Below are 249,455 nucleotides of genomic sequence, written 5' to 3'. Positions count from 1 at the left end.
TTTGGGAGGCCTAGGCGGGCGAATTACCTGAGGTCAGGAGTTCAAGACCAGCCTGGCCAACACAGTGAAATCCCGTCTCTACTAAAAATACAAAAATTAGTCGGGCGTGGTAGCAGGTGCCTGTAATCCCAGCTACTTGGGAGGCTGAGGCAGGAGAATCGCTTGAACCCGGGAGGCGGAGGTTGTAGTGAGCTGAGATTATGCCATGGCACTCCAGCCTGGGTGACAAGCAAAACTACCTCTCAAAAAAAAAAAAAAAAAAAAAAGAAAAGGAAAGAAAGACTGTCAAGAGGCATTTGAACCAGAGCAACTCCATCTTGAATAGGGGCTGGGTAAAATAAGGCTGAGATTTACTAGGCTGCATTCCCGAGGGTCAGGCCGTCGAAATCACAGGATGAGGTCAGCACAAAATACAGGTCATAAGGATGTTACTGATAAAACAGGTTGCAGTAAAGAAGCCGGTCAAGACCCACCAAAACCAAGATGGCAACGAGTTTGACCTCTGGTCGTCCTCACTGCTACACTCCCAGCGGCGCCAGAAATGCCATGGTAACATCAGGAAATTACTCCATATGGTCTAAAAAGGGGAGGCATAAGTAATCCACTCCATGTTTAGCATATAATCAATAAACAGGCTGGGCTTGGTGGCTCACGCCTGTAATCAGCATTTTGGGAGGCTGAGGCAGGTGGATCACCCGAGGTCAGAAGTTCAAGACCAGACTGGCCAACATGGTGAAACCCCATCTCTACTAAAAATACAAAAATTAATGAGGCATAGTGGTGGGCACCTGTAGTCCCCGCTACTTGGGAGGCTGAGGCAGGAGAATCACTTGAACCCTAGAGGCAGAGATTGCGGTAAGCTGAGATCAAGCCGCTGCACTTCAGCCTGGGCAACAGAGCAAGAATCAGTCTCAAAAAATACATGAACAAATAACGATAAAAATGGGCAACCAGCAGCCCTCGGTGCTGCTCTGCCTGTGGAGTAGCCATTCTTTCATTCCTTTACTTTCTTAAAAAACTTGCTTTCACTTTATGAAACTTACGGACTCACCTCAAATTCTTTCTTGCTTAAGATCCAAGAACCCTCTCTTGGGTCTGATTGGGGACCCCTTTCCAGTAACAAGACCATTTTAATAACAAAAGTGTAAGAAGGACAGTCTCAGTAAGGATGGTGTGTGTCCGGGAGGCCACCCACAGGTCCTAGAGGCTGCCTGTGGCTTCTTGCCACATGGGATTTCTCAAGGTAGCTCCTTACTTCGTCAAGCCAGCAACGAGTTACATTCCAGTCTGCTAAAACAGAATCTTAAATAATGTAATTATGGCAGTGACTTTCCATAGACTTTACCTTATGCTATCGGTTAGATCAAGTCACAGGTGCAACCCTCACTGGAGGGTGACATGAACACCAGGGAGTGGGACTCACTGGGGACACCCTAGGGATACCCTGGATTTGACTGCAACTGAAACACATGAGAAATTTGATATAAAGTTTAAAAGCATTTATCATGATATTATGTAGTATTTAACGAGGCACAGCTTGCAGTGAGCCGAGATCCCGCCACTGCACTCCAGCCCGGGTGACAGAGCGAGACTCTGTCTCATTTAAAAAAAAAAAAACAAAAAAAAACAATCTCCAGTTCAAAAGAAGACTGAAAGAAAATTTAGCCAGGTGCGGTGGCTCATGCCTGTGATCCCAGCACTTTGGGAGGCCAAGGCAGATGGATCACCAGGTCAGCAGATCAAAACCACCCTGGCCAAGATGGTGAACCCTGTCTCTACTAAAAATAAAAAAATTAGCCCGGCGTGGTGGTGGGTGCCTGTTATCCCAACTTTTCGGGAGGCTGAGGCAGAGAATTACCTGAACCCAGGAGGCAGAGGTTGCAGTGACCCGAGATAGCACCACTGCACTCCAGCCTGGGCGACAGAGCGAGACTCAGTCTCAAAAGAAAAGAAAAGAAAATTTAATGCTATTTCAACATTGTCTATACATACCCGTATTCTCCTCTGTTACCATAGTGCACTGTGTATTCCTCACTAGTGTTGTATTGTTGTTACTGCTTTGTTATCTCTTAGGCCTTGAGCTTTTCTGGTTTGTTTTTGTTTGTTTTTGTTTTTGTTTTTTTTGAGACAGAATCTCACTCTGTTGCCCAGGCTGGAGTGTAGTGGTGCAATCTCAGCTCGTTGCAATCTCCACCTGCTGGGTTCAAGCAATTCTCTTGCCTCAGCTTCCCAAGCAGCTGGGACTACAGGTGTGTTCCACTATGCCCAGCTAATATTTGCATTTTTAGTAGAGACGGGGTTTCACCATGTTGGCCAGGCTGGTCTCGAACTCTTGACCTCAGGTGATCCGCCCGCCTTGGCCTTCCAAAGTGCTGGGATTACAGGTGTGAGCGCCCGAGCCGGGTCAACCTTGAGCTTTTCAAGATTAAGGATGATGTCTTTTCATTTCTTTATCCACAATCTCCTGTACAGTTCCTGGTACATAGTAAATTCATGATAAATTAGTTGTTAGGTCTCTCTCTATTTATTTATTTAGAGACAGGGTGTCCATTGTCTTACCTTCCAGACTTCTGCTACCTTCAGCCACTCCCACAAGCAACTTTTCCCAGAGCTAACCCTGGGCAGAGTCAGATTTTCTATGAAGTGTACACACACACAGACACGAAACCCTGAAGTGTGGAAGGCAGCTTGTTGGAGGATTAAACCTAATGAAGTTGCTCATCTGTAAAGCATGTGTGTTTGCTTGTATACAAGTTTTGTATTCAAACCATTTAAGGAGAAGAAAAATACATAGTTTTTTGTCGTTGTTTTAGTAGAACCACAGAGCTCCCCAAGAGGAAGAGATGTGGGTCTAATGAATTTAGACTCTCTCTATATAAATCTTGTCAGGCACTGTGGCTCACGCCTGTAATCCCAGCAGTTTGGGAGGCTGAGGCAGGTGGACCACCTGAGGTCAGGAGTTTGAGACCAGCCTGGCCAACATGGGGAAACCCCGTCTCTAGTAAAAGTATGAAAAAAAATAGCTGGGCATGGTGCCGGGTGCCTGTAATCCCAGCTACTTGGGAGGCTGAGGCAGGAGAATTGCCTGAACCAAGGAGGCAGAGATTGCTCCACTGCACTCCAGCCTGGGCAACAGAGACTCCATCTCATTAAAAAAAAAAAACAAAAGAACCTCTCTCTGTAAATGTAATGACTAGCTGGAAGAAATGGGAGTCATTATCAGAGGTCTAGCATCTCTTTATTTTGTTTTTTCTTTCTTTTTTTCTTTATTAACTTTCAGGGTTCTTTTGCTCTAGCATCTCTTTATTAATGTGCTTTTTAGGATGCCAAAATAATAATTGAGCAGCTAGAACTGCAAAGGAGGAAAGGAAAGAAAATTGTTGGAGCTGGATGATCTTGAGTTCAACCCAATGATCATAAGTCCTATGTAGAGGAGGAGGAAGAAGAGAAGTTGGTTAATGAGTACAAAAAAACACTTAGATAGAAGGATAAAGTCTGGTATTCGATAACACAGTAGGGAAATTATAGTTAACAATAATTTATTGCATATTTCAAAATAGCTAGAAGAGAAGAATTAGAATGTTTTCAACACAAAGAAAAGATAAATGTTTGAAGTGATGGATACTTCTATCACCCTAATTTCATCATTACACATTGTATACATGTATCACACGTACTCCCAAAATATATGTAACTATGTTATATCAATTTAAAAAAATAAATAAAATGTAAATAATAAATTTTTTTTTAGAAGTCCTATGGGGAGGGTCATTTCTGCAGCCTCCTCTCCTGCCAATGAGCTCGATCATTCAGAGTTTTGCACCTGTGGATGAAACACGTTTTAACTGCCTGTCCATGAAAATTCCTTAAACGATTCAATATTTGCTTTAGCTCATAAAAAAGGTGCAATGGGGAATATCTGCTTCTATTTGTTCTACATTTGCTTCACATCTTGTTCACAGACGAAGAAATATTGAGATGGAAGGGGATGGAAGATGAGGACTCTCAGATCCTGGGGTAGAGCATATTTGTGAATCTTTGTTCATTAGATGACTGTATATTTATCACAGAACATAGACCAGGATGTGGAAAAAAGTAAACTAGCATTTTACATACCACATCTTCCCTCCTTTATCTACTTCATGTATCTTTTTATTCCATGTTAGAAGGGAAATATTTGGCCAGGCACGGTGGCTCATGCCTGTAATCCCAGCATTTTGGGAGGCCAAGGCGGGCAGATCACTTGAGGTCAGGAGTTTGAGGCCATCCTGGCCAACATGGTGAAACCCCGTCTCTACTAAAAATACAAAAATTGGTCGGGCGTGGTGGGGGGCACCCGTAATCCCAGCTACTTGGGAGGCTGAGACAGGAGAATTGCTTGAACCCGGGAGGCGGAGGTTGCTGTGAGCCGAGATGGCGCCACTGCACTCCAGCCTGGGTGACACAGCAAGACTCCCATCTTTAAAAAAAAAAAAAAAAAAAAAAGGGAATAGGAGAGAGGTGATGAGGAAACAATCTAGAGGAATGACTTTCAAGCTTGGTTATGTTCAAACATCAGAAGCAAATTGTGAACTGATTAATAATACAGATTTCATTGATAACATCAGAGCTGCTGCGTCAGAAACTCCAGGAGTAGAGCTCCCAGATGATTCACATATTAGATAGTGCCAGACACATTAGCAGTGCAGAACTTGTTCTGAAACAGTTTGTACCCTCTTAGAAACGGGGAATGCAAGAACTGAAGCTGCCTATAGAAGGTCACCAGGCTCCCTCTTTACTTGTTTCTTTTCTTTTTCTTTTTTCTTTCTTTTGAGACAGAGTCTTACTCTGTCACCCAGGTTGGAGTGCAGTGGCGCTATCTCAGCTCACTGCAACCTCCACCTCCCTCCTGGTTCAAGTGATTCTCCTGCCTCAGCCTCCCAAGTAGCTGGGACTACAGGCGTGCACCACTACACCTGGCTAATTTTTAAATTTTTTAGTAGAGGTGGGTTTTTGCCATGTTGGCCAGGCTGGTCTCGAACTCCTGACCTCAAGTCATCCGCCCTCCTTGGCCTCCCAGAGTGCTGGGTTTATAGGCGTGAGCCACCGTGCCCAACTGGAGGAGCAGATTTTACAGGTGGTGAGAGTTGAATTTTGGACATGTTACTTTATTTTATTTTTTATTTTTTTCTTGAGAGGGAGTCTCGCTCTGTTACCCAGGCTGGAGTGCCGTGGCGTGATCTCGGCTCACTGTAAACTCCGCCTCCCAGGTTCACGCCATTCTCCTGCCTCAGCCTCCCGAGTAGCTGAGACTACACGTGCCCGCCACCGCGCCTGGCTAATTTTTTTTTTGTATTTTTAGTAGAGACGGGGTTTCACTGTATTAGCCAGGATGGTCTCGATCTCCTGACCTCGTGATCCACCCACTTCGGCCTCTTGAAGTGCTGGGATTACAGGCGTGAGCCACTGCGCCTGGCCACTATTTTTTTAAAGACAGGATCTTGTTCTGTTTCCCAGGCTGGAGGATACAATCATAACTCACTGCAGCCTCAAACTCCTGGGCTCAAGTGATCCTCCTGCCTCAGCCTTCTGAGTAGCTGGGACTACAGGTGGGTAGCACGATGCCCAGTTAATTTTTAAAATTTTCTGTAGTGACAGGGTCTTGCCACGTGGCCCAGGCTGGTCTCAAACTCCTGGGCTCAAACAGTCCTCTGGCTTCAACCTCTGAAAGTGCTAGGATTATAGGCGTGAGCCACCATGCCCAGCCTGAACGCATTGATTTTCATTTGCTCACTAGACATTCAATTAGAGTTGTTAGTACCCAGCGGTAAGCACACAGCAGTCACTGCTCCATGCAATACTGAAATTCCACCCAGCAAATGTTGTCAGGTCCCTCTCCTCCAGGGGCAGGGAACATTCTATGATTAGGGCCCAGTTTTGCTTTCTAGGAATGGCTCTCTGACACCTTGTTCACCAAAGCTTTTGGATTGATTCTCTGAAGCACCTTTCTTTTCCATTATGCTTTGTGGATTCTTAGGAAGAAATGACTCCTGTTGGCAGCTGAGTGCCCTTCTAAGTCTGTATCTGGCCCACAGAAACTTGGGGCCTCAGAAACTTTTTTTTTTTTTTTTTTTTGAGACAGGGTCTCACTCCGTCACCCAGGCTGGACTGCAGTGGTGCAATCTTGGCTCACTGCAACCTCCGCCTCCTGGGTTCAAGCAATCCTCATGCCTCAGCCTCCCAAGTAGCTGGGATTACGAGTGTGTGCTACCACACCTGGCTAATTTTTGTAATTTTGGTAGAGACAGGGTTTCACCATATTGGCCAGGCTGGTCTCAAACTCCTGACCTCAAGCAACCCGCCCATTTTGGCCTCCTAAAGTGCTGGGATTACAGGCGTGAGCCACTGTGCCTGGTCAAAACATGTTTGCTATGTAAAACTTTTGAAACTTTGTGAACTTTCTATGTTGAGTCTGATTTCAGTCTACTCCGCTGGTCAAAAGCTATATACATCATTTTTTTTTTTTTTCAAACTTCTTTCCAGACTTGAGATTACTTTGACTGTAACCAGCAGCTAAGAGAAGACATTTTTATGATTCTTACTGGCTCTTTTGTTTAACTGAAAAGATCCATTAGTACCAACTTAACTCTTTTAAAGGTCTTAACAAAAGATCTTCCAGCCTCATCTTGAGGATCTTTTACTGGCTGAGGAGGCTGGAGATAAGAACAGGATTTATTTTCCAATCTGCTCAATTTTAATCTCTTGATAGTTCCTCTAAATTCTGTACAGAAGCCCTTTTCCCTTATTTCTCTTATTTCTTTCTGGCAGTCCTTACAATATGCAGCTAAAAGACACCAACTAACACATTTAGCATTCTGCCTGGAAATCATTTTATCAAGGCATACAAATTAAGTATGTTTTATATCTTGTGAGCTGTTACAGGTAATAGTTTTACCAAGTATTTTGCTGCTACCTAACATGTCATCATTTTTCCAGTTTGCTATAGCAGTTTTCTTAGCACCTTAAGAAAAGCCTCAAATTTTAAGTTCATTTTGGAGTAAAACAGGCTGTTTACTATTTACAAGATTATTTCTGAGTTGCAAAAATTATCTGTGTATGTTTTTCCCTTTATTACCATGTTTTTTCTCCTGTATTTCCCCCACTCAATCTTGGCTGCCACAATCCAACAGAGAGCATGGCACTTCTTTTTTTCTTTTTGCATCTGTAGTGGAAACCTTGGCAGCAGACAGTAAGTGCATCAGGTCTGTCAAACACAAGCATGCTTCTTGCTTTTTCAGTGTTGCCCAGCACTTGGTCCCTAAACCAATGGCACATATTTTAGGCTTTTGTTAAACAGCATCCCATTTCTAGATGGCAATTTCTTTTTTTGTTTGTTTTTTATTTGAGATGGAGTCTTGCTCTGTAGCCAGGCTGGAGTGCAGTGGCGTGATCTTGGCTCATTGCAATCTCTACCTCCTGGGTTCAAGTGATTCTCTTGCCTCAGTCTCCCGAGTAGCTGGGATTACAGGCGCGCGCCACCACACCCAGCTAATTTTTGTATTTTTAGTAGAGATGGGGTTTCACCATGTTGGCCAGGATGGTCTCCATCTCCTTAACTCGTGATCCGCTCACCTCAGCCTCCCAAAGTGCTGGGATTACAGGCATGAGCCACTGCATCCGGTCATAGATGCCAATTTCTGTATCAGTTAGCTACTGCTGTATAACACACGCCTCTGAAACTCAGTGGCTTAAACAGTAAGCATTTATTCATGTTTGTGTTTCTATGAGTCAGGTGGGTAGTCTGCTGACCTGGGCTTGCTCACGTATCTGCAGTCATCTGGTGGACTGGCTCGAGGCTGATTAGTCTAGGATGGCCTCACTCACATATCTTAGAGTTGGGTAGCAATTGACTGGGCAACAGGGGTGACTGAGCCATTATCCCTCATGGTCCAGAAGGCTATTCTGCAGTTGGTTTCATGGCAGTTGCACAGAGTGGCAAGAAAATAAATGGAAGTATGCAAGGCCACTTAAGGCCTGGACCCAGAAATGGCATCCCGTCACTTCTGCTACATTCTGTGGCCAACACAAGTTACAGAGCCAACCTTGAATTTGAATTTTCTTTCTGTCTTTTTTTTTTTTTTTTTTGAGATGGAGTCTCACTCTGTCACCCTGACTGGAGTGCAGCGGCAGTGATCTCTGCTCACTGCAGCCTCCGCATCCCGGGATCAAGTGATTCTCTTGCCTCAGCCTCCTGAGTAGCTGGGATTGGGGGAGCCTGCATCACGCCTGGCTAATTTTTGTATTTTTAGTAGAGTCAGGGTTTCATCATGTTGACCAGGCTGGTCTCACCTCCTGACCTCAGGTGATCCACCCACATTGGCCTCTCAAAGTGCTGGAATTACAGGCGTGAGCCACCACACCCGCCCGTTTTCTTCTTTGATCTATATGCTATATAGAAGTGTGTTGTTTTTGTCTCCATGTATCTGGAGATTTTCTAATTATCATTCAGTTACTGGTTTCTGGTTTAATTCCTTTGTGTTCTGATAGCATGCTTTGTATGATGTCCATTCTTTGAAATTTGTTGAGGTGTGTGTGTGGTTTTTTTTTTTTTTTTAAATCGAGTTTCGCTCTTGTTGCCCAGGCTGAGTGCAATGGCGCTAACTTGGCTCACTGCAACCTCCGCCTCCCGGGTTCAAGCGATTCTCCTGCCTCAGCCTCCTGAGTAGCTGGGATTATAGGCGCCTGACAGGACGCCTGGCTAACTTTTTTGTATTTTTAGTAGAGACGGGGTTTCTCCATGTTGGTCAGGCTGGTCTCGCACTCCCAACCTCAGGTGATCCACCCTCCTTGGCCTCCCAAAGTGCTGAGATTACAGGTGTAAGCGATTGTGCCCTGCTGCGGTGTGTTTTATGGCCCAGTATACATGCCTTTTGATGTTTATATGTAGGTATGTGTATTAGGCCTGTACCTAGGAATTTCTGGGTCACAATATGTATATTCAGCCCTAGTAAATATGAACAGATGATTTTCCAAAGTGGCTGTCACAACTGCACCCCCAACAATAGTGCATAATAGTTCTGTGTGCTTCACAGCTTTGTCCTTGTGTTGTCTTGTCAGTTTTAAAACCTGTAGCCATTTTAGTGGATGTGTAGTATATATCATCATCGTGTTCATTTGCATTTCTTTAATGACTAAAAACATTAAGCATCTTTTTCACATACTGCCTGGCTATTTGGATTCCTCTTCGGTGAAGTGCTGTACTTATTGCTTTTCTTTCTTGTTGCTTTTAGGAGTTCTTGTTATATTCTAAATTCATTGTTAGATAAAATATATCAAAAATACCTTCTCTCATTTTGTAGATCATTTTTCATTCTTTTTCTTTCTTGAGACAGGATCTAACCCTGTCGCCCAGGCTGGAGTGCAGTGACACAATCTTTACTCACTGCAGCCTTGACCTCCCAGGCTCAAGCAATCCTCCCACCTCAGCCTCCCGAGTAGCGGAAACCACAGGTGTGCACCACCACACCTGGCTAATTTTTAAAAATTTTTCGTAGAGACAGGGTCTCCCTATGTTGTCCAGGCTGGTCTCCAACTCCTGGGCTCAGGTGATCCTCCCACCTCAGCCTACCAAAGTGCTGAGATTACAGATGTGAGCCACTGCACCCATTTCTTACTTTCTTAATGGTGTCTTTTGATGAATAGAGCTTCTTACTTTTAATCATATCTAATTTGTCAATCTTTTCTGTGTGTTTGATGTTTTTTAGATGTGGACACCATTATTATCACATTTTTATAGAAAAGTTGAGTTGCTTGGCACTGGAGCTCCACAGGGTCGGGACCAGGGGGAGGCAGGCCTGAAACAGCAAATCACTCTCAGGCTTCTGCAGTGCACCCAGCACTGAAGGACACCCAGAGTCAGCGCCTTCCCAGATTTTGAGCCCTAAGTGCCTCATTTGCCTTGCCCTAGACCCAGCCCTCCCAAAGTGCTGAATTACTTCCTTAGGTTTATTACCTCCTAGACTAGGGCACAATAATTTAATCTGAGTTTTTGGATTTGGAACTCAGTAGCTTGAAGTCAATTAGCTTTCCTTTACCAGTGTCTAGTCCGTTTGGGCTACTATCACAATACACCTTAGTTCGGGTAATGCATAAACAACAGAACTCCACTGCTCCCAGTCTGGATGCTGGGAAGTCCAAGATCAATACACTGGCAGATTCCTCATCTGTTAGGATCTGTGCCTCATACAAGGGACCCTCTATGTGTCCTCACATGGCAGAAGCTCTCTCTGGTCTCTTTCATAAAGACACAGTACATTTGTTAATTTATAAAGACTATAATGGCATGAAATTCACATATGAGGCCCGGCGCGGTGGCTCACGCTTGTAATCCCAGCACTTTGGGAGGCCGAGGTGGGCGGATCACGAGGTCAGGAGATCGAGACCACGGTGAAATCCCGTCTCTACTAAAAATACAAAAAAATTAGCCGGGCGTAGTGGCAGGCGCCTGTAGTCCCAGCTACTCGGAGAGGCTGAGGCAGGAGAATGGCGTGAACCCGGGAGGCGGAGCTTGCAGGGAGGCGGAGCTTGCAGTGAGCCGAGATTGCGCCACTGCACTCCAGCCTGGGTGACAGAGCCAGACTCCGTCTCAAAAAAAAAAAAAAAAGAGAAAGAAATTCACATATGAATTTGGGGCAGAGTACAAACATTCACACCATAGCAACCAGTACAATCTTTTCTTGAATAAATGACTTTGACCTTTTTTAATTTATTTATTTTATTTATTTTTGTAGACAGTCTTGCTCTGTTGCCCAGGCTGGAGTGCAGTGGCTTGATCTCGGTTAACTGCAGCCTTTACCTCCTGCACTCAAGAGATCCTCCCACCTCAGCCTCCCAGTAGGTGGGACTACAGGCACGGGCCACCACACTCGGCTAATTTTTGTATTTTTTGTAGAGACAGGGTCCCGCTATGTTGCTCAGGCTGGTATCCAACTCCTGGGCTCAAGCGATCCGCCCGCCTCGGCCTCCCAAAGTGCTGGGATTACAGGTGTGAGCCGCTGCCACGCCTGGCCTGAATAGGTGACTTTGAATGCGCTCCAGTCCTAGTCCAGTTGGAGAAGCGGAAAGTTTCCCGTGTCTTGAAGAAGAGGGCCCCCGCAGCCTTCCCGAGAACTTTCCATAGGGCCGTGGCCTCAGGCGGACTGCGAACTAGGATCATCAGCAGGGGGCGGCCCAGTGTTCTTAGAACCCGGGTCCCACGAGCTTGTGAACAGGGCACGAGTGAAAACCCGGATCCAGGCTGGCTCCGCCGGAACGCGCCCCGAGCTCGCCCGCGCGGCCGCCTCCGCCGCTCCTGATCGGCTGTCCGGGTCTTCCCAGCGCCCAGGCTGGGGCTCTAAGGGAGAAAGGAAGCGGCGCTGCGGTCCGCGGGGAGAACCCTTCTCCGCACGAGGTGAGTGCGAGCGGCGCATCTCATCTGGCCTCTGCGGTCGCTTGGTGGGGGTAAGGGCTTGATGCTGAGACACGGAAAGACGCTTTTCTGGTCCCACAGAAGCTGGGGCACTACCTCCGGGAGTCACAGCCTAAGGAAACTCCCTCTCTGTGCCGAGCAGGGGGTGCGTGTAAGAGACGGAATGGTGTGTGCAAAATAATCCAAGTCTGTTTTGGAGACTTAGTGGCGCATAGGCAGAGCCACTGCCTGAGATTGAAGCCCGATCCACTAGGCGGGAGGCGGGTGCCGGGCTGGAGCCTCCGCTGGAGCCCGCAGGAGGAGCGCGGGGTCCCGGCGCCTCCCCGCCTGCCCGGATCGGCCTCCTCCCCAGGCCCGCGGCCGTCCATTCCGGAACCTAATCTGCCTTTGCGGGGCGCGAATTGCCTTGTTCTCCCCCAGGTCTTCCCAGATAATCACTTGTTGCAGGAATGTTGTGTTGAAGTCGTAGCAGCTGTGACTTTCTAGTTGCAGAGAATACGGTGTATTTAATGGAGAAAATGCCCCAGGAAAGCACCGGCAACCGCAGGCCTGGGTTATCCCATTTGCAAGCCCTGTGTTAGGTATATTGGATCCGATTAGTACCCTCAGAACAGAGCTCGTTTTTTGTAAACTATAGAAATAATCTTGCTGTGATTTTATGACATTTTCTGGGGATCTTTTAATGATTCTTTAAAATAAAGCAAATGTCACACAAAATGACTTTTTCTAACACCACGGCCCCAACAGCCTGCCCCCTGCTCCCGCTGCAGCTCCCTGCAATAATAGTTGGTTAGAGTGTTTTATGCATGAAATGACTTGGATTGTTAATTTAGTTTGTGGAATGCATCCAGCTCTGGCTGGCCACAGTTTTGAGTAAGGCAAGTTGGCTTTCAGGACTTTATTCCCTTCGTACATCCTTCTTTCCAATGAGACACCCAGGAAACTCATGATCAATCTTGGGCTTGTTAGTAAGGTCACACTACAACTAGGGCAGGGTTTCTCCCTGGTCTACCGTAGTCTCAAATGGAGGCCTTTCTCGCATTGAATAAGCAGTTCAGCTCTTTGAACGCTGAAGTTTCACTGCCTCCAATCTAGCAGCACCGTAGTCTCCGTTTTAAAACTTTGTTCTGAGTAAGGAGAAGCCAGAGGCGATTGGGTAGCCTCAGGTGATCATTCAGGTCTGTTCCAATTTTGCAATTGCTGTGATAACTCTTGCTCGCTTCCTGCTAGATGGCAGTGTGTAACAGTGAATTAAAAACACGATCTCAACTCTTACTGTGTTGTTATTGCTTGTCTTCTACAATAAGAAAACAAGTTTTCAAGTTTTATCTTACAAACAATATTTTTGAAAAATTCCAAACTATGGTTAAATTCGGGAAGTAAAAAAATATAGTTTGGAAAAACAATATTATTTATATATGTACAAATGTTGTTCAGTAGGCAGACATTTCCAACCCATATTTAAATGCTTTAAACTTTGGAATGTAGGCCAGCCGGGCGTGGTGGCTCATGCCTGTAATCCCAGAACTTTGAGAGACCGAGGCGGGCGGATCACGAGGTTAGGAGTTCGAGACCAGCCTGGCCAATATGGTGAAACCCCGTCTCTACTAAAAATACAAAAATTAGCTGGGCGCATGTGGTGGCGTGTGCGTGTAGTTTCAGCTACTCGGGAGGGTGAGACAGAAGAATCACTTGAACCTGGAAGGAGAAAGTTGCAGTGAGCCAAGATCGCACCACTGCACTCCAGCCTGGGCAACAGAGCGAGACTCCGTCTCAAAACAGAACAACAACAACAACAAAACAAAAACAAAAAAACCAACTTCGGAATGTAAAGAGTTGATTTCAGGTAGATATTCAATATCTATTTCAATTACCAGCATTCTACAATGAACATTTGTTACAGTGTTTCTGAACATGGGTTTTTGAAAATTTTTTAAAAGTTAAGTTTATCTTAAAATGTCTTTCAGATTTTTTTCTTTGATAATGAAATTGGAGTTTTCAAAAGATTATACAGAATTACCAACAAGGAAAATGAAGATAAAGTAATCCTAAACCTGTTATATACAATTAAAAAGGCCGGGCGCGGTGGCTCACCCCGTCTCTACTAAAAAAAAAAAATACAAAAAATTAGCCGGGCGAGGTGGCGGGCGCCTGTGGTCCCAGCTACTCGGGAGGCTGAGGGAGGAGAATGGCGTGAACCCGGGAGGCGGAGCTTGCAGTGAGCCGAGATCGCGCCACTGCACTCCAGCCTGGGCGACAGAGCGAGACTCCATCTCAAAAAAAAAAAAAAAATTTCCAGAAATCTTACTTTGTGATGACTCAAGTTGTCTGGATTACTGTCTCTTGATTAATCTTTTATGGAGAGTTTTTACTCCTGGATATAATTTATGGGATAAGAGAGCTTAGTTTTGGGATGGAACCTCAGAAGATCCTCAGGGATTTGTCTTTAGTCATGTGAAATATTAGCTACATTTTGTCAGTGTTACTGAACCAGCTCCTCATTCATGATTATATAAATGATAAAAGCAGATCAGGGATTTTATTTGTTTCTTCTAGTCTGCAGTTATTCAATATTTATTAATTTATATTTTTTTCTAGAGATGAGGGATTTTAATTCGGGTATCCTGTAGGGTGGGAAGTTGTTACAAAGTAACCTATAAGCCCTACTTGGAGGAAGAATAGTTACTAATAGTTACTAATAAGACCTCATAGGAAAAACAAAGATGAAAAAGAATCCCTGCTCTTGAAGAATTACCTTAGTTCTTACTGTGACACATAAACTTCATAATCTTGTGCTGCCACCCCACTTTTAATTTTTATTTATTTTTGAGACGGGGTCTAGCTCTGCCACCCAGGCTGGAGTGCAGTGGCACGATCACAGCTCACTGCAGCCTTGACCTCCAGGGCTCAAGGGATCCTCCTGCTCAGCCTCCTGGTAGCTGGGACTGCAACTACAGATGCACACCAGCATGCCCAGCTAACTTTTTTTTTTTTTTTTTTTGTAGAGATGGGTTCTTGCTGTGTTGCCTAGGCTGGTCTTGAACTCCTGGGCTCAAGTGATCCACCCACCTCGGCATCTCAAAGTGCTGAGATTACAGGCATGAGCCACGACACCAAGCTTTCCATTTTAAAAATCTGTGCTTCTTGCCGGGCGCCATGGCTCACACCTGTAATCCTAGCACTTTAGGAGGCTGAGGCAGGTGGATCACGAGGTCAGGAGGTCGAGACGTGAAACCCTGTCTTTACTAAAAATACAAAATTAGCTGGCACACACCTGTAATCTCAGCTACTTGGGAGGCCGAGGCAGGAGAATCGCCTGAACCCGGGAGGTGGAGATTGTGGTGAGCGCCACTATACTCCAGCCTGGAGACAGAGTGAGACTCCATCTCAAAAAAAAAAAAAAAAAAGTAAAAAATCTGTGTTTCTAATTGAGGCATTGTGTCACTCTCTCTATCTGGCTCTCTGTCTTTCGGATTTGTTTTTAGTTTCTACATCAAATAGATCCACTGAATACTCATTCTTGTGAGGTTGTATTATTAACACTGCATAATTTAAGCATTTTAGTATATGTCGGGAATTTAAGGATGAGGAATGACATTGCCTTCATTTCTGCAATAGAAGTGCAGAGGTGTTCTGGCTACACCTCTTTCCCCATTAATCACCAGTCTTGATTCACATGACTGCCAGTGTGCCTTTTTCCCTTACTGTTCTCTACTGGTGTCTCCTGAAATTTGTGCTAGTATGAAGAGGATGACTTTCCCACATAGAAATCTACAATCCAAAGCATGCTTTACATAAAAATACATGCTCAGCAAAACATGAAGTTCACTGAAAATGAGCGAGGAACACATTAACACAAATTTTTGTTTTTGTTTTTGTTTTTGTTTGAGACAGAGTCTTGCTCTGTAGCCCAGGCTGGAGTGCAGTGGCGCGATCTTGGCTCATTGCAAACTCCGCCTCCCGGGTTCATGCCTTTCTCCTGCCTCAGCCTCCCCAGTAGCTGGGACTATAGGCACGCACTACCACACCTAGCTAATTTTTGTATTTTTAGTAGAGACGGCGTTTTGCCATCTTGGTCAGGCTTGTCTCCAAGTCCTGGCCTCAGGAAATCCACCCTCCTTGGCCTCCCAAAGTGCTGGGATTACAGGCATGCGCCACTGCATCCGGCCTCATATTGATAAATGGCACTTTACTGTGAATACTTTAAATTTGATAGGTAGATACATTTCTTCTAAAAACTTCCCGTGGTATTACCTCTAGCTTATTAACCCAGTTGACTCCCAATTACCAGAACAGAAATGGGCAAAGGAGTCTTCCCAGAGCTCCCTGTTTTCTAAGCTAACAGTTTTATTTTTATCTTGAGGTCTTTGGGCAGCCATTTGAAGGATTTTAATCAGAAGAGATATCCAATCAGCACTCTAGGGACATCTCTTTATGGCTGCATGAAGAATGCAAAAGGGTCACCACTGGGAAGAACACCAGTTGTTGGGCCATTTGGAGTAGTCAGGCAGAAATGAATGAGGAGTGTTGAGGTGTAGTTGAAAGGAGGTACTTAAAAGTGCCTGAAGAGCTGTCCAAAGGCTTTTAGGCATCTCCTCAGCCTATCGCATCCCTTTCCCAGGACAGTCACCATTTAAGGGGCGTTAGGAGATTTATATGTTATCAAGTGAAAACACCTTGGGAGAGTCAAACCTATTTGATACATTGCACTTTAGTGTGAATAGTTTAAATTTGATAATTAGATACATTTCTTCTAAAAACTCTCCGTGGTATTACCTCTAGCTTATTAACCCAGTTGACTCCCCGATTAGCAGAAATGGGCAAAGCAGTCTTCCCAGAGCTCCCTGCCTTCTGCTTTGCCTCTCCTGCAAGTAGGGAGAGGTAGGAGGAGGAGGGGCACACAAACTACCAGGTTCTTCTTCTTCTTCTTTTTTTTTTTTTTTTTTTTTTGAGACACAGTCTCATTCTGTCATCCAGGCTGGAGTAAAGTGGTGCAATCTCAGCTCACTGCATGCTCTGCCTCCCAGGTTCAAGGGATTCTCCTGCCTCAGTCTCCCCAGTAGCTGGGATTACAGGCGCCTGGCACCACACCTGGCTGATTTTTGTATTTTTAGTAGAGATGAGGTTTCACTGTGTTGTCCAGGCTGGTCTCAAACTCCTGACCTTAGGTGATCCACCCGCCCTGGCCTCCCACAGTGTTGGGATTACAGGCATAAGCCACCGCACCCAGCCTCGTAAACTACCAGGTTCGGAAAGCTCAGAGTGTCACCTAAGGTTGGTTTCTCATTTTATAGTCAGACGTGCAGGAAAGAAATCATCCATTGGTTCCATTTCTGAGACTGTTATACCTTTGACTGGCCCTAAATGGCCAAAATTTGAAGCTGGCACCCTCAAGCTGCTAATTACCTGTAAGATACTCAGTCTCTCTTCTGTCCATCTTAATTCAAAATACAGTTGAAAATTTGGAATTATTTTAGGATGAAAGTGTTGCTGGTTTTGATGGCGTAGCATGTGCAAGAGTATGAGGTAGTCATACTCAGCTCCAAACCCCACTCTGTGCAGCAGATGGCTAACCCTGGTGGTGCACGCCAGCTGTGCAGTGCACTTTAGAAGCTCAGCTCCTAGGGGTAAGAGGATTGGTGAGTGAGAGTTCATTTCAGATGGTACCTGCCATGGTTGTCTGAATATACATATTGTTCTGTCCCAGGAAGGAGTATTCTAGGGCACCCTCTTGCAGGACTCTGAGATTCATCCTGTAGGCAATGATGGAATGAGAGCTTTTGTCTTGGAGTCTCATAATTTAAGTGCTTCAGTATGTGTCTGGAATTTAAGAATGGCATTGCCTTCAGTTCTGTAATAGAAATGTGCTCTGGCCACACCTTGATTAATCGCTAGTCTTTTTTTTTTTTTTTTTTTTTTTTTGAGACGGAGTCTTGCTCTGTTGCCCAGGCTGGAGTGCAGTGGCGTGATCTTGGCTCACTACAACCTCCACCTCCCAGGTTCAAGTAATTCTCCTGCCTCAGCCTCCCGAGTAGCTGGGACTACAGGTGCATGCCACCATGCCTGGCTAATTTTTGTGTGTTTTTTTTGAGAGTCTCACTCTGTAGCCCGGGCTGGAGTGCAGTGGTGTGATCTCAGCTCACTGCAACCTCCACGTCCTGGGTTCAAGCAATCCTTCCTGCCTCAGCCTCCTGAGTAGCTGGGATTACAGGAGCCTGCCACCACACCCGGCTAATTTTTGTATTTTTAGTAGAGACAGGGTTTCACCATATTGGTCGGGCTGGTCTAGAACTCCTGACCTCAGGTGACCCACCTGCCTTGGCCTCCCAAAGTGCTGGGATTACAGGTGTGAGCCACTATGCCCAGCCTAATCACCAGTCTTGATTGACATGGCTGCCAGTGTCCCTTTCTCCCTTACTGTTCTCTTTTGGTCTATTCTATTGAATTGGAGCCTGCTGTCCTTCATAGTGCTCTCTGCAAGTCTGTCTGTCCCACCAGTTGGAGGACCGCTGACTTGATGTCAGGCTCCTGGGTAACTAATACCATATACAGTATTAGTTTGACTATTATTGTTATAAATGTACCCTGAGGCCTGGATAATGGTTGCATGCTCTAAGTCAAAATACTACTATCTACCTTGGCTGGGCCCTGCCCTGCCCTGCCCTGCCCTTCTTTTCCCTTTCCTGCCCTGTCCTTCTTTTCTCTCCCCTTCCATTTTCCCTTCCCTTCCCCTTTCCTTTCGTTCTTTTGTTTTCTTTTTTGAGACAGTGTCTCACTCTGCTACCCAGGCTGGAGTACAGTGGCATAATCATGGCTCAGTGCAGCCTTGAACTCCTGGGCTCAAGTGATTCTCCTGCTTTAGCCTCCCAGGTAGCTGGGACCACAGACATGCACCACCATGCCCAGCTGATTTTTAAATTTAAAAAAATTTTTTTTGTACAGACGGAGTCTTGCTTTGTTGCCCAGGTTTGTCTTGAACCCCTGGGCTCAAGGGATCTTCCTGCCTCAGCCTCCCAGAACCACTGCACCTGGCTGGCTCTGTTCTTTAGTGGTAGTTATTTAACCATACGTTGGCCCCTGAGACCTATTACACTTCTGGCTTTGGGAAGATAGCCTAGGTTGAGATTCTTTAAATATAAGGGAATTCATAATCTTAAATTCTTCTGTCATAGTTCATAAAGCTATGCGAAGTTCCCAAAAAGGTCCTGTGATAGACCTGAGCTATGCAGTGGCTGTAAAAATATCCCAAACTCTGTCCTTATATTGTATCTTTTGTTTTCCTTTATTCCTGATTCTTTTTGTACTTTTCACAAGCTGTCACTATGTTCCTTCATTTGTTTGATTTCCACACATCTTTGAGTCGAGTGAGCTGATATCTAGACTCACTTCTGTCTTTAAAAAATATGATCTTGTAACCATTAAAATCCTACAAGAAAACCTAGGCAATACCATTCAGGACATAGGCGTGGGCAAGGACTTCATGTCTAAAACACCAAAAGCAATGGCAACAAAAGCCAAAATTGACAAATGGGATCTAATTAAACTAAAGAGCTTCTGCACAGCAAAAGAAACTACCATCAGAGTGAACAGGCAACCTACAGAATGGGAGAAAATTTTTGCAACCTACTCATCTGACAAAGGGCTAATATCCAGAATCTGCAATGAACTCAAACAAATTTACAAGAAAAAAACAAACAACCCCATCAAAAAGTGGGCAAAGGACATGAACAGACACTTCTCACAAGAAGACATTTGTGCAGCCAAAAAACACATGAAAAAATGCTCATCATCACTGGCCATCAGAGAAATGCAAATCAAAACCACAGTGAGATACCATCTCACACCAGTTAGAATGGCCATCATTAAAAAGTCAGGAAACAACAGGTGCTGGAGAGGATGTGGAGAAATAGGAACACTTTTACACTGTTGGTGGGACTGTAAACTAGTTCAACCATTGTGGAAGTCAGTGTGGCGATTCCTCAGGGATCTAGAACTAGAAATACCATTTGACCCAGCCATCCCATTACTGGGTATATACCCAAAGGACTATAAATCATGCTGCAATAAAGACACATGCACACGTATGTTTATTGCGGCACTATTCACAATAGCAAAGGCTTGGAACCAACCCAAATGTCCAACAATGATAGACTGGATTAAGAAAATGTGGCACATACACACCATGGAATACTATGCAGCCATAAAAAATGATGAGTTCATGTCCTTTGTAGGGACATGGATGAAACTGGAAACCATCATTCTCAGTAAACTATCACAAGGACAAAAAACCAAACACCGCATGTTCTCACTCATCGGTGGGAATTGAACAATGAGAACACATGGACACAGGAAGGGGAACATCACACTCCGGGGACTGTTGTGGGGTGGGGGGAGGGGGGACAGCATTAGGAGATAGACCTAATGCTAAATGACGAGTTAATGGGTGCAGCAAAACAACATGGCACATGGATACATATGTAACAAACCTGCACATTGTGCACATGTACCCTAAAACCTAAAGTATAATAATAAAAAAAATATATGATCTTGTGGCTGGGTGTGGTGGCTCACACCTGTAATCCTAGCACTTTGGGAGGCCGAGGCAGGTGGATCATTTGAGTTGTTCAAGATAATTCAGGAGTTCAAGACCAGCCTGGCCAACATGGTGAAACCCTGTCTCTACTACAAATGGAAAAATTAGCTGGGTGTGGTGGCACGTGCTTGTGGTCCCAGCTACTCGGGAGGATGAGGCAGGAGGATCACTTGAACCCGGGAGGCGGAGGTTGCAGTGAGCCGAGATGGCGCCACTGCACTCCAGCCTGGGCAACAGAGCGAGACCCTGTCTCAACAACAAAAGCAACAACAACAACAACAACAACTCTCTCTCTATATATATATGTGTGTGTGTGTATGTATATGTGTGTGTGTGTGTGTGTGTATATATGTATATGATCTTGGGCAAATCTCTTAAACTTGAGGAGGCTCAGCTTCCTTGGAAACTGGGAATAATAACACCTACCTCGCCTATTTTTCAAAGTGGTTATAAATAAGATTGAGTAGAGTGATATATCTAAACATTTTTTTGAAAGCAATATAGTTTTATTCCCATTTAAGTAGGTGATATTATTTTACTACTGTAAATGTAATCTGGGTTACATTAATGATAACTGTAATAAATTGTTTCTGCACGTTAAATAAAAATTTGGTAATCTTTCTGTTATGCAAGGGAAAGAAATAGTGATAGTTAACATTTATTATTTACTATGAAGAAGCTGAGGCTTAGAAAGATTCAGTAACTTGTCTAAATTTATATTAAGTAATAGAACCAGGATTGGGACTCAAAGTGCTAGCTCCATATTGTATGTAGTTAATAGCTACAAGCATCTACTAAGTAGGAGCAAAGGTGCTTTACAGGTTCTTATAGATTTTTATTCCTTTTTTCTCTGATATACCAGATGACAACTGTACTACATATGTTTTCTGTGGTTTAGGCAGGTAACCTGTGAGTGTTGGTATTGTCTGGTGGTAATTTTACAGTATTTCTTTTTTTAAAATTATTTTTTATTTTTTGAGACCAGGCCTGGCTCTGTCACCCAAGCTAAGTGCAGTGGCACAATCACTGCTCACTGCAGCCTCAATCTCCTGGGCTGAAGCAATCCTCCTGCCTCAGCCTCCCAAGTAGCTAGGGCTACAGACACTCACCACCATGCCTGGCTAATTTATTTTTTGTAGAGATGGGGTCTTACTGTGTTGCCTAGGCTGGTCCTCCCACCATGGCCTCCCAAGCTGTTGGGATTACCTGCATGAGCCACTGTGTGCAGCCAAGGAATTTTATAGTATTAATGCTAAAAAATATAAAGGAATGTGTGCACTTCAGATCGTAATACTTGTCAAAGTTAGAGTATTGGGCAGGTTACTTTACTTCATTCAGATTTAGTTTTCTTATATTTGAAAATGAGAATGGAGTTGTTGGGAGGATTGAATGAGTGCCTGCCTGTGTGCTAAGTACTTAGGAAAGGCCTTGCCCATGATAGGTTACTCCACAAATATTAGCAATCTCCTTTTCTCTGGCAAAGTGAGCATTTTTCCTTTTAACGTTCCAGTTGATGGGGTAGCAATCTATTTTATATGCTTCATTTTCCACCTAAAGGGATAATAAATTAGAATAATATTTAAATATAAGGATAACAAACATTTATTGGGTATTTATTATGTGTCAGGGTCTGAAATAAGTGTTTTACCCACCATAGCTCATAAAATTCTCACAACTCCAATTAGGCCTCATGAGGATCTACTTTTGGAAAGTGAGTTAATGAGAGGTGAGGTTAAGCCAGCTGGGAAATTGGGATTTGAATCCTGGCAGGCTGACTTGAGACCTTCTCTTAGTTACTGGGTTTTGGGAATTTCATGGATGAAAGAAGAAAAATGCACTTTTGGTGATTTCTGAGTCCAAGTGTTATTTTGTGGTTGAAGGAAAAAAAAATCATGGATTTAAAAGTAAGGCCAGGCATGGTGGCTCACACCTGTAATCCCAGCACTTTGGGAGGCCGAGGCAGGAGGATCACTTGAGCCCAGGAGTCCAAGACCAGCCTGGGCAACATGGTGAGACCTCGTCTCTACAAACAAACAAACAAAAATTAGCTGGATGTGGTGGCACACGCCATTAGTCCCAGCTACTCAGGAGGCTGAGGTGGGAGGATTGCTTGAGCCTGGGAGTTGGAGGCTACAGTGAGCCATGATCACACTACTGCACTTCAGCCTGGGTGACAGAAAGAGACCCTGTCTCAAAACAAAAGTAAATCAAGGTAGACTCATGAGAGGGGAGCCCACCTTTTTTTTTTTTTTTTTTTTTGAGATGGAGTCTGACTCTGTCACCCAGGCTGGAGTGCAGTGGCACGACCTTGGCTCACTGCAACCTCCGCCTCCCAGGTTCAAGTGATTCTCTGGCCTCAGCCTCCCGAGTAGCTGGGATTACAGGTGCCTGCCACCGTGCCCAGCTAATTTTTGTATTTTTAGTAGAGATGGGCTTTCACCATCTTGGCTAGGCTGGTCTTGAATTCCTCACCTTAAGTGATCCACCCACTTTGGCCTTCCAAAGTGCTGGGATTACAGGTGTGAGCCACTGTGCACACCTGGGAGCACACCTTTAAGACTGAAGTTTTTAACCAGGATTCTATATTATTTTTATAGGTCTAATGATATCTAATTATATCTTTAACTCTGTATGCCGGGGCATGATGTAGGTCTGACTTAGACTCAGATCTGTGAAGTACTGTACAGCAGCACTGCCCTTCCTCTGGAAAGCTGACCCTTCCTCCACTCTGAGCTCCACAGTGCCATTTGCCCAGGACATTGAAGTTCATAGAATATCATAGGGATAAATGGCATTCTATGGGGGCATTTTTTTTAACCTTTTTTTTTTTTTTTTTTTTTTGAGATAGGGTCTTGCTCTCTTGCCTACGCTAGAGTGCAGTGGTGCAATCATGGCTTACTGCAGCCTTGACCTCTTGGGCTCAAGCAATCCTCCTGCTTCAGCCTCCTTAGTAGCTGGGACTATAGGTGCACACCCCCATGCCCAGCTAATTTGTAATATTTTCTATGCAGACAGGGTTTCACTATGTTGCCCAGGCTGGTGTCAAACTCCTGGGCACAAGCCATCCTCCTACCTTGGCCTCTCAAAGTGCTGTGATTAAAGGTATGAGCCACTGTACCTGGCCCTCATTTAGTTCATTTTTACAACTTTTTTGAAAAGATCATTCATTTCAGATAGATGAAAATTTTATTTGGAAACTTCCAAAGAATAATATTGCTCCAACAGCCCACTGCTTTATTCACTTGCTGTAAAAGACAAATAAATCATATTCAGAATTCCTTATGCTGTGGCAAAAGTTGGTTTCCTTAGTGGGCATTGGGGGCCACATGATCATTATCCATTTTTGATTAAAGCCTGAATCTTTTATTTTCTTCCTAAATTTTATGGGAGTGGGTAGATAGTCCTGGTGATTTTTATTCCATTTCTAAACTCCTTTGAAACTTAGATGGAAGGGAATGACGTCATATAAAAGTCTTGGAATTCAGTCTTCTGATGGCAGAGAGCATTAAGTGGAAACAGAATTTTAGATTTGGGATCTGGTTGTAGATTTGTCACTCTCCTCTGATGGGCTGTGTGGCCATGAGTAAGTCAATTCACCACTCTGGTTCCCTTCCCCTCCCCTCTCCTCCTCTCTCCCCCTCCCCTGCCCTCCACTCCCTCCCCTCCTCTCTCCCCTTTCCCTGCCCTCCACTCCCTCCCCTCCTCTCTCCCCCACCCCTCCCCCCTCCGCTTCCCTCCCTTCCCCCCTCCCCTCCACTCCCCTCCCCTCCCCTTCCTTTCCTTTCTCTGTTACCCAGGCTACTCACTGCAACCTCCGCCTCCCAGGTTCAAGTGATTCTCCTGCTGCAGCCTCCTGAATAGCTGTGACTACAGGTGTGTGCCACCACGCCCGACTAATTTTGGTATTTTTAGTAGAGACAGGGTTTTGCCATGTTGGCCAGACTGGTCTCAAACTCCTGACCTCAAATGATCCACCCGCCTTGGCCTCCCAAAGTGCTGGAATTACAGGAGTGAGCCATCACACCCAGCCTTGATTTCCTTACTTATGAGTGAGGTACTAGGACTACATGATCTCAATGCTTCCTTTTAGTTTAAAATGTCTGCGTTTTTTCATGATCACCCTCCTGCAAGACTACATTTATTAAATCTGCGCTATGGCTAAAAGATGATTTTTTGTTGCAGAATTTTTTTGATGCCTTCTTATTTGGAGAAATCTCCAGCTGCTCTGATGATAGCCTAAGAAGACGGCATGTTGCTTCCTCTCGATGCCAAGCCAGGTCCTCTCACAACCTCGGATCTCAGTCCTTCATGGAGACCTGGTCCCAGCAGGAATGGCAGTGCAGGAAATTGGCGCCCAGATGGTTCTTCCATGTGAAGTTGTCTCGGGCTCTGGGCTGACGAGAGAACACCTGGTAACCAGGTTAGCCCTCTGTCAGTCACCCAGGGCAGGGCAGCATGGTACGGATTCAGAGGAGGAAGCTTTTGGCATCTTGCCTGTGTGTCACAGCCACCGTCTTTCTGCTTGTCACACTCCAGGTACCAAGAATGTGGGTTGTGTAGTGTTGATAGCTGGGCCTTTGCCATGTCCCCCCACCCCTTATTTTCTCAAAACTCCAATTATTTCACTTTTTGCTGAATCAGGGGTGTTCAGGATCAGGGTTTTTTTTTTCTTTCTTTTTTTCTTTTCTAAGACACAGTACCACTCTGTTGCCCAAGCTGGAGTGCAGTGGCGTGATCTCTGCTCACTGCAACCTCTGCCTCCCGGGTTCAAGCAATTCTCATGCCTCAACCTCCCGAGTAGTTGGGATTACAGGCACCCGCTACCACGCCCAGCTAAATTTTTTGTATTATTAATAGAGATGTGGTTTCACCATGTTGGCTGTGCTGGTCTCGAACTCCAGATCTCAAGAGATCTGCCTGCCTTGGCCTTCCAAAGTGCTAGTATTACAGGCGTGAGCCACTGTGCCTGGCCAGGATCAGAGGTTTTCTACTGGGAGGAAAATACCTCCCAGTATTCCTCCCAGTAAAAAACCTCTGGCAGGGAGACCCTTCCAATTCACCCCCTGCCCCCCCTTTTTTAAACAGGTGAAACTGAGGTTTAGTGAATGGACGTGTCAGGCAGAAACAAAGTCATTGAGATAGAAGGTGAGTTTGAGATTCTCGTAGGCTCCTGGTTGTAGAGAAACAGAAAGTGAAGCTCAGTCTGTCTTCCTGGGTTAAAATTGGATGGCTTCCTCAGAATCCCCTATTGTTATCACCTTTGAAAGACTGCGTTCTTGGAGAAGCAAGGACTATTCTGAGAACAAGATAGTCTGTATCCTGTAGTAAGTGTAGAACACAGACGTCTATATTATAAATAAATCTTGACATGTGCTTCTAGACCAAGGACTGTGTATGGATGAATGAACTGAAAGGTGTGCTTAGTTCTCCTACCTGTAATCCCTTAGTCAGTTATTCTGAACTTCATTCACGGATTTCTATTTAGTTATTTATTATTTTTTGAGACAGGATCTCATTTTGTTGCCCAGGCTGTAGAGCAGTGGCACAGTCTCAGCTCACTGCAGCCTCCACCTCCCTGGGCTCAGGCAATCCTCCCACCTCAGCATTTCCAGTAGCTGGGACCACAGGCATGTGCCATGGTGCCTGGCTAATTTTTTTTTTTTTTTTTTTTTTTTTTGAGGTGGAGTCACCTAGGCTGGAGTGCAGTGGTGCGATCTTGGCTCACTACTACCTCTGACTCCCAGGTTCAAGCGATTTCCTGTCTCAGCCTCCCAAGTAGCTGGGATTACAGGCTTCTGCCACCTAGCTAATTTTGCATTTTTAGTAGAAATGAGGTTTCACCATGTTGGCCAGGCTGGTCTTGAACTCCTGACCTCAAGTGATCTGCCTGCCTCGGCCTCCCAAAGTGCTGGGATTATAGGCATGAGCCACCACACCTGGCCTAATTTTGGTATTTTTTTTGTAGAGACGGGGTTTCACCACATTGATCAGGCTGGTCTTGAACTCCTGGGCTCCAGCAGTCTGCACACCTTGGCCTCACAAAATGCAGGGATTACAGGTGTGAGCCACCATTCCCAGCCCCTTCACTGATTTCAAATTGAAATAAAAATTGGACAATGATAGTAAAAGTATAGATATCAGCTCAGATAGAATTTGCATGCATTCAGGTACCAGCCATCCATTTCAAAATCCACAAAACTTTTTTTTTTTTTTTTGAGACAGTTTCACTCTTGTCACCCAGGCTGGAGTGCAGTGGCATGATCTTGGCTCACTGCAACCTCTACCTCCCAGGCTCAAGAAATCCTCCCAACGCAGCCTCCTGAGTAGCTGAGACTATAGGTGTGTACTACCACACGTGGCTAAGTTTTCTATTTTTTTGTAGAGATGGGGTTTCACCATGTTGCTCAGGCTGGTTTTGAACTCCTGAGCTCAAGCGATCTGCCTACCTGGCTTCTCAAAGCACTGAGATTGCAGGTGTGAGCCACTGCGCCTGGCTTCCACAGGACTTTTTTTTTTAAATGGAGTTTTGCTTTTGTTGCCCATGCTGGAGTGCAATGGCGTGATCTCCGCTCACGGAAACTTCCACCTCCTGGGTTCAAGCAATTCTCCTGCCTCAGCCTCCTGAGTAGCTGGGATTACAGGTGCCCGCCACCATGCCCAGCTAATTTATATATTTTTAGTAGAGACGGGGTTTTGCCATGTTGGCCAGGCTGGTCTCGAACTCCTGACCTCAGGTGATCCACCTGCCTTGTCCTCCCAAAGTGCTGGGATTACAGGCATGAGCCACCACGCCCAGTTCTCCACACAACCTTTAAAGGTTATTTGTGGATGTGAGTAGTTACAGTTGTGGGACTGGTAGAAGCTAAGGTATTCCTGGGCTTTTTCACTCTGCAGGATCTCCCTTCTGCGTAGGATTGAATGAGAAAATGCTTATAAAAGCACTTTGGCAGACAATATGGTACTGTATTTCTACTGCTGCCTTCTGCCAGATTGGTATTCTGGTGAGAGGCAACATGTGCCTCTTTCCTTGTTTGTGCTGGAGTTGCTGCACAGAAGGCCTGACATTTTCAGCTTTCTGCTGCTTTCTGTGGGAATTTTTTGTTTGTTTGTTTTTTGAGACGGAGTCTTGCTCTGTTGCCAGGCTGGAGTGCAGTGGTGCGATCTGGGCTCACTGCAACCTCCGCCTCCTGGGTTCAAGCAATTCTCCTGCCTCAGCCTCCTGAGTAGCTGGGATTACAGGTGCCTGCCACCACGCCTGGCTAATTTTTTCTATTTTTAGTAGAGATAGGGTTTCACCGTGTTGGCCAGGGTGGTCTCGAACTCCTGACCTCAAGTGATTCACCCGCCTTGGCCTCCCAAACTGTTGGGATTACAGGCGTGAGCCACCGTGCCTAGCCTCCATTCCTGTTTTTAGGCAAATGAAATACTTTGCCATATGAGTAGGGTAAATAGAAAAAAATCATGTCATGGATCCTTTGTTAGTTTGCTAGCACTGCTGTAACAAAATACTGCAGATGAAGTTGCTTGCTTCCACAACCAAAATTAATTTTTTTTTTACAGTTCCGGAGACTGGGAAGTCCAAGATCAAGGTGTCAGCAGGGTTCTTTCTTCTGTGGCCTCTCTCCTTGGCTTATAGATGGCTGTTTTCTCCCTGTGTCTTTACACTGCCTTCTCTCTGTAATTGTGTGTGTCAAAATTTCCCCTTTTTATAAGGACACCAGTACTACTGGATTAGGGCCCACCCATTGTAACTCAGTTACCTCTTTGAAGACCCTGTCTCCAAATATAGTCATGTTATAAGGTACTGGGAGTAAGGACTTCAACATATGAATTTTTTTGGGGTATACAATTTAGCCCATAGCAGATTCTATAACATAAATTATTTAATTAATATTAATCTAAACATGAAAATATTATAGTTACCTACACTTAAGCTAAAATATAGTTCTCTGGAGGAAAACTTAGACATTGTTTTCCATTCACATTTAACTATATTTTGTATAAACTGTCTGTAAATTCTTTGGGTGTATATGTATATTTATTTTTTAATTTTACTTTTTAGTTGCATAAATAGGAACATATTTTGGAGTATTTTAAAGCAAATCTAGGACATAATGGCATTTCACGTGGATATATGTTAATATGATTCTCTCACTTTGGAGCTAGGAACTTTGAAAAATATAATGTAACCATATTGCTACTATCACACCCAATAAAATTAATAATTACTGAATATTCTCTGTATGATAGGCCATGTTAAATTTTTCCCAGTTGTCTCAAAAAAAAAAAAGAATTTTCATAATGAGTTGGGGTTTTTTTGAGACGGAGTCTTTCTCTGTTGCCCAGGCTGGTGTGCAGTGGCATGTTCTTGGCTCACTGCAACCTCCACCTCCTGGGTTCAAGTGATCCTCCTGCCTCATCCTCCCAAGTAGCTGAGATTACAGGTGTATGCCACCACGCCCAGCTAATTTTTGTATTTTTAGGAGAGACGGGGCATGCCACCATGCCCAGCTAATTTTTTGTATTTTTAGAAGAGATGAGGTTTCACTATATTGGCCAGGCTGGTCTTGAACTCCTGACCTCAGGTGATCCACCCACCTGGGCTTCCCAAAATGCTGGGAGTACAGGTGTGAGCCACCATGTCTGGCCCGAGTTGGTTTGAATTTGGGATAAACAAACCTATACATTGCATTTGGTTGGTGAGTCTCAAGTTCTGTGTTTTTGTTTTTTTCACTCTTAAAAGGTTTGGCTGGGCACGGTGGCTCAGGCCTGTAATCCCAGCACTTTAGGAGGCCGAGGTTGGTGGATCACGAGGTCACAAGATCGAGACCATCCTGGCCAACATGGTGAAACCCTGTCTCTACTAAAAATACAAAAAAACTATCTGGGCGTGGTGGTGCATGCCTGTAGTCCCAGCTACTTGGGAGGCTGAGGCAGGAGAATCACTTGAACCTGGGAGGTGGAGGTTGCAGTGAACCGAGATTGTACCACTGCACTCCAGCCTGGTGACAGAGCGAGACTGTCTCAAAAAAAAAAAAAAAAGAAAAAAAAAAAAGGCTTTTCTGCCCCACCTTTTATTCCATGTCATGGACTTGTTAAAACTGGGTCATTTATCATTTTAACTTTTCTAGAGTGTGGGATTGGCTGCTTATGGTTTTATTTAATGCATTCCTTTATTCTGCCATATTTCCTACAATCTGGTAGTGACATCCAAAGGTAATGTCTTTTAAAAAGCTGTTTGGGTCAACATGATGAAACCCTGTCTGTACTAAAAACACAAAAAAATTAGCGGGGCGTGGTGGCCCGCATTTGTAATCCCAGCTACTCGGGAGGCTGAGGCAGGAGAATCACTTGAACCCGGGAAGAGGAGGCTGCAGTAGGCTGAGATCGCGCCATTGCACTCTAGCCTGGGCGACGGAGAGAGACTTTGTCTCAAAAAAAATAAAAAATAAAAAAAATAAAAAAAATAAGTTGTTTGGCAGAAGAAGAATCTCTCCTTAAAAGCATCCCTATTATTTGGAAATGAACTTATAACTCACATAGTAGATATTGATCTGAAATGTGGAATAAATTTTACCTTTGGAGTTGTATCCTATGGCTTTCTAAAAGCCTTTCTTTTAAGTGACTGGTTGTACATTTGCAGGGGAAGAAAGTCAGATGAAAAGATAGTTTGTGGCTACAAGTCATCTCCCGTGGATCAAACTACTGGGGAGAGCCACATTGTTCCATCATAAACATGCTGAGAGAGCTATTGGCAACAGGCAGACTTTAGTTTTCAGTGATGGCTCTGCTGCTCTAGTGTTGACTTTGGCGTCTCAGGTGATCCATGACTTTTTAAAGCCAATATAATTTCTTACTCCTTCTGGAGTGCTACTTGGCTTTCACTCAGTGGTTTTTTTTTTTTTTTTTTTTTGGCCTTGGATACATTTGAGAATCTAATGAAAGTCACGGGCCCTCCCCAGGGAGTTACAGACTCCATGCAATGCATCAATGATCAGTGGCCTTCATCTAACACCAGGAGCAGCTAGCACATAAAAGAGGTAACACTGTTGGCTGCTAAAAGCAGGACTGGAGGGCTGCACAGGGAGTGGCCTCCATGGCTGACTGGTGGAGCAGTTAACACATAGAAATGTAAATGTGCCTTACTTTAACTGCTTTAATGCTTTATTTGTTTCATAGTCTGACTACTAAACTTTCAGTTACATATGGAGCAGATCAACACTTTCTCCAGCATATTTCTATAATTAGTGCCATATCAATTACATTGGTATCAAATCTTGTTTTTTTCTGTCGAGATGGAGTCTCCCTTTTCTGCTCAGGCTGCAGTACAGTGGTGCAGTCATACCGCACTGCAGCCTTGAACTTCTGGACTCAAGTGATCCTCTGGTCTCAGCCTCCTGAGTAGCTGGGACTGTAGGTGTATGCCGCTGTGCTCAGCACAATACTAAATCTTAAAATTTGATGAAAAGGCAGCACTTCTGGAGTTTCTGCTACACTCACCCTGCCCTCCAGATGATTGTTACTGATGTCCAAGCTGACCAGTGACCCAGACTTAGACTATCCTGGAATAAATTTAAAAACGTGGTTGTAAGTGGGAGTGAGCGGAAGCCGAGTACTCATGGTCTACTATGTTGGTAATGTAGACTCTAAGGAATTTTGACATTAGGTATTATTTCACCATCTCAATGCTATAGTGAGTGTTACTAGAAACATAAAACTCATGTTATGACTACTTTAATTGTAATAAAAAAGAAACCAGTTGGTAATTTATAATTTATTTTCCCTAGAGTGCATTCTCTAGTAGTAGTCAGGTAATTTTCCTGTCATAGGTTTCATTAAGTGGCAAAACTGGCCAGGCGCGGTGGCTCACGCCTGTAATCCTAGCACTTTGGGAGGCTGAGGCAGGCAGATCACGAGGTCAGGAGTTTGAGACCAGCCTAGTCAACATAGTGAAACCCCGTCTCTACTAAAAATACAAAAAATTACCTGGGTATGGTGGCTGGTGCCTGTAATCCCAGCTACTTGGGAGGCTGAGGCAGGAGAATCGCTTGAACCTGGGAGGCGGAGGTTGCAGTGAGCCGAGATCGCACCACTGCACTCCAGCTCAGGTGACAGTGCGAGACTCCGTCTCAAAAAAAAAAAAAAAAGAGGCAAAACTATTTCTGGATATCCTATAAACTTATAAAATGGAGAGGAAATGTATTTGTTCTAAGTGTTTAGTAGAATCGTTGGCCATTCTTGTTGGTTGATATTTGGAGGCTGTGTCCACTCCCTGATCCCTGAAACCTGTGAATATGTTACTTTAGGTGGCAAAAGGGACTTTGCAGATGGGATCAATGTGACCCACTTTGAGATGGGGGGATTATCCCAAATTATTCATGTGGGCCCCATGTAATCACATGAGTTCTTAAAGATGGAGAGCCTTTCCTGACATGGTCAGAGAGAAGAGATGACATCAGAAGAGTCAGAGAGAGGCCGTATTGCTGGCTTTGAAGAGGAGGAAGGAGGCCATGAGTCAAGAATGGTGGTGGCTCTAAAAGAGAAGCAAGAAAGAGGCTTCTGTCCTAGAGTCTTCAGGGAGGAATGCAGCCCTGCTGACCCCTGGGTCTTAGCCCAGTGGGACCCATTGCAGACTTCTGACTTCAGAACTGTGCAATAACAAATTTGTGATTGATTGATTGATTGATTGGTTTTTGAGACAAGGTCTTGCTCTGTTGCCCAGGCTGGAGTCCATTGGTGCAATCATAGTTCACTACAACCTCTAACTACTGGGCTCAAGCAATCCTTCTGCCTCAGCCTCCTGAGTATCTGGGATTACAGGCATGCATCACCATGCCTGGCCAATTTTTTTTTCTTTTCTTTTTTTTGACATGGAGCTTTGCTCTGTTGCCGAGGCTCAAGTGCAGTGGTGCAATCTTGGCTCACTGCAACCTCTGCCTCCCGAGTTCAAGTGATTCAATTCTCCTGACTCAGCCTCCCAGGTAGCTGGATTGCAGGCATGTGCTGCCACCATGCCTGACTAATTTTTGTATTTTTTAGTAGAGTCGGGGTTTCACCATGTTGGCCAGGCTGGTCTCAATCTCCTGGCCTCAAGCGATCCTCCCACCTTGGCCCCCCACCGATGTGCTGATATTACAAGTGTAAGCCAGTGCACCTAGCTTAAATTTGTGTTATTTTAAATTATTGTTTGTGGTAATTTGTTACAGCAGCAATTGAAAATGAGTCGGGGGCTAAATCATCAAGATGAATGAGAGATGTGCAAAAGGAAATCAAACAGTTTGACTCTGGTAATAATTGTCTTCTCTTTTAGGTCATGGTTGAGCTGGGGAAGTTTGAAAGGAAGGAGTTTAAAAGTTCTAGTTTGCAAGATGGACATACAAAAATGGAGGAAGCACCTACGCATCTTAATTCGTTTCTTAAGAAAGAAGGATTGACCTTCAACAGGAAAAGTAAATGGGAATTGGACAGCTACCCCATTATGCTCTGGTGGTCCCCACTGACGGGGGAGACTGGGAGGTTAGGCCAATGTGGAGCAGACGCTTGTTTCTTCACCATCAACCGGACCTACCTGCATCATCCCATGACCAAAGCATTCCTCTTCTATGGTAAGCAGGGCTTTCGCCTTTCTCCCTTTGTTTGCTGTGGTCTTACTCCAAAGCTGAGTTACATTTTGCCACTGAAAAGTGATGGTGGAGCTCCCCTTGAAAACACTTTGACACCCCTGATTTCCTTTGCATTTGCTCCGTGGAAGGCCTGAGCATTTAGCAGATACAAAAAAGAAACAAGCCTGGTTGGGCGTGGTGGCTTCTGAATTCTCTAACACGTATATCTCTGAAGGGTTGGATAAGGGATTATGATCTTTTAGTTGTGCTTTGAGATGAAGCAAAGTTAAATGTTGAGTTTAATTTCCCAAATTTTAACAGAAGCTTCTAGAAAGATTTCCGTTACATACACAAAAAATATAGATAATATAATGGGCATTTATGTATCTATCACATAGCTTAAGGCATAAAATATTACATGTATAATTGAAAATCTGTATGAGCCCCTCCCTCATACAGCCCCTCCCTGACTGATCCCATTTCCCTCCCTGATACTCGAGGGAATCATGACGTGTGTGTGTGTGTGTGTGTGTGTGTGTGTGTTTGTGTAACAATGTTATTTAGACATATATATACATTTGTGTTAAAGTTTTTTAAAATATTTAAAACTTTTAAAAAAGTATTTTAAATGTTGAAGTGTTTTAAATGTTGACCGTGGTACAACCACTTTAGATATTGGTTTGGCAATGTCTAGTAAATGTGAATTCATACTTAATAATTCCACTACTAAATTTATAACTGCATGAAATCTCACATATATACGTGGATTGTTCATTATAGCATTGTTCCTCATAAGTAAAGCTTTTAAAGTAACCTAAATTCCAGTAACAGAAAAATGATTAAATGAAGTATAATATATAAATTCAGCGGAATACTATGCAATGATGAAAATGAACTAGAGCTGTGAGCATGTAAATTTGATAAACCTCAAAACTAAGTTACAGATAGAACGTTACATATAACACTACTCTACATTGTTTATGTTATTGTTAGAAATCTGTAGTGGAAATTATTATTATTATTATTATTATTATTATTGAGACGGAGTCTCACTCTGTCACCCAGGCTGGAGTGCAGTGGTGCAGTCTCGGCTCACTGCAACCTCCGCCTCCCGGGTTCAAGCGATTCTCCTGTCTCAGCCTCCCGAGTAGCTGGGACTACAGGTGCCCGCCACCACACCTGGCTAATTTCAATGTTTTTAGTAGAGACAGAGTTTCACCATGTTGGCTAGGCTGGTCTCAAACTGCTGACCTTGTGATCTGCCTGCCTTGGCCTCCCAAAGTGCTGGGATTACAGGTGTGAGCCATCGCACCTGGCCATCTGTAGTAGAAATTTATTTAAGAATATGTGATGCTACTCCAGGGAAACAACAAGTTGTACACACATACACATACATAAACACATGCATACACATATACATATATATACATATACACACACACATATACATACACATTTATGCATACATACGCATATGCATATACGTATGTACCCACATATACATACATCTACATACATGCATATATGCATATACACACATATATACATACACATATACACACATACACATGCACATATATACACATATATACACACATATATACATGTACACATGTATATACATACATACACACATACACATACTGTAATTTATATATACATATACAGATTGAGCATCCTAAATCTGAAAAATTTGAAATCTGAAATGCCCCCAAATCCAAAACTTTTTGAGCACCAACATGATGTTCAAAGGAAGTGCTTATTGGAACATTTCGGATTTCAGAATTTCATATTTGGGATTCTCAATGGTATCATTCAGGTGTTCCAAATTAAAAAAAAATCCAAAATCGGAAAAACTCCTGGTCCCAAGCATTTCTGTTAAGGGATACTCAATCTGTATGTATGTACATGTATGTGTACACACACACACACACATACACATCGTTTGTGTGTAGTGTACTTTTTTGCTCCTCTCTCCCTTTTCTGGAAGCATATAGAATCTTCTTTTTTTCACCAGTTTGGAAATTTAGTAATAACTGCTTTGGTGTGGGTCTGTCTCCTTTTACTGAAGTGGGAACATAAATGTCTGGTTGCCAGGAAGCCTACAAAACAGTCTTTAACTTGGTGACTGTTTTGGGACTCACAGATCTGCAGAGTCCATGCACTTAATTTTGTCAGCACACTTAAGAGTTGGTTTTTCTGTCTGGGATGGACTTATCTCCAACCAAATTCCAAGGAGACTTCTGGTTTGACCTTCCATACCTCAGATCCTGTTACTCTCCAGTGCCCAAAACTATCAGTGACTCTCATGGAGAACTGAATCTCTGCTGTTTATTACCTGGGCATTCAAGGCTCTGTGTAATCTGACTCCAATCTACCTTCCAAGCTTAACCCCTCTGATTCTAGCAACTAAACCTTATGTTCAAAAGTCAAACTGGAATAGTCCCCATTTGAGGCATAAGTCACAAATACTCCTAACTTAGCACCATTGTTTGTATAGTTCTATGTCCTACATTGTCCTTTTCGTATTTGTCTTGTCAGAATAATCTACTGAATACCTTCCATTTATTTGGCAATATAGATGAATAATATAGTTTCTGATGTCAAAGATTATTATCTTGAGAAAAAGGTATGACCCAACTGTAACGCAGGGGTAAATGGTATGTGTACCACGAGAGAAAAACCAACAAGTCTCTGTGGGATTTCTAAGACAGGAGAGAGTACTTACTATTGGAGGGATCAAGAAAGGCTTCATAGGCCGGGCACAGTGGCTCATGCCTGTAATCCCAGCACTTTGGGAGGCCCAGGCGAGCGGATCACCTGAGGTCAGGAGTTCAAGACCAGCCTGGCCAACATGGTGAAACCCCGTCTGTACTAAAAATACTAAAAATAGCTGGGCGTGGTCGTGCATCATGCCTATAATCCCAGCTACTCGGGAGGCTGAGGCAAGAGAATCACTTGAACTTGGGAGGTGGAGGTTGCAGTGAGCTGAGATTGCACCACTGCACTCCAGCCTGGGAGGCAGAGTGAGACCCTGTCTCAAAAAAAAAAAAAAAAAAAAAAAAGAAAGGCTTCATAACCCGTCCTTTAAAAAGTAAGAAATTTGAATTTGAAGTGGGCCTTGAAGGATATTGGGATTGGATAACGTTGAGATTGGAGGATATTTCAGTATGAAGAACAGCATGAATGGAAGCATGGAGGAAAACAATTACAAGTAATATCTGAGGTACAGCAAGCAGAGTGGATGGCTATAGCTTAGTTCTGGGTAAGGGAAAGATAAAGATTGAAGGACATATTGGGACTAGAGCTTGGAGAACCTTCAATGTTGGCTTAAGATTTTTCCATCACATCATAGGATGGTGTTGAGGAGTCAGTCCCTAGAGTTAAAGCCACCTTTTAAAAGTCAACTCAGGCCAGACGTGGTGGCTCATGCCTGTAATCCCAGCACTTTGCGAGGCTGGGGTGGGTGGATCACCTGAGGTCAGGAGTTTGAGACCAGCCTGGTTAACACGGTGAAACCCCGCTTCTACTAAAAATACAAAAATTTGCCAGGTGTGGTGGTGGGTGCCTGTAATCCCAGCTACTCGGTAGGCTGAGGCACAAGAATTGCTTAATTAAACCTGGGAGGAGAAAGTTGCAGTGAGCCGAGATTGTGTCACTGCACTCCAGCCTGGGTGACAGAGTGAGACTCTGTCTCAAAAAAAAAAAAAAAATAAACTCAGATATAACACCTAGAAACCATTCCTGATTCCTCTCCATCAGATGAAGCCCTCTTCTCTCAATGCCCACAGAGGATTTTATATCTCCTTTATGTCATTTAATTATCTACTATATATCAGGCACAGTGCCAATCATGAGGAATACAGGAGATAAATAAGGTAGCTATGGCATTTGGTCTTGTACTGTATGACCTTCTCTTCCCTAGTGCAGTGTAGAGTTCATGATAGAGCAACATCAATTCATCTTTGTTCCTCCTCCCACCCACTGTATATAGCACACTGCTTTGTACATGGTAGGTGCTCAGAAAATATTCTTAGAGACTTAGAGTCTTTTTTTTAAGATGGAGTCTTTGTCACCCAGGCTGGAGTACAGTGGCGTGATCTCAGCTCACTGAAACCTCCGCCTCCCAGATTCAGGCGATTCTCCTGCCTCAGCCTCCTGAGTAGCTGGGATTATAGGAGTGTGCCACCATGCCTGGCTAATTTTTGTGTTTTTAGAAGAGACAGGGTTTCACCATGTTGGCCAGGCTGGTCTTGAACTCCTGACCTCAAGTGATCCACCTGCCTTGGCCTCCCAAAGTGCTGGGATTACATGTGTGAGCCACCATGCCCTGCCGAGACTTAGAGTCTTTATGAATAGAGAGACCCATTCTAAACCCGAGAGTCTACCTTCTTTTTTGTAAAGGTGAGAGACTGAGGCTCAGGAGTGTTAGGGATGTGCCAAAATTGCAGTGGTTAGTACCATTGCAGTACACCAGTGGAGAACCAAGGTGTACTGACTCCTGACTGTGTGCTCCTTCACCTAGACCATATTTGTTTTTTGTTTGTTTTGGAGACAGGATCTCACTCTGTCGCCCAGGCTGGAGTGCAGTGGCATGATCATAGCTCACTCCATCCTCCAACTCCTGGGCTCAAATGTTGGTTTAAGACTTTCCATCACATCATAGGATGGTGTTGAGGAGTCACTGAAGTTAGAATAGCCTTTTGTCCTGCCTCAGCTTCCTGAGTAGCTGGGACTACAGGTGCTTGCTGCCATACCTGGCTAATTAAAAAAAAATTTTTTTTGTAGAGATGGGGGTCTTATAATGTTGTCCAGGCTGGTCCTGACCTCCTGGGCTCAAGCAGTCTCTCTGCCTCACCTTCCCAAAGTATTGGGATTACAGGTGTGAGCCACTGTGCCTGGCCTAGACCATATTTGAATGGACACTCATGACCATAATTAAACCTGAATATTTGGGTCTTGGAATTGCCTAAGGTGCCTGGTTTTTAACAAACAGAATTAGAAATTCAATTTATTTATAAAGTCTATTGAGCAAAACAGAATGAAGAAAACACAGTCTTCTGTCTGAGTGTTCCAAATCCCAATTAAGTAGGTCAATTAAAACTGCAAATGGGATTCTGGGGCAGCAGGATTGAAAAAGAAAATGCTGAAAAAATGATGGAAGTATCAAAAGCTGACCTAATTAAGGATAAAGGAAACTCACAGGATTATGTGGCCTGGAAGCTTTTGCAAACATTTTACATTTTAAATTTTGTTTGTTACCTTTGTAACCTCCTTGTTTTTCCTTCTTCCTAGAGATGAATCATTTTCTGAATATAAACACATTTCTGGAGGTACTAGTTAAAGACTTTAAGCAATGAAATATGCGAATACTGTGTCTGGTTTGAGTCTTTGAGAAATGCAAGGATTTAGCTACATTAACAATTCTCTAGCCACCACTGAAGGAGTTTTTTTTTTTAGACTAGTTTATTGAAGTGAGGAGGAAAAGAATAAAGTTTTTTTTTTTTCCTTTGAGTTGGAGTCTCGCTCTGTCGCCCAGGCTGGAGTGCAGTGGCGCCATCTCGGCTCACTGCAAGCTCCGCCTCCTGGGTTCACACCATTCTCCTGTCTCAGTCTCCCGAGTAGCTGGGACTACAGGTACCCCCCTACCATGCCTGGCTAATTTTTTGTATTTTTAGTAGAGACAGGGTTTTACCGTGTTAACCACGATGGTCTTGATCTCCTGACCTCGTGATCCACCCAGCTCGGCCTCCCAAAGTGCTGGGATTACCGGCTTGAGCCACCACGCCTGGCCTAGAATCACCATTGTAGTCCTCCACGACCCAATGTGGTAGAGAGCAGGTGTTCTGGTTGAAAAGGTCACCCGAGTGATGAAGTGTCTCTACGTACACCATCTATGGATGACGAATTCCCAGAGACTTGTAATGAAATACATTTAGAACAACTGACAGCAGACCTAGTTGATGCTTCCTTTGTTTCAGAGCACCCTTCAGGATTTCTCAGTGCCTTCATGTGATCACGTATAATTAAAAAGAGAGGCACACCCAGGAGGGAGCCTGACTGTTCAGACAGAGCCTCTCAAGAGTCAGACCTCTGCTGCAGTCCTCATTCTTCAATGTCTAGTCAGTTTTTTCAGTTCACCAAGAATCAGTAAAACTTTAATGAACTGAATGGCATTGACCTACATAGGAGATTCGTGCTTATAACAAAAAAAAATTTGTTGGTGTCTTTTCATGGAAACAGGAGTACTGATGTTTATTGTTCAGGGCACCTAGTCCTGATGATCAGGTTAGACAGAAAATGGCATTAGAATCATGAGGTTGCTTAGTGAGCTTAGAATTATAGTAAACACTTGAGCAATGGACCATCCAAGAAATGAGAAAGCCTCATTAGCTTCCTTTGTCTCTAACAAAGGAGCAGTAATAATGATCACTGTCATTAATTGATAGCTACTGGGTGCCAGGCACCAAAGGGACACTAAGTATTCTTTTTTTTTTTTTTTTTTTTTTTTTTAGATAGGATCATGCCTTGTCACCCAGGCTGGAGTGCAGTGGTGTGATATTGGCTCATTGCAACTGCTGCCTCCTGTGTTAGAGCAATTCTCATGCCTCAGCCTCCCAAGTAGCTGGGACTACAGGCGTGTGTCACCACACCTGGCCAATTTTTGTATTTTTAGTAGAGACGGGGTTTCACCATGCTGGCCAGGCTGGTTTTGAATTCCTGACCTCAAGTCATCCACCCACTTCGGCCTCCCAAAGTGCTGGGATTACAGGCATGAGCTACTGCACCTGGCCACCAGTTGTATCTTTTTGCATTTCCCAGCTCAGACCCCTTCCCCGCTGGAAGGCTGCCATGGTCTTTCTGCTCTATACCCTTTCCTGGTTCCTCTTCTCCTTCCCTGTCCAGCTGCTTTCTGGAGCCTGTCAGAGTTGCAGTGAGGACAGGGAGGAGAATGAAGGAGACAGGACATTTCTTAATTGGCTGGGTGGCTTTATGTCCTCTGAACCTGGCAGGTGGTTGGAGCTGGTGTCTTTGGGTGGGTCTGGCAGGTGATGCAAGTGAACTTTTTTTATTCTGGGGTGGTTTCCTGGCATTTGATATTTCCTTGCTGGACTTGTTGCTTTTATAGTTTCTTTTCCTAGGAAGCTGCATCTCTGCTCTGGGTAGTCATATGGGACAGCTTCCCAGCACCTGGCATTTTGCAGACCACAGCCAGCTTCTTTCTGCAGAGGTCTCTGGTCTCTATGTCCTCATGGTTACTTTGGAATCTTGATATCTGTTCTTTTAGTTGCATCTCAACAGTCAGTTCTAGAATGTCTCTTTGGAAGGTCACCATTTGCCAGGTCCCTTCTGTGTTGGAGAAGCACAGAAACAGAACAAGTACAGTCCAAGATGATTATGTCACCATTGATGGGACAGCAACCTTGATTGATTTCCTTATACTGCCACCCCTGGTCATCTTGTACTGGGTATCTCCTAAGGCTTCGTGAGTGATATATCTATGACCCATTCTCATGGGTGGAGATTTCTGCTGATCTCATCCATTTCATATTGATTCTTACTAGTTTTTTTCTCCAGAGATTAGCTTAATTTTGGAAACTGTGCATTGAATGCAGATAGTAGGTAATTGTCATTTATAGTGTGCCAGATTTAAGACTTTTTGGGAAGTAGCAAAGAAATGGGCTTAATTAGAGTGTTTGGCAGTAACAAAGTTGGACACAAAAATGAAGGTCATGGCTAGGCGCAATGGCTCACACCTGTAGTCCCAGCACTTTGGGAGGTCAAGGCAGGCAGATTGCTTGAGCTCAGGAGTTTGAGACCAGCCTGGACAATATGGCAAAACCTGGGCTATACAGAAAATACAAAAATTAGCCAGGCATGGTGGCACTTGCCTGTAGTCCCAGCTACTCTGGAGGCTGCGGTGGGAGGATTGCTTAAGCCTGGTAGGTGGAGGTTGCAGTGAGTCGAGATTGCGCTACTGCACCCTAGCCTGGGCAACAGAGTGAGAACCTGTCTCAAAAAAAAAAAAAAGAAGATGAAGGTCATAACTGAACAATAGATTTTATATATATCTGCTCCAATCAGATACTTTGTTTAAAATAGACACCCCATTTTTATTTAAATAAATAATAATTATTATTTTTGGGGGGATGGAGTCTCACTCTGTCATCCAGGCTGGAGTGCAGTGGCGTTATCTCAGCTCACTACAACTTCTGCCTCCTGGGTTCAAGCGATTCTCCTGCCTCAACCTCCTGAGTAGTTGGGATTACAGGCACACGCCACCATGCCCATCTAATTTTTGTATTTTTAGAAGAGACAGGGTTTCCCCATGTTGGCCAGGCTGGTCTCAAACTCCTGACCTCAGGTGATCCACCTGCCTTGGCCTCCCAAAGGGCTGGGATTACAGGTGTGAGCCACTGCACCTGGCCCAAATAATAATAATAATAATAATTTTTTTTTGAGATGGAGTCTTGCTCTGTTGCCCAGGCTGGAGTGCAGTGGTGTGATCTCAGCTCACTGCAAGCTCCGCCTCCCAGGTTCACGCCATTCTCTTGCCTCAGCCTCCCGAGTAGCTGGGACTACAGGCGCCCACCACCATGCCGGGCTAATTTTTCTGTATTTTTAGTAGAGACGGGGTTTCACTGTGTTAGCCAGGCTGGTCTTGAACTCCTGACCTCAGGTGAGCCACCCACCTCGGCCTCCCAAAGTGTTGGGATTACAGGCGTGAGCCACTGTGCCTGGCCAGAACCATTTATTTATTTATATTTTATTTTACATATTTTACAGTCGTAGTTTGATCTACCTTATCTGGATTGTTATAGGGCACAGATTCGAGTCCCCTGGCCTTTGAGAAATGTGAGTGCCAGAGAGTCACTTGCCCACTGTTGAGAACCAGTGTCTGTTTCTCAACCAGCTTTGTGTTATATACTTTTTGCATATGCTGGAACTCCCTTGAAATATTAAAAATTTTGCTTACTAGTGAAAAAAATGACCCCTCAGAAGGAAGTCAACTACATGTACTGATAATGGAAATGAAGATAAAAGTCAAGTGTTTTAAAACAGCAGTTTATTAGGCAGCAGATAGTAATTTAAATAGATTAAACTGTAGAACATTGGACTAACTTGATGGTTTGCATCTGTGTGAAATGGTTCACGTGACTCCATTTTTTTTGAAGAAATCATGTGCTATAATGGTTGTGATATGGGATAATTTGAGGGTGTCTCAGGATGTATCCCTTGCTACTGTCTGAGTCTCTTCTTTATTCATTTATACAACTGGCATCTAGAAACCTATAATGGATTAGGTGTGGGGGGTTATAGTGGCAAACAAAACAGGCTCTGCCCTCATGGAGCTTATGAGATATGTATACAGCATGCCACCAGATAGGGATGAGCATTTTGACTTTAATTAATTAATTAATGAATTAGTTTTTGGAGAGAGGGTCTTGCTCAGTTGCCCAGACTGGAGTGCTGTGGCATGATCATAGCTCACTGCAGCCTGGACCTCCCAGGCTGTAGCAGTCCTCCTGCCTCAGCCTCCTGATTAGCTAGGACTACAGGCGCATGCCACCATGCCTGGCTAATTTTTAATTTTTCACAGAGACATGGTCTCAGTATGTTACCCAGGCTGGTTTTGAACTCCTGAGCTCAAGTGATCCTCCTGCCTCAGCCTCCCAAAGTGCTGGGATTACAGGTATTAGCCATCAGGTTCTGTCACATTTTGACTTTAGACAGAGTGATCAGGGAGGTCTCTCTGAGGACCTAACATTTGAGGCAGAGACTTGAAGAGGAAGCAGTTTGAAGGTGGAAGGAAGAGAAAGAAGGCAGCATGAGATGAGATTTGAATGGGAGTCAGGAGCCAGGCCATCAGGGTTTCATCAGAGTGGGAAGTTTGGATATATTCTTTTTTTTTTTTTGAGACAGAGTCTCACTCTGTCGCCCAGGCTGGAATGCAGTGGCACCATCTTGGCTCACTGCAACCTCCGCCCTCCAAGTTCAAGCAGTTCTCCTGCCTCAGCCTCACAAGTAGCTGGGATTACAGGTGCCTGCCACTGCACCTGGCTAATTTTTTGTATTTTTAGTAGAGATGGGGTTTCACCATCTTGGCCAGGCTGGTCTTGAATTCCTGACTTTGTGATCCACCCACCTCGGCCTCCCAAAGTGCTGGGATTACAGGCATAAGCCACTGCACCTGGCTGAAGTTTGGATATATTCTAAGTGCCTTGGGAAAATATCAGGAGGTTTAAAGCAGGGGTGATATGATCTGATTTTTATTTTGTTTGATTCTGATTTACGATTTAAAAAGATCCCTCTGACTTCTCCACGGAGAACCGATTAGAATAGGAACAAGGAAACAACACACAGTTTCTTTCTTTTGTTTTTTTTTTTTTTTTTTTTGAGACTAAGTCTCACTCCATTGTTCAGGCTGGAGTGCAGTGGCGTGATCTCGGCTCATTGCAACCTCCGCCTCCCGGGCTCAAATGATTCTCCTGCCTCAGCCTCTCGAGTAGCCGGGATTACAGGCACGCACCACCATGCCTGGCTAATTTTTTGTATTTTTGTAGAGATGGTGCTTCACCATGTTGGCCAGGCTGGTCTCGAACTCCTGACCTGAAGTGATCCACCCGCCTTGGCCTCCCAAAGTGCTGGGATTACAGGCATGAACCACCACTCCCAGCTGCAAAACACAGTTTCTATTCAATAAGTGGAAATGATGGTGTCCTGGATTAGGGTGAGATGCAGAGGAGAAGGAAGTGGTAGCTTTGAGATGTGATCTGAAGACAGATACTATGTCTTTTTGGTGGGTGATATGGTTTGGCTGTGTCTCCACCCAAATCTCATCTTGGATTGTAGCTCCCATAATTCCCATGTGTTGTGGAAAGACCCAGTGGGAGATAACTGAGTCATGGGAGCGGTTTCCCCCGGACTGTTCTCATGGTAGTGAATAAATCTCACGAGATCTGATGATTTTATAAGGGCTCTCATTCTGTCTTGTCTGCTTCCCCTTTCTCTCGGCTGTCATTCACCCCTTTCACTTGGCTCTCATTCTCTTGCCTGCCACCATATAAGACATGCCTTTCGCCTTCCACCATGATTGTGAGGCCTCCCCAGCCATGTGGAACTGTGAGTCTATTAAACCTCTTTTTCTTTATAAATTACCCAGTCTCGAGTTTGTCTTTATCAGCAGTGTGAAAACGGACTAGTACAGTGTGGGAGAGGAACAGGATCTTGCTCTGTTGTCCAGTTTGGAGTGCAATGGTGCAAACAATGCTCACTGCAGTTTCAACCTTCTGTGCTCAAGCAATCCTCCTGCCTCAGCCTCCTGGGTGGTGGTACCTGGGACTACAGGCATGCGCCACCACACCTGGCTCATTTTTAAATTTTTTTGTAGAGACAGGGTCTCCCTATGTTGCCTAGGTTGGTCTTGAACTCCTGGGCTCAAATGATTCCTCCTACCTTGGCCTCCCACAGTACTGGGATTACAGGCATGAGCCACTGCATCTAGCCAGAATCTATGTCTTGCTTAATGGTATCTGTTTTCATATATACAGGTGTGTATATATATATATATATATATATATATATATATATAAAAGAAGAATTAACTGTGCTTATTTATTTAACCTCTTGACTTTTCAGACGCTTTGTTCAACCTCATGTTATCAATTTAACACAACTGTGATGCATAAAAAACCTAAATGCAGTTATTCATTTCCTTCCTGATGGGCATAAAAACGTCAGTAAATTATTGATCACAAAATATTTTGCTTCCATAAGCATATAAATATTTAATCCTTAAGGTAATTTACCTTATTTTACCTTCCTGAGTACAGGTGTCTAAATTTGACATCAAATTATTGATAACTATATATTTTGGTTGCATGTGAGGACCCGTGAAAAAATTTAAGTGTGCAACTGGTAGGCAGTCATATAATTCACAGCCCAGAACTTTATATCGAAAAATGTAAATACAAATTCCTTAGACTCCTTTATTTTTATTATTTTTTATTTTTTTGAGATGGAGTCTCGCTCTGTCGCCCAGGCTGGAGTGCAGTGGATGATCTTGGCTTACTGCAACCTCTGCCTCCCCGGTTCAAGCGATTCTCCTGCCTCAGCCTCCCAAGTAGCTGGGACTACAGGCATGTGCCACAATGCCCAGCTAATTTTTGTGTTTTTAATAGAGATGGGGTTTCACACTGTTGGCCAGGCTGGTCTTGAACTCCTGACCTCAAGTGATCTGCCTGCCTCAGCCTCCCACAGTGCTGGGATTACAGGTGTGAGCCACCATGCCCTGCCTTCAGACTCCTTTTTTAACTGATGAAGCCCTTTAATCAGTAAATCTAGAAGAAAAACATCCAGAGGCATTTATATGTTTGTTTGTTTTTTTTTTCCCTCCAGTAAAAGTGTCTTGAAAGCTGGCAGTCTGATTTTTCTTTTTTTTTTTAATTTGTTATTTTAACTGAGCCTCTGCTCTGTGACTGATGCTTCAGTTTTCTCTGTTTTAGCCAGGGGAGTTCGAGCTCCATTATGGGTACAGTGCTAGGGAAGCAAGAGTGAGGGGAAAGGGAAATGATGCTGGAAAGGAAGAAAAAGGATGTAATGCATTCACATGTTCATCATAGCACTGTTCATAAGAGCAAAGACATGGAATCAATCCAGGTGCCCATCAATGGCAGATTGGATAAAGAAAATCTTCATATACACCATGGAATACTACACAGCCATAAAAAATAACAAAATCTTGTCCTCTGCAGCAACATGATTGCAGCTGCAGCTGGAGGCCATTATCCTAAGCAAATTAGAATTAATGCAGGAGCAGATACCGCATGTTCTCTCTTATAAGTGGTAACTCAACATAGGGTACCCAGGGACATAAAGATGGCAACATTAGACACTGGACTACTAGAGGGGAGAAGGAGGGAGGGGGGCAAAGGTTGAAAAGCTGTTGGGTACTACTCTCAGTACCTGGGTAATGAGATCATTCATACCCTAAACTTCAGCATCATGCACATGGACATCCTGATTCTAAAATAAAAGTTGAAAAAAATTGGCCGCTATTTTAGCATTTTGTCAGAAGTGTCCGCGCCGCGAGGAGACCCTGCTGATTTCTGTGCTGGCTCTGGTCAGGATGGTGAAGCTGTTCATTGGAAACCTGCCCTGGGAGGCTACAGGGCGGGAGATTTGCTTACTCTTCTAGCAGTATGGGAAGGTGTTGGAATGTGGCATCATTAAGAATTATGGCTTTGTGCACATAGAAGACAGAACGGCAGAGGAAGATGCCATATGCAACCTGCACCATCACAAGCTTTATGGGGTAAACATCAGTGTGGAAGCCAGCACGAATAAGAGCAAAACCTCAACCAAGTTGCATGTGGGCAACATCAGTCCCACCTGTACCAATAAGGAGCTTCCAGCCAAGTTTGAGGAGTATGGTCCGGACGGTCGTTGAATGTGACATCGTGAAAGATGATGCCTTCTTACACATGGAACGGGCAGAGGATGCAGTGGAGGCCATCAGGGGCCTTGATAGCACAGTTTCACCGTGGGATGTGTGTGGGCTGAAATTCCGAGCTGCAGTTGTGCATGAGAATACACCCTTTGTGGTACCCAGTCTCCGGGACGTTCTCGGCTCGGTGCGTTCAGTCCCTCAGGAACCGTGGACCTTAATTTACCTTGCTAAATTGAGACCTTCTCTTCCTTTCCATTCCTCTCCTGCCCATTTTCCTGTTCTTCTGTCCTTCAGTACTTCTGTAGCTTCCCATTCATGTTCTGTTCTCCCAGCAGGCCTCATTGTGTGCAGAAACTGTGGTGGGGGGCTGTGCTGTCTCCTACCTTCCTCCGGCGGCTGTTGGATTTGGGAATGGCCGTGGTGAGAGTCTCACTGCCCCTGGGTCTTTTTTTGGTCCAAAGGCTAGACCTATAGAGTTCGATCACTTTTTTTCTCTCCAGTGAAATAAATGGTTTTTCAACTTAAAAAAAAAAAAGTTGAAAAAAATTATATAAAAACAAAATTAGGCCGGGTATGGTGGCTCAGGTCTGTAATTCCAGCACTTTGGGAGGCTGGGGTGGGTAGATCACCCGAGGTCAGGAGTATGAGACCAGCCTGGCCAACATGGTGAAACCCCATCTCTACTAAAAATACAATAATTGTCCGGGAGTGTTGGTGCACACCTGTAATCCCATCTACTCAGGCGGCTGAGGCAGGAGAATTGCATGAACCAGGAGGCAGAGGTTGCAGTGAGCCAAGATCATGACACTGCCCTCTAGCCTGGGTGACAGAGTAAGACTCTGTCTCAGAAAAAGAAAAAAAAATTGGCTGGGCGTGGTGGCTCACACCTGTAATCTCAGCCCTTTGGGATGCCGAGGTGGGCAGATCATGAAGTCAGGAGTTCGAGACCAGCCTGGCCAATACAGTGAAACCCCGTCTCTACTAAAAATACAAAAATTAGCCAGGTGTAGTGGTGCGTGCCTGTAGTCCCAGCTCCTCGGGAGGCTGAGGCAGAAGAGTCACCTGAACCCGGGAGGTGGAGGTTGCAGTGAGCTGAGATCACGCCACTGCCCTCCAGCCTGGGTGACAGAGCAAGACTCCATCTCAAAAAAAAAAAAAATTAAATTAAAAACTAAATAAAATTAAGCAAGATATGAATAAATTATGAGTAAAATATTAAAAGAAAAGAGCATGTAGATGGCAGTTTCACCAGGAAGCATAGTCATCAGAAGTCTCTGGAAAGGAAACATGTCTCGGATGGGGAGGAATGAATAAGAAAATATTTTTCAGTTACTCCCTGTCTCCTTCCTGTCTTTGATTGATCAAAGTTTGCCCCAGCACTCTGGGTCATGTTATTTTGTTCCTTGGACAGCCACTGGGAAAACTAGAGCCAGTGACAGCATCCGCACCACTAGCCAGTGAGCCAGTGCACCTGCATCTGTGCCCAGCCTCTCGTTATCTGGTGGCAGTGGCAGGGAAGACCCCAGGAGGCAACAAGGCCCTGTCAGGTGATGTGGAAGTCCTTGGGGGGCAAGGAGCTGCCCTGCAGTGGCTTTAGCAGGGGTGGAGGTGCACATCAGTGAGCCTCGCTCCGAGGAGGGTTGGAAACTCCTCTCTGGGGCTGTAGCTGATTCCAGGTGGTCCTCCTGGAGTCATCAGCAGCACTGAACCAAAAGCCGAGGTCAGGCGCCCTGCTAAGGGGCTCTCTTCAGTTCTACAGTGGGGCATGAGTGATCATGGGAAGGGGAAAAAAGGTAATAAAATAGCTTTTATGCTTATTTGGTTTGTTTTTAAAGAACCCACGGAGCTGCATTAAACACTAGGTCCTAAGTAGCAGGGTCATGAAAGAGGAATCAGTAGCGGCCTTCCCATTAGCTGGCCTTTCCATCATGCTCTCTGGGACTTCCTTTCTCCTCAACACTTTGGGAATATGGGAGTGGGAGGGATGCCTTGGTGGGGGATGGAAAGAAAAAGCTAGGAAGAGCAAAGACAAGAAGATGAATAAGAGAATCAGATTCAAGAGGGTCCTGTAAGTAAAATGCTTAATGTGGACCTCCTGCAGGGCAACTTTTGTTTTTTTGTTTTTGAGATGGAGTGTTGCTCTGTTGCCCAGGCTGGAGTGCAGTGGTGTGATCTTGGCTCACTGCAACCTCTGCCTCCTGGGTTCAAGTGATTCTCTTGCCTCAGCCTCCCGAGTAGCTGGGATTATAGGCATGTGCCACCACACTCAGATAATTTTTGTATTTTTAGTAGAGACAGGTTTCACCATGTTGGCCAGGCTGGTATCAATCTTCTGACCTCATGATCTGCCTGCCTTGGCCTCCCAAAGTGCTGGGATTACAGGCATGAGCCGCTGCGCCTGGCTTTTTTTTTTTTTTTTTTTTTTTTAAGAGAGTGTCTTGCTCTGTTGCCCAGGCTAGAGTACAGTGACACGATCTCAGCTCACTGCAGCCTACACCTCCTAGGCCCAAGTGATCCTCCCACTTCAGCCTCCCGAGTACCTGGGACTACAGGTACGTACCACGATGCCTAGTTAATTTTTCAAATTTAGTTTTTTTTTTTTTTTTTTTTTCCCGAGACTGAATCTTACTCTGTCACCTAGGCTGGAGTGCAGTGGTGCTATCTTGGCTCACTGCAATCTTTGCCTCCTGGGTTCAAGTGATTCTCCTGCCTCAGCCTCCCGAGTAGCTGGGATTACAGGTACCTGCTACCACGCCCGGCTAGTTTTTCAATTTTTTTTTTTTTTTGAGACGAAGTCTCACTCTATCACCCGGTGCAGTGGCACAATCTCCACTCACTGCAAACTCTTCGGTTCACGCCATTCTCCTGCCTCAGCCTCCTGAGTAGCTGGAACTACAGGCACCTGCCACTGCGCCCGGCTAATTTTTTGTATTTTTAGTAGAGACGGGATTTCACCATGTTAGCCAGGATGATCTTGAACTCCTGACCACAGGTGATCCACCTGCTTCATCCTGCCAAAGTGCTGGGATTACAGGCGTGAGCCACTGTGCCCAGCCTCACATTTAGTTTTTGTAGAGATAAGTCTTCCTATGTTGCCCAGACTCTGGAGGGCTATTTTTGAAAAGAATGATTAATGAATAATTTTTTTTTCTTTTGAGACTGAATCTCACTCCGTTGCCCAAGGTGAGGTGCAGTGTTGTGATCTCGGCTCACTGCAACCTCTGCCTCCTGGGTTCAAGTGGTTCTCCTGCCTCAGCCTCCAGAGTAGCTGGGATTACAGATGTGTGTCACTGTGCCTGGTTAATTTTTGTATTTTTGGTAGAGATGGAGTTTTGCCATGTTGGTCAGGCTGGTCTTGAACTCCTGACCTCAGGTATTCTACTCGCCTCGGCCTCCCAAAGTGCTGGTATTACAGGTGTGAGTCACTGTGTCTGGCCTTAATGAATGATTTTAAGTACTTCTATATGCTACAAGGAAGTTTATCAAAATTTAAAGGAGCAGTGCAACTTTCCTTTGAAGAGCTTGCTTAGACCTTGGTTATCTTGTTTATCATCCTGAAAATTCTTTTATAATAAAAAATGCATGTGGAATTAGTTAAAATATTTTAATATATCTTTTTGATAGCTAAATATTTCTATTTGGTTGCACATTTTAATGAATTCTAGGACTATAATGTTTAGGATATTCAGACCTTTATATAAGCAGCATATTTGGGATTTCTGTATAGCAGGCACTCTGATGTGGAAAGAGCATTGATTTGGAAGTCAGAATATCTGGGTTTGAGATCCAGCTCTAATACTAGTCATGTAACTGTGAACAATTCACATAACCAATCTAGCATTCCCAAATCTAAATGTACATGTGAATCACCTGGAAAAATTAAAAGAGACAGCATTTTGTTTCCTACCCATACCAATAGGAATGAGGCCTGGGAACTTGTGTTGTTTTTTATTTTTAATTTTTATTTTACTTTTTTTTTTTTTTTTTTTTTGAGACAGAGTCTTGCTCTTGTTGCCCAGGTTGGAGTGCAGTGGTGCGATCTTGGCTCACTGGAACCTCCACCTCCCAGGTTCAAGCAGTTCTTCTGCCTCAGCCTCCCGAGTAGCTGGGATTACAGGTGCCCACCACACCTGGCTAATTTTTGTGTCTTTAGTAGAGACAGGGTTTCACCATGTTGACCAGGCTGGTCTCGAACTCCAGACCTCATGTGAACCGCCCACCTCGGCGGTTCTAGAAACCTAGATATTCTGTAATCCCAAGGTGCTGGGATTACAGGCGTGAGCTACCGAGCCTGGCTGTATTTTACTTTTTAAATAGAGACAGGGTCTCACTATGTTGCCCAGGCTGGTCTCAAACTCCTGGGCTCAGGAAATCTGCCCACTGCAGCTTCCAAAGTGCTAGGATTATAGGCGTGAGTCACTGTGCCAGGTCCCAAAATCTGTGCTCTTTTTGACGCTTCCCAGGAGATAATGGTGTGGTCCCTTGGAGGGAATGTGTTGGGGACAGCTCCTAGAAGATCTCTTATGTGGTTTCCAATGCTAATATTTATGACTAAATATAAAATCTCTAAGCTTCATCATGGGAATTTGTAGATGTATCTTTGGTTTTATCTCTTGTTATTGCTCATATATGCCTGTTATTTATTTGGTGTTAGCCTTGATTCGTAAAAAAAATATCCAATTACAGCATTATGCCTTTGGGAATATATAATCCTCTTTAATACATCAGCCCTGTAACAAAGTTTCCAAGAATGTTTTGTGTTGAAATTGGAAAACTGTTTGTAATCAAGAATGTGAATTTTGATGATTCCTTCAAAGGAATTATGCAATTAGGGTATTCCTTTTTTTTTTTTTTTTTTTTTTTTTGAGACAGGGTCTTGCTCTGTTGCCCAGGCTGGAGTGCAGAGTCTCAGTCTCAGCTCACTGCAACCTCCGCCTCCCAGGTTCAAGCGATTCTTGTGCCTCAGCCTCCCAAGTAGCTGGGACTACAGGCACGTGCCACTGTGCCTGGCTAATTTTTGTATTTTTTGGTAGATACTGGGTCTCACCATATTGGCCAGGCTGCTCTTGAACTCCTGGCTTCAAGTGATTCACCTGCCTTGGCTCCCCAAAGTGCTGGGATTACAGGTGTGAGCCACTGTGCCTGGCCAACTAGGGTATACTTTTAGCCACATGGGCATGATTAGTCTTTGAGGAGCACTTAATTATTGGACTAATATGGCATCTGGTGATATCTGAAAGTGTCAAAACGAGTGATCTCTGCTTAGAATAAGATACTTAGCTGATGCTGAGCAAAAGCATGGATGCAGGAGGGATGACTTTGAAATCCTTCTCTACTATCTCTACCCAGGCCCACACAGACCCACAATGCACACTTTCCAAGGGTAAGTGTGCATGTTGCCATAAAACCGTAAAACTCTTGAGGCTGAGGGGGCTCTGGGGTCATCTGAGTTAGTGTCTGCCACAGTATACAGGTGTTCCTAGTTTTCTTTAAAATGATGTCTTTGGCCAGGTGCGGTGGCTCACACCTGTAATCCCAACACTTTGGGAGGCCGAGGCAGGCAGATCACTTGAGGTTGGGAGTTCGAGACCAGCCTGACCAACATGGAGAAACTCCATCTCTGCTAAAAATACAAAATTAGCTGAGCATGGTGGCGCATGCTTGTAATCCCAGCTACTCAGGAGGCTAAGGCAGGCTAAAGCAGGAGAATTGCTTGAACCCAGGAGGTGGAGGTTGCGGTGAGCCGAGATCCCACCATTGCACTCCAGTCTGGGCAATAAGAACACAACTCTGTCTCAAAATACAAAAATAAATAAATAAAACGATGTCTTTAAATTTCCTCTGTGAGCAATAACTGTAAAACTCCTGGTTTTTCTCAAGTCTTTGACACATGATTGGCTTGGGTGGTCCATATTCCTTTTTTCTCAAGGTAACTAAACACTAGTTTTTATTTTCATACATGATGTTCAGCAGTTTGCAATCTTCCTAGTCAAATTGTCCCATAGTTTGAAGCAAAGGCAAACGATCACACTGTACATTCCCAGGTTTCCTACTTTCAGCCTCTAAATTTGGTTTTCCTAGCACTGCCTGGTTAAGTCACCAAAAGATTGAGAGGAGTTGAAGGTATAAAGATGAAAGGACCATTTTTGATTTTCGGGGCAACCAAGTTACTTTGGCTTTTGCTCATCCTGTGACGTTGATCTCCCTGGCCAGTGCTCTGTCTTTCAAGGGTAATAATGACATTTGGCACCAGGACATCATAATGCTTCATACAAGTCGGAGATTTTCTCAGTCACCGCCTGGGTGTGAAATGGGGGTTGGTGATGACGTTGGTGGAGTAGAGGGTGGTGAGTTTTGGCACATGGGAAAGTTTGCTAGGCTTACATATAAACTGGAGTCTTTCTTTTCTTTTTTTATTTTGACATGGAGTCTGACTCTGTCATTCAGGCTAGGGATGACATTCACCATGTTGGCCAGGCTGGCCTCAAATTCCTGTCCTTAAGTGATCCACCCATCTCGGCTTCCCAAAGTGCTGGGATTACAGGTGTGAGTCACCATGCCCAGCCCATTTTTTTTTCATTTTAGTTAAGGTCAAGTGTTTCTCCTCATTGTTGGTTGCATGCACTCGTACCTCCTGTACCTTTTCTTGCTCAGCTTTTTGTCACTGTCTCTTCCTCCCCTTCCTCCATCTGCCCTCCCCCTCAATTGCTTCATGCATTTCTGCCATGAATTATAGAAAGTACATATCTTCTTTGTAATACCCCACATGCTCTATTTTATACTGTATTATTCCTTGGAAGAAAGAAGCCAAAATTGATTTACATTAGTCAAACAATGATTACATACTCAGTTTGACAGAAACAACTTCTGTCTTTATGCACAACGGCACATCTAATTTTATACATTTCTATACTTTGCAGAGATAATAGCGACTTTTTTGGCCGGGAGAGGGGTGATGTGAGGCACGTCATAACTAAACTCTCTACCCTGGATTGCTTGAGAAACTGGAGTAATGGAAAGAGCTTGGGTCCGAGAGTACGGCAGTAAATATTGGGCCAAATTCATCTCCACCACATGTTAGATCTCTGACGTTGGCATCATTACTTAATATCTTTAAGCTTCTTTTCTTATTTGTAAAATGAAAACAGAAAACCATTTTCTTTAGGGTTTTTGTAAGGTTTTAGTATAATTCATGTAAAGTACACAACATATTGCCTGGGGGAGGGTGGATGCCCAGTAAGTTGTATCCTGTGACTTAGCATCATGCATTTGTTCAGATGAGCTGCTGTACAAAGTTAAAGAGCAGTGGCAATAGGATTATAATATTGTCTTAGCCTATTTTGTGCTACTGCAACAGAATACTGGAGACTGAGTAATTAATATGCAACAGAAATTTATTGGCTCATGGTTCTGGGGGCTGGGAAGTCTAAGATGGAGGGGTCATCACTTGGTGAGGTCCTTCTTGCTATGTCATCCCATGGTGGAAGAGCCAAAAAGAGTGAGAGAGCAAGAGGCTGGACTCATAGCCTCAAACCCTTTTATCATCGGCATTAATCCATTCAGAGGGTGGAGCCCTCATGATCTAACCACCTCCCATTAGGCCACACCCCCCAACCCTGTTGTGTTGGGGATTAAGTTTCCAACACATGCTTTTTGGGAGACACATTCAAACCATAGCAAATGTATTTAAAAGCTGTACTAATCAAGATGGTTTTTTTTGGGAAAGTTCTTCTTTTGAATAGGTTACCATCTCTCTTGTTAGTCTAAAGCATCCATCTGTTTTGGGCAGAATAGGACTATTGCAGGAGAAAAGTTTGACCTTCATACTCAATTTTGACATTGACAATAGGGTCTTTCCTATAAAATAATAAGAGCCTTCTAAAGTCAGACATTCCCTTGAAGGGATTTAAAAAATGTCTTTAGCTCCTCCTTTAACACAATAAGAATGAAGATTAGAATACTCAGTGCTTAGATTTCTCCTGTTGAGAACATGCTGCTTCCAGTGGTGACAGCTTGGTCAGGAGCCTTGACACTCCATGGTTGAAGGAAGGGGAGACAGCCTTATGTCTTTTAGTCTTAGGTGTTGGGAAAAGAACCAGGAGAGGAAAGGAGATGAGGAAGTTAGAGGTCATTTTTTTTTTTTTTTTTCTTTTTGAGACTGAGTCTCGCTCTGTCACCAGGCTGGAGTGCAGTGGTATGATCTTGGCTCACTGCAACCTCCGCCTCCCGGGTTCAAGCGATTCTTCTGCCTCAGCCTCCCAAGTAGCAGGATTACAGGCATGCGCCACCACGCCTGGCTAATTTTTGTATTTTTCGTAGAGATGGGGTTTCACCATGTTGGCCAGGATGGTCTTGATCTCCTGACCTTGTGATCTGCCCGCCTTGGCCTCCCAAAGTGCTGGGATTACAGGCGTGAGCCACAGCGCCAGGCTGAGGTCAGTTTTTATATTCGCTCTTGCCAACCCCAAATCTTGCTTCGTGGATAGCTTTTGAAGACGGGACTTTAGAAATATCATGATAAGTTGAGGAAACCACAAAGACAACAGGTTTTGAGATAAATTAGTAATTTGGGTAGATTGGCTGGCCAGGCAGCGGGCTTGTGGTCTGCTTTCCAAGCTTTTGGTGTTTTAAAATTTTTTTCTTTGTAATTACTGGTTATAGCAAGATAATTTTTTTTTGTTTTTTGTTTTTTTTTGAGATGGAGTTTTGCTCTTGTTGCCCAGGCTGGAGTGCAATGGCGTGATCTTGGCTCACCGCAACCTCTGCCTCCTGGGTTCAAGTGATTCTCCTGCCTCAGCCTCCTGAGTAGCTGGGATTACAGGCATGTACCACTATGCCCAGCTAATTTTTTGTATTTTTAGTAGAGACAGGGGCTTCTCCATGTTGGCCAGGCTGGTCTCGAACTTCCGACCTCAGGTGATCCACCCGCCTCAGCCTCCCAAAATGCTGGGATTACAGGTGTGAGCCACTGTGCCTGGCCCTTTTTTGTTTTTGTTTTTGTTTTTAAGAGACAAGTTCTCCTATGTTGTCCAGGCTGTTGTTGATCCTCCTATCTCTGCCTTTCAAGTAGCTGGGATGGTAGATGCATGCCACCATGCCTGGCTGCTCACCAAGCCCCTTTGTTTCCATATTAGATGTTCTGCTTAAAGTGAAGTTGTAAAGTGAGCACCTGGGCCAAAGCCTGGGCAGAGTGTGTGGCAGCGATTCCTCTGCAGGGGGCTGCACGCTGGTTTGCCTAGGGCAGCCCGGCTTTCACCTGCTGTCCTAGGCTTCTCTGCAGTTGGTACCCTCTGTCACTGGTACTCTCTGAAATAACCATATAATATATGGTACAACTGGCACACATAAATTATGTGGTTATTCCAGAGAGGGTACCCTTGTGAGCCCTGAGTGGGGCTGAGTCCTCAGTGAAACATTCCCCAGGCCCTGGGAGGGTCCCTCGGGGCCAGATCACAAGGACGCCAGGTGCCAACTTCAGCATTCTGAGGTCAGAGAAATCAGAGGACAGAAATTACATGGCTTCCAGGCCCTCCTTTCCCCTGGCAAATGTAGTCATAGAGGAGAGCTGGGGAGGGAGGTAGGACCTGGGAAATCTGAAAGGCAGCCATTTTTACTTAGAGTGAATGTTACCTGAGAACACAGTTTTAAGGTTTTGCCTCAGATCGGATTGAATCTGTTGTTTTATCTTTGTATGCCCAGTGGATGGGGACTCATGAGAAAAACTGGATTAGTTACAGAGAAGATATACTTCACTTCCTCTGCAACACTGAGCGCTAGGTGAGCAAATTTTGTAGGCTTGTCAATTAACAATTACTTTTTCCTATAGCTTCTTTGTGTCTTCACTGTGCTTTCATTCCTAAAGTCTCTCCAGCTATTTAGACAAGATCACTGTGAGCCTCATAGCTTATGGTCAACACTTTTCTAAAAATATTTAGCACCAAAATGAAGCTGAGACAGTCCTCATTTTTCACTACTTCACATTTTCCTACTCATTCAATACTGACCACAGAGATAGGTAATACTTCATATATGGGCAGAGTCCACTTTATATCTATAATCCCTTTAAGAAGTGATTTTCAGGCCGGGCATGGTGGCTCACACCTGTAATCCCAGTACTTTGGGAGGCTGGAGGCAGGTGGATCACATGAGGCCAGGAGTTCAAAACAAGCCTGGCCAACATGGCAAAACCCCATCTCTACTGAAAATACAAAAAATTAGCTGGGCATGGTGGCAGGCGCCTATAATCCCAGTTACTCAGGAGGCTGAGGCAGGAGAATTGCTTGAACCCGGGAGGCGGTGGCTGCAGTGAGCCAAGATCGTGTCACTGCACTCCAGCCTGGGCAACAAGAGTGAATTCACTAATCTTTTTTTTTTTTTTTTTTTTTGAGATGGAGTTTTGCTCTTGTTTCGGCTCCCTGCAACCTTTGCCTCCTGTGTTCAGGTGATTCTCGTGCCTCAGCCTCCTGAGTAGCTGAGACCACAGGCATGCACCACCAGGCCTGGCTAATTTTTGTATTTTTTTGGTAGAGATAGGGGTTTCACCATGTTGGCCAGGCTGGTGTTGAACTCCTGACCTCAAGTGATCTGCCTGCCTCAGCCTCCGAAAGTGCAGGATTACAGGTGTGAGGCACCATGCCTGGCCCATTGAGCCCCTTTTGCGGCTCCTTCCTCCACCCTCCCCCTTCCTCTGGCTACAGCAATTTTCTTCAGGTCCCTTCTAACATCCCAACATGCTCCTCCTAACCTAGACCCTAGACCTTATACTGCAAACTGTTTCCCCCTCTGGGCTTTTTCCTTCTCCCCCTTTTTTCTGTTTATTCCACTCATCCTTCAATTTCAGCCTTAACTACCACCTCCAAGAAGACTTCTTTGACCTGACAAGGTCAGATTCTGTATTATAGGCTCTCATAGCATTTATTTTAAAAATTTTTAAATTTTTTTTTTTAAGAGAAAGGATTTTGTTCTGTTGCCCAGGCTGGAGTGCAGTGGTGTGATTGTAGCTCACTGCAGTCTCGAACTCCTGGGCTCAGGCAATCCTCCTGCCTCAGCTTCCCAATTAGCTAGGACTAGAGGCGTGTACCACCATGCCCTAATTAAAAAATTTTTTTTGTAGTCATTGTGTCTCACTATGTTGCCCAGGCTGGTCTTGAACTTTTGACCTCCAACCATCCTTCCTTCTGGGCCTCTCAAAGTGCTGGGATTACAGGCGTGAGCCAGCACCTGGCCTCTCAGCATTTCATCACACTTTTGAGTTCTGGTATTATACTTTCTAATATGATTATTTAATGCCTGCCTTTTTCATTGTACTGTTAAGTTCCATGAGAACAAGGCATTTTCTCCCTTTGCTCACTGTTGAATCTCTAATACCTAGCACAGTGCCTGGCCCTGAGCTCAGTAAGTGCTGTGCGTTCCTGAAACCTGAAATGAGATTTTTGTGGCAAGAGCAGTGGCCTGTTCCATTTGGCGACAAGAGGGGGCAGCAGAGAGCTACCAGAGTAGAGGCCTCTAGTTTATCTTTCAGGTTAGCAAATCCAGTTTGTCAAGCTGTTTAATCAGGAGTGGAGAAGAGGGTGGAATGTCGAAGGGGGATCCAAGAAGCAAAAGAACAGGGATTATCCAGAAGAAAAATTGAGTGTAAGGGAGGAACTCTGAGCTGGAGTTAGCTGGAAAGGGATCTCAGCTGTGAGTGGTACACAGTCTGTGGCCGGGCATCCTGCTTCTCTCTAGGCCTTTCGAAGGTTGGAAAGCATCCTGCCCCAGTATACCTGAAAGCCCTAATGATGGGCTTTCAGACAGACGTGGTACAGGAAGAGGAGAGAACAATTACTTCTTGCTGATAGCAGCTTCATTTTGGAAGCTTCTGCATGGCAGGTGGGTAGTGCTCGTATCCATTGCACAGGACATAGGACCATGAGATTGGGCTGCAGGACACAGGGAAGAAGTAGGGAGGGATGGAAACTAACATTTCCTAAGTAGCTTCTGTGTTACAGGCACAAAGGAGTCCAATATGGCTAGTATTTTCCTTATTTGAAAGATGAGGGTCATGGGTCAGGGAGTTACAGTAATTCGCCCAAATCATATTGTGGCTAAACTCAGTTTTTATCCCTAATTCCCATGGCTTAAAAACCCATGTTCTTTCTCATATACTCTGGTGACTTATTAAAGATTTTAGTAATGGCTTTTTTTTTTTTGAAATGGAGTCTTTGTTGCCCAGGCTGGAGTGCAGTGGTGCGATCTTGGCTCACTGCAACCTCCACCTCCTGGGTTCAAGCAAGTCTCCTGCCTCAGTCTCCTGAGTAGCTGGGATTACAGGCATGTACCACCATGCCCAGCTAATTTTTGTATTTTTAGTAGAGATAGGGTTTCACCATGTTGGCCAGGCTGGTCTCGAACTCCTAACCTCAAATGACTCACCTGCTTCGGCTTCCAGTAGTGCTAGGATTACAGGCATGAGCCACCGCCCCTGGCCAGTAATGGCTCTTTTTTTTTTTTTTTTACTTGGTGTGCCTAAAGAGAAATAGACCCTTCTCAGTTATGTGCCATATTGGTAGATTCAAAATCTATACTAGAAACTGTTATCCCTATTTTTAGATTTGTTGGCTTGTGAGAAATGTATTAACATAAATATAAAATGCTGCATTTTAGGCTAACAGCATATAATCTCTGATTGTCAACAATGACTCAGAATTTGAAATGTCCAAGTTCTATATGGCATGCCTGTGAGGGTCAAAAACTGCAAGAATTGGACCAGGGATGGTGGCTCACACCTGTAATCCCAGCACTTTGGGAGATGGAGGCAGGAGGGTCACTTAAGCCCAGGAGTTCAAGACTAGCCTGGGCAACATAGTGAGACCCTATTTCTGCAACAAATTTGAAATATTAGCTGGGCATAGTGGCACGAACCTGTAGTCCTATCTACTCAGGAGGCTGAGGAAGGGGGATCACTTGAGCCCAGGAGGTCAAGGCTGCAGTGAGCTATGACTGTGCCACTGTACCATGGCCTGGGTGACAGAGTGAGACCCTTTATCAAAAAAAAAAAAATTGCAAGAACTGTCATCTTGATTTTATATCAAAGGATACAAACTTATGGGGAGCATTTTTGGTCAAAGTGTTAATCAAGTGAATACCAGTGTTGTAGGGAATAGGATCTCTGCTCCTGGATCATAAGCCAAAATTAGAAGTACCATAAAGCGAGTTAAAGAATTTCTGAATCGTGGGTCACACTTGTAATCCCGGCACTTTGGGAGGCCAAGGTAGGTGGACTACTTGAGTCCTGGAGTTCAAGACCAGCCTGGGCAACATGGCAAGACCCCGTCTTTACAAAAAATACAAAGAATTATCCAGGCATGGTGATGCATGCCTGTAGTTCCAGCTACTCGGGGGGCTGAGGTGGGAGCATTGCTTGAGGCTGCCTAGGAGGCGGAGGTTGAAGTGAGGCGAGATTGTGCCACTCCAGCTTGGGCAACAGAGCAAGACCTTGTCTAAAAAAAATGGATTTCTGACTCGGAATATAACTATCAGAGAAGAAACATTCTTGTGAAATCCTCTAAGAGAGGATTTCTCAATAGAAAACAAATCCACCCTATTGTAGGTATTGACTGTAGCATGACTTGAACACTCTAGTCCAAGCCAGTCTTTAGCAAAAGTTAATCTTCCTGATTAGCAAATTGAGTATAAGATCGAGGTCTCAGAGCCTGGGGCTTTGGGGTGGAGGGGCAACAACTTTGTGGAAACTAAAAACTGTGGTTGTTTTTTTTTTTGAGACAGAGTTTCGCTCTTGTTGCCCAGGCTGGAGTGCAATGGCACGATCTCAGCTCACTGCAACCTCTGCCTCCTGGGTTCAAGCGATTCTCTTGCCTCAGCCTCCCAAGTAACTGGGATTACAGGCACCCCCCACCACCACACCCAGCTAATTTTGTATTTTTAGTAGAGACGGAGTTTTACCATGTTGGCCAGGCTGGTCTTGAACTCCTGATCTCAGGTGATCCACCCGCCTCAGCCTCCCAAAGCGCTGGGATTACAGGCGTGAGCCACCGCGCCAGGCCTGGAAACCGAAAACTGTTGAAGTCAAGGGGAAACAAGGCGCACTTCCTCTGTTATCTAGTAGCAAAGGAAGAACATCTTGGAACTAAACATGTGTCAGAATTTTGGCAGGGAGAAATATGTGATTTTATCAAAAAGTAAATAATGCTGAGGAAGAAAATACATTCTTCTCATTGCAAAGAAAAGACTGTGAGGGAAAAGCAGGTTTTTTTTTTTTTTTTTTTTTTTTTTCTGTATGGTTGTTTTTCCTTAGACCAAAACCATTTGATCTAGGGAAGTTGGCCTAAAAAGTTTGTTCTTTTTTTCCTTTTAGGAGGTGATGGAAGGCATCAAGGTGGGCCTTTCACCAATTAATCTCTCCATTTTCCCCTCCAGAAGTGATTTAGATTCTATCATCAGTGTTGACTTGTCCATATTCATTAGAGATTTGGCTTGGGCAGTTATTAATGATGACAATGATCACTCTCCTTTATGGCATTTCATGCTTAAAAGAATACTTCAGACTGCCTTCAAATAATGAAATGAGTTCTGAACAGTCATTGCCAGACTCACTTAATGTTCCTTTGAGCATCCACCGCATATCAGACTTCTGTCCAGCACTGCATTTGATTCGAGGCATGTACAGTACTCTCAAGGAGTCGAAGACAAACAAATGGGTTCTTTCCCTCAAGTGAATAAACATTTGTTTAGAACTCAGACACATTTCCCCATTAATCAAGACCAGGTTCCAAGGCCCTCCCATTAAAACCTTTTGAATCCATAATGAACACCTATAAAACTAGTAGCCTTGCCCTGAATTCTGGGTCCTAGAATTCTGGGTCTCTGTCTCAAAAAAAAAAAAAAAAAAAAAAAAGAGTTCCCTTTTTCCCCACATCATCACCGGCATCTGTTAATAGGATATGACCACATGGAGGAGATGGAAGATCCAAGAAGAAGAGAGAATATGGCATTTGAAGATTTAGTTAAATTTCTAGTTTATGAAATTCAAGATGCTTGTCCCACAAAGTGACACTAGAGGGCAGTGCGTACAGCAAAACCTTGCAATGGAACAAGACTAAATTCCCATTTCCAATTAATGCTTTTTAAAATTCAACTGTCAGCTCTGAAGTCTTTTCATTTCATTCCATAGATAAAGGGAAAATATATTCAAATTATATATCATCATAAAAAATATCTTGAGGATGAAGAATTTTGTTGCTATTTATCAAAGTAATAATTTGATAATAATTTTAAAAATTAAATAGTATTAACATTTCTTTCATAAAAAGGAAGTTCTTGTCCCTTCTTCTTCCCACCTGTCTTTCCTATAGTTTCTTCTGAATTTACATTTGTATTTCTGTTTAATATGAACATATATATATTTTTTCTTTTTTTAAATTTAATTTTCTCTTTTTTTAAATCAACAAATAATTGTACATATTCATGGGATTCGTAGTGATGTTTTGATACATATAATGTGATCAGATCAGGGTAATTAGCAAATCTATCATTTCAAACATGTATCTTTTTTTGTGTTGGGAACGTTCAATATCCTTCCGGCTATTCGAAACTGTATAATATATTATTGTTAACTATAGTCATCTTAGAGTGGTTTAGAACACGAGAACTTATTCCTTCTATCTAGCTGTAATTGTCATACTTATATTTCTTGAGGCAAGTGATTATTTGGTTTGTTTTTAATGAATTTCCTCAGATACATTTTTCTGCTCCCCCCAAATCTATCTAATGTAGTCCAATTTTATTACATCAGAAATCATTATTTACAATGAGATGTTATAACTGCAACTTTTCATTTTGGTAATTTTCTTATGCGAACAAAACAGACGGAATGATATAAAGAATGCCCATTTGCTCTTCATCTAGCCTCAACAACCATCAGTTTTCTCATCTGTGTTCCTACATTATCTCTTCCTCCTCTCAATTATTTTAAACAAATTTTAAACCTTGTCGTTTCACCAGCATTGTTCATATTACTATGACTTTGAAAATATTGCTCAACATAGAACCAGCAATTACATTTTTTTGCATTTTATTTGTCTAAAGCTAATAATTCTCTCTTAAATTTTTGTTAGTTTTTATTAATTACTTATCATTAATTTTATTTTAACAGTGTTCCATTAGATATATGAAACACACACATATATGTAATAAATAAGTACATACATTTTATTTATTTATTTTTTGAGACAGGGTCTCAGTTTGTTGCCCAGGCTAGAGTACAGTGGCGTGATCATGGCTCACTGCAGCCTTGACCTCCCTGGGTTCAGGTGATCCTCCCACCTCAGCCTCGAGAGAGGCTGGGATTGCAGCAGTGTGCCACCACACCTGGCTAATTTTTGTGTCTTTTGTAGAGACAGGGTTTCATCATGTTGCCCAGGCTGGCTTTGAACTCCTAGCCTCAAGGGATCTGTCTGCCTTGGCCTCCCAAAGTGCTGGGATTACAAGCTGATCCACCATGCCTGGCCATAAACTTTAAATAAATAAATGAAGTTTAAATAAATAAATGAACTTTAAATAAATGACCTAACATATTACATAACGTATCAACTTTATTTTTCCCCCAGAAAACATTATTCTGCAGTCCCCATCCTCCTTCTTTTCTTTTTATTGATACATAATATTTGTACCCATTTATGAGGAACATGTAATATTTTGTTAATATGCGTAGAATGTATAATCATCAAGTCAGGGAGTCATGGCATTTAAGGGAGGGGTCCCTAATGTCAGGGCCTGTCCATGGCCTGTTAGGAACCAGGCTGCATAGCAGGAGGCGAGTGGCGGGTGAGCCAGCATTACCACCTGAGCTCTGCCTCCAGTCAGCTCAGCAGCAGCATTAGATTCCCATAGGAACATAAACCCTATTGTCAACTGCACATGCAAAGGATCTAGATTACTTGCTCATTGTGAGTATCTATCTAATGCCTGATGATCTAAGGTGGGACAGTTTTATCTTAAAACCAATCCCCCACCACCCCAGTCTGTGGAAAAATTGTCTTCCATGAAACCAGTCCCTGGTGCCAAAAAGGTTGGAGACTACTGATTTAACGTATCTATCACCTCTACTATTCTATGTGTTAGGTACATTTCAAGTCTTCTAGTCTAGCTATTTCAAAATATACAATAATTTGTTGCTAACTGTAGTCACCCTACTCTGCTATCACACACTAGAATTTATTCTTTCTACCTCACCGTGTGTTTGTACCCATTAAACAGCCTCTCTTTATCCACCCCACCCCAACATTCCCAGCCTCTGGTAGCTACCATTCTACTCTCTACCTCCATGAGATCAACTTTTTCCATTCCCACATATAAGTGAGAACGTGTAATATTTGTCTTTCTGTGCCTGGCTTATTTCACTTAACCTAGTAACCTCCAGTTCCATCCATGTTGCTGCAAATGACAGGATTTCATCCTTTTTAATGGCTGAATAGTATTATATTGTGTATATGTACCATATTTGCGTTATCTGGTCATCCATTGGACACTTAGATTGATTCCATACCTTGGCTATTATGAATAGTGCTGCAGTAAAGATGGGGGTGCAGGTGTTGCTTTGACATTCTGAGTCCCCTTCTTCTGGAAAGATACTCAGCAGTGGGATTGCTGGATCATATAGTAGCTCTGTTTTTAGTTTTTGAAGAAATCTCCATACTGTTTTTGATAGTGGCTGTACTCACATTTCCACCAACAGTGTGTAAGAGTTCCCTTTTCAGCTGGGCTTGGTGACTCACGCCTGTAATCCCTGCACTTTGAGAGGCCGAGGTGGGCAGATCACTTGAGGCCAGGAGTTTGAGACCAGCCCGGCCAACATGGTGAAACCCTGTCTCTACTAAAAATACAAAAATTAGCTGGGTGCGGTGGTGCGTGCCTGTAATCCCAGCTACTTGGGAGGCTGAGGCAGGAGAATCACTTGAACCCAGGAGGTAGAGGTTGCAGTGAGCTGAGATCACGCCACTGCACTCCAGCATGGGCAACAAGAGCAAAACTCTGTCTCGAAAAAAAAAAAAAAACGAGTTCCCTTTTTTCCCACATCATCACCAGCATCTGTTATTTTTTGTCTCTTTAATCTTAGCTGTTGTAACCGGCATAAGATGATGCACATTGTGGTTTTGATTTGCATTTTGTCCTCCAGTTGGGTGAAAGTGCATGGAGGCTCTGCTGTGGTTCAGCAGTGGCGGTGGTGGGGCCAGTGGGATCGTTGTCTGTGGCTCACGCTTTGGCCCCAGAGCAGCAGCCAGCAAGGGGGATATCACTGGGGTGCCACAAATATGGAACTGCAGGGGCTGTTGGGTTCCAGTGTAGGATGCAGTCTGCTGGGGGCTGAGGGGCTCAAAATGGTGCATTGCTGTAGCCACTTAGGTTTGGGCATGCGTTAGATCCCGGTATGAGTTCCCTCTCTGAGACAGTGTGGGCGTACAGTCTCCAGGCAGCTCCCAGTGTTAGTATCAGGGCACTGAGGGTGAGGTGCTGTCCCGTGGTTAGGATTGCGGGAGTTCAGAGTGGGAATGTGGACCCCTGGGGGTCTCTTTGCAACTCTTTCCTTGCACTGGGGAGCCTCTCTGGGCTTCCAGCTGATCCTGGCTGAGCAGGCTGCCTGCCTTCCTTCTCCTTCCTTGCCTTAGACGTTTCCTGTCACTTCTCTGTTCTCTCCTAGATGATCTATTCGAAGTGTGATTATCTACTTGCTATTTTGGTTCTTGGTGGAGGAGGCGAGTACCAGATGCTTCTTATTCAGCCTTCTTGAAGCCCCCACCCCCCCTCCTTCTTTAAACTGGACTTGTTGTTCCCTAACCCTGCCGAATATTCTCATCGTGGAGCTTCAGATATCCTAAGGATTTATTTTATTTTACTTTTTGCTGCTTTACAATGGAGTCCCTGTTTCCCAGTTCCCACATTTTCCTCTCTCTTGATTTGCTCCACTGAGTGGCTGTAGCTTATCTTCTAATTCAGCATTCCCCAACCTTTTTGGCACTAGGGACTAGTTTCACTAACAACAATTTTTCCACAGACTGTGGGGCGGGGAGGGGAAGATGGTTTCGGGATGATTCAAGGGCATTACATGTATTGTGCACTTTATATCTGCTATTATTACATTGTAATATATAGTGAAATAATGATACAACTCACCATAATGTAGAATCAGTGGAACCCTGAGTTTGTTTTCCTGCAACTAGACGGTCCCATCTGGGGGTGATGGGAGACAGTGACAGTTCATCAGGCATCAGGTTGTAATAAGGAGTGTGCAACCTGGATCCCTCGCATGCGCAGTTCACAGTAGGGTGCATGGTCCTGTGAGAATCTAATGCTGCTGCTGATCTGACAGGAGGCAGAGCTCAGACGGTAATGCCAGTGCTGGGGAGTGGCTGTAAATACAGATGAAGTTTCTCTCACTCCCACCACTCACCTCCTACTGTCTGGCTGGGTTCCTAACAGGCTACGGATGGATACCGGCCTATGGCCTTGGGGTTGGGGACCCCTGTTCTAACTATTTCCCAAGTAGAGTAATAAAGGAAGATTGGAATTTGAGGCCAAACATCCTCTTCTCTCAGAACTATTTTTTCTTTTCTTTTTTTTTTTTTTTTTTTTGTTGTCGCCCAGGCTGGAGTGCAGTGGTGTGATCTCAGCTCACTGCAACCTCTGCCTCCTGGGTTCAAGTGATTCTCCTGCCTCAGCCTCCAGAGTAGCTGAGATTACAGGCATGCACTACCACACCCAGCTAATTTTTGTATTTTTAGTAGAGACTGGGTTTCACCATGTTGGCCAGGTTGGTCTTGAACTCCTGACCTCAAGTGATCCTCCTGCCTTGGCCTCTCAAAGTGCTGGGATCACAATCGTGCATCCCCCACACCTGTCTAATTTTTGTATTTTTAGTAGAGATGGGGTTTATCCATGTTGGCCAGGCTGGTCTTGAACTCCTGGCCTCAAGTGATTCTCCCACCTTGGCCTCCCAAAGCGCTGGGATTACAGGCGTGTGCCACCATATCTGGCTAATTTTTGTATTTTGGCCAGGCTGGTCTCAAACTCCTGGCCTCAAGTGATCTGCCTGCCTCCACCTCCCAAAGTGCTGGGATTACAGGTGTGAGCCACTGCGCCTGGCCCATACTATTTTCTGAATCACGTCCACCTGTGTGATTTTATTCTTAAAATGACTACTACGTGGATATCCACTTTCTTGGATTAATTCTCTGCATTAATTATTACAAATATTTTCCATACTTTGCCATTTTATTCTGCTTTCCAGGTTTCCATTTTATTTTCTGTTTCCTCTGTTACACTTAAACATTTTGTTATATTGCTCTTAATTTTGTTTCTTTGATTGTTTTTGTTTTGTGGATGCAATAATGCAACATTTCTTTGATTAAATAAATTTTAATACTTAAATCCTGCTTTTTAATAGTTCTACTTTTGTTTATTCTTTGTAATTTGTGTTGGAGGTTTACCTTACATTGACTAATGATTTTTGATTGTTTTTATTTTAGAGTAAGGCACTAAAAAAGCTGTTTGGGAGTTCTGAGGGAGAGAAGCTTATAGACATGTGGCTTCTAGGGGGAGGCTGATTAAACTCGCTTTTCCCTTGGGGGACCATTAAATATTAGTACAGTTAATGCGGGTCATTTCTGTGGGCTGCTCAGTTTCTGAAGGGAAGCGCTTGAGTAACATAAGCCTGGCTGTTAATACTCTGGGAGCTGATGGGGATAGGTCCTGGGGCTTTAATCCTATTTTCCCTCTATCCTCCTATTTATAGTTCAGGATCTCTCTCTATCCTTTATTATGCTGGATGAAACCAAGTCTGAAGATTTTTATCTCAAAACTATAGGGAGAATAAATCTGCCACCTGGCTGGGAGTGTATTGATCACAGGCTACATGTATGAGGGTGGGGACCTGGTACTTGACTGCTCTGTAATTAGATTTTCCATTAAATCCCGATATTTTCGCCTCTACCCCTCCTTCATAATCCCTGTCAGTGTCTGGTCCTGTACTTTTCAAGTGTCCCCTGGGTTCTCTTGGATCCCTTCTCCTCCAAAGCAGCTCCTCCACTGGATCCACCAGCTCCACATCTTTCAAAAAGGAATTTAAGTCCCTCATCTGATTCAGACTTTTCTCTAATTATTTGTCTTGTAGGTTTATTCGTTCATTTATTTATTTTTTTGAGGCTGAGTCTCACTGTGTTGCCCAGGCTGGAGTGCAGTGACGTGATCTTGGCTTACTGCAAGCTCCGCCTCCTGGGTTCAAGTGATTCTTCTGCCTCAGCCTCCTAAGTAACTGGGCCTACAGGCACATGCCACCACACCTGGCTAATTTTTGTATTTTTTGTAGAGATGGGGTTTCACCATGTTGGCCAGGCTGGTCTTGAACTCCTGGACTCAGGTGATCTGCTCACCTCGGCCTCCCAAAGTGCTAGGATTACAGATGCGAGCACCTGGTCTTTTTTTTTTTTTTCTTTATGGTTCATTTAGTGGGGTTTGGTGATGGGGGAAGAGATGAACTAGCATTTAGCTCGGATATTGAAGAATGATTAACATAAAGAGCCAGGCACTGAGCTCAGTGCTCTCCTTACCCTGCCTGTGAGTTTAGGTGTCCAAATCATCTCTTGGGAGTTTTTCAATAAACAGAGAAGGAAATAAGGCAGTGTGTTGTTTGGAAATAAAAGAAGGAAGATTATCACAAAATTAAGGGAGATTAGATTGTTAAATTTCAGCTAATAACCACAGAACTTTATGCTATTTGAAGGTGTAGGGGAGACGGAAAAGCATTCTCTCTGCTCACAGAGGGTTTGTTGAATGATAGACAACAGACAGATTAATAGGGGGAACAAAGCCATGGAAAATTTATTAACATGTATATAGACAAGGGAATCCCATAGATATGAGACTCAAAGAAAGGCCAGATGTTTGAAGCTTAAATACTCTCTTCATAGGGCAGAGAGGGGTGAGGGGCTGTAGGTAAGTTTTTAGAGGGGTAGTAAATGATATTTAGGAGGAATGAATGAGCTGAAAGAACAATGGCCTGGGACAGAGTTCCTCTGAGCTCTGGGGGAGGTGGTGGAAAAGTGAGGGACAGAAGTTCACTGTGAACAAAGTTTGTTTTATTATGCAGATAAAGTCTCCCAGGCAATCTCTTGGAGTTGCCCTCAGAAAAATAGATTACAAAACCTATCTGGGCTTGGTAATGGCCTTTTAATCTCTTCTTTGTGGTTAATCTTTCCTGGTTATTCAAGGAGATTCCTACGGAGGGGAATCTTAAGACAATTGTATTTCTTTTGGAAATAAGTTTCCTTAGTCAGATAAGAAGCCCCTCCCTGCACTAGGGGTGGAGGTGAAGGGGGGACAGAGAATATTAGAGTCTTTGGTTCTGAGGTAGCTTCTAAGGCCTTCCTATTTTAGTTTGAAGTGTTCAGCATACCAGAGTGCCAAACCTTTGGGTATCATTTTCTGAGCCCCAGCAAAGGAGAGATACTTACAGATAATAAGTCAAAATTGGGTTCATCTTTATATCCAATTATTCTAATTAGCTCATTTTGGAGGGTGAAATGCACTTATGGTATATGTATCTTTATTATATTTGTTGCAGTTATTCATTATATATATTATTTTGATGCGCTGTTATGGCAGAAAGCACTGTGATAGCTTCATCCAGCATCCTTGGCACACTGCTCACTTAAATTCCCACTTAGTTGGTGCAGTAAGAACATTTGCTAGAGTGACTAGAGAAGGACAGAGATGGCAGAGGAGGAGAAGAGAGTTGTTGAATAATGTTTCCAAGATATGAGTGTGTCTTCATCAGTTTGGGCCGCTATAACAAGTTACTCCAGATGAGTGGCTTAAAGACACACTTATTTCTCAGTTTTGGAGGTAGGGATAGTCCAATCAAGGTGTCTGCAAATCTGATGTCTGGTAGAGCTGGCTTCTTGGTTTGCAGACAGCCACCTTCTTGCTGTGTCCTTACATGGCAGAGTGAGCAAGAGAGAGGGAGAGTTAGAGAGAGGGAGAAAGAGAGTGAGTGAGCAAGCGAGCGCCCGCGAGAGCTCTAGTCTCTTCCCCTTGTTAGAAGAGCACTAATCCTATCATAAGGGCTCCAGTGTCATGACCTCATTGAAACCTAATTACCTCCCAAAGACTCTCCCTCTCAGTACAAAGACATTAGGGCTACAGCTTGTGAATTTTCAGGGGACACAAACATTTAGTCTTTAACAAAGTGCTAGCACTTGTTTTTGTTTTTGAAAATAAATATATGTGAAAGGAACAGGTAGGAAGAAAAAGAACTGAATAAATAAAAAAATGAAATGAACACAACTATCATGGTCTTGTATACCTAGAAAGTGAAATTTTGTGTGTTTGCGTGTGTGTGCTTTTTCATTTTCTTATGCATGGACCCATTACTGCAATGCCTTGGTGCCCAGGGTCTCTTAAGATGGCAAAGCAATCCAGGTGCAGTGGCTCATGCCTGTAATCCCAGCACTTTGGGAGGCCAAGGTGGGCAGATCACTTGAGGCCAGGAGTTCGAGACCAGCCTGGCCAAAATGGCAAAACTCCGTTTCGACTAAAAATACAAAAATTAGCCAGGTATGGCTGTGCACACCTGTAATCCCAGCTGTTCAGGAGGGTGAAGCAGGAGAATCATTTGAACCCAGGAGGCAGAGGTTGCAGTAAGCCAAGATTGTGCCACTGCAGTCCAGCCTGGGCAACAGAGTGAGACTCCGTCTCAAACAAAAATAACGACAACAACGAAAGATGGCAAAGCAGAGATGCAATGACTGATATGAGAGCTTTTCGCTTGAATAAAGAGTACTTCCTAGTAATTAGCTGGACAGGCTTCATACCAGTGGATCTAGTCAGACACAGGGCAAAAATCACAGCCCAGGCCTAAGCATTTCCCTGTGCTGTACCTGCAGCTAGGCTGATGACTGGTGAAGGAGCCCAGTCATTTTAGATCTTGCCTCCTTGGTGGCTCAGTAGTTGAAGAATGAATTGAATGGATCAAATTCCAATTCTAGCTGTAATGTCATTGCTGAGTCTTGTCTTGGAGGCCTTTTTCTGCTTTTGCTTTGACTTACTATTAATTCCCAATGCTTCACTTTTGGTTTCCTTCACCCTGTATTTAATGTCTTTGAAGATATGTGAGGCCTTATTAAAACAACTAACTTGATCATGTTGATTTCAAAGCCCGTGAGTTTTACTTACATTGAGGATTTTCCGTCCCAGTTCTTTAGACTAAAGAAGATGAAAATGTGTGTTCGGTAAATACAAAGCCTTGTTATTTAATCAGTGTTCATATGTTAACTCTGTCAAGTGGTTTGCATTGCTTGTGTGATGTGCATGAGGAAACGTGACTCTCAATGTGCAACCTGTGAATGAAAACTCAGGAACTGTCAAATGCCTGTTCTGAGCTGTGAATGGTGAACCCCTGGGCAAGTACAGTGAAGAGACTTTGAGTGTCAGAGTTTTCTGGTGCTGCCCAGTGAAATTCCCAGGTACTTGATTTGGAGCTGCTCCTAAGACCGTGTTGTAGATGAATCCCTCCAGGTTTGGCAGATAATCATTATTATTATTATTATTTTTTTTTTATTCTTTTTGCCCAGGCCGGGGTGCAATGGCACCATCTCGGCTCACTGCAACCTCCACCTCCCGGGTTCAAGTGATTCTCGTGTCTCAGCCTCCGAGTAGCTGGGATTACAGGCATGTGTCACCCACACCTGGCTAAATTTTGTATTTTTAGTAGACGTGGGGTTTCACCACGTCGGCCAGGCTGGTCTTGAGGTCCTGACCTCAGGCGATCGCCCACCTTGGCCTCCCAAAGTGCTGGGATTACAGGCATGAGCCACGGCGCCTGGCCCATATTGTCATTTTAAATCCAAATGAAGATTTTTAAAAAAATTCAGAATCTATTTTCTTAGGAACTGATGGTGCCATGTATTTTTCCTTTTGAGATAGAGGCATTCAATAAAGTTGAAACCAGCACATCCTTTTCGGCAGGTCTGCTAGGGAGCAGATTAATGGAAAATAAAACTAAGACTCCCTGGTTCATTTTGGGCTCGTTCCAGCTGTGCTGTGGATTAAAACGACTTCAGCATTGCCCTGTCTCACCCCTCCATCCTGATTTTGTGTTATTCGATCTTAATTTTTGTATGTACCTTGGATCAGTGAATTTGCTATTTTTCTCATAACGTCATTCACCAATTCTAATCCTCTAATTCCTTTCATGCAAGCTCAACAATATCTCTGTGGTGCCATTATTTTTCTTGAGCACTAGCTCCAAGTTACTGGGGGAGGATTTATTTTCAAGGTTTGGCATCTGAATGGCCCAGACCATAACACCCAGTGGCTTTCTCCAGCTCATTATTAGACAGAGGAGACTTGATGGTATGGTAGGAAACCCGAGTGAGTGGCTGTTAGGGGTGGTGATCAGGAACAGGCAGCCTGCCTGGAGGGTCTGGCCTGGGCAGACGGCACTGTGTCGGGGCCCCCGCGTACCAGCTCTGCTTTCAGGTTGCAGAGGAGAGAACTGGCTCTGCTGTTTTACTGGGCCAGGAACTCAGCTCTGCACTTGACTTCATTACATACCATCAGATGGAAGAGTCAACCCAATAACTTTCCATTTCCCAACCGGGAAATAATTCTGGGAAGATGTTTGGCTCTATCGGTGCAATGCAAAGGGCTGTGTTACTGGCTAATAGGAACCAGCAGACATTTGGCACGTGGTGACATACACACACGCACACACCCAAAGGCCCATGAGTCTCATCCCTTGCCAAATGTGTATTGAGTGGGAGACTTCTGGCTTTTCATTTGAGAAATGTTCAGTGCAAACATCTCTATGGACTGTTTAAGGGTTGAGCTGCTTTCCTGTCTCACAATCATCACCAGTAGGCAGCTGCTCCTCCCCCGCGGGTGCTACACTCGTATCTCGGGGCTGCCTGGCAACACTGGCCCGGATGCCAGCTATTTGCAGTGCATACCAATCCGCTGGGCAGCATTAGAATCACAGAAGATGTGAGGAACTGAAAAGTGATCATTTCCTTGGATCAGGGCAAACTAACACTCTAACAATCAAAGATGCAAGGACTGCATCCCTTGGAAGGGTCACTGGATACATCAAAGGACATCTCTTTGGGTCCTCTGGTCCCCTCCCTGGTACTTGCACCTTTCCATCCTGGAAGCCTATTCCCTAGGATCTAGTCAACTCTCGGACACTTCCTGGAAATAAGTAAATAAGGCCTCCAGATCAGAATGGAGTCCACCTCCTGACCCAAAGCCACTTCACACGTCTTTATTAGATTAAGTTCCCACAGCTTGGATTATCTCTGTGCTAGAAGCTATTGATGTTGGGCTGCTCTATTGCATTATTCAAAGGCACTGACATCTGTGCCACCTCCTTTTCTACTGTGTGTCTTGTCTTCTAGCATTTGATTAGTTCATAGTTTTTTTTTGAGATAGAGTCTTGCTTTGTCACCCAGGTTGCAGTGCAGTGGTGCAATCTCCGCTCACTGCAAGCTCTGCCTCATGGGTTCACACCATTCTCCTGCCTCAGCCTCCTGAGTAGCTGGGATTACAGGCGCCCACCCCCACGCCTGGCTAATTTTTTGTATTTTTAGTACAGACAGGGTTTCACTGTGTTAGCCAGGATGGTCTCAATCTCTTGACCTCGTGATCTACCCGCCTTGGCCTCCCAAAGTGCTGGGATTACAGGCATGAGCCACTGCGCCTGGCCAGATGAGTTCATAGTTAAAACAGCAACAAAACAACATGACATGGAGGAACATTAGCTGTACTTTTCTGTAGATATTTCCAGAGAAGGACTCTGTACATTTTCCAGTGATGGAGGACTGCGCAAATTCCGATGAATTTTAAATTTATTTTAGATAAGGGAGTGGAGTAATGTGGTACCCTTTTAGAATCCTATAAATGAGAGTTGAAAATGACCACAGATCAGGCCGGGTGCAGTGGCTCATGCCTGTAATCCTAGCACTTTGGGAGGCCAAGGTGGGTGGATCACCTGAGGTCAGGGGTTCGAGACCAGCCTGGCCGACATGGCGAAACCCCATCTCTACTAAAAATACAAAAACTAGATGGGCATGGTGGTGAGCGCCTGTAATCCCAGTTAGTTGGGAGGCTGAGGCAGGAGAACTGCTTGAACCCGGGAGTCGGAGGTTGCAGTGAGCCGAGATTGTGACACTACATACCAGCCTGGGCAATAAAAGCAAAACTCTGTCTCAAAAACAAAATAAAATAAATAAAAATAAAGAAAATGACCATAGATCTTTGATATGCCTCCAGCCTATATCTAACTCAGAAATCCCACCAACAACATCCCTAAAAGATATTGCTTAATCTGTCCTGAATCTTTTTTTGTGATGGAGGATCTCACATCTCTTTTTAAAACCAACACTTTAAAGGTTAAGTTTACTTAAAATGCACACATTTTAAGTGTGCAGTTGGTGAGTTCTGACAAGTGTATCATGTAATCACCATCCCAATTAAGATATAGAACATTTCCCTTACTCCAGAAAGTTCCCTGGTTCCCCTCTGTAAGTTTACCCCCAACTCTCCACCCCCAAAAAACACTGACCTGATTTCTATCACTGCAGGTTAGTTTTTCCAGTTTAGAGATGTCATATAAATTGAATTGCACACTATGTTCTCTTTTTTTGTCTAGCATCTTTTGCATAGCATGTTTCTGAGGTTCCTCTATTTTCCAATCAGGAGACTAAAATCAAGAGATTTCCAGCCTTCGTTGTACACTTATATGACATGGACTAAGACCAGGCTGAGCATCATTGCATGCTTCTTGTGCCCATGCTGAGGCGATTGAAGGTCCTGAACATTTTTCTTCTTTGATAGGAGTGTGTCCAGGAAGTGACTAACTGTCCTGAGTTGCCTAGGATTGAGGGAGTTTCCTTGATATGAGATTTTTCAGTGGTAAACTGGACAGGTCCCAGGCAAATCGAGACAGATTGGTTACCTGTCCTCCTCTAGGAAGTACCATAAAGAATATTAGACACCAGGGTAGAAACTTTTTTTTTTTCTTGAGACAGAGTCTCGCTGGAGTGCAGTGGTGTGATCATAGCTCACTGCAACCTTGAATTCCTGTGCTCAAGTGATCCCCCTGCTTCAGCCTCCAAGTAGCTGGGACTACTGGCATGCACCACCACCCCCAAATAATTTTTACATTTTTTTTGGTAGAGATAGAGTCTTGCTATATTGCCCAGGGTGGTCTCAAACTCCTGACCTCAAGTGATCCTCCCACCTCAGCCTCCCAAAGTACTGGGATTAGAGGTGTGAGCCATTGTTCCCTGCCAGATTTTGTTTTTTTCTTTCTTTTCTTTTCTTTTTTTTTTTGAGACAGAGTCTTGCTGTGTTGCCCAGGAGGGAGTGCAGTGGTGCCATCTCGGTTCCCTGCAACCTCCATCTCCTAGGTTCAGGCCGATCCCGAGTAGCTGTGACTACAGGTGTGTGCCACCATGCCTGGCTAATTTTTGTATTTTTAGTAGAGACAGGGTTTCACCATGTTGCCCACGCTGGTCTCAAACTCCTGACCTTAGCCTGCCTCGGCCTCCCAAAGTGCTGGGATTACAGGCGTGAGCCACTGCACCTGCCTTATGTTTCTTTGGGAGAGTCCCTGTGGAAACTAAATCCAGCTGGCGGGTTTGCTGAGGGCTTGCATTACTTACCTGATTTCAACTGAGATAATTTTTTTTTAACATTCTTTATAATTTGGTTTTCTATTTTATTAAGGACATATTATGTTTTATTACTTTTCTACCTTCCAAAAATACTATTTTAAGAGCTTTAACATCGCCAGCATTTAATGCTCTTAAATGTAATGAAGATTGTGATGTATTTGAAAGCACTAAGATTAACAAATTAATAATTATTATGATTTCGAGCTGCTTGATTTGATGGACTCCAGCTTGATTACTTTGAAGTCAGTTTAATTTTTCAAATCCAGCCAGTTTTTCAGCTGAATTAGAAGGCGTTATTCTATCAGGGCCTCTCAGACGATGTGTCCTAATCTCCCATTTATAACTGAAATAATTCATTAGCTGGATGTTAGCAGAACACGTTCTCCTGTTGATGTTCAAATAAAATATAATCTGCCAGCTTTCCTTTTGGGGTAGATGAAATCTCTGGCATTTTACTGTGCCACATAATTTTCCATATAAATTTTGAAATATCATCCTCTTATAAGCAGGTAGGATTCCAAGGGCAGTATTTCCTAAGTATCATGGGGAATGATGTGATGGTTTTGAAGTTTATCTGTGAATTTTTACATATTATACAAGGTTTGTGAGGCCTTTTTATGCTTGACTTCAAAGAAATGCCTTTGTTCTTCTTGTTAATTCTTTGATTTTTAAAAATTACACAAAGAATGAATGAATGTATCACTATGTCAAAATTTAAACAATAAAGAAGTCTACTAGGGGCCAGGGACAGTGGCTCATGCCTGTAATCACTTTGGCGAGCTGAGGTGGGAGGATTGCTGGAACCCAGGAGTTTGCCCTCAGCCTGGGTAACATGGCAAGACCTCCGTCTCTACAAAAAAATAAAAATCAGCTGGATGTAGTGGTGCATACCTGCAGTTCCAGGTACTTGGGAGGCTGAGACAGGAGGATTGTTTGAGTGCAGGAGTTCAAAACCAGTCTGGGCAACATGGTGACACACCCTTCTCTAAAAAAAAAAAAATTAAAAATTAGCCAGGCGTGACAGTACACCTGTCATCCCAACTCTGGAGGCTGAGGCAGGAGAATTGCTTGACCCCAGGAGGTCAAGGCTGCAGTGAGCCGTGATCTTGACACTGCACTCCAGCCTGGGCTGGAGTGAGACCCTGTCTCAAAAAATAAAAAAGAAGTATACCAGTAAATGGTGTACTTCATGGTAAATGAAAATCAGTCTTTACCATGTCAAGCCCTATCCCAGTCAGATTAAGGGCTATCCTTCCAGAATTTTTATGTACAATTGAATTCAGCCTGTAATTTTATGTATTTTTTAACTGAATCATACCACAGATACATATTGGTTTTTACATTTAAGTGGATTTTAAAGACTTTTTTTTCATGTTAGAATATATCCGTTGACTTCATTATTTTTAAAGCTATGTTGATTCTATAGTATGGCTATAACTGAAATTATTTAACCATTCCCCTGTCAGTGGTTTTTAAGGCTACTTCTGTTTTTTGTTGTGTTACTATGAATATATTTATCTGTCTCTCCTCATATGTGCGATTATTTCTCTAATATCTAGAAATTTGAGTTGCTATGTAAATGGATGAATTAAATTAAAAATTTGGTACATACTACTAAATTGGTCTCTGAAAAAGCTATACCAGTTTTCCCTCCAAGTTTGAACTTTTTTAATGGGAAAAATTGGAAACAAAGTAAACATGGTTAATTAAATTTTGTAAGCTCAAACCACAAACTGGGAATTTGCTCTGCTTTTAACAAAATTTTATTTATTATTTACTTATACATTTGATTGGTATAAAACTTCTCAGAAAAGCTTAGGACATTTGGCTTGTTGATTTATTTGGCAGTTATAATTTCATAGACTTCACACGAGCTCTGAGTTAGAATGAATCGAGTGTTTCCCCATGACTGACCCATAAGATGTTTCTGTATAATAAACACTAATGAAAATGTGATCAGCTTGGAATAATCAAGAAATTACCTCCAACTAAAAGATCTCTTTCATACCAAAGGTCAGGTTAAAAGTTGAGTTCTTTAGTACTTCCTTAATATTTCATTCCCATTCTTACAACTCACTAATTTCTCAAATCATCGACTATTTTTTTTTGTAAAGAATAACTGAATGCCAAAGTGTTGCTAAGACTTCATCATTTTTTAATGAGGTGGTAGTGCCACTTACTAGTCTACCATCGTAAGTAATTAAAACTGCCACACTTGTCTGAGTAAATGAGGCAGGAGAAAGTCCGTAAGATGATGTAGTGGTTTTGTGATCAATTTGCTTCACCTATTTCTCCTTTTTTTTTTTGAGATGGAGTCTTGCTCTGTTGTCCAGGCTGGAGTGCAGTGGCACAATCTCGGCTCACTGCAACCTCTGCCTCCTGGGTTCAAGTGATTCTCCTGCCTCAGCCTCCTGAGTAGTTGGGATTATAAGCGTGTGCCACCACACTTTGCTGATTTTTGTATTTTTAGTAGAGATGGGGTTTTGCCATGTTTGGCCAGGCTGGTCTTGAACTCCTGACCTCAGGTGATCCACCCGCCTTGGCCTCCTAAAGTGCTGGGATTACAGGCGTGAGCCACTGCGACCGGCCTCATCTATTTCTCCTTTATATATCCTTTTATATTCCTAGAAACCTGTTGTCCTCATTAGGTGGAGATGCAAGTCATAAAATCTAACAGCTAGTAATGTGAACTGAAATTCCTATTTGCTTGTGATGGGATCAATACAACTTTCAGATGGCATTTGTATGGAGGGCTGTCCCATATTTCAATGCTTTGACTTAATTTTAAGATTAAAAAAAATTCCTCATGGTTCCACATTTGCGCTTTATCCTCCTGACCAGTACTTGCTGTCAGCATAGAATTTCTACTTTTACTTCTGATTTATTTTTTTATTTATTTTTTATTTTATTATCATTATACTTTAGTTTTAGGGCACATGTGCACAACGTGCAGGTTTGTTACATATGTATACATGTGCCATGTTGGTGTGCTGCACCCATTAACTCGTCATTTAGCATTAGGTATATCTCCTAATGCTATCCCTCCCCCCTCCCCCCACCCCACAACAGGCCTTGGTGTGTGATGTTCCCCTTCCTGTGTCCATGTGTTCTCATTGTTCAATTCCCACCTATGAGTGAGAACATGCGGTGTTTGGTTTTTTGTCCTTGCGATAGTTTGCTGAGAATGATGGTTTCCAGCTTTATCCGTGTCCCTACAAAGGACATGAACTCATCCTTTTTTATGGCTGCATAGTATTCCATGGTGTATATGTGCCACATTTTCTTAATCCATTCTATCATTGTTGGACATTTGGGTTGGTTCCAAGCCTTTGCTATTGTGAATAGTGCCACAATAAACATACGTGTGCATGTGTCTTTATAGCAGCATGATTTATAATCCTTTGGGTATATACCCAGTAATGGGATGGCTGGGTCAAATGGTATTTCCAGTTCTAGATCCCTGAGGAATCGCCACACTGACTTCCACAATGGTTGAACTAGTTTACAGTCCCACCAACAGTGTAAAAGTGTTCCTATTTCTCCACATCCTCTCCAACACCTGTTGTTTCCTGACTTTTTAATGATCGCCATTCTAACTAGTGTGAGATGGTATGTCATTGTGGTTTTGATTTGCATTTCTCTGATGGCCAGTGATGATGAGCATTGTGTCATGTGTTTTTTGGCTGCATAAATATCTTCTTTTGAGAAGTGTCTGTTCATATCCTTTGCCCACTTTTTGATGGGGTTGTTTGTTTTTTTCTTGTAAATTGGTTTGAGTTCATTGTAGGTTCTGGATATTAGCCCTTTGTCAGATGAGTGGGTTGCAAAAATTTTCTCCCATTCTGTAGGTTGCCTGTTCACTGTAATGGTAGTTTCTTTTGCTGTGCAGAAGCTCTTTAGTTTAATTAGATCCCATTTGTCAATTTTGGCTTTTGTTGCCATTGCTTTTTGTGTTTTAGACATGAAGTCCTTACCCATGCCTATGTCCTGAATGGTATTGCCTAGGTTTTCTTCTAGGGTTTTTATGGTTTTAGGTCTAACATTTAAGTCTTTAATCCATCTTGAATTAATTTTTGTATAAGGTGTAAGGAAGGGATCCAGTTTCAGCTTTCTACATATGGCTAGCCAGTTTTCCCAGCACCATTTATTAAATAGGGAATCCTTTCCCCATTTCTTGTTTTTGTCAGGTTTGTCAAAGATCAGATAGTTGTAGATATGTGGCATTATTTCTGAGGGCTCTGTTCTGTTCCATTGGTCTATATCTCTGTTTTGGTACCAGTACCATGCTGTTTTGGTTACTGTAGCCTTGCAGTATAGTTTGAAATCAGGTAGCGTGATGCCTCCAGCTTTGTTCTTTTGGCTTAGGATTGCCTTGGCAATGCGGGCTCTTTTTTGGTTCCATATGAACTTGAAAGTAGTTTTTTCCAGTTCTGTGAAGAAAGTCATTGGTAGCTTGATGGGGATGGCATTGAATCTATAAATTACCTTGGGCAGTATGGCCATTTTCACAATATCGATTCTTCCTACCCATGAGCATGGAATGTTCCTCCATTTGTTTGTATCCTCTTTTATTTCACTAAACAGTGGTTTGTAGTTCTCCTTGAAGAGGTCCTTCACATCCCTTGTAAGTTGGATTCCTAGGTATTTTATTCTCTTTGAAGCAATTGTGAATGGGAGTTCACTCATGATTTGGCTCTCTGTTTGTCTGTTATTGGTGTATAAGAATGCTTGTGATTTTTGCACATCGATTTTGTATCCTGAGACTTTGCTGAAGTTGCTTATCAGCTCAAGGAGATTTTGGGCTGAGACAATGAGGTTTTCTAGATATACAATCATGTCATCTGCAAACAGGGACAATTTGACTTCCTCTTTTCCTAATTGAATGCCTTTTTATTTCCTCCCCTGCCTGATTGCCCTGGGCAGAACTTCCAACACTATGTTGAATAGGAGTGGTGAGAGAGGGCATCCCTATCTTGTGCCAGTTTTCAAAGGGAATGCTTCCAGTTTTTGCCCATTCAGTATGATATTGGCTGTGGGTTTGTCATAGATAGCTCTTATTATTTTGAGATACGTCCCATCAATACCTAATTTATTGAGAGTTTTTAGCATGAAGCATTGTTGAATTTTGTCAAAGGCCTTTTCTGCATCTATTGAGATAATCATGTGGTTTTTGTCTTTGGTTCTGTTTATATGCTGGATTACGTTTATTGATTTGCGTATGTTGAACCAGCCTTGCATCCCAGGGATGAAGCCCACTTGATCATGGTGGATAAGCTTTTTGATGTGCTGCTGGATTCGGTTTGCCAGTAGTTTATTGAGGATTTTTGTGTCAATGTTCATCAAGGATATTGGTCTAAAATTCTCTTTTTTGGTTGTGTCTCTGCCAGGCTTTGAAAGTATCAGGATGATGCTGGCCTCATAAAATGAGTTAGGGAGGATTCCCTCTTTCTATGGATTGGAATAGTTTCAGAAGGAATGGTACCAGTTCCTCCTTGTACCTCTGGTAAAATTTAGCTGTGAATCCATCTGGTCCTGGACTTTTTTTGTTTGGTAAGCTATTAATTATTGCCTCAATTTTAGAGCCTGTTATTGGTCTATTCAGAGATTCAACTTCTTCCTGGTTTAGTCTTGGGAGGGTGTATGTGTCGAGGAATTTATCCATTTCTTCTAGATTTTCTAGTTTATTTGTGTAGATGTGTTTGTAGTATTATCTGATGGTAGATTGTATTTCTGTGGGATCAGTGGCGATATCCCCTTTATCATTTTTTATTGCATCTATTTGATTCTTCTCTCTTTTCTTCTTTACTAGTCTTGCTAGCGGTCTATCAATTTCGTTGATCTTTTGAAAAAACCAGCTCCTGGATTCATTGATTTTTTGAAGGGTTTTTTGTGTCTCTATTTCCTTCAGTTCTGCTCTGATCTTAGTTATTTCTTGCCTTCCGCTAGCTTTTGAATGTGTTTGCTCTTGCTTCTCTAATTCTTTTAATTGTGATGTTAGGGTGTTAATTTTAGATCATTCCTGCTTTCTCTTGTGGGCATTTAGTGCTATAAATTTCCCTCTACACACTGCTTTGAATGTGTCCCAGAGATTCTGGTATGTTGTGTCTTTGTTCTCGTTGGTTTCAAAGAACATCTTTATTTCTGCCTTCATTTCGTTATGTACCCAATAGTCATTCAGGAGCAGGTTGTTCAGTTTCCATGTAGTTGAGCGGTTTTGAGTGAGTTTCTTAATCCTGAGTTCTAGTTTGATTGCACTGTGGTCTGAGAGACAGTTTGTTATAATTTCCCTTCTTTTCCATTTGCTGAGGAGTGCTTTACTTCTAACTATGTGGTCAATTTTCGAATAGGTGTGGTGTGGTGCTGAAAAGAATGTGTATTCTGTTGATTTGGGGTAGAGAGTTCTGTAGATGTCTATTAGGTCCGCTTGGTGCAGAGCTCAGTTCAATTCCTGGGTATCCTTGTTAACTTTCTGTCTCGTTGATCTGTCTAATGTTGACAGTGGGGTGTTAAAGTCTCCCATTATTATTGTGTGGGAGTCTAAGTCTCTTTGTAGGTCACTCAGGACTTGCTTTGTGAATCTGGGTGCTCCTGTATTGGGTGCATATATATTTAGGACAGTTAGTTCTTCTTGTTGAATTGATCCCTTTACCATTATGTAATGGCCTTCTTCATCTCTTTTGATCTTTGTTGGTCTAAAGTCTGTTTTATCCGAGATTAGGATTGTAACCCCTGCCTTTTTTTGTTTCCCATTTGCTTGGTAGATCTTCCTCCATCCCTTTATTTTGAGCCTATGCGTGTCTGTGCACGTGAGATGGGTTTCCTGAATACAGCACACTGATGGGTCTTGACTCTTTATCCAATTTGCCAGTCTGTGTCTTTTAATTGGAGCATTTAGCTCATTTACATTTAAGGTTAATATTGTTATGTGTGAATTTGATCCTGTCATTATGATGTTAGCTGGTTATTTTGCTTGTTAGTTGATGCAGTTTCTTCCTAGCCTTGATGGTCTTTACAATTTGGCATGTTTTTGCAGTGGCTGGTACCAGTTGTTCCTTTCCATGTTTAGTGCTTCCTTCAGGAGCTGTTTTAGGGCAGGCCTGGTGGTGACAAAATCTCTCAGCGTTTGCTTGTGTGTAAAGTATTTTATTTCTCCTTCACTTATGAAGCTTAGTTTGGCTGGATATGAAATTCTGGTTTGAAAATTCTTTTCTTTAAGAATGTTGAATATCGGCCCCCACTCTCTTCTGGCTTGTAGAGTTTCTGCCGAGAGATCAGCTGTTAATCTGATGGGCTTCCCTTTGTGTGTAACCCGACCTTTCTCTCTGGCTGCCCTTAACATCTTTTCCTTCATTTCAACTTTGGTGAATCTGACAATTATGTGTCTTGGAGTTGCTCTTCTTGAGGAGTATCTTTGTCGCGTTCTCTGTATTTTCTGAATTTGAATGTTGGCCTGCCTTGCTAGATTGGGGAAGTTCTCCTGGATAATATCCTGCAGAGTGTTTTCCAACTTGGTTCCATTCTCCCCATCACTTTCAGGTACACCAATCAGACGTAGATTAGGTCTTTTCACATAGTCCCATATTTCTTGGAGGCTTTGTTCATTTCTTTTTATTCTTTTTTCTCTGAACTTCTCGCTTCATTTCATTCATTTCGTCTTCCATCACTGGTACCCTTTCTTCCAGTTGATCGCATTGGTTACTGAGCCTTGTGCATTTGTCACGTAGTTCTCATGCTGTGGCTTTCAGCTCCATCAGGTCCTTTAAGGACTTCTCTGCATTGGTTATTCTAGTTATCCATTCGTCTAATTTTTTTGAAGGTTTTTAACTTCTTTGCCATTGGTTTGAACTTCCTCCTGTAGCTCGGAGTAGTTTGATCTTCTGAAGCCTTCTTCTCTCAAGTCGTCAAAGTCATTCTCCATCCAGCTTTGTTCTGTTGCTGGTGAAGAGCTGTGTTACTTTGGAGGAGGAGAGGCGCTCTGATTTTTAGAGTTTCCAGTTTTTCTGCTCTGTTTTTTCCCCATCTTTGTGGTTTTATCTACCTTTGGTCTTTGATGATGGTGATGTGCAGATGGGTTTTTGGTGTGGATGTCCTTTCTGTTTGTTAGTTTTCCTTCTAACAGTCAGGACTTTCAGGTCTGTTGGATTTTGCTGGAGGTCCACTCCAGACCCTGTTTGCCTGGGTATCAGCAGTGGTGGCTGTAGAACAGTGGATATTGGTGAACCGCAAATGCTGCTGCCTGATCGTTCCTCTGGAAGTTTTGTCTCAGAGGATTACCTGGCCATCTGAGGTGTCAGTCCACTCTTACTGGGGGGTGCCTCCCAGTTAGTCTACGCAGGGGTCAGGCAGCCACTTGAGGAGGCAGTCTGCCCGTTCTCAGATCTCAAGCTGTGTGCTGGAAGAACCACTACTCTCTTCAAAGCTGTCAGACAGGGACATTTAAGTCTGCAGAGGTTATTGCTGCCTTTTGTTTGTCTGTGCCCTGCCCCCAGAGGTGGAGCCTACAGAGGCAGGCAGGCCTCCTTGAGCTATGGTGGGCTCCACCCAGTTCGAGCTTCCCTGCCACTTTGTTTACCTACTCAAGCCTTGGCAATGGTGGGTGCCCCTCCCCTAGCCTCGCTACGGCCTTGCAGTTTGACCTCAGACTGCTGTGCTAGCAGTGAGCGAGGCTCCGTGGGCGTAGGACACTCCGAGCCAGGTGCGGGATATAATTTCCTGGTGTGCCGTTTGTTAAGCCCGTTGGAAAAGCACAGTATTAGGGTGGGAGTGACCCGATTTTCCAGGTGCTGTCTGTCACCTCTTTCTTTGACTAGGAAAGGGAATTCCCTGATCCCTTGAGCTTCCCAGGTGAGGCGATGCCTCGCCCTGCTTTGGCTCATGCAGGGTGCACTACACCCACTGTCCTGCACCCACTGTCTGGCACTCCCCAGTGAGATGAACCTGGTACCTCAGTTGGAAATGCAGAAATCACCTGTCTTCTCTGTCGCTCACACTGGGAGCTGTAGACTGGAGCTGTTCCTATTCGGCCATCTCGGCTCCTCCCACTTCTGATATTATCTACCTTAGAATGCCAGAATGAGGTAAGGTCTGACTTTTACAAAGTGAGACTTAAAAGTGCATTTATTTATTCTCTGAATATCTTTGAGTACCTACTAAACTGCAGGCACTATGTTAAATTTTTTTTTTTTTTTTTTTTTGTGATGGAGTCTTGCTCTGTTGTCCAGGCTGGAGTGCAGTGGCACAATCTTGGCTCACTGCAACCTCTGTCTCCTGGGTTCAAGTGATTCTCCTGCCACGGAGAATTTTGTGGGCCAAGATGAACAAGACATGGATGATAGGAGGGCTCCCGATCTGGTGGGGAGCTAGACAGGTGCACACATAATTGCAGTTGAGTATATAGTTCAGATCCATACAAAAAGCTACAAGATCACTGGATAGGGAGCAACATGAAGACTTGAGCAATTTGGAAAGTTCTTCCTGAAAAAGTATTCTCTTTCCAGAGTCCTATTGGCAGTAGCAAATTATCATGTAGAGAAAAAAGAGCAGGAAAGGTCTCATCTACAACTCTGCTTTTTTTTTTGTTGTTGTTGTGATGAAACTTTAAATTTTATTTGTATAAATTTATGGGGCACAAGTGTAGTTTTGTTACATACAACTCAGGGCTTTAGGTTTTCCATCGCCTTAATAACATACATTGTACCCATTAGGTACTTTCTCATATTTGATGCTATTTAATGGAATAGTTTTTCTTTTCTTTTCTTTTCTTTTCTTTTCTTTTCTTTTCTTTTCTTTTCTTTTCTTTTCAACACCAGTATGCAGACTTTCCAAACGTGATGAGACCTGCCATTGTCATTTAAATGCATTAGGCTGCATCCATCAAGAACTTGACCCAAAGTGGCTTAGCAATAAAGGCATTTATTTATTAAATTAGTCAGAAGTCTGGGGCAGGCAGACCTGTTTTGTTCAGCAGTTCAACTTGTTACTGAAGATGTCCTTTTACTCTGCCATTTCTCCACGTGGTGGGGAAGACTTTCCACGTGGTGGTATGAAGGCTGTAGCAGCTGAAAGCTTTGTGAACTCACCTATCCAAGCACATCCCACACTCCCAAACTTTGTATAATGAGACTCTTCTCTGAGAACCCTGATTTTCTTTTCTTTTTTTTTTGAGACAGAGCCTTACTCTGTCACCCAGGCTGGAGTGCAGTGGTGTGATCTTGGCTCACTGCAGCTTCTGCTTCCCGGGTTCAAGTGATACTTGTGCCTCAGCCTCCCAAAAGGCATGCACCACCACACCAGGGTAATTTTTGTATTTTTAGTCAAGATGGGATTTCGCCATGTTGGCCAGGCTGGTCTCGAACTCCTGACCTCGGGTGATCTGCCTGCCTCGGCCTCCCAAAGTGCTGGGATTACAGGCGTGAGCCACTGTGCCCGGCCTGAGAACCTTCATTTTCTTACCCGTGTTGTGTTTTTGTTCCTGTGCTCCTGTGCCTGTCTGCTGTGCTGAGCTGCAGATGTGTCCTGCCACAGCTTTGCAGGACAGGGATAAGTTGAGACACGAAGCAAGAAGCCTTGCCTGTCAGGCTGCCCTTGGCATGACTAGAGTGTATGTGGGAATTTTCATCTCTTATTTTGGGGTCCATTCTGTTCCTTCTTTGAACCATAGTCTCTAGAGGGTAGGGTGTTTTGGGACAGATTTTGTCTTACTTTAGATATAAATAATATAAAATTAACCCACTATAAATTTATTTTTTATTTAAAAAAATTTTTTTAAAGATAGGCTCTCACTCTCCCATGCAGGCTGGAATGTGGTGGTATAGTCATAGCTCACTGCAGCCTTGAACTCTTGGGCTCAAGCCATCATCCCACCTCACACTCTCTCCCTAGTAGCTGGGACTACAGGCATGCACCGCCACACCTGGCTAACTTCAAAAATTTTTTTGTAGAGACAGGGTGTCACTCTGTTGCCCAGGCTGGTCTTGAACTTCTGGCCTCAAATAATTCTCCTGCCTTGGCCTCCCAAAGTACTGGGATTACAGGTGTGAGCCACTACAGCCAGCCAATAACTTCTTTTTCTCAAGACATATCAGTAGTGACTTCACTGCTACTCAGTAATGAGTGACTTCACTACTCATCAGTAGTGAGCTGAAATCAGTATTTTCTTTCTCAGTCCCATACACACACAGTCCACACACTGTCTCTCATACACACACACACACACACACACACACACCACACACACACACACACGCCATACAAACATGCACACATATGGAAAAAAACCCTGATGATGAGCATTGCTTTTCTTTGGGAATATGGGTGATGATTCTTCTCCTCTTTTTTCCTCTTTCTTTCTACCCCCTTTCCTTCTTTTATGTATTTGAGCTCAATAGAATTTCTCATTATTGAGTATATATTATTAGTAGAAATTTGATGAAAACAATTTTTTTTTTTTTTGAGACAGGGTTTCACTGTCACCCGGGCTGGAGGGCAGGGGTGCGATCTCGGCTCACTGTAACCTCTGCCTCCTGGGCCTAAGTGATTCTTCCACCACAGCCTCCTGAGTATCTGGGACACCACCGCATCTGGCTGATTTTAAAAAAATTATTTATAGAGACGGGTCTCCCTGTGTTGCCTAGGCTGATCTCAAACTCCTGGGCTTAAGTGACCTTCCTGCCTTAACCTCCCAAAGTGCTAGGATTATGGACATGAGCCACCGCGTCTGGCCAATAATTTAAATAAAAGAAAAATTATTGGAAGATATTTATGTCTTTTGCTTTATGCTTTTACTATCTCATTCTTTTTTGACTGCCATAGGAGAATTGCATCTTATTTGTTTACAGTATTAGACCTGGGCATATAAAATACAATTTATACATTGTGTTACTAGGGATTCTTAATGTGGACCAAAAATCCTGGACCAAGTTTTTTGCTGTTTCAATGATGAGACATGTATATTAGAAAATCAAGGTAGGAGTATCCTAGACATGGTTAACTTTGGAGGACATGCTTTATTTTGTGCTGTTTCCCTCTTGGGTAGAGAGAGACTCTAAGAAGATTAAATGGAGTGGAACACTGCAGGTTTTGAGAATAAAGAGTTTATTTCTCCAGGTCATAGCTTCTAACTGAGGTCAAATGTATCCCAAAGGCTAAGTGGAGTAAAATGATTTGGCAGTTTCCGTATCTACCTGGTGGATAGACTTGCTTACAAAAAAAGCACTCGGTTGGTATCTTGATCATTAGTTTCAGAGGATAAACCTTTGATTTAATTAATTTGGAGATTGATTGCTATATTCAGTATTGACTTCTGTAAAATGTCCCTCCAGCCAAGGGTCTGGGGCAGACACATGGACAATATGCTCTGAAATTCTAGTTGCTTTTGAAGATATTAGCAATTATTGAGTGCCTTAGGATATAATGCACCTAACTTAGAAAAATAGCTGCTTCTTAACCCACTTTTCTTTTTTTTTTTGGAGACAGGATCTTGCTCTGTCGCCCAGGCTGGAGTGCGGTGGCGTGATCTTGGCTCACTGAAACTCTGCCTCTTGGGTTCAAGCGATTCTTGTGTCTCAGCCTCTGAGTAGCTCTGACTACAGACGTGTGCCACCACACCTGGCTTATTTTTGTATTTTTAGTAGAGACAGGGTTTCGCCATGTTGGTCAGGCTGGTCTCGAACTCCTGACCTCAAGTGATTCACCCGCCTCAGCCTCCCAAAGTATGTGGATTACTGGTGAGCTACCATGCCTGGCCTTAACCCACTTTTCATAATTTGCATTTTACACCACAAAGTGGAATAATTGGGAGAATATTGGACTGACTGCATATACACAATGAAATAATACCATGTGATCATTCTTGAAAATAGGGTAGTTTTATATGTACCAATATAGAAGTATTTCCATGGTAGTTACATGGATAATACCAGGTTTCTAACAGTGTATATGTTTTCATGTATGTGAAAAGATTTCCCTTAATTATAAAAATATTTATTTTCTTTTTAAATTTGAATATCTCTGAAATCAACATGTATTTTGCAATTGATAGCCTCCTGCCTGTCTTTGTTAGCTGGGCAGCAGCAATGGTGTAGTATGAATGCCTGCATGGACATGAACTGGGTTGCTCTTCCACCTGGAATGGTGGGGCAACTACAGCCCTTTGATGCTTCCATCAACACACCATTTAACGACCATTTGACAAACGAATGTGAGTCTAGGCCAGGTGCAGTGGCTCATGCCTGTAATCCCAGCACTTTGGGAGGCTAAGGTGGGCGGATCACCTGAGGTCGGGAGTTTGAGACCAGCGTGGACAACAAAGTGAAACCCTGTCTCTACTAAAAATACAAAAATTAGCCGGGCATGGTGGCATGCACCTGTAATCCCAGCTACTCGGGTGGCTGAGGCAGGAGAATCACTTGAACCAGGAGGCATAGGTTGCAGTGAGCCGAGATTGCGCCACTGTACTCTAGCTTGGGTGACAAAGTGACACTCCATCTCAAAAGAAAAAAAAAAACAAAAAAAACACACAGAACAAAAAGAATATGAGTCTAGTTGGTGTCTGAAAACTTTCTTTGACAACTTTGGTAATATTAAGAAAGCATCAACATTAAAACCTGGAGATGTCAGTAGCTTGGAGGCAGATCTTAGAGATGATAGTAGAGCACTCTTTTAAGCAATGCTGTATTGCTTACGCTCCTAATGTTACCGAGCAAAATGTTGTATAGAAATACACAGACATCAATCAAAAAGTGATTCAAAAGAGTTAGACTCTGAAGAAGTTTTGATACTTAAACCAATTTAGCTTGTATTTTTTCTAAGTATTCACAAGAGTGATAAATAATATAAATCTATATTTAAGTAGATTTAAAAGAGCTCTTTCACTAACTAGAAACACAAATTCTAGGTATAAGAAAGCATTATATCATAGTTTAATTGGATATAATTTCCCTCCCTCCCTTCCTTTCTTCCTTTATCCCACATTCCTTCCTTCATCCGTCTATCCACCCCTCCATTTGTTTTATATTTTATTTTATTTTTATTTATTTATTTATTTATTTTTTGAAGACAGAGTTTCACTTTGTCACCCAGGCTGGAGTGCAGTGGAGCGACCTTGCCTCACTGCAACCTCCGCCTCCTGGGTTCAAGTGATGCTCGTGCCTCAGCTTCCTGAGTAGCTGGGATTACAGGTGTGCACCACCACACCAAGTGAAGTTTTGCTGTTTTTAGTAGAGACAGGGTTTTACCATCTTGGCCAGGCTGGTCTCGAACTCCTGGCCTCAGGTGATCTGCCTGCCTCGGCCTCCCAAAGTTCTGGGATTACAGGTGTGAGCCACCACGCCTGACCACCCGCACCCTCCCCACAATTTTTTTTTTTTTTTTAGTGAACTTAACAAAGGAAACTTTAACAAAGGGAAGGGACCTAGATGGCTGTGGTGTGGGGAAGAAGACTTACTTTTCCCATATAATCTTTTGTTTACTTTACTTTTATTTTTATCAAAACTATATATGCTCCGTGTTTCAATAGCAAATGGGTATCTTCTCAGATTACTACTTTTAGGCTGGGTGCAGTGGCTCACACCTGTAATCCCAGCACTTTGGGAGGCCGAGATGGGCAGATCACCTGAGGTCAGGAGTTCAAGACCAGCCTGACGAACATGGTGAAACCCCGTCTCTACAAAAAATACAAAAATTAGCCGGGTGTGGTGGCATGTGCCTGTAGTCCCAGCTACTGGGGAGGCTGAAGTGGGAGGAGTGCCTGAACCCAGTAGGGGAGGTTGCAGTGAGCTGAGATTGCACCTCTGCATTCCAACCTGGGTGATAGAGTGACTCCATCTCAAAAAAAAAAAGACTACTTTCAATAGTTTTTTCTGACTCTTGGTTGTTATCATCAGATCTTTAAATAATATGCTGATACTAGTATTTCACGATTTTTCGCTATTAAGCATTATCATTGACTCCCTGTCTTGGAAGATGAGGAATCACTCTTTTACCCTCTCCTGTTCAACACATATGCACTCATCCTTCCTATATCCCCCATCCACTTACAGTTATATTATCACGTTTGATAGATCAATATTCCCTCTTTACATTATTATGACTATGTAAATAATATTCATAGGTGAACCAGAGAGCACAAGGATTACTTTTCTTTTTTGCCCTGAGTTAATTATTGGGTAATTGTGTCTTAATTTTCTTAATTGCTGGGTTTTCTGTGTACTTACTTATCAGTAATTCAGCCCCAAACTCTTTGACCAGTCAGAAATAATTACTCGTTTCTCCCAACCATGGCCATTTGCATTTTTGTTAGTCTAGATTGAATATCGGCTAATAGTTTAACATTTCCATTCATAATCATAATATCCCTTGGGGCTTATTTTGTTCATCTTTGAAGTCCCAGAATTCTCAGCTTAATGCTTTTCAAATAATAGGACTCAGTAAAACCTTGCTTTTTAGAAATGCCTATGCTTCTCTGAGTTAGTAATGTCTTCTGTCTCCAGATGTGTTGACTGCAATAGAAGGCACTTTAGGAGGTCGAGGTGGGAGGCATCACTTGAGCTCAGGAGGTTGAGAGCAGCCTGGGGAACATAGTGAGGAACCTGTCCCAATCAATCAATCAATCAATCAATCAATCAATCCCTTTTTAGTAACTAACCAGCTAACTAGAGTGTAATACATCTGTATGTGGCCTTTAATAACTAAGAATAAGAGGTAGCAACAAAGCCTCTACAGAGTTATCATGAAAGTTTCATGTCAGAGTTCTGCAGAACATTCTGGGACTCCAAACTGACTTTGCCAACCCCTTAAGGCCATCTCAGCCCCTGTTTCCCTGAGTGAAGGGCAGTGCCTTAAACTGTTACTCCTCCTCTGTTTTCAGTGATAAGATCAGCTGTAGCATCAAGGAGTAGTGGCAGTGGTGACATGAGCTGGGCAGACAGTGGTGACAGCGATAGTGGCACTGACAATAACCTGGGAGTGCTGGCTAGAGAGTTCTTGCCTGGTTAACTCACTCCCAACAGGGGAGCCTCAGAGACCCACGGACCCACACTCTGCACAATGCTCTTCTCAAAACCTCTCCTCTTCCCAACACCTAATTCTCACTTTTTCTTATTATTGAAAGAAACTGAATTTTGTTTTGTGCTTGGATATTGAAGTTGTCAGAAGGACTTTAATTTGCTTTAAGCTTATTCTAGGGAGTTCTAATAGGGAAGTAGCACTATTTATAGTTATCTCAAACACTAGAAGTTGTTTGAGTTTTGTGAAACAGAGATTTAATCCAAAGCAGAAAATGAGAAAAAACTCAGGTCACTGGAAGTTTAGTTACAGCTGAGGTGATTAACAATAGTTGTAATTTATGAACTATTGCTATTCCTACAATAGTCATATTTTGCCAATTGTTTCATGAACTTTGACATTTTTTGGCCCTAGTTTTCCCTTCAGATGGGTAAAAAGCTCTGTAGTAAAATCTTTTAGCAAAAAGAAAGTCTTTATCTCTGTTTAATTAATTGTCAAGAACAGAGTGGAGAGGATTTGTCATTTGCGATAAAATTAGAACGTAGTCAAACAATGTTACTGGAGACTTTCACCCCAACCTGATTATTCTTTGTGGTTACCTGGGTCTCAGTATTCTGTATATTTTAATTCTTAGCTCAGAGAAGGAATTTACAGCAGAGTACCTGAATGGGGAGTGTGTTTTTGGTTTCAAGTATTTTGATGGTTTCTTTCTTAAAAGGAGTCTCATCTTCTGATTTTATATTTTTCCTTCTTAAATAAAAGGCTTACATTTTTCTTTTACATTATCACCAGATGGAGGAAGAGAAGGGAAAATAGAAGCCTAGGATGGTAGTAACAAGGGGATAGAACCAAGAAACATAGTATTTTTAGAAAAATCAAGGAACAAGACAGCAAGAGAAAACTTGCAGCAGAATTTGGAATAATCAGTTGTGATCAGATGGAAGTTCCAAGCTTTTGAAATGGACCTCTGTATTAATCATATTCTGATAGGAAAACAAATTATTCTAGGTATTTCAAACAGTGGGAATGTATTACAAGAATTGGTTACAAAGGGGCTGAAGGGCTGGTGGAGCAAAATACAGAAAGAGAAGGTTATACAGAATGAATAACTGCAGGAAATCCCTGCTATGCTTCGACTGGAGAGGCACAAGAGAGGTAGCATTGCCCAGAGTGTGGGCCAGTGGGTCTCTGAGGCTCTACTGTTGGGGGTGAGTTAACCGGGCAAGAACTCTCTAGCCAGCACTCCCAGGTTATTGTCACTGCTACTATCGCTATCACCACTGTCTGCTTAGCTCATGTCACCACTGCCACTACTCCTTGATGCTACAGCTGATCTTATCACAGTCAGGAGTGCTAATGCTTGCTCTACTACATGAGAATTGGAAGAGGTTCCTTCTCTCTTCCTTCTGAGACAGGATAGTTCCCGTGACCCCTTGCGGGCCTTGCGACAGGGGTGGCTTGTTTACTCGGCCACCATGCTCAAACCCCTTGCAGGAAGGGGAGCACACAGGTGAGCGGGTGCAGGAGCCCGGGCAAGAGCTTTTGGGCGCCAGCAGGAACAAACCGCGTACCAGCCCACGGCAGTGTCTAGGGGTTGCCTGCGACCTCTGAAGCCCCAGAGGGCATGTGTTACAATCAGTGCTCTTTTAGCACTTGTTGTCCGTGGATGGCTAAGTGTTAAACAGCTCAGTGGAGAGTCAGTTTGACAGCCTCTTGCACCTACACTCAGGTCCTTATCCAGTGCCCAAGAGGAATGAGGTCAAACGGACTTGAAGGATGGTAAATGCGGAGATTTTATTTAGTGGTGGAAGTGGCTCTCAGTGGGATGGGGAGCTGGAAAGGGGATAGAGTGGGAAGATGATCTTCCCCTGGAGTTTGGCCGGGGATGGCCAAACTCCTCTCTGATTGTCCCTGGCCAGACTCCTCTCTGATCATCCCTGGCCGAACTCCTCTCTGACTATAATCTCTGATGTCCAGCTGCCTCTTCTCCTCTCCATGTTCAGATGCTCCTTCTCTTCTCCTTTTCTGCCATGCCACTCTGCTCCTTTGCCAGTGGAGCTTGGGGTTTTTATGGGCACAGGATAGGTGGTGGGGCAGGCCAAAAGGCAACATTTGGGTGGGAAAGCAGGGATGTAAATTTCTCATTTAGGGCCAAGGGTCCAGGCTTGAGGGTAGAGGCTTGAGGGTAGAACCCTCGCCAGGGACCCCATCCTCTTCTACCCAGTATTTCCCTGCATCCTGTCTGTATCATTCCCACCTTCAGTCTTCCTACAGTGCTCCTAGTTGTAACACCTAATTGCAAGCCAGTTGTCCAGGGAGCCTGAGGAGTGAAGTTTGCAGGGTTTCAGCCCCATACAATAAGGAGCATAGCATAGAAGGTTGGACATGGAGCTGAGCAACTGACAAGCCAATGACTCATGCAGCCTGCTCTTAGAAAAAAGTACTAAGCTGACTCTGTGCTCTTTATGAACCTGGGTTTGGCTGAGAGTACTGTAATCTTGGGCAAAAGACTGGTGTACTAATAAGGCTAGTGTTTTAAATCCCAAAGGCAGGTGTGTTGGGGGACATTGGTGTATCTGGAAGAAATTTTTCTCCACTGGAAAGGAGGTCTCTGCTTTAAATTCTGTGCTTTAGAGATGGGTTTATCTGAACATTGTCACATTGACCCATTATGGTAGAGATGTTTTTTTTTTTTAATTTTTAGAGCAAAACCTTTCATGTAGATCATGTTTTGTTTCTTATAGGAATTTGGCACTGGCATATTTGAAATCATTCCAGGAAAAATATGGATGTGAAAAACAACTTTATCTGCTGGCTTACAGTGTTGGTTCAGCATGTGAAAGATTAAGGGGCTACTCAGATCTGGGGCAGTGTTGCTAAGTGGCAGGTCCTTATGTGATCTGGAGTCAGTCTGGACATTGTAGGTAAAGAGGGGCAAGACTTGGAACAGGATATGAGTGAACTTCCACCCTCACTCCAAAGAAGAAGAGGAAATGAGTGGTTCACTTGTGGGGGTCCTGAGTGGATGGATGGGAAGGTTTGAGGGATTAGGTGACGGTCAGTTAGCAAGCAAGGGAGAGTCCTCTCTTTCCCCCTTTTTACCTCCTGCCAGGTCCCAAGAAGAATCACCACCTTTGGCAGAAAATGATGGTAATTTTTATTTTATTTTATTTGTATTTTTTTGAGACAAGATCTCGCTCTGCCACCCAGGCTGGAGTGCAGTGGCATGATCACGGTGCACTGCAGCCTCAACCTCTTGGGCTCAAGCAATCCTCCTACCTCAGCCTCCTGAATATCTGGGACTATAGGTGTGCACCATCACATCCAGCTAATTTTTTAAAAACATTGCTTGTGTACAGGGTCTCACTATGTTGCCCAGGTTGGCCTTGAACTCCTGGGCTCAAGCAATCCTCCTGCCTCAGTCTCCCAAAAGGACACAACAGTTTTATGGTAGAGATTATTTTTTAAAACAGATTACCTTTGGGGAGCATTCTGCAGGAGCACTTCTCTTTTCCAAATTAAGGCAGGCTGGGCTTTCCACATCATTAGTGTGCTAAAGCTGGCTAACATTTCTGTGGGGGTAATTGCAAGTACCAAGAATGTCATTCCATGGAATCAACATTGCAGCAGGGCCTGTCATCTCTCTGGTCCTTTCCTATTTGCTGGTCCGACGTTCTTGTCCCCACCCGGGGTTTTCAGCTCTAGATGAGTGATTCACGCTTTGTTAGTAAAGTGAGGTTAATAATGTATGTTGCCTTCTGTTTTCACCAGTTTGTGTGGGGGTAATGAAAGAAGAGGCCATGCTCCTGCAGAAGGAGAGGGACACATAAACATGTCCCATAAAGTATGTCACTCTCAGGCTCTTCTGCTGTTTCAGATCCAGTCTCCATAGTCAGCAATCTGCCACCCTTTGCCAGCATTCATTTTGTTCCATCTGTATTCCAAGTTGCAATTCCCTTTACAGTGCACGTTAGTGCTGAAGATCTATTTAGCTGTTGTTTAAAGGAACGAATACGTTTGTCAGAATTCAATAAACACAAAATAACCCAGAGGAATGAAAGTTTGAATCTGAAGTTGTTAAATGTAAGAGCAGTGAACACGACTAGAAAACTAGTGAGCCAATTGCACATACGTTAGTCACATTTTTGTGGATATACCATAGGTTAATTGATTTTCATTTCTCTATAGACTCCAGTTCCAACTCTTGTTACAGTAGGCATTGCGCTGGAGCTGGGAAGAGCTAAATAACTCAGTTTTTTTCTGAGCCACATCCAATACCTTTTAGAAATTGTTCAATATTGACACTTACGTTCTAGGCCATGATATCCCCAGTGAAGTAGTTTAGGTTGGTCGTGGTTCTTTTTTTGTTTTGTTTTGTTTTGTTTTTGAGACAGAGTCTCGCTCTGTCGCCCAGGCGGCAGTGCAGTGGTGCAATCTCAGGTCACTGAAACCTCTGCCTCCCAAGTTCAAGCGATTCTCCTTCTCAGCATCGAGTAGCTGGGATTATAGGCATGCACCACCATGCCCAGCTAATTTTTGAATTTAGTAGAAACAGGGTTTCACCATGTTGGCCAGGCTGGTCTTGAACTCCTGACCTCAGGTGATCCACCCACCTCAGCCCCACAACGTGCTGGGATTACAGGTGTGAGCCACCATGCCTGGCCAGGTTGGTCATGGTTCTAATTTCAGTACCATGCGATTATAGGTGTGAGCTATTGTGCCCTGCCAAAATGACCTATTTTTAATCTTCTCCAGAGGAGTTTAGTTTGAAAGCATCTGACAATCTTACAGAAAACCTATATTAGCGTGATTGCACACATGCACACGCATGTGTGGTTGTGTTTTGTGTGGATGTATCTCAGGGAAGCTACCAGGAAATGCTTTTATAGATAGCAAACATGGGAAATATTTCTGGAACGCTAGGTCCCTTTAACTTTCCTCTCTATTAAGAAGCATCTACCACTATTAAAGGCAGCTGCACCCCTGCAGACTAAACATAATTCAGATGAATGCAGGAGACCTTCTGATTTTCATTTTTAAAATGGCCTGTTGCTTCTTCATGCATGCGTATGAATAGATTCTGCAGGCATTTTTGGCCACTATAGATTGTATGCAAGAGGGATCTCAGCCTCTTCTCCCCTTCCTTCCCACATGGATATTCTCGTATCAGCATAGCTATGAGTGAGCCTGTAAGCCTGCATCTCCTAATTGTCATGAATGACAGGCTCATTATACCTAGTGCAGCTTTGGAGTCCTGTTCCTATTAGCAACACAGCCTGAGTGGACCTACATAGTGGCCACAAGAGTCTAGACACAGCTGCCGTCAGCTTTTCCTCCTCTTTCTTGATGTAGACCAGGAGAGATGGGACTTGAGCCCTGTCCATTCTCTGAAGCACCCGAGGCAGGCTTTGTGTCTTTCTGCTTCCCAGCTCTGCATCTGGCATCTTTGCTGAGGTGCACCCATGCTGAGCCAGGTTAAGAATCTTCCATGTGCCACCTAGCAGGTAGCAGCAGACAGTGACTGGTGTTTGGGTCACTCACTCAAATCCCCTGTGCCTGATCCCCCCAGTTAATTCTGGACCCACTTTTGTTTTAATCATATCCTCTTTAATCTCTCATCTCATACCTTGAATCCCTGCTTCTGATTCCTGTGGACTGGACTCTAGTACTTTCTCTCCCAGATAAATGGCCTTGATTCTCTGTTATGCCTTAGGTGGCAACTTTGTGTTCTAACTCAATTTTATAGGTTCTGGTTCCTATCATCGGCCGCTCGACCAGCTTAGACCCTTTTTGAGCAGCAACTGTTGTACTTCAATGCAATCATTTGCCTTTCTTCTCACATTCTCTTTCATATCCTCATGTTTCTCTATCTTAATGATTATTATTAACCTTTGCCAGCCATCCAACTCTGTACGCCATTAGATTTCAGGTGTATGGGTGAGTGTTCTTTTTGAAGCCTAAGGTCAAATATAGCACATGCCAATAAGCAAGGACAAGCCCATTTTTACATTAGTACGTCATTGCCGAAGATTGAGAATAAAAGCCTGTTATCAAAACAGAGGCACTTTCTTCAGCAATTTCTCTGTGCTTAGTATATGTCCTGTGACATAATCTTATCTGATCTTTGTTTAAAAGCCTTTCTTGATTAATTGATTTCTCATTGATGTAGTGTTGGCACTGAAGAGTTTATCTTTATTTGTGGGAGTGTACACTGGCATTAAATAATTAATTTTTATGAGCTCTGCCAGAAAATGTTGATAAAGTTTTATTTTGGCATAAATATATATTTGGTATTTTCTTTTCCAGTGGGTATTGCAAGATGAATTTTTTCCCATTTCCTTATATTTATTTTTAAAAAAACTCAAGGGTCTACAAAATTATCCATGTCAAGAATACTTCAGAAATTGTATATTACCTATTGTGTTATTCTCTTAGTTCTTCTTTCTCAGTTATTGAAAAAGTTCTCCCTGATTGGATCTCCACTCATGCAGTCAGGAAACAATCGCTTACCACATCCATCACTTCTGTCTGCACATCATCATGTTTCAGAGGTTTTTCAATCAATCCTGTGGATGCTAGGGTCACTCATAATTGTAATCCTGTTAGGCTTTCTTTATTTCTCGATGCGCTTGTTAATTCCTGTCCATCCTGCAGTGGTCTGTAACATAGTGCTATTATCAGCTCTTTCGTCTTTAAAAGCCCCTTGTCTACCATTTTGACTAAGATTGATTAACTGCACTTTGGTGAAATCGATCATTTTGGATTAAAAAAAATCTATCCTCTATATTTCTTCTGGCTACTTTTGCACGGTTTCACTTTTTTTTTTTTTTTTTTGCAATTAATCAACCTGCTGACCTGGTTGCTTTCCTTTTTTGGCTTCCTTTCTCTTGCTCTTTTCTTTTTAAAGAGCTATCTTTATCTCTTTATTTCTCCTGTTTTCTTGTAGGCAACACTTTGAGGAAGAAAAGCCCATTGCAGGAGGCAGTGGAATAAATTCTCCTTTAGAACCTGGGCAGACACAACTCCCGTTTCCTTTTTCATAAAATGAGAAATGATAGTCCCCCTCTTTGGCGATCCTCTCCCTGAGTAGTTTCTGGGGTGAAAGCCTTGGGACTGATTGCCAGGCACTTTGCAGTGACACTGTAACATGCTTCGTGTGTGCGTGTGTGTGTGTATGTATGTGTGTATACACACACACACACACACACACACATATATTTTGAGACAGAGTCTTGCTCTGTCACCCAGGCTGGAGTGCAGTGGCTCAGTCTTCGCCTCCCGGGTTCAAGTGATTCTCCTGCCTCAGCTTCCCAGGTAGCTGGGATTACAGGCAATGTGCCACCATGCCCAGCTAATTTTTGTATTTTTAGTAGAGACAGGGTTTCACCATGTTGGCCAGGCTGGTGTCGAACTCCTGACCTGAAGTGATCCACCTGCCTTGGCCTCCCAAAGTGCTGGGATTACAGGTGTGAGCCACCATGCCCGGCCACATGCTTCTTATTCATAGCCTCAGACTCCTCTGTATTCTACTCTTACCAGGTAGACCCAAACTTAGCAACATTCTTTTGGAAATACTAATTAATATCTCATTTTCTTCTCCTAGGTACTGACTTTAACATAGATAGCTTACCTCTGCCTCGGAAAGCCCATCATGACTGGGCTCTTTTTCACGAAGAGTCCCCGAAAAACAATTATAAGCTCTTTCATAAACCAGTGATCACCTTGTTCAACTACACTGCCACGTTCAGCAGGCATTCCCACTTGCCACTAACTACCCAATACTTGGAGAGCATTGAAGTCCTGAAGTCACTCCGATACCTAGTTCCTTTGCAGTCCAAAAACAAGCTTAGAAGAAGACTTGCTCCACTGGTATATGTACAGTCAGACTGTGACCCACCATCAGACAGGGACAGCTATGTTCGCGAGCTGATGACTTACATCGAGGTTGATTCCTATGGTGAATGTTTACGAAACAAAGACCTCCCTCAGCAGCTGAAAAATCCAGCCTCTATGGATGCCGATGGCTTTTATAGGATCATTGCACAGTATAAGTTTATCCTAGCTTTTGAGAATGCAGTTTGTGATGACTACATCACTGAGAAGTTCTGGAGGCCACTGAAACTGGGGGTAGTCCCTGTATATTACGGATCCCCCAGCATCACAGACTGGCTTCCAAATAACAAAAGTGCTATTCTTGTAGCAGAATTTTCTCACCCCAGGGAACTGGCAAGTTACATCAGACGACTGGATTCTGATGACAGATTGTATGAGGCCTATGTAGAATGGAAGCTGAAGGGTGAGATCTCTAACCAGCGACTTCTGACAGCTCTCAGAGAACGGAAATGGGGAGTGCAAGACGTCAACCAGGACAATTACATGGATGCATTTGAGTGTATGGTGTGCACCAAGGTGTGGGATAATATCAGGCTTCAGGAAAAGGTAAGCAAATCAAAGGTGGGCATAGAGCCAGCAGGCTGGCCATCTTGATGTTCTCTGCTCTCCTGCGTTTCCTTCTGTTGTTGCTACCTCATCAGTGTTCTTCATTCCTATCAGAGAGGCCGGGCTCTGCAGGAAGGTTGAATATTCCATTACTACCTTTTGGGACTGTCGTGAAGTTTACAAGCCCTGGACAGGCCTTCATTCCTGAAAGCCTTCATTCTCCTTTATTGTTTCTTCTGGAGGATCCTGTGCTGCAGGTGCTGGGCAGTGACACAGAAAGCTGCAGAAAAGGGGAAGAAATCCCAAACATAAAAAATTAAGAGTTCTTGCCAGGCATAGTGGCTCACGCCTGTAATTGGAGCACTTTGGGAGGTTGAGGTGGGTGGATCACTTGAGCCCAGGAGTTCGAGACCAGCCTGGGCAACTGGTCTCTACTAAAAATATAAAAATTAGCCACGCATGGTGACATGCACTTGTAATCCCAGCTACTGGAGAGGCTGAAGTGGGAGAATTGCTGGAATCCAGGATGCAGAGGTTGCAGTGAGCCGACATCATACCACTGTACTACAGCCTGGGCGACGGAGCGAGACTCTGTCTCAGAAAAAAAAAAAAAAAGAGTGCTGCTTATCCACACGGTCAATCCTTTGCCTCTCCATCAATGCTGTGGTGAAGGAGTATGATAATTTCTGCCACACCTCTCACACTGACACTCCACAGCCTCCACTTTCAAACTCATTTTCATTTTGCTTGCTGCTCTAATATTTACTCTTTCTCTTTCTGGCAAACACGTGCTTATTAATATAGAGAGAAACTACTCAAATAATGATGGGGATAATCCTTATAAAAACTTTCTTAAATTGTTATGAACTTCTTAGCAATGTCTTCAAATTTCTAGATTGTGCTTGGTGTTTGTTTGCTTACTTTATTTGTTTATAATGGGAATGAACCTACTTTATGTGTAACTGAGTTTGTTCAAAGGAAATTTGTTGAAAGAAAAAGAAAGATTACTTTCAACTTCTCCTGAAATTTTTACAGAGTGAGGTGGCCCACACATGGCACTTGCTTATCACCCGTCATAGCTGTGCCAGACTCTCATAGATGTGTAAGGTTTTATCTAAATATTTTCTTCTTTTTCTTCTTCTTCTTTTTTTTTTTCTTTGAGACTGAGTCTCACTCTGTTGCCCAGGCTGGAGTGCAGTGGCACCATCTCAGCTCACTGCAACCTCCACCTCCCAGGTTCAAGCAATTCTCGTGCCTCAGCATCCCGAGTAGCTGGGACTATAGGCATGAGTCACCACGCCCGACTAATTTTTGTATTTTTAGTAGAGACGGGGTTTCACCATGTTGGCCAGGCTGGTCTTGAATGCCTGACCTCAGGTGATCTGCCTGTCTCAGCCTCCCAAAGTGCTGGGATTACAGGTGTGAACCACCACGTCTGGCCTTATCTAAATTTTCCGAAGGCCAACAACTTTTCTTAAATATTTACATGTTTACTTTGGTTATTATATGAATTTTAGGTCAAACATAAACCTAAACAGTGTGTGAAATTATCTTTAGGTATTGTTATGTATACCATATGGGGCTCTCAGATACTAACTATGTATATGGTAGACAAATTTAAAATATTTGAAATATATTTTTTAAGATTTTAAGAATTATGAAAGTTTAAATTCTTCTTTCTTGTTTTGTATAACTGTTCAACTCATAAAATCATTTGTTTTATGCTGACTGTCTTGGTCTGCAACACGAACACTAAATATTATATCATTCTTCTCAGAGAATGCATCCTGATTTCTGATGGCTTCCTGTATGATCTAATTTATAGGGCCATAAGCAAAAAATTAAATACACACATACACACACACACCCCCACCCACCCACCCACCCATGTGAAAACATGAGAGAGTAGAGACCATATTAATTGCCCATGCTATACCAATTATTTATTCTCAAAATATATAAAGGTAGAAAACAGAATTTCTGAGGGTGATGATTTGCTTAGGCTAGGTTTCAAGACCATTTCAAGGCTTCAAGATTATATTCACAGAAAACTGAAATATGCAAACCCTAACTGCTTCTGTACCTCACAAAAACCCTATTGAGATAATTATTGGGAACTGGAAGAGAGGGTATGCTGGCGCTGGTAAATAGCTTTTTTTTTTTTTTCTTCTGAGACTGAATCTCGCTCTTTCTCTCAGGCTGGAGTGCAGTGGCGTGATCTCAGCTCACTGCAAGCTCCGCTTCCCGGGTTCACGCCATTCTCCTGCCTCAGCCTCCTGAGTAGCTGGGACTACAGGCACCCACCACCACGCCTGGCTAATTTTTTGTATTTTTAGTAGAGACGGGGTTTCACCGTGTTAACCAGGATGGTCTTGATCTCCCAACCTCGTGATCCTCCTGCCTCGTCCTCACAAAGTGCTGGGATTACAGGCGTGAGCCACTGCGCCCGGCGGGTAAATAGCTTTAAAAAAGATGTAGGAGATCATTCCTGCAGTTCTAACAGAAACAGCTAACTGAATGTGGCATTTCAGAATGCCCAAAAGTAGTATGATTGGATGTCCTTCTCTTTGGACTCATTGAGGAAAATGAGAGTAGGCTTTTCTCCAGCGTGCTCTGATTCCTCCCAGAAGAGGTGGTCAGTGAAGATGATTAGGAGGCTTTGCTTGCATTTTAATGAAGTAGTTCCAATTCCAAAATGCTAATGTGCTTATTACTGAAAAGCAGAATAAAACATTCTATGAAAGTAAATGAAAAGGTATTAGACCACTTTTTATTTATTTTTTTTTTTTGAGACGGAGCCTTGCTCTGTTGTCCAGGCTGGAGTGCAGTGGTGTGATCTCAGCTCACTGCAACCTCTGCCTCCTAGGCTCAAGCGATTCTCGTGCCTCAGCCTCCCGAGCAGCTGGGATTACAGGCGTATGCCACCACACCTGGCTACTTTTTGTATTTTTAGTAGAGACAGAGTTTCCGCCATGTTGACCAGGCTGGTGTTGAACTCCTGACCTCAGGTGATCCACCCGCCTCGGCCTCCCAAAGCTCTGGGATTACAGGCATGAGCCACAGCGCCCAGCCACCAGTTTTCATTTGCACTTATTTTATGGGATTTGTTCTATATGGCACAACATAAAGTAAGCTACTTAAGTGTGTTTCATTTTTTATTTTCCTCTTTCAGCCAAAGTGATTCTCCTGCCTCAGCCTCCTAAGAAGCTGGGATTACAGGCGTCTGCCCTCTTGCCCAGCTAATTTTTTTGTATTTTTAGTACAGATGGGGTTTCACCATGTTGGCCAGGCTGGTCTCGAACTCCTGACCTCAAGTGATCCACCCACCTTGTCCTCCCAAAGTGCCGGGATTACAGGTGTGAGCCACTGCACCCTGCCTTCCTTCACTCTTGGCCAGTGATTTGACTATTCTTGGCTGCTTGCCTGATAGGGTGACCCAGACCCTCTTCCCTTAGGAGCCTGTGGTTGCCTTGCCCCTCTGAGACCGTGATCATGGCAGTTACACTTTCCCCCGTTCATCATGGCCGCATCCTCAACAGACCCTGTTTGCTTCCACTATGTAGCGGGAATGTCATCTCCTCGTGAGTCCATTACCATGACCCATACAATAATTTCTTCATTTTCCTGCTTGCACAATGAATTCAAAGTGACTGGGTAGCAGTTACAGCTCTGTAGATTCAAGTTCAGTGGGAACCTTCCTGTGCCCCTAGTGGAAAAGGATGCTCCTTCCCCTACCACCCAGGAACCAGGAACCTGGAAAGCCTAGGGTTGCAGGGATGAGAACCACAAAATAAGCAAGTCAGTCACTGGGAATGAGGGTGAGATTAGTCAGTTCTACTTCAATGAGTTGGTTCCTGTATCTAGTCTAGGTATTTGGAGCACAGTCCCATGTATGGACTACTGGTGTCTTAACCCAGAGAGTACTGTCCTCGAGCTGAGCTATTTACAGGCTATTCCATAGTTCTTTGAGGCTGGCTTCTTCTGAGTGATGGGGTACCTAGTAAAACCAGTGACTGCTGTGCCCACTGTCACATTGTTGTCACAGTGTCATGTGTCCATTTTGGTACCTCCCTCACCATGCAATGGGTCCCTGAGTCTGAGTTAGTGTTGTACAACATACCATGTTGCTGAAGAAGGTATTCTTTTTTTTTTTTTTTAGACAGATTCTCACTCTGTCATCCAGGCTGGAGTGCAGTGGCATGAACTTGGCTCACTGCAACCTCTGCCTCCCGGGTTCAAATGATTCTCCTGCCTCAGCCTCCCAAGTAGTTAGGATTACAGGCACACATCACCATGCCTGGCTAATTTTTTTGTATTTTTAGTAGATACAGGGTTTCACCATGTTGGTCAGGCTGATCTCAAACACCTGACCTCAGGTGATCCACCCACCTCAGCCTCCCAAAGTGCTGGGATTACAGGTGTGAGCCACCACGCCCGGCCTGAAGAGGGCATTCTGTAACCCCTGAGTGATAGAGTAGGCAGAGGTATGGGGGACAAGGCAGTTCCCCATGAGTGTATCTAAGGTAGGTGTCAATTTCAGCAAGGACTAATTGCTATTCCTTCTCGAGTAAAAGGATTTTAGCCTGTCACTGGGAGACTAGAGACTAGACATTCTCCTCAAGGAATGGTGCCGTATTGGAAGCTTCAGCATTGATCATTGTTGCTGGTAGATCAGGTCTTCAACAGTGCTAGTGATGAATTCTGCCTTTGAGTGAGAGCCAAAGCTCTTCTGTTCATGCATAGCCTCCATCATTCCTGCAATGTCCTGTTCATGGGTCAGTGGAACCAGTATTGGGGTAACAAAGGGACAGGCAGGCTGAAATCCAATGATAACTCATAATACCTACCTGCTTGTTGTGAGCTTTCTCTCAGTGGCTGCTTATTGGTGTGCATCAATATCAGATTCTGATTAGAGCCGTGTTGATCCTGTGTAGACACCAATTTCAGCAAGGCAGCTGCAGTTGGAACTACTGTCAGGTTAAGTTTCTTGTAGTCCCCTATCATCTGCCATGATTTATCTGTTTGTTTTTTTTCAGGGGTCAGAATGGTGAATTAAATGGTGGTGGTGGGATTATGATGGGGGAAACTCCTTGGTCTTATGGGGCATTGATCTCTGCAGTTTTTCCAAGATGATGGTGTTGCTTCAGACTTACCATCCTGTCTGAAGGGGCAGTTGTTTTTTGAGACAGAGTCTCACTCTGTCGCCCAGGCTGGAGTGCAGTGGTGCAATTTCGGCTCACTGCAACCTCTGCCTCTTGGATTCAAGCGATTCACCTGCCTCAGCCTCCTGAGTAGCTGGGATTACAGGCATGCACCACCACACCCAGCTAATTTTTGTATATTTAGTAGAGACGGGAGTTTCAACATGTTGGCCAGGCTGGTCTTGAACTCCCGACTTCCAGTGATCCTCCAACCTCAGCCTCCCAAAGTGCTGGGATTACAGGTATGAGCCACCGCACATGGCCACTTACCCAGTTCTTGACAGTATACCCTAGCCTTTGCTGCTTTTCTTCGTATATAAGCTATTTCTTCTCAGAGTAGGGCCTCTATTTCTCACGTAGGTGATGAGTGCTGGTGATAAAGCAGGTGATATTAATTTTAATGGGGCTTTACCACCAGCAATGGGGCTTCTATTGCCATCAGGTGAATAATGCTCTTTGGTGCCACTCCTGGTACCAACTATCTTCACCTGGCTTCCACAGAAAACAGAAATGGAAACAGAGGCATCTGTGCCATGATTCTGTTAGGGAGTGCAGTCCTAGAGGGTTGGAGGGAGGAGCAGGGAAGGAAGGAGGGCAATGCGAGGATGTTACTGAGCTGAGTCTTAAGTGAGAGTGATTGGTTCATCCTCAGGACCCTGCCCCTGAGAAGCACATACTGCACTCGGAATCATTCCTTCCAGGTAAGGAAGGGGAGAAAATTGATCCATGGGCCCTGCTTTCTCCGTGGTCCAAAATTTGCCCCACTGGTCCTAGCTCGCTCCACCTTTTGGGTTGCACGTGTGTGATATGGGTGCTGAGAAGAGTTCCACAGTGACTCCAACAGTTAAATTCTAGGGCAGGAAGTCACATGGAAGGAGGTGAGGTGTACTGTTGGTCAGAGCCCTGCGCAGGTGGGGCAAGGGATAGATGAAGTTGAGAAGTTCAGGAATCTGCTAGAGGGCGGTACTCTTACCCTCGTTCATGCCACTCTCCCCTAGTCTAATGATCTACTGTTAAGTTTCTTTGGACGATACTCAATTGCTGCTGGGGTAGGAGAACGTCGGTTTCTTGCTTGTGCACAGTGATGATTTGGGTCTTCAGTTGCCTCCTACAAAACTGGCAATCACTTCCCTTTCAGCCCCTTCTTTACACCCACTGCCAGAGGTTCTGTGCGCCACCAAATTCTGCAGCATCTTGTGCATGCTGCAGTGAACTTTGAGTTGCTTTTCTGCTTTCCTGCTGCTTCTTAGAACTCAGCTTTCTCACATCAACTAAGTCATTTGCCACTCATCTGTTAACTTTGCAACTTCCGAAATTTTTTGTTTTATCATTTTGTTTTTCTTCAGGAATCTATGCCATAATAAAAAAAACACCTTACTGTCATTTTATGGGATTTCAGGAGGGAATGAAATTAAAAGTGTGTGTCTCATCAACCATTTTTGTTTGGAAATCTCCATTTGATTGATTGACTGATTGAGACAGGGTCTCTGTCACCTAGGCTGGAGTACAGTAGTGTGATCTCGGCTCACTGCAACCTCCAGCTCCCAGGCTTGAGTGGTCCTCCCACCTCAGACTCCCGAGTAGCTGGGACTGTAGGCGCATGCCACCATGCCTGGCAAATTTTTGTAGAGATGGAGTTTTGCCATGTTGCCCAGGCTGGTCTCGAAGTCCTTAGCTCAAGCAATGTGCCCGTCTCAGCCTCCCAAAGTGCTGGGATTGCGTGTGTTAGCCACTGTGCCCAGCCTATTTTATTTATTAAACAAACTAGTTGGAAAAAATTGTATTGAAGGTGCACTCTGATTCGAGCATTATTGTGCTAGATAATGGTAAGCAAGAAAAGACATGGTCCCTTGTCATAGGGCTTACAATTTAGATTAGACATTATTAAAGGAATAAGCCTTGTGCACTGTGAAGGAAAAATTCTCTAAAATGGGGGATCTGGATACTTTTGGTAAAGATTCTACAAGAGTCTTCCAAAAGGCCATCTTATTCACTGGCAGCCAGCTGTTAGTACTACCGCCACAGTATCAGAATACAGCTGTTACAGAGATTCCATTAACTACCACGCTAAGATGATAAACTTGTAACAAACGCTGCATTTAAGTGCACTTTCTTCATTTTAAAGCTTTCTAGCATAAGACATCCTTTGGTACTAAATCACCACCAGAAGTAATAACCCTAAGTCATCAAATGGGCACTTACCAGGAGAGCATGAACTACTTTACATGTCCTTTCTTTCAACAAACTTCTATCTACTATCTATGAAGGGTAAGACCTTGCACTTCCTGTATCACCTTTCTTTGAACAAACTTTTATCTACTGTCTACGAAGGGTAAGATCTTATACTTCCTGTATCACGATGTCAATTGTTCAAAGATGTACCTTAGGTCAAAATTTTTCTTCCTACAGATTAAACGTGATGTTTTAAATAGTTTGGATTTCTTTTTAAGTTAGAACGATAAAGTATAAAAATGGAGGAAGGCTTCTAGGAAAAAAGGATTTAGTATGAAAGGACTAAAAGACAAGATAATTTGGTGATTTCCTATCTGTATTTAAACTGAACAAAACAGACAATCTGTCTTAAGGTTAATAGAATTTGCTTTTTAACTGGAGTTGCCTGTAGTAATTTTCCATTGCTTTATATATTTTATATATATACATATATAAATTTGATTGATTGAGACAGGGTCTTGCTCTGTTGCCCAGGCTGAAGTGCAGTGGTGTGGTCATGGTTCACTATAGCTTCCACTTCCTTTTTTTTTTTTTTTTTCCACTTCCTGGGCTCAAGTGATCCTTCCATCTCAGCCTCCTGAGTAGCTAGGATTACAGGTGCATGTCACCATGCCTGGTTAATTTTTTGAAGTTTTTCTGTAAAGTTAGAGTCTCACTATGTTGCCCATGCTGGTCTCAAACTCCTAGGGTCAAGCCATCCTCCTGCTTTGGCCCTCCAAAGTGCTGGGATTACATGTGTGAGCCACAGTGCCTGGCCTTTTTTTTTTTTTTTTTTTTTTTGAGACAGGGTCTCATTTCTAGCACCCAGGCTGGAGTGCAGTGGTGCAGTCAATCATAGCTCACTGCAGTCTTGAACTGCTGGACTCAAGCAATCCTCCTGCCTCAGCCTCCTGAGTAGCCGGGCCTACAGCATGTGCCACCATGCCTAATTTTTTAACTTTTATTTTTGTAAAGACAGGGTCTTGCTATGTTGCCCAGGCTGGTTTTAAACTTCTGACCTCAAGCAATCCTCCCACCTTGGCCTCCCAAAGTGCTGGGATTATAGACATGAGCCACTGTACCTGGTCACTTTTTGTATTTCAAATTGAAGATGAGAAGGAACAATTCCAAATGGGAGATTATTAGTTATCTCATGTTTTCTACATATAAACCATCCATTTTCTTATCACCTGTCTTCTCTTACCTTCTTGAAGTGGTGGTCTTAGAATCATACAATGTCAGAATTGAAAGTAGCTTAGGGATCACCTAATTCACCATCTCTTTGGCTGTAGAAACCTAGCATTTCCATTTGACTCCTGTTTTATATTACATCTCCCTGCTGAAATTACCCTTATGTTCATGCATATCATGCATATTGTCTCCCTTTTCTACTATATATATATATATATATATATATATATTTTTTTTTTTTTTTAAGACAGAGTCTCACTCTGTTGCCCAGGCTGGAGTATAGTGATGTGATCTTGGCTCACTGCAACCTCTGCCTCCTGGATTCAAGCAATTATCCTGCCTCAGCATCCTGACTAGCTGGGACTACAGGTGCATGCCACCACGCCTGGCTAATTTTTGTACTTTTAGTAGAGACAGGGTTTCACCATGTTGGCCAGGCTGGCCTAGAACTCCTGACCTCGTGATCCACCTGCCTCAGCCTCCCAAAGTGCTGGGATTACAGGCTTGAGCCACTGCGCCCAGCCTTCTACTATATTCTTTAACATATTAATGGTAGTTTAAAGTTCCTGCCTGATAGTTCCAACACCTGAGTCGTTTGTGAGTCTGGTTCTGTTGATGGCTTTATCTCTTGGTAGTGTTTGTTTTTTGTTTTTTCTCTTTTTATGTGTTTCATGATTTTTTTTTTTTTGATTCCTGGACATTATGTACAAAAGCATAGAGACCAAGATCAATGTTTATGTGTGGCAGTGGACATGCCGCTTTTCTGTCAAGGCTGTTAATGTGTGTGGATGGGGGAGGAGGGATGTGTATTACTCCATTTTCCCACTGCTTATAAAGAGCTAACCAAGACTGGGTAATTTATAAGGAAAGAGATTTAATTGACTCACAGTTCTGCATGGCGAGGGAGGCCTTGGGAAACTTACAATCATGGTAGAAAGCAAAGTGGGGAAGCAAACACATCTTACCACGACAAAGCAGGAGGGGAGTGAGGGAGGGAGGGAGGGAGAGGCAGAGAGAGAGGAAATGCCGCACATTTAAACCATCAGATCTCATGAGAACTCACTATCACGACAACAGCATGGGGGGGATCACCCCCATGATCCAATCACCTCCCACCAGTTCCCACCCTTGACACATGGGGATTACAATTCAGGATGACATTTGGGTGGGGACACAAAGCCAAACCGTATTAGGGAGGTAGAGTCAGTTTAGTCAAGAGTTGAACTAGATTTGGATTTTGTGTTGCTGTTGTTACCTTTTGTGCTCCTCAGGTTTCAAACGTTTCCAGTAATAATAATTATCCAGTGACTAAGCACTGCTATTGCCTGTGTTGAACATGGGGCCTGGGGTGTTAAAGAGTTTTTCTCAGTATTTCGCCTCCACCCTCAGCTTTTAGCAATTCCTGCATTGCTATGCCACAGATGAGGTCTATTTCAATATTCTTGCTTCTCCCCACCAGCAAACTCCTGTTACTCATTCCTTAGCAGTAGACTTATGTTGGGAGTAGGGCAGGTTCTTTGTTGTCTTCACAGCCTCAGGCTTAGGCAGGTTCTGGATTCCTGGGTCTCAGGGGTGAAGCTTTTCCAGTGTCCTTGCCTCTTCTTCCCTTGGCAGCCAAGCTCTGCCTTGTATCTGTGGTTACTTTGGAGGGAGAGTTTATGCCCCTCCCCAGTGGTATAACTTCTGGTATCATGATAGGATTCTAGGCCCAAAATGGTTTCCATCCTGCCCCCAACCATGAGAAAGAGGAGTTTTGCTTCTCCCTTTCCCCCAGAGGTAATAGATTTTTCCCTTGGATCTGGGAGCAGAAGGGTTTGCTCCTGCTCCCCCAGTGGCCTAAAGCCTTTATATTTATGAGGAAAAGGTCTGGGGAGGGTGGAGAGGCTTCCTGAATGTCCCCTAGCAGAGGAAGATCATCCACCACGCTGTGCCAAGGAGGGGGACCCTTTCTAATCCTGTGCTGCCCCTAATCTTCCTTCTGAGCATTTGATGGAGGTCCATAGAAAAGAGCTTTTGATGAGTTTGAACTCTCATTTTTGTATCTGGGCATCCCAGCTATTCCAGCTGATGTGGTTACTCCACTTCTAAGAATTTATTAAATTTTCAACTGATTTCTTGTTAGCTGTTTGTATGGTGATCACCTCTCTCTCCTGTGTTCTGCCAAAAGTGAAAGAGATTATCCATCTTTCCTCAAAGGGGCTTTGTCACCCTCTGGAATTCAGTTCCCTGATGGGCTCAAGAAGTTATGAATTCGAGGATTATCTGTTTTTTTCTCATTGCTAGGAACCATGTTGTCTTTGGAAACAAAATCTTTTAAAATCATACTTTAGAAACAGCTGGTTTTTCTGCACAAGACCTCAGCTGGAAAGGGATACTGAAACTTAAATTACTTCTAAAACTGTCATAACTACTTCATCAGACACACTTCCTTTGGGTCATACTGTGAAATATTTCTGGCAGAATATTAGAGTGAAAAGAGTTCATTTCATAAGATTCTTTTCTCTGTGATGTCACATTGAGTTGGAACTTTATCCTACACTTGATGGGCTCCTCTCCTGAGTGGGAAGGCAAGGAAATAGGGTAATATTACTGACTTTCTCATATAAACCGTTATGCAAGGTCAGGGTTGGGAAGACCATGGAAGGTTATGTGATCTGTACAATTACCAGCTGACTGGTGACTCGAGTATCATGAACAAGCTGTCCATTAATTTGTGCTGGGGCATTTTCAGTGTTGGTGATTTCATTATTTTTAAAGGTAGCTTATTTTATCTTTTGTTTGTTTTGTTTCCAGAACATTTGGTTCTTTGTATTGAACTGAAACTTCCCCTTTTATAGTCAATTCTTTTTTTTTTTTTTTGAGACAGAGTCTCACACTGTTGCCTGGGCTGAGTGCAATGGTGTGATCTCAGCTCACTGCAACCTCCGCCTCCCAGGTTCAAGTGATTCTCCTGCCTCAGCCTCCTGAGTAGCTGGGATTACAGGCATATGCCACCATGCCCAGCTAATTTTTTATATTTTTAGTAGAGATGGAGTTTCACTATGTTGGCCAGGCTGGTCTTGAACTGTTGACCTTGTGATCCACCGGCCTCGGCCTAATTGCTGAGATTACAGGTGTGAGCCACTGTGCCCGGCCTTTATAGTCAATTCTTAGCTACCTGCTCTGATTCCTCAGTTTGGCAGGATACAGTCTGGCATCTGTACCTACCAGCCAATAGAGGTGAACAGTGGCCTCTGAAAAGTTGAAAGTTGTTTTGCATCTCCTTACTTGATTTTGTTCTGCTCTTGCTTCAAATCCAGTCTCTATCCAACCATGAACTCTGGCTAACATAATCACAATTTTGAGCCTACCTTTGGTCCTTTGAACTTGATATTCATAGATTTCCAAGATTTTAAGTCTTAGCATTCCTAATGGTTTGCAATTTCAATTTGCACTCTGGTTCTCTGTGCTTGGTGAAGAATCCCTGCTCAAGTTCTAGGCCCTTGGAAGTCAGACTTCATGATAATCCATCAGTGGTTCCCAAGAGAAAGGAGGACTTGGCAATCTCTGTCCTTCACATTTTACCAAACAAGTTAATTCAAACTTCCACTTATATAGTCCCTTCACTTGAAGGGGCTTCTTTGCTTGAAGACAAACTCTGTTCACTCAAAGTCATCACCTCTTCACACTAGATACTCCTAGTATCTCCTCATATATTTCCTATGGGAGTTTTAAAGAAAAGAAAATATGTGGAGCCAGTCATAGGTAGCACCCACATTTTTGTATTTCCAACTGGTTTTTCTGCTATGCTTTCTAAATTTGGAATGGATGAAGATTCTAATCATTATAAACCTGACACATAATGCACTGTCTTCCCATTAAGACAGTTTTTTTTAAGAAAAATATATACATGCATATAAGTTGAAGAATCAAATATTTCTACAAAGTTAATTAACAAAAACAGCAGTCTTCCACTTATTTTCCCTTTTCTGTCCTTCCCAGAAGCAACCACAATATGTAGCTAATTATTTAATTATTTTGGTATTTACCCAATGTTTCTTTTTCTTTTTCTGTTCTTTTTTTTTGAGATGGAGTCTCACTCTGCCATCCAGGCTGGTGTGCAGTGGCATGATCTTGGCTCACTGTAACCTCTGTCTCCTGGGTTCAAGCGATTCTCCTGCCTCATCCTCCTGAGTAGCCGGGATTACAGGCACGTGCCACCATGCCTGGCTAATTTTTGTATTTTTGGTAGAGACAGGGTTTCACCATGTTGGCCAGGCTGGTCTCGAACTCCTGACCTCAAGTGATCCACTTGCCTTGGCCTCCCGAAGTGCTGGGATTACAGGAGTGAGCCACCACACCTGGCCTATTTACTCTATGTTTCTAAGTAACACATTTACATACCTTTTTTTTATATTCAGTGTTTGAATATAACTGTGTGACTGTTATTAAAAAATAAACCATGTAGTACACTATCATTTTCCCCCTTACATGTACAGTTTTTTGTTTCTTTCCCAGGTAATAATTGCCTTCTTATTTGATTATTTTTCCATGTACCTGTCAGTCATTCAGTCTTTGTTGATTGTTTAACTCTCCTCTGAAGATGTTGAGATACGGCAGGCGTCCATCTCTCTTGATCTTGTGGAAGGGATCTCTCCCGGAGCCTCCGACCCACTCCCATCTGTGCTCATTGTCCTCTACCTTAGTGTGGAGCCTGAGATGTCACTTCCCCAGCATTTTGGGAATTTTCTTTCTCTTCTTTTTTTCTCTTCTGTTGACATCTGTTTCCTGCGTGCTATGTCTCCTGTTTTCTTAGTTTATTCTCTTGTTTTGGTTGATCATACTCTCCAGTCGCTTCCTGAGAAGAGGTACATGGGAGAATGTATGAAAATGTCTTCATTTCAGCTGAGCATGGTGGCTCGTGCCTGTACTCCCAGCACTTTGGGAGGCTGAGGCAGGTGGATCACCTGAGGTCAGGATTTCGAGACCAGCCTGACCAACATGGTGAAACCCCGTCTCTACTAAAAATAAAAAAATAAAAAAAAATTAGCTGGACATAGTGGCAGGCACCTGTAATCTCAGCTACTTGGAAGGCTGAGGCAGGAGAATCACTAGAACCCAGGACGCGGAGGTTGCAGTGAGCTGAGATCATGCCACTGCACTCCAGCCTGGGGGACAAAGCGAGATTCCGTGTCAAAAAAAAAAAAAAAAAGAAAATGTCTTCATTCTACCCTAAATTTAAGCAATAGATTAGCGGACTGTAAACACTGAAATGGACATTCATTTTTCTCAGAATTTTGAAGGCATTTTGCCATTGTCTTTTACTAAAAAAACTTTTAATTTTGTTTACAGAACATTTTAAAGATAGTTCAGAGTTCTGTATGCCTTTTCCCTGGCTTCCCCTCATGCTATCATTTTACGTAACTGTGGTACATTTGTCACCAATAAGAAATTCATATTGGCACATTACTGCTTGCTAAACTGCAGTCTAGTCATATTTCTCTTTAGTCATATTTGGCCATATTTCTGTAACATCCTCTGTCTGCGCTAGGATCAAATCCAGGATACCAGGCTGTAATTAAGCCATCACATTTCATTAGTCTCCTCCAATCTGTGATGGTTGCTCAAACTTTTTCTTATTTTTAATAACTTTTGAAGAGTACTGGTCAGTATTTTGTAGAATGTCCCTTCATATGGTTTGTCTAATGTCTTCTCATGTTAACACTTGGGTTATGGATTTTGGGGAATAATAGCACAGAGGTAAACGTGTTCTCATTGCATCCTATTAGGGCAGCTGTTCCCAACCTTTTTGGCACCAGAGACCTATTTCGTGGAAGACAGTTTTTCCACAGACCGGTAGGTGGGTGGGGGATTAGATGCTTATAAGGAGTGAGCAAGCTGGATTCCTCACATGTGCAGTTCACAATAAGGTTCACCCTCTTAGGAGAATCTAATGTCGCTGATGATCTGACAGGAGGCAGAGCTCAGGCAGCAATGCTCATATGCGTGCTGCTCACCTCCTGCTCTGCAGCCCAGTTCCTAACAGGCCATGGAACAGTACTGGTTCATGACCCGGGACTTGAGGACCCCTGTATCAAGGGATGCATTATACCAACATAACGTATAACTGGTAATGTTAACTTTGATTGCTTGGTTCAGATGGTATGTGCTAGGTTTTCCCACTGTGAAGTTGCTAATTTTCCTATTCTTCTATGTTTTGTTACTCTTCTGCCCTCTTCCATTCTCCCAATTCTTACGGGTTAATGCCTTTCAAGAACAGTCGTTTTACTCTCATTTTAATGGTGTTTCTGGAGGAAATGAAATTGGATATGTGTGTTCACTCTGTTATCCTGGAGTTTTTCTGTCTCCCCTCTTTCTCTTTTACTTTTTTTTTCTTTTCTCCCTTCTAAATTATTGGAAGGTCAAGTCTTGAACATGTAGAGGCCATTTTAAGGACTTGGACTTGAACTTGGAATGAGAAGGGCTGCTGAGTGTAGCCTGTAGAGGATCAAAAGTAGAATCAAGGGGTTAGTTAGGAGACCATGGAAATAAGCCAAGACTGAGCGTGGACCAAGCTCATGGTGGCATTTTGAAGCTGGGAGGTATTATGCAAAGGTCAGGTACCATTATTGTTGGGTGGAAACATCTTAATACTGGGGACAGTTGAGTGCAGTGGAAATATATTAAAAACAAAGGTTTAGTTGTAACATGTGACAACATAGATAGATGTAAAAACAGTGCTTGGTGAAAAAGTAGTAAACAAATGAGATATACAACAACATATAAGTATACTAAAAATAAATGCCCAGAGATTGAGAACACATTTTGCAATGAGTATTCGAATACACTTACATGCAAATACAAAGAACTGTGTTAAACACCTTAAAATATTTGTCTATGGGGAGGAGGGTAGGGATGGGATAATAGGGGGAAAAGGAATAAACAAATCAACAGATAAATAACCAGAGGGAGGGGAAGGCTTTAGAATGCAAAGAGAACTGCATTCGATCTGAAGTATATACTGTTTGGGGCAATTTACGTAACTTTTTTGTGCTTTAGTTTCCACGCCTGTAAAATGGGGTAGTAGCACCCATTTAATATGCTTACCATAAGAATTAAGTGAGGCAATATGTGAGATGCTTTCTTTCCCTTTTAACTCCATGGGGTAAAACTGTTGCTTTAAGGAAAGCCTGTGCTGCATTCCATTATTGTGAGATGGGAACATGGGAATTGTGCTTCCTTATCATATGTTTTTAATTCAGTTCTCTCTTCTCTTCCTGCAGGGCTTACCACCCAAAAGATGGGAGGCAGAAGATACCCACCTGAGTTGCCCAGAGCCCACGGTGTTTGCTTTCTCACCACTCCGGGCTGCACCTTTGAGCTCTTTGCGAGAGATGTGGATATCCAGCTTTGAACAATCCAAGAAAGAAGCCCAGGCACTAAGGTGGCTGGTTGATAGGAATCAAAACTTTTCATCTCAAGAGTTTTGGGGCCTAGTATTCAAGGACTAATTTCAAAAATGATCAGAATGAAACAGACTAGAGCCTTCTTGAGGTTTATTTTCTAGATTGCCTTAATATTTGAACATAATAGCTATTCTGTTGACTATCCATCAGGATAATAATTAGTTGCTGCAGTACTCATAATGAGCCCTTTCAAAGAATAGATGTAAATTACCCTTAGGGGTTGCCACTATATTTTTTATACTAAAAAAGGAAATATTTCTTATGGACACTGGTTATCTTCCATGTCCATGTCTGTGGACCCACATACTTACTGCCTTTTGTGGAAATTCACCTAGAGTGAGTACTTTCCTTGTGCAATGGAGGGAGACGATGTAGCTGTAGATTATTGATACTCACCTCACTCTCAACAGCTTACTGGTATTTGGCAAACCTGGTGTCCTGCAGCCGAGCATGAACATGAAATACATTAGAACTTGGCAATGAGAGATCCCATCTGTTAGTTTCCCGGGATGTAAGTGAGTAATAAAAGCTATTTCAAGTTTATCCGCTATCCACTCTTCAAGTGAAAAGAACTTATGTGTGTCTACCTTCTTCTCCATACCCTGAGCCACCTCTCTCACTTTCTTTAGTTATGACTTGCCCTATCGCCTCCCATTTTCCCTTCCAAGTAGAATGTCTTGTAAAGACACAGTAACTCATGTGTGTTTTGATGAGTGAGATGTTACCACTTATCCCTTCTGCTGTGCAGAATAATATTAAGAATTGCTATGATTATGATTCAGGCTGGACAGCCTGGACATTTTGAGCAGCACAAGAGTAGAAGTGAATACCCCCACGAACTCCAATTGTGCTGAAGCTGATTTGTCTGTTTGTAGGATGATGTGCAGCCTGTCACGGTGGCAGCCACAGGCATTCAGTTTGTGAGCATTTCCTGTCATTTCTGATCCTGCTATAGGGAAGATTCAGCTGTCCTGTCTGGGGCATCTACTGGAGCACCTCAGAAGACAAGGAGGAAAACACTGGCTCATGTTTTCTTTCCATGTGAGGGAGGGGAGGCTTCTAGATGATACTAAAAGCCTGTTGCCACTGTTGTGTCATGGTTTCCGCTCTTCATCATGGAAAGCTGCAAGCCTCAGAAGGCAGCCAGAGGACAGGAAGAGTCTGTGATGCTCATGTCTGTGTCATGGCATGAGGGGGAATTGACGAGTGCTTCCTTAGCATCAGCTCCTATTGTATTGAAGGCTGTGCCCTTGGTGTGCTTAGCAGTGAGCAGTGTCTTCGTTAGGTAGCTCTGGCTGGGCTTTGTCAGCCAGCATGTGAGAAAGGAGAACCAAAACCAATACTTCCTTATAGAAGCCAGAAGGATCACACTGGGTGAGAGAAGGTGTCTATAACTGGGTTCTTCCCAATCTCAGCTCTTTCATTAACTAAATATGATCTTGGACATATCTCTTAACCTCCATGGGCCTTAGTTTTTGCATCCAAAAAGAAGTGATTGGGCTGGTCTTGGAAGGTTTTTTTCTTTTTTTTCCCCTGTGTAACATTCTTAATTGTTCATCAACATTTAAGAAATTTAATTTTGTAGATGTTTTTACTAAAGAGGGTAACAAACTATTTTGGAACCGCTGTATATTATTCAAGGGAAGCACGCTGTTTGGAGGAAGGAGCATACTTAATGGGTGGTATTGAGGATGAAAGGGAATTTCTCTCTCTGCCATTTTATTTGATAATATTAAAGAAATAAAGACTGGAAAGGGGGATTCCTTGTTAAAGGTCAGATTTTAAATTGCATATAAAATGAAGTGAGTTGTTTTTTTTTTGAACCCTCAAAAGAAAGCCTGAGAGGTGATTTATGCCTCTGGCAAGATATTATCATGATAACTTCAGTTCTTCTCCATAAATGCCTTAAGCAAATACCCAGTGCTTGTGTGCTGTGTGTATGTCTTAAACCTTAACTTTTCATGAAATCTCGTTCCATCTTAGTTCTTCATCAAGTCCATAGATAAAATCCTCTCTAAGCCTTTCTGAAGTGTGTATCTCTGAACAAATTTAGTGAAATGAAATCATTAATCTCTGTTGATCCCATTTTGCCATACCTTTCACTTTACATCACTATCTCCGTTTGTGAAATATTTTAAGAAAGCAACCTCCCTCACAGGACTGTTGTGAGGAATGCCTCATGGCTGTGAAGGAGTTTGTACAATGCAACATTTTGCTTAGTCCTTCAGTACATTTTACTTGGATTGTTTTCAAGAACTTTATTTTTTTTTTGAGACGAAGTCTTGCTGTATCACCTAGGCTGGAGTGCAGTGGTGTGATCTCAGCTCACTGCAACCTCCACCTCCTGGGTTCAAGCGATTCTCCTGCCTCAGCCTCCCAAGTAGCTGGGATTACAGGCACCTGCCACCAGGCCCGGCCAATTTTTTGTATTTTTTTTTTTTTTAGTAGAGATGGGGGTTTCAGCATATTGGCTAGGCTGGTCTTGAACTCCTGCCCTTAAGTGACCCACCTACCTCGGCCTCCCAAAGTGCTGGGATTACAGGCATGAGCCACTGTGCCTGGCCATTCAAGGACTAATTTTTTAAAGCAATATGACAAAATGGTCAGAAGCCTTTTCAGAAATGTTGAAGAAAATGATCACTAATGCTAGTTAATAGTATTCACCCAAAAATGACCGCAACTTTGACCCTTGATCATATAGCAAATACATTTTGGAACCTGAATGCTGACTGACTTCTTTGTTGCTGTTAAGGACTAGATTCTAGTAACCAGAATATCATTTGGGGTCATTATCATTGTTAGTAACAGATTGGAAACATACAGTGTTCTATGCATTACTCAGAAATAAAAGACATAAGCAAAAATGAACATCGTTCCTTCGGCCACACATTGTATATTACACATAGAAGAACCTGCTCAATATCTGTAAAAGACTGTATGAATCCAAGCACAGTGCCGACCTGCCCAGTAAAATGTGCATTTAAAAAGTCATTAATAGGACATAAGTCCTGCTAAAGATGACAATTCATTGGGAGCTCAGGCTGCTATAACAGAATATGATAGACTGGGTGGCTTATAAGCAACAGAAGTTTATTGCTGACAGTTCTGGAGGCTGGGAAGTACAAGATCAAGGTGCCAGCAGATTTATTGTCTGGGAGAGCCCACTTCCTGGTTCGTAGATGGCTATCTTCTTGCTATGTGCTTACATGGCAGAAGGGGTGACAGAGCTCTCGGAAGTCTCCATCATTATGACCTCACTCTCCAAAGTCTCCTCCTCCTAGTGCCATCACAATGGGGGTTAGAATTTTAACATGAATGTTGGGGAAACACAGAATTCAGTCTGTAGCATCAGTATAGAGTTAATTTTCAGTGAATTATGTTGATTACCCTTAAAGCAAGATGAGTACAACTTTGGATAAGTGACCTATATCTTCCTTGGAATCTTCAAAGTATACTATTTAGAAATTAATAGACCAAGAATAGTGGTGGTTAGTTTGTTTCAAGTAATTTTGCAATCCTGAATATTTTACTAATAATTTTCTTTAGGAAATTTCTTTCTTTCAATTTTTATTGTTAATGGTAATATCTTTACTGTGTATTTCTAATATCAGCATATATCTTGTTGTCTTTGGGTACAGACATAAAAATGCTTGAAAAACTCAAAGGGGATATAGAATGATGACTCTAAGAAATAATCTAGTTTTAGTTGCTACTCTGCAACATACTGTCTTTATTATCTTGGTCAAGTTATTTGGCCTTTCTAAGATTCAGTTTGCTCATCTGTAAAATGATGTTATAATATCAACCTCCTTGTAAGGTTATCGTGATGATTAAATAAGCTAGTGTTCACTTAGCTCAATAGATGCTTGTTGTAGTGGTTACAGCTATCTGTAGTCATTACCCTTTTGTGTTTGAAGAGCTTGATTGAGATTTGTCCAGAAAAAGGGAATCATTGATGATAGTACCCGGGGTGGTACACATTTAATGTGTTACAAAACAGGCATTGTACTAGGCGCCATTGCTGATAGGAATAAGACACAGGAGAGAGAGGTGTGAAGGGTTTTGAGTAGGGCTTTTTGATATTATGATGGTATTAAAATCAAGGACTGAGGAATGCTTAAATTATTCTCTGACTCTTCCCACCCTCCATGGGATTTCTGGTGGAGTTTTGCACAAGGCTCTCAATAGGATAATGAGACTCAAATAGCCTCTTTATAGTAGCTTTGCAAATCACATAAATGCAGTACACTGATTTCTTGTATAAGCTGGATCTGAGCATATTATTTAGATTTGAAGTGTAACTAGGAGAGGATCTTTTACTGCCTTTCCATTTCCCAATTCTGAATCTTGGGACTAGTCTATTCAATGTGCTTACAATAAGAAAGAGGAGTGAAAAATGCCTACATCTGTAGGTATTGACTCTGCTTGCTCATACTGAAGATCAACTGAAGAAGGAGAAGAAGAGGAGCCTGAGCAGCCTTTCTCCCAGGAGACAAGCCCTCTCTTGCTCTCCATGTGATATGGATGCAAGAATATGGAGTACAATGCATGGGAGCTTACTTTTAAGTCATGTTAACCTTTCTCACTAGTAAAATGTGGCCTCATCAATATCCTGGGATTCAACCAATTAATTTGGCAACACCATTGGTGCTGCTAGTAGGCCCAATTAAGGAGATCGGCAAGGGGCAGAGGTGTTTGAGGAAAAGCGACTCTTTAGGATTATTGTCCTCTCGAGTCATTGGGCCCAACAGCCAAGCCTCTGGTCAGTCAGAGGTGTGGCTGTATCCCAAAGAGGATATGACCAGTCATGACCAGCAGAGACCTTCTTTTATCTTCCTGAGGCTTCTTCTCTGCTATATACCCTTGCCCCTTTGTATCCTCCTGGAACAGTGACACGAGCAGTTAAATTACTGTCTCTAAGCCTCTGAAATGAGTCAGAACTGGAATTGATTAATGCCTCCAAGGGCATTTTGAGCATTAGGTCAAAAATTTATTGTTTATTTTATTTCCCATGCAAACCATAACCACATCATCCAACCCAGCTTACCAGAGAAAATGATTCAACTAGCCCAAATAGGCCATTATGAATATTTGAAATTTTAAGCTTCTAAATTAAAAAAAAACTGATTATGAAAGTAATTATATTTAAAAACCATTACTGTAGGTAGGGGGTAATATTAATGCTTTTGGGTCAGGTTATTATCCCAAGAGCTTTTGGAATGAATGTAACATAAGTTGCTTCTTATATAAACGGAGTAAATTTATCTGATGAGTCCACTCATGGGGAAAAAAAAAGCCAGTTTTACATAAGAATGCCCTTAGTGAAGCAATAAAAATGATGAATTTTATTAAATCTTAACCTTTAAGTGCATGTCTTTTATTTATTTATGTTTTTGCCAAGACCAGCTCGGTTGGGGAGACCCTAACCCAGTGGTGCTAGAGGAATTAAAGACACACACACAAAAATATAGAGGTGTGAAGTGGGAAATCAGGGGTCTCACAGCCTTCAGAGCTGAGAGCCCCCAAACAGAGATTTACCCACGTATATTTATTAACAGCAAGCCAGTCATTAGCATTGTTTCTATAGATATTAAATTAACTAAAAGTATCCCTTATGGGAAACGAAGGGATGGGCCGAATTAAAGGAATAGGTTGGGGTAGTTAACTGCAGCAGGAGCATGTCCTTAAGGCACAGATCGCTCATGCTATTGTTTGTGGCTTAAGAAGGCCTTTAAGTGGTTTTCTGCCCTGGCAGGCCAGGTGTTCCTTGCCCTCATTCCGGTAAGCCCACCACCTTCCAGTGTGGGCATTATGGCCATCATGAACATGTCACAGTGCTGCAGAGATTTTGTTTATGGCCAGTTTTGGGGCCAGTTTATGTCCAGATTTTGGGGGACTTGTTTCCAACATTTATTTATTTATTTTTATTTTTTGGTAGAGAGAGGGTTTCTCCTTGTTGGCCAGGCTGGTCTCGACCTCCTGACCTCAGGTGATCCACCCACCTTGGCCTCCCAAAGTACTAGGATTACAGGCATGAGCCACCATGCTCAGCCAGTACATGTCTTTTTAATATTCTGTGTGACAAAAATAAGAGTAAAACACTTGTGCTACACATCATAGTATAACAGGAGTCTCACAGTGCTTGTGTGATTGAGTTGTGAGCTGAACTCACTGCTTTTTCCATGGAATACTATTTTTACTTAAAAAAATCTGACAAACTATGCTTACTCGGTCTTGTGTTTTTGTCAATAATTTTCGTGAAAACAAAGTGAGCCTGTCACTTTAAGAGACAGAATTTGTTGCCAATGATAAAAATCTCAGCTTTCAAGTGAAAAGTGAAATTTTGGAAAATGAATATCCACCACATTGAGCTTGACAACTTTGCAATACTTAAAAGACTTTCCTGAGTAGATTGGTGGTAATATTAACAAATGTTACTGTTGACACTGAATAAATGCGGAAATAATGATGTGGAATAATGTTTTTAGTTTGTTTATCATTTGTTTTTATAATTCTAAAGAAGGAAGTGTTAATTACTGGAGACAGCAATTTTTACAAGTTAAATACTTTTTTTTTTAGTTGAAAAGTTCTATAAGTGAAGTTTTTTTAGTATACTTTGAGTTCTAGGGTACATATACACAACGTGCAGGTTTGATACACAGGTATACATGTGCCATGTTGGTTTGCTGCACCCATCAACTCATCATTTACACTACATATTTCTCCTAATGCTATCCCTCCCACAGCCTCCCATCCCCCACAGGCCCTGGTGTGTGATGTTCCCCACCCTATGTCTAAGTGATCTCATTGTTCAATTCCCACCTATGGGTGAGAACATGCAGTGTTTGGTTTTCTGTCTTTGTGATAGTTTGCTGAGAATGATGGTTTCCAGCTTTGTCCATGTCCCTGCAAAGGACATGAACTCATCCTTTTTTATGGCTGCATAGTATTCCATGGTGTATACGTGCCACAGTTTCTTAATCCAGTCTATCATTGATGGACATTTGGGTTGGTTCCAAGTCTTTGCTGTTGTGAATAGTGCCACAATAAACATACATGTGCATGTGTCTTTATAGTAGCATGATTTATAATCCTTTGGGTATATACCCAGTAATGGGATGGCTGGGTCAAATGGCAATTCTAGTTCTAGATCCTTGAGGAATTGCCACACTGTCTTCCACAATGGTTGAACTAATTTACAGTCCTACCAACAGTGTAAAAGCATTCCTATTTCTCCACATCCTCTCCAGCATCTGTTGTTTCCTGACTTTTTAATGATCACCATTCTAACTGGCATGAGATGGTATCTCATTGTGGTTTTGATTTGCATTTCTGTGATGACCAGTGATGATGAGCATTTTTTCGTGTTTCTGTTGGCTGCATAGATGTCTTCTTTTGAGAAGTGTCTGTTCATATCCTTTGTCCACTTTTTGATGGGGTTGTTTTTTTCTCGTAAATTTTTGAGTTCTTTATAGATTCTGGATATTCGCCCTATGACAGAAGGGTAGATTGCAAAAATTTTCTCTCATTCTGTAGGTTGCCTGTTCACTCTGATGGTAGTTTCTTTTGCCATGCAGAAGCTCTTTAGTTTAGTTAGATTCCATTTGTCAATTTTGGCTTTTGTTGCCATTGCTTTTAGTGTTTTAGTCATGAAGTCCTTGCCCATGCATATGTCCTGAATGGTATTGCCTAAGTTTTTTTCTAGGGTTTTTATGGTTTTAGGTCTAACATTTAAGTCTTCAATCCATCTGGAATTAATTTTTGTATAAGGTGTAAGGAAGGGATCCAGTTTCAGCTTTCTACATATAGCTAGCCAGTTTTCCCAGCACCATTTATTAAATAGGAAATCCTTTCCCCATTTCTTGTTTTTGTCAGGTTTGTCAAAGATCAGATGATTGTAGATGTGTGGTGTTATTTCTGAGGTCTCTGTTCTGCTCCATTGGTCTATATATCTGTTTTGGTACCAGTACCATGCTGTTTTGGGTACTGTAGCCTTGTAGTATAGTTTGAAGTCAGGTAGCGTGATGCCTCTAGCTTTGTTCTTTTGGCTTAAGATTGTCTTGGCAATGTGGGCTCTTTTTTGGTTCCATATGAAATTTAAAGTCGTTTTTTCCAATTCTGTGAAGAAAGTCATTGGTAGCTTGATGGGGATGGCATTGAATCTATAAATTACTTTGGGTGGCCATTTTCACGATAGTGATTCTTCCTATCCATGAGCATGGAATATTCTTCCATTTGTTTGTGTCTTCTTTTATTTCATTGAGCAGTGGTTTGTAGTTCTCCTTGAAGAGGTCCTTCACATCCCTTGTAAGTTGGATTCCTAGGTATTTTATTCTCTTTGTAGCAATTGTGAATGGGAGTTCACTCATGATTTGGCTCTCTGTTTGTCTGTTAATGGTGTGTAGGAATGCTTGTGATTTTTGTACATTGATTTTGTATCCTGAGACTTTGCTGAAGTTGCTTATGAGCTTAAGGAGATTTTGCGCTGAGACGATAGGGTTTTCTAAATATACAATCATGTCATCTGCAAACAGGGACAATTTGACTTCCTCATTTCCTAATTGAATACCCTTTATTTCTTTCTCTTGCCTGGTTGCCCTGGCCAGAACTTCCAAGACTATATTGAATAGGAATGGTGAGAGAGGGCATCCTTGTCTTGTGCCCATTTTCAAAGGGAATGCTTCCAGTTTTTGCCCATTCAGTATGATATTGGCTGTGGGTTTGTCATAAATAGCTCTTATTATTTTGAGATACGTTCCATCAATACCTAGTTTATTGAGAGTTTTTAGCATGAAGGGCTGTTGAATTTTGTCAAAGGCCTTTTCTGCATCTATTGCAATAATCATGTGGTTTTTGTCTCATTGGTTCTGTTTATGTGATGGAGTATGTTTATTGATTTGTGTATGTTGAACCAGCCTAGCATCCCAGGGATGAAGCCAACTTGATCATGGTGGATAAGCTTTTTGATGTGCTGCTGGATTCGGTTTGCCAGTAGTTTATTGAGGATTTTCGCATCGATGTTCATCAGGGATATTGGTCCAAAATTCTCTTTTTTTGTTGTGTCTCTGCCAGGCTTTGGTATCAGGATGATATTAGCCTCATAAAATGAGTTAGGGAGGATTCCCTCTTTTTCTATTGATTGGAATAGTTGCAGAATGAATGGTACTAGCTTCTCCTTGTACCTCTGGTAGAATTTGGCTGTGAATCCATCTGGTCCTGGACTTTTTTTGGTTGGTAAGCTATTAATTATTACCTCAATTTCAGAGCCTGTTAATGGTCTATTCAGAGATTCAATTTCTTCCTGGTTTAGTCTTGGGAGGGTGTATGTGTCCAGGAATTTATCCATTTCTTCTAGATTTTCTAGTTTATTTGCATAGAGGTGTTTATAGTATTATCTGATGGTAGTTTGTATTTCTGTGGGATCAGTGGTGATATCCCCTTTATCGTTTTTTATTGTGTCTATTTGATTCTTCTCTCTTTTCTTGTTTATTAGTCTTGCTAGCGGTCTATCAATTTGGTTGATCTTTTTAAAAAACTGGCTCCTGGATTCGTTGATTTTTTGAAGGGTTGTTTTGTGTCTCTATCTTCTTCAGTTCTGCTCTGATCTTAGTTATTTCTTGCCTTCTGCTAGTTTTTGAATTTGTTTGCTCTTGCTTCTCTAATTCTTTTAATTGTGATGTTAGGATGTCGATTTTAGATCTTTCCTGATTTCTCTTGTGGGCATTTAGTGATATAAATTTCCGTCTACACACTGCTTTAAATGTGTCCCAGAGATTCTGGTACGTTGTGTCTTTGTTCTCATTGGTTTCCAAGAACATCTTTATTTCTCCCTTCATTTTGTTATTTAACCAGTAGTAATTCAGGGGCAGATTGTTTTGTTTCCATGTAGTTGTGTGGTTTTGAGTGAGTTTCTTAATCCTGAGTTCTAATTTGATTGCACTGTGGTCTGAGAGACAGTTTGTTGTGATTTCTGTTCTTTTACATTTGCTGAGGAGCTTTACTTCCAATTATGTGGTCAATTTAGAATAAGTGTGATGTGATGGTGAGAAGAATGTACATTCTGTTGATTTGGGGTGTAGATTTCTATAGATGTCTATTAGGTCTGCTTGGTGCAGAGCGGAGTTCAAGTCCTGGATATCCTTGTTAACCTTCTGTCTCGTTGATCTGTCGAATATTGAGAGTGGGGTGTTAAAGTCTCCCATTATTATTGTGTGGGAGTCTAAGTCTCTTTGTATGTCTCTAAGGACTTGCTTTATGAATCTGGGTGCTCCTGTATTAGGTGCATATATATTTAGGATAGTTAGTTCTTCTTGTTGAATTGATCCCTTTACTATTATGTAATGGCCTTTTTTGTCTCTTTTTTTTTTAATTTTTTTATTTTTTTATTTTTATTTTTATTTTTTTATTATATTTTTATTTTATTTTATTTTATTTTTTGTTTTATTATACTTTAGGTTTTAGGGTACATGTGCACAATGTGCAGGTTTGTTACATATGTATCCATGTGCCATGTTGATTTCCTGCACCCATTAACTCGTCATTTAGCATTAGGTATATCTCCTAATGCTGTCCCTCCCCCCTCCCCCCACCCCACAACAGTCCCCGGAATGTGATGTTCCCCTTCCTGTGTCCAGGAGTTCTCATTGTTCAATTCCCACCTATGAGTGAGAACATGCGGTGTTTGGTTTTTTGTCCTTGCGATAGTTTACTGAGAATGATGTTTCCCAGTTTCATCCATGTCCCTACAAAGGACACGAACTCATCATTTTTTATGATTTTTTGTCTCTTTTGATCTCTGTTGGTTTAAAGTCTGTTTTATCAGAGACTAGGATTGCAACTCTACTTCTTTTTTGCTTTCCATTTGCTTGGTAGATCTTCTTCCATCCTTTTATTTTGAGTCCATGTGCATCTTTGCACGTGAGATGGGTCTCCTGAATGCAGCACACTGATGGGTCTTGACTCTATCCAATTTGCCAGTCTATGTCTTTTAATGGGGACATTTAGCCCATTTACATTTAAGGTTGATATTGTTATGTGTAAATTTGATCCTGTCATTATGATGTTCGCTGATCATAAATTTGATCCTGTCATTATGATGTTTGCTGGTTATTTTGCCTGTTAATTGATACAGTTTCTTCATAGCATCGATGGTCTTTACAATTTGGCCTGTTTTTGCCGTGGCTTGTACGGGTTGTTTCTTTCCATGTTTAGTGCTTCCTTCAGGAGCTCTTGTAAGGCAGGCCTGGTGGTGACAAAATCTCTCGGCATTTGCTTGTCTGTAAAGGACTTTATTTATCCTTCACTTATGAAGCTTAGTTTGGCTGGATATGAAATTCTGGGTTGAAAATTCTTTTCTTTAAGAATGTTGAATATTGGCCCCTACTCTATTCTGGCTTGTAGGGTTTCTGCCGATAGATCTGCTGCTAGTCTGATGGGCTTCCCTTTGTGCATAACTCGACCTTTCTCTCTGGCTGCCCTTAACACTTTTTCCTTCATTTTAAGCTTGGTGAATCTGACAATTACATGTCTTGGGATTGCTCTTAAGTGAAGATTTTAAAAATCTTTTTTTTAAATTTGAAAATTGGAATAAGATAAAAGATAACCAGAGCTATCGATCAATGAGTGAAAAGAAGCCTTGGTTTTTCAATTGGGAAACATGGAAAAAAATGTATTCAGGACCATGAAAAATGCCTTAAAAACATATCAAAGAAATTATGATTATTTTGCATTACTCAGAATATTAAACTGCCTGAAATTTATTAACGTATTCTATATATTTTTATTGAGCATTTATTATGTGCCAGGAATTATTCTGGGCAAATGGGATATAGCAATGAATGGAAGTCACAAAACTGCTGCCACCACAGAGCTTACATTCTAATTCTAGCAGGGAATTAGAACAGAAATGCTTTAGCAAAATGTAAACCACTTCAAGGAAGCTTTTATTTCTCTGTTTTGTGGATGCCTCATAAGATAGAATTTACCTTCTGAATCTCTGTCACTCTATTTGAAACATGAAATGTGATACAAATGGATTCTATTGATAAAGTATATTAAATGGGCTATATTATTAATGAGATTTGTTAAAAGTACTAAAAGTTCACATTTGAAGTGACCTGGCAAGTCCAGAATAAGTCCTTTTAATTTTTATACCAGTGTTTATTCCTGTTCCCCGGGAGAGGAGGCATTTTTTTCTGTCAACACTGGGCGATTTAAGAACTGACTTGGGGGATGAAAATAACTATGGTGAGCCCACAGGGGCAAGCAGTTCTGCTCCAGCCAATCCACATCTGTTCACCTTAAGTAGAGAGGCTGGGGTGAGTCAGTATTTACTCAGCCTCAGTGCCTCAGAAAAGGTGATGAATTTTATCTTATGAGCTGCTTTCAGTCATCATGTATATAGTTCACACACCATTAATAAAAAGACTCATTCACCACGGAAATAATCTGCTAGTCTGAGAGAATGTTGGTCCCTAAGACAAGCATCTTGAAGTATCAAAGTTTCGTCACAGATATTTACTACTTCCTGTTTCTGTGGTCTAAAATTCACCTCAAATGTGTAGTTAACCTGTAAGTGATGAACCACTTCCATCACTTCCTCAATAAAATTAAAACGTGTCTACTGGGGCACCCCCTCCCCATTTGTTTGCTTGTGTGTTTATTTTTGCAGTGACTCTAGGGCTGCCATTGAAGACACATTTTGGTAGCTTTTATTCAGAAAGACCATGCAGCTCTCTGTGCCTTTTAGCAGGATACGTTTTCTGGAAAGAATAAAACAGTAGGTAGAGGGACCTTATAATTTATCATCCAAGTTGGGGTACTCTGAGAGTGGAAGAGGCGCTATTGGTTAAGCCAGAACAATAGGTATAAACTGGCATGTGTGGTCACTTGAGCTATAGGGGGTGTAGGGGAAGAAAAGGTGTTTCAGTACCACTATGTTCAGAAACATTCTCTGGTGATGGGATCCTTGGATAAGAAAAAAGTTTCCTGATATTTATTTATTTATTTTATTTTTATTTTTATTTTTATTGAGATGGAGTCTCACTCTATTGCCCAGGCTGGAGTGCAGTGGCTCCGTCTCGGCTCACTGCAAGCTCCGTCTCCTGGGTTCAAGCGATTCTCGTGCCTTAGCCTCCTAAGTAGCTGGGACTACAGGCACCCGCCACCACGCCTGCCTAATTTTTTTTGTATTTTTAGCGGAGATGGGGTTTCACCGTGTTAGCCAGAATGGTCTCGATCTCCTGACCTCACGATCCTCCCGCCTCGGCCTCCCAAAGTGGTGGGATTACAGGTGTGAGCCACCGCATCCGGCTGGTTACTGGTATTTATTAAGGGTCCCCTGTGTGCCGAGTACTTTGCTGGATTCTGTCATATATAATGGCACTTATCTGACACAATAACCATTTGAGGTAGATTGTTTTGTTTTTGTTTTTGTTTGTTTGGTTGGTTTGGTTTTTTTTTTAGATGGAGTCTTGCTCTGTTGCCCAGGCTGGAGTGCAGTGGCGTGATCTCGGCTCACTGCAACCTCCGCCTCCTGGGTGTAAGCAATTCTCATCTCAGCCTCCCGAGGAACTGGGATTACAGGTGTATGCCACCAAGCCCGGCTAATTTTTGTATTTTTAGTAGAGACGGGGTTTCACCATGTTCGCCAGGTTGGTCTCAAACTCCTGACCTCAGGTGATCTGCCCACCTCGGCCTCCCAAAGTGCTGGGATTATAGGCGTAAGCCACTGTGCCTGGCTGAGGTAGATAGTTTTTGATTTTCTTGCTTTTATAATACTAAACAAAATAAAACTAAAATAATATAGCTATGGTGGGGTGAAATTTTAAACTTCTTTTCATTGTGAGAAGTCAATAGTTAAGATTTGCCGATAGTTTCTTTTTGTGGTGGTAGAGCAGATCCAAAGCCTCCCAGTGGAGATGATCTGAACTCTAGTTGGAACCTCTTGTGCAAGCCCTTTACATATGGTGATTTAAGGCTCTGAGGCTCCCTTTGTTCTATAGGGTGGGAGTAATTTTCTATGTTTAGAAAAGGTAGTGCCCTCACCAAACATCTTAGTTATGGAAAAGTCAAAAGTCAATTATAGGAAGAAGTGGCAATTTGAGAATAGATGCCATAAACTCTTGGAAAGCAAATTATTGAGACTTAGAGATCCTTCTTCCTCACCTTACAAAACCCATTTTCCCACAACATCTTATTTTGAAGAAGTTTAAGAAGTACAAAAAAGATGTGAGAATACTATAAATAACACTTGAATGTTCTTCAGTTAGATTCACCAATTGATAATATCTTGCCACATTTGCGTTATCTCCTTTACTTTCTCTTTATTTTTTTGCTGTTTGAAAGTAAGTTGCAGCCATTGTAACAATTCACCCCTCCATCTTCTGTGATTTGTCTTAGTTCATTCAGACTGCTATAACAAAATGTCATATACTGGGTGGCTTATAAAGAAAAGAAACTTATTTTCCACAGTTCTAGAGGCTGGGAAGTCCAAAATCAAGGTGCCAGCTGATTTGGTGTCTGGTACGGGACTGCTTACTGGTTCATAAACAACCCTCTTTTTGCTATAACCTCACATTGCAAAATGAGTGAGAGTTTCTCTGGGGTCTCCCTCTCTTTTTTTTTAAGAGATGGGGTCTTGCCATGTTGCCCAGGCTGGTTTCAAACTTCTGAGCTCAGGCAATCTACCTGCTTCAGCCTTCCAAAGTGCTGGGATTACAGACCGAGCCCAGCACTCTGGGTCTCTTTTATAAGGACACTAATTACTAATCCCATTTATGAGAGCTCCAGTCTCATGACTTAATCACCTCTTAGAGTCCACACCTCCTAATACCATCATCTTGCAGGTTAGAATTTCAACATGAACTTTGGAGGCGAACAAACATTCTGACCATAGTAACATTCTTCTAAGTAATCACAAGAGCATTTTTGCACCTAATAAATTGAACACTGATACAATACTATTATTTAATACACAGTCCATATTTACAGTTTTCTAATTGCCCCAATGATGATTTGCTATATTTCTTTTTTCTTTCCAATTGAGAATTGCATGTATTTTTTACACATCCGTCTGTTAATCTAGACCAGTTCTCCTGTTTTACTTTGTGTCACTTTGGTTTTGGTCTTTTATGACACTGACATTTCTGAAGAGTCAAAAACATTTATCTTACAGAATATCCCTTTTTAAAATTTATTGATTACTTATTTATTTTTGAGACAGGGTTTTGCTCTGTTGCCCAGGCTGGAGTGCAATGGCACCATCCTAGCTCACTGCAGCCTAGACCTCCTGGGCTCAGGTGATTCTCTCACCTCAACCTCCCAGGTATCTGAGACTACAGAAACACACCACAACATCGGCTAATTTTTTTGTATTTTTTTATATAGAGAGATGGGGTTTTGCCATGTTGCCTAGGCTGATCTGGAACTCCTGGACTCAAGTGATCTGCCCGCCTCGGCCTCCCAACGTGTTGGGATTATAGGCATGAGCCACTGTGCCCAGCCTTGTCTTGTAGAATATCCCATAATGTAGATTTATCTGATTGCCTTCTCATGGTTAGATTCATGTACCCCCTTCTTTTTTGAGGTTCAACAGTATTAGAACATCTCTAATGGACTAAAGAGACCCTGATTGAGGCTGCCTGTTAGAGAGGAGACCAGCTGCCTATAAGTGGAGATTATTTGGGAAAACAGAGTCTGGGGTGGTGACTCAGGCTTTAACAAGTAGGTCTACGGGACAGTTTTTTATGTAGTTCTGCATGTGTGTGTGCACGTGTATGTGCGTGCACAACAAATTTTTGAGATTGAGAGAATTAAGAGAAGGAGAAAAATAGGAGGAAAAGGAATGGGGCAAACAAAAGAAAACAAGAGGTATATACAGAGAGAAATATATATATATATATGTATATGTATATATATATACACACACACACATATATGTGTGCAAATATATATATATTTGCAAGAGGATAATGGCGGCAGAGAATGGGATCTTCTAATGTACCGATTAATTTTTTTAGTTTTCTCTCTGTAACCAAGAACAACTCCTTGGGCTAATAGGCCCCTAAAATTCTTAGATGTATTAGAATAGTTAGAAAAGAAGATTAAAACCTTTTGGAGATAGGAAAGATAGAAGCTTATATTAAAATAAATGTGATGTTATTGTCAGAGATGATGAAGCAGGACATATCAATATAAATATAACATCCCAGGTTATATAACTAACAAACGGCAGATCCAAATTTCAAACCCAAGTTGGTTTATGATAATGCATGATGGTTAATTTTATATCATCTTGACTGGACTAAGGGATGCCTAGGTAGCTGGTAAAACATTATTTTTAGGTGTGTCTGTGAGGGAGTTTTCAGAACAGATCAGCATTTAAATCAATTGATGGAGGCTGCTGCAATTTTTTTTGCAATACTCCTGAAAAAGCTGTTCATTTTCCACAATGATATGGAAAAATCCAGTTGTACTCTTATAACCTTTAATATAAATATGAGTTCTTTACAAGTGGGAGGGAGCCTCTGTCAGTACTTATAAGTGAGCCTGTTTTTCCCTTCTTTAGAAAGGAAGATATAATATTGATATTGGAATATAAATAATCTGGTTTGCACGTATTACACACTTGGAAAATCCTGCAGCAGCTGTGTCAGCTTTAAAAGATACTCCCATTGATAAGAAAGCCTAGGTGTGGTGGTCTTTCACCTGATTTGTTTGCAGGGTGCCCTTGTAATTCTGCATCCAAAAGTATTTCCATTTCTCCATTGTGGGTACTGGCAGAATAAGGCTCACAAAGGACTGTGAAGTAAAGATCACATATTTGTGTAAACAACAAAAGTTCAGAAAAAAGTACTGTTGGAATTTTGGAAGTGACACTATGGTAAACCATGATCATAGTTATGGGAAATGACCATAAAGTTCAAAGAAAAATAGCATATGATGTCATCCCCCATGCCCTACTTGTTATGCTCCTCCCCATATGAGTCTCAGATCTAAGAAACAAAGACGCCATTAGTCAAGTCTGTTATTCTCTTTAATTGGATTCTTATCCAAAATTTCCTTTATTTTTGCAATTATAGAAGATAACATGTGATGGTTAATTTTATATGCCAGCTTGTCTGGGCTAAGGGATGCTCAGGTTGCTGGTAAGATATTATTTCTGGGTGTGTCTGTGAGAGTGTTACCAGAATAGAACAGCATTTGACTCAGTAAACTGAGTAAAAAAGATCGCCAATGAAAACAGGCATTATTTAATCCAGAGGGCTTAGATAGAACAAAAAGGCCAAGAAGAGCGAATTATCTCTCTATTCTTGAGCTGAAACATCCATCTTCTGCCTTCATGCATTGTTATTCCAGGTTCTTGGGCCTTCAGTCTCAGATTGGGAATTACCCTCCTACTGCCCTCAGACTCAAACCGGGGCTTACATCATCAGCTCCTCTGGTTCTTGGGCCTTTGGACTTACAGGGAATTACACCACCAACCCTCCTCGTTCTCCAGATTGTGGAACAGATGGTAGGACTTCTTGACCTTCGTAACTGAATGAGCCAATTCCCATAATAAATCTTCTTAGCTATATGTAATCTCCTATTGGTTCTGTTTCTCTGAAGAACTCTGACAAATATGATGTGGTTCCCCAAAATTCATATTCTGCCTATCTTTTGAAACACCAACACCACACCAAACAAATTTTACTATAATAAGAGGCTTTCAAATTTTCAAAAAGTCAGGGGGCGGGGGTGATGACAAAAACAAGTAACAGAGCTGTATGGATAATGAAGAAAGAGAGTAAAAAATGCACTTTCTGAGGAAATATAAAAATAGTGTTAAGTTGGTGAAGCAGAATTGTACAGTGGAGCTGATGCACACAGCATAATTCCAGAAAAGGAGGCTTTCTGTTGGTTTCTTTACCGAGGCCAAAGTCTTAGTTTTGATTTCAGGAAATCCCCAAACAGGAAATAAGATGTTGCAAGCTTTGGGCTTTTGGGACAGACTCAGGAGAGAGACAAATTCTAACAACTTAAAAATTGCTCAGTGATTTCTTGGCTTCTGAGGGCATGTCACCGAGCCAAGGTGAAGCCACCCTTTCTCCCTCTGACTGCAGCTGGCTCAGGTGCCAGATCTCACCGCCAAGCACCCCAAAACTAGTGATTGCTCAACACAACCACATTCCCCATGTCCTCACTGGGGCTCTGTTGAAGTTGCACAATCCTTTAGCAAACTTAAGGGGTCATTCATGAAGGGCACGAAAAACAAGGAGAAAACAACTTCTAATCTTGTGCAGACAAGAAAGAATCTGTTTTGGCAATAGCAAGGAGGGGGATGGCTGTAGAACTCCGGGGTTTCTGCAGTGATCTCAGTGCTGGCAGCCTCTAGGATGACCTTGGAAAAGACTTTTAGTCTGTGTCAACTTGATCAGAATCTCCAGACAAAACATGCGTGTGTTCAGCCAAACTGACTGTTTCCAACATTTGCCTGTTTGACATCATATAGGCACAGTCTTCATTGCACTGGGCTTTAATTTTACTCTCGTAAGAGATGTTGGGAAGGGATCCCTGTCTACTTCCATTCCCTCTTTGTCTAACACCCCTGCAAGCAAATTATAGGGAAACATTCAACAATGAAGATCTATCAAGCTATTGCACCATTCATGTATTAACCAGAATATGGTGGAGTCGAGTTTAGATGAATTTGGAGATGGCTGGAAAGTGACACTGGGGACTACAAACCTGAATGTGTTCAATGGGATTTACAAAGCTTTTGAAATGTTGCTCTCCTCAGATGGGCATGCTGCTTCCCAATTAAACAGAAAACTTGGTCTCAGGCTGTGCACAGCTTCTCTCATGTTTACATGTGTCCCATATGTCCTCAGGGCACTGCCCACTGGGATAATTGATTAATCTGAGGTGGTCCTTAATTGGTTGATGTCTGTCATAGAGGAGGATAGGGTGGCCCCAGGGTAACCTGATTTGAGAATAGCCAGGGGTGAATGACAGTATCTCTATTCTCTCATGTCCTGCCAAGTCCCGACATTCAAAGTGAGCTTGGCAATTATCTAACAAAGAAAAGAGCGACATGTGGCTTTTCCCAATGGGGGCTTTCATTGTCCATTTGTGTCCCTTTGTTTACTGCCTCTCACAGAAACCATGACAACCATATTTGTCTCTATTTCCTCTCCCCTAGATGTCTCTGGTTCCATCTGTTAGATATTCACTGATGAAGTCAACTTTTTTGTCTTTCTCATTATAAGTGAAAATACACTTATGTGGGTTCATTTAAAAAAAAGGAATGAAAAATAAAAATGGGATACTTGGCTTGATACATTGTTAAATAACTTCTCCACACTTTCTTAATTTTCACTAGCCTGTGGACATATTCATTTATCTGATTTGTCAGAAAGTACCTGTGCAATGTGAAGAAATGCATCAACGCACGGGGAAATAAAGCCCCGTTTAAGGTATCTGTGTAACAGAAAAGTGGCCCCTTCATTCTCCGGCCAAGTGGTGCACATTTTGTTTCTAACTCCAAAATTTCAGGTAGTGACAGCCAGGAACACCTCTTCTTCCTCATAAGGTGGTTTTGCTTTCTAAGGCTTTTTATAAGTGTGTGGAATTGCATGGCTATTTGATGAATACTAGACCCAGAAACCAGTGACTGTGGCTTCACCCTCAGCAGGACACAAGAGGGGTTTCTTTTTGTGTAAAGTGTCATTTACAACTTGGTCCCATTGACAGAGCTGTTCAACACACAGCCATCCCAGGCCTGGGAGTCCTGGCTTATATCTAGTTTTGTCTTTGTTATTAAATCTTTATCACCTTGAGCAAAACATTTTGTCTCAATGTGAACCCCAGCTCCTTCATATGTAGAATGAAGTGAAACTAGATGACATATAAATTCCCAAACAGCTTTAAAATGATATAATTCTGTCACGGCTAACCACTGGCTAATGATTTTGCTAGTTTTTATCTTTTACCTGTTATACACAGTTATAGCCTCTATCCTTTTTTTTATCTCACTCTGTAATGTTTCTCATCTGTCTTGCCTGTTTTATATTTTCCACTCTCATCTGTTTCAATTTACTGTTTTAGTCCTTTTCTGTTGCTATAAAGAAATATTGGAGGCTGGGTAAGAGGTTTATTTGGCTCACAGTTCTTCAGGCTGTACAAGAAGCATGGTGCCAGCATCTGCATGTAATGAAGGCTTTAGGCTGCTTCCACTCTTGGTGGAAGAGGAAGTGGAGCTGGTGCTTGTGGAGATCACATGGCAAGGGAGGAAGAGGTTAGGGCGGGAGGTGCAGGGCTCTTTTTTAACAACCAGCTCTCTCGAGAATAATAGAGCAAGAACTCACTCACACCCCCTGCCCCTGCCGACTCCCCATCACCAGGAAGGGCATTAATCTGTCATGACAGATCTGCTCCTATGACCAAACCCCTTTCATTAGGCCCCACCTCCAACACTGGGGACCAAATTTCAACATGAGGTTTGGAGGGATCAAACATCCAAACTACAGCATATACTTATGACTTTAAAACATATTTAAAAATGAGCTTTAGGCCTGGTGCAGTGGCTCATGCCTGTAACCCTAGCACTTTTGGGAGGACGAGGTGGGTGGATCACCTGAGGTCAGGAGTTCGTGACCAGCCTAGCCAACATGGTGAAACCCCTTCTCTACTAAGAAAACAAATCTAGCCAGGTGTGGTGGTGCACACCTGTAATCCCAGGTACTCAGGAGGCTGAGGCAGGTTGCAGTGGGCAGTGAGCTGAGATCGTGCCACTGCACTCCAGCCTGGGCAACAGAGTGAGACTCTGTCCCAAAAAATAAAAAAAAAAATAACTTTATTGCATTATAATTATATAAAACACAGTGCACCCATTTCACATTTAGTGAATTTTTTCAAATGTATATAAATGTATTTATACTACCACAATTAACATTTGGAACGTTCATCCACCCCAATAAGTCCCTTAGTTTCTCTTTACAGTCAATACTCCCCTTTTCCTGGCCCTAGGCAATCACTGATCTCCTTTCTGACACCAAACATTTTTTTCTCTTCAAAGCCATGCTTCTAATCTTGATGCAAATATATATATGATCAATTTCCCACTGGGAAACTTGACTTAGATGCATGCAAGCCCCTTGACCTTAAAACAATGGAAATCAGGATCTTTTTCTATCATCAAAATTGTACGTCTGAGAATCATCCTGTATTTCTTCCTTGCCTCCTCTTCCCATGTCAATCAATCCCACTCAATAGTCCACTTCCTTAATATATTCACATCTGTCCCTTCCTTCTGCTACTATTTTTGTGCAGGGTCTAACTAACCACAGTCTAGTCTTACCAAATCCACAGGAGCTGGCTGTGGATTTTCACATCCACTCATCGTTGTCCCTTAGGGTGTCAAGGACACCACCCTCTGTTTCAGGGAGAAGACAGGGCCTAGGAAAAGGATGTGGGTCATTTCAGATGGGGCTCAACATACCCTCAGCCAAGATGAATCTCTCACAGATGATCCACAGTCAATATGCAAGAAGCTGTTAATAAAAAGCTTCTGCACAGCAAAGGAAATAATCAGCAGAGGAAACAGACGACCCAGAGAATGGTAGAAAATACTTGCAAACTATGTATCTGACAAAGGACTAATATCCAGAATCTACAAGGAACTCATCAAAAAGTGGGCAAAAAACACGAATAGACAATTCTCAAAGATATACAAATGGCCAACAAACATATGAAAAAATGCTCAACATAACTAAATATCAGGGAATGCAAATTAAAACTATAATGAGATACCACCTTACTTCGGTAAGAATGTCCATAATTTTTACCATGATTTAAAAATTAAAAAAATTAGATGTTGGTGGGGATGTGGTGAAAAAGGAACACTTTTACCCTGCTGATGGGAATGTAAATTAGTACAACTACTATGGAAAACAGTATGGAGATTCCTTAAAGAACTGAAAGTAGATCTACCATTTGATCCAGCAATCCCACTATTAGGTATCTGCCCAAAGGAAAAGAAGTCATTATATGAAAAAGATACTTGCACATGCGTGTTTATGGCAGCACAATTCACAACTGCAAAAATATGGAACTAGCCTAAATGCCCATTGACCAATGAGTGGATAAAGAAAATATGGTATATATACACCATGGACTACTACTCAGCCATAAAAAGGAACCAGATAATGGCATTTGCAGCTGCTTGTATGGAGTTGGAGACCGTTATCCTAAGTGAAGTAACTCAGGAGTGGAAAACCAAACATCATATGTTCTTACTTACAAGTGAGAGCTAAGCTGTGAGGATACAAAGGCATAAGAATGATACAATGGACTTTGGGGTCTCAGGGGGAAGGGTAGGAGGGGTGCGAAGGATAGGAGGGTAGGAGGGTGCGAAGGATAGGAAGGGTAGGAGGGTGCGAAGGATAGGAGGGTAGGAGGGTGCGAGGGATAAAAGACTACACACTGGGCCCAGCGTACACTGGTCAGGTGATGAGTGCACCAAAATCTCAGAAATTACCACTAAAGAACTTATCTATGTAACAAAAAGCCACCTGTTCTCCCAAAACTATCAAAAAAATTTTTTAAAGGCACTTGTGAAAAAAGCAAGGAGAAGAGGAGCTGGCATGTCTACTTTCCCAGGAAAAGGGATACATTCATGAATGGGGACAAATGTCTGTGGCCACTGGCTTGACTCCTACAGCTATCTGGCACTGGTAGCCAATACAGCAGGTAAGGCTCTTGACACGGAGCTACTCCTTTCCATGAGGCTTCTCTAGATGCACGCCCCATACATTAGGCTCCATGGATCTCCTCCAAGGTCAAGTCCACATCCTTTGGCTCTCAGCTCAGATGAACTTCATACAGTCTTTTTCCAATGTATTTATGTGGTGTAACCTTTATGTGCTGCTTATTTTAGTTTTTTTTCTCATGTAAACGAAACACTCTCTAGCTCAGTATTCTTTAAGAGCCACTCATCACTTTTAGGACAAAGACTTTCTGATATAGCCCTTGTCTGACTTCCTAGGCTCACCTCCTTCTCTCCATTCATGTGCCCCTGTGCTCTGCCTGCACCAAACTACTTGCCTGTTCCCTAAACACTCCATGTTCCCTTCATACTTCTAAATCTTTGTGGACTCTTTTATTTCCTCTGCCAGGAATATCAGGACATAAATGATTCCTATTTTTTCTTCAGGACTCACTTCAAATTATTTTCTCAGTAAAGCCTGCCCTAATATCCCCAAAGGCTATTACTCTTCTTCTTTCATTACATATTTGTATTTCTCCTGTGTAATTACCAGGTTATACACCAATGTGGAAAAGGAGGAAGTGGTACAATCCATTCCCTACATGGTCTTAACAGTTACCTGGTTAACTCACACATATACACTTTCATGTGTGCACATCCACACACCTACAAGGAACAAGGAAGGACACACCCAACACTCTCAATTTTTTTTTTTTGGTTGAAATTCTACATTCTGGCTCTTTGAGAGTTTTAATGAGGAGGTGGACTCATTATTTTCACTCATCATCAATTGAGAGTGACTCTTCTGCCACATTTTATTAGTTTTTCTTTCTCCAGTTTCTTTCACTGGTTCTGAGACAGTATATTCCTTGTCTACAATGTTCTGGACTATGTAGCATTCATCTGCAATAGCACAGGCATTTTCTGTAGGTGGCCTTTTTTTTTTGAGGCAGAGTCTTGCTCTGTCACCCAGGTTGGAAAGCAGATCTCAGCTCACTGCAACCTCCACCTCCCGAGTTCAAGCAATTCTCCTGCTTCAGCCTCCGGAGTGGCTGAGATTACAGGTGCCCACCACCACGTCTGGCTAATTTTTGCATTTTTAGTAGAGACCAGGTTTCACCATGTTGGCCAGGCTGGTCTCGAACTCCTGACCTTGAGTGATCCGCCCACCTTGGCCTCCCAAAGTTCTGGGATTACAGGTGTGAGCCACCACACCTGGCCACTACATTGTCTTTTTAAAATATCTTCTGTTTCCTATCGTCTTCTCTTATGTTAGTATGGTATGCACCTGGCATGAGGAGGCAAAGGAAAAATCAATCCTGCATTGTCTGTAAAAGAATTTATTACATTGTAAGTTTTAGAATCTGTTTACATATTTGTCTCCTGCAGACTGAGTTCCTTGAAGGTCAGGTGGTATCCTTTCCTCTATACATCCCTAATGCCTAGCACAGTGCCTGGCAGATTCCATCAATGAATGAATTTATGACGTTGAATTCTGCCTATACTTCTATTGCCAGTTAATGGTTTATGTTAAGTAGCCTGTTTTGCCTTAATTAAAAACCTGCCCATGAGTAAATAAAGTGTACTTGAATATACGTCTGAATTTAAAACATTTTCTCATTTAAAATTAGCAACAAGCATGAGTAATATTTTCATGTGCCAATGCCTTAAATTCAATGCATCATGTTTTAAAATAGGAACTAAAGCCAAGTCTGGATAATTAATTTAAATAATTTGTCAAGTCTTACTGCTGGTGGTGGACATGCAGACATAATATATAGGTACAAACAGTATTTGCAGAACCTATGGTACTTTAAAAGGGAATAAAATAAATGATCAGAGAAAATACAACCAAACAGTGCAGGCTTTTTTCATTAGCACTTCCAGAAAAGGAAGCTAAGTGTCAGCTCAGGGTGTTGATTGCAGGGATCAAGGTGGAGATGCTTGTTTTTTTTAGGGATTGGAAGGACCTGGAGCAGTTCTCTTGTTTTTGTGCAGATGGTAACATCCGCAGGAGAAGGAACACCTGGATATATTTGACGAATAGGCTGTATTGCTAAGTGTCAGAGAGTTGGGTAAAGCATTCAAAAGGCACTTTGGAGATCTATATTCCTAACAAATGCCAATAGTGTATTATAATTTTTGATTTTATGGAGAAATTATACTTCCTTCAGGGACTAAAACTTCATAGAAGTTTTCTCTGACTAATCTACCTCATGATGATTCTTTGCTTGCTTTGAATAACTGTGACATTCACATGGGCTGTCTCTGTTCTCTATATTTATATTATGTTTGTTCATATGATGCCTTAGAGTAAGCCCAAATTGTATCTCACCTACTAGATTATTTTATCCTGGGGGCTCATGTCTTTCTTTGCATTCTCTATAGCTCAATATATGTTCCAAACATTTTTACTTATGGCCCTGATGTGACTTCAGCCTCAAAACAACTTTGTAAGATGGAAACATTATAACTCTGATTTCTGCAGATTGAAAAACAGATGTGGAATATTGAGTAACATCCAAATGTATGCAGAAAACAAGGGGTAGTGTCCAGATTGAGAGCAAAGTTTATGATCATTCTGCAATAAGCTCTGAAAAGAAACAGAATTATTCCAAAGGAAACAATTAGTGGTCCTTTCGCTGACAACATAAAATGGAGAGGCAGCAGTGGTTAGTTATGGGCCTGGTATATTTTTCATGTTATCTGATAATTACATTTATTCCACACTGGTCATTCATGAAGCATGTAATCTACAGCTCAACTTGTAATTGGTGCTTAATAGAGAAGGGTTTGTTGGCTGACTGTAAACCAAACCCTCAGATAATAGAAGAGGATGGACATCTGTTGATCTAGAAGTTTATGTAAAGCAGTTAGGTTTAAGTTCTAAGGAAATTTAGCTCACAATTAGGCAGTTTGAGTGCCTCTCACAGTTTTTTGTTTTTTTTTTTTTCTTTCCACTGCACTGAGTGGCTATAATTTAGAAATGTAGGGCCAGGCATGGTGGCTCATGCCTGTAATCCCAGCACTTTGGGAGGCTGAGGAGGGTGGATCGCCTGAGGTTGGGAGTTCAAGACCAGCCTGACCAACATGGAGAAACCCCATCTCTACTAAAAATACAAAATTAGCTGGGCGTGATGGCAGGCACCTGTAATCCCAGCTACCTGGGAGGCTGAGGCGGGAGAATCGCTTGAACCCAGGAGGCAGAGGTTGCGGTGAGCCAAGATCGCCCCATTGCACTCCAGCCTGGGCAACAAGAGCAAAACTCCATCTCAAAAAAAAACAACAAAAAAACAAAAAAACAAAAAGTGATAAATACCAACTTCTGTAGCTGCTTTGCTGTCTTCTTTCCTCTTTCCATGCCCCATTGTTCCTCCTGCCATCATGCTGGTACCTCCTTAAGGCACTCACATATTTCATCCCTTGCAAATGGAGTATAAAAACATATTAAAATAGCCTGTAATCCCAACAGTTTGGGAGGCCTAGGTGGGTGGATCACTTGACGTCAGGAGTTTGAAACCAGCCTGGGCAACATGGTGAAACCCTGTCTCTACTAAAAATACAAATATTAGCTGGGCGTGGTGGCGGGCGCCTATAATCCTTGCCACTCGGGAAGCTGAGGCACGAAAGTCACTTGAACCCGGGAGGTGGAGGTCGCAATGAGCCGAGATCGTGCCATTACACTCCAGCCTGGGTGACAGAGTGAGATTCTTACTAAAAAAAAAAAGAAAAAAGAAATTAAAATACACTACATGTGGTGATTAATTGTCACAAGAACATCACCCAGGGCCTTGATGTCAGACCTGTGTTTTAAATGGTGTGAATTCAATGTCTGTCACTCTCAAGCTCTTTTGAATTTTAGTGTCTGAATCACCCTATAGTAGCATTGCTTTTTTTTTTCAGGGTAATTTAATAAAAAGATGAAATTACTCTGCATACATTTTTAATTGCAATTCTTGAGATAAAATAGGTTGTTGTCATCCAAGTCCTCTCTCCTGAATCAACTGCAAATGTGTTATTAATGCAAACTATTTTAGTCCATAAGAAATCTACTGGAGCAACACAATGCTCATAAAAATATGCCCTGTTGGCTATATCACCGTCTCAGTTGCTTTAGACAATTTCACATTCAATCTTTATTTTGATTTCTCTTATTATTCAGCTCTATTTATTCCTGGGACCCACGTAGGGTGTCACAGTTGTAAAAATGTCATAAAATCAGGCCATAATTGAAATTACCTTTAGGCACAAGTGACTTATCCGTGTACAAAGGTAAATCCTACTGTTAACTTTTACTGAGCAAGGGATTCGGCAAGTTGCCTCTTAAATAATTTGGAAATTGCCATCTTAGGTTGTTTTCTGTCCTTTTGATATGTGTCTTTAGTCACCTTAGATTTTAACTGGAACATCTACCCTGTGGCTCTGAAGCAAGCTAATTTACTTTTCTGTATCACAACCTTCATCTGTGTTTTTGTTTTCCCTCAGCAAGTGAAGGAAGAAGATCGGGGCATTAATCTCACTCCATTAGAAGGATGCATTTCCGTTTTCATCCAATTAGCTGCTGTAATTTGAAACTTTTGGTGCCTGCTGATAAGGCAGGAGGCTGGCAGCAGAAAAGGCCATGGAGAGCTTTCAGAGGGGGCTGTGTGAGCTGTTATCACAAGTTTCACTCAGAAGATCAAGTGTCAGGCCTGCTCACACCAGTCAGATCCTCAAATCTTTATATATTCATTAACCATCGATATGTGGTTATTCAGGGAGGTGGCAGCAAGCCTTCAGACAGTAAGGTCTCAAGGTGCACAGAACCAAAGTAGCCAGTAATGAATTCACATCTCTGAGCACAGCTTGTTCTTAGGAGTGAAGGATTTAAGAAGCTGGCTTCTTTCCCTCTTTTAAAAATGTAAGCGTATCCAGACTTGACATTTTTTTAATAGGAGAAAAAGGCACACAAAACTTATTTTAACATGCATAGGGGAAACTCTCAGGAGTGTGATTACCCCTGGAAATTTTAATTTTACTCCATTTATTCATTCTTAGGGATCTCTTTGATATTAACAAGACAAACGAACTAACGGAAAAATGGAACCTGTTAGTTTTGGAAGGCTGAAAAGATTTCTGGGAATTCCTAACACAATGGGGTAATGATTTGCATAGGCAAAGGGAAGTGGGGGTTTGGAGGTCCCCACAAGGAAGTGTGGGTTGGGGGTACTAACACCCCATATTATGTCTGTCTACCACTTTCTGCCATATGAGAGGAGAACACATGTACTTCTTAAAATAAGACAAGATATCCTTAGAAAATGTTAGCTTGACTTTCAAGATGATGCGTGTGAGTTTCTGCTCCAAATATTGAAGTTGGACATTTTCTCTTCTAGAATGATCATCTCCCATTTTTCTAGGAAACTTCTAGCATCAAGAAGCTGTTTGTGAAAAATAACTGAACAAGTAAAATCCTTTCAGAAAAAAACTCACTGACTTGAAATATCTAGTAAATTACCTCTAAAAGCAAAGATGGACAAGTGAGATAGTAAACTTGGGGTCTGGATCTCTCTTATTTTGCTTCCCTTTTCCTTATCAGTATAATAAAGGGGTTGTGTACTTGGTAATTGCTAATATCTCTTTTGGTTTGAATATTCTATAATTGGAGAGGCAGTACATTTCAATTTAGGATTGGCAAATATTAAGCTTGTCTATTGCATTTCTTGCTGGTTACATTCATGGCAGACACCTCTAATCAATTGTGAAAGCGTTTCCTGCTAATTTTAGAATCCCAAGGCCTGAGAAACCTTCTCAGCACAGAACTTTGAGCAACCATTATCCATCAGATGAAGACAAAATTTTAACACCATTCCAGACATGATGGACAGGTATGTAGTGAAGGACAGAGGTCAGGACAGAGATCTGGTCCTGTGTCTGTCTGTACACACCTGTGGAACCCTTGAGAAGTAAACTAAATATTTTAAAATTAAACTTGATATAGGTTTTTGCGTGAAAGTAAGTTTTCTTTTCCTTTTTTTTTTTTCTTAGACGGAGTCTTGCTCTGTCACTCAGGCTGGAGTGCAGTGGCGCGATCTTGGCTCACTGCATGCAACCTCTGCTGCCTAGGTTCAAGTGATTCTCCTGCCTCAGCCTCCCGAGTAGCTGGGATTACAGGCATGTGACACCACACCCGACTAATATTCTGTATTTTTAATAGAGACGGAGTTTCACTGTGTTGGCCAGGCTGGTCTCAAACTCCTGATCTTAGGTGATCTGCCCACCTCGGCATCCCAAAGTGCTGGCTTTACAGGTGTGAGCCACTGTGCCTGGCCAGTTTTCTTTGGGATAAATGACTAGAGGTGGAATTGCTGAATCATATGGTAACTGCACATTTAGTTTTTAAAGACATTGGCAAATGGTTTTTAGCATGGCTGTAACATTCCTACTAACAACGTTTGAGTGATCCAGTTTTTCTGCTTCTTCACCAGCATTTAGTGTTGTCACTAGTTTTAGTTTTGGCCATCCTGATACATGTGTAGTGATTATCTAATTGTGGTTTTAATTCACATTTTCCTAATGGCTAATAAGATTGAACATCTTTTCATGGGTTTTATGCTGTCTGTATATCTTCTGTGAAATACCTTGTCATGTCTTTAGCTCATATTCTAATTGGATTTTTTTTTTTAACTGTTAAGTTTTGAGAGTTCTTTATATATTCTAATACTAGTCCTTTGTTGCAATATTTTTTCCCTTTGGTCAGTCTTGCTACAGATTTGTCAGTTTTCTTTTTTTGTGGGGGGACAGGGTCTTGCTCTGTCAGATAGGCTGGAGTGCAGTGGTACAAACACAGCTCACTACAGCCTCAACCTCCTGGGCTTGAGCGATCCTCCTGCCTCAGCCTCCTGTATAGCTGAGACCACAGGTGTGAGCCATCACACCTGGCTAATTTTTTAATTTTTTTTTTGAGACAAAGTCTCTCTCTGTCACCCAGGCTGGAGCTGCAGTGGTGTGATCTCAGCTCACTGCAGCCTCCACCTCCCGGGTTCAAGCAGTTCTCTTGCCTCAGCCTCCCAAGTAGCTAGGATTACAGGGGCATGCCACCATGCCTGGCTAATTTTATATATTTAGTAGAGCTAGGTTTCACCATGTTGGCCAGGCTGGTCTCGAACTCCTGACCTCAGGCCTTGGCCTCCCAAAGTGCTGGGATTACAGGCATGAGCCACCATGCCCAGGCTTTTTTGATTTTTTTTGTAGATATGGAGTCTTGCTATGTTGCCCAGGCTGGTCTTGAACTCCTGGGCTCAAACAATCTTCCTGCCTTGGCTCCCCAAAGTGTTGGGATTACAGGCATTAGCCACCAAGCTTGGCCTAATTTTCTTTATTGTTTTTCTGTTTTCAATGTCATTGATTTTGACTCTTATTTTTATTATTTCCTTGCTTCTGTTTGCTTTAGATTTATCTTGCTCTTTTTTTCCCCTAGCTTCTTGAGGTGAGAATTTGGATTATTTATCTCAGGCTTTCCCCCACCTTTAATGTATACGTTTAGTGCTATAAATTCCTCTGTCAGTATTGCTTTAGTTGTGTTTTTTGTCAGTTCAATATATTTTCTATTTCTTTAGAGCCTTCCTCTTTACTGAAATATTATTCATAAGTGTGCTGTTCAGTTCCCAAGTATTTGGATATTTTCTTTTTTCTTTTCTTTTCTTTTTTTTTTTTTTTTTGAGATGGAGGTGTCACTCTGTTGTCCAGGCTGGAGTGCAGTGGCACAATCTTAGCTCACTGCAACCTCCGCTTCCTGGGTTCAAGCGATTCTCCTGCCTCAGCCTCCCAAGTAGCTGAGATTACAGGTGCGTGGCACCAGTCTTGGCTAATTTTTGTATTTTTAGTAGAGACAGGGTTTCACTATGTTGGCTAGACTGGTCTTGAACTCCTGACCTCAAGTAATCTGCCCACCGTGGCCTCCCAAAGTGCTAGGATTACAGCTGTGAGCCACCACGCCCTGCCAAATATTTTTTCTCTTAGTGCCCTGTTATTGATTTTCAGTTTGATTCCATTGTGGTCACTGAACCCATTTTGTATGATTCCAATACTTTAAAATTTTTAGGTTTGATTGATGATCCTAGATATATGGCCTATCTTGGTATATATTTTCTGAGTGCTTAAAAAGAATATGTATTCTGCTATTGAGAAAAGTGCCCTAAAAATATTGAATAGATTCTGTTGGTTGATGGCATGTTGTGTTCTTCTGTAGTCTTTATATTTTCTGTCTAGTTGTTCTGTCAACTGTTGAGAAAAGAGTGAAGACTTTAACATAATTGTACATTTGACTATTTCTCCTTTCAGTTCTGTGTGTTTTTGCTTCACATGTTTTGTAGCTCTGTTGTTTGGTGTACACTTACTTAGGATTACTATGTCTTTTTGGTGAACTGCTTTTTTTTTGTCTTTCTATAATGTCCCTATCTGTCTCTGGTACTATTTTTGGCTCTGAAGTCTACTTTATCTCATATCAATATTACCAATGTTGCCTTTCTTTGATTAATGTTTGCATGATATATCTTTTTTTTAAACATCCTTTTTTATCCTATTTACCTATATCATTATAGTTTAAGAGAATTTCTTATGGGCAGCATGTAGTTGGGTCATATTTTGAAACCTACATGCTGGGTTTTTTTTGGGAGTGTATTTAGACCATTTATATTTGATGCAATTTTTTTTTTTTTTTTTTTTTTGAGACGGAGTCTTTCTCTGTCACCCAGGCTGGAGTGCAGTGGCGCGATCTCGGCTCACTGCAAGCTCCACCTCCCGGGTTCACGCCATTCTCCTGCCTCAGCCTCTCCGAGTAGCTGGGACTACAGGCGCCCACCACCACGCCCGGCTAATTTTTTTTGTATTTTTAGTAGAGACGGGGTTTCACCGTGGTCTCAATCTCCTGACCTCATGATCCGCCCACCTCGGCCTCCCAAAGTGCTGGGATTACAAGCGTGAGCCACCGCGCCTGGCCTGATGCAATTTTATATGTACGACTTGATAATTTAATTATTCACATATATATATATATATATACACACACATATATAGCTAGACTTTATTCCCCCACTATCAACACCACAGTGGTACATTTCTTGCAACTGATGAATTTACACTGATATATTATCATCACCAAAGATTTGCCATTTACATATATGTGTGTGTATATATGTGTGTGTGCGCATTGTTCGATTGTTTTTAAGTGGTTTTTTTTTTAGATATTACATCACATATACATGAATTTTACAATTGGCTGGTGTTGTCATTTTGCTAGCTTGAGTGAGATATAGAAACCATGTCTCCTTTTACATTCCTTTACCTTTCTCCACTTATAATAGAATTGTTTAAGATATTTCCTCAACATACGTTTAGAACCTTATCAAACAGTGTTATAATATGTGCTTCAACTAATAAACATAAATTAGAAAACTCGAGGGTTTTTTTGTTCATTTTTTACTTAGCATATTCTTTATAATTTTCTTCCTTTTAAGAACACTTTTAAAAACCATTCTTTTAGAGTAGGTTTTCTGGCAACAAATTATTTTAATTTTCCTTCATCTGAACATGGCTTGATTTTTCCTTCATGTCTGAAGAATATTTTTGTTGGATATAGGATTCTGGGTTGATAGTTCTTCCCTTTCAGCATTTGAAAATATCATGTCATTTCTTATTGGCCACTGTGGTTTTTGATGATAAATCAACTGTCATTTGAACTGTTTTTCCTCAATAGGTAAGGTGTCATTTTTCTATGGTGTTTTCAAGACGTTGTCTTTAGTTTTAAGAAGTTTAATCATGATGTGATATGTCTTGATGTGGTTTTCTTTTTTTTTTTCTTTTTTTTTTTTTTTGAGATGGAGTCTCGCTCTGTCACCCAGGCTGGAGTGCAGTGGCGCGATCTCGGCTCACTGCAAGATCCACCTCCCGGGTTTATGCCATTCTTCTGCCTCAGCCTCTCTGAGTAGCTGGGACTACAGGCGCCCGCCACCACGCCCGGCTAAGTTTTTTGTATTTTTAGTAGAGACGGGGTTTCACCGTGGTCTCAATCTCCTGACCTCGTGATCCGCCTTGATGTGGTTTTCTTTGGGTTTAACTTGTTTGGTCATCTTGAATCTACAGATTTATGTCTTTTGTGAATTTTGGAAAGTTTTCGCCCATTATTTCTTTGAGTACTTTTTTAGCCCCACTTTCTTTTTCTTTTCTTTCCAGGGTTCCAAATACACAAATGGTAGATCTTTTGTTACAGTCTCACTGGTTCTTGAGGCTTTGTGCATTTATTTCAATCTATTTTCTCTATTGTTATTTGGGCAATGTCTAATGTTTTACCTTCCAGATAACTGATTCTTTCCTCTTTCCTGTCCAGTCAGCCTGCTCAATGAGCTTTTTATACTTACAGTTTGTATGTTTTAGTTCTATAATTTAATTTCCATTTGATTCTCTTTATATCTTCTATTTCTTTCTTGAAACTTTATATCTCTTTGTTGAAATTTACTATTTTTTCACTTATTTCAAGCATGTTTATATTGCTTATTGGAGCATTAAAAAATTATGGCTCCTTTAAAATTTTTTCCCAGTAAATTTCAACATCTCTCTCAGTGGTAGTTGCATCTATTGATTGTCTTTTTTCATTTAGTTTGAGATATTTTTAGTTCTTGGTATGACGACTAATTTTTTATTGCAACTGGGTCATTAAAATATTATGTTTTGAGATCTTGATGTTTTTTCCATTGAATGCTTCATGAATTTGCATGACATCCTCACGCAGTGGCCATAGTAATCTCTGTATCATTCCAATTTTAGTATTTGTGTTGCTGAAGCAAGCATAAGATACGGATCTTATTTAAGCCTTTTGTTTTAGCTGCTTTTCCTGCCACTGCTCCAGGAGGGGAAGGGGAGGTGTGTACTGCATCATTTCTGCCAATTGGAGGTGAAATACTGACACCTCACCTGGCTTTTGATGACACCCGAGGAGTGAACTCTTCACTACTGATGGGCAGTGGTGGAAGTTCAGCTTCCCATATGGTCTCCACTGATACTGCAATGGGGGTGATTTCATTGCTGCTGGGCAATGGGTGAACATCATGACTCTTCATTAGACCTCTTCTAAAACCTCTCCAGCAAGGAGAAAGGGTGTTTCATTTTTGCCTATAGAAGTGGAAGTCCACACTTTGCATGTGGTCTCCACTGACACTGTAGGAGGGGGGATCTTATTACTAGCCAATGGCAAGTGGCAAGTTTTCTTATCTATAATGTCTTTGTCTGGCTTTAGGATTAGGGTAAGTCTGGCTTCATAGAATGAGTTTGGAAGTGCCTCTCCCTCTTTTACATTTTAGAAGAGTTTGAGAATTGTTGGTGTTAATAAAAAAAAAATTAGGGAGAATTCAACAGTGATGCCATCTAGAAGGTTGTTGGGAGGTTTCTGATTTCCGATTCACTATCCTTACTAGTTATAGGTTGTTGTGGCCTGAATTGTGTCCCCCCACTGCCATTCATATATTGAAGCCCTAACCTCCACTATCTCAGAATGTGACTATATTTGGAGATAGGACTTTTAAAGCAGTAGTTAATTAAAATGAGATTTTAGGGGTGGCCCTAATCTAATATGTGTCTTTATAAGAAGAGATTAGGACATGGACAGAGACGACAGATATGTGTGTGCTTTGGTATCAGGGTAAGGCTGGCTTCATAGAATGAGTTTGGAAGTATTCCTTCCTCATCAAAAAAGACACAAAAGAAAGGCCGAGTGAGGACAAAGTGAGAATGTGGCCATCTGCATGTGGCCATAGATCTTGGAAGAAATCAAACCTTCCGACACCTTGATCTTGGACTTTCAGCCTCCAGAACTGTGGAAACATAATTTTCCATTGTTTAAGCAATAAGTCTGTGGTATTTTGTTATGCCAGCCCTAGTAAACTTATTCGGATTTTCTGTTTCTTCATGATTCAATGTTGATAGGTTGTATATTTCTAGGAATTCATCCATCCCATCTAGGTTGCCAATTTGTTGGCATACAATTGTTCATAGTACTCTTTTACTTTTGATTTCTGTAAAATTGGTATTAATGTCCCCTCTTTCATTTCTGGTTTTCATTTCTGTGGTTGTTGGTGAGAGTAGAGGGGTTATTATCTACCAGCTTTCTATCTTGCTAGGCTGTCCACTTCCTAGTTCTTTGGCCTTTCCTAGTTGCCTGCCTCTTCAGCTCCAACTCTGATAGGTATTAGGCAAAAAGAAAACCCAGGGTACTTGCCACTTTGTCATTCTTTGAATACTGAGTTCCTTAGTCAGTCTACTACATTTATAATATGAAGGATAAAGAGCTGTACTTTTCGGAAGGACTATGGAGAAGTACTTTTCCATCTTCTTGAGTGCGGAAGTGTCAATGTTTATAATTATTTGTGAAATGTGAGGACTAGATTAGATGATTTTAAAAATCTCTTCCTGGTCTATTGATCTATACATTTTTCCGGTTTTAAAACAGCAAGATCCTAATTAAATAAATGTAGCCACTTTTCCCTTTAGGTGGGGAGTAAGTAGAGTAAGACAGCACTCACCTCAAACCAAAGGCAGAGGCTTCATCATCCTATCTTTCTTTAGAGGAGTTCTAGGTTAGTGGTAGAGTTCAGGAGTAAATGTCTTCCTTATTCATTCACTCTGTTCACTCCTGGTGAATGTGCACTGTGGGCAGAACATCTTTGCTAATCTTTTGTTTTCCCCTAATATTCTGGTTACCCTATTGTCAAACAGGAACCTGTTCAGTGGCATAGGTGGTTCAGAAGAGAGACAGGCCAGGATTCTCTCTTCCCTACCTGTCTCTCCCCTTTTGGTAACCTTGTTATTGCCTTGGCTCTCATGCCTTGGCCCTTCAATATTCCTGCTAATGTCTACTCTTGGGCAGGACAACTTCAGTTCCTTTCTCACTATCAGGAACAGTTCTGCATATCAGGAACTGTGCTGTATATTCCACTGCCATTCCGTGACTTCATCTGCCATTTTTTTCTGACCTGGCCAAGAGCTGGCATAAACCTTTTTCAGGGTGAACTCCCCAGCATGTCCTCCCAGGCTCTCTGAATACCTTTTTATGTTATCCTCAAACCTCCCCCCAATCCAACAGACCCAGTGGTTTCCTGGAACTGGCTCCTACTAGCTTATGAGACCCAGTTGTTGAACTTTTAAAAGATGTGCGAGATGAACTTTTAAAAGATGGTTGTTAAAAACAGCCACTATTAAAAATTAAATTACATAAACTTACAATCAAATAAATAATATTAAAAACAAAGGTTAAAAATGCTCAAAATTCACCACTTCCCAGTGATGTATTATAATTTTCCAGTACCTGTCCTCTGGAGGTTATTTCTCTCTGTTGCATGTATATGGTGGAAATGCCTTAGGGTGGGGTGCCCCTGCCCAACTCCACTTTCAGTGATTTCACACTGGTAGCTTGAAACCAGTCATGATGGGAGTATTTGTAACTAGGAAGTTAAAAAATGCTACAAACCAGGGCAGGATTTATCATTTTGTTGACTATCTAGACTTTAAAAAATGATAGAGAAATGTTAATAATGTGGATTAAATTTAAAATTGTGTCGTGTCTGTAACTACATTATGAATAACACAGAAATCGAAGAATAGTCTTTCAGTATTCAACACGACAGTTGACCTTTGAAAAACATGTGTTTCAACTGCCCGAGTCCACTTACACGTGGATTAAAAAAAATGTTACACCGGTGTGCCTGCCTCTCCTGCCTCCTCCTCCACCTCTTCTGCTTCTACCACCCCAATATAGCAAGACCAACCCCTCTTATTCCTCCTCCTCTTCAGCCTATTCAGCATGAAGATCATGAGGATGAAGACCTTTATGATGATTCACTTCCACTTAATAAACAGTAAATATATTTTATCTTTTTGATGATTTTCTTAATTTTCTTTTTCTAGCTGACTTTTCTATAAGAATACAGGATATAATACATGTAACATACAAAATACGTGTGAATTAGCTGCTTATGTTATCGGTAAGGCTCCCAGTCAGCAGTAGGCTATTAGTAGTTAAGTTTTTGGGGAGTCAAAAGTTATAGGCAGATTTTCAACTGTGCCTGGGTTTGGCACCCCTAACCCCTACATTATTCAAAAGTCGATTGTATTATCCAGTTCTAAAGAAAAGTTATGTTTATGTCACTGATGAATGAGTGAAGTTCTAACATATATCTTTGTTGTTTCACTGTTGCCTTATTCATTAAATATCAACCAACATTCATGCCAGAATTACATTCATATCATCAATGACTTGAGTGGCTTCATTGCCAAAGTCCATGCTAATTAGGCACTTATTCTTAGTCTGTTTGTCAAAACATGATTGAATTGCAATTATGAGTTAGCAATCAACACCAAAGTTTGGTAAAAAATAAGCATAGCCATTCTGTGAGTCAATTTCTATATAGAATTTATAATAAAATATGTTGTACATTTCATTATTGTGCTGCAATCTTTTATATCAGTAAAATGTATAAGACACACACACACACACACACACACACGTATATATTTCTTTTTCCTGGACAGCTGGTTGCTAAACATGTATCAGCATACCATTGCTCGGATCTTAACTCTTATCAAGGCATTTCAGATGTCTTATTTTTAAAAGTTCCTTTTACAGCTAGAAGATGCACTTCAGGCAGTTTTAATTGTGAAAAAAATCGGCTCCCATGACTCAATTATTCTCAAAGCCTCCTTATAGAAATGTGCTCAAAATGTAATCCATCAATTCACCACCAGGTGTCACTGTGGTGTAGGGTCATAGCCAGAAGGCGCCTCACCTCATGCCTCCCAGACGAGTATTGTTGGAGTTGAATTGCTTCCAATGAAGTTACACACTGAACATCTCCTAAAGTCACTTTCTGGAAAGACAATGCCACATCCAAGTTATCTGACAGAAAGCAGCGAAGTAAACAGAGGCTGGTTCTGTTTGCTTATTTTGTGGTTTTAACTCTGCTATTATGTTTATGTCCAGAAAGCCCGAAGATCTTCTGTTTAGCTCTAGAACTGTATATTACCTTGCTATTCTATTCTAAGTGTGGCTAATGGACCAGCACCATAGGAACATGTTAGAAATGCAGAATCTCAGACCGTGTCCCGGACCAGCGTACTACTGCTGAAGAATCTGCAACTCGGCCGGGTACTGTGGCTCACCTGTAATCCCAGCACTTTAGGAGGCTGAGGCAGGCAGATCACTTGAGGTCAGGAGTTTGAGACCAGCCTGGGCAACGTGGTGAAACCCTGTCTCTACTAAAAATCCAAACCTAGCCGAGTATGGTGGCGCATGCCAGTAATCCCAGCTACTTCGGAGGCTGAGGCAGGAGAATTGCTTGAACCTGGGAGGCAGAGGCTGCAGTGAGCCGAGATCATGCCAGTGTACTCCAGCCTGGGCAACAGAGTGAGACTCTGTCTTAAAAAAAAAAAAGGAATCTGCAACTTAATAGGGTCACCAGGGGATTCTTATGCACGTTCAAGTAAGTGTGAGAAGCACTAGTGTATGGGACCCCTATGTTGGCAGTTACTGTACAGCTATGAATAAGATAAAATGGTAACTTTCAGCTTGTTGGCCAAGAGAATAAAGTTAGTGGGAAAGGAAGTGACGCTTCCCAAGACAGATGATATTTTCCTTAGTGCATGTTGGATTGTCTATTTTTTTTCTTTTTCTTTTTAAAAAAAATTTAGGAGAGAAGAACTTTTCTAGGTCTTTCCCTATATAACCTGGCCCCAGCATATTTCTTCAGTGTTATCTCTTGCCACTTCCCTTCCTCACTCTGTATTTCAGCCATACCAGATTATCTGCCAATACAGTCTCCTTAGAACCCCGGTCTGATTATGTCATTCTATTGCTTAAAGGGGCTTCCTCTTGCTCTTAGAGTACGGACCTGAATCCGTGCCATGATTTGCAAGGGCTCGCCGGGTCCAGTGTCATCTTGCTTTCCAGTCTCACTTCTTGGCACCCCTCTCCTCCTTATATTCAGTGCTCAGCTCCCCTGGGCTTTTTGCCTCAAGTGTACCCCGCTATTTCCTTTGCCTATTCCATTTGCTGTCTCGGGAATACACTACCCCTGGTCCCAGCTCTTCTGTTGCCACATCAATACTCTTTGAAGAATCGGGGAAGCCTTTTCTAAGCCCCTTCATTATGTGATTCCCCACTCTTTGCATTTTCATTTCACAGTGTTTATTGTGTTTGGGATTACTCATTTCTAGACATCTCTTTTCCCTGGTAGACGATTTCTCTATAAAGGAAAGGAATATGTCTGTCTCTTCATCCAAAGGTCCTACCAAGTCCTTCAACCCCACTACATGGTCTGACCTCCTTACCTCCCTAGTCCATCATCTTATCACTTTTTCTCCCATCCTTTCCACTCTGCCTCTGTTCTCCTTCTTGTTCCTGAAACATACCAACTTTGCACCCGCTGATCCTTTTGCTTAAGTCCCTTCCTCACTTTCTTCAGGCCTTTCAGCCTTCTGGGCTGACCCCTAGTCATTCTGCTAGAGGCAGAACTAATGGAAAGTTTGGCAATTTGCCTTGGTGTAGGGCTTGTACCGCGTCTGCCTTTTGGCGGAGCATTTTGTTGCCCACCGATAAATGGAAAATAGCTGATCTATCCTGTAGACATTTTACAAAGGTATGACTCTGGCCGAAATTCTTTTCTCCCTGAACTTCAGGTTGCTATGATTGGCTTCTACACAAGCTCAAGCCCGAAGATGAAGGAGAACAGATATGTGCAGATTGTGGATGGAGTAGGGAAGAGGGCACCATTGGCCATGGGAAACGAAGGGCTGGGGCAAAAGAGACTTGGAAAATGGGGGAGTTGTAATGGCAGTGAGAGTTGTTTGTTGTTTTTTGGCCTATCTATCTGTTAAGGCTGAGAAATGGTTAAGGCTCCTTCCTCATTACACGCGAGTTTGCAAAAATAATATTGTTGATGCAGAAGAGAAGCTAAAATAAAGCCAAACAATCTATGTTGTGCTTTTCCTTAGCATGAAAAAATTGTTGCTTAGAGAACAAATGTGTGCTTCTATTTCTCCTTCATTCAGCTCCCTACTTAGCACCCACTCACGCTGTGAAATTTCTTACATTTAGGACCTCCCTCCCTCCCTCCCTTTCTTTCTTTTTCTTCGTCTTCTTCTTTTTTTTTTTTCTTTCAGACAGAGTCTTGCTCTGTTGCCCAGGCCTGAGTGCAGTGGGGTGATCTTGACTCACTGCAACCTCTCAGGTTTAAATGATTCTCCTGCCTCACCCTCCCAAGTAGCCGGGACTACAGGCACACGCCACCATGCCTGGCTAATTTTTGTATTTTTTCTTAGTAGAGACAGGCTTTCACCACGTTGGCCAGGCAGGTCTCAAACTCCTGACCTCAAGTAATCTGCCCGCCTCAGCCTCCCAAAGTGCTGGGATTACAGGCATGAGCCACCGCTCCCGGCTTCATTTTTTTTTTCTCTGCTTCCACCACCTCCTCCTCCTCCTCCTTCTCTTCCTCCACCTTCTCCTCTTCTTTTCTGAGACAAGGTCTTCTTTTGTTGCCCAGGCTGGAGTGCACTGGCTTGATCATAGCTCACTGCAACCTCCATCTCCTGGGCCCAGTTGATTCTCCTGCCTCAGCTTCCTGAGTAGCTGGGACTACAGGTGTGTGCCACCATGCCTGGTTACTTTTAAATATATTTTTAGAGACAGAGTCTCACTATGTTGCTCAGGCTGATCTCAAATTCCTGGGCTCAAGCAATCTGCCTGCTTCGGCCTCCCAAAGTGCTGGCATTACAGGTGTGAGCCACTGCCCCTGGTAGTACTTGTATTTTTCTTAAGCCAACTATATTTGCATAGGTCAAACCTCCATCCCTTGATGAATTTATCTTTCAAAATTCACAACTTAAACCGTCTGCTTCTGTGTGAAACCTTCCATGATTCTTTCTCTATGAAGAATCCATCACTCTTTCTCTACTTTAGTAGTGTATAGTTTTAGTCATACTATTCAGTATTTTTTTTTTAGACAGAGTTTCGCACTTGTTGCCCAAGCTGGAGTGCAGTGGCGTGATCTCAGCTCACTGCAACCTCCACCTCCTGGGTTCAAGTGATTCTCCTGTCTCAGCCTCTCGAGTAGCTGGGATTACAGGCATGCACCACCAGGCCCGGCTAATTTTTTGTATTTTTATTAGAAATGGGGTTTCATCATGTTAGCCAGGCTGGTCTCGAACTCCTGACCTCAGGTGATCCACCTGCCTCGGCCTCCCAAAGTGCTGGAATTACTAGCGTGAGCCACCGTACCCAGCCCTATTCAGTATTATATATAGTTAATTTAATTGAATAAGTATTTGTTACATGTCTACATTTGTTAAATGTCTACTTCCTACTGTTCTAGGAAGCGTGCTGGGTGCTGGGATTAAAAAGGTGAAAACCACAGTGCCTCCCCATGAAGACTTCACAACCAGGTTGGGAAGCCCAATTGAGATGAACAAAATAGAAAGAAAACCACAGACTCAGAGATGGCAGGCCTGAGAAGGGGCTTCTGGCTTGGGATGACTGGAGCATGGGTTTTTAAGGAAGGGAGGAAGAGGGGCCAGGACAGGAGGCGAAGGGAGCCGAAGGCAACCACAATGATAATATGAACTACGATTACATTTATGTGCCAGGTGCTGTGCAAAGTGGTTCCCAATAATATAGAGATGTTAAGTCACTTGGCAACACCACAGAGCTTGTTAGTGGTAGAGCCAGAATTTGAATTTTATTATAGGTAAATTATCAGGCCAATAAGCATTTAAAAGACATCTTCAATGTGTGAGGCACTTTTCTAGCTAATGTGCATGTTTGTCTCCCCTGCTAACCTGTGATTTCTTTGAGGGTTGGAAATTTTTTTTGTTAGTTTGTTGTTTTTGTTTTGGGATGGAGTCTAGCTCTGTCACCCAGGCTGGAGTGCAGTGGCATGATCTCAGCTCACTGCAACCTCCACCTCCTAGGTTCAAGTGATTCTCCTGCCTCAGCCTCCAAAGTAGCTGGGATTACAGGCACCTGCCACCACGCCCAGCTCATTTTTGTATTTTTAGTTGAGATGGGGTTTCACTGTGTTGGCCAGGCTGATCTCGAACTCCTGAACTTGTGATCTGCCTGCCTCGGCCTCCCAAAATGCTGGGATTATAAGCATGAGCCACCGCGTCCGGCCTGGAAATCTTTCTATATTTATCTTTGTCAACCCCATATCTAAGGGAGTGCTTGGAATGAAGCAAACATTTAAAAAATTGTAGTTTATTTTCCCCTTTTCCACCTTGCCTTATTAAAGTGTTGTCCACCCTCTAATTGCTAAACACCAGCATCTTCCTCTCATCTCTTCCTTCTATTATTATTATTATTATTAGTTAAAGGGTAAAATGAGCTGGGGTGGAGAAGACCTTCCTTCTATTATTAAGTATTTGTTGGATGAGGAGAATTACAAAGTAAAAAGGAATATTATTGTTTTATTATCCATTAGGTGAAGCTTTTGCTTAAGTGAATCTTTGGACAGAAAGTAACTAAAATGTTCTTTGAAATGAAAGACCCATTTATAAGAAATACCAAAGCCCCACAGTTATATTGATGGCAGCCTAGAAACACATTAAATCTTGCACGAACACCTCATCATGAGCACTTATAATTCTTGGCTGTCCACATTTACTTAGGAGTAAAATGAAAATAAGGGGAAGTGCCTCTCTCTTCCTTCTCTGTGGCATTGCTTATAGCACTGGGGACTCCAAGTCACATTATGTCATGAATGGGGAAATCAGTCTAGCTTTCCCTTTGCAGTATTGAGCAATTGTGTCATAGAGGTAATAGTTATGGGTCCAGTATCATAAGAAGAATAAAGAGAAGTATTCAGTAGAAGGCAATTTCCAGCTTTCCAGCTCCTATATAAAGATAACAGCCTCTCCTTTAATAGACCTTGTAAGAATTAGATTTTGTCTCAGAAAATTCTGCTAGTGCTTAGCTTTCTGGAAATGTATTTGAAAATAATCAGTTACTCTTAGACTCTCTAAATGTCCTGTTATATTTCATATTTTCCCATAGATAAATATGCCCAATCAATAGCACTACATCTTCCCCATCTTTTCCATCCTGAAGTACTTGTTTATTTCTAAATATTTTTCATGTGACTCCTAGAGATGGGAAAAGAAAGAAATTGATTGGGAAAGACAGGACACTTGATGTAGAAATTTGACAGGTGGTATATTGTTGGAAAAGTATAGAAGGTAGCCAGTGTGTACAATTCTTGGGTATGATATACAAAGCCTAACAGTCTTTGGAAAAGTATATTTCAATATGATGTCCAATAGATTCACTAGGCATTACATAAAATACCTAAATGTCACATGAAATATCAAAATTATCATAGGTAATATCTTAGGTAAAATGAGAGAATTTTAGTGTATAAATAAAAAAGTGTATAGGGGTCTTTATTGATGAATGGGGGACTGCCTAGGCTCCTCTTTTTAGAGAATGCCCTCTCCCTTACCCCCATATCTCTGTGGGTGCTGCTCTGCCATTCACTGGGTGCTCCTTTTGCCTTCACAGATTTGGGTGTGGGTATAACAATGGCCAACCAGTGTTCTGCATCTGTCTGACCATGACAGTTGGTTCATGTTCGGGCTCAAGACTCACCAGGTAATAAAGGGTTGTGACTTCTACTTCTCTGCCAGGGATGGCTTTGGGCTGGTGGTAGTTTTTAGATCAGGCCTTACTCCATGCGTGCAGGGGAACAATACAGAAGGTACCCATGCAGACAGGCTGTTGATTCATTGACTGTTCCCTTCATGGGATCTGTGCCCAGAGACCACTCTTCATTGCATACTGTCCAGAGTGCCCTGTGGAACCATCCCCATGTGAAAGGCTCTGGGCACAGCTGCAGACTTCTGTTTTCCCCCTGTCTTCCTTTCCACCCCGACTTGGGGAATTCTGAATAAGTGAGCTGCTTTTTTTTTGTTTTGTTTTGTTTTGTTTTTTTTGGCTTACAGACAAAGCAGAAGTAAAACCTTCCTGGATATATCTCAGGTTTCAACCACTCCATGCTCTAATAGATGGAGTTAAATATGGACATGACTGGACCCCATAGAAAATGTTTTATTGACCCTGAGTCACTGTGGGTTCATCCGATGACACCGTAGGAGTCACCGCTCCTCGGACAGCCTGTCCTGGAAATTCTGTTTCACCAAGAAACATGTAAGCTGTCTTGAATGAATTTAATCAGCTTTGGATCCACTTGAGAGATAAGAGAAGAAGATCACTACTTTTCCCAGAAAAGAATAAAAGACTAAATGAGAAGAGTTATTTATACTTCTGGCTGTCACCTTCAGCAGGCAGTTAAGAATGCCCTATTGAGTGGCCTCTGCTTATAATAGAAGGAGTGAAGGCAGAAAAATGGAGTTAATGTTGCCATGAGACATGACAAAGCCTCTGGTTTCCAGGATCAGCCTGAAATGAATTAAAGCCAAATTCTACCAACAAATCTGTCATGCTGCCCTGAAAACAGGAAGTCTAGGCTGGGCCAACAGGAATTAGTCACGGTACACACTGGCAAACCCTCTCAGATCAGGGCATGAAAAATGTGCTTCATCTGCAAAAATCAACTTTTAGAATTTGTGCAGTGTTTTCCATTACCCACTTTCTTTCCTCCAAAGGCCAGTCATCAAATATGCTTGGCTTACTTAGGCTTCTGCTGCGCCATTAAGTGTATGAACTTGTGTGTGAAACGGAATCCCATCTAGCTGGGTGCCCTTGGATAAATGACCTCATTTTTCTGGACCTGCGTTTTGTTTTCTGAAATAGGAGGAGCTTGGTATCTTGTGATCCTGAGACTTCGACTTTCTTGGGGGTCAGAAAATAATATATCAGACAGTCATTGAACACCCACAAAATGCTCAGTACTGTGCTAAGAAATGGAGATAGCAAATGAAGAAGATATATTCCTTTAAAGAGTTTCCAGTGTCTGCAGGGAGACATATACTTAGACAAATGTATTATGAAAATGGTGCCAAGGCCAGCAGAAGTCTACATATATAAGGCATCTCACAATGAGTTTTTTCCTGACCCTGAATTTAGCCAAGGCCCAAAGCTGAAGAAAAAAGGCCCTACATACATTCTATCCCAAAGAAGCTCTTCAGCAAACGAGGCCAGCATCATTTGCCCAGGGCTTACTGGGAGACCAGAGCAGTGCAGGCTCTACTTCACCTCCTATCGCACCACTCCCTCTTTTCAGGAGGAGGGGACCAAAAGGTAGGGGAGGAGTGGGCACAGTGGCTCACACCTGTAATCCCAGCACTTTAGGAGGCAGAGACAGGAGGATGGCTTAAGGCCAGGAGTTCAAGATCAGCATGGGCAACATAGTGAGACCCCATCTCTACAAAACATTTTATAAAATTAGCTGGGCATGGGCCATGCTTTTGTAGTCCCAGCCACTTGAGAGGCTGAGTGGAAGGACTGATAAGCCCAGGAGTTTGAGGATGCAGTGAGCTATGATCTTGCCACTATACTCCACCCTGGGTCACAGAGGGAGACCCTATTTCAAACAAACAAACAAACAAAAAGGAAAGGTAGGAGAGTCTTGGCTACATGAGCGGAGCAATATTCCAGGTGAGAAGCTATGACCTCCCATCCCTAAAGTTAGGCAAAGGAAGTTCTAAAAGGATTTCTTGTAAAGATTGGAGGTAACTTCAAGCTGTGGAGGTTGGCATTTCACTCCTTGACTGTGTGTGCTGAGTTGTCAAGTTTTCAGAAATACCCCGAGCTCCTGAGCTCGGTAGGAAGTAGACATTTAACAAATATTTGTTCAATTAAATTAACTATATGTAATACTGAATACTGTATTGAACAAATAACAAATATTTGTTCAATTAAATTAACTATATGTAATACTGAATACTGTATTGAACAAATAACAAATATTTGTTCAATTAAATTAACTATATGTAATACTGAATATATGACTAAAACCACTTTGGTTTTATATTTGTCACATTTGAAAGGCCTATTAGATACTCAGACAGACATAGATCAGGGTTTTGGAATCTCAATCTTGAATTAGGGCACTATGACTTAAGGGTACTGGAGGGCCATGCTGGAGCCCCAGTGTAAGAGTGCCTACATTGTCCCTTTCAGTCCCAGACTCTCACATGTTCCCTGAGGTTTGGGGCCATCCTTGAACCACGAGAGTTTGGATCTGGAGATTTCTGAGGATGAAAGACCCTCTGGAGTAAGCCATGCGAACAGCCTTGAAATATATTGTGGTATAAAGTGTTAGGGGAAAAGATGGGGTAATTTGTATCTCATCCCAGTTCTTCATAGGCCTTACTTAGAAGGTGTCAGAGAGGACCTGACTCCAGCAGTCCCAGCAGCTCCATGCAAAGAGCAGCAGGTTTGGTGGAGAAGCAGCAGCTGTGGTCTGCCTGGGGAACAACTGCACCAAACAGTGCATTGCTTGGCCTGGAAACACAGGTGGGCGCGGGGTATGTACAGATGGTGGAACCCTTCTGGGAGAGGTCCTCAGTTATGGAGGGGGCTGGATTAAAGCCATTCTCTTCCTGGAAATACCATTCACACCATTAACTGGAAGCCACAATAGACTGAACCAGAGTGAGTCCAGAGAAAGCCCCTACTGTGTAAGGAGATTCTCATCCTCTATCCCTTTTCCCAGTACTTGAGGAACTTCAGGCTAGAAAAAGAAGGAGCAGGTGTCTTGGATCCAGACCAAGAGATATTCTTGTATCTAACAGGTACTAGATATTGACTGAATCTGCTACAATGTTGTAAAGGGAGCCACTGCCCTTTGTGGTAGAGAAATCAACACAGCCCAGTTCAAGGTTTTACTGAGGTAAAAATACAATTCTCTATTTACGTTTCAGTGAGCTGAGAAACTTTAAAAAATAATGTATCATGGTGGTGATAGCTAACTCCACTTGGAAGCATTCAAGCACTCATAGTCAAACAGAGGACACAGGCTCAGTTAACTTCAGGACAAATCATAATTGATAAGTGATAGATGTTTTAATAATATGTTAGGGAAAATGAAGGCATACCAAATGAATTCTGATTGGGGGTGGACTGCCTCTCTGATGGGGTGATATTTGAATTAAGTGTGAGAAATTTAGGAGAAAGAAAAAAGGATGAACTTTTAGGTACAAGGACCAAAATCAGCAGGACACAGAGATAGTGAAAAGTGTGGTAGTTGGCTATGATTGAGACAGAGAAAGGGAAGAAGGGGGTGTGGGCACCAGGATAGAGTTCAGAGCCTTTCCAATCTGGCTTGACCCAACTTTTTAGCTTTAAGGAGAGTGGATTTTATACTTATAGACAACAAAAAGCCACTGAAGTGTTTGAGAACATCTTTTAGGAAATCTTAAGCTATTTACTCTGCCAATATTGTTGAAGGAAGGTTAGAAGAAGAAGAGACCAGAGAAGGGGTGATCACATAGCAGGATTTTGCAACTGTGCAGCTCAGAAGTACTAAGTGTCTGAGACAGAGCCTAGCACTGGGAATGAAGATCAGGCAGCAGCTCTTCTAATAATTTGAAAGTGACTGGATGAGGGTAAGAGCTGAGAAAGAAGGAGTGGGCAGCTATGACTTCCAGTTTCGTCTGTTACATAGGTGATGGTGCTGTGAGACGGGGGAGGGTTTATGGGAGAAGAGTGGGGTTGGGGGGGTGCCAATAATAATAATAATAGCCAACATTTGTTATGCATCCACTATGTTCCAGGGACTTTTAAAAGTGCTTTGCATGTAATAACTCATTTAATCTTCACCACACCCTTATGAATAGATACTATTACTACCTGCATTTTACAGATGGGGTTTAGATAACAAATTTGGTTTTATATTTGTCACATTTGAGATGCCTGTTAGACAATCAGATGGATGTAGAGTAGGGTTTTGGAGTCTCAATCTTGAATTAGGAAGTGAGTTTTGGCTGCACGTTTGAGATTATCTTACATGCACGCATCCTTGCATCCTAAAAAAGGGTCCAGGGAGAGCATGTTCTGTTACAACATCGAGGAAGACCCTGAGAAACTGGGAACTCCAACACTAGAAGGACAGAGAGGGGAAGAGACTGCTGTTTGCTCGCCATTATCCATGTTCTCTACCTCCTCGGTACCCAGTTAGGTGACATTTCCAGCCTCCCTTGCTGTGAGGAGTGGCTAATTTCTTCTAGCCAGAGGAATGTGTGGGGAGAAGTGATGTGGTCATAGTTCATGCAACCTTTCACGTGGGCTTTTTTATGCTTCTTACTGCATCCCAGCTGACTGGGATGGAAACCTCCAGGGAGTCTATGGACATCGCATGTTGAAAAAGCTTCCGTCAGCCTCCACTTTGAGTGCCTGTATAGGGCCAGACATTCCTTCCCACCACCCAGGCCTGATTCCTTGAAATTGCTCTGGGCTGTTAGGTGAGCAAGAAATACATGTCTGTTGTACTTGAATCATTGTACATTTCTGAGTTTGTTCATTACAGTAGTTACCTAAGCAGAGAGAAACTAAAGCATGAAATACATGTCTATTGTACTTGAATCATTGTATATTTCTGAGTTTGTTCATTACAGTAGTTACCTAAGCAGAGAGAACCTAAAGCATGAAAGAGGGGTGAGAACTTAGCCATAGAGTTGCATCATCTTATGTAGAATGAATATTTCTTTCACAAGGCAGCATGTGCCTAGGTTGAACTTGTGGAATAAGTCAAAAAAGTTACTTCACTTATTATAAGGTTTCTGACAAGAGAGGTAAAGATCTAAATCCTGGGGTGGCTGTTTTTAGAACTGATATCCCCATATCCCTTCCCAAACTTCTGATTTGGTAGGCTGTTATATATTCTTGAATTGGGAGTAAGTCAACAGTGAAACCTTCCACTCCCTGTGGTAGGGACAAGCTCATTACTTACTCCAGGGCATCTGACTTGCACATATTCTGTGCTGTACAACATATCAGGGTCCCCTTTCTTTGCAGGCACAGCACAAAGTGAAGGTCAATCAGCACGTAATTATAGGAACATCGCTGTTTTGAAAGCAGACTTCATTACTCTTTGTGAGTGCTACCTGATATTGACTGAGGACTCATAGGAAGAAAAAAGCTTCATGCACCCTGCAGATTTGCAATGCAATGCACTGTCATTCCTGTGGAGGATGTACAAGAACTTTGGTCGAAAAAAGGCAAGTTTCCAAGAGCATTTTGCCCAGAATATTGTGATGGGGTTTGCAGACATGAAACATACTGTCTGCATCATCAAGACACATAGTTCAGATATTTTCTAGGACCAGCTGCTAAGTCATGACTCAGACACATGCCTTGCTACAAATTCCAGCTCAAGCCACCTGCAAGTTTTAACTGTGTGTGTGGTGTGCGTGCACTTGTATGTGTGCTTCTGTTTCCTTGCAAGCGGGAGAGCCACAGAGATTGGACACTGAAATGAAATGCCCAAAGGGGCAATTAAAATAATTGTTGCCCACTTGTAAAATTGGCATCCTCACGACTAAGATAAGCTTGGGCGGCAAAACACTTAGTTGTCTTTGAAAAAAAAAAGCTCCACATATTGGGAAAACCCATCTCAGAAATAAAATCTAACTCAGTGAGCTCTGAAGGAAAAAAGGAGGAATTGAATGCACCTCCCTTGCCAAGCATATCTGCGAAACAGCCAGTCTCATAAATTTCAGATCAACTTAGTTTGGCCTCTAAACCAAATCTGCCTTAATGCTATTTGTAGATATAGATTGCTGTCTTTTTCATTACCGTTATCAAATGATGCATTTGCGGCTCAGCTCTGAGCTCCTTGACCCATTAAGTGGATTAGATTGCCTGTTGCCTTTGTCCTTTCGGCTTTTGCTTTATCCTCAAATATTCTACCCTTTTATACTACATATATAATATGCATGCATTATTATGTATGGTATGCACATACACCTGCCTGCCATCCCAATTAGCCTGACAACCCCATCCCTTCTGTTTTATAAGAGGACTGTGTTCAAATCTCTTATCAGAGTCATCAATCCTTCCCTGTAGCAGCAGCAGCAGTAGAAATCCTCTGAGAAATGGCATGTCACAAGTCCAGCTCAGGGCCCTTGTAGTGCTACACTCAGCAAATTGAAGATCATGCTCCCTATTAAGCTCATGGCTGGTGCATCATGGGAGATTCATTTTCAGGAGCAGCTTAGGGCCCCTCCCTTCTCTGTCTTACACATGTTAATCTCTCCTCCAGCCCACAGGAGCTGCAGCAGAAAAAGTCGGCTCAGGATAAGTCCTGATGATGTTATTAACATGAAAACTTGCTCTTATACATTTAGGGAAAAGTTGAAGGGGGAGGAAATAAAAGGGAAAGACGAAGACCAAGAATTCAGTCCTGACTCTTGAAACCAAATGATAGCTCCAGCAGGGTTGGCTGTGGACGTAATCAGTTTCCATTTTTATTCCGTTACGTATTTGTTGAGGGTTGATCACGTGTGGTGTACTATGCTGGGTATTAAGCATGCAGTGGTGAGCTAGACATATGCTCATTGCAGCAACTAGTCATGGAGACATATAGTTAAATAAGCCATTTTATTAAAAGGTAGTAACAGTTGCAGTGATATGGGTGCTTATTATATAAGCATTCAAAAGGTGCACCTATGTATTCTACAGGAATCAAGGAAAGCTGCCCTGAGGAGGTGACATTTAGGCTGAGACCTGGCAGAAGAGTAGAAGAGTTATTTTCCTAGGAGATCCTCATGTTTTTGGTAGGCAATAAGGAATACTTGTTAGTTTGTCTCCAAGATGGCCACCATCAATTCCTTTCTTCAGGCACAAGCATGTCATTCCCCCATTGAGAAATGGAATCTATTTCCTTACCTTTGAATCTGGGCTGGTCTTAGTGACTTGGCTTGACAATATAATGCCAGAAGAGATGGTCTGAGACTTTCAAGAGCATCTTTGGGGAAAGCCAGTGACCAAATAAGAGGTCCAACTATCCTGAGACCACCCTGCTGCGAGAAGCCAAAGTCACATGAAGTTATCTCAGTGGCTGAGATGCTGTGGAGGGAGGGAGAGAGAAATGGGGAAGGGAGGAGAGAAAGTGATACCAGGTAGCACTGAAGTGTCAGACGTGTGAGTGAAAAAGCCATTTTAGAAGTGATCTAAGCGCCCCAGCTGCTCTAGCTGGTGCCATGTGACAAACCCTTCAGCTGTATCTTCTCTGAATCCTTGACACACAAATCACGTTTGTTATAAGCCGGAGAACTTTGAGTGGCTTTTTATGTAGTAATAGCCAACTGGAAGAGAATTGCTGCTGCTTGAGAACTTGCACCTGGGGAACTATACTTAGCCTATTCTTACCTGGACCTGGTTTAGATGATGAGACTCTGGACTTTCATACCTGAGCCGGGGGCCATAATGGGATGAGATTTGGAAGTCTTAGAAGGAGTGAGTGTATTTTGCAGGTGGAGGTCTTATGAATCATTAGTAGCCAGAATATTGATGGTGGTAGCTAGCGTCTAAAAATGGTGTTCCAATGAGCCAAGCCTCCCAGTATTCCTACCCTTATGTAGCCCTCTCCACTTGAATCCGGGCTCATCCTGTGACTTACTGTTAACCAATGAAATGTTTCAGAAGCGATAATTTCTGGGATTAGAAGCCTTGTAGCTTTTGTCTGAGTCTCTTGGAATGCTTGGTTGTCTGACTCTACCTCTTGTAACTCAGCTGCCATGAAGTCTAGCTATGAGAAGCCCAAGCCTCGTGGAGGCCATGTGTTTTGGTTTAAAGCTCCACTTCAGCTTCCAGTATTTAATTGACATCAACTGCCAGCCATAAGTGCACTATCTTAATCGTTCAGCCCAGTTAAGCTTCAGATAGTCACAGCTCCGTCTGACGTGAGAGATCTCAACCGAAAACTACCTAGCTTGGCTGAAGTAACCCCAGAACTATGAAAGGTAAGAATCAATTATTAATTTAAACCACTGAGTTTTGGAGTAGTTTATTGTGCTTCAATAGAAGAGAAACCATTGCAACTAGTGTTTGATTTGGAAGAATCCATTATAAAACCTAACGTGCCAGAAGAATTTAAACTTGGTCAACACCTCAGAATTAAAAAAAAATGTAGCATTCTAGGTATTGAGAGCTAAATAAACTCTCTTAGGCTAGTTGCAAATTATTGAATATTATCTCATTATCATTGATCATAACTTTATTTTGTTCTACTTCAGTGTTGGGTTATACTCTTCCCCCTAATTTATTTTGAGAGGTGAACACAAAAATGTGTATCAGATGCCTCCCTTCCATATGTCTTAGCAATCAAAGCGTCAATCAATTCATCAGAAATTAAAAATTTAAGATCTCATAAGATCATTTATAACATCTCATATAAATGACATACACATGGCATAGTCTCTGTTCTTAGATACCCAAAGCATTTCTTAATATAGTCTTTCTAGGCAGTGAATGGAAATCACAAAGCTATAAGCAGAGGATGGTATAGTCTATCCCAGTGTCTGGCACATAGTACGTCCTTACTAACTCTCCATTCCACGAGTCATGAATTCAATTATTCATTATGTCAGTGACAAGAGCTGAGCAGTAACTCAGGTCCAGGTGCAGCTAGCTATACCTTCTTCATCTCTTAAAGACTATGCCTCAGGAGCTGGCCTGAAAGTCTGAAAGGTCTTCAACTAGTGTCAGCAGTAGGTACATCAGAACTAATAATGTTTGGCTAAATATATATATTTATATATTATATATAATATATTTATTTATATATATTTATATATTATATAATATATTTATTTATATATTATATAATATATTTATTTATATATTATATAATATATTTATTTATATATTATATAATATATTTATTTATATATTATGTATAATGTATTTATTTATATATCATATATAATATATTTATTTATATAAAATATAAATATATAATTATATATAATATATATAAAATATAAAATATAAATATATATAATATATATAAAATATATATAATAAATATCTAAATAAAATATAAATAAATAAAATATATAATAAAAATATATTATATATTATATATACTTACATAAATATATAATATATATAAATCTATAAAATATATTTATACATATTTATATATAAAATATATAAAAATATATAAAATATGTTTATTATATAAAATATAATAAAATTAATATATCATATTAATTATAAGATAATATTATAATAGCTAATAATTATATTATGATTATTATAATCATAATATATTATATTATATATTTACATTATATATTATAATAATATAATAGAACTCATACACACACATATAAATACATATATACATGTGTGTATGCATGTATGCATAAAATCTTGCCTTCCCCTCACTCTTTTTCCTTTTTGTGCAAGGGAATGTGCTAGACATTGTAGGATTTGTATAAATATTTATTTCTAGCCTGAGCTCTTAAGCATGCCCAAGATTCTGAATTACAAGCTTTCCTTTTTAGGTTAAGTGAAACAGTATATTATTGTGGAGCAGTTTAAACTTCCGACGAAAAGACCCTCAATAAATACAAAACAGCAGGAAATAAAATAAGCCTAAGCACTTTGCTGCACTTTGGAATTCTTACATGTGGACTTAGATACAGAGACATAGAAGCTGGTCCAAAGCATAGATAACAGGCTATTTATGCCCAGAGCATCAAAAGACCCCACTCTCCCACCTGTCTGACACTTTGCCTGCAATTCTACCATGAAAGGCATTTCTTTGAAATTGGCATTTTATTCACCAGACATTTGTTTGAAAGTATATTGCACAAAAGGGATAATTTAACTACTGGGAAACCAACAGAGAACAGAACAGTGAATACATGGAAGGCAAATGGCATGAGGATGAAGGATGGAGAAGCAAGGTTGGAAACGCCTGGGGCCCTGATGGGGGAAATGAAGACTCTGGTAAGGAAGTCAAGTCTGAGGTTCTAGGTGCGGAGGGATGCTTGATGAGTGGGTGTGTTACAGACCCAAACTGGAGTTTGCTTGCCCAGCTCAGTAAGGCCAACATCCACACTGAAGTTTTGCTGGGGGGAAAAAGGAGGGTGTTTATTTGCAGGGCAACCAGCAAAGAGAATTGGGCAGCTCACACTTAAGACCTGACCTCCCTGATAGCTTGCTTACAAGCAAGGGTTTTAAAAGACAGGGCTTATACATTTCAGGAAAGCAGATGTTACAGGCAAAACTCCAAAACAATATATGGAGGTTATACGTTGGTTTGGCCTAAAAGGGTGGAGTATCTTGAAGTGAGGGCTTACTGGTCATAGGTAGAGTCAAAGATTCCCTGATTTCTGATTGGCTATGAAAGTGAAGCTTTGTCTAAAAACTTGGGATCAGCAGAAAGGAGCGTTGAGGTCTGGCCTGTGGGCATGACTTCCTTCAGACCCCTCAAGGATAAATTTAGAACAAAAAATAACTGTCAGAGTTCAGTCCTTGGTTCCCCCTTACCTGAAATTGATGTGCCAGTGGACAGTATTTTCTTTTTGGTGGGGGTCAGGGTTCTGAAAAACAACTCAAGGACATATGTTGTTATCTTTAGTTTTTATGAGGAACCAAGTATTTTGTGGCTGTAACTTCTTTGGCTACTGTTTTAAGCTATTATTACTTTCTTACTTACAACCTGATGGTTGCTCATTTATTTGTCAAAGCTAGCTAGGTGCCTGGCATTTTCCTTGAAGGAACTCAAGATTTTCCTTTATTGTCATGCCTAGTGGGGCCCGGCAGGCCCTTAAGAAGGGGGTTGCAGGGGGTGGTTCTGTCTCAGTCTCAGGTGGAGGACATTGAACCACTACTTTACACATTTGCTCAAAAGTTGCCTTTGAATGGAGAATCAGACAGAATAATTACAGTGAATCCCTCAAGACAGGGCCATAGGATCATGGGAAGGAAGTGGTGAGAAATATGGGAAGAGAACAGGAATTCATTGCTCCACTTTAATCTGTGTCACCTTGCCTCACATTCACAGACACAAAGAATTTTTGCTTTTCCTTTCCTTTTTTTTTTTTTTTTTTTGAGACAGAGTCTCGCTCTGTCACCCAGGCTGGAGTGCAGTGGCCCAATCTTTGCTCACTGCAACCTCCACCTCCTGGGTTCAAGCAATTCTTCTGCCTCAGCCTCCTAAGTAGCTGGGATTACAGGTGCCTGCAACCATGCCCGGCTTTTTTTTTTTTTTTTTTTTTTTTTTTTTGTAGTTTTAGTAGAGATGGGGTTTTGCCATGTTGGCCAGCCTGGTCTCAAACCCCTGACCTCAGGTGATCCACCTGCCTCAGCCTCCCAAAGTGCTGGGATTACAGGCATGAGCCACCGTGCCTGGCTGAAATTTTGCTTTTTCAAAATGATTTTCAAAACCCACTAGACCTTTCTAATATTATTTTCACTAACTAACCATAGATGCAATCTCAGGGAGATGTTACCCCTTAGTAACCATGTCTCTCTGCGCTTGCCAAGGTAAAGTGGGGAAGATAGGAACTGGCCTTGCATAGAGAATCTTAGGAAGCTCTGCTGACCCGAGGATTCTCACCAGCACCATAGAAGCAGGAAGTCAATTTTTTAAGTCCACGTCAAAGGGTTACCTATTCATACAGAACCTCCCTTATCCCCATAATGACCCATATCCTGTCATAAATAGTAGATTGGTGATGAGAAGTGCAGCATGAACAAGCCTGCACTCCTGGCATTGTTTCTTAATTAGCACTGGCTATGTTTCCAGGTAGATCCAGGTGTTCTTGACATTTGGCAGCAAAGATAATCCACTCCCCAGCCCCACAATTAGACAGTATCAGGAAATGCCAAGATTGCATAAATCCTAGGCACTCATCTCTAACTATAACATAAACGTGGAGGAAACGTACATTACTTTAAAGAAAAAATAGGAGATGTGCTTGGATTTAAATGATCCATCATGAAGGCAATATCAAAGGGAAGAAGAAAATATATTTTCTAGAATTTCTTTTTTTTCAGTGACAGGTTTCTAACTAGCTTAATGAAAAAAAGGGATCTTATTATCCAAATGCTAGGGAGTCTCATAGAATCTCAGAGCATGACTGCAGATGTGCTCCAGGAACAGCTGGAACAAGCAATAAAACTTATCCCAACTATCTCTGTCTTCATTTTTCATTTGTTCCCATCAGTTTCTCTCTCATTTTTCCCTTTTTTCAGATTGGTTGTCTCCATGTCTCCTGAAGACAAGGCAGGACATGGCCCCCACTTTCTGACCCCCTCTTCACGACCGTCACAGTTCTCTCAACTTCTCACTCAGTGTTTCCTGGGATTGAGGGAGGAGTGTAGCCTAATGTCACAAAGAACTACCTTGCTATTAGCAGTTGCTGCAGATTCCCTCTGATGTTTAATCACCCATAGAAATCATTTGTCTAAGCAATTAAGAATTTGGGTATAGGGCATTTTTAGGGATTAATGATCAGATAGTAAACACCTACTACTTATAGCCTTGTCAAGGACTGTTTATCAGCAGGGAATGACCTACTTCAAGGTAACTCATGATATTTACTAGGAAAATTAGATGAACAAGGACACAAATTCATTTTGAGTGATTCAGGGATGGAAGTATAGTGAAAGCATTTCTTAGGCAAGGCTCACTTCTGGGTTAACTGTCTGAACCACGTTGCCCTTGGTTTTGCACACAGCAGTATGCTCTATAAACATTCTTTGTCAGCCACCTAGCTAGCTTTGAAAGTAAATGTGCAGTCTGATAAGCAAATATTCTCATGAAACAAGAAAGAAGTTTTGTTTCTCTGAAGCATAATTGTTGTGCAATCATCTTCTCCCATCAAGGATGCACATTACAATTTGTGCATCCAAAGCCATACACTCAATATGCATTTTCAATAGGAGCCCTATGAACACTGAACTCACCTAGTTCTTACAACAGCTCTGTAAAGGCAGTGTTATTACCACTGCTTGGCAGATGAGGAGCTTGAGGCTTACCTAAGGTAAATAATGTTTCCAAGGTCATGCAACTGAACTCGGATATTATTCATCTGTCTGGCTTCAGAGCCTTCTATATCACTGTTTTCCCTACGAAAAACACAGAGCAAGTAATCCGCCTCCAACCTAACTGGAAGTAAACCACAAATTTATGTATTTAATTCTAACCCCAAATGGAAGCTAAAACATACATGGTATTTGCTATGTGCTAGTTACTGATCCAGTGCTTTACACATGTGAGCTCATTTAATGCTTACAGTGTGCTTGGAAAGTAGCTACTCTTACTGACTCCATTTAACAGAGGGGAAACAGAGTCAGAGTGGTTAAGTAACTTGCTCATGATTTCGCAGCTAATAACTGGTGGATTTAAATTCTTGTAACAGCTGTAGTACACTGTCTCTTAGTGCCTTTTTGATGTTTTGTCCCTGTTGACTTTGAAAGGTAAAGAATACAAAAGAAACCTTGGGAGTGGATATTAGAGAGGTTTAACCTCCATCCCACGTGGTTTAATTGTCACAAGGCAGTGAGAAGAGAATGTGGATTTTCTTTGTGATCCCACCATCAGCTGGAGAGGCTGCAGGGCAGGCACACAGCCTGTTCTCTCTCGGAAATAGTGGGATTCACCTCTGGCAAGAGACGAAAAGGACAGAAACATGAGCTGCCATCAATTGATTTCTTTTTAAACATTAGCAGGGAAAAAATAGGCAGATGATAACTCAGCACTTTAAAGCTTTGCAGATTGGGACGGTGTTAATCAAATCTCTAGCATAAAGTAGGCAGAGTTATAGGGAGCACAAAGGATACCTAGAGGTCATTACGTGCTGTGTGTCCTGACTGCCACAGCTACTGTCCTAACTCATTAAATTTTTCCTAAAGCTAATGAAATCAAGAGGGAGGAGACTCCACAGAGTGGAAAGAGCCTGGGGTTAGAGTTGGGAGACATAAATATTTCTTAGCAATTTAACTGACTCTAGGTTCCATATGAGTCAACAGTGCAATGTGGTTAAAAAAAGAAGAAGAAAATGGGCACAATTGTGTTTACACCAGCAGACATAAAATATGAGGAGTCTATATTCAGGATAATTTGAATCTATGCTCTCAGGAAGCAAAGTATCTTTAAAATAAAAAAAGAAAGAAAGTATGCAGAATAAGGAATGTCAGAGGTGATGGTTCCATTTTATTCTGTGTTGCTCAGAGCCCATCTGGAATAGGGAGGATGTCAGTTTTGTGCTGATGATGGTTCCATTTTATTCAGTGTTGCTCACAGCCCATCTGGAATAGGGAGGATATCAGTTCTGTGCACCATATTCAGAGAAAGTACAGCTCAAGCAGAGCCACGAGAATGCCTGCAACCATTAGCTCCAAAGAGGGTGAAGATTATGATTGTGGAAGGGCTAGGATCGGAAAAGAAGCTGCCTCATGGAAATGGAAGAGAAACTGAGGATTTAGCGTTCTGAGGAGTGACACATCCTAGAAAATCAAAAAGAAAAACTTACCACCATTCAGAGCAATAAATAGCATTTGTGCAAGCAAGTACTGTTTGTAGTTGTATTTTGCTGCAATAACCAGAAGTTGGCTTACCCTGACTGTCCCTCAAAAATTGCAGTCCCACTAACCCCTTTCTCTAATCTCCCTACTTCATGGTCTCCATTAACACTTGGCATGCTTTGTTATTTATGATTTTCACCTATTAGAAATTACACTTCACAGGGGCATTCATTGTCCATTTTCTCCTTGCTGTATTCCTAGAGCCTGGAATAGTACCTGGCACAGAGTGTGTACTCAGTAGATATTAATTAATAATAGATGGTAATGGAATTATCATAGAATGAATGAATAAATGAGATGTTGGCAGCAGAAGCAGCAAGATCCGAGGAGGCAGGGTGGTATGCATGTCTCACGGCCTAGGTGCTAGAAGGCACATGTGACTCTGATCACTGGAAATTGCAAATGTCTAGCCAGGAGGAGGTTGACTTAGATGGCTGTTTCTAGACCGATAGCTTTGTGACGCTTCAGAAAGATGAAAAGAAAGGATGGAAATAGCGTTCTGGGGATTTGATATAAGGTATGGCTCTGAGCTATTGCCACAAACTGCACAGGATGAACTCTAAAATGGAAACATGAAAGTTTTCAGTTGTGAAAAAAGCTGACCATCTGGGCGGACAAGGAGTCCCCTAGACTATTATGAGCTTCCTTAATTTGGGTGGTCTTTGGTGCTGGGAGAGATTCTGAAAAACTTTACTTGGAATATAAAATCCCATGTAAGTTGTTAGTAAAACTAACTCATCACAGTTGCATGCTAGAAACAGAGAGAGGAGAGGGGGGATGTGGAAGTTGGTAAGACTCATCTTCTCTTTAAAGGCCTAGGGAAGAATCCTTTCTTGCTTCTTCTTGGATTCTGATGATTGCTGGTAATCCTTGGCATGCCTTGGCTTGTAGGCACATCACTTCCATCTCTGCCTCTGTCATCACATGGCATTGTCCTTGTGTTCTATGTCCAAATTTCTCTCTCTCTCTCTCTATTTTTTTTTTTTTTTTGAGACGGAGTCTTGCTCTGTTGCCCAGGCTGGAGTGCAGTGGTGCAATCTCAGCTAACTGCAACCTCTGCCTCCTGGGTTCAAACAGTTCTCCTGCCTCAGCCTCCTGAGTAGCTGGAACTACAGGTATGTGCCACCACGCCCGGCTACTTTTTGTACTTTTAGTAAAGACGGGGTTTCGCCACATTGGCCAGGCTGGTCTCGGACTCCCAACCTCAAGTGATCTGCCCGCTTTGGCCTCCCAAAGTGCTGGGATTACGAGTGTGACCATGCCCGGCCAAATTTCTCTCTTCTTGTAAAGACAGCAGTCATTGGATTAGAGCCTGCCTTAATTCAGTATGTTTCATCTTCACCTGATTATATTTATGAAGATTCTATTTCCTAATACGGTCAAGTTCACAGGTATTGGGAGTTGTGACTTGAACATATCTTTTGTGAGGGACATGATTCTATCCACCACAAAAACATATCAGAACAAAAGACAGGGCATCTGAGGCTTGAATGAACCAATTTTCCTGGAATGTGCCTCCCACCCTGACTTTTGGGAATTGCTTATATAGAAGGAATAGGGATCCTCCTCCTGCCTCTATTCCATGTTCAGAAATTACAGTAGAGTGCACCTTTCCCAAACTTTAACCTTGTAGGGGAAGTAAAACCGACATTAACATAAAAATAATTTAATTTCAAAGCTTTTGCTTCAGTCTTTATACAGTGAGGGTAAGGTGCTCTAGAGGAAGGATTCTCTACAATGGGACTGTATTTGATGTATGGTCATATCCCCTTGGATGAGAAAGTAATGATGGTTATTCCCTTTCCCTTACCAGTGACTGATTCAGGCTCAACTCAATTTAGGGCAATGTGCTTCATTTATTCTTTCATTGATTCAGCATGTATCTATTGAGTTTTTACCACATGCTAGATACTTCAAATATCTGGCTAAAAACTCCTTGTACATAAGATTGTGACCTCCGTCAATTACTGGTTTTTAAAGCCCATCAGTGTTAATCTAAAAGGACATGGAGAAAAATTACAATTTGTCCAGGAAATGGGAATATGCAGATAACTTTCAGCTGGCATGCAGAAGGTCTTCATGGCTACCCTGAAGGTATTGAGGATGTAATAGCAAATAAAGCAAGGAGAATAGTCTTGCTTGAGGTTTCTGCAAAGAAAAACCACGACCTTTCTCCCATTGGATATTATCAAGGATATGTTTTTCCAGCCTCTGACAAGGAGGGTACAAGCCCCAAGATAAAGCGAATGTTTTGTTCATCAGAGCAGGGAGGGAAAAATAGCTTAAGTCTCTGATGACGTTGTTGAGGAACTAAACTAACCAAACCTTACATGAGGACATTCTGTACTATAAGAAAATAAATTTGCAAATAAATAGTGAATTGGATTTGGGCTGAGCTTCAGTTTCTTGCCTGCTAAAGCACCTAGCTGATACCAGGCATCATCTGTTTGCATTACTTAAGTTCTGCACAGTCTGAAAGCCACAGGAGAATAGATGGAAGTGGCACAGCTCTGCCCGACAATGTTCTGTCTTTTCTGTGGGAGATTTTTGTTTTTTGTTTTTTATGTTTTTTGAGATGGAGTCTTGCTCTGTCACCCAGGCTGGAGTGCAGTGGCACAATCTCAGCTCACTGCAACCTCCGCCTCCCTGGTTCAAGGGATCCTCCTGCCTCAGCCTCTCGAGTAGCTGGGACTAGAGGCTAATCTTTTTATTTTTGTGGAGACAGGGTTTTGCCATGTTGGCCATGGCTGGTCTCGAACTCCTGACCTCAAGGAATTTGCCTGCCTTGGCCTCCCAAAGTGCTGGGATTAAAGGTGTGAGTCATGCACTCGGCTGGGGATTTTTGTTGTATTTTGAAAAAGGACACATTTGATGAGAGAACACATCTGTGGACAGAGAAACAAGATGAAGAACGGAGTTGTGTCTTTAAGGAAACTGTATATCAAATCCTTATTTTGTTTTTGAGCTTTTCCTGTAAAGCACACAGCGTAAAAAACTTCTCTTTTTTGGTAGTAATTCTCAGTTACCTTCAATTTAGTAAAATCTCAGCAGCTGTGAGTGGTGTGGCGAAATCCTAGGGAGTAAAAGACAGGAGTCATAAGAAGAATTCTATGATTCTGTTTGTCAAAGATAGAAGTCAGATCAGATTTTAAGCCCAGTCAACAGATCCACATGAAAGTAGTTTCTCAAATGGTCACAATATGCTACATTTCAGAAAATACTCCTTCCATCCCTTCCTATTTTTAATCTACTCAGGCATAGAGAAGATATTAATGATAAAAGCATAAATCATATGCAGCATGGGGGTTGGAAATTCAGCAGGAGAATTGGGTCTTGAAGACTTCCCTCAACAGTTGGAATTGTTTGTGTGTAACCATGGTGATGGAAAGAAGAAAGCATTGCCTTGGATAACCATTCAGTTTTCCCTGCCAAGTTGCTGGTTGGCTTCATTCATTTTATCCAGCCAGTGCTTGGCTGAAATGTTTTTATCCACAATTGCCTAAAGGTTAATATAATTTCAAAACTATGGTCAGAGTTTGTGAGACATATTTTAATTTATTTTTACTGAGGACTGACTAAGCGCCTGGGAACAATTGATGATGATACCTAGAAACAGAAATTGAAATGTTGGAAGCAACAAGGACCTGAGGATTCATTAATCATCTGACTGCATGGATGAGGGTCCAGAAATCTAAATGCCTGCTGTCACTGGGCTGGTCAGCAGAGGAGAAGACTCGAGTTCAGAGTTCTTAAATCCTGATCTAATCTTCCTTCCACAGGGAAGTTCTAATGGCATTTTCTCTCGGCCTCCTTCAACTCGCCAACCAAGCTCTCATTTCTAAGATCCCAGGTGACTGTTTTGTGCAGGAGACACACGAGGGGAGAAAAACACACACACAATACCTTTAAGGATAAACAACCTTTATCCCATGTAAATGGCAATGCAGATATAATAAGCCAATGATAAAATAAGCAAATTGATATAATAAGCAGATTGATGTAATAAGCAACTTGCAATGGGAAGGAGGGAAGGAAAAAAATATGTGTGTGTGTACATATATATATGTGTGCGTGTGTGTGTGTGTATATATATATATATATATATATATATATATATATATATTTACACTCACCAGACTACGGAGGATTCACCACCAGACTAGGAAGCAACAGCCTGGGCTCCAGAGTGCAGACAAGGAGAGGTCTCATGAAGCTTGGGTGGAGTCTAGGACCCTAGCTCTTTTTATAACAAGTTGTTTGACATGAGGCCCAGTCACGAGGGCTCTTTGCGACTGGGCTCCAGGAACACAAAAAGGTCAACTTGTTTTTGCAACTGTCTATTGTTTTTCATTAACTAATGTATAGGAATAGATTGCAATACAGATTTCTCCGAAACAGCGCAGGGTGAATGCCTCAAGGGGCTCACACAACCTGTTTTGGGACTTGGTGACCATTGTTTGTGTCCATGTTCAATTGAGTTCAAATTGAATATTTAATTTTTCCTCCACAGTGATCTCTGGTAAAAAGATCTGATGCCTTAGAATGTTAGGGCTCCATGGAGCCTTGCAGATCATCCAGTTCCTAGACTAGACTCTAGTCCAAACACCTCACTTTACAGAGAGGAAAATGGATCCAGGGAGAAAAGCTGACTGCATTCCTACCATTAGCCAGAGACAGAAGAGGACTGGAACTCGGGTCTCCTGGTAGAGCTCAATGCTCTCTTTGCTGCCTTCTTTTTTTTTTTTTTTTTGAGACGGAGTCTCGCTCTGTCACCCAGGCTGGAGTGCAGTGGCGCGATCTCGGCTCACTGCAAGCTCCGCCTCCTGGGTTCACGCCATTCTCCTGCCTCAGCCTCTCCGAGTAGCTGGGACTGCAGACGCCCACCACCTCGCCCGGCTAATTTTTTTTTTGTGTATTTTTAGTAGAGACGGGGTTTCACCGTGGTCTCGATCTCCTGACCTCGTGATCCACCCGCCTCGGCCTCCCAAAGTGCTGGGATTACAAGCGTGAGCCACCGCGCCCAGCCTGCTGCCTTCTTTTAGATTAATTTTTGTGATTCAATTTTTATGTCCTTTGTTGGCTTGGTAGCTACAACTGTTTTGTTATTTCGCAGGTTCTTTAAGGTTTATAGTATACATCTTTATCTTATTACAGTCTTTGTTCGACTGATAGTATATTGCCACTTCACACATAGTATAACAACATTATGTTTCTTCCTTTCCAGCTTTTGTGTTGTTGTCATACATTTTACTTGTGCGTATTCAATAAATCCCAAAATACATGGTTACTATTTGTTTTTAAATAGTTAATTATATTTAAAAGAGATTAAATAATAAGAGGAAGAATACCTTACATATATACCCATGTAATTACCATTTCCTCTGCTCGTCATTCCTTTGTGTGAATCTAGGTTTTCATCAGGTATCCTTTTCCTTTGGTGGTACATTTTTTCAGCTTTTGCAGGTCTGAAAAAGTCTTTATTTCACTTTCTTTTTTTATATGTAAAAATTTAAGACATAATTTATACATATAAATTACATATGTAATTTAATCCATAAAAATTGTTCAAGTCCAATTTTGTTACATGGATATATTGCGTAAAATGAAGTCTGGGCTATTGGGATATATATCACCTGAATAATGTACATTGTATTCATTGAGGAATTTCTTATTCCTCATCCGCCTCCCACCCTCCCACCCTTCCAAGTCTCCAGTGTCTATCACCAAATGTCCATGTATACACGCTATTTAGCTCCTACTTATAAGTGAGAACATGCAGTATTTGAATTTCTGTTTCTGAATTCACACCCATGTTGCTGCAAAAGACATGATTTTATTTTCCTTTTATGGCTGAATAGTATTCTATTGTGTAATATACCACATTTTCTTTTTTTATTTTCATTATATATATATTTTTAATTTTACTTTAAGTTCTAGGGTACATGTGCAGATTTGTTACATATGTATACATGTGCCGTGTTGGTGTGCTGCACCTGTTAACTTGTCATTTACATTAGGTATATCTCCTAATGCTATCCTTCCCCCCTTCCCCCACCCCACAACAGGCCCCAGTGTGTGATATTCCCCACCCTGTGTCCATGTGTTCTTATTGTTCAATTCCCACCTATGAGTGAGAACACGTGGTGTTTGGTTTTCTGTCCTTGCGATAGTTTGCTCAGAGTGATGGTTTCCAGCTTCATCCATGTCCCTACAAAGGACACGAACTCATCCTTTTTTATGGCTGCATAGTATTCCATGGTTTATATGTGCCACATTTTCTTAATCCAATCTATTGTTGTTGGACATTTGGGTTGCTTCCAAGTCTTTGCTATTGTGAGTAGTGCCACAATAAACATACGTGTGCATGTGTCTTTATAGCAGCATGATTTACAATCCTTTGGGTATATGCCCAGTAATGAGATGGCTGGGTCAAATGGTATTTCTAGTTCTAGATCCCTGAGGAATCGCCACACTGTCTTCCACAATGGTTGAACTAGTTTATAGTCCCACCAACAGTGTAAAAGTATTCCTATTTCTCCACATCCTTTCCAGCACCTGTTGTTTCCTGACTTTTTAATGATCACCATTGTAACTGGTGTGAGATGGTATCTCATTGTGGTTTTGATTTGCATTTCTCTGATGGCCGGTGATGACGAGCATTTTTTCATGTGTCTGTTGGCTGCATAAATGTCTTCTTTTGAGAAGTGTCTGTTCATATCCTTCGCCCACTTTTTGATGGAGTTGTTTGATTTTTTTTGTAAATTTGTTTAAGTTCTTTGTAGATTCTGGATATTAGCCCTTTGACAATGGGTAGATTGTAAAAATTTTCTCCCATTCTGTAGGTTGCCTGTTCACTCTGATGGTAGTTTCTTTTGCTGTGCAGAAGCTCTTTAGTTTAATTAGATCCCATTTGTCAATTTTGGCTTTTGTTGCCATTGCTTTTGGTGTTTTAGACATGAAGTCCTTGCCCATGCCTATGTCCTGAATGGTATTATAGCCTAGGTTTTCTTCTAGGATTTTTTATGTTTTAGGTCTGACATTCAAGTCATTAATCCATCTTGAATTGATTTTTGTATAAGGTGTAAGGAAGAGATCCATTTTCAGCTTTCTACATATGGCTAGCCAGTTTTCCCAGCACCATTTATTAAATAGGGAATCCTTTCCTCATTTCTTGTTTTTGTCAGGTTTGTCAAAGATCAGATGGTTGTAGATGTGTGGTATTATTTCCGAGGGCTCTATTCTGTTCCATTGGTCTATATTCTGTTTTGGTGCCAGTACCATGCTGTTTTGGTTACTGTAGCCTTGTAGTATAGTTTGAAGTCAGGTAGCATGATGCCTCCAGCTTTGTTCTTTTGGCGTAGGATTGTCTTGGCAATGTGGGCTCTTTTTTGGTTCCATATGAACTTTAAAGTAGTTTTTTCCAATTCTGTGAAGAAAGTCGTTGATAGCTTGATGGGGATGGCACTGATTCTATAAATTACCTTGAGCAATATGGCCATTTTCACAATATTGATTCTTCCTATCCATGAGCATGGAATATTCTTCCATTTGTTTGTGTCCTCTTTTATTTTGCTGAGCAGTGGTTTTTAGTTCTCCTTGAAGAGGTCCTTCACATCCCTTGTAAGTTTTATTCCTAGTTATTTTATTCTCTTTGAAGCAATTGTGAATGGGAGTTCACTCATGATTTGGGTCTCTGTTTGTCTGTTATTGGTGTATAGGAATGCTTGTGATTTTTGCACATTGATTTTGTATCCTGAGACTTTGCTGAAGTTACTTATCAGCTTAAGGAGATTTTGGGCTGAGACGATGGGGTTTTCTAAATATACAATCATGTCATCTGCAAACAGGGACAATTTGATTTCCTCTTTTTCTAATTGAATACCCTTTATTTCTTTCTCTTGGCTGATTTATGCAGTCATCCATTGATGGACGTTTAGGATAATTCCCTATCTTTGCTATTGTGAAGAGTGCTGTGATAAACATATGTGTACAGCTATCTTTTTGATATAATGATGACTTTTCCTTTGGATAGACACTCAGTAGTGGGATTGCTGGATCAAATGGTAGTTCTCTATTTAGTTTTTTGAAAAATTTCCATGCTGTTTTCTATAGAGGTTTTGCTAATTTACATTCCCACCAACAATGTATCAGTTAATTTTTGACTTTTTAATGGTAGCTATTCTGACTGGTATAAGATGATATATCATTGTGGTTTTAATTTGCATTTCTCTGGTAATTAGTGATGTTGAACATTTTCAAAACATGGGTGGCCATTTGTATGTCTTCCTTTGAAAAATGTCTCATCCTGTCCTTCACCCACTTTTAAATAAGGTTATTTTTTTTTTTGAGTTGCTTGAGTTCTTTGTAAATTTTGGATATTAGTCCCTTATTGGTTGCATAGTTTGCAAATATTTTCTCTCATTCTGCAGGTTATTCACTTCGTGGGTTATTTATTTTGCTATACAGAAGCTTTTAAATTAAGTCCAATTTATCCATTTTTGTTTTTGTTGCTTGTATTTTTCAGTTGGCTTTCATTTTCATTTTTTAAACTTATTTACATGTGCATTTTTATTCTATTTTGTTTTTTATTTTCAAAGCTTTTGGGGGGAACAGGTGGTGTTTCGTTACACTAATAAGTTCTTTAGTGGTAATTTCTGAGATTTTGGTGCACCCATCCCCCGAGCAATATCACTGTACCCAATTTGTAGTCTTTTATTCCTCACCCCGCTCCCACCCTTTCTCCTGAGACCCCGAAGTCCATTGTATCATTCTCATGCCTTTGTATCCTCATAACTTAGTTCCCACTTATGAGTCAGAACATACAATGTTTGGTTTCCCATTCCTGAGTTACTTCACTTAGAATAATGGTCTCCAATCCCATCCAGGTTGCTGCGAATGTTATCATTTGGTTCCTCTTTATGGCTGAGTAGTATTCCATGGTATATATGTATATGTATGTATGTATGTGTATATATGTGTATACATATACATACATAGATACACATACATACATACATATATGCATGTATACACATACATATATACATATATGCATGTATACACATACATATATACATATATGCATATATATATACCATATATATACCACAATTTCTTTTTTTCTTTATTTCTTCTAAAAAATGGGATATGTGTGCAGAACGTGCAGGTTTGTTACATAAGTATACATGTGCCATGGTGTGGTTTGCTGCACCTACTGACTCATCCTCTAAGTTCCCTCCCCTCACCCCCAAACACCCCACAGGCCCTGGTGTGTGTTGTTTCCCTCTCTGCGTCCATGTGTTCTCAATGTTAAGCTCCTACTTGTGAGTGACAACATGTGGTATTTGATTTTCTGTTCTTGTGTTAGTTTGCTGGGGATGATGGCTTCCAGCTTTATCCATGTCCCTGCAGAAGACATGAGCTCATTTCTTGTCATGGCTGCATAGTATTCCATCGTGTATGTGTACCACATTTTCTTTATCCAGTCTATCATTGATAGACACTTGGGTTGGTTCCATTTCTTTGCTATTGCAAACAGTGTTGCAATAAATATATGTGTGCATGTGTCTTTATAGTAGAATGATTTATATTCTTTTGGGTATACACTCAGTAATGGGATTGCCAGGTCAAATGGTATTTCTGGTTCTAGATCCTTGAGGAATCGCCACAGTGTCTTTCACAATAGTTGAACTAATTTACATTCCTATCAACAGTGTAAAAGCATTCCTATTTCTCCACAGCCTTGCCAGCATCTATTGGTTCCTGATTTTTTAATGATTGCCATTCTGACTGGCATAAGATGGTATCTCATTGTGATTTTGATTTGCCTAGATTAAACCAGGAAGAAAGAGAAACTCTGAACAGACCAATAATAAGCAGAGAGATTGACATGGTAATACAAAAAATTGCCAACCAAAAAATGTCCAGGACCAGACAGGTTCACAGCTGAATTCTATCAGACATTCAAGACGAGTGGGTACCAATTCTGTTAACACTATTCCACGAGAGAGAGAGGGAATCCTCCCTAAATAATTCTTTGAAGCCAGTATCAGCCTAATACCAAAACCAAGAAAGGACATCACAAAAAAAGAAAACTACAGACCAATATCCCTGATGAATGTAGATGCAGAAAAAGCATATATGGCTTTTATTACCTTAAGGTATATCCTTTCTATGCTGATTTTGCTGAGGGTTTTAATCATAAAGCGATGCTGGATTTTGCCAAATGCTTTTTCTGCATCTATTGAGATGATTACGTGATTTTTGTTTTTAATTCTGTTTATGTGATGTATCACATTTATTGACTTGCATATGTTAAACCATCCCTGTATCCCTCGTATAAAACTCACTTGATCATGGTGGATTATCTTTCTGATATGTTGAATTTGGTTAGCTAGAATTTTATTAAGGATTTTTGCATCTACATTCATCAGGGATATTGGTTTGTAGTTTTCTTTTTTTTACGTCCTTTCCTGGTTTTGGTATTTGGCTGCTACTGGCTTCATAGAATGATTTAGGGAGGATTCCCTCTCTCTCTAACTTATGGAATAGTGTCAATAGAATTGGTACCCATTCGTCTTTGAATGTCTGATAGAATTCAGCTGTAAGTCTGCCTGGTCCTGGACATTTTTTTGGTTGGCAACTTTTTTTTTTATTACCATGTCAATCTCGCTGCTTGTTATTGGTCTGTTCAGAGTCTCTATTTCTTCCTGGTTTAATCTAGGAGGGTTGTATGTTTCCAAAAATTTATCCATTTCCTCTAGGTTTTCTAGTTTATGTGCACAAAGGTATTCATAGTAACCTTGAATGATTTTTGTGTTTCTGTGGTATCAGTTGTAATATATCCCATTTCATTTCTAATTGAGCTTATTTGGATCTTCTCTCTTCTTTTCTTGGTTAATCTTGTTAATGGTTTATCAATTTTATTTATCTTTTCAAAGAACCAGCTTTTTGTTTCATTTATTTTTGTATTTTTTGGTTTCAATTTCATTTAGTTCTGCTCTGATTTTTTTTCTTCTGTTGGGTTTGGGTTTGATTGGTTCTTATTTCTCTAGTTCCTTGAGATGTCACCTTAGATAATCTCTTTGTGCTCTTTCAGACTTTTTGATGCAGGCATTTAAGGCTATGAACTTTCCTCTTAGCACCACTTTTGCTCTATCCCAGAGGGTTCGATAAGTTGTGTCAGTATTATTGTTCAGTTCAAAGAATTTTTAAATTTCCATCTTGATTTCATCGTTCATCCAGTGATCATTCAGGAGCAGGTTATTTAGTTTCCATGTATTTGCATGGTTTTGAGGGTTCCTTTTGGAGTTGATTTCCTATTTTATTCTACTGTGGTCTGAGAGAGTACTTGGTATCATTTCAATTTTCTTAAATTTATTGAAACTTGTTTTGTGACCTATCATATGGTCTGTCTTGGAGAAGTTCCATGTGCCAGTGAATGAATGTGTACTCTGCAATTCTTGGGTAGAATGTTCCGTAAATATCTGTTAAGTTTATTTGTTCTAGTATATAGTTTAAATCCATTGTTTCTTCATCGACTTTCTGTCTTGATGACCTGTATAGTGTTTTCAGTGGAATATTGAAATCTCCCATTATTATTGTGTTGCCATCTATCTCATTTCTTAGTAGTGATTGTTTTATAAATTTTGGAGCTCCAGTGTTAAGTGCATATATATTTAGGATTGTGATATTTTCCTGTTGGACAAGTCCTTTTATCATTATATAACGTCCCTCTTTGTCTTTTTGGACTGCGTTGCTTTAAAGTTTGTTTTGTCTGTTATAAGAAAAGCTACTCCTGCTCGCTTTTGGTGTCCATTTGCAGGGACTATCTTTTTCCACCCTTTTACCTTAAGTTTATGTGAGTCCTATGTGTTAGTTGAGTCTCTTGAAGACAGAAGATACTTTCTTGGTGAATTCTTATCCATTTTGCTATTCTGTATTTTGTAAGTGGAGCATTTAGGCCATTTACATTCAAAGTTAGTATTGAGATGCGAGGTACTACTTCTTCATTGTGCTATTTGTTGCCTGAATACCTTTTAAAAATTTATTTTGTTTTAGTTTTATAGGTCCTATGAGATTTATGTTTCAAAGAAGTTCTATTTTGGTGTATTTTGAAGATTTGTTTCAGGATTTAGAGCTCCTTTTAGCAGTTCTTGTAGTGCTGCCTTGGTAGTGGCAAATTCTCTCAGCATTTGTTTGAAAAAACTGTATATTTCCTTTATTTACTAAGTTTAGTTTTGCTGGATACAAAATTCTTGGCTAATAATTGTTTTGTTTTAGGAGGCTGAATATAAGTCCCCAATTTCTTCTACCATGTAGCCTTTCTGCTGAGAAATCTGCTGTTAATCTGATAGGTTTTCTTTTATAGGTTACCTAGTGCTTTTGGATCACAACTCTTAAGATTCTTTTCTTTGTCTTGACTTCAGATACCCTGATGACTATGTACCTAGGAGATGATCTTTTTCCAATAAATTTCCCAGGTGTTCTTTAAGCTTCTTGTAGTTGGATGTCTAGATCTCTAGCAAGGCAAGGGGAGTTTTCCTGGATTATTCCATTGTATGTTTTTCGAGCGTTTAGATTTCTCTTCTTCCTCAGGAGCACCAGTTATCCCTAGGTTTGGTCATTGAACATAATCCCAAACTTCTTGGAGACTTTGTTCATTTTTAAAAAATTCTCTTTTCTTTGTCTTTTTGGGATTGGGTTAATTCATAAACCTTGTCTTCAAGGTCTGAAGTTCTTTCTTCTGCTTGTTCAATTTTATTGCTGAGAATTTCCAGTGCATTTTGCATTTCTCTAAGTGTGTCTTTCATTTCTGGAAGTTGTGATTGTTTTTTATTTATGCTATGTATTTCACTGAAGATTTTCTCCTTCATATCTTCTATCTTTTTAAACAATTTCATCAAGTTGCATTCCACCTTTCTCTGGTGCACCTTTGATTAGCTTAATAATTGACGTTCTGAATTCTTTTTCTGGCAAGTCAATGATTTCTTCTTGGTTTGGATCCATTGCTGGTGAGCTAATGTGATCTTTTGGGGGTGTTAAAGAACCTTGTTTTGTCATATTACCAGAATTGTTTTTCTGGTTCCTTCTCATTTGGGTAGACTATGTCAGAGGGAATATCTTGGGCTCAGGGGCCGCTGTTCAGATTCTTTTGTTCCACGGGGTGCTCCCTTGATGTAATGCTCTCCCCTTTTTCCTAGGGATGTGGCTTCCTGAAAGCTGAACTGTAGTGATTGTTATTTCTCTTCTGGATCTAGCTACCCAGTAGAGATACCAGGCTCCTGGCTGGTGCTGGGGGGTGTCTGCACAGAGTCCTATAATGTAAATTGTCTGCAGGTCTCTCAGCCTTGGATAGCAGCACTTGCTCCAGTGGAGGTGGCAGGGAAGTGAAATGGACTCTGTGAAGATACTTAGTTGTAGTTTTGTTTATTGCACTAGTTTTGTGCTGGTTGGCCTCCTGCAAGGAGTTGTCATTTTTAAGACAGCATCAGCTATGGTAGTATAGGGAGAATCAGGAAGTGGTTGGGGGCCTTAGAGCTTTCAGGAAAATATGTCGTTTGTCTTTGGCTACCAGGGTGGGTAGAAAAGGGCCATCAGGTGGAGGCAGGGTTAGGTGTGTCTGAGCTCAGACTTTCCTCGGGCGGGGCTTGCTGCAGCTGCTGCAAGGGGCTGGGGGTGTGGTTCTCAGGCTAATGGAGTTATGTTCCCAGGGGGATTATGGCTGCTTCTGCTCTTTAATGCAGGTTGCCAGGGAAGTGGGGGAAAGCCAGCAGTTACAAGCCTCACCCAACTCTCATGCAGCCCAAAAGACCAGTCTCACCCTCACTGTGCCCTGCAAGCCCTCACACAGCAGTACTGAGTTTGTTTCCAGGCAGCGGGTGAGCAGGGTTGGGAACTTGCCCCAGACTAACAGCTTCCTGGGTGTGAAAGCAAGCAGGGCTTTCAGTTTTTGTGCCTCTCCACCAGCATGGCTTCTGTGCTGTGTTCGCACTCTGGATTCACCCCTTCCCCTGAGTTCTGTCCAAGAAACTTTCGTTTGGTTGAAATTGTTACAGAGTTCAGCTGGAAGTTTCCTTCTCCCTGTGGTCTTTTCCCAGTTCCTCTGGCAGCTAGCACCAAGGACCTCTGTGATACAAAGTCAGAAATGGCTTTTCTGGGGACCGAGAGAGACCACAGAGCTCTTCCTGCTGATTCTTGTACCCCTGTATTTTGCTCAGTTCTCTAACATTGTCTTAGCTCCAGGTGAGGTCAAAACCTTCACCTGTGATCTGGACCTTCAGGTTACCCAGTGAGGGTGTGTGTTTGGGGGTAGATGATCCCTCCTTCAGACTTTGGGCACTCACAGTTTTGGGGCTGTCTCCCAGGGCCTGCAGGAGCAATCCACTTCTTTCAAAGGGTCTGTGGATTCTCTTGGATTTCCTGGTATGTTCCTTCAGCAGTTCTTGGGGTAAAAGTTCATGATGTGAGTCTCCACATGCTGCTCTGTTTGTCTGAGTGGGAACTGCAATTTAAACCTGTCTCCTGTCTGCCATTTTCCTCTAACTCCAACCCTCATTTTTGAAGGATATTTTTGCTGGATATAAAATTCTAGGTTGACAAACTCTAGTAGCCTTGGTCTCTCCAGGTTTGTCTCGATTCGGATAGTCTGTTGGGCTCTGCCTGAGTTCCTCCTCCCTGAGCTGCAGTCTGGAGCCTGCTCTCAAGGCAGTAATCTGGGACAACCATAGGGCTTATCTCCTATGTTCCCCATTTCTCAAGGACCATTGTCTCTTGTTACTTGATGTTCAATGTCTTTAGAATCATTGGTTTATATAACTTGTCTGTTTTGTTTTGTTTTTATTGTTGTCCTTTCAGGAAGGAGGGTAAATTTGGTCCTAGTTACTCTATCTTGGCTCAATGCAGAGGTATGGGGTGGTAAAAATGTAATATTAGTAAATTTGGAGACATTTCTCCTGCTCTAGGGTTTTATCAGGGGTCAGGGTACCTCATGTAATGCTAAGACATAGGCTGGCAGGAGCCTCTCTGACCTGCAGCCGGTCTGTGCAGGTGGCTACTGAGACATCTTTTGTCTCTATGGCCCCTCCATCCTGGGAGCTGTCTTGGCTGCATCTGAGCTATCCTGGATAACCAGGAGTTTTTGTCAGTCTGTTTGGCTCCATTAACCTCTAGACCTAGCACATTGTAGCCATTTTCTCTCTTTTTGGGATTTGTTAATCTTTGTAGGGCTTTGCTGGAGAGGATGTGCAGGCTCCTATTCCAGGAACACATTGATTTCTTGGCTTTCACCACCTCTCTCTCTCTCTCTCTCTCCCCCTGTCTCTCCCTACCCTTTTCCTTTAGCCCCTCCTTAGCCTTGGAGAAATACTTTTTTATATAAGGTAGGGGTGGGTATTATATATTAGGAGTGGGTAGTGAGTGGTACTCACTATAAGTGAGTACTTTAAATTTCCCTGGAGTCCTGGGTTTTGGGAACACAGAATGCAGAGTCTCTCAAGCTATTCTTGCTTTCTGCCTGCCACGTTCTTCCCTGGAGGCAATGTAAAGCAAGTTATTTGATTTAAGAGAATAGGTAGGAAAAATCATGCCGTGACCAAAAAAACCCTCTTCAAACCAGTTATGCCAAAATAATAAGAATTACCCATTTTCTGGAAATCTTACCTTTTGAATTTATCTGTTTATGGTTATTTAAAAACTAACAAAGTATTTTTTAGGGATGGTATGCTAAACAGAAGCTTAACTTCTTTAAACTTTTTTAGCATTGCTATATTTGCTTGGAAAATGTAAGCTAGATTTGATATATTTAATTACTTGGCTGTATTCAACAGTAGTGTTCAACATGGCACACAAAGCTGGTATTTTTAGCATCCTGAATAAGGATATGTGTCTTCCCTGCCACATACACAGAAATTTAACTTGATACATTATTGATGTATCCTCAATGTTCACTTTCTATACATAATTTTTATCCAATAAAATTGTTTAAATATTTAAGTTGCTTAATTGTGTAACTGTAGCACTCTGAAGTATTTGGCATAGCCTAGATTCCAGTCTCTGCAATTCTCCTTTCCTTAGCTATGGTCGTGGGACCCTAAAACAGCCCCAAGCTGGTATCTAGGATCAATTCTGACTTAAAATAATAGAACTTATGACTTATATATCCACACTATAAGATAAATTTTCCAGTGGTTCCCAGGTTGCTCCTGACCTAGTGCTTCAAGTTCACAAACCGGGCCTTTGTTTTACTTCTGAGACACAGACCCACTCTGTGTCCCACTTCTGGCGCTTGAGCCTTTTCTCCACAACATATCTAGTATTGCTGTATTTCCAGGGTTGGGTTACTGCCTTCTAGAAGAGTGGGTGGGCCCTTTCATCTTCAGGCTATCTTCTCCAGGGTTAGTGATGTGCCCACACACCTAGATTTCTGTATATCTCCTATTCTCACATTCTTAAGTTTAAAGCTCTGCCTATTTGTTGGACACTATCATAGGGCCCGAGGGATTTTTCTGACGGTTCACTGAAAAATCAACTGACAAAAGGCAGATTGAAAAGAGAAATCGCCTACAAATATATCAGTGTGCATGGGACTCTTACAAAATAATATTTCAAAACTACCTGCCAAATGGTTGATGCTTTTATACCATCATGAGGTTACTGAAAGAATGGAGGCTCAGAGCATGGCCAAAAGCAGATTATAGTGGTAAATCATGATACGGTGGCAAGACAGGTTATGGGAGGGAGATAATAGGAGGCCTGGCTAGCACAGGTGGTCCTGATGTAGATGAAACCTCAGAAACAGCAGCCCTCTGAGATAATAGATAACAAATGTCTCTTCAGGCCTTTAAAAGTGTCAGATCCTTAGTTAATCTTTAGTTAATCTTTCATAGATTCAGACAAAGGAGGGCTTCAGAGAAAACCTGGATGCATTAATTCAAATTGTTTACAGACACAAATCTCCCCTACAAAAGACAGCTTTGTAAGACTACTTCTGTCTGTGGGCCCTCTGTACAATCATCTCAAAATATGTCAAAGAAGTATATTTTGGGATGAAATATTTTGATTTCCTTCACTATGGTGCTCAGAGGCATATTTTTTCTTAAGAACATTGTGGCTTATATATAAAATCCTCTGCTTTAGTAAGTGTACCTGTGTACCCAGTGGCTGCTACCACATATCTCAGCTGTCTGAGATCTGTGTCCTCTTAGCACCTCCTAGGAGATAGCTCAGCTCTATGCCTCTGTGTTACAATCTAACCAAGAGTTATATGTTATACGTATATATATGTGCTATGGTCTGAATATTTTTATCTACCTCAAATCCATCAAATCCATATGTTGAAACCTGATCACCAATGTGATGATATTAGGAGGTGGGACCTTTAAGAGCTGAGTAAGTCATGACAGTAGAACTCTCATGAATGGCATCAGTGCCCTTATAAAAGAGATCTGAGAGAACTTCCTCACCCTTTCCACCATATGAGGACACAGCAAGAAGGCTCATCTATGAGCCAGGAAATAGTACTTCACCAGACACTGAATCTGTGGTGCCTGGATCTTGGACTTCACAGTCTCCAGAACTGTGAGAAATATATATAGTTTTGGTTTTTATAAGCTACCAGCTTATGGCATTTTGTTTTAGCATTCTGAATAGACTAAGACAGAAAATTAGTACCAGGAGTTGGGTGTTGCTATAACAAAGAACTAACATGTGGAAACTGTTTTGGAACCAGGTAATGGGTAGAGGCTTTAAGACTTTTGAGGTACATGCCAGAAAAAGCCTACATTGCCATGAACAGTTAAGGGCAATTCTACTGAGGACCCAAAAATGAAAGAGGAGAGCTGTAGAGAAAGCCTCAATTTTCTCAGAAAATACCTCACCAATCTTGAACAGAATGTTGATAGGAATGGTGATGATACAGACCATTCTGATGAAGTTTCACATGGTAATGAGGAACATGTTATTGGAAACTGGAGGAAAGGGCAACCTTGTTATAAAGTCACAAAGAACTTGGCTGAATTGTGTTTCTGTTCTAGTGTTGTGTGGAAGGTGGAACTTGTGAGTGATGAAATTGGATATTTGGCTGAGGAAATTTCTAAGTAAAGTGCTTAAAGGTATGGTTGGCTTCTCATAACTGCATATAGTAAAACGAAAAAAGATAAAAATGACTTAAAGATGGAATTGTTAATCAAAGGGAAACAAAACTTAATAATCTGGAAACTTCTCAGCCTATCCATATTGGAAAAAAATGAGAAAGACTTTTTTTGGGGAAAGAACAAGTGTGTGGTTCTGCAATCATTTGAAAAGGAGATTAGCATGGATTGGTCATCTCAACAGAAGCCAGATGTTATTTATTAAGACAATGCAAGAATGACCCCCAAAGGCATTTTGAAGATCATTGTGACTGCCCCTCCCAACAGAGGCCAAGAGTGTGAGGACCTGGGAGCGGAATAATTTCAAGGCACCATTCCCTGGTATGCTGATGCGGTGCTCCTTGGCCACTAAGTGTGGGTTCAGTGGGCCCAGGTATGGTGTGGACTATAGTGGCCACCTTTCTGGAGGACATGGGTGGTAAGCCTTGGTGGGGTCCACAAGGTGCCGTCTCTGTCCACATACAAAGTTCATGAGCCATGGAGCCATAGCACTAATACCTAGATTTTGAAGGATGATGGTGCCTGGAGCCTTGTGCACATGATCCAAGCAGAGAGCAGCCACAAAGCCTGGGCAACTGCAGAGAGTTACCACTAAGGTAATGCCTAGTGGTGCTGTAGAGTTGGGGCCAACACTGCCACCCTAGGTTGGTAGAGCAAGCAGCACATGTTTCCAGCCTGGAGGAGCTTCGGGTATGCAACTTCAACCTATAAGAACTGTGGTGAGAGTTGAGCCCAGCAAAGCCATGGGGTGGGGCTAGCCAGAGCCTTCGGGGCCAACCTTCTACTCCAGTATGTCCAGAAGGTGGGACATCAAGTCAAAGAAGATTATGTTTGAGTTTTAAGATTTAATAATGTTTGCCCTATTGATTTTGAACTTCCTTGGCACCTGTTCCACTTTCTTCTTTTCTATTTCTCCCTTTTGGAATGGGAATGTCCATCCTATGCCTATCCTACCATTGCATTTTGGAAGCACATAGCTTATTTGATTTAACAGGTTCACAGCTAGAGAGCAATTTGCCTCAGGATGAATTGTACCTTAGGTCTTACTCATATTTAATTTAGATGATATTTAGATGAGACTTTGCTCTTAGACCTTGAAGTTGATGCTGAAATGTGTTAAGACTTTTGGAGCTATTATGATGAAATAAATATATTTTGTATTTGAGAAGGACATGAATTTTGGGGAGCCAGGGGTAGAATGCTGTGGTCTGAATATTTGTCTTCACTCAAAGTTCATAAGTTGAAACCGAATCACATATAGTGATGGCATTGGAAAGTGGGGCTTTGGGAGGTGACTAGGTCTTGAGGATAGAGCCCTTATTAATTGGATTAGTGCCTGATATGGTTTGGCTGTGTCCCCACCCAAATCTCATCTTGAATTGTAGTCCCCATTTTCCCCACGTGTCATAAGAGGGACATGGTGGGAGGTAATTGAGTCATGGGGGCGGTTACCCTTATGCTGCTCTCGTGATAGTGAATGAGTTCTCATGAGATCTGATGGTTTTATAAGGGGCTTTTCCCCCTTTTGCTCGGCACTTCTCCTTGCTGCTGCCATGTGAAGAAGGATGTGTTTGCTTCCCCTTCAGCCATGATCATAAGTTTCCTGAGGCCTCCCTAACCATGCTGAACCATGAGTCAATTAAAACTCTTTCCTTTATAAATTACCCAGTTACGGGTATGTCTTTATTAGCAGCATGACAATGGACTAATACAGTGCCCTTATAAAAGATGTCTGAGATACACACACACACACGCACACCATGTCTTAATCTGATGTATATTTAATCTCTCTCACATTTTTTTTTTTTTTTTTGAGACAGAGTCTCGCTCTGTTGCCCAGGCTGGAGTGCAGTGGCTTGATCTCGGCTCACTGCAAGCTCCGCCTTCCAGGTTCACGCCATTCTCCTGCCTCAACCTCCCGAGTAGCTGGGACTACAGGCGCCCGCCACAGTGCCTGGCTAATTTTTTGTATTTTTAGTAGAGACGGGGTTTCACCATGTTAGCCAGGATGGTCTCCATCTCCTGACCTCGTGATCTGCCTGCCTCGGCCTCCCAAAGTGCTGGAATTACAGGTGTAAGCCATCGCGCCTGGCCTCTCTCTCACTTTTAAGACATACAATATTATTCTGGCAATATTAACCCTTGAATCCACCACATCTTACTTCACCCTTCCACACCTGACATTGTCTGAAATTTATCTAGTAAGCAATTTCACCACCATCCTCCTGTCAGCAGCTGGAATAGTAACCATCCTTTGGCAGAAAAGATAATGGAGTGTTGGCGGAGGTGAGTCTGGGCCACTTTCTTTCATTCGCTCATCCATTCAATGTTTTCACAAATATCCATTGAGCACATACTGTGGGCCTAATACTCTCTAGGCACTTTTTGTACAGAAAACAGCAACATGAGAAAAATTCTTTTTTTCATGGAGTTTATATTGTATTAATAGCTGAGAGAACAGATAAAATACAAAAGTTCAAGATGTCACATCCAACACAATATCATGAAGGAAAATAAAGCAGGATAAAATTATAGAAGAGAAAGATGAGTGTGTGTGTGCCTGTGCATGTATGTGTGATGTGTATTAGATATGATATTAAATACAGTGGTCATGAATTGCCTACCTAATAAGATTTCATTTAAATAGTGACCTAAATTAAAGGAGAGTGAGAAACATGCCTTATGGATGTCTAGGGCAAAGAGCACTCCTGGCAAGAGACAGAAAGTGGAAAGACCCTTAAAGGGAGTGGGCTGAATGTGTGCAGGGAACAGCAACGACACCAGGGCTGTTGGTATGCTGTAAGCAAGTGCATTTATCATGATATTGATAAGTCAGAGAAATAGCTATGGCCAAACCATGTAGATCACTGTGCATGAGATGGGAAGCCACTGGAGATTTTGAGCAGAGTAGTGACAACATTGGATGTTTCAATGAACTCTCTGAATGCCCTGTGGATAATAGATGGTAAAGGGCAAGTGTGGAATCTGGGAGACCAGTTGGGAAGTTATTGCAACAGTCCAGGTAAAGGATGATTGTAATTTTGATGAGGGTCGTAGTGGTAGAAGTAGTGATAAGTATTTTGATTCAGGGTATGTTTTCCAAGTAGGTATGGCAGGATTTGCTGGCATCTGTATGTCCTTTGCAGGGACGTAGATGGAACTGGAGGCCATTATCCTTAGCAAGCTAACACAGGAACAGAAAACCAAATACCACAAGTTCTCACTTATAAGTGGGAGTTAAATGATGAGAACACATAGACACATAGAGGTAAACAACACTCACTGGGGCCTTTTGGAGGGTGGAGGGTGGGAGGAGGGAGAGGATCAGGAAAAATAATGAATGGGTACTAGGCTAAACACCTGGGTGATCAAATAATCTGTACAACAAACCCACATGACACAAGTTTATCTATGTAACAATCCTGCACTTTCATTCCTGAACCTAAAATAAAAGTTAATGAAAAAGAAGAGTCAAGAATGAAGCCAAAGATTTTGGCCTGAGCAGTTGGAAGGATAGAATTGTTATTCACAGAGTTCAGAATACTGGGGTAAGAGCAGATATGAGCAGAGGAGGTTGGGAGGAACAAAAAATTGGATTTCAACTGTGTTAAATTTATATACCAATATGCATTTATATGGAAAAATTATGGGGTGAGTTGGAGAAGTCAAGAACAGAGGTACACATTTGGACTGGAGGTATAAATTTGAGGGTCATCAATATAGAGATGGTATTAAAATCACAGGCCTGGAGGAGGTAGGCAAGGATAGTGAAGATGAGATTTAAGGACTGAGCTCTGGGGTGCTTCAAAGTTTAGAGGTCCCAACATGAGGATGGTCCAGTCAGTGAGATTCAAAGTGAGTGGCCAAGACTGAGAAAAAATAATTATTTTGAATGGAGTCACTTACTTCTGTAGGAACTACAGAATTGGTCTTGTTAAAAAAAAAGAATGTGTTCTGTAAGGAACTCTGGTCTATAGATTCCCAGTCCTTAGAAACCCAACCTCTGATTCCTTTTCTGGCAGCACCCTTAAGAGAAGGGATGGAAAAAGGCCTCTGTTGGCTGTGTAAGAGTGGCAAAAATAGGATGGCATGGTGTCATCAGTAGAGTCAGTGGAATGGCAGCAATGCCTTGACAGCCTCAACTTAAAATATCCCTATTATAACTGCATCCTGTTTATGTACATGTAGTAAGTTTTTTGTTGCTTTTAGATATGGGTTGATGGATTATTTTAGTTGTATTCAAGACCCCAAAGAGAGTCTGAGGTAGGGATGGGATGGAGGAAGCAGTATGTCTTGAATAGAAACCTCTCAAGTGGTCAATGGGCAGACACAATCTGCTACTCTCATTAGGAAGTCCCTGTTACTGACTATGATAGGAGGTGCCATTGGTTGCTTTCACCTAGCCATGGTTTCCATAACAACTGTCACCATGCCTATTGAAAGCTCTGTTCAAAACCTCCTGTTTTTGAGCCTAGTCCATCCTGAAGTCTTTCTCTGCATTTTTGTTTACCAAGAGATGGTTTCCACATGCAGAATTATATTAAAATAAAAATGTCCAAACTCGTGTTGTATGGAAGTGTAAATCTTTTTAGTGTATCTGATTTGACAAATACAAAGTATTACTAAAAAGCCCTTTGACTATATCTCCACAAATCATGTAGTGGCATCATATAGTGAAAAAAGATAGAGGCTTGAATCCCAGTTCTGCCATGTAATAGCTATATGGTTTGAGGCAAGTTATATAAATTCTCTGTCTCATTTTCATCAACTGTAAAGTCAGGATAATAATATCTATCTACCTCATGGAACTATTTTGAGAGTTAAAGTGAAAATAATAACTTTTTAAAAAAAGTATGTGGTATAAAAATCAGTAACTGATTTTAAATAACTAATTTTTATCTAAAAAGGATTTAAATAGGTAGTAGCAAATATTATTGTACAGAAAAAGATTTCTGTGGTCATCCACTCTGTCCTTCTTTCTAATCAGATACATTGGAGGGGTGTACAGTTCACTGTAGGGGCACTGGGCGAATCTTGACCATTCCTGGAAAAACAACTCGAAGTATGCATCTTATTAACAACAGGTCATTGGCATCATCTTTGGTTTCAAAAATCACCACCGTTCCTCCATGAGAAGAGTGAACTATTATTTCAGGGGTTCTGTGTCACAGGTTTGAAGGGAGTCAGAAGTCATGTGGTGAAAAGCAACAGTCTCAATTCACAGGTTAACTTCCTTTAGCATCCCTTCTTGTTCAGACCTCTGGAGAGTCTCCTCTTTGGAAAGGTAAGTTTGCTTCTCTTGTAAAAGGACAGAGAGGATGTTCCTAGGAAAACCTGGAATGAGGACTCTTTTCCTCCAGTTGAAAAGAGGAGATTTATAGCTCCTCTCTCCTGGATGTTATGGGAGAAAACAATGGTTATAAAAAGAATATGCCTCAAGCTGTTAACTTGGTTGCTTCTGAAGAGTGGAATTGTGTATATGTGTGGGGAGATCACTTTCAATTTTTGTCTTCTTTTTAATTAAGTCACATTCAAAGAGAATATATTAATTTCACTAATTCATTTTTGGGAAATTTTGATATTAAATGGATGAAAAGAGCATGAGTTTTAGAGCTAGAACATTCTGGGCCTAATTCTGGTTTTTTTTCTTGGCAAATCTTTCTTACCCTCAGATTTCCAATTTGTATGAGGACTTTAGTTGATTAAATTGGATAATGTTTAGGTGTAAAACAGGCCCAATTATAGTGCCAGCTCACGTGAAGTCCCTTAGCAATGCTCTTGCCATATCCAATCTTTGGACCAATATTTATAAATGCTTATTCTTGAATTGTAGGATGACATTGATATCTCTGATGAAAAACATTAGATTTAAAACAGATGGACCTGGAAATATTTAGTTTCTGCTAGCACTGAAATTCTTTTAGAAATATGGCTCTAAACAGAGTACCATTAATAGAGTGACATCATTTCTTGGTTTCCTTGTGGTTATAGAAGTTATAGAAGCTACGCTGTATAGAGTAGAATTATTTATACATTCTGCTCATTTACCCCGTTCGGAGGCAAAGGACTGTAACCACCGTGGTATTGTAGATACTGGAGATTCAATTTAAAAAGTTATGTTCTCTCTAGACATTGAGTTTTGAGACAATACTAGTACGCAATACCTCTCTGTCACAAAATTGGACATATGGGGGAAAATTGTATCAAATTATATCATAGGGATACATACAATGTCAGCCTCAACTCTCCCATTTTCACATTAAATTGCAGAAGTGTATTATTCAGGTCCCTGGACCTTTGTATTAAAATGTGTTTTTAAAATAGGGAAACAGTATGTTTCCCTAAGTTGTGGGGTGATTTTTTCTGTTATTGGGAAGTGTGGGTGTTGTGGGGAGAAGTGATGGGAGTCTGAACAGATAAAAACTTTTGCTCCTCTCACTAAAGCTTAAAATACAAATCAGTGATAATAATTTGAAAAGAATGACGCTTTTGGAGTATTTATTACGTGATGCCTTTGCATAAAGTATGTTGTTTGGTACCCATGAAATTGTTCAGAGACACCGTAGTCCCAATGGTAAAAGAACAAAAGGGATTAGAGACAATTTGAGAACTTGTTTGGTTCAGGTGGCACCTTTGTGCCTTGTCAAGACCCAGCAGGGATAACTGTGAATACTAGTTTCCTTCAAAACAGACCTGGAGCAGAAAAGTAAGAACGCATATTCATATTCATTTTTAATTACATAAAGGAATTCTGGCAAGATATATTAAAGATGAATAAAAGTAGCTATCTCTACTGGGAATAAAGTGAATGAGGTCAGAAGTTGCAATGACACTTCTCAATGTTAACCTTTTTACACAATGCTGAGTTTTGGGCACGTGAATATAGCACCTGTTCAAAAACGAATCGGAGATAAAAATTGATCTGTGTGGCATAGCTGTGTTGAGCCCAACCTTCTCTCCAGTGTGTATCCTGGGGATGTGGATGTGAAGTCTTTCCCCCACTCTGCAGCACTGAGTCCCTTTTAGAGAATAGCATTTCTTCTCAAGAACTCTGTTCCTTCAGTTGAAAAGAGGGGATTTATAGCTCCTCTCTCATGGATGTTATGGGGGAAAACAATGGTTATAAAAAAGATATGCCCCAAACTGTTAACGTGGTTGGTTCTGAAGAGTGGAATTGTGTATATGTGTGGGGAGATCACTTTCAATTTTCTTCTTTTTAATTAAGTCACATACAAAGAGAATATATTAATTTCATCATTATTACCATTGTCTTGGTAAAAAATAGTAAAAAAGATTAAAAGAATAATTTAGGCTAGGGGCTAGAATCTCTTGCTTTTGTGATTGGGTCAAGTTTAAGGAATCTCTGATCTTCACTGTGGTGGAACTGATGTCTGGTCTTCTTTGGAACCACTCAGCTGTCCAGCAGGCCCTTTATAGAGGCATCCCTAGATTGGGAAAAGAGAGACAGCTGAACAAATAGGGGATATCTGAAAAAGGATGCAGAGTCTGAGCAGGAGGACATGGGTCAGAATCGCTAGACTGAGAGCTTCTCCAAATAACAGAAAAGACCTTTTGCTCAGAGATCGCACTGTTAGCCATTCAATTGTGCTTCCCTTGCTTCCCCAACGCTTGCTACTCCCAATCCTTTAGTAGAAAGCCTGTCCTGTTCTGGGGAGGGACCACCACACCCTCTCCACGTTCACTGTGCACCACTCAAGTAGTTATATTACTGCTCTCAAGATCAACATGAGTCCTGTGTTGGGAGGAAAATCTTTCACCCTCTCTATTCAAGCTTCTGTCTTCCATCTGCCATTTCAGACTCCAGGACGCTAGACTGAAGGCACAGGGCCATCAGTACTGGCATCATCAGACTTGCATTCAAATATTAGCCTTGCAACTTAACAGCTGAGTGTTTTATGGGCAACTTATCAGACCAATCTGGCACCATTTTTCTTTGCCTGTAAAGTGAATATAATTATAACTCCAACTTTATAGGGTTGTTATGAGCATTAAATGAGATAATGCATGTAAACAATTTAGCAGAATGAATGGCACATTGTAAATGCACTTGAAAAATTAGTCATTCTTATTGTTTTTATTGTTATGTCCTGAAGAGATAAAACGTTGGTAAGTGAACCAAAGCGTGATAATATTTCTTATCGTCATTATTTCCCTGTTAGAATACTCATGTGGTGTCTTATTTGAGGATTTAGTGGTTCCTCAGATTCTCTCAGAACAATGTGTATTTGGTCTTCAAGGTGCCTTGTTTTGGGGATTGAATCACATCACTGGAAATTTTCTCCACTGCGAGTGAAACACCACACCAGAGTTAGACTACACCTTGCTGAACCATCAGTCTTGCCAGAGGTTTTCGGACAGTGGTGCTCCTCAGGAATTCCAGGTCCTGCCTCTTGAGCATGTCTTCCACATTTCCAGAAGGGTTCAGGTTAAAAGTTAAAGGAAATGATAAGGTACATTAGTCCAGACAAGCAATTTGTATGTCAGGTAACTCTTTCATGTATTCAGCTTTTATGGATTGAGCATGTAATCTGTACCAGGTGCAGTACTGGACATTGGGTTTACAGAGGTGAATGCAATAGACCTGATGGCTGCCCCTCATGGAGCTCAGTATCAGTGAGTGATGGAATGGAGGCCCACAGACTAATAAGTAGGTAAACAAATCCATATATACATGATTATAAAATGAGAACATCCTACAAAGGAAACAAACAGCTAGCTCTCATACAGAACAATGGGGTAGAGATCAAGTAAGGCCTATCTTAAATGGTAATGTTTAAGATGCAACTTCAAGGACAAGAAGTTGGTTAGTGAGAGCATTCCAAACACAACAGCAAAATAAATGCTCTAAGACAGCGATCATCTCAGCAAGTCCTAGGAACTGAAAAGAGGCAGTTTGGTTAGAATATAGTGATGAGAGAAGAGTGAGTGAAAGTAGAATGGAAGATATAGGCAGTGGGCAAGATCAAGCATATCTTTCTGACTGTAGGATTGAATTTGAGCACTAATAAAAAGGGAATGGATTGAAGGAAAGACAAAGGTGAAACTAGCCCGCCTGCCTGGCTGCCTGGCTGCCTGCCTGCCTGCCTGCCTTCCTTCCTTCCTTCCTTCCTTCCTTCCTTCCTTCCTTCCTTCCTTCCTTCCTTCTTTCCTTCCTTGTTTCCTTCTTTCCTCCCTCCCTTCCTCTCTCCTCTCCTCTCCTCTCCTCTCCTCTCCTTTCCTTCCTTTCCTTAATTTCCTTCCTTTTTTCCTTCCTTCCTCCTTTCCTTCCCTCCTTCTTTCTTCCTTCCCTCCTTCCTTTTTTCCTGCCTTCACTAATTATTTAATGAGTGCTTACTAGATGCCCATATTATTCTAGTCCCTGGAGATAATGAGCTAAATGAAAGCGAGAGAAGTTTATCCCCAGTGGCTTTGACATTCTGAGCGGGAGGCTGGTGCTATTCTCCAATGGAAAGGGATGGGGACCTGATAAAGGAGCAGCAGTAAAGAGGGAGATAAATTGGTGGATTTTATACCCCTCTTCTCACCCTCTATCACCCCACACATCAGCTAGCAATACTTTCACTACCAGTGTTTCGTTGAGCTTCTGACTTTGTGTCTTAGAAAATCATTCCTTTTGCTCCCTTTCCTGATCCTTCCCTTACCAGCTGTCATCTGACTCCGTATCTCATCTTCAGAAAATGATGATGATGAGAAAAGCCAGAGAAAGAGACTGAAAGTACAAATCGATATATGAATTAGAACATGGATCAAATGAAAGGAAAGAAATGCTTGGAAAGAATGGATGATGGCAGAATGCCAGGAAAAGGATGGATTAACCTGCTCCACTTGAAGAGATTGGGTGTAGGGCTTTATACACTCAAGTTGCCCATTAATTTTCTGATTCTGCCACTGGTGATGGGTTGAATCTTGGGACTTCTACCCTAGTTTTAATAAAAATGGCATGTATTGTTAGGAGCTGTTATAACCTAGAATCTAGGTTCTGAAAGGCAAAGGAGGCACTTCTACCCTAGGTGTCTTCTGTTGTAACCACGGTCTATCTGTGGCTCTTGAGCACTTACCAATCTGCCTAGTCTGGAGTGAGATGCATTATAAGTATAAAATACACACTGGAGTTTGAAGACTTATTACAAAAACAAGAATATAAAATAGTTACTTATTTTTATTTATTTATTTATATTTTTTGTGATGGTGTCTTGCTATGTTGCCCAGGCTGCATTCAAACTCCTGGGCTCAAACAATTCTCACACTTCAGCCTTTTGAGCAGCTGGGCTACAGGTGCATGACACTGCACATGGGCATTAATAATTTTTAGGTTGGCTGGGCGCAGTGGCTCACGCTTGTAATCCCAGCACTCTGGGAGGCCAAGGTGGGTGGATCACCTGAGGTCAGGAGTTTGAGACTAGCCTTACCAACATGGGGAAACCCTGTCTCTACTAAAAATACAAAATTAGCTGGGCATGGTGGCACATGCCTGTAATCCCAGCTACCAGGGAGGCAGAAGCAGGAGAATAGCTTGAACCTGGGAGGCGGAGGTTGCAGTGAGCTGAGATCACACCATTGCACTCCAGCCTGGACAACAAAAGCAAAACTCCATCTCAAAATAATAATAATAATAATAATAATTTTTTTTGATTGAGTATAGTTGAAATTATATTTTGGGCACTGGAGTAAATAAAGATATCTTATTAAGAAAAACTCCCCCTATTCCAATGTACTCTTTAAATGTGGTTACAAAAATTTCAACATTACATATCAGCTCTCATATTCCCATTGGGTAGCACTGCACTAGAGAGTGATAGTAACTAACACTTACTGAGCACTCAATGTGTTCCAGATATTGCTCTAAGCATGTTATATGTAAAATTCTAATTACTACAAATTTAAAGGTACATCATAATATAGTTCCATTTTAAAAAGAAACCAAGGCATAAAAGGATTAAATAATGCATCTACATTCACGCGATTGAATAGTGGCAGAACTGGGATTAAAATCCAGTCAGGCTGGCTCCAGAGCTCACATTCCTCATCAACCCATTGTCCTGTCTCCTGGTGTCCAGTTGAGAGTTGTTTTAGCATGGTGCACAGAGCTAGGTGGGTACAAGGAGGTCAACATGGATTTGATGCCTTCATGTATTAATTAGCAGATTTAAGCCATAAGAAACAAAGACACACTCAGGTTGCCTGAGCCAATGGGGATTTTTTTTTTATGAGGATGGAGAAACAACCTAAGAGTCCTAGCAATGTCAGGTTTTGTGGAGAACTGGATCTCTGTTCAAGAGACCACAGTGATTTCAGTCTAAGATAGAACTCTCAGGCTACCATTCTTGGGTCTTGGATTCTATTTGCTTCTTTCTTAATCTATTACTGACTTATTGTCTCATGGCTTCTATTTACTTAAGACTTTTTACTAACTGCTTTCTCTCAGTGTATTTTTCATTTGGCTTCTATACATCTTCTTTGTCTGTAAGATTTGTATTCTGAGTTGCAATCCATAGGCAACTGGGTTGGCTAGTTTGGACACTCTTCAATACAGACTAGTTCTAATAGGTGGAATTTTCTGCCAGGTTTCCTCATAAGTCATTGAACTTCCTTTGTTTAGCTATATTTGGGGCAGCATCCATCACAAGTTGGCTGCTATGGATAAAGTTACAAGATCATATGACCCACATAATAATATGATAGCAAGATATATTTGCATGTCACTAAGTGCATTTAGCTACATTCATTCATTCACCAAATTTATTGAGTCTCTGCTATGTGCCAGGCACTGTTCTTGGCACTTGGAATTCATCAGTGAAAAAAAAGACAATGATCCCTTCCCCCTAGAGCTATATTCTAGCTGAGGGAGGCAGACAATAACCACAAGGCATAATAAATGAAGTATAAAGCTTGTTAGAAGGTGATAGGGCTGTGGAGAAGAAAGCAGAGTAAAGGGATAGAGAATGATGATGAAGTGAAAAAGTAGCTTGCAGATTTACATGGTGTGATTAGGGTAGACCTCATTGAAGTGTGAGGTTTGTGTAAAGATATAAAGAAGGAGAGGGAGTTAACTAAGAAGGAGTTGGAGGAAGAGCATTTGGACAGATGGAACAACCAGAGCAAAAGTTCTCAGCCTGGCATGTTTGAAGAACAAGGAGGTTAGGATGTCTGGTGTACAATGAGGGAGACAGAGAGTGGTAGCAGTTGAGGTCAGAGAGGTCAGATCAGGTGGTAGTTTAGAGGTGTTTGTAAGGATCATGGCTGTTACTCCAATGAAATGGGAGTCATCACAAGGTTTTAGCAGAGAAGTGACATGATCTGATTTACCTTTTAAGAATACTCTGGATGTTGGATTGTGCTGTGATTTGGATGTGGTTTGTTCCTGCCAAAATTCAGGTTGAAATTTCATTCTCAGTGTGTTAGTGTTGGGGGGTGGGGCGTAGTGGGAGGTGTTTGGATCATGAGTGCGGATCCTTTGTGAATAAATCAGTATCTCCCCTCAGGGGTGAGTGAATTCAGGGGAATGAATTGTTCTTGCAGGAGCGGGTTGTCTTCATTTCTCCCTCTCACTTCTTCTCTCACCATGTGCTGTCTTTGCACACGTCCACTCCCCTTCCACTTTCCACTATAAGTGAAAACAGCATGAGAGAGGCCTTTACCAGATGCAGCTGCCCAATCCTGAACCTTTCAGCCACCCGAATTGTGAGCCAAATAAACCTCTTTTCTTTATAAATTGCCCAGACTCAGGTATTCTGTTGTAGCAACACAAAACAGTCTAAGACAGATTGCAAGTAAACTGATAGGAGGCAAGGGTGGAGGCAGGATGTCCTGTTAGCAGGCAATTACAATGCTTTAAACAAGAGATGAAGATTATTTGTGCTTGGGTGATAGGAATGGAGGTGGTGAGAAGTGGTTAATTCTGGATGCATTTTAAAGCTAAAGGATTTGCTCACAGATTGGATGTATGAAATAAGAGAAAGTGTGAAGTCAAAGATAACTCCAGGATTTTTGGCATGGATTATTGGTAGGATGAAAATTACCATTGACAGAGATGAGGAAAGCTGTAGGTGCTTCTTCGGGGTGTAGGGAAGATCAATTTCAGTTTTGGTGACACTGGGTTTGACATGACTGTAGACATGCAAGTGGACATGCTGAGGAAGCAGTGGATATATAAGTTTGGTGTTTGCAAGGCAGCTCTGGGTTTAAAATACACATTTGAGAGAAATTAGAATGTAGGTGATATTTAAAGCAATAAGACTCAATCAGATCATTAATGTAGTGAAGGTAGATAAAGAAGAGAAGAAGACCGAAGACTAAACCCCAGAGTATTAACATATTAAAGTCTTATATAGAAGAGAAAAACCTGGAAAAAGACATAGAGAAGTCACTGGTGATATAGAAGAAAAGCACAGTGTGGTGTCCTGGAAGCCAAGTGAAGAGAGTGTATCAAGAAGGAAACCATGAGTATCTGGATGAAATTCTACTAATCTGTCAAGTAAGAAGAGGACTGAGAACTCACCATTGGATTCAATAATATGGAGGTCATTGTTGACTTTAATAAGAGCAGTTTTGGAGGAGTAGGATGGTGGTGGATGCTGATTGAAGTGGGCTTTATTTTTTAATTTTTTAATAGTTTGTTCTCTTTTTCCTTTTTTTTTAAATTTTAGGTTTAGGGGTACATGTGCAGGTTTACTACATAGGTAAACTCATTTCACGGGGGTTTGTTGTACAGATTATTTTGTCACCAAGGTACTAAGCCTAGTATTCAGTAGTGATTTTTCTGAATTCCCTCCCTTCTCCCACCCTCCATTCTCAGGTAGATCCCAGTGTCTGTTGTTTCCCTCTTCATGTCCATATGTTTTCGTCATTTAGCTCCCACTTATGAATGAGAACATAAAGTATTTGGTTTCTGTTCCTGTGTTATTTTGCTAAGGATAATGGCCCCCCAGCTCCATCCAGGTTCCTGCAAAAGACATGATCTTGTTTTTTTATGGCTGCATAGCATTCCATGGTGTATATGTACCACATTTTCTTTATCTGGTCTATCATTGATGGGCATTTAAGCTGATTCCATGGTTTTGCTATTGTGAATAGTGCTGTAATGAACATATGCATGCATATGTATTTATGGTGGAACGATTTATATTCCTTTGGGTATATAACTAGAAATGAGATTGCTGGGTCAAATGATAGTTCTGGAGTGGATATTAAGAGATAATGAGAAGAGAGAAATGGAAAACAGTATGGATATCTCTTTCAAGGAGATGTGCTACAAAGAAGAACAAAGAAATTAGGTGCAATTTTGTCAGGGAAGTAGAGTCAAGAGAAGATTTTACTTTTTCTTTTCTAAGGTGAGTAGTTAGTATGCTGATGGGAATGATCCAGTAGAGAGTGAAAAAGGGATGATGCAGGAGAGGGAAGATAATTTAGGAATGAAGTCCTGGAGCAGATGGAGAGCCTGTGCTCTCCATCCAGTGGATCCAGTGCCCATGTTGAGGACATGATTTTAGATAGAAGCATGAGAAGCTGATCCATCAATAGCTGGGAAGACAGGGGATGTGGTGTGGAAGTGCATGGAAGGTCACTTTTCTGAGTGAAGAGGGAAGTAATGTCATTAGGTGAGAGTGAGGATGGTGGAGGAGGTATGCATTTTAATTGACAAGAGTAGATTTGAACTAATCTTCCAGGAAAATAGGAGAGTGGATGGGTTCTAGACAGTAACATAATTCCGTAAGCAGCAAAGCCAGAACACTCTAAGGACAATACGTGTATGTTCCCCTTTCTTCTTTTTTTAAATGGAATGAAATTTGCCATTTCAAATTTGTTTGAAACATGCCAAATACTGGCCTGGTGGACCATTCGCAAGGGAGAAGAAAGGAGATAGCTTTTCAAAAGCAGAGCCAAAGCTAGGCCTTAATAATTAAAATGGGCAGGTAATTCATCTCCTTTATTTTACTTCTAGTAAAAGCTTAATTAGCTGAGAAACGGAAAGAGAGAGAGAGAGAGAGAGGAGCACAAGGCCATAGTAGAATTTGGAGACCTGGAAAGATGTCATTACGCAGAACTTAGCATCCTGGCTGTGGTCTTATGGATTATAGAAACAGATGAACAGCTCTAACTGATCACAGTGTGAGGTGAAAAAATGCTTCAAATCTTCTGCCTACAAGTCTTTATTTCCAGGTTTGGAACCTCTATAGCCTCTAAATCAGAGAAAAAAAAAAATGGAACAGAGGGCCAGTGTGAAAATGACAATGGCAGAATGATGAGGATGGGATGTTTGCTTACTGTCTACCTCTTAGTGGTAAAATTGATAAACCAGAACCTCTCCATTATAATTTCCAGAGAGCTTGACTATGAATATAAGATGTCAAGTAATATCAGAGGACTGAATGTTATAAGAAAAACCCACTCTGTCTTTAGAGGAAATAGAAATGATTCTTAAGTCCCGTTTACTTTGGACTTAGTAGAGCCATATTAATAGGCTGCTGTAATATAAAGGCTTTAGCATATTTGTTGTTAGGGCTGAATGTATAATTACGTATCTCTATATCTTCTAGATTTTTAAAACTCTCACGTTAAATTGAATTAACATGGATGCTCTGGGCAATAATTTCTTTAGTGTCCTCACTGCTGCGCTTATAATCTTGTAGTTAATCCAAGATCTGAGGAGGACAGCCTTCTGGACTGTAAACCCTTCATGCAGGTCTGACAGCCTGGCTCACAACCTGTGGAGGGGCCGGATGTACCCTCTGCTCTGTACTGTCCAGGAAAGAACTCTGCTTTTCCTTCTTAGAAGACAAAAGCACAAGCCAACCTCTGTAGTGTTGGGATTTCATCTCTGTTATCTATTTGTTTTAAATAAAAAACAGGCCAGGCGCAGTGGCTCATGCCTGTAATCCCAGCACTTTGGGACGCTGAGGTGGGTGGATTACCTGAAGTCAGGAGTTCGAGACAATTCTGGTCAACATGGTGAAACCCCCATCTCTACTAAAAATACAAAAATTAGCTGGATGTGGTGGTGTGAACCTATAATATCAGCTACTCGAGAGGCTGAGGCAGGAGAATCTCTTGAACCTGGGAGGCAGAGGTTGCAGTGAGCAGAGATCAAGCTACTGCCACTCCAGCCTAGGTGACAGAGTGAGACTCCATCTCAAAAAAAAAATTGTGTTAAATAAAAAACATGGAGGCCATCAGTCAATCAACAGAATAAGATATCTACTACTTGGGAATGTGTTAGTGACCTCAGATTTGAACTACCCATCACATTGTGCCTTTCAGAAGCTCAGTGAAACAAGGGATAAACCAAAAGAACATTCTATTCTTTAAGCATTCATTACAATGCTGGGATTTATTAGGAACTCAAATTCTAGAGAATGATCTGAAAGGAAGACATCGTTTTCTAAGTATATTTTTGCCAAGAATCCACCTTTCAATTCAACTGGTACTTCTTGAATGCCCAACACTAAGTACTATTTCTTCAGTTTTATGTTGCTTTTCAATAAGGGCTAGAGGACCATACATTTGATGGAGTTAGGTTTAACTTAGTGTAGAGGATTGCCTTCCAGGACTGGGAAGAGATGGACATTCACAGATTAATTAGGCTCATCACTTACCCATAAATGGATAGGTGGTCATTGTTTCATGACAGAAAAAAACAAATCTTTTAAAATTATTTATCAGGTAACTAAAATTTCCACTATTAAGACAAAAATTTTTTTGCTTGGGTGACTGTACTGACTGTTCATAAATCCTTTAAAAGCGTAAGTATCTTTGGGAGAACAGGTGACTATTTTCACCAGTTAGACTTTTGTGGTAGGCGAGTTTTTCAGATAAAGAACTATTTTTCTTTATAGCAAAGGAGAAGATCATGAAGGAATAAGATATGACATGTAGAAGTCTTTTTGCAGGGCACAGTGGGTTGATCAAGGTGAAGCATTACAAGAAGGGATTCTGGGAAGAAAGCTGGCTGCACTGAGGATGTTTAGGTAAGAGAAGATCAATGAGAAAGTACTAAGGAAGAGATGTGTGGATGGACTGATTTTATATGCCCTGAAGATCAATGTTTCATTACTCCACAATTTGTCCTAGGGCTACTCCTTGACCTGAACCAGCTGAATTCTTCCTAACAGGCTTTTTGGATTGTCAGAACTATGTTCAATTCTTGGCTTGGTGTTGTGTAAAGATTAGTAGTTTAGAAGCTTAGGAATCAGTGTCAGGCCCAAGCCCTGACTTCACTAACGTTCATCCTGAGGAGAATCAGTTAACTCCATGGAGCCTCAGCTGTCTACCTATGGAAAGGGATAGCACACCAGAACCTTGACTTTGGAGAGGGATGTGTCATAAGGCCTTCATAAATCCTGACTTCTGGAAATTCTGTTCTATCATATTATTTATCTTTCAAGTTTTAATATATCATAACAGTAAAATTTTTAATGAACAGATTAATATGTTTAATATTTAATTGATATACAATTGTGATAAGTTTTGACATACCTGTGAAACCATCACCACCACAGTAAAGATAATGACCATAAATATCATCCCCACAGTTTCTACTTACCCCTTTGTAATCCCTTTCTCCTGACCTTTCCAGCTCCCTACCCTCCACCACATCCACATAACATTAAAATTTAAGTTACCCTTCAGATCCTTAATGAGAATAACCATCTTGGCATTAAGTAAACCACAAGTTGCATCAGGATGTGAGTGTTGAATTGTCGGCTAAATTCATTCAGTTTTAAGAGCCTCTTTGCCACATTATATCATCATAGCTCAAACAACTCAAATATAGAAGTCATTATATCAAGAAAACACCTGCATATGCATGTTTATTGCAGCACAGTTCACAATTGCAAAGATATGAAATCAACCTAAGTCTCCACCAACAGACGAGTGGATAAAGAAAATGTGTACACCATGGAGTATTACTCAGTCATGGAAAGAATGAAATAATGTCTTTTGCAGCAACTTGGGTGGTACTGAAGGCCATTATCTTTTTTTTTTTTTTTGAGATGGAATTTCGCTCTTGTTGCCCAGGCTGGAGTGCAGTGGTGCGATCTCGGCTCACCGCAACCTGTGCCTACCGCAAGCGATTCTCCTGCCTCAGCCTCCCGAGTGCTGGGATTACAGGCATGTGCCACCGTGCCCGGCTAATTTTGTATTTTCAGTAGAGATGGGGTTTCTGCATGTTGGTCAGGTTGGTCTCAAACTCCCCACCTCAAGTGATCTGCCCGCCTTGGCCTCCCAAAGTGCTGGGATTATAGGCATGAGCCACTGGGCCCAGCCTGAAGGCCATTATATTAGGTGAAGTAACTCAAGAATGGAAAATCAAATACCACATGTTCTCATTTATAAGTGGGAACTAAGCTATGGGTATTCAAAGTCATATAGAGTGGTATAATGGACACTGGAGAGTCAAAAAGGGGGAATGGGGAGGGTGGTGAGGGATGAAAAGTTGCCGATTGGGTATAATGCACACTATCTGGGTGATGGGCACACCAGACTTCACGACTATACAATTCATCCATGTAACTAAAAACCACTTTTATTCCTAAAGCAATTGAAACAAAACAATAAAAACAAACAAATTATAACACAGCCAAATTCAGAATTAATCTCCATTATGTACCTTCAATGCTGCTTGCGACTGTCTAGCCACAAATGACTGCTCAATCAAGAAATGAAATGGTCTACCTATTATTCACTTCATGGATTGTTTCAGGACAAATGCAATAGTGTATGTGAAATTTCCTTATAAGCCATAATAGGCCATATTAACAAAATAAATAATTGGTATTTCGTGAGTCACTACTTTTCCAATGTATCCCTAGCACTGCCATGCAAATGAGCTGTTTGGTAGCACACGCAGCTTCTCTGAGTCCAGTATTAATCAATCATTGATTAGACATCCTTGTAAGAGCTTCGTGATGCTTATTGAAATGATGAAAATGCTTTGCATTAGCTTCAGGAAAATAAAACTAAAATGATCATGGGGGACCCTTTTAGGATTTTTTGGACAGAGTGCAATATATCCAAGTCATGATTTAGACATTACTTACATTGATAATACCAAATTAGAATATGTGGTAAACAAAACCAAGCATGACCATCCCCCTACTGTGTTCTGTCTCTATTAATCTTCAGATAATATTCAAACTTTAAAAGCCTGCTTTCCCTGTGACACTTATATGAAGAAAGTGGTGGCCTGAGAATAATAACAAGGAGTACCATGAAGATATCATGAGTGTTTATCAACCTTGGTTAAATATAATCTGGGTAACTGCCAGAGTCTATATTGTCATAGAGTTAAGTATTTTCCATCTAGGAAGGTTATGACAAAGCTCATTTACAACATTAATTGCATTTCAAGGCTTTATTCTTGATCCAAGAAAGTAACACATATAAAGTACAGAAATCTTTCCTCAGCCATCAGCATTAGAATTCAGAAAGCTCTTGTAGTAGAATAATTCATGGTTGAGGAATATGAGGGAGCTGAGAATTCACCTGAGGGCAGGGGTATTTTTGAAAGTTCTTAATATATGTTTAAACATACAGATAAATAAAACAGAAAGACTGGAAAAGCGATTGTCAAAGACCTTAAAGTGGCAATTAAATAGCTCTTAAAATAGTAATAATGAACACTGTACAATACATTTCAATTTATCTTTTGTGCAGTGACCACTTCCTGGGAAGATGCGTAGGTGAGAGAAGGGAAGGGAGGTGGATTAGGAAGAGCTATGATCAGTGCCCTTCTATTCCATCTCCTGGATGTGCACATTCTGAGGTCTGTACTGGAAGGTGCATCTCCTGGTTTTGGCTTTAGCAGTGTGCTTGTGGCTCTCCAATAGCAGAAATGGTGCTGAGTGAAGGACTTGAGGCTCTTGAGTGAGCTTCTCCTTCTTTGGGAAGCAAATATACTGGGCAGGCCAGTAGTCTATTGAAAAGATTGCTTTGCTTCTCTTTGTGGGTTATAAACAACCCTTCAAACTAAATCTGTTTTGGATTTGGCTTTTACATGTGTTCAAAGTGGTGTCTTTAAGTGCGAAGTTTTAGTCAATTGGTTTCTTTGGGAGGTTTTGCTTCCTTCCTGTATTCTTTGTTAAATGCAGTCCACCTGCTTTGCTAGTCAGTGGGAAGGGCTGGGTGATGGGCAGATGCCTCTCTGACACAAGGGCCTCCCTGTGCACAGTCTGTATGCCGTTACCATAAGTCAGCAGGTTGAAGAGATAAAGGAAGTCATTTAAAGCCCTTTTATCAGAAAGTCACTTCCAGCACTTGTGAAATCATAATAGAGCTTTTTTTTTTCTTTTCCAGGACTATGTATCAAGCCCTGTTCTAAATGTTTTCGTGCTTTATCTCATTTAATTGTTATATCCACTGCACAAGGCAGTAATGGCTATTATCTCAATTTTACATGGGATAAAGGGTAATAGCAGAGAGGAACAGTAACTTGCCCACAAACATATGCTAAGTAGCAGATTCGGGCTTGTGTGTAGCGCTCTCATTCTAAGCCTTTCCCTTTAATCCGCCTCTCAGGCTGCCTCCTTATGTTTCATCATTGAACACATTATTATCCTTTTCAAGATCACAAACCTCACCCTTGATCTTACTCCCCTAGTCACTGCCCAGTAGCGGCATCTCAGGAGCATTACTATTTAATTACTTCACAAAGCCACCAAAGCCCTAGAGAGCACTGCACAGTTATCTGTATTCATGAGAAAGCCCCAAAATAACCTCTGGTCTAGGGAGAAATCTACAAAAGAATGAGAGGAGAGGTAAGTAACCCACAGATCCTTTTGGTTTCACCAGATTCTCTCCTAAGACAATCTTACATTGATTTAGAGCAACTACTGTGCGATGATCCATTATTCAAGTGGTTGTAGAAAATGCGTACAGAAGCAAATCTGCAAAAAACTCAAAATTTCTTTGAGAGCTTGCAGACTGCTTTTTTTATCTGTTATTTTTAGGGCCTACCCCCCTTAGTAATTGTTGATGATTTTAAGAGAAAGAACACCAGTTAAATGATTCTAAGTCTAGGATCTGCCACTCTTTAGTTGACCTGGGACTCATTTGACCTTGTTGGGGGTAATAGAGCACTAATAATAATAATTTAGCATCAGAATAATATTAATCTAAGAATGTTTAATAATGTAATGTTAACAATATTATTAATAACTATTTATTTCTGGCTTCACATAATATCTATTTTTGTTTTATTTTTTCTTTTGCCTCACTTTTCTTATTAGTCTTGTCATACTCCACATCCCATATTAAGCCTCTGAAATCCATTTTAACAAGGCAAGTGAATAAATAAACTCTATTTTATGGCTCTTTTGGAGAATAAATGGGATAATATGAAAATGGTTTTGAAACAGTAAAATGCTATATAAATGCAGCACTATAGCTAAATTTATATAGCATTTCTGTTATTTCTCCTTCCTAGAATGTCCTTTCCTTCAATCTGTGCCTAACAAGTTTTCTCTCTTTTCCTTAAATGCTCTATGATATTTGTTTGAGTTCTAGTTACCTCCATTTTTCTGGGTGATACATGCTCATTGTTCTATGATTTAAACACGTTAATCTGTTTTTGTTCGTGTGTGTTCATGTGAATCTCTTCTTGACCTCCTCATTATTCTAATAATTTTTTTCCTAGAGTTTCTTTCATCTTTAAGCCCACATCCTATTCTCTTTCTGGCATAGTCTAAGTGTAAAAGCAAAATGAGAAAGATCAGAGGTGTTTTATTACATTTTAACCATTTTATTTCCATTCACTAACAGAAAAGCAACCATTACTTATTTTCTGGGATCAGAATAGAATCAGGTTTTCACCCTTTGGTGATTCAATATTGTTGGGAAATCATTCTATTTATGAGGTCTTCATAGAAGAATGTAGCTCTGTGTGTGTAATTCTTTGAGAAAAGAACCCAAAAGGGCAATAGAGGTTGAGAAAAATACTCTAATCGGCACACTTTGCTCTTTATCATTCACGATTTTCCAGGGTAAAGTATCATATTGTGTCATTTAAGTCTCAGAGGAAATAAACAGAGGCTCACACAGGCTAAGAAATTGAGATTACCCTATTATGTCCTTTGTGATAAAATGTTTAAAAACAGTGGAGATTTTTATACTTTCATTTTGTATCCTCTTAGTAAACATGAGGATACTTCTTATAAGAACTTTATTTTGTTTTGAGACAGAGTCTCACTCTATCACCCAGGCTGGAGTGCAATGGCGTGATCTTGGCTCACTGCAACCTCCACCTCCCGGGCTCAAGTGATCCTCCCACCTCAGCCTCCCAAGTAGCTGGGATCACAGGCGTGTGCCATCACGCCTGGCACTTTGTATTTTTTGTTAGAAACGGGGCTTCACCATGTTGGCCAGGCTGGTCTCCAACTCCTGACCTCAAGCAATCCTCCTGTCTTGGCCTCCCAAAGTGCTGGGATTACAGGGTGAGCCACCACACCTGGTGGAAGACTTTAATATGGATACATACAGATACAATTAATAATAAAATACAGTGTTAAGGAAATCAAATATACTTTACTTTGATAAGTCAAATGGAAGGGTCTCTAAATGAAATATAAAAAGATCTATTAAGTCATGAATGTATTCTCCTGCCAAGACCCAGATATAATAAGACAGGCAATCAGGAAAGAAAAATGCTGGAAAAATATTCAAAATTGCAACTGTAGATGCCCCCAAAGGTAACTGAGCTGCCTTCTTGGTTGACAGTTTTGAGACTGTCTGACTTTTTCACAAGGCCACGGTCAACACTGCCATAATTCTCTTGGTAATGCAGTAATAGGAATCTGTTTCTCAGGGGTTTAAGAAGATTCGCTTTGATCGCATGTTCATATTCACCCAGGTTAATTGATATTTAGACAATGCTGACATCTTTTTTTTTTTTTTTTTTTGAGACGGAGTTTTGCTCTTGTGGCCCAGGCTGGAGTGCAGTGGTGCTATCTCGGCTCACTGCAACCTCCGCCTCCCAGGTTCAAGTGATTCTCCTACCTCAGCCTCCCAAGTAGCTGGGATTACAGGCATGCACCATCACGCCAGGCCAATTTTTGTATTTTTAGTAGAAATGATGTTTCACCATGTTGGCCAGGCTGGTCTGGAACTCCTGACCTCAGGTGATCCACCCACCTCAGCCTCCCAAAGTGCTGGGATTACAGGTATGAGCCACCACATCCGGCCTGAACTCTTTAATAGAATTGTTCAAACTTTGTAAACGGAGGGCAGAAAAGACGTGTAAAGAGACACCCTTTGAAGTATGAACAGCCACTGCCATCTCTAGAATGGCTCAATTTTTGTGGGTGTTTACCACAGAGGAGTGCCCATGCTCCACTGCATTCTTGGCTCCTGTGTTCCTCTCTCCCCTAAGACAGTAAGCGGATGGTGAGGGTCAGGGGCAGGGGTGGGGGCACACTTGCCAGCTAGGCTGATGATGCTGCAGGCACTATGGGAGACCGCTGGAGCTGCTCACTCTTCCAGGAGGTCAGGGAGACAATCCTTGCAGAGGAGAGGCTGGGCCATTGGGCTGACCTTCTCCTGCCTCTGACAAGGTGGGTAAGACTTGGTCTAAGTTGAGGAGGAAGAAAGTCAGAGTTATTGACAGCACAGAGTGAAATTGAAGCTTCTCTCCTACCAGCTCTGGAACCCTGCAAATAATTTGATCTTTATACTTTCAGTTTTTCTTCTATAAAACACATACTAATAGAACCTACTCTTAGGGCTGTAGTGAGGATTAAATGAAAGAATTAAGACTCTTAGCAGAGTGTCTGGTGTTAGTGAAAATTCATAAATGGAAGTTATTATATAATTTGAGCATTCCATCTTTTTTGCTTCTTTGGTGTGAAGCCGTAAGCTTTCACTAACAGAATCCTGTGTTATTGTTTTAAAAATGGATAGGGTTGGCCTTTCCCTTGGAAATAATAGAATTCTTAATACCACGGCCAGGTGCCATGGCTCTCACCTGTAATCCCAGCACTTTGGGAGGCTGAGAGGGGAGGATTGCTTGAAGGCAGGAATTTGAGATCAGCCTGGGCAACATAGCTAGACCCTGTCTCTGCAAGAAAAAGAAAGAATTTATAGTTCCTGAATTGTATAGACCTCTTCAAAAAGTACACCCACACCCATATAGAATATCCATCTATATCTATCTATTGATTGATCTACCTACCTACCTATCTAATCTATCTAAGTTTTTTCTAGTAGCAATATGCCTGGGCCTGGCCTCTTACTATAAACTTGGCAGGATGCTGACTTGGAACAAAAATGAATCAGGTTTAGGCACTTGGGGACTCCTCCCAGCCTAATTTGTCTCAGTGTTGTCATTGCCAACAACTTTCCCTTCTCTCTTATTACTTATGTGTTTATTTGGGGACAGGAGTGTTCCCATGTTGCTCAGGCTGGTCTTGAAGTGATCCTCCTGGTCTCAAGTGATCTTCCTAGGATTACAGGCGTGAGGTACTGCACCCAGCCCAACTTTCCCTTCTCTGCCACTGATCTGAGAAGTCCCACAGAAGGGAGCCAGTTCAGTTGTTCATACAGGGTGAAACAGGTGAGTAGAGCTGGAATTGGAGAGGATGCTACTTGGGATGGAACAGTAGCTGGGGCCAGTGGCCTCAAACTCTTCCTGTAGACAAAGTAAGGGGATGCCAGATTTTTTCACCAAGCTGGGGCTTAATATGTAGTAAAAAGGACAGATTCAACCAGGCACACCAGGCCCCACCAATGATAAAACAGAACCCCAAAGGGCTCGACTATGTCCACTGGGGCGTGTGAGTCTGCAGGGAGTCATCGGTTGGAAATGAATGAAGTTGGCATGAAAGACACAATCTCCTAGGAGTGAGGGCCAGGGAAGTTCTGTGCCCTCCATGGTCTCCCAGGGCTGGGCACTCAGCCACGTACGGTGCTATGTGTCCTTGATTGGGCCTTGGGAGCAACTTACGGGGGATGGGTCTCTTTTTGCTCAGTGATGCGAGCCCCTAGTGATCTTCTCAACAAGGACACAACTCCCATTCCTCCCGTCCCTTTCCCCTTACCAAAAGCTCCTTGCTGTATTATGTGCTATAAACATTATAATCATATTTAGCATTTTACTTGTGGGACTACACCATTATATATATTATAATCATAATAAATCTGGCTGAATGTTTATTATGCCCAAGGGGTGTCTAATGCCTTGGTAAACCTTTCCTCTTTGATTATGCTTTCGTTTTGTCCTTTCCCAATTCTCGAAGCAAGGTGGCTGTATCAAGGACTCCAGCATCACTTAGAAATTTAATTTTCTTTAAGCATTTAGTAGATGATTGCTGATGACATTTAATAAATATACACATATTTTTAAAGTTAATATCTGACATAAAATTGAGTAATAGATAAGAACTGAGACATTCATGATAAGTGCAATAGTAACCTTATGGGAGGATGGCCTTGTTGAATTAATGATGGCTTCTTCTGTGCTCTCTGCCACCCAGATTGAAAAACTTGGGTTCCTATTTTGTAAAACATGAACCCGACCCTTAAGTAATTGATTAGAACAAGAGTGAGCTCCTGAACTAAGATTCAGACTTAGTCTCACTAAGGGGTAAGGCTTACTTATGTTAATCCAAGAGCAGGGGTGCACTGAAAAGCCTCCCCCAAAATGCTGGTGAGTAGAGAAAGAATTATTATATATAGATGTAAAAATCAGAGCAGAGATGAGGGAAACATAGTGTCAAGATGCCTTCCTAGTTCCTAGCTCTCAGTTCTCATTTCTTCCTAAGTTCAGCAGCCTTTAAATCTGTCCTTAGACCACTGAGTTCAACTAGCCATTTCTTTGCTGCAGCTAGGTTGAATATTAATTTTATTTCTATCATTTGCTGCCAAAGCAGCTTTAATGAATTAAATAAATATTCCAGGTAAAAATAACGTAATCACTGGTGTTTGCTTAGGTGGGGATGAGGGGGGTGGGGTGGGCTGGAGTGGGGGAATAAGCCTCTGCTGCCCCATCTCAGGCTGTGGCGCTGACCTTACAGCTTATACTTCAAAAATGTGTTTCCTTTGAAGAGGCTCTTGAGAAGAAAATATTTTGACCTTGAGTTTCCCTAAGGAATTGGCCCTGAGCTATGTAAAACCCAAGAAAAACAACATCTTTCCAGAATGTCATTGTTTCTTTGTGTTGTTAGAACTGGAGGCTTGATGGTACTTTTGGGGGCCAGTGATGCTTTTGTTTTGGAAAAACACCCATAGGTTTTGCAAAGTTACAGTGCAGATCTTGTGTTGGAAAGGAGACAAGGAGAAGCTGAGTTGCTCTGCAGAGTTATGTCAAAGGTTGTCTTCCTCATGGGTAAAATAGCATCTCGGAGATGATGTGTGAGCAGAGGCTGGCCTGCACTGATGAGTGAAGGAGAAAACTGGCTTTCCTTTTTGTTTGTGTTTTTCCTACTCTAGGTGGCGGCTGAGGCCATGGACTCTGTAGCTAGTCTGCCATTGTTTCTTTCAGAGCCCAGGCAGGGGACAGAACCACACCAGTTACTTGAACCAAGTGGATTTCAGTAATAAGAATGATTAATTAGGGCCAGGTGTGGTGCTTCATGCCTGTAATCCCGAGGCAGGTGGATTACTTGAGGTCAGGAGTTCAAGACCAGCCTGGCCAACATGGAAAAAAACCCATCTCTACTAACAATAGAAAAATTAGCTGGGCGTGGTGGCCATGCTTGTAATCTCAATTACTCCGGAGGCTGAGGCAGGGGAATCACTTGAACACAGGAGGCAGATTTTGCAATGAGCTGAGATCGTGCTACTGCATTCCAGCCTAGGGAACAGAGCGAGACTCGATCTCAAAAAAAAAAAAAAAAAAAGAAGAATTAGGCATAAAGTTGTTATTGAATAACTTGGTGACTAAAAGGGTTTCTCAGCGGTAGCAACTGAAAGAAGGATATATCACCTCTAGGGCTGTGGAAACAAAAGGAAGACAGTGTAATACTTAAAATTTAGATGATTGGAGAAGTAGTCCCGCGGAGATGAAACTCAGACCTCTGGGGAGGAGCCACTACTTGGCTGGCACTGGGGTCTCCGAGTTGAAAGGAGGGCCTCATGGGATCCAGATCTCCAAAGTAGGGGTGCTGGTTGCCTGGTACTGGCATCTTGGGAGGTAGTGGCAAAAGAGGAAGGCAGAGTGGTCCCCACTTATTTGTGGTTACACTTTCTACAGTTTGTTACCTGCAGTCAATGACCATCTGAAAAGATTAAGATATTTTGAGAGACAGAGAAACCACATTCACATAGCTTTTATTAGTGATGGCAAAACCACAATTACTTTTGCATCATCCTAATATTACAGTATTTTGTTATAATTGTTCTAGCTTATTATTATTGTTGTTGATCTCTTCTTGTGCCTAATTTATAAACTAAACTTTACCATAGGTATGTATGTATAGGGAAAAACAGTGTATACAGGGTTCTGTACTATTGGTGGTTTCAGGCTTCCACTGGGGGCCTTGGAATGTATCCCCTGTGGATGAAAGGGGATACTGTAGTTCTGCGAACCATGTATTTCTGTATGTGTACACATAAGTGCACATGTAGTAATTCCCTTATGTCTCTGTAGGGAAGGAAAGGTCAGGGCTGAGGCCGCTGTAAGAAAAGACAGATTAACAAGAGAAAAGCATATACATTTATTTAACATAAGTTTTACATAGAACCTTCAGAAATGAAGACTCAAAGAAACAGAGAAACCTGTGTATTTTTTTATGAAAGGTTTGATTAAGGGTGGCCATTATGGGGAAGTATGATTGGATAAAGAGGGTTTGATCTGCTGGTAATAAGCCAGGAGGCGCTCTGCAAGGCCTGTTTGTTCAGACTCTTCTTGGCATCTCTGTGTCTTTGACTCTTTTTCTCCGGAAATAAGGAGGGCTCCCCTTGAATAAGGGTCCTATGACCTGCTTCAAGGTAAGGTCAGAAAATCCTTCCTAGATTTTATGACCTGCTTCAGGGGAGAGGGGCAGAGGGAAAGAAATAGTGACTTTCCTGCTTCTGCTGTTTTCTCAAATGCCAAGGTACCAGGTTTTAGGGTAGTGTGGCCTGAATCTCATCACCTTCTTCCAGCTTTCAGCCAAAGCTTATTATATTGTATGTTACAACCTCATCTCAGCTCTGTTTTGTGAATTAATGTTTGAACCCATGTCCATGCTTGGGGCAACCCATGACAGAGAGATCAAAAGTTGTCTGCAGAGGTTGGTTCTGAGATGGCCAGAAGTAAATTGTAGAAGAGTGCAGTTGAGAACCAGGTCCCCATGGAGGTCATGAAGACGGGACAATGGGATTTGTTTGTGAAAACAAACGCATGCCTTAGGGACTCCCTGAAATATATGGAGGAGAGGAACTGGTTCTACTGGAATTGGGTAGGGAGGACTTAGACTTTAGTTATTTTTAAAAAGCTTCATTAGTCAATGAGGGAGCTGGGAAAATATGATTGCTTTGAAGAGCATTTAAGACATGTGGGTATTTATGCTTAATTTAACAAGAAAGTGCTAGGGTAGGAGAGCTGAGTTAAATATAAATCTATTTGATGTCCAACAAGCCATATATCTTTGGGGTTATCTCTTCCACTAGACAAATTATTCACATTTCTAACCAACAAAAATTTGCAGGTGAGCAAGTAACTTCACTAGAGCTGGAAATGTTAATTTGTGGTTAAAAATGACATGAGCCAAATATATTCTTCTAGGCAATCCAAGGGAGTTCCTTGTCCCCATATGATATTGAAAGGATGTGCCACTCACCTTTTTGCCTTAATTCCAAGTTTTGGATAAATTTCTTTTTTTTAATTTTAAAAAGTTTTTATAGCTTTATCAGGATATATTACAGACAATGATTGATCAGTGTTTAAAGTGTACAATTTGATTACTCGTAACATACATATGCACTGTAAAACTATCACCAAAATGAAGACAACAAACATTTCCATCATACTCTTCACCTCCACAGAGTTCCCTCATGTCCTTCTGTAATCCGTCCAAATGTCCACTTCCTTCTCTAGGCAACCTCCAACCTGTTTTCTCTTACTACAGATTAATTTGACTTTCTAAAATTTCATGTAACCGGAATAACTTCATTTATATCCTGTTGTATAAATGAAATCACTCGGGTATTTTTCTGTTTATGGTTTAGCCTTCACACAGCAAATAGAGATCCATCTAGGTTGCTGCACGTATACAAATTGTTTCCTTTTGTTGCTGAGTAATGTTCAATTGTATAAATGTATATTAATTTAGTTTATCCATTCACTTGTTGAGGGACATTTCTTAACATTATTTAGGCATAAAAAGAGGTAGAACCTTGACAGCTTCTCTAGAGGCTGCACCTAATTATGCAGGACAGGTGTGCTAGAAGCCACGAAGGCTATTCTCTGTCTGGGGTTCTATGCCAGCCACCTTCTACTGCCTACATGGTTACTCTTGGGCTTTCTCCAGTTGCCTGGGTTCTACCAGGCTCACCAGTATTGATACCTTGTTCTACGCCTAGACTATTTGATTAGCTTGACCAGGAATAGCTATTCTGTCCTTGACATTAAATAAACCTATAGGTAATAACAAAAATCGCTGTTTTGGGGCATTATATACTTCACAAATCACTTCTCCATTTATTGTCTATAAATATAAGATGCATAACATATTAACATATGCCATATGTGAATATGGCATACAAATGAATGTTATATACATTGTATGGAATATTTATTTTATGAAACATATAGATATACAGCGATATCAATTGATTGATTGATCAATCTATCGATATAAAATGTCTGTATATGTCCACATGAAAAGTTCAGAAGGGTAAAAGTTGGATCTAAATAAATGAACAGAATTCAAGTTTCTAGTCAATCAAGTGAGACCTATGCTAAGTACAAAAAGGGGCCACACAAGATTGCATATAGAATATGAACTAAACTGGGTAAGAAACTGCCCATAAGAAAACTTGAGGGGCATCTATTAAAATATTAAAATGATTAACTTTGAATTGTGGACATATATATGTATATAATCACATATATTTTGATAAAGTCAAAAAAGAAAAAAAATGAAAAAAAGAGGCTTTGGGAATTCCAGTAGCAGGGAATATATGAAATGTATTATTAACACATGGGTTCTGTGATAAGTTTGAGGAAGAGGAAGAAGTTTTCTTGGAATTAAAATCTATGAGAATTTTTTCATGTGGAATTTCATAACAAGGAAATAAATATCTCCAGTATTTCCTCAGGCACAAATTTATACTTGTATTAGTAGAATTCATATTATTGTTTCTTGTAATGGCCTTTCATAAAAACCAAGGGCATAACATTAAAAGTGAAGCCAGTGAAGGTTAACTCTAGGAGGATTCACACTGCAATAAATAGGTAGATTCCGAGTCACTAAACTGGTCCAAGAATAGATCTTAGAGAATAATTGACTTAACCAAGGTCACAGAGTATGTTAATGTTAATGGCAGAGCCAGAATTAGACTTCATGTCTCTTGATTTTTCAGCCTGACAATGCTACCCATCCTCCTGCCTTGCCCCAAAAGAAGAAATGCAGACCTTATTTCAGTTATTGTGACCACCAGCCATCACTGACTTGAATCCTTTACCCCCAAACATCCTGCAGGTATATACTCACTCACCTTTTTTACCCCCTTACATGAAACTACTTTTCTTCCTTTTTATGTCAAACCCCGTTTTTTCTCTGAATGGGAGCTAGGGGGAGAGAGACTTAGATTTACAGAGGCTTGGAGATTAAACCACATTTTATACCCAAATTTTATCCACAAGAGACCAAGCTGCAAACACTTGACCTTCAGTGATTAATGGAGAGAAATTATGGTGTAACTGATGGGAAATTTACAAGATGCTTTTAATATAATTAAAAATGATGTCTCTATTGGCTCTTAACTCTGTTCCAAAACTAATATTGGCTTCTTTCCAGAACTAACACATTTCATGTAGCAAGAGGGGGACACATTAAGGAAAAAGAAAAATTCTTTCCATTTTTGAATTTATACATATTTTTGACCAGAGTGTAGTTGGTAAAATTTAGTATTAGTTTAATATATTATGAAAGAATCACTGGGTTGCTCTACTAATATTTTCATAAAATTATGGAAAGTTTTAGAGCAGAAGGAAGCACAGGGGTCCATCTAAATCTGTCTCATTTTACAGATTAGGAAACTGAGTCCAGAGAGGCTTCCTCCTAGCTAGTCACTAATCCTTTAATTTTATTTTCTTCATTCTTTGATTTGAAAAGTGATATTTGGACATCTATTATATGTCAGATTATGGAATAGGTTCTAAAGAGATAATCATCAAAAGCCTGGGTTCATAGTATAACAAATTACAAACTAGAGAAGGTACAGTACATATTAATAAACATTAATCTATCATAGTATATGTGACTTTCTCACATATAGTTCTGTTCCTAGAGTTACAAAAGATGAGGGAATGCTGAAATTTGCCTGAGTCGTCAGGAAATATTTACTTAAATGGATAATATTTTATTCAGGCCTTGAAAAATGAGCAGGAATACACCAGCTTCAGAAACAAAAAAGAGCATTGAAGGCAGAGGAAACAAGTGGTACGAGATAGAGGCAGGCAGGTGTGTGCTTGCTCGGGGCATGCCGCGGACTGGCTTCATATTTAGAAAGTGGTTGAAGGTGAGATTAAATAGGTGAGCTCTGATATGGTTGCAAAAGTCTTTATAGAGTCACTTAAGTTGTATAAACTTTATTCTATAGGCAACGGGGAGCCAGTATGTAATGTTAAGCAGGAAAATGACATTTTACATTTTGACATGGGCTTGCATTTGAGAGGAATCACTGGTGGCTTTGTGGAGGATGCATTGGAGGAAGCAAAGGACCAGTTAGGAGGCAAGTCCAGATGGAAATGATGAACTAATGAACTAAGCTGAGGAGAGTGTGCCTCATGAAGAAAATGAGATGTTTATGAGGTTAGAACTGGCAAGACCTTATGATGATTGTGAGGGCTAAGACACAGGCATCAACCAGGGAGGAAAAAAATGTTTCTGTTTTTGAAGGTTGAAGTCATAGTGATGCTACAAACTAGGCTATGAAATACATGAAGAGGGTGGTAGGGAAAAAGTTCGCAGGCAGGGAATAGATTCAGCTCACCCAGGATGGGATACTTAAAGGCAATATATATGGAAAATAAATGAAAATTTGTGTCCTAAGCTCAGAAGAAAAATCTGGGCTAATGTTACTGATTTTAGTTTTTGAAGTAGGTGAAAGTTGAAGATAAGGAAAGAGAAAATAAAGAAAGTCAAAGTATAGAATCAGGGAGTCACCATGGTTAAAGGATAAATGGAAGAAGAGAGCTAGTACAATCCATGATTTAAAAAAATTATTGGACTGGGTGTGGTCGCTCACACCTGTAATCCCAGCACTTTGGGAGGCTGAGGTGGGTGGATCACCCGAGGTCGGGAGCTCAAGACCAGCCTGACCAACGTGGAGAAAACCTGTCTCTACTAAAAATACAAAATTAGCTGGGCGTGGTGGTGCATGCCTCTAATCCCAGCTACTCGGAAGGCTGAGGCAGGAGAATTGCTTGAACCTGGGAGGCAGAGGTTGTGGTGAGCTGAGATCACGCCATTGCACTCCAGCCTGGGAAACAAGAGTGAAACTCCGTCTAAAAAAAAAATAAATAAATAAAAAATAAATAAAAGAATTATTGGTGAGGTAGAAAGAGAATGAAGAAGACAGTGCTATAAAAATTGTTAGTTATGATGGTTTCAGCTCAATTAATACTCAAACCAACTCAAAATGACTATAATGATAAAGTGAATTTATCTGCTTATGGAGCAGATACTCTATAGAGCAATACTCTGGAGGTAAGTTAAGTAGGACCAAGAACAGGTGGTGTAGTCACAGATCCAGCTCCATTCGCCTTCTGATTCTCCCAGAAATGCTCTCCTCTGGGTGTTGGGTTTCTCCCTAGACTGTTGGGGAAATGGCTACAGAATTTCGAGATTTCCCATCCATGTATAACCAAGGCTCCCTTTCCAGTGGTTCTCTTGCAAATATAAAGAAACTTCTCCCCAGCCTCCTTGCTCCCCCAATTCCCGTTGATCTTGCTCTTGCATTTTATTGGCTTGACATACCTATTCTGAACCAACTCCTCTGGCCAGTAGAATTCCATATGCTGGTTGCATCAGACCTGGGTTTCTGAACTGATCATTAGCATAGAAAGCAGAGATTGGGCTTAATCTCATTAGGAGGGGACTCATTGATCTCTCTTTTTGTCTCATGAACTGCATCACTACTAACCAAAGAGGCTGAGGTGGAATGTGTGTTAGGTGGGAAGGTATCTGACAGAAAAGTCAAAGAAGGAGAGAGCTTCAGAATGAATGGGTAATCATTCATGCCAAAAATTATAGTTGAGATCAAGTAGGATAGATATAAAGAAACCACTAAATGTGTCAGTCACTGGGATAGATGGTCATTGATGACCCTTGGGTGAGACTTTTCAGAGAAGTTCTGGGGCAACCCTTGCAGAACATTCTTTGAAGGAATCCAGTGGCACAGAGAGAGATAAGGGATGTTAAATCAGTTGCAATTCAATGAAGCCTGTAAATTTGCTTGAGAATATTATTTTACTTTGTTAATAAATTCATAACAACTCATTCCTTTCTAGGTTGAAAGGAGGAAAATTAATCCTACGTGTGAAAATAATATGACAATTTGTGAACAAAAGGAAGAGGCTGTAAACACAGACAGAGTGATAAATGCACAAGGCATGTTGAAAGGTGACCACTAAAAAGTGAGAGATGGGATTTCCATCAAACACTTTATCAGAGTTGGAATCATACAATATTTTTGGTATATTTTGTCTAGTTAGTTTCTTGGCCATGATGAAAAATTGATACATTTTATTTACTAGGTCAGTTTTAGCAAAATTATGTGCATTTTGTAATTGCACTGTAATTACACTAAAAGGTGGAGGTGATTCTCTTTTGAGTGTGGCCAACCATCCAGAAGATTCGTGTAGGGAAAGCAAAAAGGCACATTTAGTCAATGTCAGGTTGAAGAATTTTCAAATTTCCAAAGCTCAGTCAAAGTATAAAACCAGTTTTCAAACCCTAAGGTCAACAAGAGTTTCAAACCCTAAGGTCAAAATGACTAACATATATTGAGTGCTTACCGTGTGTTAGAAACAGTTCTAAGTGTTTTATATGCATTAACATAACATGTGATGGTAATAACAATAATATTAAAGATATCCTCACGTGGCTCATAGGTGTCTTTCAATTTTTAGGGAAAGTAATTCTAGTAATGGTTTCCATTTCATTTTTATTTGTACAGCACTTTACACAGTTCATTCATTTTTCTCCCCAAGTCATAACAATTCTGTGAATTAAGAATAGCTGATATTCTTCTTATTTCTTAGATGGGAAAACAGAGTCCTGGAAGAGTTGCTAAGTGATTCACTGAAAGCTACCAGTTATCCTGAATGGTGACTTAGTGTCTGGGTTGCAGCTGTTCTACAGTAAATGGAGAGATAGCAAGATATGCAGAATGGGATTAAGGGAATATTATGTTCGGCATGATGAAACTGGGAGAGGTGAATTCGTGGGTAGATTTTTACTCAGAGTGGCCAAAGCAGACTGGGGTGAGGGTAAGGCTTCCAAAATAAATGGCTGGACTAATGATAGACCCAGGCTTATGCTAAGGATAAGGAAAGTTCATTTCATAGATTGTCATGTTTGGAAATTATCTGAAAGAGCATTCTAATATACCCTCTCCTCTTACCAAGAGGATGCCAAGGCCCACAGAATTACTACTGGATAAGAGACAAAATCTTACCCATTAGCTTAGTGACTCCTATCCCAGTGCTGTCTCCACTACCCTAAGTCATAAGAGAAGAAAAATAAACCAGGAAAAGAAACAAGTATAGAAAGGCAAGTGGTGTTATCCAGAGGCTTATCTCCCATCAAAATTCAGAGGACAAAGAAATACTTATTTTCCTAATGCCCAAGGCAGAATTGGTCTGGTCAAGTAACTGGTCATGGTCATGTATACATGGTACTAAAGTTAGGGTGAAAGGGATTCCAAGCCATGAGGAGGAGATCTCAAAGCCTTACTACAATGTCTGATGAACTATGATGTTAGGCATTGGAATATATCCTACGTTCTCTGCAAAGATACTGAAATATTTGGGAATTTTCTGTAGTATTGATGCAATTTCTTTTGATTTGGGGAGAAACAGTCAAATTTAAAAAATTGCAGATCCTTTTCAGTAATAGACGGCTCCCTTTTGAGAGTTGAGGGTGGAGCAGAGAATGCAACTGCCAGCTGATTTATTTCCCTTAGAGCCAGAAGCAAGTGAGCTTGTTTATTATTTGTCATAGTTATTACACTATTCATAATCTGTTCTCCCATAAGAATAGTATTGCAATGATGAATGACAACGTATATATAGAACAAAATAAATTTATTGCAGGAAGCGTTTCCAGTGACATGAACAAGAAATTAGGTCTGCAAGATGTTCAAACTGTGCTGAACAACTCCAGTTCTGTTCCAGAATTCACCTTTGAAGGATAAGAATGAGTAGATACATTCCTAACTGATATTAGACTGCTAGCTCCTCTCTCTGAAGACAAGTCTGTGTCTTAATTTATTTTTTGATCTCTTAGAGCCTCATTCATGTAACATACTAAAGTACATGTAGAGTAGAATATGTTGAATGAAAGTGACCTTTTCCTTGTGATTTTCCCCATCACAATGACTAACATATATTGAATGCTTATTGTGTGTTAGAAACAGTTCTAAGTGTTTTACGTGCGTTAAATCACTCAATCCTCCTAACGATCTGGTAAAGTAAATACATTTATTACTCCCTATGTATGTGCAAGGAAAACTAGGCACAAAGGGACTACATAATTTTCGAGACTACAATACAGCTAAATAAATCATAGAGCTGGGATTGAGTCCCAGGCATCTTGCTGGCTGTAGATGCTGCTGCTGTCATCACTACACTGCCCTGTCTCCTATCTGTAAGGGCTGTGTGTGTATGGTGTGAGTGAGGGTATATTTTCCTCCAAAGTACTAATAATTTATGGCACCATAATTTATTTTATGATCTTCCTTTTCCTCATTGATTATATTTCCATATTAAATTCTCACTTTAATATTTTGTACTACTGATGTCTATTCTTTTGTCAGTACCATGCCATACCTCCATAAAATCTTTCAATATCTGCTTGCTCATCCCTTCTCATGTCTTTTATTTTTCAAAAAGTTTTGCAATTTTCCATATTATTCTATTCTTTTTTTGTTTTGTTTTTCACATGTTATCTTGAGCTCAAGAAAAACTCTTCTTTCTCCAGGGTATGGAGACCTCAGTCCAGGAACATTCCTTAAAAATCATGCAGGGAATCCAAAGGTCAAGATGGACTCAAAATAACTTTAGGATGGGGCTAGAGGTATAGGGTGTTAGGCATACGTGATGAGCTGGATCTTACCACTCTAGCGTTGCCCTATTTGGTATCTGTGTACATATACATATACATATACATGTGTACACACATTTTTTTTCTGAGCTTCTAATGTCATCTAACCTTGATTCAGGGAAGGTAAAGGATTTGGGAAGTAATTGTATTTTACAAATAGTTACTCTGCTATCTGGTTGTTCTCTAGGCCAATGTGCCCTTGAAAAGATGGTAGCAAACATGGAGGCCAATGGAATGGTAGAGAAACAATTCAGGGTGCTTTGATTTCTAGGGGATAAGGCTAGTATACTGGGTTAGCAAAGGGTCTTCTGCATTTTGGGGCCTGTAGGTGGAGAAGGCCTGTTTGGGGGAAAGGTGGAGGAAATTTCCTCTGTTTTGATAATAAATAGCTACAATTTATTACATGTTTACTGTGTGTTAGGTGATTTTCTAAAAGCTCTATGTACTGTATCTCTTTGAGTCTGTCCAATTCTATAAACAGGTAGCATCATTCTTTTCACAGATGAAGAAGCAGAGGATTAGATTAGCTATGTTATATAACTTATCAGAGTCATATAACTGATAATTCAGACCCAGGTTAAAATATAAATCTTTGACATGGTTTACAAGACCCTCCACAATCTGACCTTTGCCTACCTATCAGCCTTACCTCATGCCACCTAAATTCAACCACACAGGATTTTTAGCCCCAGTTTAAACATACATCTTGTCTGTTGTGGCAGAGGCATAGGTATGTATTCCCCAAAACTTCCTTTTCTTCTCAAGCACAGAGAAGACTTCTTTTTTCAGCCTTCCTTTGGATGTTGGTGGGATCATATAACTAATAGAATGAGAGTGAAAGCAATGTGCGTCACTCCAGACCTGGTCCCTAATGCATTTCATATCCTCAACTCTGTTTTCTGTTCTCCATCTGCACAGCTGGTGTGCAGGACCCTCAGACAGGAGATGGTTAAATCACAAGGCAGTGTTCCTGCCTTCGCTACTTTGACAAAACCTGCCCGGGTCAGCTGCTTGAAGAGCTAGGACATGAGAGAGAAATTTTACTGGATAAGCATCTGAGATTTGGGGGTAGTTTGTTACAGCATCTAGCATTACTAACCATGATTAAGCCACTTGCTCTAAATGGAATTGTCAAACTTTTTTTTTTGTAAAAGGCCAAGTAGTAAATATTTTAGGTGTTACAGGCCATGTGATCTCTTTTGCAACTAATCAACTCCACTCTGCAGTTGTAGTGTGAAAATGGCCTTGACCGTACGTAAGTGAATGGGCATGTCTGGGTTCCAATAATGCTTTATTTGCAAAAATAGGCACTGGCCAGATTTAGTTTGCCAATGTCTGTACTACACTAAAGGACTAGAACAGCCCGTACTGTTTTCTGTGTTGCAGTGTCTCCGTCTTTCTCCAGCATTCTGATGCAATCCAACCTTTGCCTGGCCAAACTGTTACTCTCCATAGCTTAGGGAGGATGTTTCCCTCATTTCCCTTGTTTCCCTCTTCCTGATTTCTCTGCCTGCTATGGTTTGGCTGTGTCCCCACCAAAATCTCAGATTGTAGCTCCTATAATTCCACATGTTGTGGGAGGGACCCAGTGGAAGTAATTGAATCATGAGGGTGGGTCTTTCCCATGCTCTTCTTGTTATAGCAAATAAGTCTCATAAGATCTGATGGAGTTTCCCTGCACATGCTCTCTGTCTTGCCTGCTGCCATGTAAGACATCTCTTTGTTCTTCCTTCATCTTCCACTATGATCGTGAGGCCTCCCCAGCCATGTGGAACTGTGAGTCCATTAAATCTCTTTCCTTTATAAATTACACAGTCTCGGGTATGTCTTTATTAGTAGCGTGAGAACAGACTAATACACTCCCCTTCTTCTCAATTGGGTTAGGCTCCATTATTATATGTCCCCAGAGCAGCCACCTATACTTCTTTTTTCATAATAAACCTCTTGTCTATAATATTAGATTGGTGCAAAAGTAATTGTGATTTTTGCTTTTAAAAGTAATGGCAAAAACTGCAATTACTTTTTTACCAACCTAATAATTTGTTCAATGTCTGTCTTCCTTACTATGCTGAGAGCTTCATGAGAAAAAGATGCCATGTCTATTGTATTCCCTGTTTTATCTCTAGAACCTAGCACAGGACCTGGCACAGACTAGGTGCTATTAATATTTGCTGAGTCAATGGGTAACTACAAGTCATATGTGATTAACCACTGCCTGCAATATATAGAATCTGTGGAAACACATCCTTCTTTCCCCTCACCTCTCTTCTTCCTCTTTGTCCTTCAGTCCTTGGGCTCAATATAGCCTAAAGGAAACCAAACCTACAATTATGGTATAATAGTCACACTCTTGAATGAATAAAATACCGCAGAGATATTTACCCTCAGAAATATTTCTCTGGTGTAAATACTGACTTTGTCTCTACCTCAGTCAATATTTTTTTTTCAGGACCATAAATCTTGGGGTGTCATCTCATAGAAGCTGATCTCTGTCACAGCTCTCAAAGTTAATTCCATCCTGAGCCCTATAAACAGGAAGAGGCTGTTCCTGAGGTTCTGTCATCACATTGCTCTGACACTTATAAATCTGAAAAGCTGTCCAATTTTTTACAGTATTGTATGTTGGGTTTGTGAACCACTCCAAATGGTCAAATATGGCCCCTCCATCTACAGAAAATAGAAGACAAGAGAAAAAATATTCTATTTAAATGTGTGAAGACTCTAACACAACAGTCAATGTAGTCTCAAAGTTGATTGAGATAACCTGTAGTTCTGATAAGTGTTTGGTTTGATCTGATAAAATGTGGGGGCTGGAGAACTCAAACACTGTCCTGGGCAAAGTCACAGTGCAGCTAAAATTGCTATCATTCTATTCAGCCACAGCTGAGTGGTGGACAATGTTTTCGAGTTTCCCATAGCATTCTCAATGACATCTGTCAACCTAAGGCAGGAAAGACAGGTTTACCAATCTGGGAAAAGCCCAAAGCATTTTACTCAGAAGGTGGCATTGAGCTGGGTGTGGTGGTGCATGCCTGTAATACTAGCAGTTTGGGAGACTGAGACAGGAGGATCACTTGAGCCCAGGAGTTTAAGACCAGCCTGGACAACATAGGGAGACCAACAAAGAAACAAACAAACAACACACACAAAAACAAAAAAATACAAAAAATTAGTTGGGTGTGGTGGCTCACGCCCATAGTCCCAGCTACTTAGGAGGCTGAGGTAGGAGGATCACTTTAGCCCAGGACTTGAAGGCTACAGTGAGCTAGGCTCATGCTACTGTACACTAAGACTGTTTCAAAGGAAAAAAAGGGAGCATTAGCTTGTCTTTCTCTTGTTATGTGGTAATGGAGAGTTGACAGGAGTTCGTGCAGGTCAGTTAGAGAGGAGATTGAAGAAAGGAGTGTTAATTCCTAAGGAATTCTTGCAGGGCTTATAGCCATTTATGTCTTTCTAAAATAAAGTCTAAAGAGAAGCTTAAATATAATATATTTTTTGGAATAAAACAAAATTACTAATATTTTTCATATAGAAAATCCTCAGGGTCCTAGATTGGAATTCATGAAAGAATATCTGACCCCAGTTTATTTACAGAAATTAACCATCCCTCCCAAGTCTGATTTCTTAATAGCTGAAATCTTCCTTCTGACAGAGAAGGTGTTGAGGTCTTCTAACTGCATTGTCATCATTTTGTTTCTAGAACTCAGCTCCCTGTAGTATGCCATAAATATTTGTGGAATATATGAACGAATGAATAAATGATGTGAATGAATGAATTATGTCAATGAATGGATGAACAAATGAATGAGAGTTGTCAAGATTGCCAAATTGTGGGGAGGAGCCAAGATGGCTGACTAGAAACAGCTGCAGTTGGAGGCTCCCACTGAGAAGAACAAAAATGGTGAGTGAATCCTGCACAGACAACCGAAGTATCCTGGTTCTCTTGCTGGGACTGACTAGGTAGTTGGCATGACCCACAGAGAGTGAGGAAAAGCAAGGTGGTGTGACAGCCCACCTGGGAGCCACACGGGGCAAAGGGAGATCCCATCACCAGCCAAGAGAGGCAGTGAGTGATTGTGCTACCCTGCCCAGGAAACCACACTTTTTCCAGGGATCTGTGCAATCTGTGGATCAGGAGATCCCCTCATGAGGGCCTTGGGTCCCAACTAAAGAGCTGTGCAGATTCTCAGTGGACACTCTGCTGGAGACTGCCTAAGATTACTGAATTCCCTGGGGGAGGGGTGGCCATCATCACTGTGGTTGCCTGCTGCCTAAGACGACTGAACTCCCTGGGGGAGGAGTGGCAACCATCACTGCAGTTCCAGTTGGCCGTTTTTCCCCTGCTGGTGCCAGAGAGGTGAATGATTTGGATCGAGAGGAATTCCCCACAGCGCAGCACAGTGGCTGTGACAGATCGTGGCTAGACTGCCCCTTTAGGCCAGACCCTGACCCATCCCTCCTCACTGGGTGGGGGCTCCCTGAAGGAATTTCAAAACCTCCATCCAGGGCTTTACATACAGAACTCTGATCTCCCTGGGATGGAGCTCTTGGTGGGAGGGTTTGCTGTAGTCTCTATGAATCAGCAGAGTTAGTCTTTTCCCCCACTGGCTCTGAGAATCCAGGTAGTCAAGATGAGTGGGATTCTCCCCAGTGCAGAGCACCTGTTCTGCCAAGGGGCAGCCAGAGTGCTTCATTAAGCAGGTCTTAGAACCCATGCCTCCTGACTGGGTGAGACTCTCCAACGGGGGGGTCACCAGACACCTTATACAGGAGCATTCCTGCTGGCATCATGTCAGTGCCCCTGTGGGACAGAGATCCCAGAGGAAGGGGTAGGCAGCCATCTTTGATGTTCTGTAGCCTCCACTGGTGACACAGGTGCAGGAGAAACCCAGGTGAATATGGTCTGGAGTGGACCCCCTGCAAACTGCAGCAGCCCTATGGAAGAGGGGCTTGATTGTTAAAAGAAAAACAAACAGAAAGCAATAACAACAACAGCATCAATAAAAAAGTCCCCACAAAAACCCCATCCAAAAGTCAGCCGCCTCCAAGATCAAAGCTAGATAAACTCAGGAAAATGAAACAGAATCAATGAAAAAATGCTGAAAACTCAAAAAGCCAGAGGGCCTCTTCTCCTCCAAATGATTACAACACCTCTCCAGCAAGCGTGCAGAGTCTGCGATAGATGAATTAACAGAATTAGGCTTCAGAAGGTGGGAAATAATGAACTTTGCTGAGCTAAAGGTGCCTCGAAGAAGCTAAGAACCATGATAAAACACTACAGGAGCTGTCAACCAGAACAACCAGTTTAGAGAGGAACATAAGTGACCTGATGGAGCTGAAAAACATAACATGAGAACTTCACAATGCAACCACAAGTATCAATAACCAAATAGACCAAGCAGAGGAAAGAATTTCAGAGCTTGAAGGCTATCTTGCTGAAATAAGACAGGCAGACAAGATTAGGGAAAAAAGAATGAAAATGAATGAACAAAACCTCCAAGAACTATGGGATTATGTAAAAAGACTGAACCTATGATGGATTGGGGTACCTGAAAGAGATGGAGAGAATGGAACCAACTTGGAAAATATACTTTAGTATATCATCCAGGAGAACTTCCCCAACCTAACAAGACAGGCCAATATTCAAATTCAGGAAATCTAGGGAACCCCAGTAAGATACTCCATGAGAAGATTAACCCTAAGACACATAATCATCTGATTCTCCAAGGTCAAAATGAAAGGAAAAATGTTAAGGGCAGCCAGAAAGAAAGGCCAGGTCATCTACAAAGGGAAGCATAGCAGACTAACAGTGGACCTCTCAGCAGAAACCCTACAAAACAGAAGAGATTAGGGGCCAATATTCAACATTCTTAAATAAAAGAATTTCCAACCCAGAATTTCATATCTGGCCAAACTAAGCATCGTAAGTGAAGGAGAAATAAATTCTTTTCAGACAAGCAAATGCTGAGGGAATTCATCATCACCAGGCCTGCCTTGCAAGAGCTCCTGAAGGAAGCACTAAATATGGAAAGAAAAAACTGTTACCAGCCACTGCAAAAACAAACTGAAGTACAAAGACCAATGACACTATGAAGCAATGGCACCACTAAGTCTGCAAAATAACCAGCTGGCATCATGATGACAGGATCAAATTTACACATAAGAATATTAACCTTAAATATAAATGGGCTAAATGCCCCAACTAAAAGACACAGAATGGCAAGTTGGAGAAAGAGTCACGACCGATCAGTATGCTGTATTCAAGAGACCAATCTCAAGTACAAAGACACATATAAGCTCAAAATAAAGATGGAAGAAAATTTACCAAACAAATGGAAAGCAGAAAAAAGCAGGGGGTGCAATCCTAGTTTCTGATAAAACAGACTTTAAACTAACAAACATCAAAAAAGACAAAGAACGGCATTACATAATGGTAAGGGGATTAACTCAACAAGAAGTGCTAACTATCCTAAATATATATGCACCCAATACGGGAACACTCAGATTCATAAAACAAGTTCTTAGAGACCTACAAAGAGACTTAGACTCCCACACAATAATAGTGAGGAACTTTAATACCCCACTGTCAATATTAGACAGATCATTGAGACAGAAAATTAACAAGCATATTCAGTACTTGAACTAAGCTCTGGATCAAGTGGACCTGATAGATAACTACAGAATTCTCCACCCAAAAAAACAACAGAATATACATTCTTCTTGGCGCCACATGGCACTACTCTAAAATCGATCACATAATTGGAAGTAAAACACTCCTCAGCAAATGCAAAAGAACTGAAATCATAACAAACACTCTCTTATACCACAGCACAATCAAATTAGAACTTAAGATTAAGAAACTTACTCGAAACCACACAACTACATGGGAATTGAACAATCTCATCCTGAATGACTCCTTTGTAAATAATGAAATTAAGGCAGAAATCAAGAAGTTCTTTGAAACCAATGAGAACAAAGAGACAATGTACCAGAATCTCTGAGACGCAGTTGAAGCAGTGTTAAGAGGGAAATTTATAGCACTAAGTGCCCACATCGAAAAGGTACAAAGATCTCAAATTGACACCCTAACATCACAACTACAAGAACTGGAGGACAAAGAACGAACAAACCCCAAAGCTAGCAGAGGACAAGAAATAACCAAGATCAGAGGAGAACTGAAGAAGATACATGAAAAACCCTTCAAAAAATCAATGAATTCAGGGTCTGGTTTTTTGAAAAAATTAATAAAATAGATAGACTGCTAGCTAGACTAATACAGAAGAAAAGAGGAAAGAATCAAATAGACACAAAAAAATGATAAAGGGGACATGGTATCACCACTGACCCACAGAAATATAAACAATCATTAGAGACTACTATAAATACCTCTATGCAAATAAATTAGAAAATGTAGAAGAAATGGATAAATTCAACAACACATACATCCTCCCAAGACTGAACCAGGAAGAAGTTGAATCCCTGAATAGGCCAAGAACAAGTTCTGAAATTAAGGCGGTAATAAATAGCTTACCAACCAAAAAAAGCCCAGGACCAGATAAACTTACAGTTGAATTCTACCAGAGGTACAAAAAGGAGCTGATATCATTCCTTCCGAAACTATTCTAAACAATTGAAAGGGAGAGACTTCTCCCTAACTCACTTTATGAGGCCAGCATCATTCTGATACCAAAGCCTTGCAGAGATACAACAAAAAAAGAAAACATCATTGTGAACATCAGTTCAAAAATCCTCAATAAAATACTGGCAAACCGAATCCAGCAGGACGTCAAAAAGCTATCCACCAAGATCAAGTCAGATTTATCCCCAGGATGCAAGACTCATTCAACATATGCAAATCGATAAACATAATTCATCACATAAACAGAACTAAAGACAAAAACCACATGATTATCTCAATAGATGCAGAAAAGGACTTTGATAAAATTCAACATCCCTTCATGTTAAAAACTGCTAATAAACTAGGTATGATGGAACATAGCTCAAAATAATAAGAGCCATTTCTGACAAACCAACAGCCAATATCATACTGAATGGTCAAAAGCTGGAAGCATTGCCTTTGAAAACTGGCACAAGATAAGGATGCCCTCTCTCACCACTCCTATTCAACATATGATTGGAAGTTTTGGCCAGGGCAATCAAGCAAGAGAAAGAAATAAAAGGTATTCAGATAGGAAAAGAGGAAGTCAAACTCTCTGTCTGCAGGTGACATAATCCTATATCTAGAGAACCCCATCGTCTCAGCCCAAAACTTCTTAAGCTGATAAGCAACTACAGCAGTCTCAGCATACACAATCAATGTGGAAAAATCACAAGCATTTCTATACACCAACAATAGACAAGTAGAGAGCCAAATCATGAGTGAATTCTATTCACAATGCTACAAAGAGGATAAAATACCTAGGAATACAGCTAACAGGGGAAGTGAAGGACCTCTTCAAGGAGAACTACAAACCACTGCTCAAAGAAATCAGAGAGTACACAAACAAATGGGAAAACATTCTATGTTCATGATAGGAAGAATCAATATTGTGAACATGGAAATACTGCCAAGGTAATTTATAGATTCAATGCTATTCCCATTAAACTACCATTGACATTCTTCACAGAATTAGAAAAAACTACTTTAAAATTCATATGGAAACAAAAAAGAGCCTGTATAGCCAAGACAATCCTAAGCAAAAAGAACAAAGCTGGAGGCATTATGCTACCTGACTTCAAGTTATACTACAAGGCTACAGTAACCAAAACAGCATGGTACTGGTATCAAAACAGACACATAGACCAATGGAACAGAATAGAGATCTCAGAAATGAGACCACACATCTACAGCCATCTGATCTTTGACAAACCTGACAAAAACAAGCAATGGGGAAAGATTCCCTGTTCAATAAATGTTGCTGGGAAAACTGGCTAGCCATATGCAGAAAATTGAAACTGGACCCCCTCTTTACACCTTATAGAAAAATTAACTCAAGATGAATTAAAGACTTAAATGTGAAACCCAAAACTATATAAAATCCAAAACTATGTAAAACCCTAGAAGAAAATCTTGGCAATACCATTCAGAACATAGGCACAGGCAAAGATTAATGACAAAAATGTCAAAAGCAATTGCAACAACAGCAAAAATTGACAAATGGCATCTAATTAAACTAAAGAACTTCTGAACAGCAAAAGAAAATGGCATCAGAATGAACAGACAACCTACAGAATGGGAGAAAATGTTTGCAATCTATCCATCTGACAAAGGCCTAATATCCAAAATCTACAAAGAACTTAAACAAATTTACAAGAAAAAAACAAACAATCCCATTAGAAAGTGGGCAAAGGACATGAACAGACACTTCTCAGAAGAAGACATTTATGTGGCCAAAAACATATGAAGAAAAGCTCAACATCATTGATCATTAGAGAAATGCAAATCAAAACCACAAAGAGATACCATCTCACGCCAGTCAGAATGGTGATTATTAAAAAGTCAGGAAACAACAGGTGCTGGCGAGGCTGTGGAGAAATGGGAATGCTTTTACACTGTTGGTGGGAATGTAAATTAGTTCAACCATTGTGGAAGACAGTGTAGTGATTCCTCAAAGGCCTAGAACCAGAAATACTGTTTGACCCAGCAATCCTATTACTGGGTATATATCCAAAGGAATGTAAATCATTCCATTATAAAGATACATGCATGTGTATGTTCATTGCAGCACTGTTCACCATAGCAAAGATGTGGAATCATCCTAAATGCCCATCAATAATAAACTGGATGAAGAAAATATGGTACATATACACCATGGAATACTATGCAGTCATAAAAAGGAACAAGATCATGTTCTTTGCAGGGACATGGATGGAGCTGGAAACCATCATCCTCAGCAAACTAACACAGAAACAGAAAACCAAACACTACATGTTCTCACTCATAAATGGGAGCTGAACAATGAGAACACATGGACACGGGGAGGGGAAAAACACACACTGGGGCCTGTTGGGGGTGGGGGTGGAGCGAGGGAGATCATGAGAATAAATACCTAATGCATGCTGGACTTAATACCTAGATGATGGGTTGATAGGTGCAGCAAACCACCACAAGTAAACCACATTTACCTATGCAACAAACCTGCACATCCTGCACATGTATCCCAGAACTTAAAATAAAATAAAAATTTTAAAAAGAGAAAGCCCAGTTAACACGTGGCCCCAGTTCCATTCTTTTAGTTTTCCTGATACTATTTCTTCTATAATGATTGTTTCTCAAGTGGCCTTATAATAATGACAACACAACAACTAACACTTATGCACTTATGCACTTTTATATACAGTATTTTAAGTGATAGAAAGCATTTGACCTAAGTTTTCTGGGTGCATTTCATTTGCTTGTGTTGACCTAGGTGACAGCTAACTAGTGTAGTCACTACCTTCAGCTTCATGTGAGCAGGGCAACATTGTGACCCATATTCTGCTCAACCCTAAGAAGACAGAGAAAACATTGTCATTCGGAATGCAGATTACCGAATTAAGAGACCTTGGTCAGTTACATTTAAAATGCAAGGCCTCAAAGCATGCTTTCTGATGGAATTTATTGTGATCATTAGGATAGGTAAACGCATCAGACATTCACTATATATGCTGAGACAAATGTAATAAAAAAACTTTTTTCTCTGCTATGTCATTTCATTTTGCAACTCTAAGTGCTGCTGCTTACTATAATTTTCCACAATAACATTTAGATTTTCAGCTAAACTGCTGTATCAGACATATTTCAAGCTAATTACTTGGCATTACAAGATTATATTCTGTTCTCTAATAGCTTTGCAAGAAACTTTTTTTTTTTTTTTAAAATTAGAGAATCAGTTATTTCCAAAGATTGAAAGAACAGAAGACATAATGATTATCTGGCTGGGTTGCCTGATCTCATTGCTGTGTGCAGCTGAGGCTGTGGTTTGGGAAAATCACCTTGTGCTCTGCAGCTTACATGTGGGTTCTTCTCCTAATTCAGTTGACATATTGTTTTCTTTCTTCTTTAAAACAAAGTTTATTTTTCTATCATGGCAAATCCAGAGAAGATAAGACAATAAGTATAAGAACTAAAAAGTCATCGTACCCTCGTCTTATCAATATTCATCCATTCTATATCTATTGAGTACCTACTACATGTCAGGCTCTATTCTAGGCACTGATATTTTCGCGAATCTCTAAACACCAATTTCCACTGAATGTAAGAACATCTGTGAGTAAAATGTCCTTTAATGAAAGTATACTTTAATAAGCTCATCTTTAGTCCTCTGTCCCTCATTCTCAGCCTTAGTCCTTCCAAGACTTGTTCCCCTGCGTTCAGACATTCCCTTCCCAGCACATTAGGACTCTGGAATTCTCCCTTCAACTTCTTTATGCTGACATAGAATTTGCCTTCAAGAACAGTTCTGGCTGGGTGAGGTGGCTCATGCCAGTAATCCTAATGCTTTAGGAGACTGAGGCGGAAGGATGGCTTGAGCCCAAGAGGTCAAGGCTGCAGTGAGCTATGATTGTGCTGCTGCATTCCAGCCTAGATGACAGAGATTTTGTCTCAAAACAAACAAACAAAGCCAAAACCAAAAACAGTTCTAATTAGTGATCATGACAAGCTAAAATGACACTTGGTAGTTTATAGCAGTCTGGGGTTCTTGGACTTCTAGGGCTCGATAAAGGCAGTTTCAAAACCAAAAGACAAAGGAGAACATATGTTTACCTATGGTAATGCCAGAATGAGCTAAACAAAACAGAAGAGTTGCTTGGCATTTTTATTAGCCTTAGATGTATAAAAGGAGGAAGTATTATTACTCAAGCACAATTTGATAAACAAAGTCTTTGAAAACCATGTAAACAAGTGGTAAAAATGAAAGCTGATTTTCTCTATGACATTGCAGGCATAGAACTGAAGGCAGAAAAAGTGTTTATGATTTGAGGGGAGCCTGGCAGGCAGGTTCCTCTAGCTGCATGTGGGTTGCGCTGACCTTGCTTTTGCATTTTATTCGTGCTTTCCATCCTAGAGGAAAGAAGGGGGAGCTGACTGAGCGTGGCAAGGGTGATTGCTAGGGACCTGCTGTCCAGGACAGGTCACTAGCACTTCTGCTGTGCTTGCTCCTCTCACAACATAGAAACTGGTCCACCTTGCTTAGTGGATGTCATCTCATCCAGCAGAAAGCTGAGCAGAAAAAGTGCCCACTATTAGCTTTGGGTGTTGGAGCCTTGAGCTGCTCAGAGATCAAAGAGAAGAGCCCTTCCTCCAGATTTTGAATATCATGATTGTTCTCTTCTAGGCTTCTCTGAGCTGCAATATTAATTTGTAACCCAACTGAGTGGGTTCAAAATGTCTTTTCATCACACACCAACATGGGGCCATCAGAACACTGATGACATTCAACCACAAAAGAAAACTGAGGAGGGAGGGATCTCAAAATGAGCATGGTGACAAAAGGGACTTCCGCAGTGAAGCATGTATCTCAGACGAGGGTAGCACACAATGAATAAACTGTGGCCGGCTGACATTTCATCTGTGAGTCGCTTCTCAAGTATTTGGAGAGGGTGCATTGATCCCACTCTCGTGGAAACCCCCAAGAACTCTCATAAAATGCCTGCTTTCATTTAGCTTTTGTTAAAACAACTAAAATTCCCTTCTCACAATTGTTGGGACATCTCAACAACATAGTCCTTTCTTCCCCAGCTTGCAACTCAAACAAATATTGTTTCATTTATTTCTTGTGGGTACCCCAGTCTCATACCAATGCTAACAATTTTTGACATTGAAAGGCATTTCCCAGGACTCCCAGAGGGTGGCAGTATTGTTCATGAGTCAGTGATTAGTACAAGAAATTAGGTACCTGATAGGAAAATGATTTAAGGGGCATGGCTTTATACTATCAAAATGAGCAAAATCTATAATGGCGGCTCCTTTACAATATAACTAATTCCTCCAAAGCCACACACTCCAACGTGTATAAAGTGCAAAGATAAAAGATGAAACCTAAGAGGCTCATATCAACAGAAAAATATGGACAAAAGTGGCAATGCTAAGATTATTTCAAATAGGCTCAGTCCCAGATAGTTAATACAATAATGCCTTAAGTTCTATGGGTTGTCCACAGATACCTGGCTGAGAAAATTCAGATGATGTCAATTCACCAGAAATCTTGCAGGAGGAGACAGGCTGCTATTGTTCTTTTCCAACGTAACCTTCCAATAATTTGCAGTCCCTGTAGTTTACTAGTAGACAGCTTACTGTCTTCTGAGAGGCATGTAGCAAGACTGCTCTAACAAGATAGTTTACACTTATTCATATGTAAATAAAGGCCCTCAGATTGGTCCAAAGCGGAACCAGGTAGCTAGAACTAAGTGATAATATTAAACAAGAAAAAAGATTATTACCCATAGTATTGCTTGAAAGGGGAATGTTTATTTGTACACATAGTCAAAATCAATTACTTCCTGCAATCAAGATGCTCGTGATGGTGTTTGGGTATACCTGGAGATGATATCATAGTGTCACTTACAAGCTTGGTAAATGGTTGCTATCAGACCTCGAGTAGAAATTTTGAAGGGATACAATGGTAGCAGCTGAAAAGGCAAAACTGCAGTTTAATTTCTACAAATAGGTCAGGGGTGAGGAAAGCCCCTGCGTAGGGAAGGCTGGGAATATCCAGGTCTTCCCAGAAGATCCCACACTGAGAGAATTCCCAGACTTCCAGATGAGTCACTTCTACCTTTTATTGTGTCTGGTCACTGGGGATTTCCAGTTTTCTAGAAATCAGAAGAGGCACAGATACTTCTATTTGTATTTAAGTGATTAAAATTAGGCAGCATAAATTTTCCACTTCACATCTCTTGATTTAGCAGCGAGTTGCTTAATATTGTTATACATCAATGTCAGACATTTACTGAGTCACCCACAAACTCTTCCTTCCTGGAGGTCACTGGCAATGATTTAGAAAAAGTCTTCCGGAAAGAAATGCCATTTATAGAAAATTCCAAGTCAATAAATAATATCTTCTATTTGCTGAGTGGTTACTAAATGGCAAGAACTATTGTTGGTGCTTTGCATGTATTATCTCATTTAATCCTTGCAACATCCTATGAGGTAGGCACTAACATTATTTTTTTATTTGTTAGACAAGGAGATCGAGGCTCAAAGAAGTTCAACTCACCCAAAGCCATAACTAACTGTAAGTGGCAGAGTCAGGATTCAAACTCTGTGCTTCCTTTTTGGAGGAGAGAGCAGGTAAGTTTATGAAACCATTGAATGGGCTTGTGAATGTCTCATATGTTCTTTCCTTGCGATTTTAGGTTAGTAGAGGGAGGCTGGTTTAGTCTGGTTATATCATGATGTTAATTATTGCATGACATCAGATAAAATTCCTTACTTGATGCCCTCTGCTTTGAAAGTGTGTCCCATTGGCCAAAGGAGTGAGCTAGGGAGAGTACTGAAGGGCTAGGACTAATCCACATTATGTAGAGAATGGGAATAGCAACTTTTTACTTTAGAGGACAAATGTAGGAAGACCTGCACCAGAAGATAACCCGTTCATTCAACCACTGTTACTCCAGTGGCTCAGCTCTCCACTAGTGAACCTGTCACTCAGAGCCTTGTGGGCTTGTAGCAGAGCCACATCTCCCGCTCTTCCTGAAGCCCCTGCTCTCCTTGACAGAGTTCCCACTATCACATGTCCTGTTTTTTCCCACAAAGGACACCAGGTGGATGTGCATGTGCTCAGCCATGGGTCACACAGTTGGGTGGGTAATGCCTTGCAGGTTAGAAATGAAGAAATACGGGCCAGCCACCTGGCATGTAAACAAGAATAGATCCTGCTACTCTTTTTCTGTGTTTTATGAAACAGAGTCTTGCTCTGTTGTCCAGGCTGGAGTGCAGTGGTGCGATCTTGGCTTACTGCAACCTCTGTCTCCCGGGTTGAAGTGATTCTCATGCCTAAGCCACCAGAGTAGCTGGTATTACAGGTGTGAGCCACCACGTCTGGCTGATTTTTATATTTTTAGTAGAGACAGGGTTTCGCCATGTTGGCCAGGATGATCTCGAACTCCTGAGCTCAAGTGATCTACTCGCCTTGGCCTTTCAAAGTGCTGGGATTACAGAGGTGAAACACCCTGCCCAGCCAGACATTGCTACTTTTAAAGAGATACCTTCTGGGTCAGTTGCAGTGAGTCCCCAGCACAGCTAGTAGATTGTGCTCACTGAGGGCTTCGTCATCGCTAGTGCCTGGTGATCATAAGCCTGCCACTAAGAATCGGTCCTGAAGTCAAAGCCGGTGCCATGCCAGCAGAGACTCCAATTGGTTTCTTTAGTTAGATCTAGTTCATGGTAACTGTGGAATCAATATATTCATTGGTCAGTCTAGGCATGTGATATGCCAATTGCAAGCAAGTAGGGAGGAAGTCAGATTTTAGCAGGGTTTCAAGACAGTAGGAGTCATCTGGGATAGGCCTCTGCTATTGAATCATCTTGGGCATCCCAAGGATGTAAATGCTATAACCAGAAGTTAATATTAAAAATATAACCAAAGATCAAGGAGCCTAAATTGGCACTCTCAAAGTAACACTTGTATAGGAAACACTTGGGTGATTTGATAAAAATTTAAATCTCTGACACCCTTTGAATCAGGGACCTAATCCCGTAGCATCTAGTCAGAAAGTAGAAGAGCTGATTCATGATCTAAATGGAGTAATGGTTCTCAAAATGTGGTCTTCAGACCAACAGTGCGAGCACCCCCTGGGAACTTGTTAGAAATACAAATTTTTGAACTTCGCTTCAGATCTACTGAACCAGAAACTGGGGGTGGTGCCCAGCAAGCTGTGTTTAACAAGCACTCCAGAGGATTCGGATGCATGCTCAAGTTTGAGAACCATTGGAATAGAGAGTTCTCTACAGGCCTATAATGATACATGTTAGTGTAGACTCAGAAATACGTTAGGAAGGGGCTCTGAAATCTGTATTTTTATTATGTTTCCCTGGTGATTTTGTTGTATGCCTGTTTAAGTATAATTGATCTAGAAGAACAAAAGCTTTCTTTCCCTTTTATCTTTTGCCAAGGCACTTCCCCATTATCTCCAAGGCTAAGAACCAGAATCATTCTTTTCGTTACTAAAAGCTCACCTATTTGGGCAAAGGACAGAATAGAAACATCATTCTGTATATCCTATACGAACACAGTGTGGCTATTTGTAAGTGTGTGTGTGTGCGTGCACACGCGTGCATATGTGCATATGCACACGTGTGTGCAAACATTCAAAACAACAGTCAACTTCTGGGCAGATTATTGCTCTACTATGCTTAAAAATTAATCAATTCCTCCTTCACTTTATTAGAATGCCTAAAATTTTACCAACTTGAGATATATTTGTGTTAATAAGCATTTTTTTCTCAAATTCAGATATGAAAGTAAATAGATGTTAACATTATGAAAACTTTTGGAGACCATCTAATCTTGAACTTTTCTCATGATAGTGCCTGCTTAGCCCTTCAGCAAATTTCCTTCAAGTGACATTCATACAAACACGTAAGTCACTCCCAGATGACAAGGTAGGCACTGCCTTCCACTCCTTGCAATTCTGTGCAGGAGGAGGTACATAGATTGACCACCAACATGAGGCCAATACTATCATCCATGGGTAAAAGATATAGTTGGGAGCCAGCAGCCCTTTGTTATAGCTCTGTGATTCGAATAAACAGGCATACCTTGTGGGTTCAATTTTTCAAGAACCCGAGGGTGCAGTCTTAAAAATTGTCCAGCAGACCCAAACCTCTGGTCTCTCTGAGTAAGGTTGTGAGAGCAACCTCTATGAACAAGCATTTTGCTTATAAGCACCTGAGATGCCAGATGTAATCATCACTGCTAAACGCCGCCAGGCTGCCAGCAAAGTTCATTTCACATCCCAATGTACCCTGCTCACCAGCCAGGAAGGTGAGGGGCGTGTTCTGCATCCCTGGAGAATTGGCACTGATATCCAGGTCAAACACGAAAATCCTAAAGTTTCAGGCAAATTCTGAGGATCAGGCCTCTTCCGACTGGAAACTAGGATGTCTCTCTTACTAAGAGCCATGCTTTCTACTGACTCTCAGAGTCCTACCACCAGCACTACCTCTGTTCCTTTCAGCCTGCCTGAGGAGATCTCTCTCATAGTCTATTGTGCCACGTCTTTCTCTGGCAATCCAGATTGGCCATCTATTAGCAGGTTTTTTTTTTTTTTTTTTTTTTTTTTTTAATCAGGAAGCAGTAAAGGTACAGCTGTGTTAGTGATTCTTAACTGGTACTTGTGCAGCTGCCAAGCATAATACTCCCTCTCTGTGTTCTAAACAAGGTCCTCATTAATAAACAAGTCTTAATCATTTGAGACTGCTACCTTCTCTTGCTGATTTTCCATCTTCTCGTCTAGTACCATGGTGAACAACTGTGAATGGAACCGGTGTTGTACGTACCCACCATCTCCTATAGGTTAGGGAGAATGAAAGGTAGAAAGCTTTCTGAAGTAGAGGAACAAATAATAATGCTCTTCAGCTTGTGTTATTCTTTCACATCTGTCTGTGATTATGAATCTGATCCTACACGGACCTCCTGGGCAGAAAGATTCTTATCTATTTGGATATCATATTAAATAATTTCTTGAACAAATTTTGAAGCTTGCAGTGGCTCCCTCTCTGGGAAAACCCCAAGGGATATGAGTTTGGAAGCCCATAAATATGATATTGTGTCCAGGAAAGGCAACTTCTTGAGATCAGGTAAGATGTGAGTGATTTTGCTGTAAGACTCAGATCTCTAGAACAATCAAAGATGGCTAGATACTACTGGTGATTTATTCCCCATTGTTACACCAGAAATAGGCCTAATAATTTCAAGAAGGAAAAGAAGAAGCATATCTATTTCACATAGCCATGGTCTTTCTGAGGCCAAAGGTGTTGTTCATTTCTGACTTGACTGGTTCTACCTAAACCTGTCCAATAGCCATACCAGTTATAATAAAAGGGAGCATATTCCACTGGACAGAACTCATTGCAATGACCTTGAGACCTGAGCCTACCACTCAGCTCCTCTCAGCCAAAGTTAATTCTACTCTACAGGAGTAAAAATAACCAAAAATTATTTTCCATTAACTTTTGGGGACATTACCTTGAGAAGATCTTGCCTTTCTTGGTGGAAGTGCTTTGACCATGCTAATTCAAAGCTGCTGGCATACATACAACAAGGTTAGTCCGTCCTAGCTCAGCTTGGCTGCCTTCCTCATGTGGGTAGATTTTACCAAACAGTATGTGCCAAGCAGCTACAATTGTAGGGTTGGTGCCTTCTCCTTGAAATGGATGGTTCCAAAAGAGACTCTCCCCAGAACAATCTCTATCCTGAGAATTTTTGTCCCTTGAAATTCACATGGCATTTCCACTCAAGTGACGGGAAAATTACATAAAAGTCCACTGTGGGCATTGGCACCATGATTTCTCATCTTCCAAGCTTGGTTCCCTTCATTCTCTCTGCTCACACCGTAATCCTTTCTGCACATTCCTTCTTCTGAATTCCCTTCCTGTTTTTGACTCTGAATTCTGGTTCTGACTTTTCTTTTGGTGATTTGAACTTGAGTCTCTTTTTGGCAACATATTCTGAATTAAAAATCAATGCCCTCTTGGTACAAGACTTTAAAATTCAATCATCCTTTCTACATGCTGAAACCATGGATACCAAGCTCCTTATCTTCTCACTTGTTTGGGAGGTTGGGTTGATGGGTGCTTTCAGTTTTAGTACGTTAAAATGCACAAGGCATGCCTATGGCCAGGAGGCATGACTAAGGAAAGTCACTACCATCCAGTGGCTCAACGATTACTCTCTTACCCTCCCCCTTCCCATCACTCCTATTGTTGGAGTGTCTGCTATACCTTGCTCATTGGCTTCTCAGTTCTCTCTGATTATTTTGGCTTTGTGCCATGGCTCCACCACCCCTTTCCTTTAAAGAATTGCAACCTTGGACTTTGAAAACTTAAAAAAACAAAACAAAACAAAAAACAAAAAAAATTACCCAAACCTTAGCATCATGCAATAGACCCTTGTAATAAACATGCACATGTACCCCCTGAATCTAAAATAAAAATGGAAATTGAAAAAGTAAAAAAATGAAAAAAATTGTTCTAACTCTGATAGCGGTCACCCTTGAGATTATTCCACATTGGCTCTGGGCTTCACTCAACACTATTCTTTCCCAGCCCCACTGGTTATAGGTGTATTAGCCCACACCCAGAGAAATAGAAGACAACAGTCTCCCTGCAACTTCTCTCCTCCTGCTAAACAATTCTAGTTCCCGCATCTATTCCTCATATGACAATTATTTTATGGCTTTGCCATCCTGAACGTTCTCTACGTTATGCACTCAGCTTGTCAATATCCCTTACGGAGTGTGGTTCTCAGAATAACACAAATCAGCATAGAGTTGAAGGTACCATCATGCCTTTTGTTTCATGAATGAACATACCTCTTTAACAGAGCCTAAATTCACATTTAAATTCTGGCCTCTCTTTCACAACATTAGTATGAATGTTTTACACTAGTGAAAATCCAGAAACCTCTCCATGTTGCTGTTCAGACATACCTTATCCTTCTATAATTGGACCCTTCTTAATGTAGAACTGTATCTTATTTAAATATCAATCAATTGTTCTCATCTTTTAAAAAATCTTGATTCCAGAAAAATAAACCTGGATACTTAGAAAAATAAATCTGGATACAATGCTTTTCAGACTATGCCCCAGGTGAACCTGGAGTTCTTCAGTCTACACTTCTAAAACTAATTGATGTGCTTTCTTATCAATTCACAGAATAAGTTAAATTCATAGAATTTTCTCTAGATTTAACTCATATTTTTTCCTCACATATTTATATCTGGTGCCACCTGTTTAACTGTGCTGAACTGACCAAGTAAAATAGTAAAATACTTTTTCTCAGAAAGCACCATGACTTCCAGTTACTTACCTCCACAAAACAATTTAACAATTTTCCATTCAATATATTAGGTGTTCCTCCCTTTTCCATGTAGTTTACACATATGATTGAAATGGTATCATTTGTTATTAATTTAACTTTAAAAAAGACCTCCCCAATGCAGACAAAATGCATTAATTTTTGTAGTCTTTTGGCAAGATGCCAGATGTAATAATCAGGAAATGGGAGTTTACCTTTGTTTTCTCTCTCCATATATATTTCCACTTCTTCTATAAGAATGTCATGAAAGACCTTGTCAAAGACTTTTCTGCAATCCAGATTCATCTGAAGCATTTATTTCCACTATTCTAGAGACTGTGTGTGTGTGTGTGTGTGTGTGTGTGTGGAATCAGTTTGGCATGATTTGTTCTTTATGGGTCCCGTGGTGTCTGCTAGTGTTCACCACTTCCCCTTGTATGTGCTCACAAATCAACCTATTAATATTCCATCCCAGAGATTTGCCTGGATTTGATGTCAAGCTCACTAGTCCATAAGTGACAGGATCCATCTGCATCTTTTTTAGATAAGTGGGAACACATTTATCGAGTCTCCACAATCCCACAAAGTACCGCACATTCTGGAAGCACACTCCACCATGGATGTGTGTTTATATAGCCAGGGAACCAAACCACTTCAGTGAGGCCAGGTGCTGCTTTATTAGACCTTACACATCTATCAATATTTATCCTATCCTTTTCAGAATTAAAATTATGCTTGCTGACAAAGCAGACCAATGCAAAATCCAAACTGAGTTCCCTTCTATCTCCCTGTTACCTGTTAACATTACATCAGTAGCCCAGGCACCTGACAAATACATTTTTACTTGCAAAATACATACTTACTTTCCAAAATGTGTGTTTGCTGTCTTAGCATGCTTCACATTTCTTAGCTCTTTGAGAGTTTTAGGTATTTTAATATTATGCTTAGAGATTCAAGCCAACTCCTTCTCTTTTCTTTCTTCCTCTCTTTTTCTCTTTGTATGCTATTTTCCCCCAGCCTTCTCTTTATCTCTTGATGTTTGAGTTTCTAGAGACTTCCCTATTCAAGGACATTAATCTCTTTAGTGATATTCTACCCTTGCTTCTTACTGGGATCATTGTAATTTCATTGTCAGTATATAATTTTTAAAGGTTGGCCAGCTCTCATGAATCCTCTTCATGTCTATCATGATAGACATGACTTATAGTGAAGGGGCACAGGGGAAGGAACTTAGAGGTTTCTTCTTCCATCTTGT

General features: G+C 41.5%; 1 protein-coding gene, 1 non-coding gene and 1 pseudogene across 3 annotated transcripts; 2 read left to right on the top strand and 1 right to left on the bottom strand.

Annotated features, from left to right (window-relative positions):
- The first annotated feature begins 11,325 nt into the window (after positions 1 to 11,325).
- FUT10 (fucosyltransferase 10) lies at positions 11,326 to 117,384 on the top strand. Of its 2 annotated transcripts, XM_003269561.3 has the most exons (5): positions 11,326 to 11,428; positions 24,222 to 24,575; positions 32,350 to 32,644; positions 98,421 to 99,256; positions 115,122 to 117,384. In XM_003269561.3, exons 2-5 carry the CDS (start codon positions 24,495 to 24,497, stop codon positions 115,347 to 115,349), a joined length of 1,440 nt encoding a protein of 479 aa, XP_003269609.2. In that variant the 5' UTR covers positions 11,326 to 11,428; positions 24,222 to 24,494; the 3' UTR covers positions 115,350 to 117,384. The 2 variants fall into 2 exon arrangements, with proteins under 2 accessions (XP_003269609.2, XP_030672941.1); XM_030817081.1 differs by lacking the exons at positions 11,326 to 11,428; positions 24,222 to 24,575 and adding an exon at positions 29,983 to 30,079.
- On the top strand, positions 45,771 to 46,204 carry LOC100590539 (annotated as a pseudogene).
- A 31,390-nt stretch (positions 117,385 to 148,774) lies between the features above and the next one.
- LOC115836470 lies at positions 148,775 to 148,876 on the bottom strand. The gene has a single exon (XR_004031550.1). It is a non-coding gene; the product is annotated as a U6 spliceosomal RNA (small nuclear RNA).
- Positions 148,877 to 249,455: the final 100,579 nt, after the last annotated feature.

The sequence above is a fragment of the Nomascus leucogenys genome, chromosome 8, assembly GCF_006542625.1.
Source record: "Nomascus leucogenys isolate Asia chromosome 8, Asia_NLE_v1, whole genome shotgun sequence".
Lineage (NCBI taxonomy): Eukaryota > Metazoa > Chordata > Mammalia > Primates > Hylobatidae > Nomascus > Nomascus leucogenys.
Note: the sequence above shows the minus strand (reverse complement) of the source record. Positions and strands in the feature narration are given on the sequence as shown.

What these genes read in the sequence shown, in the direction of transcription:
- FUT10 (XM_003269561.3), top strand. Translation starts at nt 24,495, where the DNA reads ATGGTACGGATTCAGAGGAGGAAGCTTTTGGCATCTTGCCTGTGTGTC. An exon ending in TTCTGCTTGTCACACTCCAG is followed by an intron (nt 24,576 to 32,349) that starts GTACCAAGAATG and finishes CTTCTCTTTTAG; the next exon opens with GTCATGGTTGAGCTGGGGAA. An exon ending in ATATCAGGCTTCAGGAAAAG is followed by an intron (nt 99,257 to 115,121) that starts GTAAGCAAATCA and finishes CTCTTCCTGCAG; the next exon opens with GGCTTACCACCCAAAAGATG.